At 38.9% G+C, this 288,358-nt stretch overlaps 3 protein-coding genes, 2 long non-coding RNA genes and 2 pseudogenes across 6 annotated transcripts; 5 read left to right on the top strand and 2 right to left on the bottom strand.

The window, feature by feature from the left end:
• Positions 1-4,083: 4,083 nt before the first annotated feature.
• On the top strand, positions 4,084-25,208 carry LOC121396235 (annotated as a pseudogene).
• Positions 25,209-58,282: 33,074 nt separating this feature from the next.
• hectd2.S (HECT domain containing E3 ubiquitin protein ligase 2 S homeolog) lies at positions 58,283-254,965 on the top strand. 2 transcript variants are annotated; one of them, XM_041571013.1, is made up of 21 exons: positions 58,283-59,012; positions 201,462-201,591; positions 210,121-210,259; positions 229,223-229,325; positions 230,597-230,686; positions 231,976-232,040; positions 233,299-233,344; positions 233,447-233,556; positions 235,911-236,059; positions 236,494-236,617; positions 239,829-239,925; positions 242,758-242,865; positions 244,716-244,848; positions 245,159-245,247; positions 246,301-246,459; positions 247,697-247,771; positions 248,087-248,174; positions 249,454-249,560; positions 249,707-249,822; positions 252,222-252,365; positions 254,751-254,965. In XM_041571013.1, the coding sequence occupies exons 1-21, from the start codon at positions 58,920-58,922 to the stop codon at positions 254,869-254,871; spliced, it is 2,286 nt and encodes a 761-aa protein (XP_041426947.1). In that variant the 5' UTR covers positions 58,283-58,919; the 3' UTR covers positions 254,872-254,965. The 2 variants fall into 2 exon arrangements, with proteins under 2 accessions (XP_041426947.1, XP_018082990.1); XM_018227501.2 differs by lacking the exon at positions 58,283-59,012 and adding an exon at positions 185,695-186,496.
• LOC121396238 lies at positions 70,938-80,968 on the top strand. The gene is made up of 4 exons (XR_005962898.1): positions 70,938-71,010; positions 73,843-74,052; positions 78,847-78,972; positions 80,036-80,968. It is a non-coding gene; the product is annotated as an uncharacterized LOC121396238 (long non-coding RNA).
• LOC121396231 (cAMP-dependent protein kinase type 3-like) lies at positions 81,395-82,910 on the bottom strand. The gene is made up of 2 exons (XM_041571015.1): positions 82,777-82,910; positions 81,395-81,688 (listed from the first exon to the last, which is right to left on the bottom strand). The coding sequence occupies exons 1-2, from the start codon at positions 82,786-82,788 to the stop codon at positions 81,470-81,472; spliced, it is 231 nt and encodes a 76-aa protein (XP_041426949.1). The 5' UTR covers positions 82,789-82,910; the 3' UTR covers positions 81,395-81,469.
• Positions 107,781-153,706, top strand: LOC121396234 (annotated as a pseudogene).
• On the top strand, positions 117,931-121,658 carry LOC121396236. The gene is made up of 3 exons (XR_005962896.1): positions 117,931-118,528; positions 119,558-119,683; positions 120,733-121,658. It is a non-coding gene; the product is annotated as an uncharacterized LOC121396236 (long non-coding RNA).
• LOC121396233 (cAMP-dependent protein kinase type 3-like) lies at positions 122,101-123,688 on the bottom strand. Its single transcript, XM_041571017.1, has 2 exons — positions 123,456-123,688; positions 122,101-122,373 (listed from the first exon to the last, which is right to left on the bottom strand). Exons 1-2 carry the CDS (start codon positions 123,465-123,467, stop codon positions 122,155-122,157), a joined length of 231 nt encoding a protein of 76 aa, XP_041426951.1. The 5' UTR covers positions 123,468-123,688; the 3' UTR covers positions 122,101-122,154.
• Positions 254,966-288,358: the final 33,393 nt, after the last annotated feature.

The raw sequence follows: 288,358 nt of genomic DNA, 5'->3' as shown, positions 1-288,358 counted from the left end.
TCTGAGCTCCAGTTGGGTATTAAACCGTGCCCTAATTCACACTATTGCCAGCTAACTTCCCAAGCAATTCTTGCCAACATACACCATTATTAGGCTTTATTAAGGCATTCATGATTGATTATTATAGGCAGGAAGCCAAAAAACACTTTAATGCACTTCCTTGCATAGCTCATGCTATTATATCCTTATATAGCTATTTATAGCTTGGAAATTCACAATTCTGGGCATCATTTTTTACTTCCCTCAGTACAATACACTATTAATACAGCAGGCATAGCAAGATGTTGCATTTATATCAGACATTCGATTTCATTTGTTCCAACAGATATGTCCAGCCTACTGCATAAAAAATAAAGAAAACAAACATTTGAATGTTTGCCATGAGTTACTCGAAAAATGTGCCCACAGGTAATAAATGAGCCCCACTGTGTTCTAGATAGCGCAGTCGTTGGATGTTCAGAAGCCTTAGCAAGGCAAAATAAACAACTTCAAATCATATTTAAAGTATTTAATTTATGAAAACTGGCTATATTTAAAAGCAGAAACAGCTCAGACTGATTAGAAGTGCTGAAAACAGAAGAACAGAAACATTACAAACAGGGGAGTTTAGGGATGATTTATTAATTTGTGTTGTCCTATTATAGTATTATATAATACATTGTAATAGGGATTGTGTCATGGGAAAACATATTTTCTTCAACAATCAGTTAATAGTGCAGCTCCAGCCAGTGTCGGACTGGGACACCAGAGTCCTACCCAAAAACTTTTGACCAGGGGCCAACAATTAATCTTAGACCAGGGGCCCACTCTTAGTATTATTTTTCTCCCTCTCCTCACTCAACCACTATTCTCCGAGTCTCTTTTCTTTACATACTATACTCTATTTTTACATCTATTTAGCCTATTTGTTCTAATAGAAATGGCCATGAAATAGGCCAAATGTTTAGCAGCATGAGGGCCCACTGACACCTAGGCCCACCGTGACACTGGCTCCAGCAGAAATCTGCACTGAAATCTGTTATTTTTCAGATATAATTTTGAAATCTGACATGGGGCTAGACATATTGTCAGTTTCCCAGGTGCACCTGTCATGTGACTTGTGCTCTGATAAACTTTATTGCTGCACTGCAAGTTGGAGTGATATCACCCTGTCCCTCCCCCCCCCCCAGCAGTCTATACACAAGATAACAGTTTCTTGGTACATATGAAAATATCACTCAGTAGTAAAAATACATGTCCCACTGTGACTCCTTAAGTTACATTGAGAAGGAGAAACAATAGCCTGCCTGAAAGCAGTTCCATCCTGAAGTGATGGCTCTTTCTAAAAGCACAGGATCAGGCAAAATGACCTGAGTTGGCTGCCTACACACCAATTTTACAAAAACAATTTAAACGGAATAACATTTTATATGGTAGAGTGAATTATTTGCAGTGTTAACATTGTAATTTGGAAATAAAAACTACACGTTAAAAATCATGACAGTGTCCCTCTAAACTTGAGGACATTGTTAAATGGGGTGGGGGTTAAAAAAAGAACATTGTGTTCAGTGGAACTTACATTTAGTGGAACTTACATTTAAAGATGGGCGGTCGGCAGTGGCGGCTGTTTCATCCTTCCTGGCAGTGATGTCCTCTTCCGATGACGACTCATGCCTTTCTGCATGTGGCAAGCCCCAGGCAGTCTTATAAGATTGTGTCTGGTGAATACTGACATCATATATAGGCACGGAACGCAACCAACCAGATTAGCGCTGGCCAGCATTGGATTTAAAAAAGATGGGGAATTGATCAATGCACATTCCCTGGTCCCCTGTCACATAAGTAATCTATACAGATGCATGTATTTACAAAAACAGGGATTTTTAGTTACTAAGTTATGATCATAAAATTGGTAAGCCACCATACCACGTCAAGGTAAACCCCATATGGCGGTCCCTAACTATTTACCTCCGGTCATAGTTTTCAAAGGCTGGCACCCCCTGCATGGTAGTATTTCTTGGGTTAAGTGTCTCCTGACCTGGGCATTGGTTTCACTCGGTGACGGTTTTGTCCTCCTCCGCCATTAGCTTTTAAAAGAGAGTGATTGCCTAGAGCGCAGCATTGAATCTCTTTTAAGAGAGAGAGACTGCCCAAACCAACATCTATTTTTAAAGTCATGGGACCACCATTTTCCACTCTGCTTCTGCAAAATTCAAAAAAGGAGGGTTTTGGGAGCACTCCAAGGGTAAGTAAAAATATATTTAAATACAATGGAAGTGCTACTGATCTTGCCAAATTAACTACAAACAGCGAAAAAGAAGGGGGATTGTTCAATGCACATTCCCTGGTCCCCTGTTTTATTAGTAATCCCATATCTAAGCTAATGCATGTATCAACAAAAACAGGGTTTTAGTTACAAGGTTACAGGCAAGAGGGTAAAATAGACAGGCCCTTATTAGGTAAAGGTGGCCCAGATAATCTCAGAAAGTGCAGCACAGCCAGGTCCTATTTAAAATTAGAAACAACACAACAATTAACCGAATGCCAAAGATAAATAATCAATACGTCTAAGTCCGAAGAAAGATCACAACATTTTCAGGATTTTTGAATTCAGAGTTTAGTAAATGACCCCCTTAACATAGACTTTATGGGATCTGTCTGCACAGGCCATGAAAAAACCCTAAAAGTTTTTGTCCATGTTTGGCTGACCTCATCCCACATTACATCATGTCATGCCCCCTTAATAATCAGGCTACATCTTTCTTGGCTTCTTGTAGAGGCAAACGTAAAGTCTGAAAGCAGTGCACTGATCTAAAAAAAATTATATCAGCATAAAGGACATGGAGCACTCATGGGACACTTTTATTAGTAATAACATAAACCCCCAAGAAAATTCACCTTGATGTGGTTTTGATTTACATTTCTGACTTCCTGGCTGCAGGGAATTGTGGCAACCAAAAGACTACAAGAAATAATAAAAGCTGTGATATTTTTTCCTGGGACTCAAAACAGGTGTATTTTACTGTGTTTGAAATCTATCACAAGTCAATCAGTGAAGGTTAGAACTTGCTTGTTCTTACAATAGGGACAGTTTTAGAAATTAAATGTCAGTTGAATTCCAAGATATGTGACAAGGAAGGACAGCAAAAAAAAAAGACTGAGGACTGGACATAAACAGGAATAAGAATATAGATGCTCGAGTGCAGTTCTAGAATTACAGTGCCAAATTTACTGTAGCAGAGTCTAATTTAAAAGCGAGAATTCCTTTATTGGTGCCATTCCCTGTTTCTCTGCTGCCAACGGTCTGGTAACAGGCACATTCTGACCATTCATTATACACCTGGAAAACCCACCCTTGTACCCTCCAATATTCCAGTATTACAGGTATATGTATTATACCATAGCGCAGTATCAGAAACCCCAATTCAGTATGTACTACATTTACTATTATAGGTATCAGCCCTAGAGCATAGATTGTTTCACTGCAGAGGAAATTTTTTCTGGCACAAGCTGGGATGATCTGCTGTTGAAGTTTTATAAGAAATGATCTTTACTTCTGCTCTTATGATAACATTCATTGGAAAACTGTACATACAGGTATATGAGCAGGGAAAATGGAATCCTTCAGTTTAGCGTTAATCCCAGCGACACACGGCATGACAATATCTTTCTTTTTCAAATGTCTACCACTATGCATAGAATTTTATGGCTGACATACTTTTCTTGTTACATTCTGATTATTGTGTTTGTATTGGTTTGGTATTTTAATTTAAAGTTGAGCGACCCTTTAATGCATCAAAATAGTCAGATAAATCTGCTTTTTGAATGGGAAGAGAAAAAAAAACTAATATGCTTCTCTGAGTAAACATTAATATGGAAATAAAGGCAAAGAAAATCCTACTTATAGTTAGGGTCTATTTGGCCTTTAATCTATGCTAAGTATGTGGTTGGTAGAACAGGAGCTGGGGCTAATGAAGATTCTTGAATACACGGTTCCCTGTGTCTTTAATGCAGTTCACGCCCACAGAGAAGTCAAACAGATCCAGCCCAGCAGCTTGAATTCAGAGTATTGCAAGGACTAATGTAGCAGCACCGTGATTCACTTTACATTTTGGGGACTTTACTAAGGATTCTGGTGAGTTACAAGATGACTTTCAGCCATGCATGTTTTTCTTTAGCAATCAGTGGGCAATCATCCAGCCCACCACATAAAAATCATTGTTAATGCCTAAGCCAAATATGAACAAGAGCATCTCTTGCGCCGATCATGTTTCAAAACAACTGGACAGGCACTTGCACTGAGGTGTTTCCTATACTTGCAGATGCTTAGTTACTGCTGAACTACAACTCTAAGCATCCTTAAGTAAAAAGATATTGGGGGAGGTTGTAGTCAAATAACAACCAAAGGGCCTCCCGGTAGACATCCTTCAGCTAAAACAGCAAAATGTACTTTAACTTCACTATATAGTTTAATCTTGCTATTCCAGAGGCACAGCTCCCAGTCATAGAACTTTCTTGATTTGTATTTCCTTTCTTTTATTAGTAAACAGAGTGCTAAGTGTGTGTTTACTGACGCACTTCACAGTGTCTGTGGCTTCCGAGTTATCAGGCTGCGTATTCAGTCTCCTTGCACTGCCTGCTACTGCTGGATTATCCCTGCACGGTTGTCTATGCAGGACATTCATTAGAATCATAATAAAAAAGTATTTTCCTGGCTGCTTTCTCATCTGATGCAGTGGAATTCATTAGCCTGCCTATTGTTATGTAAGATGTCAGTGCTGCAAAATGGATCTGGATCTGTCCAAATTTATACCTGTGCGCTTGGAGGCGTAAGAGTGACGTCACAATGCACATGTAACATGGGAGGGCTCTCACTGACTTGGGGCTAACTAGTTAGTAGCCACTTCACTATTCACATTATTTCTGCCTGAAAGCTAGATTGAGAAGCTAGAGGGGAAAGCATGTGATTTCAGTCACTCCTAACTAATATGCTGACATTTTAGTGGTCAATGAAATAGCAGATATTAACAATAAGCAGGAACTGACCTCTGTTTCTTGTGTCTTTGTATTTAATGGAAAGAGTAGCCTAACAATAATTTATATACTCTGCTTTCAGCTGATATGCTTCTCGAAATGGAGTACCCCGAGCAGCCTAAGTTAGTGGTGCACCTAATCCAAAAATACATTTTTCTATTTGACAAATATTAAAGGAGAACTAAACCCCCCCAACCAAAAGTCTCCAAAACTTCCTGGTATTGCCACCCCCCCTATCCGTGATGTACATTAGTTAAAAAAAAACTTTAAGGGGCACATTTACTAAGGGTCGAATATCGAGGGTTAATTAACCCTCAAATTCGACCCTCGAGGTAAAATCCTTCGACTTCGAATATCGAAGTCGAAGGATTTACAGCAAATCCTACGATCGAACGATCAAAGGATTTTAATCCATCGATCGAAGGATTTTCCTTCGATCAAAAAAACCTTAACAAAGTAATGGGGAAGGTCCCCATAGGCTAACATTGTACCTCGGTAGGTTTAAACTACCGAAGTATGTAGTCGAAGTTTTTTTTAAAGAGACAGTAGTTCGACTATCAAGTAGTCGAATGATTTTTAGTTCTAATCATTAAGTCATAGTCGAAGGTCGTAGTAGCCTATTCGATGGTTGAAGTACCCAAAAAAAAACATCGAAATTCGAAGTTTTTTTACTTCCAATCCTTCACTCGAGTTTAGTAAATTTGCCCCCTAATGTCAAAAAAGTTTCGGGATTTTTTTAGAGGAAAACTTAATTAGAATTTGATTCGAGTTTTTGGGTCAGCGCTATTCAATAGAATTTTAAACATTTGAATTTTTTCATAAATGACATACTATTCGAATTTTGAATAAAATCGAATTTATTAAACTTCTAAAGGAATTCACATTACTTTAACATTTGACCTTTGATAAATAACCCCCTTAGAGTGGCAATTATGTCACTTTCAAAATGTGGCACTACGACAACATTAACATGTGATTGTTTCCTGCTAATTTTGTTTACACTCAAGAATTAAGTCAGTGGAAATATCATTAAAATGAAAGAATTGCTATTTATGGGAGGCTCGGTTAAGACACTATGGAACCGAGACTATCTCTTCTGATTGCCTTTCCTATAAGTTGTGGTAAAGAATTTTAATGATTTTCTCTGGGGTCCATTTTGGTTATTATTATATTTCAAGTTTCCAAAAAAATTTGTCTATTTTGATTTTTGCTGCCACAAAATTGAACTGCTTCTTGGATACATAAATGGTATACACTGTACATAATCAACTCTTAAATTAGACCTTTTCTAAATTCAAGGCTTCATGTCTTGACCCAAGTTAACTGTTACACCCAAATTGATAGACCCAAAAATGAGTCAGTAACGGACACTAGACTGGTTCTGCTTCTAATAAGGATTAATTATATCTTAATTTGGATCAAGTACAAGGTACTTTTTTATTGTTACAGAGAAAAAGGAAATCAATTTTAAAAATCTGGATTATTTGATTATAATAGAGTCTATGGGAGCAGGCCTTTCCATAATTTGGAGCTTTCTGGATAATGGGTTTCCGGATAATGGATCCCATACCTGTACAGTATTATGCCTGCCAAAATGCTCTTATATTAAGAGGATTAAGGGACACTATCATAATTTTATCAACAAACTCTTGAAGGTTTGTATTAAAAATATTGTATCCTTGTCATCTACTGAATACTGACATCTTGGCTGCAAATGCAGGGAAATCAGTAAATGTTGGTGAGGGAAACATTTAGGGGTTATTTAGAAAGAAATACTTTTTTCAATTGCTTTCCATCTTTAATTTTTTACTGTTCTCTCAAAATTGATGTTTAAATTTGAGTTTGATTTCAGTCCAGCAGCTCAGCCAAATGATTCTGATAATTTTAAGGAATTTTAATTTCAAATTTTTATCTTATATTTAGTTTATGTTTCTTCTTTCCATGGGATAAAATGTATAATTAATGTTCATGTTATGATAATCCCCTTATAATGACCAAAATGGGATCATGTCTAAAAGTACAATGTTGATTCTATGTACATGGCCAAACGTTTGTGCACACCCTAATTATTCTTAATCTAATTATTGAAAGTGTCTCTTTATGCCACAGCCATGATTGCCAGCGAGGGGTAACTACATCATATGACAATCCCAACAATTATACGTCAACATTGTTTTGGGCATCCCTTTTTAACACCATAATAGGGGGAAATTTACTAAAGGGCGAAGTGGCTAATGCTGGCATAAATTTGCATAAACTCGCCAGCGTGACGTCATTTCAGCACAATTGCCAATGGTAGCTGGCATAATTTCGCCAAGGAGATAGACTCTGGCGCAACTTCGCACTCTAACGCCAGGTGAATTTACGGTCTGGCGAAAGAGCGTTACTATGCAAATTCACTACGTTTTTGATTTTACTGACCGTTACCTCTATCGCCAGACTTGCCTTCGCCACCTCAGACCAGGCAAAGAGCAATAGAGTAGATAGGAGTTCCTCAAAAAAAATTGAAAATGTTTCTAAGTCCCACGCTGGCGTTTTCTCCTATTTAAAGGGTGATAGACTGAAAAAGATCGTACATTTTTTTTTGGGGTACTCTCCTTCCCCCTACATTTGCTAACATATGGCATCTAAACTATACTGTGGGCACATGTGTAGGGCAATATAACAACTTTATATACTGTAATTTTATTAAGGTTCCCTGGCCTTGTGTAGTGTAATGCATTTGCTGCAGCATATACTGTCATTGTACTTTAACTGCACGCCGTATGCAAATTAGCCAACGCTAGCGTAACTTCGAACTGCTGAGAGTAATTTCGCTGGCGTAATTTCACCAGCGTTCGGTACCCTGTGCGCAACTTCGGATCTTCGTGAATTGGCGTTGTCGAGGCAAATTTTTGCCTGGCGAAGTGTTGCATTGTGCACGAAGCCAGCGCTGGCGAATTTTCGCCGGTTAGTGTATTTGCCCCTATGTGAGGTCCATACGGAAATGGTTTGCTGATATGTGAATGGAAGAACTTGACTGTCCTGACCTTGTTTGAATATTTGCTTCCTAAATTCACTCCTGGTGGTATATGTATCAGAGGGTGCTCTTCTGAGAACTTATGCATAAATTTGTTTTTTGTATCTTTTATTTTCAGTTTTTAAAATACAAGAATGTGCAAAAGGAGTGCACTGTGCTGTTGCACATTCTATTAAATAAGTCGTAAATTGAAAGGTGCTTAGTAGAGGAATTTTACATTGTTATATGGGAGGGTATTTGTCCCCCTTTAAAGGAGAAGGAAACCCAGTCGGCGCAAAAACCCTCCCCCCTCCCGTGTGTTGCCCACCCTTCCTCCTCCCCCTTGGCCTACCCGTCCCGCTGGGCAAATGCCCCTAACGTGTTACTTACCCTTCTGCGCAGGTCCAGTCCACGGAGTTCACAGGCACCATCTTCTTCCACGCGATCTTCTTCCTGCTTTGAACGGCATTTTGGCGCATGCGCAGTAGGAGCATTTCGCCGGTACGGATCTACTGCGCATGTGCCAAAAGTCACGAAGTTTTCCGTGACTTTTGGTGCATGCGCAGTAGATCGTACCGGCGAAATTCTCCTACTGCGCATGCGCCAAAACGCTTGGAAGAAGATGCCGTCGGTGAACTCCGTAGACTGGACCTGTGCAGAAGGGTAAGTAACAAGTTTGGGGCATTTGCCCAGCGGGATGGGTAGGCCAGGGGGGAGGAGGGAGGGTGGGCAACACACGGGGGAGGGTTTTTGCGCCGACTAGGTTTCCTTCTCCTTTAATAGTGAATCCTTTGTTTCAATTAAATTAAATAGAATCTGTGCCCCCTAAGAAATTCTACATACAGTAACAAATATACGTATTTTTGTTAAAAGCACAATTTAAAAAAAAGCTTAATCGAAAAGAGAGAACAATTCAGTCTTTTATATAAGAGTCCATTTAACACTAACAAAACAAATAAGTGCAATGTAGACATTTGAAAGTACTGCTGTGTTGCTATGTCACATTTCCTTTAGACAGATCTAGTGAAGGGGGGATTTCAGTGCCAATACTCAATTCACATGCTGCAGAAAAATATCCTGATAAAGTAAATATGTGGACACCGTGATACCACTTTCTTTTACTTGATACAGAGGAAACGTGAAATTGTCTCTCTCCACTATACCTGACAGGTCTGCAGTGAGATTCAAAATAGGCCCTGCCATTTCAGGTACACCGAAGCCCAAACAGCCCCACAAATAGTCACTGTATATGACAACTTTCAGCAGCCCTTCTGGCATATTACCAGTATGGCCTGCTAACTGCTATCCCACAGCCACAGTCCTTTCCCACTGCAACTATAGACACTATCTCTCCCTATTATCCCACCCAGCCAAAGTCCCTTCCCAGAGACTATTATCCCACTGTTACTATAGGCACCATCTCTCCCTACTATACCTGCTATCCCACAGTCACACTCCCTTCCCAGAGACTATTATCCCACTGTTACTATAGGCACCATCTCTCCCTACTATACCTGCTATCCCACAGTCACACTCCCTTCCCAGAGACTATTATCCCACTGTTACTATAGGCACCATCTCTCCCTACTATACCTGCTATCCCACAGTCACACCCCCTTCCCAGAGACTATTATCCACTGTTACTACAGGCACCATCTCTCCCTACTATACCTGCTATCCCACAGTCACACTCCCTTCCCAGAGACTATAATCCCACCATCTCTCCCTACTATCACACAGCCACAGGTATCCATCTTGATAGTAAAGATGATGTTGGCTGGCAGTGCTGTTATAAAGACTCATAGGCAGCAGAGTAGTGCAGTGATTGCTTATCTGTCAACTACTTATAACAATATCGCTCTAGTAAATGAAGTGGTTGATGTGTGATGCATCTCTGATCACTGAGAAACGCTTCCTCTTACCAGGAAGTAGTTACATGTGATGTTGTGGGGGCGGGGCATTGTGTAATGGTGTAAGTGAGCGGCAGCGGGGGCATGCAGAGAGAAGGAGGATTGGGATCCCAGCAATACCCACTGAGCCTCTTCCGTGTGTGACAGGAGAGTGCGGCAATATAGCGACACTCGTGCGTGTGACTGCCTGGAAGCGTCAGTGTCCGTCCACCATCCTCCTCCTCTCTGTGAAGCTGTAAGGAACCAAAACCTCCCGTGCCGTGTAGCCGACAGGTGCAGTGGGTTTGACACGTGACGTGAGCCAATCAGCGCGTCCCCATTGCTGCCACAGTCACTGAGGAGAGAGGGGGGGCGTGGTGCCGGTCAGCAGGAGATAAGTTCTGTGCTTGTGGGAGTGAAGGGCAGAGCTGAGGGGGTCGCTTGGGATAAGTTGGTGGGAGATTCATTTTCTTATCCCAGGAATCCCCAGCTGGCAGCATCAGGTTCGCCCAAAGCCGCCCGAATTAAAACTTCCAACATGTCGCTGCTGATTTTAGGGGATGCTGGGAGTTGCCGAAGAGCAGCCGGAGTCTGTTATTATGTGGGACAGAGCAGAGCAAGCGGAAAGCTGCAGCTCTGACCCCCAGTCACATTTGCTTGTGTAGTTAGGAGGGGGCGGGGCTACCAGTGACAGGCAGGAAGTGATGCGCAGTAAATGTACTTTCATAACCTGCTCCCTGTGACACTTACAATTGCCTCCTCTCACACAGGGGCTGCCAATACCAATCCCCATTACATTTACTTTTAGTATGTATTGCTAGACTCTCTAAGCTGCCTTCTTTCAGTTGCTCTTCATTATTTAGCTCTATGCTTTTTCTATTAAGACTCTGACTAATAAATGCTTTCTTGTTGTTGGGGTCTCTGGCCTCAGTAACCAAAGAATCGGGTGAACTGTGAGGGTTCTGTTTATAGTTATATTTCATGACTTATTTTAACCTGAGGGACACTTTTATTGATCTTCCATAATGAGTTGTAGGTAACTGGTTGCTATGGCAAATAAGCCTTAGCAACCAGATAGCAGTCACAATAACCAGCCTGAGAGTTGCAGGACAAAATGTAAATATTTTCAAAAACCATAAAAACATTGTGATTTGTCTTAGTCTATCGAGTTCTACCTAATGCTAAAATCTCATTTTAAATGGGTATTTCACCTTTAGGTTCACTTTAACCATGTTGTAGACAAGCAAATTCTACACTACTTTTCATTTGCCCCTTTTGAATGATTTGCCTTCTTTTTCTGCCACTTTCCAGCTGTAAAGTGGGGCAAGCAGCTAAAAAAAAAAGTTTGTGCAATATGTGGCTAAAATGTTTTTGTTACATTTTATTACTTATCTTTCTATCCAGTCCCTCTCCTATTCAAATTCTAGTCTCTGTTTCAAACTACTGCCTGATAATAGCTCTTGAAATACTAAAAAATTTTAAAAAAAACATAAAAAATTTAAAAATGAGGCCAGTTGCAAATTGTCTCAGAATATATTTGTTTATATCATACTAAATGGTAATACTTAATGGTAATGTATAGATAAAACTAGATCTTCCTGTACTGACAGTAGCAAAATGGTTGTTGCTTTCCACCAAAGACAAACTTCCCCCTGTGCCTAAGGTGTGTGTGTGGGGGGGGGGGGCAGATCCAGCATTAGAAAGGCCTTGGGGGGGGGCAAAACGTCAGTCCTGTGTAACTAATAAATTATTTATTTTTCTCTATAAGACCTGTTGTTGGTTTTATAGATAGATAGATAGATAGATAGATAGATAGATAGATAGATACTAATTAATACTATTTTTGTTCATTAAAAGGTTAGATAACCCCTTAGAAGAAATTATATTCAAGTTGGTTCCAGGGCTGAGAGATGGTATGTGTTTATTTTTGTTTATTGTGATGCACTTTTGTCATTAATATAAAGTATATCTTTTATTAAAACAGGGGAACAGTATCGAGAACTAGAATTTTGGAAGAGGAAACAACCTAAAGGAAACGGAGATGGTGATTATATTTTTAACTATTAATATTTCATGAAGGTAGCAAAGTAAATCACTCGAGCAGGGTCAGCCTGATGCTTATTAATACTTTTTAGTGTTACTGTTCCTTTAAGAGAACTGTTAGTACAGACCAACAAGAAGTTTGAAACGAATAGAAAAGAGCAATGGGGAGATTAACAGAAGAGGAGGGATAATAAAAGTTTGAAAGATAAAATTGAAGATAACTGTTACATACATGGCTAATAAGCATACAGTATGTAAGTCCCACCAGCATTTATTCTGTCCCTACACATATGTTTTTTATGTGTGAATGTATATATAAAGGTATGGGACCAATTATCCAGAATGCATAGGGACCTAGGGCTTTCCACATAAAGGATCTTTCCATGACCTTAAAGCTGGCCACAGACGCAAAGATCCGATCGTACAAATCAATGTACGATTGGACTTTCCTATCTCCCAACCTGCCACTAACCATTCAGATCAAAGTCTTACCATTCCGACCAAATAAAGTAAAGAGTTAAAGAACAGATCAGCCGATGTTCTGCCCCTGACAGCAATCATACGACAGACAAAGCTAGTGACTCCCTCTGAAAATCGTTCGATCGGCAATACACGCAGAGATATTACCCGCAGCTGACAGAAATTTTGCAACCTGACCGATCGACCAAACGATCGATCTCCGCCGGACGAAAAATGACGGGACTTTCCACACACGTTCCGAAAATCATACGAATCCTCGGTTCGTACGATGAGAGCTTTGCGTCTATGGCCAGCTTAAGTCTACTAAAAAAAAGATTCAATAAACCCACTAGGATTATGTGGCTTCCAATAAGGATTAATGGAATCTTAGTTTGAAACAAGTATAAAGTACTGTTATATTATTACATAGAAAAAGGAAATCATTTTGGTTAAAAAAAAAAAATTATTTGTTTAAATGTTTTCTATAGGAGACACTCTCCCTGTAATTCAGAGCTTTCTGGATAACAGGTTTACAAATAAGAGATCCCACACTTGCACATATTTTTCACCAGAGTGCATCTGGAACATTCTGCAAACAAATGTTAACTAACTGATTCATAGGAAAAAACAATGGGGCATTCTCACTATGAAACAATGTAGTAGAAGCTACTTATTAGTGAAAAAAAGCAATTGTGAAAGGTGTAGTCATGTGGTTTTAAAAGGCAAAACAAGCAATTCAGAAAGGTACAGACAAATACTACTTTCTGTTGCAGTTACATTTAAAGGGGAAATATAGTCAAAAATTGTCATTGTTTCCCCATCTTAATTTAAAGAAGAACAAAGTTTTTTTTTTTACATTTCGCACTGATCTATTGCCTGCTGCTCATAGATCTGAACCTGATTTACAGACGGCTACACAACTTCATGACAATAATAGTTCCAAGTTCCAGAATGCTAGAAAGTAGCACGCAAGGCAGAATATTTGCATATAAGATGCTTTTATACTGTCTGGAACATAGAAAGCCTATGATTGTCTCCAGGGCAGCCCGTGGCCAATGATTGATCAGGATCAGATCAGTTGAATGGTAAAAACATCTTGTATTCTTATTAAAATGGCACAGGACTAGTAATAGAAGTATATTAAAAAGTGTTTACAGTCTTTGGCTGTATTCTAAAATGTTTTTCTTTTGTTTAAAATCCATTTGAGTTTTTCAAGGAAAAAAATTGTGCCCCAATAGATAAAATTTCCCTTTAAAAGATAAATAAATAGCTTTTGGTCATCTTCCTAGGATTAGAGTGTTTAGTTTTTGACATTTTGGCAGTTCTCTGTAGTTCACATTGCTTTTGTTACTTGTCTTATGGCAAATATGTCAGGAGTCTTATGGCAAATATCAATATAAGATATGGATTTATTTAAATGGTGGCATTGAAAAACATTGGGTAACTTTTTTATGATATTAAAATGAATTGTAGTTATTTATACTTTTGTTGTTGGCATTTTGTTTGTTTGCAAACTGTAATTTCTGACTAAAGCACAATGTGAAAATGCTGTGCTTTAAGGCTGCAAGAAAATATTTAAGTATTGAAAAAAGCAATAACATTATTTTGCAATCAGTAAGGATTTATGCTCACTAAATTATAACCAAGTACAAGGAAGGCAAAATGCTTCAGACCTACCTTTGTGCTAGTTCCCTCCAAAACTTGTTAACCAGAAAGCTTAAAATTATGGCAAAGCCATCTCCCTTACACCTATTTAAGCAAATAATTGTTTGTTTTGTACTAATGAGACAGAACCTTGTATTAGATTTTAACTAAACAGCATGAATCCATATTGATGGCAAAGCAATACTATTGGGGCTATTAAAATGAGTTTTAGCTAAGTTAAGTTATGGTGATCCAATTACAGAAAGATACCTAATCCAGAAACCCCCTGGTCCCATAGGGTTCCAGATAATAGATCCAGTTCCTGTATAACTTATAGACGTTTTTCAGTTTTATTATTCTTACAGATGGAGTTGTGAATGTGAAACAGCCTAGAGAAGATGAAGAGGAAAATAATGAAGAGAGACTATCACAGAAGTGATCCACAAATTGCCATTTGTCTTGACTGCTTACGTAATAATGGCCAATCTGGAGACAACGTTGTGACGGTAAAAGTGGATTCTTATTGAAAGTTATGTAAAGCACAAGGGAAATACTATAGTACTATAAATTCACTCATATTAAAGGAATTGTTCAGTGTAAAAATAAAAACTTGGTAAATAGATAGGCTGTGCAAAATAAAACATGCTTTCACTATAGTTAATCATCCAAAAATGTAACGTTTAAAGGCTAGGTTTGCCACCTTTTCTGGAAAAAAATACTGACCTTCCTATATTCTTGACATTTTTTCCTATTAAAAACATTGGCATCATTTTTACCTGCCAGGACGGTAAAATAATGGCCATGTGACAACCCTAATAAAGGTGAAGTGACTGGATATCTAACATAATATTCACAAAACCACTTCCTGCTTTGCAGCTCTCTTGGTTTTTACTGATTGGTTACAGTCAGTAAACTGGTATGAGCTTTTCTATGCACTTCAATACGTACATCTGATTTGTTTTGTATATATTTTATAGTAGTTTATCGAGAGCGCTTGAGTTCATCATCAGTTGAATAAAAATACCAGTAGATAGTTTTATATTGTTGCATTTTAATAGTGATAGATTTTTTACCTTCTAATTTAGAATTTGACCATATGGCTTCTCTTGTTACTGTATCCATTCTGTAAACAGGTTGCTTGAGACAGCCATGAAAGGAAAAAAAATACCTCTACACCGCTACAGTTTACAAGATACCTTTTAGAAATGAAAGGGCTAAAATCTTTGTTCCTTTTTGACATACTATAAATTCCAGAGGCCTGGTGTGTAAATGAGTGGTTCACCGTTAAAATTAACTTTTAATATTGTGGAGACAGGAAAATTCTAAGACAAAATGTAATTAGTCTTCATTTTATAGATTTTGAATTATTTACATTCAAAGCTCTAAGGGGCAGATTTATCAAGGGTCGAATTGAAAATTCGAAATTCGTATTTTCGAGTTTTTTTTATGGTTAAAACTGTCAAATTCGACCAGGGAGTTATTCAAATTTGATTTTTCAGAGAATTTGATTCAAATTCAATTCGAGGTTTTGGGTCGATTCTTTTCATCCGAGTTTTAAAAATCATATTTCTTTAATATATTTCGAATTTTGAGTTTATGGGAGTTTCAAAAAATTCAACTCTTGATAAATGTGCCTCCCCGCCTGGAATTCAATCTTGTTTGTTTATTTCATTAGCAACTATGGGGTAGTAAAGCTGTGGCCAGCTTTAAGACTTAAAGAGTAGGCAGTATGGAAGCTCTTGTGTGCCAATACTGGATGTAGGAATGCTCTTTAATTCATATTTTTGGACTTAAACACAATCAATCCTATCACTGGTACTTTTTATATTTATAATTATATTTTATCAACATTATTTTTAGGTTCTGATGAAGAAATTCATCCGTTGTTCAACTCATGTAACTGTTGGAACAATTAAGAAGTTTTTGAGTCTAAAACTTCCAAGCACATATGAGGTAAGATCTCTTAGTGAAGCTAAATTAGTTTCCTTAATCATAAATTGTTATGAGTGAATGTGCCACTGAAAAGTGATGTAGGTTTTATATAATTTAAATGACCCGATTCAATTCATTTGGTTCAATTCTCTTGGTTCAATTCCATATTTTTTACATAAGGTTTTGCCCAAAAGAGACTTTTAATGTGCAAGTTGTCAGCTTATATCTTACTTTATTTTTGCAGGCTGCATGAGCTAAAGTGATCTTTTGTGCCACACCTTTACAAATAGAAGCCACCATGTTAGGCATTTTAAAGGAGAAGGAAAAACTTACTGAAGCCGTTTATTGCCAACAGATGAGCCACAATAGTGTAAGCTTAAATGAGAAGGATCTTGGGGTTTTTGTCTTATTCTGGCAGTGTCATTATGTGGCCATTTGAAGCAAATAAAGTTCTGTCTTGCATAAAAAGGGCATTAACTCAAGGGATAAAAACATAATTATGCCTCTTTATAGGTCCCTGGTGAGGCCTCATCTGGAGTATCCAGTGCAGTTTTGGACTCCAGTCCTTAAGAGGGATATAAATGAGTTGGAGAGAGTGCAGAGACTAAGTGCAACTAAACTGGTTAGAGGGATGGAAGACTTAAATTACGAGGATTGACTGTCAAGGTTGGGGTCGTTTTCTCTGGTAAAAAGGCAGAGGGGCCATGATTACACTTTACAAGTACATTAGAGGACATTATAGAGAAATAGCAGGGGACCTTTTACCCATAAAGAGGAACACTGTACCAGAGGCCACCCCTTTAGACTAGAAGAAAAGAACTTTCATTTGAAGCAACGTAGGGGGTTCTTCACAGTGAGGACAGGGAGGTTGTGGAATGCACTGCCGGGTGATGTTGTGATACAGAAGCCCATGTGTACACAATAGAAGGAAAGAAATGCAGTGGTTTCTTTTGATAGAGGACTCAGAAGCAGCATTTGTTTGAGGGTTTACTGGTGTATTTAAATAGATCTTTCTGATAAAGCTTACTTAATTTTAGCCTTTCCTTGTCCTTTAATACAACATGCTTGGTGTGCTTTACAAAAGGCTGGTATGCATTGGTGTCATAACTTGTATTCATAGACAAACCTTGAGGGAACACTGCCTCCAATAGTCGCTTTCCCTAACTTTAAGTACAAATTATATACCACAAGGCTTATGCAGAAATCCATGAAACACTATTGCTTATTGTTCCTTTTAAAGGGGTTTAAATTTGCAATTGTTTTCATTTTTGTTATTCATGGGTTTTGAGTTATTTAGCTTTTAATTCAGCAGCTCTCCAGTTTGCAATTTCAAAAATCTGGTTTCTTGGGTTCAAATTACCCTAGTAACCATGCATTGATTTGAATATGAAACTAGAATATGAATAGGAGAGGACCTGAATAGAAATATGAGTAATAAAAAGCAGCAATTACAATAAATAGCCTTACAGGGCATTTATTATGAAGATGGGACCAGTGACCCCCATTTGAAAGCTGGAAAGAGTCGGAAGTAAAAGGCACATAATTCAAAAACTATTTAAAATAAAACATGAAGGTCAATTGAAAGGTTGTTTAGAATAATACTTAACTTAAATGGTGAACCACCCCTTTAAGGTTTCCACTGTAATTAAAGGGATGAGTTGCACTTTAATTCTGTTCCTTTGAAATAAACATAATATAAACTCAGCAGGGCAGCAAATATCAACAGTTTCTCTTACAAACCATACTACATGTCCCAGAATCTCTTCTGATGAATCCCTGCCCACTCTGACATTACAGAAGACATGGATAGAAATCGACATTCACAAATAAAAAGAGTTAAGTACAAAATCTTAACAGGTGTCAGGTCACCAAACATTTTCTTTTCTCTGTGTCCTGTCATTGACCTGTTTGTACTTGCTTGGTGTGAAACACTTAGACGCCCATTTGTGTGGTTTAGAGGTTTTTGAAACCACCAAAATACAAACTTTCACTAAACAATGAATGGCAAGTCATTTATTGAAAGATCCTAATATAAAAAGCACAAAAGAACCCCTCCCAAAAGAATCAGAATCTGAATACCTCGAAATCCTTGTTTTCTTAAGAATTTTTTGTGCAATTACAAGCTGAAAAAGCTCCGATAAACTCGTACACCACTATCTCAGCAGCTCTTAGATGGCAACGCTTTGTATTAGCATTTTTCGTGGTATTCTTGTTTAATAGATTATAAATATTTTGTGGTTTAAAGCAAAATCTGACATTTTTAGAGCTAAAAAACACAATTTGGGAAAACAAAAAAGATACAAACGTGTATAATTTTCTTTGTAAAACTTTATGGCCCACTGCTTACTCATTATTTTAAAATGATTATAAAATTTTACAAGATGTTGATCAACTGTTATATTTATAAATGTCAACAATATTCAGGTTTGTTTATATACAAAAATAATATGGTGTATACCTGTGTTTTTTTTGCCAGCTGGATGTGCTATGCAATGGAGAAATTATGGGGAAGGACCATACGATGGAGTTCATATACATGACAAGATGGGGACTGAGGGTCAAAATGTATGCAGCCTCTTTCTGTTTGTAAAAGGTTTAATTTATTACTATTTGTACCTGACAACACTTTCTTTATAGCTACAGTAAGGGGGTTATTTATTAAGTTCCGAAATTCCGAAAGATTTGGATTTTTTCGGACCTTAAAAAAAAAAAATCTGAATTTTTTAAAGTCCGATGGTATGAAAACTCAGAATCCAAAAACCCAGCATCTCAAAGCTCCTCAGGTCCTGTATTAGTCAATGGGGAAGGTCCTAGTGTCTGCATTGCTATCCGCTGCTATTTCAGGGATTTTGGGCCAAAACATTATGTAAGCCCAATAAAATTTATTTACCTCCAGAAAAGTTTTAATGATACCTTAGTTAGGCTCAAGTACAAAGTACTGTTTCGTTATGCAGAGAAAAATGAAATCATATTTACAACTTTAATTACATTGAGTCTATAGAAGATCACCTTCCTGTAATTCAGAGTCTTCTGGATAAGGGGTTGCAAATAACGGATACCATACCAGCCAGATCAATGTGTGACTGAGAATGAAAATCAGGGCAGGTTTTAAAACCCTGTTGGGAGAAGATAGCATTGGACTGTTGATGGGCTCCTTATTGGGCCATTGTGAAACAATCAGTTCAGTTCAAGGCTATGTTTGTGGTCCAGGATTTAGGTCATTTTTTTTATTAGCCTTTCAGCCATGATTCCTAAAATATTGGCAAATAATTGTTCTTCCTAAATCTCTTCCAAGATGCTTTTCAAGGAGCCAAAGGAGCTGCTGTTGGATGCCATAGATGTTCACCATTTATTGGAGGGGGGTTTGACCGGATTGTTATTTAAATGTCCGAGAACATTTTGAATCTCAGTCTAAACCTGGCTTCCTGTAGTACAGCGGCGGTTCTTCGGGTTTGCGGGACAGGTCGCGGGTCTTCTCAATATCGAGTTTTACTCATTTTTTTCTGAGCACTTTCTGTTTTACTCATTTTTCTCTGATCACGGCTACTTCTAATGATGTCACTTCTGGTTTACAATGACATCACTTCCTGTTTCTTGATGATCAGCGGATTGGGTTGCGGATAAGGTACTTGCGGGTCGGGTAGTGGGTCAAAGCGGGTTGAGGGTCCAGTTACAGTTCTGGTTTAACAAATTGCTTGCAGGACTCCAGTACAAGGTACTGTCTTACTATCATTTTTACATTTGGATTATTTGGATAAAATCGAGTCTATGGGAGATGAGCTTTCTGGATAACAGCTCCCATACCTGTATCTAGGAGGGCAAATATCTCCAGCAGGCACCAACATTTGTTGAGTTAAAATATAACATTTCTATCTAGAAATTAATTTAAGTAAGTGCCATATTATACTATGAAGTAGTTATCTTAACAAAGAGATACCGTACTTGTTTATAGGGTTGTTGGAAACAGATGTTCTTACTTTAAAAACTACCGTAATTAATACTTTAGTTTCTACATGCAATTGTTGGATGTTTCTGATCAGGACATCATCTCCTTCACAGTTTCAGTATCAGAAAAGCTCGACCTCACTGCAAATGTCTCTCGTCGAAACCGCACGCGGAGTTTCAGAGGCATCCACAGTCGTATGTATAAATTAAACCACACTTTTATTTTTTGTAAAGTCATTTTGTTTTTATTGTTTATAACTACTTAAAATTAACTTTAAGGTGAACTACCGCTTAAAGATGAGATCAGGTAAGGCAAGGATATTTCCATTTGTCAGTTCAAAATAGCTGTACAGTATTTAAAGGGGTGATTCACCCAGGGTCGGGCCAAGGAGTAGGCAACCACCTAGGGCGCAATCACTGGGGGGCGCACTTCTCAGGGAAATTTATTTTTTTCAGTTTTACCCATCAGTTTGTTTGTTATTATTTATATTATTTATTTATTAATGACATGCTGCTGTTTCAAAATTAAAATCGCATGCCCCAACCCCCTCTGGGGTTTGTTTCAGCCAATTTAAATTGTGAAGGCGCTCCCCTGCCCTGGAGCCTAACTTGGAGGCCTTCCATGATGACGCGCCGATGCACATGCGCAGTAGGGCTGCGGTGCATGACGCGTCCATACATTGGGCGTCAGTCACATCATTGCAATGGATCGAGCAGCAGTAGCAGAGAGGACCTGTGTGCGCTAGATGGAGAATCTCGCACTAAAAACCTGTCCTGCTGTTGCTGGCCTGGGCTCTTTTATTACTCCTCTGACCCTGACTGACGCTTGCTGGCAAAAGGGTACAGATCATGGGGGGCTTGGGCCTGGGAAATTGGAAATATTTATGGCTGCTTGGCTGGTACAGGTACAGGTGGGCGTGGGCATGGGCAGCAGCAGTATGGCTGGGCTCATTGTTTGCTTCTGCATTGGCAGGGGAGGGGGTGCTGATCAGAACCCTTGCCTAGGGTGCCAAAACTACCTTGGCCCGTTTCTGGATTCACCATAAGGTAACTTTTAGCAACTTTACAATTGATCTTCCTTATTTATATTTTATAGTTTTGGAATTATTTGCTTGTTCTTTGGACTCTTTCCAGCTTTCAAATAGGGATCACTGAACCCCATCTAAAAACCAAAATGCTCTGTAAGGCTACACATGTATTGTTATTGCTACTTTATATTACTCATCTTTCTATTCAGGCCTCCCTTATTCCAGTCCCTTATTCAAATCAGTGCATGGTTGCTAGGCAATTAGGGCCCTAGCAACCAGATTGCTGAATTACAAAACTGGAGAACTGCTGAATAAAAAGCTAAAAAAAACTCAAAAAACAAAAATAATAAAAAATGAAACCCAATAGCAAATTGTCTCAGAATATCACTCTCTACATAATACTAAAAGTTAATTAAAAGTGAACATCCTCTTTAAGATTAAATAGAGTAGGTCCCATATAAGGGAAAATGGCATTTTAGTGAGTCCACTATATAAAATTAGGAAATTTTTTATCTAGTGACTAAATGACCAGACTGAATGGGCTCATTAAGATCAGTTAGTGGACTTATATAAACCCATTGAACCCACTGACCCCATCCCTTACTCACTGCAGTTCATAGCTGATAAGATTCTCCAGTCTGAATAAGCCTGATCATATATTAACCAGACTGGCATCATTTGGCAAAGACAAAATAAAGGTTTAGAATATGCCCCTTAAGTCTAGGAGGCCTAACTCAAGTTAAGGTGAAACCTAGGGACAGATGTTGGAATTTAAGAGATGACTTGTTAGCGTTTCTTTCCTATTTAATTTTAAGTATGCTTGTTTGGTTAAGTGATGGCCGCAACAAGAACACAGCACACGGTTAAATGATTTAATATATCAGGAATGTTATATTATACTTGCATACATTTTAGCATTAATTACCCAATAAACATATACTTATAAAGCTGAACATTTACATTACATTCTGGTGCAGAAAAAGCAACACCATTTTGAACATAAGAATATAATCCAAACTACTTTTGTAGTTCACTTTTGAACTTTGCTGAAATATCCCACGTATGAGCAATTTGTTTATAACATTCCTTTCTTTCCACAGGTGGCAGATGCCCCCTTTTCTTCGTTTTTACCTGCACCACACTAAATATTTTCTGTTAAACATAAAGGAAATTAAAAAATGCAAACCTCCTGTCATGTAGAAAAGATAAATAGTATGTTATAGTATATTTCGTTTTTAGATATAGCACAAAACACCAGTTTCAACTCTCTAGTTTACTCTTGTTCCTTTAGGTATTTATGTTCTGCTATTGCATTTCTCCCCATTTGAACCAATGGCCTAACAAGATCCAGGTTGGGAGCTGCTGTGCACAATCTTGAAGGGCTGAATCATTGCTGTTTAAGACTGCTGATACAGCGGGTACAGTAAAGTCACTATATAGAATACAGGGTTTGAAGCCTAAAGAGAATATGGCTATAAATATCGTTTTTATAGCTAATAGGAACATCTAAATATTTATGGCTGAATTTACTTCTAAAATGGTCTAAAATCTCAAATAATTCCCTGAAAAGTTCGTTCCTAGTTGGCTCACTGTAATCTCAAGTTAAACCTAGAGGTCCTTGGGGCAGACATCTTGTACTATTTGTACTCCAAATCCTGGCATTTAATGTGTGTGTGTGTGTGTATGTATATATATATATAATATATATATATCAGTCCACAAAAGCACTCACAGTCACGATCATCAAAGCATATATCAAAAAGTTTTTATTCATGCATGGTGTATCAACCCGTTTCGGCTCACAAAAAGCCGTCGTCAGGATCATGGGGATGAAAAATAAAATGTATCTTTTAATATACGTGTGAACTGGTAAGGAAGAAAAGTAACAAAGTGTAGATAGTGTATGTGGCTGACTGTCAGCATGAGCCCTAACAGCCCAACTGGTGTTGCATCTGGCTAATCACTAATTCATTGGGCAGTTGGCATTCAGAATACGGTCAGAAAACAGAATTGCAGAGGGTTTAAATACAAGATTGATGTGCTTATGTAAGAGCAAACCGTTCTACCCATATTACAATGTATTGTTTTCTCTTTTATAATGTACTTACTAGAGGAAAAATTATTTTTTTACTTTATTTTGCAGGTACATGGCCCAGGGCAGCTACAAGGGCACTAGGAGAGAAGTCAAGATGGTGACACAGAGATTTCTAGGATTGTAGAGCAGGCCAGTGTGTTTTCTCATTGAAGAGGAGATTATAATCACTGCCAGGTATGTAACAAATTGGTCTGTTATTAAGTCCCAGACATTCCCATACACTGACATGAAAAGGTTGTGTCAATGAATGAGTGTTTGCACAGGAGTGAAGATGTGTGGCCATGAGTATGAGTAAGTGAGAATGACTGTGAATGTAAAAGGGGTGTGTGTCAATGTACTAAGAGCTTGAGTGCAGAGAGGAACTGTAAGAATCAGTGTGAGAGTGAGAGTGCATGGGAGTGTGCTGATGTGCCATAGAGACAGTTTAGCTGAATGCAAGAGTGATATTTTGTGAGTGCAACAGTGACTATAAAAGAGGGAGTCTGTACATGAATGAAACAACACATCACAGTCACACACCACTGGTTGAATTAGCACATGTTTCTACATGTGAGCAGTAACGCCACGTCAAGGCTTCAACCTTGTTACCGGCACGCCGGGTGTAACGCCTCACACAACAGGACAAACGTGACAAACAAAGACAACAAACGAGGTTTTAACTGCACGTGTCTATGACGTCCCACCCTTTGCTCGTTTAACAACAACAACTTAAAAGGACAAGGTAAAAAAAAAACCCATCTTACTTCAGATTGGGAAAAAACCCTTGCCCTTGATTTCTACACAACTATGGGAACTATAGAACTATATACAAAACTAACAGGGTATTGGGGTCTATAGACATGATGTGCAGGAAGACAAACAGGCTGTGATCTTAGACTCTGTTTGCCTTCTGTTACACCCTTATCCTTTCATATCTCACGTTCACTCACACATTCACACACATATAGATACCCACCTAATACTTACCAGATGAGCCACTGCCACTCAGGATTCCAAAACCTGATTTTACCAAGGAATCCCATGCTCTGAAGGATCTTATCTCAGGGTGAAGGTGGAGTTGTTGTTGCCCAGGAAATGCAGAATATAATGATGGTACAGCCTTTGTGCAGCAGGTGGAGCTGATATTGAAGCCTACAGATATACCCACTGTCCTCTGATCTTATGTACTTATGCTTGATGAAACAGCATGTTATTTTAACTGGCCGGATTACTCACTTTCATACATACTTACTCCAGCCAGGAGGAATTTAGGTATGAAAGGCCAGAAACGATATTATTTTCCCTTGATGTGGCTTCATTCTCCTGGGACCCGAGGAATGACAGATTCCCATCATATGGCCTGAAGAGCTTTGCTGATGGCTGTGTGAAAGGTAAAAATAATTTTTGTTAAAATGATACAAAATATCTATTAGGAGCAAGAGAATAGTCACAGTATTTGTGTTGTGTTTAGTGTGGTTAGATGGTTTTAGTTGTAAAAAGAGCAGGTTGTGTTTCAGTTTGCCATGTATTTCATATCATTATACAATAAAGATTACAATAAAACTATCCAGCCTTTAGACATGGAAGTGCAATAATGATGCTTTCTGAGAGACATCTCCATATGTGTATAGATATTCATGTGTGTGTAAATATGGTGACTAATGTGTTTAATATTTAAATAAATAACTTCCACAAATGAACCCACTGCTTTCACATTCATCTGTCACAAATCTTGTACTTACTTTGCGTGGCTGGAAAGGGGGATCTGCTCCTTCTTCTTCCAGCACCACCCAGTCGATGGGCTCAAAGAACGGGTGGCACCTGATGTCTCCTCTGGCCCCGAGCCGTCGCCTCGGCTTCTTTTTGAGGAGCTAAAGGTTCAAAGAGCAATTATTTTAATACCACTGATTTTATACTCTCTAAAATACCCATCAATGAAATTACTGCAAATGATTCATAGGTTTGCAAGTTAATTATTCAAATAGGTTTTTATGATACATTATAGAACGTGTGGTTTCAGAATGTAACATGAAACTCTTGTAGCTCATTCATGTTATTGTATAACCCTATAAGAATGCAAAGGCGATAAAAGGTTTTAACTAAGGCAATGCAGTAAAATAAAAAAATATTTGTGTTACAATACTATTGTTGGAATAAATAAAAGTTGAATGGACATATATGCTGCAGCCAATACATTACACTACACAAGCCCGGGAAACCTTAATAAAATAAAATAGAATTGTTATATTGGCCTATACATGATCCCATTGTATAGTTTATGTGCCATATGTTAGGAAATATAAGGGGGAAGTTGGGTACCCCAGAAAAAATGTACGATCTATCGCAGCCTATCACCCTGAAAAAATTTTGGGAACATTTTCAACTATTTTTTGAGGAAGTCCTATATACTCCATTGTACTTCACCTGGTCTGAGGTGGCAAAGGCAGGCACAAGAGGTAACGTTCAGTAAAATCCGCATATTAATGAATTTGCTTAGTTACGTCCCTTCGCCAGGGCGCAACTTTGCCAGGCATAAGGGAGTGAATTACTGATAGTCTATCTCCTTCGCTAGTGAAGTTACACCTGCGTCCGTTAGTAAATCGGCCAAGTAACGAAATGACATCACGCTGGCCGAATTTTCGCTAACGTTAGTCACTTCACCCTTTAGTAAAACTGCCCCTATATCTCTGTCCCTCTGTTGCTACCCACCTTTTTCAGCAGATGTATTAAATCATCATCCAGCCACTTTGGTATTTCAGGCTCATCGTTGATGATCGAATCAATGAGCTCCTGTTTGGTAAACCTGTAAAAAGGGTTCTCTCCGGAGGCTATTTTGCAGATGGTGATGCCACAGGACCACCAGTCGACTGCTGCATTGTAAGGTTTTTCTTGCAGAATCTTGAAAAGAAAGTTATAGTTTAGGAGCAGCATGGCATCCTCTGTGTATCTTTACTGGGATTATGTTAACAACAGAATTCAATAGATTTAGCTGACCATTGTGTGTAATGAGAAATGCATGTGACCCAATCAGCGGGGTATGAGTAGAAACAACTGTATTGTCACATGCAGTATGGGAGATGCCTGGCACAACATGGGTGGTGTAAAACTCAATTAGTAATATCATTTATCATGTAAAGTTATATGATATAAAAAAAAGTCTAGTTACCATTAGCAACCAATCAGCAGAAAGCACTAAAAGCAAATATTTCTTCGGTTGCTATGGGTTACAGACCCGGTCGAGTGCCTTGTACTACATATGCGGGTTGATATTTTTCTATTGATAAAGGCAAATATGCCTATTTGTATAACATGTTGGTATATATAAAACATTAGGCAGGGGCACAAAATGTCTCAATGTCTTAAATATATTGATAATGGGTTGAGTGCAGAGGACTCTTGTATTTGTCTATATGTATTTTGTGGTCACAGTCTCATTGCACCCCCGCCTAATGGTTTTAAAAATTAGTGATGAGCACAACTTTCCCTTGTTTGTTATAGTTTATACAGGAGCAGTGACCAGCTCCATGTTGTAGCTCCCACCCTTCCCAGCTATAGTCAGGTGATCCCACTGGTGTCTAATAAAAGGGCAACAGAGTTTGGGAGTTTACTTTGAAAGCAGCTAGTAAGTTGCAGGTAAAACTTAGTAAGATGTATAATAATGCAATATAATTCTTAATGAATCAGATGCAAGTTGAGTGTAGGACTGGCCAGATAAGGGATGACTTGGACGTAGTTGGCCAGCTTAAATATCTTGCAATATATGGACAAACAATCCCTGTTTTGTTTTAAGGGTAAGGCATTTTTTAGTAGCTGTATGCACATGTCTCAAATATATTGATAATGGGTTGAGTGCAGAGGACTCTTGTATTTGTCTATATGTTGGTATATATGTCATCATCAGCTAAATACAGCTCTGTTGTCTTGCCATATTCTCCTTTACTTGGTTTCTTCTGTAAATGTATTGTAATTCCATGTCTTACCTCTGGGGCCATGTATGATGTAGTTCCGGCTCGGCCTGTGATGGTATCACCTTTGTAGACGTTTTGTACAGCCAAGCCGAAGTCTGAGATTCTGATGTGGCCTTGGTGATCCAATAAGATGTTACGGGGTTTGATGTCTCTGTAATATAGAGAATAAAGGAGTTACACAGAAGAAGACAAGGGCTGATGATCTGTAGAGAAACATGTGTGCGGCCTCTGCTGTAGAAAGTTACAGAGATGAAGAAATCGATACTGACCGATGGATGATCCCCTTGCTGTGCAGGAATTGCAGGCCACAGACCATCTCTGCAGAATGGAACCTTTTAAACAAAGAAATAATGGTTAACTCCATAAAGATGAGTCTATAATATGTGCCTATTCATTTCAGATAATGTAAAATAATTGACTATTAAATTTGAATATGATGCTTCCTAAATGTACATATGTTATTATTCCATCCTTCTTACAATGTGAGTTTTCTGATCGCTCTATAAGGAGAGCGTTAGTAATGATATGGATAAAAAACACAGCTATATGTGCCTTGGGTTCTTAACAAGATAGCGCGCTCAAACACAGGGCGTATTGATCTACAAACCCAAAGTAACCCATGGAAACCAATTAAATGTTTGCTTTTATTGTTCAACCCTCACTGTTCAGTTGCTCTGGGTAACTACCAGGTGCACATTTGCCCAGTGTTACTAAATGTGCTTTATGGAGTGAAAAAGGAGCAAATATATGGGATAATGTAATAAAAAGTGCTGTCTCATTAATGGTTATTAGCCAAGTTAAAAGTATTAAAAAGTATTTCTTGGTGATATTATACTAGTACCATTTTCAAAATGTGCTACTTACAGGACTCTGTCCATGTCTAGGCTGTCGTGTCTTTTCAGCTCGTCTGCCAGGCTTCCCCCGCTCAGGAACTCCATTACGAAAAAGGCATGCCGCTGGTGACACAGACAAATAACACATACATTTAAGTTAGTACACAGATATATAAAAACAAATAGGATTGGGTAAGGAGTCTGCTGGATTTTATCAATAAAAAAAAATATATATATAAAAAATATAAATATATAAAAAAAAATATATATATATATATATATATATATATATATATATATATATATATATATATATATATATATATATATATATATATATATATTATAAGAAACAAGGAAAAGTTGTGCTCACCACTAATTTTTAAAACCATTAGGCGGGGGTGCAATAAGGCTGTGATCACAAAATGCATATGGACAAATACAAGAGTCCTCTGCACTCAACCAGCAGGTAAAATTTAGTCCCTTTGTAAAATGTATAATGAAGCAATAGAATTGAATTCTTAATGAATCAGATGCAATTTGAGTGTAGGACTGGCCAGATGTGGGATGACTTTGACGTAGTTGGCCAGCTTAAATATATTGCAATATATGGACAAACAATCCCTGTTTTGTTTAAAGGGTAAGGCATTTTTCAGTACCAGTATGCACAAAATGTCTCTGTCTTAAATATATTGATAGTGGGTTGAGTGCAGAGGACGCTCAGATAGTGTAGAGGACTGGCTCAGATAGAAATTGCACGTGGTACCGGCACTCACAGGGTTTGCATGAAAAATCAATCGTTCAAACAACAAGTTTTGCCCTTGAGAAAGGTTCCTGTGGGGAACCGAAACGTCGGATTCAATAAACCTTATTTTATTATTTAACCATATTGAACGATTGATTTTTCATGCAAACCCTGTGAGTGCCGGTACCACGTGCAATTTCTATCTCAGCCAGTCTCAGAATTTGTTCGGGTGCAGGGTCAAATATTTAATACAAGGTTCCAAAGGACCCGCACTCCAGTTTCCGTGAAAATATTTAGATTTTATTCATACTTGTGCATCCAATGGTTTTCACATATTTTTTTAAAAATCTGTACAAACAACGGTGGTGAAAATTATGTATTACTATTACCTTCACATTTGTACAAATGTTTAAATTGCCTGTAATGGTTTTTTCTAAGTCATGACGTCATACTTGGCGCCAATTTTGAGAGGGATTTAAGTATTCACTTGCACACATGTCATTTATCCTTGAAAAAGGTCCCAGAGAGGACCGAAACGTTGGAAATGAATTACAGAATGGAATGCACAACCATTAGCACGCAGAAACCTGGGTGCTAGTCTGAGAAGTATGTAGACAAAATGCAGGGATTGACAGCACTCCAAGGAAATACATCAAGTCAACAATTCAAATGAAAGTGGAGATTTATTGGTGATCCAACGTTTCGGCTCCGCACAGAAGCCTTCGTTAGGGAAAGAAATCTTCAGAATGGACCCGCACTCCAAATAGTTCAATCAAAGTGTATTTTATTGAATCATCGCTCACGTGTCCAACGTTTTGGCCCACATTGGGGCCTTTATCAAAGATAAGTGCAAGGGGTTGTGTGAATACTTAAATACAAAAAAAGTGGGCGTACAGATGACTACAATCAACATCTATCATTGGTATGATTTATTTTTATTTTTAGATGTTGATTTTAGTTCTGCTGTACTGGGACAAAGTAAACAGATTATCAAGAGTTTTTAATCTACAATCTTTGTAAGACACTTTACTTTTTTACTTTTTTATGTGTAATAATATACTCACAACTACATAAATTGGGAAGGATATTCCGAACACAAGGTTGCACAGTATAGATTACACAGCACATAAAAAGAAATGTGAAAATAGAGATATCTTGTGGCACAATTTTAAAAAGACATGTAATCACTAATTGAATATGTAACCACGATTGTTTATTTGCATTGATTGGTAATGATGTAATCTGTACGCCCACTTTTTTTGTATAAGTATTCACACAACCACTTGCACTTATCCTTGATAAAGGCCCCAATGTGGGCCGAAAAAATGGCTATACTGAGTCAATGTTGTACCTGGGTTTGAAAAGCGGCATAGCCTCGGCAAAGAAATTCACAGTCCCTTGAGATGTTTAGGACTTGGGCCTCGGTGACAATGCTCTCGTAGTCTGTCTCTGATTTTCTGATGGACTTGAGAGCCACATATGGCCGCCTGTCTTTCAACTTGGCCAGCATTACCTGAGAAAACAAGAAAGGAGTCAATACATACTGAATTTAGAGCACTAACATGGGAAAAACATTGACATGTAGTTGGATATATTATTTAGTTTAGCATTTTGTTTTGTACTTTGGGCCAGATTGAATTTAGCGAATTTCAATTCAATTCAGATAAACTTGTCTCATTATTTATAACAAGAAAACTCTATTGAATGCTAAGGTACAAAACTGAAGTTGAACTAGGAGAATCCTTTTCTCTTGTCTAACTGAATCTCGTATATATGTTTTCAAGTGATATACCAAAAAATAACTTTTTCTTCATTGAAGTGAATCTGTCCCATTATTGGAAATAGTCTGCAGAACACTAATTCCTATAACTTCCTACCACATTTAGGATTTAGAACCTACAAAAAAAAGCTGTGCCTAATGGAAACCAGTCACTCACTTTGCCAAATCCTCCTGTTCCCAGCACAGAGAAGAAGTCGTAGCTGGAGGCACTGAGCGGGTCAAGCCTTGAAGACTGAGCTGGTCTCACGGTGTTGGCTCCTCCTGGTGAAGAAAAGAGATATTATTTACAGCACATGTAATAATACAGGTATTGGATCTATTATCCAGATTGTTCAGGACCTGGGGTTTTCCGGATAATGGATAATAAACCCAATAGGCTGGTTTTGTCGGCAATAATGATCAATTTTATCTTATTTGGGATCAAGTACAAGGTACTGTTTTATTATTACAGAGAAAAAGGAAATCATTTAAAAAAAAATAGATTATTTGGATAAAATGGAGTCTATGGGAGGTGGCCTTTCTGTAATTTGGAGCATTCTGGATAATGGGTTTCTGGATAACAGATCCCATACCTGTATATAGTTAATATAATCCTACTATGATTCTTTAGAAGCAGTTCATTGCGTTATTAGATGATTTTCAAAGCACCAGAAGGTCAAAATACATGGTAAACTATGACCCGTGGCTCATATATTGTAACAGCACCCCACTGATATAAAACTATACATAAACAATAATGTAACTGAGGAAAGAGAGTAGAAAAAATACTATAATGGTAAAATGATAATGATGTAGGGGTGCTATTCATTAGTGGCCATTATACTATTAGATGTCATGGGCCAAAATTGCATTACCTTAATCTGAGGGTCTCAAATTAGGGTGTATTTTTACAAGCTGATACAGTTACTATAACATTATATGGTGGGGTTTTGCAATAAAAGGGGCAGATCTAGGTACCAATAACAACCATTAACTTGTTACCTTGTCAGCAAAAATCTGATTAGTTGTTTTGAGTTACTAACCATAGATGCAATTTTGCATCTATATAAGTAACCAAGCCCTACACAGCAATTGTACTGGTAAATTGACCGTTGGAAATCGTTGGAAATTATGTGGGCTGCACCTTTTTGCAATTTAGTGAATTATGTATTCAATTTAAATAATGCACAGGCAGATTCTCTAAATATAACAAGAAGGAGACCCCCTTATGGGGGTTGATATATAAACATATGGGATTATAAATTTAAATGGGCACAGGTCTAATAACCTATAGCAAGTAATCAGCAGGTAGCATTTACTGGTCAACTGCTTGGCTCATATGGGTTAGTGCCCTTGGGCAAACTTGGTGTCTTTAATTACATGTGGGGATACGTGTTAATAGTACCAGTGCAATTACCCCTAAAAGCCAATCAGGTTACTCTAGTCATTTCAAGCTGAAATACACTGTTTCAAGCTGCTTGATGATTAGTTGCCATTGCCATCTGCACTTGAGCAATTTAGGGCCTATGTTAGTAGCTAAACTCTAAACAGTGATTGCCCCAATAAATTATGTGCAGCTCACAATCACATGGGCCATTCCTTCATCCAAAAGCAATTTTTTCCTTTACCTTCATTAATCTCCTCCCTTCTCCGTTTCTCCTCCCTGCAGCTCTCATCTGGTAACCTCTGCTCCTCCAAACTCCTCGCTCTCTTCTTCTTTCCATCTTCATTCTCCTCGCTTCCTGTTCTTCTTTTCTTCTGTGAAGGTCCGGGGTCCGAAATGCCAAAATTTGGATAAATCCGCCTCATTTTCTCTCTCAAATCGCACAAATCTCTCTCCTCTCCTCTCTCTCTCTCAAAGTCACCTCAGCAACAGTCACTTTCCAACGGTTGAGGTCTCATGCCCTGTGCCACTGCATGACATCATCACCTGGGCACAGGCTGGAAGAAACCATTGCAGCACAGGGCCAGGTACATAGTTCTATATTCACTTACAGATTCTATGGTCTGTATTCTATACATTCTCTATGCTGTTAGTGTATTAGCTTTGTTATACTTAATGTATTTATGTTTCTTTCCTTTAGAATTCCATATAGAATGAATAATGGATGCCCACCCTTTGAACTCTAGCTACATATATATATATATATATATATATATATATATATATATATATCACACCCTTAGGGGCAGCATAATAGCATTAATAGCATTCATTACAGGACTAATTTTAGAATTAAAGCTCTATTGGGTTCCACTTTCTGGGGTACACTGTAGAGCGCACTGTTTTGGGGTCCTTGAAAAAATTATACAGATGGGTTGGACTCACCATTTGGCACTGTCCTTTCACCCCTTGTCCCTTTTCATCATTATTTCATCTGTTTGTATTTAAAGCAATACTGTGCCAAGTTACTTATGTCTATTTATGTTTCTCTCTATACATATATATGACCCATGGTTGGGCCATCCAGCCTATGTCAATCACCCTTCTCTGCATGAATGAACGCTGCCAAGGGGACTGAGTTAAATGAAGGAGGAACAAGGTCCCAGGCTATGGGCTAGGCGATATATAGAAGAGGTATGTGTTTTTGCTCCATCCACCATTGAACTGGCCTCTTCTGCCAACCCTTCCCAGCTCCTGTGTCTAGAAATTTCCCCATGCCCTGCTGCCCACAGTAAAACTTATCACGGCTCCAGCCACCCCAGTAGTTATGCAACTGAGTGATCATGGGGTTAACGTAAATGGAATTTAAACCTTAATACCCTCTCTTTAATTTAAAGGAGAAGGAAAGCTTGAAAAAACAAACATGGCATACACGCCATCACCCCACCTCCAGAAATGCCACAATGTAAACTGTAATGTAGTTTATTGATTCTTGAGAAACGTAGAAAAGGGATGGCCAATTGCAGCCTTTTGTTTGCACTTTGCTGATATCAGCTTTGCAAATGAGGCCTAATGAGTCAGGGTGAGATGAAACTGCTCTACAAGTACTGACTTTTTTAGTACAAGATTCATGGAAGTACATTGTTCCTAGTCCCTTGTCAACCTTCTCAACCTTAGAAATGTGCAATGGATTCAAGCATTTTACATATAATGCATAATACACAATCCAACCAAACTCCACCAAAGGATGGTAATGACACATGTCACGCAGCCGGGAGAATCAAACAAACTTGAGTATCCGACAGTTTTAGTACAGTTCTAAAGCTTTTTTATAGACCTTTTGGATTTCCCAGATCTTTATATATCATTTATGTGCTATCATACAGGTATTTATGAACCAGGGCTTATTTCTTTTGGTCTAGACATAAGCGTCACTTCTTTTCCTGTTCCCTTATTGCATTATTGCATTTATTCTACTCATGCAATTGCTTATAATTGCAACACACCATTGGCATTAAGCCTCTGTGCCATGCCAGATCATACTCCTTACATTCTTCTGAGCTCCAGTTGGGTATTAAACCGTGCCCTAATTCACACTATTGCCAGCTAACTTCCCAAGCAAGTCTTGCCAACATACACCATTATTAGGCTTTATTAAGGCATTCATGATTGATTATTATAGGCAGGAAGCCAAAAACACTTTAATGCACTTCCTTGCATAGCTCATGCTATTATATCCTTATATAGCTATTTATAGCTTGGAAATTCACAATTCTGGGCATCATTTTTACTTCCCTCAGTACAATACACTATTAATACAGCAGGCATAGCAAGATGTTGCATTATATCAGACATTCGATTTCATTTGTTCCAACAGATATGTCCATCCTACTGCATCAAAAATAAAGAAAACAAACATTTGAATGTTTGCCATGAGTTACTCGGAAAATGTGCCCACAGGTAATAAATGAGCCCCACTGTGTTCTAGATAGAGCAGTTGTTGGATGTTCAGAAGCCTTAGCAAGGCAAAATAAACAACTTCAAATCATATTTAAAGTATTTAATTTATGAAAACTGGCTATATATAAAAGCAGAAACAGCTCAGACTGATTAGAAGTGCTGAAAAACAGAAGAACAGAAACATTACAAACAGGGGAGTTTAGGGACGATTTATTAATTTGTGTTGTCCTATTATAGTATTATAATACATTTTAATAGGGATTGTGTCATGGGAAAACATATTTTCTTCAAAACACAACAGTTTATAGTGCAGCTCGGACTGGGACACCAGGGGCCTACCCAAAAACTTTTGACCAGGGGCCCACTCTTAGTACTATTTTTCACCCTCTCCTCACTCAACCACTATTCTCCTAGTCTCTTTTCTTTACATACTATACTCTATTTTTCCTTCTATTTAGCCTCTTTGTTCTCATTGAAATAGGGAATGCCCATGAAATAGGCCAAATGTTTAGCAGCATGAGGGCCCACTGACACCTAGGCCCACCAGGACTTTTACTAGTATCCCGCTGGGCCATTCTGACAGAAATCTGCACTGAAATCTGTTATTTTTCAGATATAATTTTGAAATCTGGCATGGGGCTAGACATTTTGTCAGTTTCCCAGGTGCATCTGTCATGTGACGTGTGCTCTGATAAACTTTTGTCTTTATTGCTGCACTGCAAGTTGGAGTGATATCACCCCCCCCCCACCAGCAGTCGATACACAAGATAACAGCTTCTTGGTACATATGAAAATAGCACTCAGTAGTAAAAATACATGTCCCACTGTGACTCCTTAAGTTACATTGAGTAGGAGAAACTATAGCCTGCCTGAAAGCAGTTCCATCCTGAGGTGATGGCTCTTTCTAAAAGCACAGGATCAGGCAAAATGACCTGAGTTGGCTGCCTACACACCAATTTTACAAAAACAATTTAAACAGAATAACATTTTATATGGTAGAGTGAATTATTTGCAGTGTTAACAGTGTAATTTGGAAATAAAAACTACACTATAAAAATCATAACTGTGTCCCTCTAAACTTGAAGACATTGTTAAATGGGGTGGGGGTTAATAAAAGAAGATTGTGTTCAGTGGAACTTGCATTTAGTGGAACTTACATTTAAAGTTGGGCGGTCGGCAGTGGCGGCTGTTTCATCCTTCCTGGCAGTGATGTCCTCTTCCGATGACGACTCATGCCTTTCTGCATGTGGCAAGCCACAGGCAGTCTTATAAGATTGTGTCTGGTGAATACTGACATCATATATAGGCACGGAACGCAACCAACCAGATTAGCGCTGGCCAGCATTGAATTTAAAAAAGAAAGGGGATTGATCAATGCACATTCCCTGGTCCCCTGTCACATAAGTAATCTATACAGATGCATGTATTTACAAAAACAGGGATTTTTAGTTACTAAGTTATGATCATAAAATTGGTAAGCCACCATACCACGTCAAGGTAAACCCCATATGGCGGTCCTTAATTATTTACCTCTGGTCATAGTATTCAAAGGCTGGCACCTCCCTGCATGGTAGTATTTCTTGGGTTAAATGTCTCCTGACCTGGGCATTGGTTTCACTCAGAGGGTTTTGTCCTCCCCCGCCATTAGGTTTTAAAAGAGAGTGATTGCCTAGAGCGCAGCATTGGTTTTACAGGATTAATCCTCCCTTGCTTGCGGCTTTTAAGAGTGAGAGAGAGATAGAGACTGCCCAAACCAACACCTATTTTTAAAGGCATGGGGCCACAATTTAAAGGGATAGGTGTGGGGGTGCAACAACCACATGGAAACTTGGCCTGCAGCATAACTGATAGACTTCCGGCAGAATAACTCTGCTACAATACAAAATTCAAAAAAGGAGGGTTGTGGGAGCACTCCAAGGGTAAGTAAAAATATATTTAAATATAATGGAAGTGCAACTGATCTTGCCAAATGAACTACAAACCTATCGAGAAAGAAGGGGGATTGATCAATGCACATTCCCTGGCCCCCTATTTTATAAGTAATCCAATATCTAAGCAAATGAATTTATCTACAAAAACAGGGGTTTTTAGTTACAAAGTTATGATCATAACTTGAATTTAAACATGGCAACAGGTTTGTCCGGGCAGAGGGATTCGGCTGAATCAGAATTAGCATTTGCAAATTAGGGGAGGGAGGGAAATCGCTTGACTTTTTGTCACAAAACAAGGAAGTAAAAAATTTTTCCCCTTTCCACCCCTAATTTGAATATGCAAACTAGGATTCAGTTCGGTATTCGGCAGAATCTTTTGCGAAGGATTCGGGGGTTTGACCAAATCCAAAATAGTGGATTCAGAATTTCAAAAACTTCTGAGCTCAAGCGTAGAATGCCATTTGCTTTTTTAACCTACTGATTTAAAATCGGCATTGCTGAAATCATCAAAGCACATCCAATCAAATATGAGAGGGGTACCCTATGTACACATCTTAGTGTTTAGTTCCTGCTCCTGCCCATGTCATCTCAAAGTTTCTTTGGCTTCAATGCGAAAAAAGATGCACTCTTCACTCTTCAGGATGGGTTAGTGGTAGACGCCAGAAATTCTTTCTTATCTTCATGGACAACCAATTGTTCTGACTCTCTGCACATAGTGAGCCCACTAAAGACCCAAATCCATTGATGGAAAAACAACAAACCAAACCAATAATACTGTCCTTAGGTAGGACAGAAAAAAAAGGGAGGAAGGAGTAGGTTAATCTAATGCTTTACTATTGGTTCGTACTGTCAGTGGCGGAACTAACGGTAGGCAGAAGAGGCAAGTGACTAGGCAGCAAAGCTTGGAGGCGACACACATACCTTCCCAGTTGCCTACTCCCAATCCTGCTTAAATTAATTTTAAGTAGACATAGCTATGGAGATCCAAATTATGAAAAGACCTCTTATCTGGGAAAACCACAGGTCCCAAGCATTCTAGATAATAAGTCCCATACCTGTATATAGCTTTCCTAGGTAACCCCTCACACTGTCGAAAAAAACTGCTTTACAATCGGTATCCATTTCTGGAAAATGAGTGGGCGCTGAAATGATTAAAAGTGAGCCAGGTTTAACAGTCCTAGGGATCACATTTGTAACCTTTTAAGGGTTTCAAGCAGGTTGAAATATGTTAATATGTAAAAGGGAAATTTTTGTAACCAAACTGCCTTAAAAACTTGCATTATACTTTGTATGTACTGTATATCTCATACCCACTATAACCATGAGCTTTTACGGAGTCTATCCAGGATCCAGCACTACTTTGTTCACTCACATTTTCTACATGAAGTCATATTGCTCACGAATAGACCATCATCTTCATTTATTTATATAGAGCCAGCAAGTTACACAGCACTATCAGCCTCCGTGAAACGTAGCAGCTTAGAGGAGCGAGTATCCAGTGTTTCTGAGCTGCATGAGAACATTTTTCCTTCCTTTGTTGGTTTATGGGATTAATGCCAACACTTTTAGGAATTATAAATGCAGCAAATGATTTCCAAATGAAGTTGCTGGATTTCGGCCATTGTGAGGAGGTGCTCAAATTACAGACTTCTAGCAGATTTCAGTTTGTTAAATGGAAACTGGACCAATAAATCTCTCTTCATAGGAAGAAAATCTCAGGAAACTTTCTGCTGCCTGTGCAAAAACTCATTCCATAACAGAATATTAAAAAAAAAGTCCTAGGGGTGTGACCAGCAATAACAACCGCTAATTGAATTTTTTTCTGCTATATAATTAAAGGACCAGTAACGTCAGTTTTTTTTTTAAACTTTTAAATTTCTAAGTCTTTATTAAGAAATAACCTACCGAAACTCCGCTTCAGAAAAGGCGATCCATCGCGCGGCGCTCAATTTCTCCTCCCTGCCTTCCTTATAGGAGATAGCCAGGGAGGAGAAATCGAGTGCTGCACAATGGATCGTCGCCATGTTACAAATTGGTAAAGAAACTAGATTGAAGGGTAATGCTTTTTACAATCTTTTAATTACACTTGTCTATAATTTTAAAGGGTTTAATACAATGATCGCTAGCTAGGCATCAAGAATCTAACGCTATGAATTTACACTCACAGATTCTAATTTCTGAAATTTATGGAGAAATGTATCAAAGCAAAGGGTTTGATTTGCACCAGGAAACTTTTTATGGGGAGTGAAATAACTTGCATGCCAAAAGCCAGCTCTCTGATTTATGCTGCACGCTTGTATACAACTCACCAGAATCGACAGCCAGGGTTGGTCTCAGATCATCAGCTCAGACTGATCCCCACCTGCTTTGCTTTTGCCGTTGCCCTTCCTGTGATGTTGCTCCCCTGCAGCCCCAAGGTATGGAAGGGGGGAAGGAGCTGGCAGTTAGTGATGTCCAATACCCTTGGGACCTACAGATTTACCAGCAAGTCAGACGGGTTTGGGCTGAGTCGTGCAAAACCTTCTGAAGGTCGTGGGCGGCCCCTGGGGTAGCAGCCCCAGTGGGCCTTGCACATCTTAGTCCAACCCTGTATGGTAGAGTCCTGCATGGAACCAATTTGCTAAACCTGACCCATGACCCCCAACCCGGACCTGCATACTTACCCGCTCGGACCCGCTACCCGACCCAAAAGTATCTTATCCGCAAACCGATCTGCGACCCGCTGACCATCAAGAAACAGGAAGTGCTGTCATGGTAAACCAGAAGTGACATCATTGGAAGTAGTCATGAACAGAAAAAAAGGAAGTGCTGCCATTGTAAACCAGAAGTGACATCATTGGAAGGCGTGATCAGAAAAAAAGTAAAAGTAAAACTGGCTATTGAGATGGATATATTAGGAGTTTCTGTGTTATGTGGGCCTCGTTATCAAATTTTGGTTTGGAAGACGGAGTTCCCGTTTAAACATATTCAGTAGAAATAATTTGTAAGCTGTCATTGTATAGATGTAATTAAGGGGTGCATTTTATAATCATGCAGATAAAAATCCTGTCCATGCAGATGCAGTTACAAGCCTGATGTCTCTCCAATGGGCACTAGATGGAGATATTCACTCATTCAGAAGAGGGAAGGAGCTTCGTTCTTTTCATAACATTTGCATTGTACCTAAAAGCAAACATGACTTATTATTAACATTATTATTAACATGTATTTAGATAGCGCCAACATATTTTGCAGCAACATATTTGTTTGTAAAAAATGCAAAGCCACATCTAATGCCTGTCTGGGTCTTATTATCAAAGATGGCATTGGGCTTGCATTATATAGTGAATAAAGTACTTCTTTCCTTCTATTGTGTACACATGGGCTTCTGTATCAGACTTTCTGCCTTCAGCTTAAACCACCTTGCCCCGGGTGTGAGCATGCTCAGTTTGCTCCTCTTCCCCCCCTCCCTTCTCTGCTGTAATCTGAGCCCAGAGCTATAAGTGAGCAGGGAGAGACTCAGGCAAGAAGAGATGTTACACCAAGCTAATATGGCAGCTGCTATTCTAAACTTCTTCAACTTTTTACTCAGGTATGGTAAAACACTAGCAAGCATTCTATCTTGCACAATTGTGGCTAATCTATTGACAATAAAATGCCTCCGTAGCTTTACTTATCCTTTAAGCAGAAAGTAATGACTTCCTTGCACCTTTGGTGCGCCCTAGCCTGGGGCATCCAAAAGTAAGACCATGTGCTATCCCCATCACCAAGAAAGCACTGTCAAATTCCAGGTGATATCCCATGCGATATCCTGAGCACATACAGAAATACTGTATTTTTAAAGGGGGTGTTCATCTTTAAATCACCTTTTAGCGTGATGTGATTCCAAGACAATTTGCAATTGGTTTTCATTTTTTTATTGTTCATGCTTTTTAAGTTATATAGCTTTTTATTCAGCAGCAATCCAATTGGCAATTTCAGCAATCAGGTTGCTAGGATCCAAATTAACCTAGTAACCATGCATTGATTTGAATAAAAGTCTGGAAATTAAATTGAAAAGCTACTTAGAATTAGCCATTCTATAACAGACTAATGGGGTAATGTAATATGTTTTAGAGCAAAAAAACGCTCACAAACACCTTTGCGGATGTTAACGCCCATGTTTGCATCATTTGTGATTGATTAAAGACCTCAAACACTTCTACTCAAAGTTTGTGACTAAAATGCTTTTCGGGAACGTTCACAGTGTATGTGATAAAATTTAAGCAATCGTAAACCATTTTTTGCAAACAAAATATTTAACATAACAACAGACCTAGGGGCATATTTATCAAGGGTCAAATTTCGAATTGAAAAAACTTCGAAATTCAAAAAGACCAACCGAAATGAAGTCAAAGTTTTTTTTTGGTCGAATAGGTCTGTTTTCGATTGAATAGGTCTGTATTAGTCCGAATTCGAAACGTACGAATCGAAGGAATAGCGCATTCGATAGAATTAGATTCAAAGTTTTCCTAAAAAAAAACTTTGTTTTTTCAAAATTCACCAACTGACTCCAGTTCTAGGAGGTCCCCCATAGGCTAAAACAGCAAGTTGACAGGTTTTAGATGGCGAATGGTCGAAGTTGAATTTTTAAAGAGACGGCAAATGATAAATTTCAATGTCGAATTTGTACTATAACCTAGTACACAAAAAATAGCTTGAAATTCGATTTTTTTTTTCAATAGAAAATTCACCTTTACCTTTGATAAATCTGCCCTTAAGGGGCATATTTATCAAGGATCGAATTTCGAAGTAAAAAAACTTTGAAATTCGACCATCGAATTTGAGTACTTTGATAGTCAAAGTATTTTTTCAAGCGGAAACAGCCGTATTCGATCGAAGTACGATTGAAGTAAAGTTGTACAATCGAACGATTTAACCCTTGGATTTTTCCAAAAAAAAACTTTGACTTTTCAAAACTTGCCCAAAAGCCTCAGATAGGTTCTAGGAGGTCCCTCATAGCTAAACGGCAATTCGGAAAGGTTTAAGGTGGCGAAGTGTCGAAGTCAAAGTTTTTTAAAGAGACAGTACTTTGATTTTCGAGTGGTCGAATTTTCGAAGGTTTTTCAATTCGAATCAAAGTCAAATTTGGCCTATTCGATGGTTGAAGTACCCAAAAATTACTTAGAAATTCAACGTTTTTTAATTCGAAAATTCACTTTGACCTTTGGTAAATCTGCCCCTAATTGTTAATAATGCACAATTAAAATTCACAATGTAATAAATGCCTAACGAAGAATATTACGACAGGCGATTTTTTATTCGTTTATTTTGCTCTTTGCTAATTTTATTAAATTTTCCTCTAAATGTTAATGTAAAGAAAAAACACCAATTAAAGGATGACTGAATTTTATTTGGCATGTTCTTTTCAGTGTATTTATATAGATTCACATAGCAGGACCTCCTAGGTTAGCGTTTTGAATTTTCTCTCCATAGTTAATCACCTAAGATGAACAATGACTCACCATTCATTTTAAGTACTTGTGGGGCATCAGAATGGAGATTATTTTTATGTGCATTCTATAGAAAACTGTGGGAATAGAGCAGTTGATAAGTACAAGCAAGAGCTGAATTCTCTGCATAAATACATCTGACCACTCTAAAATTTCCTGTGCTCACAGGTACATAACTTGGTGGAACATAAGTAAAACACTGTTGACTTGTACATAAGATCATTTGGGCATCTCAGAAATAATGGGACTGTTACATCCAGTATCCCAAACCCAGAATAAACACCAAGGTTCCGGTCACGTCTCACGCTTCTGCCTATAACAGCCGCCTTTCATGTCAGGAGGAGCCTTTCGCTACTTGGATACCTCCATGTCTTAAAGGAGAACTAAACCCTAAAAATTAATATGGCTAAAAATGCCATGTTTTATATAATGAACTTATTGCACCAGCCTGAAATTGCAGCTTCTCGATTGCAGCAATGATCCAGGACTTCAAATTTATCACAGGGGGTCACCATCTTGGAAAGTGTCTGTGACACTCACATGCTCAATTGGCTCTGAGCAGCTGTTGAGAAACTAAGCTTAGGGGGCATCGTAAAGCAGTAAATAAGGATTGTCTGTAAACTGACAAGGCTGACAATACAAGGCTGATTAATAAATTCTGATGCTAGTTGCACTGGTTTCTGTGCTGCCATGTAGTAATTATGTGTATTAATTACTAATCAGCCTTATATTTGTGACATTTCTATTCTATGTGTACTGTATATTGTGAGTGGGTCCCTAAGCTCAGTAAGTGACAGCAGCACAGAGCATGTGCAGTGAATCAGCAGAAAAGAAGATGGGGAGCTACTGGGGCATCTTTGGAGACACAGATCTTTACTGCTAAAGGGCTGTGGTTGCCTTGGGCTGGTACAGAAGCTCAAAACATAATGTACAGCTTTTCTAGCTACTTCTTTTGTTTTGAAGCTTTAGTTCTACTTCTTTAAAGTGAGAGAACCAAGGCGGGGAAGGCAAGGGAACCAGAACGTGTGCCAGGGTCAATACCGATCAGTCAGAATCAGGAACCAGAAGTGTAGTCAAGGACACAGTAAAGGACACCAATCAGTAAATGTAGCACAAGGATATGATCCAGAAGAATAGTCAGTAACAGGCAATGGTTAGCACAGGCAGCGAATCATCAGAGGTCAGGGACATGCAAGGGTCAAGAATAAGAGACCAAACTATGAGCAAGCCTAGGAACTGTCTCATAATAGACCTTAGTTAGGCAGTGAGAAACAGGAGTAGGTGCCTTTAAATAGAGTCCATCTTGCTATGTAACTATTTTTGAAAAATAAAAAAAGAGAGAAGTTAAATAGAGTCCAGCGCTGAACCAATTTCTAAGACCCAGACCCGACCCCGCGACCCGAACCGCAACCCGCATATTTACCCACCTTGATCCACTACCCGACACGGATCAGCAACTGCCTTATCCACAACCCACCAACCACCATCAAACAGGAAGTGATGCTGCTGCAAACCGGACGTGACATCATCAAAAGTGGGCGGGACCGAAACACGTTTTGTAAAACTTTAAAAGGAGTCAAATATAGACAATATTACATAAGATAAGAAATTTAAATGAGACCCGCAACCCGCTTTTTTTGCGGGTACTCAACCCGATGCAGGACTTTAAATATTTTAATTTTCCACTAAGTGCAATGACATCAGATGCGGCATGCGTCAAACCAGGAAGAACATGCAAACCTAAAAAAAAGGCTATGGGTGTCCCCGTTATCCCACTAGACCAAGAGGTACCCATACATGGACCAAGGAAATAAAATCAAGCTTAAAAACAGGTCCAATTTGCATTTCAGATAGTGTATTTACTTTGTAGAGCCAGTGCACAAAATGAGTGCAAATAAAAGAGAACAAGTGATTTCATTGCAATCTAATCACATATATGAATCCTCATGTTTATTGTGCCTCAGACCACCCTGCTTTTTATTTTAGAGTTGTTTTACTGCATTCAGCCCCACTGTCGTCAATCTACACACAGCTGTTCTCTACAGATAAAGGCTACAGATGAGACCATTGTGCTATTTGTTACCAAAACAAAGAAAAGAGCAATGCGCTGCCTCGGCCCTGGTAAATGTTCTGATAGACCTCTACCTCAGGGAAGTAAATCCCACACTTTCCAATACTAATAGTGAAATGTTTCCCAAACTGTCAGACACAGAGCCTAGGCTGGATGGGGTGCAGCCTGAAAGTCAGTTAGGGTTATATTTGGATAGAATGGCATTTTATGATATTTAAATCCTGAAAACCAATCTTGAAGGTCAATTAAGAGCAAGATTTTGGGTAAACATATATTTATCAAAGGTTGAGTGATAGAGTTTTTGTTTTTTTTTACCTCAAATGAACTCGAATGACCTTGAAACTCGAATGGTATCTTATTTAAGAAAAAAATGGAACATTTGAAATTCAAATTTTATGGACCCGAAAAATCAAATGAATGCAATTCGAATCAAGGTTTTCAAAAAAAACTCTGTCAGGAAGGCTATTAACTTCATCAAATAGATCAGCGGACCTCTGCCATTGACTTCTACATAAACTCGGCAGGATATAGGAGGTGACATATCGAATTCGAGTTACTTCTAGGGTAGGGGAATGATAAATGTCAGATTCGAATTTCAAGTTACTGGTTTTAAACTCGAAAATTGTTTTGACCAAAAAACCAACTCGGAAATTTGAATTTACTATTAGAACCTTAATAAATCTGCCCCTTGATGTCATAGAGATTCTCTTGGAACTAAGGCTGAATGAATAAAGCAGTGTTTTCATTTGTCTAACCTTGTTGTGAACTTAGGCAGGGCCATAGCAAAGAGCTGGGCCTCAAATGAGGGTTTGAGGAAAAGACTGTCCTAGTGGTAACAGTGTTCTCTTCCCTCTCTGATTGTATGGAATTTGTCTGCTGCTGGTGCAATGTTCCCTCTAATTCCTTCTCGGCTATGTGTGCAAAAACATGCTTTTGTGCGCACATTTTAAACTTGTGTGCATAGTTTTTGAAAACTGTGCTCAGATGAGAAATGATACTTAGGGGGTTATTTATCAAGGTCCGAATTTATCTCAGTATTTCTAATATCCAACTCTGAGCAACTCCGAATTCCCAAATGGACCTTATTTATGGAAAAAAAAAGCCTGAAAAAATAGGGTCGGGCAAAAGTCCAGAAAACTTAGGAGCTTTCCCCGAAATTTTCTGCAAAAATGATTTTTTTCGGAGTTTTTTGTGCGGAATCCCCAAAACCATCGGATATCGATACTGACATCAGCGTAGACACTGGAACCTTCCCATTGACTTATACAGTACCCAGGGGCGCGCCGCGAATGAGGCGAGCTGAGCCGCTCACCTCAGACGGCAGCGCCTGAAAGGTTTCCAGGGGCGGCAAAAAGCCGCTCCTGCACCTTTAAGAGCAGAATTTCCGGTTTTTGAACCAGAAATTCGACTGTACTATTGCGAGAGAGCGCAATTGCGCTCTCCGCAATAGTGTTTCTGCCTCCCCTCCCGACACGTAAATTGGTGAGGGGGGGCGGCATTGCAGGAGCCGTCTCAGGCAGAATCGGCGCTGACAGTACCTCAAGAGCTTTTCAATTTTTTTTCCCTCCGAAAACTATGAATTATTCGAGTTTCGGATATTCGGAGCTTGATAAATAACCCCCATAATGTTGTGTTTTCACACAAAACTTCACACAATTTGTTACGTGCACTGGCCTCAAAACCTGTGTTCACACGCACAAGCACACACCTTAGAAGTTCTTTCTGGGCAGCCATGCAGCAGCTCATTTTAAAGGGGTTGTTTACCATTGCATTAACTTTTACCATGAAAGTGATATTCTCAGACAATTCACAAATGGTCTTCATTTTCTATCATTTGTGGTTTTTGAGTTATTCCACTTTTTGTTCAGCAGCTGTCCAGTTTGCAATTTCAGAAACTATCCGATTGCTGGGGTCAAAATTATCCTAGCAAACCAGCCAGTGGTTTGAAAGAAAGACTGAAATATGAATAAGCTAGGAACTGAATAAAAAGATAAGTAATGAAAAGAAACAATAACAATAAAATTGTAGCCTCATGGAGAAATCGTTTTTCTGCTGCTGGTGAAAGCTGGAAAGGTTCAGACGAAGAAGGCAAATCATTTAAAAAATTTAAGAAAAAAGAAACGAAGACCAACTGAAAAGTTGCTTAGAATTGGTCATTCAAGGTGAGCTACTCCTTTATTTTTCAAACCTACAGCAATTGGCCTTCTCAGTTCTCAAACCTTTCCAGATTGTTGGTAAAATAAGAGCAGATGTTCCCATCCTTTTGTTCTCCCTTTACCACAGGGGTCAAAAAGTGCAGAATGCAAATATAATCCCTCATAATCGTGGCCTATGGCCCAAGATGCAATTGCGCCGTACGCATCAAAAATGTAATTCTCTTTCATCCAAAAAGGTTTGAAAAGCTCTGTGTACCATTTCATAAAATAACAAATCATATTTTCGTACTGCTTTTTTTCATAAATTTCAGATTGTTTTGAAAAAGTTTGCTTTGAAAATCCTATAGTATCATGGAACATGGATCACTGACCTGAAGTGGAACATCTGCGGAGTTAAGTGGGTCAGTAAATATATATATAGTATATGAAGAAAAATGAGCTTTCTATGACTATTGTATTTTCTGTTCTGTAGAGCAGTTCAAAGCAGTGTGGCTGTCTGAGGGCACCAGACGACTATTTGAAGCAGATGAGGGAAATAACTGTAGGGGCTCATACTTTCCTTCCATGTGTCCCTCTCACTTTCTGCTTCCAAACATCTTGAAGACATTGCATTGTAACGAGATTTTTGGCAGTGAAGCTTCCAAAAATGGTTTCCACCGTTTGAACAGTAGTTTTATACAATTTAACACCTACTGTGCACTGTTTTACTCTTTGGGCAATGGCACCTCAGGCAATTTGGGGGGTTGTACTCCATGTAACAGGACCAAATCAAAGCTAGTAGGTCTGGCGCATTAGTCCCAACCTACCGCAGAGACCAATATGTTTTGCACAACACACCAAGATGTCGTCAGCACTTTTTTAGACCTTCCCTTTTTTAATGCTTTTTTACAAACATGGCACCTTCACACATGTTGAGTTATGTTTTTGATAAAGTGCCTGTGCACATAATGTGTTGGGCAGCCATGTTCGTAACATACAAGATATAAAATGTGCATCTTGGCTTGGGGTACATGACCCTTTGCATACTTTTGTAGACTTGGATATCCTACAACCTGGAGAGTGTTGTTCACTTGTTTGGCTGTTGTGAAGGGGTTTCTCTTCACCATGGAAATGATTCTGAGATCATCCACCACTGTTGTCTTCCGTGGACGTCCAGGTCTTTTTGCGTTGCTGAGTCGACCAGTGCTTTCTTTCTCCGGATGTACCAAACTGTAGATTTCGCCACTCCTAATATTGTAGCAATTTCTCGGATGGGTTTTTTTCTGTTTTTGCAGCTTAAAGGACAAGGAAAGCCTAAAACAGAATAATGCTAGAAATGCTATATTTTGTATACTAAACATAAACATGAACTTACTGCACCACAAACATAATCAAACAAATGATTTATGCTTTCAAAGTTGGTCACAGGGGGCTGTCATCTTGTAACTTTGTTAAACATCTTTACAAGACCAAGACTGTACACAGTCTCAGTGTGCTCTGGGCTCCTTAGGGATCGTCATAAATTAAAACAGCACAAGTCAAATAAAATCTGCCAGAAGCTGATACAGCAAGACTGATTAATAATCAGAATATACAGACTGCACTGGGTCCTGTGTTGTCATGTAATCTAATGTGGATTTTATAGTTTTTGTATTGTTTAATTCAAACTTTCTCCAACTCTGCAGAACCAGTGGCTGCAGCAAAATAATCCTCCAAATAGAATCCCAGTTTATCTGTTTAAATCTGGATCCATGATCTTTGTCGCTGCTGCTGGAGTTGGAAACAGTAAAGGGGTTGTAAAGGTAAAAATAAAATCCAATGCAAATCTCTACACAGTCACCGACTGCTCTACAGGGAAACAAACAAAGCTGCTTGAGTTCTGCATGGCTGGGAAGTAAGGCAAGGGCTCCCCCTGCTGTTGATAAGTATGATTGTTTCCCTGCTCAGCAGTTAGGGAACGTCTGACAATTCCTATCCACAGCAGTAAATGAAGGGAGTATTTCACTGCATATAGTCAGATTTCTTATAAAAACGGTTCACATTTTTTAATTAAAGTATTGTGGGGATAGATTTATTTTTCATTAAAGAAAGTAAAAATGGGATTTTATTTTTTTGCCTTTACATCCCCTTTAAGGATGGCTTGTTTCACCTGCATGGAGAGCTCCTTTGACCGCGTTTTGCCTGCAAAATCTTCCACATACAAGCACCCCCCCCCCTCCCCTCAAATCAACTCCAGGGCTTTTATCTGTTTCATTGATAATCACATAACAAAGGAATTGCCCATACTGCCCATGAAATAGCGAGTCAGTGTCCAATTACTTTTGAGCCCCTGAAATGAAGTGATTGTTTTAAAAAAAGGCTTTAGTTCCTCACATTTGGATGCAATCTTTTTGTTCAACCCACTGAATTAAAGCTGAAAGTCTGCAGTTCAACTGCAACTGAGTTGTTTCATTTAAAATTCATTGTGGTAATTTACAGAACCAAAATTAAAAAACAGTTCTCTCTGTCCAAAGATTTATGGACTTAACTGTATAATGCTACAGTATGTCCTATAGAAGTGCTTATAAAGTCCAAAACATCCTCTGTAGTCATGCTGTATTAAAAGTATATACATTTACCGTATATATACAAGGAGCCTTCGACTAAATATGCTGATATACTGACATGGTGTGCAAGTCCTGTTGCATTGTCCTCAAATTATCAGACTGGATTACCATAAATGTTCTTAAATACAAACCCCCAACTCTCCCTGAAACCACTTGGGTACTGAGAAGTCTATTTCAACAACAGATAAAGGGGCACAGGTTAGACTGTTCCACCATTTATAAGTAAAAGAAACTTGCAAGGGTTGTGTTGTCACAGTAGATGACCCAGGATTCGACCCATCTGATGATCACAGCAAGGTAAAATAAATATAACATAGACTTTTGGGGTTTTCGGATCAGTTACTCAGTAAACATTATTTTTTTGAACATTCCCTTGCTTTTCCTTTTTTTCTTTCTCTTCACAGTCTATTCAGAGATCTACTGAAGAACGCAGAACACGTTCCAAATTATGGTCTTGTGCTTAACATTCTGCTTGTGCCAGTAAAAACCTACATCTCATACTGAGCTGCTTCTGTAAATTGGACTAAGAAAGAGAACTGAGTGGAAATGTTGTATGTGGCTTCCGACTGCACAGTAGGCTTCTGAGTAACACTTTCCATAGGGAAATTTCAGACCTTTATTTTTTTTCCTTAACAGCCATCACTAGTAGTTGTAAGTAGGGTTGCCTTTAGCAGAGGTGGGGGCCATCCCATATTGTCCCCTTGGTGCTAAGGTTATTCCTTCTAATGCTACAGTACATTCAACGAATAGTTATTCAGGTGCCATACCCACTGCCCACTAGCTGCTGCTGTACAACAAGAACAATGCACAGACTTGCATTGTATAAACATGTATGTATGGTTTAGCCTTGTAGCTGAAGTTAAAGAGCTACTATTAACACTAGCAACATCAGCATGAGATGACTATTAACCTTATTAGGGATACACAGTTTAAGTATATTTTTTAGTGAGTGTAATGTGCTACAAGCCTGCTTTGCCAAGTCAAATGGGCAGAAGAAGATCAAATTAAGTTCAACAATTGTTCTACATCATAAACATGCTGGGCATCCCTTTTGGGCTTGAATCTAGGATTCGTTTTCTGAAGGTTCCCCGTCGTAGTTGGTGCAGGAACAGCATCATGACTGTGGAAACCACCACCTATAATAGCATCTACAAGGTCACTGGAGCCTGGAGTGAGTAGAACAGTGATGGATGAGCAGATGCGAGGCTGCTGGGCTTTGATGTTGAGCTGGCACTAGGTCTGTAAGAGTTGTCATATTCTGAATCTGGTGGCTCACTTCTCCTCCTCTTGCAACAGCTAGAGGCATGACTAGCCAGTGATGCACAGTACAATGAATGTCTACTAGAAGATAGGTGGCGGGGCTCCTTTGTAGCTGGGGTTGAATACTCTCTGACTCTCTGTCGAGGAGCAGCCGCACTCCGCTTATCTGGTCAAAATTAGTATTATGTCTGTCCAAGAAATCATCCAAGCTATTCTTAAAGGCATTAACAGAATCAGCATCACAACATCACCCGGCAGTGCATTCCACAACCTCAATGTCCTGACTGTGAACAACCCCCTACGTTGCTTCAAATGAAAGTTCTTTTCTTCTAGTCTAAAGGGGTGGCCGCTGGTACAGTGATTTCAAAAAGTGATAGCACTGCACAAAACAAGACAGAAGTTGAAAAATTAAGGTAGTCTGTGCTTTTGGTGTCATTTTGGCCCATTTTGCCTCATGAGGAAACTTCAGACGACTTCGGAAAACATAAAACGCCCAGAGTGCCATCCCACTGGCGATTTTTTATTATAGCCAGCGGGAAGGTAGGGGAAAGCAGTTCAGGGAGATTGTTGACCCTAGGAAGAGGCTATTTTACGCCGGGGCGCCAAATCTCCCCGAATCTGCCCATGTGTCCTTAAACTGAACTAGTAGCCATTATACAGTATGTTTGTATGTATAACTTTATTTAAATAGCCCTGCAAGGATATACAATGCTGTACAATTTTACACAGGGAGGACAAATAATAAAATAAATACAACAGGTATAATTACAGAGAGAATAAGTGCCATGTGGTAAGAGAGACAGTAGGATGGAGGCCCCTGCCCCGTAGAGCTTATATAGTGAGAACATTTGTGATATGTTCTGCTGAAAGGTTAGATTATAGATTAGAGTTATATTACAAATTATAATGAATGTATGTATAGCTGTTATCTTTTTGTTCTATGTGGATATTCCTAGCAGAATATCAAACTCAGAATCAGAGTTTAATTGTGTAATTTTCCCAGCAGTTTGTCACACCAGGAAAAGTAGATGAGGCGAAGGAGATAACCAGCCATTCTGCAGGCTTTTTACCCTCCAAAAAGAAAGTCTCTTAAAGGAGAACTAAACCCTTTAAAATGAATATATCTAAAAATACTGAACTTATTGCACCAGACTAAATTTCAGCTTGTCAATAGCAGCAATGATCCAGGACTTCAAACTTGTCACAGGGGGTCACCATCTTGGAAAGTGTCTGCAACATTCACATGCTCAGTGGGCTCTGAGCAGCTGTTGAGAAGCGCAGAAAGTCTCTTAAAGGAGAACTAAACCCTAAAAATGAATATGTCTAGAAATACTGAACTTATTGCACCAGACTAAATTTCAGCTTGTCAATAGCAGCAATGATCCAGGACTTCAAACTTGTCACAGGGGGTCACCATCTTAGAAAGTGTCTGCAACATTCACATGCTCAGTGGGCTCTGAGCAGCTGTTGAGAAGCGCAGAAAGTCTCTTAAAGGAGAACTAAACCCTAAAAATGAATATGTCTAGAAATACTGAACTTATTGCACCAGACTAAATTTCAGCTTGTCAATAGCAGCAATGATCCAGGACTTCAAACTTGGCACAGGGGGGTCACCATCTTGGAAAGTGTCTGTGACACTCACATGCTCAGTGGGCTCTGAGCAGCTGTTGAGAAGCTAAGCTTAGGGGTTGTCACAAATTATCCATCAGAAAATTATGCTACAGGGCTGATTAGTAAATTCTGATGCTAGTTGCACTGGTTTCTGTGCTGCCATGTAGTAATTATCTGTATTAATTGCTCATTAGCCTTATATTGTGACATTTATAGTCTATGTGTTTTAAATATTGTGAGTGGGTCCCTAAGCTCAGTAAGTGACAGCAGCACAGAGCATGTGCAGTGAATCAGCAGAAAAGAAGATGGGGAGCTACTGGGGCATCTTTGGAGGCACAGATCTTTACTGCTAAAGGGCTGTGGTTGCCTTGTAACACCATCTTGTTGGGCTTGGAGATAACTACATATAATATATATCTTGAAGCAGCCAGTGAGCCTCGCTGCTTTGGAGATGGCAAAGACAGAATAGGTGAATGGAAAGAGTATGCTGAGTGCAGCGGTAATTAATAAAAAAGTCCTTCATTCTGGCTGCCAATAAGTGATGGCTTTAGTGACTCAAACTGGGCTAGTGTCAAGAAAGTCATCACCCCCTCTTGCACTTCTTTGCTCACCAGCCCGGTCCCCATCTCCTCTGGAAGACAGTTATATGCTATTTAATCCATCATGGCTTTGTCCTTCATATTCAGAATGGGGGTGGTTAGATTGGCACAAACAAGCTTATGACATAGTTTCAGCCTGTGCTCATATATCCTGATCAGCCAAAGGCTACATAAGCACTTCATCCCCACAGCAGTGGGAGGCACAAGTCATACTGTGACTAAACATGCTATTTATAGTTTGCCTTTTGTTTTGCAAATACTTAGGAAGACGTTGAGGATCAATATATCCCTGTAAACACATTATTTTTCTTTTTAGATGTGAAGTGTTTCCCAGCAGTATGCAGTAGCACCACAGTATTTATCCTGGCAGATCAGCCGCAGAGCAGGTATTCCAGAAGTACTGTACCGAGCTGGGATAGCTCCATTACCACAAATATCCTCATGACTAGTTCCATCATGCACTGCAACTCTTTACTTCTTGAACACAGAAATGTCTGCAAAAAACTCCAATGTTTCTAAAAGGGAGAAAGAATACAAAACATGCTGTCTGTTTACAACCCTGTCCAATTTTTCGAATAACATTTATATATATAGTATTTTATCAAGGACCTGCACTCCAATTCTTAGTGAAATAATCAGTATTTATTCATACTTGTGCATCCTTTTTAGTGAAATAATCAGGATCCTTGATAAAGGCCCAAACACGGGCCCGAAACGTTGGATGCACAAGTATGAATAAATGCTGATTATTTCACTAAGCATTGGAGTGAGGGTCCTTGATAAATTACTAGATGTCCAATATTTGGCCCAGCACCTGAACTTGATAAAGACTGGATCAGAGTGCAAGCGCTTACCAGCTTATTTATATATATAAGAAAATTTTATTTATATAAACATCTCACGCCTTATGCGATTCATGTCACTAGGACATTTAGTCATAGATACTTAGCCAATGACTAAGGGGCCGATTCACTAAGGGTAGAATATCGAGGGTTAATTAACCCTCAATATTCGACTAGGAATTAAAATCCTTCGACTTTGAATATCAAAGTCAAAGGATTTAGCGCAGATAGTTAGATCGAACGATCGAAGGAGAATTCCTTCGATCGAACGATAAAATCCTTCGAATCAAACGATTCGAAGGATTTTAATCCAACGATCGAAGGAATATCCTTCGATCGTTCGATCTAACGATCTGCGCTCAAAAAAAGTTAGCCAAGCCTATGGGGACCTTCACCATAGGCTAACATTGACTTCGGTAGCTTTTAGATGGCGAACTAGGGGGTCGAAGTTTTTTTTTTAAAGAGACAGTACTTCGACTATGGAATGGTCGAATAGTCGTAAGATTTTTACTTCGCATCCTTCGATTCGAAGTCGTAGTCGAAGGTCGAAGTAGCCCATTCGATGGTCGAAGCAGCCCAAAAAAAACTTCGAAATTCGAATCCTTCACTCGAAGTTAGTGAATCGGCCCCTCTGTGTCCTAGTGAAACAAAACGCTTTAGGCGTGAGATCTCTTACTGTTATCAGTAATGTATCCTCCAGCCAGTGAACATGCTGTGTAATAACAGTTTTACAGGAAGAACAAATAAAAACAATACAGTAATAAAAATGAAATAAAGCCATTGCTATCACTAATTATAAATTAATAAAGGCATCACTATGATAAGTTGTTACAGTTATCACACAGCTTTGCTTATAACAGTTCTACAAGTAGAAACAAATACACAACGGTGTTGTAGTATAAATGTCGTTTAAATTATAGATGTGTATACAGATCTGTGATGTGTACTCTTAGGGTCGGCCACACGGGCAGATTCAGGGTGTTTAGTCGCCAGGCGATCTGCCTTGTGCCGGCTAAGTTGCCCGAAGTTTCCTTGTGAGAGCTGAATCGTCAGATACAGGTAGAATTCTATTGTTTCTAAATGTATATCTGTCGATTCAGCTCTACATGCTTCATTGTTGTTTTCTGACACGTTTCTTTGTTCTTCTCCGGACCAACATCTTCAGCAGCAATGCCAGGACCCCCCTGAGAGCCAGAGATCCACTGGGCCTGGGACGATAGTCACCCTTGTGCCACCCTGATGGCGGTCCTGCTTTAGTTTATATACTGTGAGAAATGAATAACAGGTTTACATGTAACTGATCTCATACCTGTAGAAAGCCATATTTACCTATTTTAAATTCTTTCGAATTTCAAAAAGAGATTGTTTGGTCATTAACCTTACTGTTTTGGCTTTTGTAACACGCAACACGTAAAACGTATACTTCATGTTCAGGGGCTAAAGCGTCAGCTGTAAATATTTGTATGCACTGTTTACATCTTTAAGATCTCAATATGCCATCATATGCATGTTAATATTTGTAGAATTCGGAGTGCTCAACCCTTCTGGTATACATACACACTTATGGGTGTCAGGTGTGTAATCTGGATGACCTCTTCTTGCCAAACAGATCCAGTATTCAATGTAGAAATAAAACCGTCGCACACTGATTGAAGTGAAATAAGTGGATTTGTTATTTATTTAGCCCATGTACATAAAAAAACTTCACTTATTTCACTTCAATCAGTGTGCTACTGGTTTATTTCTACATCATATGCATGTTAGGCACTCTGCTACTCACACATGTCCTGACTCTCCTCCAACATATGTGTGCTGTTGTGGCACGACATTGGAATGTTATGACATGGTGTCCATTGATACAGCATGCTATGATGCAAGGTCCTTTGTTATGGCATGCATGTGTTTTAATGCAACGTTGTGCTATTGGCTGCATGTTGACATCACTCCCGGCTCATGCTTGATTTATTGGTGTCTATTTGCCTTTATATCTTATTCTGTTGGCTTCTGTATAGCAAGAATATTTTACATCTCTGTACATTTCTGGTTCTTGTTTGGCCTTGACTACAAGGCTTGCTGCCTGCCCTAACCCTTGGCCTGACTTTGACAACATTTTAGCCTATCCTTGTCTTAAAGAGATACTGACACCAGAAATTATACAATGTTTACATCAACCATAGTATTGGCTTTGTTTGGTACTTATAGGGGCCAATTCATTAACTTCGAGTGAAGGATTCGAAGTAAAAAAAACTTCGAATTTCGAAGTGTTTTTTTGGCTACTTCGACAATGGAATGGGCTACTTCGACCTTCGACTTCGAATCGAATGATTCAAACTAAAAATCGTTCGACTATTTGACCATTCGATAGTCGAAGTACTGTCTCTTTAAGAAAAAACTTCGGCCCCCTAGTTCGCCACCTAAAAGCTACCGAACCCAATGTTAGCCTATGGGGAAGGTCCCCATAGGCTTGGCTAAGTTTTTTTGGTCGAAGGATGATCCTTCGATCGTTGGATTGAAATCCTTCGAATCGTCCGATTCGAAGGATTTAATCATTCGATCGAACGATTATCCCTTCGATCGTACGATCGCAGTATTTGCGCAAAATACTTCGACTTCGATATTCGAAGTCGAAGAATTTTCATTCCCAGTCGAATATCGAGGGTTAATTAACCCTCGATATTCGACCCTTGATGAATTTGCCCCATAATGTTCCATAAAGTATTTCCTCAAAGCTTTTACATTACACATCTGACTCCCCGTGCTTTTCTATGAGGGGGGCTGCCATATTTGTGCAGCAGGAGTCCATTAGCATTAGAGACTGACAGGCTGAGATGTGAAAGTCAATAGTCAGGTTTAAGAACATCAACTAAAAATTATTTACAAAAACAGACTTCTCTGCAAAAAAACGATCAACATGGCCTATAGGTAACTTTTAGGGGCACATTTACTATGGGTCGAATATCGAGGGTTAATTAACCATCGAAGTTAAATCCTTTGACTTCGAATATCCAAGTCGAAGGATTTACCGCAATTTGCTCGATCGAAGGAAAAATCGTTCAATCGAATGATTAAATCCTTTGAATCGAACGATTTTCCTTCGATCACAAATTGCCTAGAAAGCCAATGGGGACCTTCCCCATAGGCTAACATTGGTGCTCGGTAGCTTTTAGGTGGCGAAGTAGGTGGTCGAAGTTTTTTTAAAGAGACAGTACTTTGAATATCGAATGGTCGAATAGTCGAACGATTTTTAGTTCAAATCGTTCGATTCGAAGGTCGAAGTAGCCAAAAAAATACTTCGAAATTCTAAGTATTTTTCCTTCTAATCCTTCACTCGAGCTAAGTAAATGTGCCCCTTAATGTACATTCATATTCTAAAAAGTTTTTTAGTGTCAGTATCAGTTAAACTAGTTTTTATGCTTGTCTAATTTCTGAAGTCAAGGGGGTTCTTTGCTATTGCAGAAAGTACCAGGGCCTCTATATGTGCTGGTGTCCTGCTTCATGCAAGGGTAACAGTGCAGCTTGCTACCCACCTGGCTACTGAATCAATAAAATGCATTTATAATGTAAAGTATTCAGAAAACTCCTGGGCCCTGGCATCCACATTAATGATGCACTGGTTGTAAAGTGCACCTTTTTATTGATTTTCAGAAACTCTGTAAACAAATTCCAAAACTGCAGAGGTTTTTGATTTTTTTTTGAATAAAAACACAGTTACTTTTTCTCAATTCTTCAAACCTTTTATTATTAGCCTTACATTACTTCTCATGTGTTTGTGATGTATAAACCACAGACATTTAGGGGCCGATTCATCAAGGGTCGAATATCGAGGGTTAATTAACCCTCGATATTCGACTAGGAACTAAAATCCTTCGACTTCGAATATCGAAGTCGAAGGATTTAGCGCAGAAAATTCGATCGAACGATTATTCCTTCGATCGAACGATTAAATCCTTCGAATCGAACGATTCGAAGGATTTTAATCCAACGATCGAAAGAATATCCTTCGATCAAAAAAACTTAGGCAAGCCTATGGGGACCTTCCCCATAGGCTAACATTGACTTCGGTAGCTTTTAGCTGCCGAAGAAGGGGGTCGAAGTTTTTTTTAAAGAGGCAGTACTTCGACTATCGAATGGTCGAATAGTCGAACGATTTTTAGTTCGAATCCTTCGATTCGAAGTCGTAGTCGAAGTAGCCCATTCGATGGTCGAAGTAGCCCAAAAAACACTTCGAAATTCGAAGTTTTTTTACTTCGAATCCTTCACTCGAGCTTGATGAATCTGCCCCTTAGTTTACAGGGGCTGAAGTGCAAGAAAATGCATAGGCACTATTAATATTTTGGGGTCTCCAGAAGCAGCATCGTACCCTATAATTATGTGGTATCTGTTTATTTAGGAGTTTATTTGTTTAACATAATTTTCCAAAATGTTGTCTTTGTGCCCAAGAGCATGTGAGATATATCATGTGACTTGTGTCGTATTATGATGTTTGTAAAAACTTGTTTTTGTTAAGGACATGCTTCTAGTATGAGAGGGGGTATGTGAGGTTTTCAAAACACACACACACAAAAAAATTTGGGAATCCCTCTCAGTTTGCATAAAAATTTACTCCACTTAATACAAAAAAAAAAGATAACCGTGGTATTAGCTTACATTTCACAGGAACATCTGAGTACTGGGGTGTTTTCTGAAGAAAGATTTTTAGTTAGGCAGTATTCAGTTGTATGAAATTAAATCAAATGTGAAAAACTGGCTGTGCAAAAATCTGGGTACCCTTGTCATTTTGCTCATTTGAATGCACGTAACTGCTCAATACTAATTACTGGCAACACCAAATTGGTTGGATCAGCTTGTTTAAGGGTAAGCGCAGACTGGGTGATTCAGGTGTGTCCAATCCTGAGAAAAGGTATTTAAGGTGGCCAATGGCAAGTTGTGCTTCTGTTTGACTCTCCGCTGAAGAGTGACAGCATCGGATCCTCAAAGCAACTCTCAAAAGATCTGAAAACAAAGATTGTTCAGTATCATGGTTTAGGGGAAGGGCACACCTGGGGAGATTTAGTCGCCTGGCAGCCATCGAATTTAACTGAACTGGAGAGATTTTGTATGGACGAATGGTCACAAATACCGCCATTCAGAATCCAGACACTCATCAAAGGCAATAAACGAATTCTATGTATATATTTTGAAGAAAATTCTGCTAAAAAGTTGTCCACATGAAATGTCTCCCAACATTTTGGAAGTAAAAAGAGGGACCAAAAATGTTTTTCGCACGTAGCGCAGAAATGTTTTTGACCACGCCCCTTTCTGTGGCCACACCCCCTAATTACCATGTTCATATTTACAAAATTTGGCAGGTTATGAAAGTTTGAAAATATTTCTCCTTATCTAGACTGTGTCTGAAAATTTTTACAAAATACCTTATTTGCACTCGTTAGCTGTTCTGGGCTCTCTGCTAAAAGCCAATTAAGTGAGAAACTTTGTTTCTTTTTCTGGCTGTTCAGTGCAGAGAAAATCGGGACCTTCCAGTACAAATGAAAAAAAAAACACACTTTTGGTTGCTACAAGGGATGAAGTATATCTGGCAGTGGAAGGGTTAATCCCCTCTTTCCCTCCTATTCCGCCGTCTAAAACCAAGTCTAGTCAGGATTCGCAGCCATCCTTCCTTTATAGCGTCACATGCTTACTGGGCTGAACCAACGTTTCAGGGGGGGGGAGTATGGATTTCCTGACTGGTTGCTTCCAGGCAGAAGTGCAGCTGCTCCAGACAAGAGAAGGGTTAAAGTTGTGAAGGATGCGCGGAGCCAAATACCTAGAGCACAAGCAGAAGGCAAGCACTGAAAGTGCGCTGCTCTATCAGAGAGGAAGTCAGGCACGGAACTCAGAGACTGCTTAGAGTAAAGCTGCAGAGAACGGATCTTCTTGACACAATGGCTACATTTATTATCGGGGGGCGGCCTGCTGGGAAGACCCGACCAACTGCAACACAATGGGATGATGAATAAGAGGAAGCGTATCCTTTACTCTACTCCAGAGATCCTGCTATGTAGCCCAGCCCGGTCCAGCAGGGGTAAACAACACGTAAAGCAAAGCAGCCGGCTGGACTGGGTAACACAACAAGCGCCGCTGCGGACACAGAGGAGAATTGAACTTGAATGACAAGTCGGTAGCACTGTGTTGGTATCTCCCGGTGCAGGTGCAAAGACCCGGCGCGTTGTGCGGCTTGATATGTACGATTCTACCCCAGTCTGCCAGATGGACGAGGAGAGACCGAGAGATAAGCTTCCGCCAATCCTGTGCGCAGGCAGCGCAACCTCTGGGGTAATTATCTGTCTGTGTGATCCCTCCGCATCTTCTCCTTCAGGGACCTGCACATCTGTGGCTCCAAACTTGCCCTCCATCCACTCGCATTTACTTTCTACTCCCTTTACTGAGAATTCTTAACTTATTTCATTGGAAAAAAAAATCTGTAGAGAACTTTGTAGAGAATTCTCTTTTTCTCCCTTTGATGAATAACATCTTTGTAGTGGAACAGGGTTGCCGGGTCTAATTTTCAAAACCAGCCAAAGTCGGCTATAAAACTAAACAAGAGGCGCTTCAAAAGTAGCCCAAAAATAGCACAATATGTGAAAAAAAGTCTAAAAAAAAGAATATATTTGAAAATACGGCTTTTTCAAATTTTTCCCTGATTTGCTAATTTTTCCATGAAGCAAAATGGGACATTCTTCCGTCACCAGGGGCGTAAATACATAGGAGGCCCAGGAGGCAAATAAAGCCCTAATATATATATACAATTTCAATAAATATTGGTATAACAGGTCAACCTCTAGACATTTTGGTGGCCAGTAGATTTTTGCCCCAAAATTGTCTGAAATTGAGGAAAGTCGCCGGAAAATGTGAGAATGCTTAAGAGGGACGGGAGACTGGGGTTACGAGCCAAAAATCTGGTAACTACACAAGTCAGTCCCATTGCATGCTGGGTATTGTAGTCTTAAATTAAACTTGACAGTCTGCAAATTAAGCAAAAACTACATTACCCAACATGCATCGAGTGACTGGAGACTGGGGTACAGAGCCTAAAATCTGGTAACTACACAAGTCAGTCTCATTGCATGTTGGGTATTGTAGTTTTACATTAAACTTGACAATTGGCAAATTGTTAAACTACATTACCCAACATGCATCGGGAGACAAAGGCTTGCCTCATTAGGGCAAGAAAAATCTTTGGCTGGTTTCCAAAGTACAAACCAAGCAAAGGCCCAAAAAGTAGCCCAAAACCATACCTTGCCTAGTTTGTACTTTCAAAACTCACCTGGGCTTTAAATAAGTAGCCTAATTTGGCTGGAAATCCGCCAACCTGGCAACCCTGGTGTAGAGAAAGTGAACTATTTATCCAAGGAGGAAAGGAATTCTTCACTAATTTCATTGGAAAAAATCTTTAGAGAACTTTGTAGAGAATTCTCTTTTTCTCCCTTTGATGAATATACATCTTTGTAGTGGAAAAGGCTTCCTCTGGGTTATTGAGTCTAATTTTCAAAAACCAAAGTCAGCTACAAAACCAGCCCAAAACTAACCAAGAGGCACTTCAAAAGTAGCCCAAAAATAGCATATGTGCAGTGAAAAAAAAAGTCTAAAAAAAACGAATATATGTGAAAATACGACTTATTTTAAATTTTCACTGATTTGCAAATTTTTCCATGAAGTAAAATGGGACAAATTCACCCGTCACCAGGGGCGTAACTACAAAGGGGGTTCAGGAGGTATAAAGACCCAATAAAGCCCTAATATATATACAATTTCAATAAATATTGGTAAAGCAGGTCAACCTCTAGACATTTTGGTGGCCAGTAGATTTTTGCCCCAAAATTGTCTGAAATTGAGGAAAGTCACTGGAAAATGTGAGAATGCTTAAGAGGGACGGGAGACTGGGGTACAGAGCCTAAAATCGGGTAACTACACAAGTCAGTCCCATTGCATGCTGGGTATTGTAGTCTTACATTAAACTTGACAGTCTGCAAATTAAGCAAAAACTACATTACCCAACATGCACTGGGAGACACAGGCTTGGCACATTAGGGCAAGAAAAACTTTGGCTGGTTTCCAAAGTACAAACCAGCCAAAATCCCGAAATGTAGCCCAAATCCGTACCTTGGCTAGTTTGTAGTTTCAAATCCCGCCTGGGCTTTAAATTAGTAGCCCAATCTGGCTGGAAACCCGCCAACCTGCCAACCCTGGACTTCCTCCAGGTGGTGGTGATCTACATCCCTAAGCATCAACCTTCAGCCACAGACTGTTGGAGGGATGTGGGGAGTTGTAGTTCAGCAACAACTTGAGTAACAAGTTGTATTTTGACATAAACACCAATAAGATCTTGTTTTGCTGCATGCAGAGACGAAGGCTGGAGAAACACATGTATTGCTTTTTACTACAGCTCTTGAACTTTAGATCCCATTTTATTTTTAGCTCCACAAGGCAAACAGTAAAGACTTTGTCTAGACTTTTCTTGTAACTACAGCCCATTGTGGTTCATTGGCAGATTTTCTGTCAAGTTGTTCTTGTTTTTTGGTGCTCAATTTCTAATACCATATCTACTAGTACTTACAATAATACTATGCAAGAAGTAGAGTAGACTGATGGTATGGTGATAAAAATTACAGAAGGATCACCCTGGTTTTGTACATTCCACGTAATAGATCCCGTACCTTTGTTAGAAAATGAAATATCTGCTACAGAACCTCTTGAAAAGTCACCGAACCAGCTGTCCTTACGGATAACCTTGTTAAAAGGAGTCGTTCACCTTTGCATAACCTTTATATCCAGTTTTTTAATTATTTCTTTAGCCTCTTTGCACATTTCAAACGGAGGAGGGGGGTCACTGACCCAGGCAGCCAGTTTAATTTTATTTTAACTTTCTATTAATTCTTTTTATATTCAGGCCATTTCTTATTTGTTTTCCTGTTTCATTTAAACTACCGTCTTGTTACTTGGGTAAATTTGACCCTAGCAACCAGATAGCTGGTGAAATTCCAAACTGCAGAGCTGCCGGACAAGCTAAAGCATTAAAAAAACAAACAAAAAGGGATGCAATTTACAAATTGTGTTAGAATGGCATTGTCTACATGATACGAAAGGTATCCAACTACCCCTGATTGTTAAGGGCTGCTCTCCCAAGAGGTTCTGCTGCAGCTGAAGCATTTTCTCCACCTTACTTGCTTGCCCAAAAAACTAAACAGTCCAATTAGACATCTTTTTGGTAATTATTAACATACATAAATGAAAGTGAAGTAGAGAGGCAGGAAGTGATTTCATGATCAGCCATTCAGCTTATTCTCGATCAAAAGTCTTATTATTCTTCTAACACTTCATTATTACAGTACGTTCCCCTGAACAGAACTTTCTAGTGTAAAGGTTGCGGTAGATCTCTGCAGACCAGGCAACAGGTATTGAAGGAATGTTAATACTTTCCAGCGATTTTTTTTTTTTTTCTCACTGATCTCCCCCAACCCCTATGTAATATGGTAGTCACGAGTGCAAAATCTGCTTGTGTCAGCAGAGGAAATGGCTTAGTAAAAGACTAAATAGGTATTCACTGATGCAATTATTTTCTGCTTTTTTGAGAGAAGACCAAACTGAGCATGCTCATGCCCGGGGCAAGGAGGTTTAAGCTGAAGGCAGGAAGTCTGATACAGAAGCCCATGAGTACACAATAGAAGGAAAGTAATGCAGTGTTTCTTTTGACAGAGGACTCAGAGCAGCATTACTTTGAGGGTTTACTGGTATATTTAGGTGGATCTTTCTGATAAGGCTTACTTAGTTTTAACATTTCCTTCTCCTTTAATTTGCCCCACCTGTAATAAACTGTGGATCCTGCAGATTTGGGAGACCAGACTTTCCTTGTTAAGCTGGCCACTCGTACAGAAACCTGCTAGACCACTTTGCCCATTTTAAAATTGAATAAGTAGACCAGCTTTTCATGTGTGCAGCCCCCAAATTAATTTTTTTGATGATCACTAGAAAAAGAGGTTGGCCAGCAGCCTCCACCGACACATGGACAGGCAGGGCCAGGATAAAAAAGATTAGTGTGATTTACGGCTCTTACGCACGGGCAATTTTTTTTCTGTGTTCAAGTGCTGGCAAATAAACACATTTGCTAATTATTCCATTATATTCTACCTGGTTGTTATTCCTGAGGTTCTGAGTTGCGTTTTACTCTAGTGCGTTTGTTTAGACATCGTATGTTGCATCTCCTTGCACTTGATGTGCGTTCAGCTATCAATTATTTGAGAGGAACAGGGTGTGCCTGTGGCTAATAGTCATTTTTTTTTTTTTTTACTTAAAACAAACCACTTTAAGAAAAAGTTACATTTCAATCCCTAATCTATTCATTAAGTACTGTATTGCGTTTAAATTGGCTTTATGACATCCATCCAGTTGTTTTTGTTATAATTAAATGTGCATTAAGTCTCTGTCTGCTTTGCTACATGATTGGAAACATACACTTCCCCTTAAATTCAGTATGAACATTATGGGGCCCATTTACTTAGTTCGAGTGAAGGAATAGAGGAAAAATAGTTCCGATTTCGAATGTTTATTTTGGCTACTTCGACCTTCGACTATCGAACGATTCAAATTAAAAATCGTTCGACTATTCGATAGTCGAAGTACTGTCTCTTTAAAAAATTCTTCGACTCCCTAGTTCGCCACCTAAAACCTACCGAGGCCAATGTTAGCCTGTGGGGAAGGTCCCCATAGGCTTCCTAACAATTTTCTGATCGAAGGAATATCCGTCGATCGATGGATTAAAATCCTTTGAATCGTTCGAATCGAAGGATTTAATCGTTCGATCGAACGATTATTACTTCGATCGTTCAATCGTTTGAATAGCGATAAATCCTTCAACTGCGATATTCGAAGTTGAAGGATTTTACTTAGTCGGTCGAATATCGAGGGTTAATTAACCCTCGATATTCGACCCTAGGTAAATGTGCCCCTATGTATTGTATGTGCTTACTAAGTTTTCTGTATTGGGTATAGTACCTTGCGAGTACTCCACTTACTGGCAGCATTCATTCAACTTTGAGGAAATGGCTAAAAATTATAAGTAAAATATTTAACTGTTAAGGAGCAGATTTATTAAGTGTCGAATTGAAAATTAATAAAAAAATTTTTATGGTTATAACGGTCATATTAGACTAGGAAATTATCCAAACTCGATCTGAGTTTTTAAAAATATTCGAATTAGATATTCGAGATTTATCATACTCTGGCCCTTTAAGAATTCTAATCCGACTATTTGCCGCTGAAAACCTGCCGAATTCATGTATAAATCAATGGGAGAGGTTAGTAGCCTCCCTGACATTCGAGTCTTTTTCCGAGAAAACACTGGAATAGAGTTTGGCCGAATTCGATTCGAGTTTTTGAGTGGGTAAAATTCCTCCAAGTTTAAGATATTCCATGTTTTTTCTTAAATAACCCCCAGTTGAATTTCGAGTATATTCGAATTTTAGGGAGTTTAAAAAAACTTGCATGAATTTGAAATTCGACCCTTGATAAATGTGCCTCTAAGTGCGCAAATCCTGGCGCAAACCTTCTTTCCTCCCTGTTGTTGATTAAAAGTAAAGTTTAAGACTGATGCTTTTTTCTTCTGTGTTCCACGGAAAAAAGGAAAGTTATGGCATGTTGCTATGGGAATCAGGGCTGGAATGTGGCCCTCGTCGGTCCTTGATTGATGGCGTTGGCTCATCCCTTAGCATAAAAATGTGTAAAAGCCCTGCTACAAAAATAAACCATTCTACGTAAATGTTTAAGGCTAAGGCCACACTAGGCGATAGCGCCGCGATTTGACTCGCGGCGACTTTTCGCCGCGACTTTTCGTCGCGACTTTTAAGCAATCGCTGGGGAAACTTTTGCGCTGGCGTCTATTGGGAATCACGTAAAATCGCCAGCGTAAAAACACACGCGGCGATCTTTTCTCTACTGTCGCTCGAAATTGCCTCGCTAGGCGATTTCGAGCGACAATAGAAAAAAGATCGCCGCGTGTGTTTTTACGCTGGCGATTTTACGCGATTCCCCATAGACGCCAGCGCAAAAGTTTCCCCAGCGATTGCGGCTTAAAAGTCGTGGCGAAAAGTCGCCGCGAGTCAAATCGCGGCGCTATCGCCTAGTGTGGCCTTAGCCTAAAGCTAACAGAGTTGTGAAAATCCAGTTACCACCAAACAAGCAGACTTTGTAGATTTTTTTATAGGCAACATATTTAAACGAAAGAAGCTATTTGGAAAGCTTCCATCACATTTGCACTTTAGGAATCATAGTTATAGCTGTTAAGGTAACATTGTACAGCTGCTGCTATCAGCACGTGATCTCTTCTGTCTACTGGTGGGACATAGTGAGAAACCCGGATTTATCATTAAGCCATTGCCCATAAAGTGGAGAATATCTTTTCTGAGAATGTTAACTATCCAATAATACCCAGACAACTGGCAGTTAATTGATGTTGTGACATTCCCATTGGCTGGTTGGTTATTGAGAAGAATGGAGACACAAATACATGTTCTTATAAGGAAAATTTGTCTGTAATGGAAAAATTACTCTTCAAACAGGCTTCTACAATAGAGTGAAACAAACATGCCAGCTGGGTTCTTCTATACCCCAAACTTTCCCAGCATACTAGAGGTCTATAAATAAGGTATACACGGAGATGCAGGATAACTTTCTGATTTTAGAAATGGATTGAGTTCTCCCCCAAGTATATAATCCTTAAACTACTTGGGTCATAACAAGTGAAAATACACCCCAAATATATAATTAAGTAAATGGCAGCAGATTGAAGGCAATGCGAATGCGGAACACATATAAATAAGCCATATTTTTAAAGAACTGTATAACACTCTATATAAATCATAATTACAGCCTTAACGGTTTATACCATTTAAAGAAAATTACACCCTCTCTCTAAAGACGGCTTGTTTTTATTCGATATATCTTTGACTGCCTTTACCTGCATGCACGTTATTCCTAAAGGCTAATAAATATATGTACACGGAACGTATCAAACGGCAGAGACAAAACCTGAATGCAGGTGCATCTTGGCCACACTTATTCTGCCTCTGCCGTTCTCCCGGCCACACCCCAAATATAATTCAGTGAAGACTTTTTTTGCATTTGTGTGACTTTTAAAAAATGCATTTCAGAGGCAGGGGTAAATTGAGATTAGGGTGCAAATTACTGACAGTGGATGAAAAATGTGGATGAGTTGATTTGTCTTGATACTGCTTGAGAGAGTTAAATAATGTATTTATTGGTTTGTATAACCAAATGTAACATTTTGGATATGGTTCATGGTTTAGCATTCAGCTGACTCTTTTCTCAAGGTTCTGGCCAACACGAAGATTTGCAAATGGAACATTTGGGTTGGCAAGGGGACATGAAAATGCCATGGGCCTCCATCCCTACTCCAGATTTTAATTTTTTTTACAATAGGGCTGAAATAAAAGTTTTTGTTGAGTAATATGCATTCCTTGTACAGGTATGAGACCTGTTATCCAGAATGCTTGGGACCTTGGGTTTTTTCAGATAACAGATTGTTCCATAATGTGGATCTTCATACCTTAAGTCTACTAGAAAATCATGTAAACATTAAATAAACCCAATAGGCTGGTTTTGCCTTAAATAAGGATTAATTATATCTTAATTTGGATCAAGTACAAGGTTCTGTTTTATTATTACAGAGAAAAAGGAAATCATTTTAAAAAAATAATGTATTATTTGGATAAAATGGAGCCAATGGGAGAGGGGCTGTCTGTAATTTGGAGGTTTCCGGATAACGGATCTCATACCTGTCGTTCATACCCAGGGAGGGGCCTTCCATCCAAATCACACCAGAGTACTCCTCAGTGCTGACCTGTTTAGGAAAAGCAGAATAGTGCAGTGTGGAGTTGAAGGGCACAGCCTTGTACCACTTGATCTCCTTTTCCAAGCAGTCACTGACCAGGAGCATGCCCAGTTGAAGCTAGGTATGGATAGTCTTCAAGTTCCCATGCTTTTGGTGCATGATTACTGGGAAGATAAAATCGAGTACTACAAATTGGGTCCCGTCAGCCCCACGGCTCCACTTTTTCTGAACATGTAAGGTCAACGGGTCAATAATGGGTGGGGATACAATTGTGCCATTTGGGAGGGGAGGAGGGAGGCCTCTTCATGGGTACTAACTTACAGTATGTTTGGTGCTTTTACACTGAAGGATGTATACATCAGGAATGCACATTACATGCAATTTTTCAACTTCTTTAGAGATGCCACTTTGTGAAATGGATTTTGGAGCTAAACTAGTGACACATCTATTGAGTGAATGGAGTTGTAGCTCCAGGCCCTTTTACTCAAATTTGCCTATTTACTTGGCTGACAACACTTTTTCAGAATTCTTTACTTTTGTTCTCCTCTTTCTGACGTGTCTCCATAAATCACTATTTTCCACCCATCTTTACCTGCACATTTGGCCATTCAAACATACAATAGTGAGGAGGCTATAGGAGCAGGAGGAGGCATCATCATTTGTTAGCAGAAGCTGAGCAAAACTATATAACCCCCCTTAGCAGCCTATATGGTGCAGCCAGTAGTGAGAAGGCAGTGGCTGACCTCAGGCACTTAACTCATTATATGCAGCAGCCATTGCTTCTAGTGAATTCTGTTGTCTGCTGTGTGCTAGAAAGCCAGGCCACCCACATCTTCTCAGAAGTGGGAGGCTGAGTTCCATCGCAAATCTTGCCAGAGCCTCAGCTGCCTCCTCACCTCTGACTTCATCACATAGACTGTTGCTTCCTCCCAGCTAAAGTCTGATCACTCTATGCAGAGCCACATGTTTCAGAGTGTGTTTGTTATAATGGCAGTAAATATAGGTTTGGGACCTGTTATCCAGAATACTCGGGACCAGGGGTCTTCCGGGTAACGGATCTTTCTGTAAATTAGATCTTCATACCGTAAGTCTACAAGAAAATCATTTAAACATGAAATAAACCCAATAGGCTGGTTTGCTTCCAATAAGGATTCATTATATCTTAGTTGGGATCAAGTAAAAGATACTGTTTTATTATTACAGAGAAAAAAGAAATCATTTTTAAAAATTTGTATTATTTGATTATAATGGAGTCTATGGGAGATGTTCATTCTATAATTCAGAACTTTCTGGATAACGGATTTCCGGATAATGAAATGTAAAAAGTAATGCAAATTTGCAAAACTGTTCAGAAGAACATTTTTACATTGTTATAATGTGGCTATATTAATCCCCTTTAATAAAATAATTTATCCGAATATCTAGGGCTGACCATTCAGATCCTTATTACATTTTTACTTTCAAAATTGCAAATGAAAACCCATTTTCATACGAAAATGTAGCGCAAATGATACCTATTATTGGATAAATTAATTGATTAAAAAATGTGAGTCTCTTGGACTACTTAAGCCCCTGAGGTATAGACCTAAATAGTGGCAAAAAGAAAAAGTAAAGCTACATATTTCTGTTATGATCAATGACTAAGTTGGTACAACATTCTGCTACCATGGAGACTGGGCGTTCTGGTATTTATATAAATTCTTCAGGTTATTATAATGCGTTGATTCATTTTTTCTTTAAGGATTATGGGAGTGGCAGGAGAACTTACAGTAAAAAATACAAATAAATGCAGAAATCATCAACGTTTTGTATAATCATTTAAACAAAGCCTTTGCTGCTCAGCTTTGCGGAAATGCCCTACTCTTTATTTACCCGGGGCACAAAGCAAGTTCCAGAAGCTGTAGTGACTTCGGTGTTTTCTAGATTAAGAGAGACAATGACCTGTAAATGATTTATTTCAGTACAGCTAAATGTATTCATCCCTGTTCTCAGCCTTCTTGTCTATCAAACATATTTTGACAATTTTCTAACCTGATAATTATGTGACTAATGTGCACCTGTGTTTCAGGCTGATATTCTGGGTTCATCTTGTGCACCTGTGTTTCAGGCTGATATTCTGGGTTCATCTGTCAGAGCTAGATGTTGGTGCAGAAAACTGAAAAGGCAATGAATATCAACTAAAATTTCATAGGGTACAGGTATAGGATCCCTTATGCGGAAACCCGATATCCAGAAAGCTCTGAATTACGGAATGGCTGTCTCCCATAGACTCCATTTTATCCAAATAATCCAAATTTTTAAAAATGATTTCCTTTTTCTCTGTAATAATAAAACAGTACCTTGTACTTGATCCCAACTAAGATATAATTAATCCTTATTGGAAGCAAAACCAGCCTATTGGGTTTATTTAATATTTAAATGAATTTCTAGTAGACTTAAGGCATGAAGACCCAAATTACAGAAAGATCCATTATCCGGAAAACCCCAGGTCCCGATCATTCTGGATAACAGGTCCCATACCTGTATTAAAGAGGGGGCATACAATATTGATAGAAATCCATGCTTATTTATTATTGTAATGGATTGCGATACAGTGCGATCAACATGTATTTTAGTAAGTGTTTTGGCAGCAAAAGTCATTCCAAGCTTAGGCAGTAGGACAATGAAAAAAAGGCAGAAGTGTATGAGACCTTGAGCCACTTGTCATGGCATGAGAAAACTAAGGGGTGACGGGAATGACCAGATAGAAAAGGGGCAACATGTTAAGGCTGGCAAAAGAAATGTGGGGTTAAACTGTGAAGAGGTTCTCAACTTGGGCTGCAATTGAAAGAGGAGATCCACAGCAAACTGGAGGTGAAAATTTGGAGTTTCCTATGGCAACCACCTATAGCTCACCCTGGTGTTATGAACCAGCTATTTTTTATGTATTGGAGGCTATAGGGGTCATTTAAATGCAGTTACACATGAAAAAAAATCCTATTCATTAAAGGTCAACAAGTTCTCCTTGCACTTTTGTATGGTTGCAACTGGCACTGCCTTCCTCCAGCCTCCTCATCTGAACTCTGTCTATTGATGCAGGAAAAACATTGAAACTACCACCTCCCCTGAACTAAGTGATAGATCCAGGGTTTCCACAGTGGCCAATACTACTATATAGGGCACACTGACAATGACACCAACCACAGTTTAGCACAAAGGTATCCGATTTGTACCATAGGCAAATATCAATTGCTTCAGATGCGTCTCTGCCTGGCATCAGCAATTACACTGGAATCCCGAGAAACAATAGTGAATAAAAAAGCATGATGATTGCACTCAAAACTACACTCAGTGCACTGCATTTGCAGTCTAAAAGTATCAGACCATCAGTTGCACCTAATTATGTGCAGTACATAAAGGGGCTCATATCTGAAGTTTATTTAGTTAAATGTAATAAAAGTCAGAAAAAAGGAAACATATGCATAAATAAGAGAAAAACCTTTGGTTTTTCAATATAGTTATTACATTGTCAATTTTAAGACCTACTATTTAGCTGCAAACAACTTTTTATTACAATTGGACATCTATTTTCCTGTGATGCACGGGTTACATTTTCCTGGGTTTGCAAAAGTTACAAAAAAACATGCAGAGGAATAATTGTTTCCTCTATAATTTAATTGGGATACTTTCCTCTCTAAACCTTCCATCTGAATGCATATTATGTACTTTAGTCAGGGCTGTATTGAGACCGGGCAGGGGAGTAGGTTATGGGGACGAGGCAGGCTATGTCGAGGGTAGTAGTCCCTGTGACTTCAGGGGGCCAGGAGGCTCTAATTCAGTGATCTCCAACCAGTAGCTCGTGAGCAACACGTTGCTCTCCAACCCCTTTGGATGTTGCTCCCAGTGGCCTTGTCATGTCTCCAATGTGTAAATGAAACGGATCCGCACACACAACGATTAATGCAGTCGGGGATTATCCCCTTTTATTCAGCCACCAAACATCAGATGTTTGGTGGCTGAATAAAAGGGGATAATCCCCGACTGCATTAATCGGTGTGTGTGCGGATCCGTTTCATTTACACATTGGTTGCTAAGGGACCCGGCCGGGTCAACGGAAGGAACGCACCACCAGCTTGCAGGATTGGTGAACTACAGGTGTGCGGTAGGAGAATTACATTGTAATTCTTGTCATGTCTCCAGCATATGCCTGTACCTTGCTTTGGATTTCCTTATTCCTTTGCTGTGGGCTCCCTCCTATGGACACTTTCGGCAAGTGCACAAAGTCACTAATTCTTTACTCCATAATGCTTATGGCAGTATTCTGGACTGATTAGGCTACTGTACTGCCACCATGTGACCTAATGCAATGTGGGAGCCAGGACTCCATTTTACACCATCCATGCTGCTGAAAAGACACAGTTTGCATCTCTCCTTATGATAGAATCGCTGGTAAGGAAATATTTGCACCAAAACACCTCCACAGCTGCCAGCACCCCCCAGAGACATTGCTGCATAGACATTTCATGCCAGCTAACATTTTTATGTTGCATGTATATGCATATAATACACAAAAGCCATGAATATCCTGTAAATGATATCCTTATAAACGGTGAGTAGTGATGTCATCAGTTATAAACGGTGAGTAGTGATGTAATTTCTGTCACATGACTCACTAAAATTTGTGTATTATAATAAATAAAGTACCCCCAGTTGTAAAATATGAGGATATTAGAAGTTACCTCGGAGTTCCATGACCTGTATAAAAACACTCGGCCTTCGGCCTCGTGTTTTTATATGGTCATGAAACTCCTCGGTAACTAATAATATCCTTATATTTTACAAGAGGGGGTACTTTATTCACTATATACGTTCATTTGCATGTTTATAAAAAAACAGGTACACTGCCAAACAGAGCCACAATGTAGGTTAACAGTCCACATAGGGGCTACCAAATGGCCAATCACAGCATCAGCACAGTTTGGCATCCCAAGAACATTTCTCATGCTTGTGTTGCTCCCCCAACTCCTTTTACTTCTGAATGTTGCTCACGGGTTCAAAAGGGTGGGGATCCCTGCTCTAATTCATATACAAATTCAATAAATATTGTTAAAACAGGTCAACCTCTAGACATTTTGGGGGCCTGAAAAATAATTTGCTGTGGGGCCCAGTGATATCTATTTACGCCACTGTTGAGGGTGTGGTCTGTGATGTCATGGGCAGACCTAGTGACATTGGGGGTGGGGCTATGACATGGCAGTCAGTGATTCTCTGATTGCCACAGCAATCTAATCGAGTGCTAGTTTGGAAAACCAGGCCGGCTGGAATAACTGGGCTGTCGGTCCAAACCGGACATGTATCAACCCTAATTCCAGTGCATCTTACTAAGCGTTCAGGTGCAGTCTATTTACTGCACAACTAGACAACAATGCAAACTGATTCACAATATTACGTATATCTTATTATTGTCTCCCCAAGATGGGGCTACCATATTTCAAGACAAGTCAAGTGGACCTGGTTTCCAAGGTTTTTATTTTACTCTTCTCTTATTTCACCCTTCTTCTGAGAAACGGAATTATATGATATATTATATTACATGGAAAAATCACTGGGGTGCCTGTCAGTGATTACAATTGCTGGACCCCCTCTTTGTTAATAAATACACTGGTCAAGGGTGTACTCCCAACAGCACCACCATTTCCAGCTACTTCCCAGTGACTCTCTCGACCGTCCAGGATGGTTACAATGGTGTGTAATATAGTAGAATTTCAGAATCTTACTGTATTGTGCATGCACACTATCCCAGGCAGTTATGATTCACAATCTTGGATAGCCAAAAAGGGCCATTGGTACATTTTGGACGGGGACATTTTCCAGTACCAGGAAACAAGGCAATTTTTGACAGTATGTGTTTTTGCACAGCAATTTGGCAGAAACACAGATCCGAACCATCAGGTAAATAAACTGAAAAACATTAGTTGACTTATACATTTCACATAGCCACATAACTAATTTTGTGATTTTAACACTGGTTTTTTGGGTTTATGTTTCAGGGCACTTGTAGACCTTTTGTCCTGTAATATTGAATATTCCATAGGGAGAGCATTTCTGTGCTTGGCAATGCTCTACAGCTGACACACTAAAGAATTAGAAGCAGCTACTGGGTTTGTTATTATGTCAAGTGTAAATATTTGTTGCAGCTGTTGAGCAGATTTTGAAGTACATGCAAAAGACTGCCCCTACGGCCTCTCCTGTTATGGATATCTGTGCAAATGTCAGATGCCTAATTATGTTTGCCTTGCTCATTGAGCCAGAAAGAGAGTGAGGACCCGTGCTGCCATTATGCTGTTTGTTTTTGTAATTTAGGAAGAACTTATATGTATATTTACTACACTGAACTCGCTTGTAGTGCCTTTATTGGTAATGAGGTGAAGCCTCGGCCAATGTAGTGACAGGGAAAACCGCTTCTGTTCTTATTCTACTTTACAAGTAATTTTACTTTAAATTAGTAAAACGACTATTCTTCAGAAACGTATAGAATCCGCATGTGTTTCATAATAATATTTCATACTAAATAGTTAATTGAATGTTGTTTAGCCATAACCAGAAAGGGCTACAGGAGACTGAGGTTACCCAAGAAGTTGTCTAATGGTGGATAGCCAATATCACATCATAGTCAAACATTTAGGGGGGGGTATTTATCAAGGGTCGAATTTCGAGGGGTTAAAACCCTCGAAATTCAACCATCGAATTGAAATCCCTCGACTTCGAATATAGAAGTCGAGGGATTTTTAGCGTATTCAATCGATCGAATAAAAATCGTTCGATGGAAGGATGAATTAGTTCGAAGCGATTGAACCGATTTTTAGCGATCGATCGAAGGATTTCTATTCGACCAAAAAATATTTAGAAAAGTACTCTGGAAGGTCCTCATAGGCTAACATTGCACTTCGGTAGCTTTAATTTGGCGAAGTATGAAGTCGAAGTTTTTTTTAAAGAGACAGTACTTAGATTATCGAATGGTCGAACGATTTTTACTTCGAAACGTTCGAATCGAAGTCAAATATAGCCTATTCGATGGCCAAAGAACCCAAAAATTTACTTCGAAATTCGAACTTTTTGAAATTCCAACCATTGACTGGAGCTTAGTAAATCTGCCCCTTAGAGGAAAGCCACAATGCTGCTTCCCTTGCTACAGTATAAGCCAATAAATAACCTTAGAACTGAACTATCACTCAGCAAGAAAGCCTAAAATCTGACACTCCTTTACCATCTCATTTTCAGATACCCTCCACTAGAATCTTACGCAGGTCCAATCGGGCAGACCCTTGCCCGACCTGGACCCACAGACCTGCAAGCAGCCCTGACCCGCCACCCACTACCGGAGCAAACCGGCAAACAGCTTGCTTACCCACCAACTCGGTGCCCGCGAAAACTGTAAAGTGACTTCACTTTTAACCGGATGTGGCACCACACGGGACCCTATTCTGCTAGGTAAGGAAAGAAATCTTACAACAAACTCCGGAGAGGGTAGGAGGGACCAGTCCTGCAACATAGCCAGGTACCCAGACGGGTTACCCGCGGACTACCCGCACAATCAGGCTGTGCAAAACCTGACCAGCTTGTGGCTATTCTACAGGAGGTACCTGCGGGTACTCAACCTGATGCAAGACTCTACCCTCCACAATCTCTTAGCTTCTTTTGATTGTCTGTTCTCCTTTTTTCCACTCCCCCATTTATTTATTTCACTTTGCTCCAGTCTGCTGGTGAGACCCACCAAAACCAGTTAGACTCTTTAGTTCAAAAATAATATATTTAGATCTTTTTATTTGGCTTCTTCCACCCTCATTCAACCAAAATTTTCTAAGTAAAGCTTGAGAATATTTACTAAAGCGCTTGAACATTTCTTCACCGGAATGTCTTTAATATGCTTTGGATACAACTGCATCATCACCTCCTAGAGCTAAACCTTGGAAGAATAACATGTATTTGCCAATGTGTTTCCAGTTGGAAAAAAAAACAAAGCATATTTTTATTCATGATGTTCTTATTTGATTTTTATTAAGACACTTGAGCCACATGTTTCATTGAACTTTTCCCCAGCATTTATGTACCTCCAGTCTGACACAATAGGTCTCATACTCATATGTGCTCAAAATATATATGTTATAAATATGCACCATGGCTAATTTGTAGAATTTTTCTGTATAAAACACAGACTTTTAGACACAGAATTGTTTGGGAATTAGTAGATATACAGGTATAGGATCCCTTATCCGGAAACCTGATATCCAGAAAGCTCCGAATTACGGAATGTCTGTCTCCCATAGACTCCATTATATCCAAATAATCCAAATTTTTAAAAATGATTTCCTTTTTCTCTGTAATAATAAAACAGTAGCTTGTACTTGATCCCAACTAAGATATAATTAATCCTTATTGGAAGCAAAACCAGCCTATTGGGTTTATTTAATGTTTAAATGAATTTCTAGTAGACTTAAGGCATGAAGACCCAAATTACGGAAAGGTCCGTTATCCGGAAAACCCCAGGTCCCGAGCATTCTGGATAACAGGTCCCATACCTGTATTCCACTACTGTAGCTTTTTTATTTCCCATATGTTCCTAAATTGGCTTTGTAAATTGTCGTAATGGCTTTTCTTGTTCTTCAGACTTATTTAACCAAAAACGTTTCATTAAGTGCTTAAAACCATGTGCAAAGTTTGGTAAAGTTGAGTAGTCTGGGGGTGGAAACTCACTTTTGGCCTTTAGGGAAATCTACTTAAATGTGCACTTACTTTTCTAAAAAAGCAGCAGTTCTGTCATGCCTTGTGTTGAGATACTAGCTACAGTATATTTAGACATGAGCATTAAAGGAGAACTAACTCTTAACTAAATAAATAACACATAAATAAATTGTGTACATCATTTTTTGGGCTTCTATACCAACCCAAGGGAATCACAACCCTTTAGCAGGAAATATCTGTGCCTACACAAATGCCCCAGTAGCTGATTCACTGCACATGCTCTATGCTGCTGTCAGTTACTGAGCTTAGGGACCAACACACAATATAATCACAGTACGGCATTTCTAGTCAAATTCAATTTAGGGTTTAGTTCTCCTTTAAGACTACAGTGGTGCTATCTAATGTCCATTGTTTACATTTCTTGTGAATCCTTAAAACTAACCAGCAGAGTGATTAGAATTGGGTAAGCCACATTCTGGGAGAGAGATGATATTTTATGGTTTTCCTTTTTACTAAAGGGAATGTAGGAGCTATAACTAAAGCCCCAGTGTAGGTTGGTATAAGGATGAATATGCTAGTAGCTCTTTGCAAAGTGAAATTCAGACACTTGTCTTTGAAATAGACATGATGCCTATGGCTTACAGGTAGGGGCACATTTACTTATTTTTTTTTGGCTACTTCGACCATTGAATTGGCTACTTCGACTTTGAATCGAACGATTCGAACTAAAAATCGTTCTACTATTCGACCATTCGATAGTCGAAGTACTGTCTCTTTAAAAAGAACTTCTACCACCTACTTCGCCACCTAAAACCTATCGTTCGATCGATGGATTAAAATCCTTCGAACGATTTTTCCTTCGATCGAAGGAAATGCGGATTTTACTTCGACGGTCGAATATCGAGGGTTAATTAACCCTCGATATTCGACCAATAGTAAATGTGCCCCGTAGTGTTCCAGTAGGGATGTCCCATTTGCTTAAGCCTCAGAGTATATCATAGCCAGTGTATTCTTAAGTGAGACAGTGGAGACATTTTGATTATAATAGTCTTTCCTGTGAAAAGTATACCATTGAAATGCCAACATGCCCTTTGAATGAAATATAAGTGATGTAGATGGTGATATTATGAGAAAATTTCCAATTGGTCTTAGCTTTTAAACATTATGAAATTTCTACAGGCAGTGGTATAAATGAGAGACTAGAAGTGAATAGAAAGATAAGTAATAACAAGTAGTAATAATACTACTACTAATAATAATATTAATACAATTGCTTTCCCAAAGAGCAATTGTTTATTAATATCTGGGGGATCATTGACCCCCCCCTTAGGACCAAATAGCATATTAAAGACCAATCAATCCCAAGGCAAATATGTGTGTTTCCCAATAAAAGGGGTTGTGCAGTTCATGCAGTGTTGCCTGCTCTTGGCATGTCAGTGGAGCAGTGTGATCCAGGAATACTGGTTGTTCATTTTTATTATAAGTGGGGTTTATATATATGCAGGGTTCACTGGCAAGAGTCAGCACTACTGCATGAAAGGCAAACCCCCTTTTATTTACTTATAAAGGCAGTGTGCTTGGGTGTGTATGTATAGTGCTAACACACCATTAGCATGTGATTCTTTTGGCATAAATCTGGTGCACCTATAGTTGCAGCCTGGTGTGGGAATCATGGAACTATCACCAGATTCAGGGGGGCGGTAGCTTGAGGGCTCCCCAGTGTGAGTAGTTGCACATGATCTGACTCTGGTTAACTGGAGGTAGTGGGCAATGTACAATAAATTGGCTCAGTCTGTAAATTTGTTTTTGCACAAAGCCTTTTAGTGTTGCTGAATTGCCGTAAGTGTCTGGCTACTCCCACAAATAGAACTAAAATGAGGGGGTGACATGACAAGTGAAGGACAAGCCACAAAAATGACCCTTTTTATCTGAGTATGTAGCCAGGTTGTAATAAAGCAGCCTTTATTATATTTTTTATATTATTATTTATATTTATTATATTATTTTTCTGCCAGGTACGATTGACCCCAACATTCCCAGTAGCACTAGGATGTTTGCAAACAAAGACTGTACAAACTGAGCAGCACAGCAGAACCTTTGTTTATCTGATCCAAATGGACATGAATGTATTTAACTGTTTAGATGCTGGTCAGCCATCCAAAGAAACCATGACCCAGTTACCCTTTAACACAAGTAAATCCATTCAGATCTTTGGTATGTTACATGATTTGCATACCAGAAAAAGTCTGTGGGGATTAAATTGTTATTATACCCTGTTGCCTTTACTGCTGTATTGTATGCTGACAGTATGTTTTGATTTTTCAGTAGCTGAGTGACCTCCAGGAAAGCTTTGTGACTCAATAGATTGGAGTACAAAGACATGGTTACCAATTGCGTTTGCCTGAATCCGTACTTTGCAAAAATATTTGGTTTTGGGAGGTCAACATATGTTTTTGTTTTAACCCTCCCAAAAATGCAGTAAATTTGGTAGTTTTTCAATAGCCGAAATGACCTCCGGGGCTATTTGTATGCGATAAATTCATTTTGGGGTCTGTAAGCGCCAGATACTTTAGTAAGCCTATACAATGGGCAACAAACTGTTCAGTGGACCACTGTTTTTCATATTTAGGATGTTTGCTTTGTGGGCGATATGAACTTGCAAAGTGAACATTTTGAGGTGATTTTTTAGAATTTTCATACATTTTTATAAAAACGTCTATGTTCAGAATAGCTTTGATGTTTGGTAATTAGTAGTAGAAACACATCGTTTTGCATTCGGCAGAATGTGTACTTTTCAAAAATATATGGTTTCCTGGGTTAAACCTACTGTTCTAGGATATTGGCTTTAGAATCTAAATTATGTCATATTCTGCTGTAGTGCTTTGAAATTCTGTAATTTATTGCTGGGAGTTTTTGATTTCATGCATAATGCAAAACAACATTTTAATGTATGTCCTCTAAAAAGGGGTTGTTCATCTTTGAGTTAACTTTTAGTATGATGTAGAGTGATATTCTGAGATAAATTGCAATTGGTTTTCATCTTTTATTATTTGTGGTTTTTGAGTTATTTAACTTTTTATTCAGCAGCTCTCCAGTTTGCAGTTTCAGCAATCGGGTTGCTAGGGTCCGAATTACCCTAGCAACTATGCATTGATTTGAATAAGAGACTGGGATATGAATAGGAGAGGCCTGAATAGAAAGACGAGTAATAAAAAGTTGCAATAATAATAAATATGTAGCCTTACAGAACATTTGTTTTTAGATGGGGTCAGTGACCCCCATTTGAAAGCTGGTTGGCTGACTGTCAGCATGAGCCCTAACAGCTACTGGTGTTGAATCTGGCTAATCACTAATTCATTGGGCAGTTGGCAGTCAGAATACAGAATTGCAAATGAAGAAACACAGGGTTTAATAGATTTGCATATACAAGATTGATGTGCTCATGTAAGAGCAAACCGTTCTACCCATTTTACAATGTATTCTTTTCTCTTTTATAATGTACTCACTAGAGTAAAATTATTAGAGTTTTACTTTATTTTGCAGGTACATGGCCCAGGGCAGCTACAAGGGCACTAGGAGAGAAGTCAAGATGGTGACACAGAGTTTTCTAGGATTGTAGAGCAGGCCAGTGTGTTTTATCAGTGAAGAGGAGATTATAATCACTGCCAGGTATGTAACAAATTGGCCTGTTATTAAGTCCCAGACATTCCCATACACTGGCATGAAAAGGTTGTGTCAATGAATGAGTGTTTGCACAGGAGTGAAGATGTGTGGCCATGAGTATAAATAAGTGAGAATGACTGTGAATGTAAAAGGGGTATGTGTCAATGTACTAAGAGCTTGAATGCAGAGAGGAACTGTAAGAATCAGTGTGAGAGTGAGAGTGCATGGGAGTGTGCTGATGTGCCATAGAGACAGTTTGGCTGAATGCAAGAGTGATATTATATGAGTGCAACAGTGACTATAAAAGAGGGAGTCTGTACATGAATGAAACAACACATGACAGTCACACACCACTGGTTGAATTAGCACATGTTTATACATGTGAGCAGTAACGCCACGTCAAGGCTTCAACCTTGTTACCGGCACGCCGGGTGTAACGCCTCACACAACAGGACAAACGTGACAAACAAAGACAACAAACGAGGTTTTAACTGCACGTGTCTATGACGTCCCACCCTTTGCTCGTTTAACAACAACAACAACTTAATAGGACAAGGTAAAAAAAACCCATCTTACTTCAGATTGGGAAAAAACCCTTGCCCTTGATTTCTACACAACTATGAGAACTATAGAACTATATACAAAACTAACAGGGTATTGGGGTCTATAGACATGATGTGCAGGAAGACAAACAGGCTGTGATCTTAGACTCTGTTTGCCTTCTGTTACACCCTTATCCTTTCATATCTCACGTTCACTCACACATTCACACACATATAGATACCCACCTAATACTTACCAGATGAGCCACTGCCACTCAGGATTCCAAAACCTGATTTTACCAAGGAATCTCATGCTCTGAAGGATCTTATCTCAGGGTGAAGGTGGAGTTGTTGTTGCCCAGGAAATGCAGAATATAATGATGGTACAGCCTTTGTGCAGCAGGTGGAGCTGATATTGAAGCCTACAGATATACCCACTGTCCTCTGATTGTATGTACTTATGCTAGATGGAACAGCATGTTATTTTAACTGGCCAGATTACTCACTTTCATACATACTTACTCCAGCCAGGAGGAATTTAGGAATGAAAGGCCAGAGACAATATTATTTTCCCTTGATGTGGCTTCATTCTCCTGGGATCCGAGGAATGACAGATTCCCATCATATGGCCTGAAGAGCTTTGCTGATGGCTGTGTGAAAGGTAAAAAATATTTTTGTTAAAATGATACAAAATATCTATTAGGAGCAAGAGAATAGTCACAGTATTTGTGTTGTGTTTAGTGTGGTTAGATGGTTTTAGTTGTAAAAAGAGCAGGTTTTGTTTCAGTTTGCCATGTATTTCATATCATTATACAATAAAGATTACAATAAAACTATCCAGCCTTTAGACATGGAAGTGCAATAATAATGCTTTCTGAGAGACATCTCCATATGTGTATAGATATTCATGTGTGTGTAAATATGGTGACTAATGTGTTTAATATTTAAATAAATAACTTCCACAAATGAACCCACTGCTTTCACATTCATCTGTCACAAATCTTGTACTTACTTTGCGTGGCTGGAAAGGGGGATCTGCTCCTTCCTCTTCCAGCACCACCCAGTCGATGGGCTCAAAGAACGGGTGGCACCTGATGTCTCCTCTGGCCCCGAGCCGTCGCCTCGGCTTCTTTTTGAGGAGCTAAAGGTTCAAAGAGCAATTATTTTAATACCACTGATTTTATACTCTCTAAAATACCCATCAATGAAATTACTGCAAATGATTCATAGGTTTGCAAGTTAATTATTCAAATCGCTAATAGGTTTTTATGATACATTATAGAACGTGTGGTTTCAGAATGTAACATGAAACTCTTGTAGCTCATTCATGTTATTGTATAACCCTATAAGAATGCAAAGGTGATAAAAGGTTTTAACTAAGGCAATGCAGTAAAATAAAAAAATATTTGTGTTACAATACTATTGTTGGAATAAATAAAAGTTGAATGGACATATATGCTGCAGCCGATACATTACACTACACTACACAAGCCCGGGAAACCTTAATAAAATAAAATAGAATTGTTATATTGGCCTATACATGATCCCATTGTATAGTTTATGTGGCATATGTTAGGAAATATAAGGGGGAAGGCGGGTACCCCAGAAAAAATGTACGATCTATTGCAGCCTATCACCCTGAAAAAATTTTGGGAACATTTTCAACTATTTTTTGAGGAAGTCCTATCTACTCCATTGCACTTCACCTGGTCTGAGGTGGCAAAGGCAGGCACAAGAGGTAACGTTCAGTAAAATCCGCATATTAATGAATTTGCTTAGTTACGTCCCTTCGCCAGGGCGCAACTTTGCCAGGCATAAGGGAGTGAATTACTGATAGTCTATCTCCTTCGCTAGTGAAGTTACACCTGCGTCCGTTAGTAAATCGGCCAAGTAACGAAATGACATCACGCTGGCCGAATTTTCGCTAACGTTAGGCACTTCACCCTTTAGTAAAACTGCCCCTATATCTCTGTCCCTCTGTTGCTACCCACCTTTTTCAGCAGATGTATTAAATCATCATCCAGCCAGTTTGGTATTTCAGGCTCATCGTTGATGATCGAATCAATGAGCTCCTGTTTGGTAAACCTGTAAAAAGGGTTCTCTCCGGAGGCTATTTTGCAGATGGTGATGCCACAGGACCACCAGTCGACTGCTGCATTGTAAGGTTTTTCTTGCAGAATCTTGAAAAGAAAGGAAAGTTATAGTTTAGGAGCAGCATGGCATCCTCTGTGTATGTTTACTGGGATTATGTTAACAACAGAATTCAATAGATTTAGCTGGCCATTGTGTGCAATGAGAAATGCATGTGACCCAATCAGCGGGGTATGAGTAGAAACAACTGTATTGTCACATGCAGTATGGGAGATGCCTGGCACAACATGGGTGGTGTAAAACTCAATTAGTAATATCATTTATCATGTAAAGTTATATGATATAAAAAAAAAGTCTAGTTACCAGTAGCAACCAATCAGCAGAAAGCACTAAAAGCAAATATTTCTTCGGTTGCTATGGGTTACAGACCCGGTCGAGTGCCTTGTACTACATATGCGGGTTGATATTTTTCTATTGATAAAGGCAAATATGCCTATTTGTATAACATGTTGGTATATATAAAACATTAGGCAGGGGCACAAAATGTCTCAATGTCTTAAATATATTGATAATGGGTTGAGTGCAGAGGACTCTTGTATTTGTCTATATGTATTTTGTGGTCACAGTCTCATTGCACCCCCGCCTAATGGTTTTAAAAATTAGTGATGAGCACAACTTTCCCTTGTTTGTTATAGTTTATACAGGAGCAGTGACCAGCTCCATGTTGTAGCTCCCACCCTTCCCAGCTATAGTCAGGTGATTCCACTGGTGTCTAATAAAAGGGCAACAGAGTTTGGGAGTTTACTTTGAAAGCAGCAAGTAAGTTGCAGGTAAAACTTAGTAAGATGTATAATAATGCAATATAATTCTTAATGAATCAGATGCAAGTTGAGTGTAGGACTGGCCAGAAAAGGGATGACTTGGACGTAGTTGGCCAGCTTAAATATCTTGCAATATATGGACAAACAATCCCTGTTTTGTTTTAAGGGTAAGGCATTTTTTAGTAGCTGTATGCACATGTCTCAAATATATTGATAATGGGTTGAGTGCAGAGGACTCTTGTATTTGTCTATATGTTGGTATATATGTCATCATCAGCTAAATACAGCTCTGTTGTCTTGCCATATTCTCCTTTACTTGGTTTCTTCTGTAAATGTATTGTAATTCCATGTCTTACCTCTGGGGCCATGTATGATGTAGTTCCGGCTCGGCCTGTGATGGTATCACCTTTGTAGACGTTTTGTACAGCCAGGCCGAAGTCTGAGATTCTGATGTGGCCTTGGTGATCCAATAAGATGTTACGGGGTTTGATGTCTCTGCAATATAGAGAATAAAGGAGTTACACAGAAGAAGACAAGGGCTGATGATCTGTAGAGAAACCTGTGTGCGGCCTCTGCTGTAGAAAGTTACAGAGATGAAGAAATCGATACTGACCGATGGATGATCCCCTTGCTGTGCAGGAATTGCAGGCCACATACCATCTCTGCAGAATGGAACCTTTTAAACAAAGAAATAATGGTTAACTCCATAAAGATGAGTCTATAATATGTGCCTATTCATTTCAGATAATGTAAAATAATTGACTATTAAATTTGAATATGATGCTTCCTAAATGTACATATGTTATTATTCCATCCTTCTTACAATGTGAGTTTTCTGATCGCTCTATAAGGAGAGCGTTAGTAATGATATGGATAAAAAACACAGCTATATCTGCCTTGGGTTCTTAACAAGATAGCGCACTCAAACACAGGGCGTATTTATCTACAAACCCAAAGTAACCCATGGAAACCAATTAACTGTTTGCTTTTATTGTTCAACCCTCACTATTCAGTTACTCTGGGTAACTACCAGGTGCACATTTGCCCAGTGTTACTAAATGTGCTTTATGGAGTGAAAAAGGAGCAAATATATGGGATAATGTAATAAAAAGTGCTGTCTCATTAATGGTTATTAGCCAAGTTAAAAGTATTAAAAAGTATTTCTTGGTAATATTATACTATTACCATTTACAGCATGTGCTACTTACAGGACTCTGTCCATGTCTAGGCTGTCGTGTTTTTTCAGCTCGTCTGCCAGGCTTCCCCCGCTCAGGAACTCCATTACGAAAAAGGCATGCCGCTGGTGACACAGACAAATAACACATACATTTAAGTTAGTACACAGATATATAAAAACAAATAGGATTGGGCAAGGAGTCTGCTGGATTTTATCAATAAAAAAAAATATATATATAAAAATATAAATATATAAATAAAAAAAAAAAAAAAAATATATATATATATATATATATATATATATATATATATATATATATAAACCGGCACTCACAGGGTTTGCATGAAAAATCAATCGTTCAAACAACAAGTTTTGCCCTTGAGAAAGGTTCCTGTGGGGAACCGAAACGTCGGATTCAATAAACCTTATTTTATTATTTAACCATATTGAACGATTGATTTTTCATGCAAACCCTGTGAGTGCCGGTACCACGTGCAATTTCTATCTCAGCCAGTCTCAGAATTTGTTCGGGTGCAGGGTCAAATATTTGATACAAGGTTCCAAAGGACCCGCACTCCAGTTTCCGCGAAAATATTTCGATTTTATTCATACTTGTGCATCCAATGGTTTTCACATATTTTTTTAAAAATCTGTACAAACAACGGTGGTGAAAATTATGTATTACTATTACCTTCACATTTGTACAAATGTTTAAATTGCCTGTAATGGTTTTTTCTAAGTCATGACGTCATACTTGGCGCCAATTTTGAGAGGGATTTAAGTATTCACTTGCACACATGTCATTTATCCTTGAAAAAGGTCCCAGAGAGGACCGAAACGTTGGAAATGAATTACAGAATGGAATGCACAGCCATTAGTATGCAGAAACCTGGGTGCTAGTCTGAGAAGTATGAAGACAAAATGCAGGGATTGACAGCACTCCAAGGAAATACATCAAGTCAATAATTCAAATGAAAGTGGAGATTTATTGGTGATCCAACGTTTCGGCTCCGCACAGAAGCCTTCGTTAGGGAAAGAAATCTTCAGAAAGGACCCGCACTCCAAATAGTTCAATCAAAGTGTATTTTATTGAATCATCACTCACGTGTCCAACGTTTTGGCCCACATTGGGGCCTTTATCAAAGATAAGTGCAAGTGGTTGTGTGAATACTTAAATACAAAAAAAGTGGGCGTACAGATGACTACAATCAACATCTATCATTGGTATGATTTATTTTTCTTTTTAGATGTTGATTGTAGTTCTGCTGTACTGGGACAAAGTAAACAGATTATCAAGAGTTTTTAATCTACAATCTTTGTAAGACACTTTACTTTTTTACTTTTTTATGTGTAATAATATACTCACAACTACATAAATTGGGAAGGATATTCCGAACACAAGGTTGCACAGCATAGATTACACAGCACATAAAAAGAAATGTGAAAATAGAGATATCTTGTGGCACAATTTTAAAAAGACATGTAATCACTAATTGAATATGTAACCACGATTGTTTATTTGCATTGATTGGTAATGATGTAATCTGTATGCCCACTTTTTTTGTATAAGTATTCACACAACCACTTGCACTTATCCTTGATAAAGGCCCCAATGTGGGCCGAAAAAATGGCTATACTGAGTCAATGTTGTACCTGGGTTTGAAAAGCGGCATAGCCTCGGCAAAGAAATTCACAGTCCCTTGAGATGTTTAGGACTTGTGCCTCGGTGACAATGCTCTCGTAGTCTGTCTCTGATTTTCTGATGGACTTGAGAGCCACATATGGCCGCCTGTCTTTCAACTTGGCCAGCATTACCTGAGAAAACAAGAAAGGAGTCAATACATACTGAATTTAGAGCACTAACATGGGAAAAACATTGACATGTAGTTGGATATATTATTTAGTTTAGCATTTTGTTTTGTACTTTGGGCCAGATTGAATTTAGCGAATTTCAATTCAATTCAGATAAACTTGTCTCATTATTTATAACAAGAAAACTCTATTGAATGCTAAGGTACAAAACTGAAGTTGAACTAGGAGAATCCTTTTCTCTTGTCTAACTGAATCTCGTATATATGTTTTCAAGTGATATACCAAAAAATAACTTTTTCTTCATTGAAGTGAATCTGTCCCATTATTGGAAATAGTCTGCAGAACACTAATTCCTATAACTTCCTACCACATTTAGGATTTAGAACCTACAAAAAAAAGCTGTGCCTAATGGAAACCAGTCACTCACTTTGCCAAATCCTCCTGTTCCCAGCACAGAGAAGAAGTCGTAGCTGGAGGCACTGAGCGGGTCAAGCCTTGAAGACTGAGCTGGTCTCACGGTGTTGGCTCCTCCTGGTGAAGAAAAGAGATATTATTTACAGCACATGTAATAATACAGGTATTGGATCTATTATCCAGATTGTTCAGGACCTGGGGTTTTCCGGATAATGGATCTTCATTCCTTAAGTCTACTAGAAAATAATTTAAACATTAAATAAACCCAATAGGCTGGTTTTGTCGGCAATAATGATCAATTTTATCTTATTTGGGATCAAGTACAAGGTACTGTTTTATTATTACAGAGAAAAAGGAAATCATTTTAAAAAAAATTGATTATTTGGATAAAATGGAGTCTATGGGAGGTGGCCTTTCTGTAATTTGGAGCATTCTGGATAATGGGTTTCTGAATAACAGATCCCATACCTGTATATAGTTAATATAATCCTACTATGATTCTTAAGAAGCAGTTCATTGCGTTATTAGATGATTTTCAAAGCACCAGAAGGTCAAAATACATGGTAAACTATGACCCGTGGCTCATATATTGTAACAGCACCCCACTGATATAAAACTATACATAAACAATAACGTAACTGAGGAAAGAGAGTAGAAAAAATACTATAATGGTAAAATGATAATGATGTAGGGGTGCTATTCATTAGTGGCCATTATACTATTAGATGTCATGGGCCAAAATTGCATTACCTTAATCTGAGGGTCTCAAATTAGGGTGTATTTTTACAAGCTGATACAGTTACTATAACATTATATGGTGGGGTTTTGCAATAAAAGGGGCAGATCTAGGTACCAATAACAACCATTAACTTGTCACCTTGTCAGCAAAAATCTGATTAGTTGTTTTGAGTTACTAACCATAGATGCAATTTTGCATCTATATAAGTAACCAAGCCCTACACAGCAATTGTACTGGTAAATTGACCGTTGGAAATCGTTGGAAATTATGTGGGCTGCACCTTTTTGCAATTTAGTGAATTATGTATTCAATTTAAATAATGCACAGGCAGATTCTCTAAATATAACAAGAAGGAGACGCCTTATGGGGGTTGATATATAAACATATGGGATTATAAATTTAAATGGGCACAGGTCTAATAACCTATAGCAAGTAATCAGCAGGTAGCATTTACTGGTCAACTGCTTGGCTCATATGGGTTAGTGCCCTTGGGCAAACTTGGTGTCTTTAATTACATGTGGGGATACGTGTTAATAGTACCAGTGCAATTACCCCTAAAAGCCAATCAGGTTACTCTAGTCATTTCAAGCTGAAATACACTGTTTCAAGATGCTTGATGATTAGTTGCCATTGCCATCTGCACTTGAGCAATTTAGGGCCTATGTTAGTAGCTAAGCTCTAAACAGTGATTGCCCAAATAAATTATGTGCAGCTCACAATCACATGGGCCATTCCTTCATCCAAAAGCAATTTTATCCTTTACCTTCATTAATCTCCTCCCTTCTCCGTTTCTCCTCCCTGCAGCTCTCATCTGGTAACCTCTGCTCCTCCAAACTCCTCGCTCTCTTCTTCTTTCCATCTTCATTCTCCTCGCTTCCTGTTCTTCTTTTCTTCTGTGAAGGTCCGGGGTCCGAAATGCCAAAATTTGGATAAATCCGCCTCATTTTCTCTCTCAAATCGCACAAATCTCTCTCCTCTCCTCTCTCTCTCTCAAAGTCACCTCAGCAACAGTCACTTTCCAACGGTTGAGGTCTCATGCCCTGTGCCACTGCATGACATCATCACCTGGGCACAGGCTGGAAGAAACCATTGCAGCACAGGGCCAGGTACATAGTTCTATATTCACTTACAGATTCTATGGTCTGTATTCTATACATTCTCTATGCTGTTAGTGTATTAGCTTTGTTATACTTAATGTATTTATGTTTCTTTCCTTTAGAATTCCATATAGAATGAATAATGGATGCCCACCCTTTGAATTCTAGCTACATAGATATATATATATATCACACCCTTAGGGGCAGCATAATAGCATTAATAGCATTCATTACAGGACTTATTTTAGAATTAAAGCTCTATGGGTTCCACTTTCTGGGGTACACTGTAGAGCGCACTGTTTTGGGGTCCTTGAAAAAATTATACAGATGGGTTGGACTCGCCATTTGGCACTGTCCTTTCACCCCTTGTCCCTTTTCATCATTATTTCATCTGTTTGTATTTAAAGCAATGCTGTGCCAAGTTACTTATGTCTATTTATGTTTCTCTCTATACATATATATGACCCATGGTTGGGCCATCCAGCCTATGTCAATCACCCTTCTCTGCATGAATGAACGCTGCCAAGGGGACTGAGTTAAATGAAGGAGGAACAAGGTCCAGGCTATGGGCTAGGCGATATATAGAAGAGGTATGTGTTTTTGCTCCATCCACCATTGAACTGGCCTCTTCTGCCAACCCTTCCCAGCTCCTGTGTCTAGAAATTTCCCCATGCCCTGCTGCCCACAGTAAAACTTATCACGGCTCCAGCCACCCCAGTAGTTATGCAACTGAGTGATCATGGGGTTAACGTAAATGGAATTTAAACCTTAATACCCTCTCTTTAATTTAAAGGAGAAGGAAAGCTTGAAAAAACAAACATGGCATACACGTTCGCCATCACCCCACCTCCAGAAATGCCACAATGTAAACTGTAATGTAGTTTATTGATTTTTGAGAAACATAGAAAAGGGATGGCCAATTGCAGCCTTTTGTTTGCACTTTGCTGATATCAGATTTGCAAATGAGGCCTAATTAGTCAGGGTGAGATGAAACTGCTCTACAAGTACTGACTTTTTTAGTACAAGATTCAAGGAAGTACATTGTTCCTAGTCCCTTGTCAACCTTCTCAACCTTAGAAATGTGCAATGGATTCAAGCATTTTACATATAATGCATAATACACAATCCAACCAAACTCCACCAAAGGATGGTAATGACACATGTCACGCAGACGGGAGAATCAAACAAACTTGAGTATCCGACAGTTTTAGTACAGTTCTAAAGCTTTTTTATAGACCTTTTGGATTTCCCAGATCTTTATATATCATTTATGTGCTATCATACAGGTATATATGAACCAAGGCTTATGTCTTTTGGTCTAGACATAAGCGTCACTTCTTTTCCTGTTCCCTTATTGCATTATTCATAAATGTGCACATGGGAAAATCCTCCTATTCAATTGTATAGACAAAGTCACAAAACCAATGATCTTGCATTGTGCTGAATCGGACTTATGAAACTGGCATGAAGGCTGGTTTAGTGAATGATTCAGATTTGTTGGGTGCACTCATTGTAGCATTTGTCCATAGACATAGACATTTGAGATAGACATACTGGATCTCTACTCATGCAATTGCTTATAATTGCAACACACCATTGGCATTAAGCCTCTGTGCCATGCCAGATCATACTCCTTACATTCTTCTGAGCTCCAGTTGGGTATTAAACCGTGCCCTAATTCACACTATTGCCAGCTAACTTCCCAAGCAAGTCTTGCCAACATACACCATTATTAGGCTTTATTAAGGCATTCATGATTGATTATTATAGGCAGGAAGCCAAAAACACTTTAATGCACTTCCTTGCATAGCTTATGCTATTATATCCTTATATAGCTATTTATAGCTTGGAAATTCACAATTCTGGGCATCATTTTTACTTCCCTCAGTACAATACACTATTAATACAGCAGGCATAGCAAGATGTTGCATTATATCAGACATTCGATTTCATTTGTTCCAACAGATATGTCCAGCCTACTGCATAAAAAATAAAGAAAACAAACATTTGAATGTTTGCCATGAGTTACTCGAAAAATGTGCCCACAGGTAATAAATGAGCCCCACTGTGTTCTAGATAGCGCAGTCGTTGGATGTTCAGAAGCCTTAGCAAGGCAAAATAAACAACTTCAAATCATATTTAAAGTATTTAATTTATGAAAACTGGCTATATTTAAAAGCAGAAACAGCTCAGACTGATTAGAAGTGCTGAAAAACAGAAGAACAGAAACATTACAAACAGGGGAGTTTAGGGATGATTTATTAATTTGTGTTGTCCTATTATAGTATTATAATACATTGTAATAGGGATTGTGTCATGGGAAAACATATTTTCTTCAACAATCAGTTAATAGTGCAGCTCCAGCCAGTGTCGGACTGGGACACCAGAGTCCTACCCAAAAACTTTTGACCAGGGGCCAACAATTAATCTTAGACCAGGGGCCCACTCTTAGTATTATTTTTCTCCCTCTCCTCACTCAACCACTATTCTCCGAGTCTCTTTTCTTTACATACTATACTCTATTTTTACATCTATTTAGCCTATTTGTTCTAATAGAAATGGCCATGAAATAGGCCAAATGTTTAGCAGCATGAGGGCCCACTGACACCTAGGCCCACCGTGACACTGGCTCCAGCAGAAATCTGCACTGAAATCTGTTATTTTTCAGATATAATTTTGAAATCTGACATGGGGCTAGACATATTGTCAGTTTCCCAGGTGCACCTGTCATGTGACTTGTGCTCTGATAAACTTTATTGCTGCACTGCAAGTTGGAGTGATATCACCCTGTCCCTCCCCCCCCCCAGCAGTCTATACACAAGATAACAGTTTCTTGGTACATATGAAAATATCACTCAGTAGTAAAAATACATGTCCCACTGTGACTCCTTAAGTTACATTGAGAAGGAGAAACAATAGCCTGCCTGAAAGCAGTTCCATCCTGAAGTGATGGCTCTTTCTAAAAGCACAGGATCAGGCAAAATGACCTGAGTTGGCTGCCTACACACCAATTTTACAAAAACAATTTAAACGGAATAACATTTTATATGGTAGAGTGAATTATTTGCAGTGTTAACAGTGTAATTTGGAAATAAAAACTACACGTTAAAAATCATGACAGTGTCCCTCTAAACTTGAGGACATTGTTAAATGGGGTGGGGGTTAAAAAAAGAACATTGTGTTCAGTGGAACTTACATTTAGTGGAACTTACATTTAAAGATGGGCGGTCGGCAGTGGCGGCTGTTTCATCCTTCCTGGCAGTGATGTCCTCTTCCGATGATGACTCATGCCTTTCTGCATGTGGCAAGCCCCAGGCAGTCTTATAAGATTGTGTCTGGTGAATACTGACATCATATATAGGCACGGAACGCAACCAACCAGATTAGCGCTGGCCAGCATTGGATTTAAAAAAGATGGGGAATTGATCAATGCACATTCCCTGGTCCCCTGTCACATAAGTAATCTATACAGATGCATGTATTTACAAAAACAGGGATTTTTAGTTACTAAGTTATGATCATAAAATTGGTAAGCCACCATACCACGTCAAGGTAAACCCCATATGGCGGTCCCTAACTATTTACCTCCGGTCATAGTTTTCAAAGGCTGGTACCCCCTGCATGGTAGTATTTCTTGGGTTAAGTGTCTCCTGACCTGGGCATTGGTTTCACTCGGTGACGGTTTTGTCCTCCTCCGCCATTAGCTTTTAAAAGAGAGTGATTGCCTAGAGCGCAGCATTGAATCTCTTTTAAGAGAGAGAGACTGCCCAAACCAACATCTATTTTTAAAGTCATGGGACCACCATTTTCCACTCTGCTTCTGCAAAATTCAAAAAAGGAGGGTTTTGGGAGCACTCCAAGGGTAAGTAAAAATATATTTAAATACAATGGAAGTGCTACTGATCTTGCCAAATTAACTACAAACAGCGAAAAAGAAGGGGGATTGTTCAATGCACATTCCCTGGTCCCCTGTTTTATTAGTAATCCCATATCTAAGCTAATGCATGTATCAACAAAAACAGGGTTTTAGTTACAAGGTTATGATCATAACTTGAATTTAAACATGGCAACAGGCAAGAGGGTAAAATAGACAGGCCCTTATTAGGTAAAGGTGGCCCAGATAATCTCAGAAAGTGCAGCACAGCCAGGTCCTATTTAAAATTAGAAACAACACAACAATTAACCGAATGCCAAAGATAAATAATCAATACGTCTAAGTCCGAAGAAAGATCACAACATTTTCAGGATTTTTGAATTCAGAGTTTAGTAAATGACCCCCTTAACATAGACTTTATGGGATCTGTCTGCACAGGCCATGAAAAAACCCTAAAAGTTTTTGTCCATGTTTGGCTGACCTCATCCCACATTACATCATGTCATGCCCCCTTAATAATCAGGCTACATCTTTCTTGGCTTCTTGTAGAGGCAAACGTAAAGTCTGAAAGGCAGTGCACTGATCTAAAAAAATTATATCAGCATAAAGGACATGGAGCACTCATGGGACACTTTTATTAGTAATAACATAAACCCCCAAGAAAATTCACCTTGATGTGGTTTGATTTACATTTCTGACTTCCTGGCTGCAGGGAATTGTGGCAACCAAAAGACTACAAGAAATAATAAAAGCTGTGATATTTTTTCCTGGGACTCAAAACAGGTGTATTTTACTGTGTTTGAAATCTATCACAAGTCAATCAGTGAAGGTTAGAACTTGCTTGTTCTTACAATAGGGACAGTTTTAGAAATTAAATGTCAGTTGAATTCCAAGATATGTGACAAGGAAGGACAGCAAAAAAAAAGACTGAGGACTGGACATAAACAGGAATAAGAATATAGATGCTCGAGTGCAGTTCTAGAATTACAGTGCCAAATTTACTGTAGCAGAGTCTAATTTAAAAGCGAGAATTCCTTTATGGTGCCATTCCCTGTTTCTCTGCTGCCAACGGTCTGGTAACAGGCACATTCTGACCATTCATTATACACCTGGAAAACCCACCCTTGTACCCTCCAATATTCCAGTATAACAGGTATATGTATTATACCATAGCGCAGTATCAGAAACCCCAATTCAGTATGTACTACATTTACTATCATAGGTATCAGCCTAGAGCATAGATTGTTTCACTGCAGAGGAAATTTTTTCTGGCACAAGCTGGGATGATCTGCTGTTGAAGTTTTATAAGAAATGATCTTTACTTCTGCTCTTATGATAACATTCATTGGAAAACTGTACATACAGGTATATGAGCAGGGAAAATGGAATCCTTCAGTTAAGCGTTAATCCCAGCGACACACGGCATGACAATATCTTTCTTTTTCAAATGTCTACCACTATGCATAGAATTTTATGGCTGACATACTTTTCTTGTTACATTCTGATTATTGTGTTTGTATTGGTTTGGTATTTTAATTTAAAGTTGAGCGACCCCTTTAATGCATCAAAATAGGCAGATAAATCTGCTTTTGGAATGGGAAGAGAAAAAAAACTAATATGCTTCTCTGAGTAAACATTAATATGGAAATAAAGGCAAAGAAAATCCTACTTATAGTTAGGGTCTATTTGGCCTTTAATCTATGCTAAGTATGTGGTTGGTAGAACAGGAGCTGGGGCTAATGAAGATTCTTGAATACACGGTTCCCTGTGTCTTTAATGCAGTTCACGCCCACAGAGAAGTCAAACAGATCCAGCCCAGCAGCTTGAATTCAGAGTATTGCAAGGACTAATGTAGCAGCACCGTGATTCACTTTACATTTTGGGGACTTTACTAAGGATTCTGGTGAGTTACAAGATGACTTTCAGCCATGCATGTTTTTCTTTAGCAATCAGTGGGCAATCATCCAGCCCACCACATAAAAATCATTGTTAATGCCTAAGCCAAATATGAACAAGAGCATCTCTTGCGTTGCGCCGATCATGTTTCAAAACAACTGGACAGGCACTTGCTCTGAGGTGTTTCCTATACTTGCAGATGCTTAGTTACTGCTGAACTACAACTCTAAGCATCCTTAAGTAAAAAGATATTGGGGGAGGTTGTAGTCAAATAACAACCAAAGGGCCTCCCGGTAGACATCCTTCAGCTAAAACAGCAAAATGTACTTTAACTTCACTATATAGTTTAATCTTGCTATTCCAGAGGCACAGCTCCCAGTCATAGAACTTTCTTGATTTGTATTTCCTTTCTTTTATTAGTAAACAGAGTGCTAAGTGTGTGTTTACTGACGCACTTCACAGTGTCTGTGGCTTCCGAGTTATCAGGCTGCGTATTCAGTCTCCTTGCACTGCCTGCTACTGCTGGATTATCCCTGCACGGTTGTCTATGCAGGACATTCATTAGAATCATAATAAAAAAGTATTTTCCTGGCTGCTTTCTCATCTGATGCAGTGGAATTCATTAGCCTGCCTATTGTTATGTAAGATGTCAGTGCTGCAAAATGGATCTGGATCTGTCCAAATTTATACCTGTGCGCTTGGAGGCGTAAGAGTGACGTCACAATGCACATGTAACATGGGAGGGCTCTCACTGACTTGGGGCTAACTAGTTAGTAGCCACTTCACTATTCACATTATTTCTGCTTGAAAGCTAGATTGAGAAGCTAGAGGGGAAAGCATGTGATTTCAGTCACTCCTAACTAATATGCTGACATTTTAGTGGTCAATGAAATAGCAGATATTAACAATAAGCAGGAACTGACCTCTGTTTCTTGTGTCTTTGTATTTAATGGAAAGAGTAGCCTAACAATAATTTATATACTCTGCTTTCAGCTGATATGCTTCTCGAAATGGAGTACCCCGAGCAGCCTAAGTTAGTGGTGCACCTAATCCAAAAATACATTTTTCTATTTGACAAATATTAAAGGAGAACTAAACCCCCCCAACCAAAAGTCTCCAAAACTTCCTGGTATTGCCACCCCCCCTATCCGTGATGTACATTAGTTAAAAAAAAACTTTAAGGGGCACATTTACTAAGGGTCGAATATCGAGGGTTAATTAACCCTCAAATTCGACCCTCGAGGTAAAATCCTTCGACTTCGAATATCGAAGTCGAAGGATTTACAGCAAATCCTACGATCGAACGATCAAAGGATTTTAATCCATCGATCGAAGGATTTTCCTTCGATCAAAAAAACCTTAACAAAGTAATGGGGAAGGTCCCCATAGGCTAACATTGTACCTCGGTAGGTTTAAACTACCGAAGTATGTAGTCGAAGTTTTTTTTAAAGAGACAGTAGTTCGACTATCAAGTAGTCGAATGATTTTTAGTTCTAATCATTAAGTCATAGTCGAAGGTCGTAGTAGCCTATTCGATGGTTGAAGTACCCAAAAAAAAACATCGAAATTCGAAGTTTTTTTACTTCCAATCCTTCACTCGAGTTTAGTAAATTTGCCCCCTAATGTCAAAAAAGTTTCGGGATTTTTTTAGAGGAAAACTTAATTAGAATTTGATTCGAGTTTTTGGGTCAGCGCTATTCAATAGAATTTTAAACATTTGAATTTTTTCATAAATGACATACTATTCGAATTTTGAATAAAATCGAATTTATTAAACTTCTAAAGGAATTCACATTACTTTAACATTTGACCTTTGATAAATAACCCCCTTAGAGTGGCAATTATGTCACTTTCAAAATGTGGCACTACGACAACATTAACATGTGATTGTTTCCTGCTAATTTTGTTTACACTCAAGAATTAAGTCAGTGGAAATATCATTAAAATGAAAGAATTGCTATTTATGGGAGGCTCGGTTAAGACACTATGGAACCGAGACTATCTCTTCTGATTGCCTTTCCTATAAGTTGTGGTAAAGAATTTTAATGATTTTCTCTGGGGTCCATTTTGGTTATTATTATATTTCAAGTTTCCAAAAAAATTTGTCTATTTTGATTTTTGCTGCCACAAAATTGAACTGCTTCTTGGATACATAAATGGTATACACTGTACATAATCAACTCTTAAATTAGACCTTTTCTAAATTCAAGGCTTCATGTCTTGACCCAAGTTAACTGTTACACCCAAATTGATAGACCCAAAAATGAGTCAGTAACGGACACTAGACTGGTTCTGCTTCTAATAAGGATTAATTATATCTTAATTTGGATCAAGTACAAGGTACTTTTTTATTGTTACAGAGAAAAAGGAAATCAATTTTAAAAATCTGGATTATTTGATTATAATAGAGTCTATGGGAGCAGGCCTTTCCATAATTTGGAGCTTTCTGGATAATGGGTTTCCGGATAATGGATCCCATACCTGTACAGTATTATGCCTGCCAAAATGCTCTTATATTAAGAGGATTAAGGGACACTATCATAATTTTATCAACAAACTCTTGAAGGTTTGTATTAAAAATATTGTTTCTCTGTCGTCTCAGGGGGACACAGGGAACAGCTGGGGTTAAGCTCCACCCTCTGGAGGCAGGACACTTGAATAATTGATTAAAGGGGCGTGACCTAGGGTCTGGCTTAACCCGGTGCTACGCCAACCTAATCAGTTTTTAAGTGTCCTGCTAGGAGGTAGGACGTGCAAGAAACTCTCTACAGAAGAATTCATTAGACAAGGGGTCTCCCAAGAGCAGGGCTACCTGTATCAACAGGGGACCTCCTTCGTTGGATTCATACCGGGGTCTCTTCCTAGCCCTTGGGCTATAACGACCACCAGATAATTCTAATATAGAAGACATCACTTTAGAGGGGGGCGCAAGCACTTCCGCAGATCCAGCGGCTCCTCCTTGGGCTATTCAGCTATCACAGTCATTGGCCTCCCTTCAAAGTTTACCCGCCATTGCAGACAACTTGGGTAAGGCTCTAGCCAAGTTAGGCCAGAAATCCAGCGGCAAACGCAAAAGGGCAGACTCGTCCAAAGGGGAATCTTCCCTTTTCCCTCCTTCAGACGGCTCCTCAGCAGAAGCAGATTCATCTCAGTCGGAAGGTGAACTTCCCCTTTCTGACGTGTCTTCTGGGGAAGAGGAGGAAGACGAAGCGTCTAGACCCCGTGAACCTCAGCATGACGTTGACAACATCATCAAGGGTGTTCTAGAGGTACTAAAAATTTCTCCTTCACCTGATCGCCAATCTCAAGAGGCAAGTTTATTCAAAAGACAACAAAAATCCTCTACGGTTTTTCCGGCTCACGATCAACTCATTGCCATAGTAAATGACGAATGGAATGCTCCCGAACGAAAGTTTCAGGCTTCCCGAAAATTCTCTAAATCCTATCCCTTTCCCAAGGAATGGGTGGACAAGTGGTCAATGCCACCTATGGTCGACGCACCAGTATCAAGGCTCTCAAGGACCACAGCTCTTCCAGTCACAGATGCGGCGGCATTCAAGGACCCTACCGATAGACGGCTAGAGGGTTTCTTGAGATCAGTATACTCATCTGCCGGATCTACCCTACGCCCTGTCCTGGCTTCCACCTGGGTTTCTAGGGCCATACAGACATGGGCTGAGTCTCTCGTCAAGGACATTCAAGAGGGAGTTCCCAGAACTGAACTTCTTTCTACGGCACAAGCGATAGCTGAAGCCTCTGCATATATGTGCGATGCTACCCTGGACGCTGCCCAAATTACGGCTCGCACATCAGCTCTATCAGTAGCAGCCCGCAGAACTCTTTGGCTTAAAAGTTGGACGGCAGATATTAGTTCCAAAAAGTCCCTTACTTCTCTACCTTTCAAGGGTCAGAAACTTTTTGGAGAGGAATTAGAAAAGATAATCTCTCAAGCCACTGGAGGAAAGAGCTCTTTTCTCCCTCAATCTAAATCCAAAACACCTTCATCCTATAGGCGGGGCAAATTTTTTCGTGGCCAAAGTGGTCGTTACACCAGACGTAGCAATTCACCACACCGTTCCAATTTTCGAGCAAAGACCGGCGATAAGGGACGTCCAGCATGGAAACCGAACAAGTTCCATAACAAGCCCCCAGCAGACAAGTCCACTTCAGCTTGACGGCTCACTCCCTCCGGGGTCACGGCAACCGATTGGGGGCAGGTTGCTTCAATTCCGGGAGGTGTGGACAAGACATTCTTCAGACAATTGGGTCAACGAGATTGTTTCGGAGGGATATCATCTGGACTTCTCTTCTTCCCCCCCCAACAAATTCCTGATGTCCAGGCTTCCAACCGCTCCGACCAAGGCTCAAGCTTTTCTAGACTGTATTTCCAAAATGGAACACAACGGAGTAATTGTTCCGGTACCCCCGCAGGAGAAATTCCCTGGGTTTTACTCCAATCTATTCCTGGTTCCCAAAAGAGACGGTTCCTTCAGACCAGTACTCGACCTGAAGTACCTCAACAAACACATACGGTCTGTACGCTTCAAAATGGAAACGTTACGGTCTGTAATCTGAGGAATGGAACCGGAGCAACTGATGATGTCCCTAGATATCAAGGACGCCTACCTCCACGTCCCTATCTGGCCATCTCATCATCGCTTCCTGAGGTTTGCCTTCAAGAATCGCCATTATCAGTTTGTGGCTCTCCCATTTGGCCTCTCCTCCGCCCCCAGGGTCTTCACCAAATTAATGGCGGTGACTGCAGCCTCTTTACACCTTCAGGGGATATCAGTGACTCCCTATCTGGACGACCTGCTCTTGAAGTCCAGGACAAGGGAGCAGGGCAAATCAGATCTCAAGAGGGCGATTCTACTTCTCCAGGGCTTCGGCTGGACCATAAACTGGGACAAATCCAATCTCATTCCCAGCTACCAGATGACATTTCTGGGGTTGGAGTTCAACACCCTTTCCCAGCGGGTTACTCTACCACTGGACAAACAGAAGAAGTTGAGAGATCAAATCAACCATCTAGCTTCCCTCCAGTTTCCCACAGTTCATCTAGCCATGAAAGTATTGGGATCGATGGTTTCATCCATGGAGGCGGTTCCATTCGCCCAGATACATCTACGACCTCTCCAAGCCAACATACTGTCCCGCTGGAAGGGAGGTCAGCTCTCTCAAAAGATCACTCTACTGCAGTCGACAAGGGATTCCCTTCTATGGTGGCTACAACAAGACAATCTGTCAAGGGGCCAATCCTGGGCAACTCCGGAATGGACAGTGATAACTACAGACGCCAGTCTTCTAGGCTGGGGGGCGACATGGGACAACCTATCCGTACAGGGACTATGGTCCGCTCCCGAAAGACTTCTTCCAATAAATATCCTAGAACTTCGGGCAGTCCGACTGTCACTCCAGCACTGGACGCATCAATTGCAGACAGGATCAGTGAGAGTTCAGAGCGACAACTCCACCACAGTCGCCTACATAAACAGACAAGGAGGAACCCGCAGCAAGGCAGCTCTAGCGGAGGCCCAACAGATACTAAGCTGGGCAGAACTAAACTCAGTAAGGCTGTCGGCCATCCACATTCCAGGGGTGAACAACACGAAAGCGGATTTCCTCAGCCGGAACCAGCTAGATCCAGGAGAATGGGAGCTTCATCCAGAGGTGTTCTCCCAACTGGTCAGTCAGTGGGGCCTTCCCCAGATAGACCTGATGGCCTCCAGAACCAACCGCAAAGTACAGTCATTCTTCGCCCGCGCCCGGGATCCGTTAGCAGCAGGAGTGGATGCCATGACCCAAAGTTGGCACTTCGACCTAGCCTACGTCTTCCCTCCTCTACCCATGTTGCCCAGGGTCCTCAAAAAGATCCGACGATCGCACATCAAGGTCATTGTAATAGCTCCCTATTGGCCCAGAAGAACATGGTTCTCCGATCTTCAAGAGATGTCGGTGTCTCAACCAGTTCGCCTACCATCCAGGGACGATCTCCTTTACCAGGGACCCATAGTACATCACAATCCGGGCCTCTTCGCTTTGACGGCCTGGCTATTGAAGCAGACAATTGGCGAAGAAGAGGCATATCTGAAGAGGTCATTGCCACAATGTTAAGATCTCGCAAACCTTCCTCATCCAAAGCCTACCATAGGGTATGGCGCAGCTACTGGACTTGGTGCCAAGAGGCAGGGTTCTCCTTTCTTGAGTACAACATACCAAGAATCTTGTCCTTTCTACAACAAGGTTTTCAGCTGGGCCTCAAGCTCAGCTCACTGAAGGTACAAGTATCGGCACTATCAGCTCTCTTCCATTCTCGACTAGCTCTAGAAGATACTGTCCATACCTTCCTGCAGGGTGTTGCCCATGTAGCACCACCGTTTCGCCCTCCGATCCCAGGTTGGGATCTCAATCTTGTTCTTGCAGCCTTACTGGATCCTCCCTTCGAACCCATGGGTACTATCTCTGACAAGCTGCTTACCTGGAAGGTAGTATTCCTAGTGGCGATTTCGTCAGCAAGAAGAGTATCCGAACTCAGTGCTCTCTCCTGTGATCCTGCTTACCTAGTTTTCCACAAAGATAAGGCAGTTCTACGCACTGTTCCATCATTCCTACCCAAGGTAGTGTCTTCATTCCACATCAATCAGGAAATTGTTGTACCTTCCCTTTGCCCGGATCCGACTAACACTAAAGAAAGACGACTTCATAGTCTAGATGTAGTCAGAGCACTCTGCTGGTATATAGAGAAATCGAAGACGTTTCGACGTTCCCAAAGGTTGTTTGTGATCCCAACGGGATCTCGAAGAGGCATGGCAGCCTCTAAGACTTCTATTGCACGCTGGCTCAAGGAACTCATCCATCTAGCTTATATCTCTAAAGGAAGATCTCCACCTGAAGGAGTACGTGCTCATTCCACAAGAGCTATGGGAGCTTCCTGTGCATGGCGCAACTCGGCATCCCTGGATCAGATCTGCAGAGCAGCCACCTGGTCCTCTGTACACACATTTACAAAGTTCTACAGACTTGACACCTTTTCTTCCTCTGAGGCCTCATTTGGCCGTAAGGTGTTACATTCTGTGGTACAATAATGTGTAACAATCTCTTCCGCTCCCACCCTGCTGTTCTCGGGGCTGCTTTGTTAAGTCCCCAGCTGTTCCCTGTGTCCCCCTGAGACGACAGAGAAAATAGGATTTTTTGATACTCACCGTTAAATCCTTTTCTCTGTAGTCGATAGGGGGACACAGGGCTTCCCGCCCCGCGGCGAGATGTTGACCATGTTGGTCCATGAGGGAATACTCCCTGAGTTACCGTTCTGCTAGTTAAGTTTTTTTTTTATGTTTAGCAGTCTCTTTGGTACAAACTGATTAGGTTGGCGTAGCACCGGGTTAAGCCAGACCCTAGGTCACGCCCCTTTAATCAATTATTCAAGTGTCCTGCCTCCAGAGGGTGGAGCTTAACCCCAGCTGTTCCCTGTGTCCCCCTATCGACTACAGAGAAAAGGATTTAACGGTGAGTATCAAAAAATCCTATTATCCTTGTCATCTACTGAATACTGACATCTTGGCTGCAAATGCAGGGAAATCAGTAAATGTTGGTGAGGGAAACATTTAGGGGTTATTTAGAAAGAAATACTTTTTTCAATTGCTTTCCATCTTTAATTTTTTACTGTTCTCTCAAAATTGATGTTTAAATTTGAGTTTGATTTCAGTCCAGCAGCTCAGCCAAATGATTCTGATAATTTTAAGGAATTTTAATTTCAAATTTTTAGCTTATATTTAGTTTATGTTTCTTCTTTCCATGGGATAAAATGTATAATTAATGTTCATGTTATGATAATCCCCTTATAATGACCAAAATGGGATCATGTCTAAAAGTACAATGTTGATTCTATGTACATGGCCAAACGTTTGTGCACACCCTAATTATTCTTAATCTAATTATTGAAAGTGTCTCTTTATGCCACAGCCATGATTGCCAGCGAGGGGTAACTACATCATATGACAATCCCAACAATTATACGTCAACATTGTTTTGGGCATCCCTTTTTAACACCATAATAGGGGGAAATTTACTAAAGGGCGAAGTGGCTAATGCTGGCATAAATTTGCATAAACTCGCCAGCGTGACGTCATTTCAGCACAATTGCCAATGGTAGCTGGCATAATTTCGCCAAGGAGATAGACTCTGGCGCAACTTCGCACTCTAACGCCAGGTGAATTTACGGTCTGGCGAAAGAGCGTTACTATGCAAATTCACTACGTTTTTGATTTTACTGACCGTTACCTCTATCGCCAGACTTGCCTTCGCCACCTCAGACCAGGCAAAGAGCAATAGAGTAGATAGGAGTTCCTCAAAAAAAATTGAAAATGTTTCTAAGTCCCAAAAAACGCTGGCGTTTTCTCCTATTTAAAGGGTGATAGACTGAAAAAGATCGTACATTTTTTTTTGGGGTACCCTCCTTCTCCCCTACATTTGCTAACATATGGCATCTAAACTATACTGTGGGCACATGTGTAGGGCAATATAACAACTTTATATACTGTAATTTTATTAAGGTTCCCTGGCCTTGTGTAGTGTAATGCATTTGCTGCAGCATATACTGTCATTGTACTTTAACTGCACGCCGTATGCAAATTAGCCAACGCTAGCGTAACTTCGAACTGCTGAGAGTAATTTCGCTGGCGTAATTTCACCAGCGTTCGGTACCCTGTGCGCAACTTCGGATCTTTGTGAATTGGCGTTGTCGAGGCAAATTTTTGCCTGGCGAAGTGTTGCATTGTGCACGAAGCCAGCGCTGGCGAATTTTCGCCGGTTAGTGTATTTGCCCCTATGTGAGGTCCATACGGAAATGGTTTGCTGATATGTGAATGGAAGAACTTGACTGTCCTGACCTTGTTTGAATATTTGCTTCCTAAATTCACTCCTGGTGGTATATGTATCAGAGGGTGCTCTTCTGAGAACTTATGCATAAATTTGTTTTTTCTATCTTTTATTTTCAGTTTTTAAAATACAAGAATGTGCAAAAGGAGTGCACTGTGCTGTTGCACATTCTATTAAATAAGTCGTAAATTGAAAGGTGCTTAGTAGAGGAATTTTACATTGTTATATGGGAGGGTATTTGTCCCCCTTTAAAGGAGAAGGAAACCCAGTCGGCGCAAAAACCCTCCCCCCTCCCGTGTGTTGCCCACCCTTCCTCCTCCCCCTTGGCCTACCCGTCCCGCTGGGCAAATGCCCCTAACGTGTTACTTACCCTTCTGCGCAGGTCCAGTCCACGGAGTTCACAGGCACCATCTTCTTCCACGCGATCTTCTTCCTGCTTTGAACGGCATTTTGGCGCAATGCGCAGTAGGAGCATTTCGCCGGTACGGATCTACTGGGCATGTGCCAAAAGTCACGAAGTTTTCCGTGACTTTTGGTGCATGCGCAGTAGATCGTACCGGCGAAATGCTCCTACTGCGCATGCGCCAAAACGCTTGGAAGAAAATGCCGTCGGTGAACTCCGTAGACTGGAACTGCGCAGAAGGGTAACAAGTTTGCGGCATTTGAACAGCGGGATGGGTAGGCCAGGGGGGAGGAGGGAGGGTGGGCAACACACGGGGGGGAGGGTTTTTGCGCCGACTAGGTTTCCTTCTCCTTTAATAGTGAATCCTTTGTTTCAATTAAATTAAATAGAATCTGTGCCCCCTAAGAAATTCTACATACAGTAACAAATATACGTATTTTTGTTAAAAGCACAATTAAAAAAAGCTTAATCGAAAAGAGAACAATTCAGTCTTTATATAAGAGTCCATTTAACACTAACAAAACAAATAAGTGCAATGTAGACATTTGAAAGTACTGCTGTGTTGCTATGTCACATTTCCTTTAGACAGATCTAGTGAAGGGGGGATTTCCGTGCCAATACTCAATTCACATGCCACTAAAAATAGAATTAGTACATCAAGTTACCACAGCCCCTGGGCAATAAAGGCTGCAGAAAAATATCCTGATAAAGTAAATATGTGGACAACCGTGATACCACTTTCTTTTACTTGATACAGAGGAAACGTGAAATTGTCTCTCTCCACTATAACTGACAGGTCTGCAGTGAGATTCAAAATAGGCCCTGCCATTTCAGGTACACCGAAGCCCAAACAGCCCCACAAATAGTCACTGTATATGACAACTTTCAGCAGCCCTTCTGGCATATTACCAGTATGGCCTGCTAACTGCTATCCCACAGCCACAGTCCTTTCCCACTGCAACTATAGACACTATCTCTCCCTATTATCCCACCCAGCCAAAGTCCCTTCCCAGAGACTATTATCCCACTGTTACTATAGGCACCATCTCTCCCTACTATACCTGCTATCCCACAGTCACACTCCCTTCCCAGAGACTATTATCCCACTGTTACTATAGGCACCATCTCTCCCTACTATACCTGCTATCCCACAGTCACACCCCCTTCCCAGAGACTATTATCCCACTGTTACTATAGACACCATCTCTCCCTACTATACCTGCTATCCCACAGTCACACTCCCTTCCCAGAGACTATTATCCCACTGTTACTATAGGCACCATCTCTCCCTACTATACCTGCTATCCCACAGTCACACTCCCTTCCCAGAGACTATTATCCCACTGTTACTATAGGCACCATCTCTCCCTACTATACCTGCTATCCCACAGTCACACCCCCTTCCCAGAGACTATTATCCCACTGTTACTATAGGCACCATCTCTCCCTACTATACCTGCTATCCCACAGTCACAGTCCCTTCCCAGAGACTATAATCCCACTGTTACTATAGACACCATCTCTCCCTATTATACCTGCTATCCCACAGTCACACTCCCTTCCCAGAGACTATTATCCCACTGTTACTATAGGCACCATCTCTCATTACTATACCTGCTATCCCACAGTTACACTCCCTTCCCAGAGACTATTATTCCACTGTTACTATAGGCACCATCTCTCCCTACTATACCTGCTATCCCACAGTCACACTCCCTTCCCAGAGACTATTATCCACTGTTACTATAGACACCATCTCTCCCTACTATACCTGCTATCCCACAGTCACACTCCCTTCCCAGAGACTATTATCCCACTGTTACTATAGGCACCATCTCTCCCTACTATACCTGCTATCCCACAGTCACAGTCCCTTCCCAGAGACTTTAATCCCACCATCTCTCCCTACTATCACACAGCCACAGGTATCCATCTTGATAGTAAAGATGATGTTGGCTGGCAGTGCTGTTATAAAGACTCATAGGCAGCAGAGTAGTGCAGTGATTGCTTATCTGTCAACTACTTATAACAATATCGCTCTAGTAAATGAAGTAGTTGATGTGTGACGCATCTCTGATCACTGACAAATGCTTCCTCTTACCAAGAAGTAGTTACATGTGATGTTGTGGGGGCGGGGCATTGTGTAATGGTGTAAGTGAGCGGCAGCGGGGGCATGCAGAGAGAAGGAGGATTGGGATCCCAGCAATACCCACTGAGCCTCTTCCGTGTGTGACAGGAGAGTGCGGCAATATAGCGACACGTGTGCGTGTGACTGCCTGGAAGCGTCAGTGTCCATCCACCATCCTCCTCCTCTCTGGGAAGCTGTGAGGAACCAAAACCTCCCGTGCCGTGTAGCCGACAGGTGCAGTGGGTTTGACACGTGACGTGAGCCAATCAGCGCGTCCCCATTGCTGCCACAGTCACTGAGGAGAGAGAGGGGGCATGGTGCCGGTCGGCAGGAGATTAGTTCCGAGCTTGTGGGAGTGAAGGGCAGAGCTGAGGGGGTCGCTTGGGATAAGTTGGTGGGAGATTCATTTTCTTATCCCAGGAATCCCCAGCCGGCAGCATCAGGTTCGCCCAAAGCCGCCCGAATTAAAACTTCCAACATGTCGCTGCTGTTTTTAGGGGATGCTGTGAGTTGCCGAAGAGCAGCCTGTCTGTTATTATGTTATTATGTCTGTTATTATGTGGGACAGAGCAGAACAAGCGGAAAGCTGCAGCCCTGACCCCCAGTCACATTTGCTTGTGTAGTTAGGAGGGGGCGGGGCTACCAGTGACAGGCAGGAAGTGATGCGCAGTAAATGTACTTTCATAACCTGCTCCCTGTGACACTTACCCTTGCCTCCTCTCACACAGGGGCTGCCAATACCAATCCCCATTACATTTACTTTTAGTATGTATTGCTAGACTCTCTAAGCTGCCTTCTTTCAGTTGCTCTTCATTATTTAGCTCTATGCTTTTTCTATTAAGACTCTGACTAATAAATGCTTTCTTGTTGTTGGGGTCTCTGGCCTCAGTAACCAAAGAATCGGGTGAACTGTGAGGGTTCTGTTTATAGTTATATTTCATGACTTATCTTAACCTGAGGGACACTTTTATTGATCTTCCATAATGAGTTGTAGGTAACTGGTTGCTACGGCAAATACGTCTTAGCAACCAGATAGCAGTCACAATAACCAGCCTGAGAGTTGCAGGACAAAATTTAAATATTTTCAAATACCATAAAAACATTGTGATTTGTCTTAGTCTATTGAGGTCTACCTAATGCTAAAATCTAATTTTAAATGGGTATTTCACCTTTAGGTTCACTTTAACCATGTTATAGACCAGCATATTCTTCTCTACTTTTCATTTGGCCTTTTTGAATGATTTGCCTTCTTTTTCTGCCGCTTTCCAGCTGTAAAGTGGGGCAAGCAGCTAAAAAAAAGTTTGTGCAATATGTGGCTAAAATGTTCTTGTTCTTGTTACATTTTATTACTTATCTTTCTATCCAGTCCCTCTCCTATTCAAATTCTAGTCTCTATTTCAAACTACTGCCTGATAATAGCTCTTGAAATACTAAAAATTTTAAAAAAAAAACATACAAATTAAAAAATGAGGCCAGTTGCAAATTGTCTCAAAATATATTTGATTATATCATACTAAATGGTAATACTAAATGGTAATATATAGGTAAAACTACATCTTCCTGTACTGACAGTAGCAAAATGGTTGTTGCTTTCCAACAAAGACAAACTTCCCCCTGTGCCTAAGGTGTGTGTTTGGGGGGGGGCAGGTCCAGCATTAGAAAGGCCTGGGGGGGCAACTAATGTGTAACTAATAAATTATTTATTTTTCTCTATAAGACCTGTTGTTGGTTATATATATATATATATATATATATATATATATATATATATATATATATATATATATATATATATATTATTTTGCAACTGGGGGTACTTTATTTATTATAATACACAAGTTTTTTTATTGTATTCAATTTGCGTGTCCAAATGTCCAAAGGACACGTAAATTGAATACAATAAAATGTGACTTTATTCATCAGAACAAGTTGGAACGCGGTTCTTTGTGGAATTCTACACACACACACACACACACACACATATATATATATATATATATATATATATATATATATATATATATATAGTTTAGGAATGAATCATTCCAGGACCAGCACTTCCCTTCGTGAAAATTTTCCAAATTTTATTTAGATACACATATCAGTGTTCAACATTTCGGTCCTTGTTAGGACCTTTATCAAGGATAACATCCAATGTGCAAAAAAAGCTATAAATAGTGTTAACGATACAAAAAATTCTAAAGTGACATCACAAAGGGACTTCACGAAGGGAAGTGCTGGTCCTTGGATGGGTTCAGACTAATCAGCTAAGAAAAAATCCTGCAGTGTCAAGGAAATTAACATAGTATTCATGTCCCTATCGATCTCCTCTACACAAAACAGCATACTTGGGTTGTTTATAGTGTTTCTCAGAGGTTTTTTATGTATATATTGCTTACCAGCCATACTCCCCTAGTACCCTTATACTGCATACATTTGTGCAATAGTTTGTTATCCGGGATAAAAGTAATTTGTAATCCAAACTTGTTGTCTGCCATTGCCGTAATGCAAAAATGTTGTCTGCCATTACCGTAATGCAAAAATGTTGACATGTTTGCCAAAAATAAACTCTGTATATATCTGTAATCCACTAAAAAGAGCCAGTCATAAAGATCAGTTCTGAACCCCCTGAACATGTAAAAAGCTGGGAAAATTTATTTGCCACTTTTTTTTTTTCAAACTAACATCTATTTACAGCAGAATTGTACTCTCCCCTAAACATTTGCATCAAATAATTAAACAGCTTTATAAATATATGTGATTTTTACACAGTGAAACGTGTCATTACAGTGCTGGTCTTTGTTGCATTTCATATTTTTACACATGTTTATGAATATCCCATAAACTGACTACATCAGGACAGGAGGTGGTATTGTTAAGATATAGATGTTTTAGAAAATATGCACACACTAATTAATACTTATATTTTTGTTTATTAAAAGGTTAAATAACCCCTTAGAAGAAATGATATTCAAGTTGGTTCCAGGACTGAGAGATGGTATGTGTTTATTTTTCGGGGTATTTATGAGATTTACATTTTGTTTATTGTGATGCACTTTTGTCAATAATAGAAAGTATATATTTTATTAAAACAGGGGAACAGTATCGAGAACTAGAATTTTGGAAGAGGAAACAACCTCAAGGAAACGGAGATGGTGATTATATTTTTAACTATTAATATTTCATGAAGGTAGCAAAGTAAATCACTCGAGCAGGGTCAGCCTGATGCTAATTAATACTTCTTAGTGTTACTGTTCCTTTAAGAGAACTGTTAGTACAGACAGAACAACAGAGGTGGAGTAGGGAAATCAAGATAGTGATGACGATCAAGGGAGAAAATGGGATTTCATAACTGAAATTGAAGAGGTTGGAAAATGGGTCCGGGGATGAAAAAACAAAAAGAGGAGAGAAAGAGAGAGGAAAAGCTGAAGGGGCAAAGAAGTTTGAAACGAATAGAAAAGAGCAATGGGGAGATTCACAGAAGAGGAGGGATAATAAAAGTTTGAAAGATAAAATTGAAGATAACTGTTACATACATGGCTAATAAGCATACAGTATGTAAGTCCCTCCAGCATTTATTCTGTCCCTACACATATGTTTTTTATGTGTGAATGTATATATAAAGGTATGGGACCAATTATCCAGAATGCACAGGGACCTGGGGCTTTCCAGATAAAGGATCTTTCCATGATTTGTATCTCCGCTGGCCACAGACGCAAAGATCCGAGCGTACGAATAAATGTACGATCGGACTTTCCCATCTCCCGACCTGCCACTAACCATTCAGATCAAAGTCTTACCATTCCGATCAAATAAAGTAAAGAGTTAAAGAACAGATCAGCCGATGTTCTGCCCCTGACAGCAATCATACAATAGACAAAGTTAGTGACAGTCTCCCTCTGAAAATCGTACGGTCGGCAATACACGCAGAGATATTACCCGTAGCCGACAGAAATTTTGTAACCTAACCGATCGACCAAACGATTGATCTCCAACGGACGAAAAATGACGGGACTTTCCACACACGTTCCGAAAATTGTACGAATCCTCGATTCGTACAATGAGATCTTTGTGTCTATGGCCAGCTTAAGTCTACTAAAAAAATATTTACTAAACCCACTAGGATTATGTGGCTTCCAATAGGGATTAATGAAATCTTAGTTTGAAACAAGTATAAAGTACTGTTATATTATTACGTAGAAAAAGGAAATCGTTTTGGTTAAAAAATAATAATTATTTGTTTAAATGGATTCTATAGGAGATACTATCCCTGTAATTCAGAGCTTTCTGGATAACAGGTTTACAAATAAGAGATCCCACACTTGCACATATTTTTCACCAGAGTGCATCTGGAACGTTCCACAAACAAATATTAACAAATTGATACATAGAAAAAAAACAATGGGGCATTCTCACTATGAAACAATGTAGTAGAAGCTACTTATTAGTGAAAAAAGCAATGGTGAAAGGTGTAATCTTGGTAGAAGGAGAATTGATTTGTGTCATGTGGTTTTAAAAGGCAAATTCAGAAAGGTACAGACAAATACTACTTTCTGTTGCAGTTACATTTAAAGGGGACATATAGTCAAAAATTGTCATTGTTTCCCCATCTAAACCTGCTTTACAGACGGCTGCACAACTTCATGGCAATAATAGCTCCAAGTTCCAGAAAGCTAGAAAGCAGCACGCAAGGCAGAATATTTGCATATAAGATGTACTGTCTGGAACATAGGAAGCCTCTGATTGTCTCCAGGGCAGCCCGTGGCCAATGGTAGATCAGGATCAGTTCTGTGAGATCAGATCAGTTGAATGGTAAAAACGTCTTGTATTCTCATTAAAATGGCACAGGATTAGTAATAGAAGTATATTAAAAAGTGTTTACAGTCTTTGGCTGTATTCTAAAATGTTTTTCTTTTGTTTAAAATCCCTTTGAGTTTTTCAAGGAAAAAAATTGTGTCCCAATAGATAAAATTTCCCTTTAAAAGATAAATAAATAGCTTTTGGTCATCTTCCTAGGATTAGAGTGTTTAGTTTTTGACATTTTGGCAGTTCTCTATAGTTCACATTGCTTTTGTTTCCTTGTCTTATGGCAAATATGTCAGGAGTCTTATGGCAAATATCAATATAAGATATGGATTTATTTAAAAGGTGGCATTGAAAAACGGGTAACTTTTTTATGATATTAAAATGAATTGTAGTTATTTATACTTTTGTTGTTGGCATTTTGTTTGTTTGCAAACTGTAATTTCTGACTAAAGCACAATGTGAAAATGCTGTGCTTTAAGGCTGCAAAAAAATATTTAAGTATTGAAAAAAGCAATAACATTATTTTGCAATCAGTAAGGATTTATGCTCACTAAATTATAACCAAGTACAAGGAAGGCAAAATGCTTCAGACCTACCTTTGTGCTAGTTCCCTCCAAAACGTGTTAACCAGAAAGCTTAAAATTATGGCAAAGCCATCTCCCTTACACCTATTTAAGCAAATAATTTTGTTTTGTACTAATGAGACAGAACCTTGTATTAGATTTTAACTAAACAGCATGAATCCATATTGATGGCAAAGCAATACTATTGGAGCTATTAAAAAAAGTTTTAGCTAAGTTAAGTTATGGTGATCCAATTACAGAAAGATACCTAATCCAGAAACCCCCTGGTCCCATAGGGTTCCAGATAATAGATCCAGTTCCTGTATAACTTATAGACGTTTTTCAGTTTTATTATTCTTACAGATGGAGTTGTGAATGTGAAACAACCTAGAGAAGATGAAGAGGAAAATAATGAAGAGAGACTATCACAGAAGTGATCCACAAATTGCCATTTGTCTTGACTGCTTACGTAATAATGGCCAATCTGGAGACAACGTTGTGACGGTAAAAGTGGATTCTTATTGAAAGTTATGTAAAGCACAAGGGAAATACTATAGTACTATAAATTCACTCATATTAAAGGAATTGTTCAGTGTAAAAATAAAAACTTGGTAAATAGATAGGCTGTGCAAAATAAAACATGCTTTCACTATAGTTAATCATCCAAAAATGTAACGTTTAAAGGCTAGGTTTGCCACCTTTTCTGGAAAAAAATACTGACCTTCCTATATTCTTGACATTTTTTCCTATTAAAAACATTGGCATCATTTTTACCTGCCAGGACGGTAAAATAATGGCCATGTGACAACCCTAATAAAGGCTGAAGTGACTGGATATCTAACATAATATTCACAAAACCACTTCCTGCTTTGCAGCTCTCTTGGTTTTTACTGATTGGTTACAGTCAGTAAACTGGTATGAGCTTTTCTATGCACTTCAATACGTACATCTGATTTGTTTTGTTATATATTTATAGTAGTTTATCGAGAGCGCTTGAGTTCATCATCAGTTGAATAAAAATACCAGTAGATAGTTTTATATTGTTGCATTTTAATAGTGATAGATTTTTTACCTTCTAATTTAGAATTTGACCATACGGCTTCTCTTGTTACTGTATCCATTCTGTAAACAGGTTGCTTGAGACAGCCATGAAAGGAAAAATAATACCTCTAGACCTCTACAGTTTACAAGATACATTTTAGGAATGAAAGGGCTAAAATCTTTGTTCCTTTTTGACATACTATAAATTCCAGAGGCCTGGTGTGTAAATGAGTGGTTCACCGTTAAAATTAACTTTTAATATTGTGGAGACAGGAAAATTCTAAGACAAAATGTAATTAGTCTTCATTTTATAGATTTTGAATTATTTACATTCAAAGCTCTAAGGGGCAGATTTATCAAGGGTCGAATTGAAAATTCGAAATTCTTATTTTCGAGTTTTTTTTATGGTCAAAACTGTCAAATTCGACCAGGGAGTTATTCAAATTTGATTTTTCAGAGAATTTGATTCAAATTCAATTCGAGGTTTTGGGTCGATTCTTTTCATCCGAGTTTTAAAAATCATATTTCTTTAATATATTTCGAATTTTGAGTTTATGGGAGTTTCAAAAAATTCAACTCTTGATAAATGTGCCTCCCCGACTGGAATTCAATCTTGTTTGTTTATTTCATTAGCAACTATGGGGTAGTAAAGCTGTGGCCAGCTTTAAGACTTAAAGAGTAGGCAGTATGGAAGCTCTTGTGTGCCAATACTGGATGTAGGAATGCTCTTTAATTCATATTTTTGGACTTAAACACAATCAATCCTATCACTGGTACTTTTTATATTTATAATTATATTTTATCAACATTATTTTTAGGTTCTGATGAAGAAATTCATCCGTTGTTCAACTCATGTAACTGTTGGAACAATTAAGAAGTTTTTGAGTCTAAAACTTCCAAGCACATATGAGGTAAGATCTCTTAGTGAAGCTAAATTAGTTTCCTTAATCATAAATTGTTATGAGTGAATGTGCCACTGAAAAGTGATGTAGGTTTTATGTATAATTTAAATGTCAATTCATTTGGTTCAATTCTCTTGGTTCAATTCCATATTTTTTAAGATTTCAATGGAGTTGTCACATGTTAAACCACAACGTACATAAGGTTTTGCCCAAAAGAGACTTTTAATGTGCAAGTTGTCAGCTTTATATCTTACTTATTTTTGCAGGCTGCATGAGCTAAAGTGATCTTTTTGTGCCACACCTTTACAAATAGAAGTACCATGTTAGGCATTTTAAAGGAGAAGGAAAGCTACTGAAGCCGTTTATTGCCAACAGATGAGCCACAATAGTGTAAGCTTAAATGAGAAGGATCTTGGGGTTTTTGTCTTATTCTGGGCAGTGTCATTATGTGGCCATTGAAGCAAATAAAGTTCTGTCTTGCATAAAAAGGGCATTAACTCAAGGGATAAAAACATAATTATGCCTCTTTATAGGTCCCTGGTGAGGCCTCATCTGGAGTATGCAGTTCAGTTTTGGACTCCAGTCCTTAAGGGCTAGTCCACACGGGGAGATAGCGACGCGTTTGCGGTCGCGGCGACAGTCGCCGCGACCGGCGCAGGCGACAGTTTTGTATGGGCGCCTATGTAAAAACGCCTGTGCTAACCACACGAGGCGATGCGCTTTTCAACAGTCGCCTGAAAAAGCCTGGCGAGGCATTTTCAGGCGACTGTTGAAAAGCGCATCGCCTCGTGTGGTTAGCACAGGCGTTTTTACATAGGCGCCCATACAAAACTGTCGCCTGCGCCGGACGCGGCGACTGTCGCGGCGCTTTGTCGCCGCGACCGCAAATGCGTCGCTATCTCCCCGTGTGGAATAGCCCTAAGAGGGATATAAATGAGCTGGAGAGAGTGCAGAGACTAAGTGCAACTAAACTGGTTAGAGGGATGGAAGACTTAAATTACGAGGATTGACTGTCAAGGTTGGGGTAGTTTTCTCTGGTAAAAAGGCAGAGGGGCCATGATTACACTTTACAAGTACATTAGAGGACATTATAGAGAAATAGCAGGGGACCTTTTTACCCATAAAGAGGACCACTGTACCAAAGGCCACCCCTTTAGACTAGAAGAAAAGAACTTTCATTTGAAGCAACGTAGGGGGTTCTTCACAGTGAGGACAGGGAGGTTGTGGAATGCACTGCCGGGTGATGTTGTGATGGCTGATTCTGTTAATGCCTTTTCAGACATGAAGTCTGATACAGAAGCCCATGTGTACACAATAGAAGGAAAGAAATGCAGTGTTTCTTTTGATAGAGGACTCAGAGCAGCATTCGTTTGAGGGTTTACTGGTGTATTTAAATAGATCTTTCTGATAAAGCTTACTTAATTTTAGCCTTTCCTTGTCCTTTAATACAACATGCTTGGTGTGCTTTACAAAAGGCTGTATGCATTGGTGTCATAACTTGTATTCATGGACAGCCTGCCTCCAATAGTCGCTTTCCCTAACTTTAAGTACAAATAATACACCACATGAAACACTATTGCTTATTGTTCCTTTTAAAGGGGTTTAAATTTGCAATTGGTTTTCATTTTTTGTTATTGATGGGTTTTGAGTTATTTAGCTTTTAATTCAGCAGCTCTCCAGTTTGCAATTTCAAAAATCTGGTTTCTAGGGTCCAAATTACCCTAGTAACCATGCATTGATTTGAATATGAAACTAGAATATGAATAGGAGAGGACCTGAATAGAAAGATGAGTAATAAAAAGCAGCAATTACAATAAATAGCCTTACAGGGCATTTATTTTGAAGATGGGACCAGTGACCCCCATTTGAAAGCTGGAAAGAGTCAGAAGTAAGAGGCACATCATTCAAAAACTATTTAAAATAAAACATGAAGGCCAATTGAAAGGTTGTTAAGAAAAATACTTAACTTAAAGGTGAACCACCCCTTTAAGGTTTCCACTGTAATTAAAGGGATGAGTTGCACTTGAATTCTGTTCCTTTGAAATAAACATAATATAAACTCAGTAGGCAGGAAATATCAACAGTTTCTCTTACAAACCATAAACATGTCCCAGAATCTCTTCTGATGAATCCCTGCCCACTCTGGCATTACAGAAGACATGGATAGAAATTGACATTCACAAATAAAAAGAGTTAAGTACAAAATCTTAACAGGTGTCAGGTCACCAAACATTTTCTTTTCTCTGTGTCCTGTCATTGACCTGTTGTACTTGCTTTGGTGTGAAACACTTAGAGGCCCATTTGTGTGGTTTAGAGGTTTTTAAAACCAGCAAAATACAAATTTTCACTAAAACAATGAATGTCAAGTCATTTATTGAAAGATCCTAATATAAAAAGCACAAAAGAACCCCTCCCAAAAGAATCAGAATCTGTATCCTCGAAATCCTTGTTTTCTTAAGAATTTTTGTGCAATTACAAGCTGAAAAAGGACAGCTCCCATAAACTCGTACACTATCTCAGCAGCTCTTAGATGGCAACGCTTTGTATTAGCATTTTTCGTGGAATTCTTGTTTAATAGATTATAAATATTTTGTGGTTTAAAGCAAATCTGACATTTTTAGAGCTAAAAAACACAATTTGGGAAAACAAAAAAGATACAAACGTGTATAAATTTTTTTGTAAACTTTATGCCACTGCTACTCATTATTTTAAAATCATTATAAAATTTTACAAGATGTTGATCAACTGTTATATTTATAAATGTCAACAATATTCAGTTTGTTTATGTACAAGATAATATGGTGTATACCTGTGTTTTTTTGCCAGCTGGATGTGCTATGCAATGGTGAATGAAATTATGGGGAAGGACCATACGATGGAGTTCATATACATGACAAGATGGGGACTGAGGGGTGAAAATGTATGCAGCCCTTTCTGTTTTGTAAAAGGTTTAATTTATTACTATTTGTACCTGACAACACTTTCTTTATAGCTACAGTAAGGGGGTTATTTATTAAGTTCCGAAATCCGAAACATTTGGATTTTTTCGGACCTTAAAAAAAAAGAAAAATCTGAATTTTTTAAAGTCCGATGGTATGAAAACTCAGAATCCAAAAACCCAGCATCTCAAAGCTCTCAGGGTCCTGTATTAGTCAATGGGGAAGGTCCTAGTGTCTGTGCTGCTATCCGCTGCTATTTCAGGGATTTTGGGCCAAAACATTATGTAAGCCCAATAAAATGTATTTACCTCCAGAAAAGTTTTAATGATACCTTAGTTAGGCTCAAGTACAAAGTACTGTCTCATTATGCAGAGAAAAATGAAATCATATTTACAACTTTAATTACATTGAGTCTATAGAAGATCACCTTCCTGTAATTCAGAGTCTTCTGGATAAGGGGTTGCAAATAACAGATCCCATACCAGCCAGACCAATGTGTGACTGAGAATGAAAATCAGGGCAGGTTTTAAAACCCTGTTGGGAGAAGATAGCATTGGACTGTTGATGGGCTCCTCATTGGGCCATGTGTGAAACAATCAGTTCAGTTCAAGGCTATGTTTGTGGTCCAGGATTTGGTCATTTGTTTTATTAGCCTTTCAGCCATGATTCCTGAAATATTGGCAAATAATTGTTCTTCCTAAATCTCTTCCAAGATGCTTTTCAAGGAGCCAAATGAGCTGCTGTTGGATGCCATAGATGTTCATCATTTATGGGGGGGGGGGGGGTTTGACCGCCTTGTTATTTAAATGTCAGAGAACATTTTGAATCTCAGTCTAAACCTGGATTCCTGTAGTACAGGTATGGGACCTGTAATCCAGATTGCTAGGGGCCTGGGGTTTTCCAGATAACGGACCTTTCCATAACTTGGATCTTCATACCTTAAGTCTACTAGAAAATCATTTAAACATTTAATAAATCCAATAGGCTGGTTTTAGCTCCAATAAGGATGAATTAGATATTAGTTGGGATCAAGTACAAGGTAGAGTCCTGCAGCGGGTCAGGTACTCGCGGGTTACCCGCAAAAACCTGTAGTACCCTGCGGGTTGCAGGTAGACGTTTCGGGTGCGGGTATAGACACTGGTCAGCGGTTCTTCGGGTTTGCGGGACAGGTCACGGGTCTTCTCAATATCGAGTTTTACTTATTTTTTTCTGAGCACTTCCTGTTTTACTCATTTTTTTCTGATCAGGGCTACTTCTAATGATGTCACTTCCAGTTTACAATGAAATCACTTTCTGTTTCTTAATGATCAGCGGATCTGGTTGCGGATAAGGTATTTGCGGGTAGGGTAGCGGGTTGCGGGTCCGGTTACGGTTCTGGTTTAACAAATTGCTCGCAGGACTCTAGTACAAGGTACTGTCTTATTATCATTTTTACATTTGGATAAAATCGCGTCTATGGGAGATGAGCTTTCTGGATAACAGCTCCCATACCTGTATCTAGGAGGGCAAATATCTCCAGCAGGCACCAACATTTATTGAGTTAAAATATAAAATTTCTATCTAGAAATTAATTTACGCAAGTGCCATATTATTCATATATTATACTATGAAGTAGTTATCTTAACAACTTGTTACTTGTTTATAGGGTTGTTGGAAACAGATGTTCTTACTTTAAAAACTACCGTAATGAATACTTTAGTTTCTACATGCAATTGTGGATGTTTCTGATCAGGACATCATCTCCTTCATAGTTTCAGTATCAGAAAAGCTCGACCTCACTGCAAATGTCTCTCATCGAAACTGCACGCGGAGTTTCAGAGGCATTCACAGTCGTATGTATAAATTAAACCACACTTTTATATGTTGTAAAGTCACTTTGTATTTATTGTTTATAACTACTTAAAGTTAAGTTTAAGGTGAACTACCGCTTTAAGATGAGATCAGGTAAGGCAAGGATATTTCCATTTGTGGGTTCAAAATAGCTGTACAGTATTTAAAGGGGTGATTCACCTTTGCGGTAACTTTTAGTATGTCATAGAATAACCACTTCCTAGCAACTTTACAACTGGTCTTCATTATTTATATTTTATAGTTTTGGAATTATTTGCTTGTTCTTCGGATTGTTTCCAACTTTCAAATAGGGATCACTGACCCCATCTATAAACCAAATGCTCTGTAAGGCTTCACATGTATTGTTATTGCTACTTTATATTACTCATCTTTCTATTCAGGCCTCTCCTATTCCAGTCCCTTATTCAAATCAGTGCATGGTTGCTAGGGCAATTAGGGCCCTAGCAACCAGATTGCTGAACTGGAGAACTGCTGAATAAAAAGCTTAAAAACTCAAAAACCACAAATAATAAAAAATGAAACCCAATAGCAAATTGTCTCAGAATATCGCTCTCTACATCATACTAAAAGTTAATTTAAAAGTGAACATCCTCTTTAAGATTAAATAGAGTAGGTCCCATATAAGGGGAAATGGCATTTTAGTGAGTTACTATATAAAATTAGAAATTTTTATCTAGTGACTAAATGACCAGACTGAATGGGCTCATTAAGATCAGTTAGTGGACTTATATAAACCCATTGAACCACTGACCCCATCCCTTACTCACTGCAGTTCATAGCTGATAAGATTCTCCAGTCTGAATAAACCTGATCATATATTAACCAGGACTGGCATCATTTGGGCAAAGACAAAATAAAGGTTTAGAATATGCCCCTTAAGTCTAGGAAGGCCTAACTCAAGTTAAGGTGAAACCTAGGGACAGATGTTGGAATATAAGAATGACTTGTTAGCGTTTCTTTCCTATTTAATTTTAAGTATGCTTGTTTTGGTTCAGTGATGGCCGCAACAAGAACACAGCACACGGTTAAATGATTTACTATATCAGGAATGTTATATTATACTTGCATACATTTTAGCATTAATTACCCTATAAACATATACTTAAAAAAGCTGAACATTTACATTACATTCTGGTGCAAGAAAAGCAACACCATTTTGAACATAAGAATGTAATCCAAACTACTTTTGTAGTTCGCTTTTGAGCTTTGCTGAAATATCCCACGTATGAGCAATTTGTCTATAACATTCCTTTCTTTCCACAGGTGGCAGATGCCCCTTTTCTTCGTTTTTACCTGCATCGCACTAAATATTTTTCTGTTAAACATAAAGGAAATTAAAAAAAATGCAAACCTCTGTTATGTAGAAAAGATAAATAGTATGTTTATAGTATATTTAGTTTTTAGATTTAGCACAGAACACCAGTTTCAACTCTCTAGTTCACTCTTGTTCCTTTAGGTATTTATGTTCTGCTATTGCATTTCTCCCCATTTGGAACAATGGCCTAACAAGATCCAGGTTGGGGAGCTGCTTTGCACAATCTTGAAGGGCTGGATCATTGCTGTTTTAAGACTGCTGATACTCTGTGCAGGTACAGTAAAGTCACTATATAGAATACAGGGTTTGAAGCCTAAAAGAGAATATGGCTATAAATATTGTTTTTATAGCGAATAGGAACATCTAAATATTTATGGCTGAATTTACTTCTAATATGGTCTAAAATCTCAAAGAATTCCCTGAAAAGTTCGTTCTTAGTTGGCTCACTGTATTCTCAAGTTAAACCTAGAGGTCCTTGGGGCAGACATCTTGTACTATTTGTACTCCAAACCCTGGCATTTAATGTTTGTGTGTGTGTATGTATATATATATAGTGAATAAAGTACCCCCTCTTGTAAAATATAAGGATATTATTAGTTACCGAGGAGTTTCATGACCATATAAAAACACAAGGCCGAGTGTTTTTATACAGGTCATGGAACTCCGAGGTAACTTCTAATATCCTCATATTTTACAACTGGGGGTACTTTATTTATTATAATACACAAATTTTAGTGAGTCATGTGACAGAAATGACATCACTACTCACCGTTTATAACTGATGACATCACTACTCACCGTTTATAAGGATATAATTTACAGGATATTCATGGCTTTTGTGTATTATATATATATATAATATATATATATATCAGTCCACAAAAGCACTCACGGTCACGATCATCAAGCATATATCAAAAAGTTTTTATTCATGCATGGTGTATCAACGCGTTTCGGGTCACAAAAAGCCGTCGTCAGGATCATGGGGATGAAAAATAAAATGTATCTTTTAATATACGTGTGAACTGGTAAGGAAGAAAAGTAACAAAGTGTAGATAGTGCATGTGGCTGACTGTCAGCATGAGCCCTAAGAGCCCAACTGGTGTTGCATCTGGCTAATCACTAATTCATTGGGCAGTTGGCAGTCAGAATACGGTCAGAATACAGAATTGCAGAGGGTTTAAATACAAGATTGATGTGCTTATGTAAGAGCAAACCGTTCTACCCATATTACAATGTATTGTTTTCTCTTTTATAATGTACTTACTAGAGGAAAATTATTTGAGTTTTACTTTATTTGCAGGTACATGGCCCAGGGCAGCTACAAGGGCACTAGGAGAGAAGTCAAGATGGTGACACAGAGTTTTCTAGGATTGTAGAGCAGGCCAGTGTGTTTTCTCATTGAAGAGGAGATTATAATCACTGCCAGGTATGTAACAAATTGGCCTGTTATTAAGTCCCAGACATTCCCATACACTGACATGAAAAGGTTGTGTCAATGAATGAGTGTTTGCACAGGAGTGAAGATGTGTGGCCATGAGTATGAGTAAGTGACAATGACTGTGAATGTAAAAGGGGTGTGTGTCAATGTACTAAGAGCTTGAGTGCAGAGAGGAACTGTAAGAATCAGTGTGAGAGTGAGAGTGCATGGGAGTGTGCTGATGTGCCATAGAGACAGTTTGGCTGAATGCAAGAGTGATATTTTGTGAGTGCAACAGTGACTATAAAAGAGGGAGTCTGTACATGAATGAAACAACACATGACAGTCACACACCACTGGTTGAATTAGCACATGTTTATACATGTGAGCAGTAACGCCACGTCAAGGCTTCAACCTTGTTACCGGCACGCCGGGTGTAACGCCTCACACAACAGGACAAACGTGACAAACAAAGACAACAAACGAGGTTTTAACTGCACGTGTCTATGACGTCCCACCCTTTGCTCGTTTAACAACAACAACTTAAAAGGACAAGGTAAAAAAAAACCCCATCTTACTTCAGATTGGGAAAAAACCCTTGCCCTTGATTTCTACACAACTATGAGAACTATAGAACTATATACAAAACTAACAGGGTATTGGGGTCTATAGACATGATGTGCAGGAAGACAAACAGGCTGTGATCTTAGACTCTGTTTGCCTTCTGTTACACCCTTATCCTTTCATATCTCACGTTCACTCACACATTCACACACATATAGATACCCACCTAATACTTACCAGATGAGCCACTGCCACTCAGGATTCCAAAACCTGATTTTACCAAGGAATCTCATGCTCTGAAGGATCTTATCTCAGGGTGAAGGTGGAGTTGTTGTTGCCCAGGAAATGCAGAATATAATGATGGTACAGCCTTTGTGCAGCAGGTGGAGCTGATATTGAAGCCTATAGATATGCCCACTGTCCTCTGATTGTATGTACTTATGCTTGATGAAACAGCATGTTATATTACTCACTTTCATACATACTTACTCCAGCCAGGAGGAATTTAGGAATGAAAGGCCAGAAACGATATTATTTTCCCTTGATGTGGCTTCATTCTCCTGGGACCCGAGGAACGACAGATTCCCATCATATGGCCTGAAGAGCTTTGCTGATGGCTGTGTGAAAGGTAAAAATAATTTTTGTTAAAATGATACAAAATATCTATTAGGAGCAAGAGAATAGTCACAGTATTTGTGTTGTGTTTAGTGTGGTTAGATGGTTTTAGTTGTAAAAAGAGCAGGTTGTGTTTCAGTTTGCCATGTATTTCATATCATTATACAATAAAGATTACAATAAAACTATCCAGCCTTTAGACATGGAAGTGCAATAATGATGCTTTCTGAGAGACATCTCCATATGTGTATAGATATTCATGTGTGTGTAAATATGGTGACTAATGTGTTTAATATTTAAATAAATAACTTCCACAAATGAACCCACTGCTTTCACATTCATCTGTCACAAATCATGTACTTACTTTGCGTGGCTGGAAAGGGGGCTCTGCTCCTTCTTCTTCCAGCACCACCCAGTCGATGGGCTCAAAGAACGGGTGGCACCTGATGTCTCCTCTGGCCCCGAGCCGTCGCCTCGGCTTCTTTTTGAGGAGCTAAAGGTTCAAAGAGCAATTATTTTAATACCACTGATTTTATACTCTCTAAAATACCCATCAATGAAATTACTGCAAATGATTCATAGGTTTGCAAGTTAATTATTCAAATAGGTTTTTATGATACATTATAGAACGTGTGGTTTCAGAATGTAACATGAAACTCTTGTAGCTCATTCATGTTATTGTATAACCCTATAAGAATGCAAAGGCGATAAAAGGTTTTAACTAAGGCAATGCAGTAAAATAAAAAAATATTTGTGTTACAATACTATTGTTGGAATAAATAAAAGTTGAATGGACATATATGCTGCAGCCGATACATTACACTACACAAGCCCGGGAAACCTTAATAAAATAAAATAGAATTGTTATATTGGCCTATACATGATCCCATTGTATAGTTTATGTGGCATATGTTAGGAAATATAAGGGGGGAGGCGGGTACCCCAGAAAAAATGTACGATCTATCGCAGCCTATCACCCTGAAAAAATTTTGGGAACATTTTCAACTATTTTTTGAGGAAGTCCTATATACTCCATTGTACTTCACCTGGTCTGAGGTGGCAAAAGCAGGCACAAGAGGTAACGTTCAGTAAAATCCGCATATTAATGAATTTGCTTAGTTACGTCCCTTCGCCAGGGCGCAACTTTGCCAGGCATAAGGGAGTGAATTACTGATAGTCTATCTCCTTCGCTAGTGAAGTTACACCTGCGTCCGTTAGTAAATCGGCCAAGTAACGAAATGACATCACGCTGGCCGAATTTTCGCTAACGTTAGTCACTTCACCCTTTAGTAAAACTGCCCCTATATCTCTGTCCCTCTGTTGCTACCCACCTTTTTCAGCAGATGTATTAAATCATCATCCAGCCACTTTGGTATTTCAGGCTCATCGTTGATGATCGAATCAATGAACTCCTGTTTGGTAAACCTGTAAAAAGGGTTCTCTCCGGAGGCTATTTTGCAGATGGTGATGCCACAGGACCACCAGTCGACTGCTGCATTGTAAGGTTTTTCTTGCAGAATCTTGAAAAGAAAGTTATAGTTTAGGAGCAGCATGGCATCCTCTGTGTATCTTTACTGGGATTATGTTAACAACAGAATTCAATAGATTTAGCTGACCATTGTGTGTAATGAGAAATGCATGTGACCCAATCAGCGGGGTATGAGTAGAAACAACTGTATTGTCACATGCAGTATGGGAGATGCCTGGCACAACATGGGTGGTGTAAAACTAAATTAGTAATATCATTTATCATGTAAAGTTATATGATATAAAAAAAAGTCTAGTTACCATTAGCAACCAATCAGCAGAAAGCACTAAAAGCAAATATTTCTTCGGTTGCTATGGGTTACAGACCCGGTCGAGTGCCTTGTACTACATATGCGGGTTGATATTTTTCTATTGATAAAGGCAAATATGCCTATTTGTATAACATGTTGGTATATATAAAACATTAGGCAGGGGCACAAAATGTCTCAATGTCTTAAATATATTGATAATGGGTTGAGTACAGAGGACTCTTGTATTTGTCTATATGTATTTTGTGGTCACAGTCTCATTGCACCCCCGCCTAATGGTTTTAAAAATTAGTGATGAGCACAACTTTCCCTTGTTTGTTATAGTTTATACAGGAGCAGTGACCAGCTCCATGTTGTAGCTCCCACCCTTCCCAGCTATAGTCAGGTGATCCCACTGGTGTCTAATAAAAGGGCAACAGAGTTTGGGAGTTTACTTTGAAAGCAGCTAGTAAGTTGCAGGTAAAACTTAGTAAGATGTATAATAATGCAATATCATTCTTAATGAATCAGATGCAAGTTGAGTGTAGGACTGGCCAGATAAGGGATGACTTGGACGTAGTTGGCCAGCTTAAATATCTTGCAATATATGGACAAACAATCCCTGTTTTGTTTTAAGGGTAAGGCATTTTTTAGTAGCTGTATGCACATGTCTCAAATATATTGATAATGGGTTGAGTGCAGAGGACTCTTGTATTTGTCTATATGTTGGTATATATGTCATCATCAGCTAAATACAGCTCTGTTGTCTTGCCATATTCTCCTTTACTTGGTTTCTTCTGTAAATGTATTGTAATTCCATGTCTTACCTCTGGGGCCATGTATGATGTAGTTCCGGCTCGGCCTGTGATGGTATCACCTTTGTAGACGTTTTGTACAGCCAAGCCGAAGTCTGAGATTCTGATGTGGCCTTGGTGATCCAATAAGATGTTACGGGGTTTGATGTCTCTGTAATATAGAGAATAAAGGAGTTACACAGAAGAAGACAAGGGCTGATGATCTGTAGAGAAACATGTGTGCGGCCTCTGCTGTAGAAAGTTACAGAGATGAAGAAATCGATACTGACCGATGGATGATCCCCTTGCTGTGCAGGAATTGCAGGCCACATACCATCTCTGCAGAATGGAACCTTTTAAACAAAGAAATAATGGTTAACTCCATAAAGATGAGTCTATAATATGTGCCTATTCATTTCAGATAATGTAAAATAATTGACTATTAAATTTGAATATGATGCTTCCTAAATGTACATATGTTATTATTCCATCCTTCTTACAATGTGAGTTTTCTGATCGCTCTATAAGGAGAGCGTTAGTAATGATATGGATAAAAAACACAGCTATATGTGCCTTGGGTTCTTAACAAGATAGCGCACTCAAACACAGGGCGTATTTATCTACAAACCCAAAGTAACCCATGGAAACCAATTAAATGTTTGCTTTTATTGTTCAACCCTCACTATTCAGTTGCTCTGGGTAACTACCAGGTGCACATTTGCCCAGTGTTACTAAATGTGCTTTATGGAGTGAAAAAGGAGCAAATATATGGGATAATGTAATAAAAGTGCTGTCTCATTAATGGTTATTAGCCAAGTTAAAAGTATTAAAAAGTATTTCTTGGTGATATTATACTAGTACCATTTTCAAAATGTGCTACTTACAGGACTCTGTCCATGTCTAGTCTGTCGTGTCTTTTCAGCTCGTCTGCCAGGCTTCCCCCGCTCAGGAACTCCATTACGAAAAAGGCATGCCGCTGGTGACACAGACAAATAACACATACATATAAGTTAGTACACAGATATATAAAACAAATAGGATTGGGCAAGGAGTCTGCTGGATTTTATCAATAAAAAAATATATATATAAAAAATATAAATATATATAAAAAAAAAATAAAATAAAAAAAAATATATATATATATATATATTATAAGAAACAAGGAAAAGTTGTGCTCACCACTAATTTTTAAAACCATTAGGCGGGGCTGCAATAAGGCTGTGACCACAAAATGCATATGGACAAATACAAGAGTCCTCTGCACTCAACCAGCAGGTAAAATTTAGTCCCTTTGTAAAATGTATAATGAAGCAATAGAATAGAATTCTTAATGAATCAGATGCAATTTGAGTGTAGGACTGGCAGATGTGGGATGGACTTTCACGTAGTTGGCCAGCTTAAATATATTGCAATATATGGACAAACAATCCCTGTTTTGTTTAAAAGGGTAAGGCATTTTTCAGTAGCAGTATGCACAAAATGTCTCTGTCTTAAATATATTGATAGTGGGTTGAGTGCAGAGGACGCTTGTATTTATATATATATATATATATATATATATATATATATATATATAGATAGATATATATATATATATATATATATATATATATAGATATATATATATATATAATATAAACCGGCACTCACAGGGTTTGCATGAAAAATCAATCGTTCAAACAACAAGCTTTGCCCTTGAGAAAGGTTCCTGTGGGGAACCGAAACGTCGGATTCAATAAACCTTATTTTATTATTTAACCATATTGAACGATTGATTTTTCATGCAAACCCTGTGAGTGCCGGTACCACGTGCAATTTCTATCTGAGCCAGTCTCAGAATTTGTTCGGATGCAGGGTCAAATATTTGATACAAGGTTCCAAAGGACCCGCACTCCAGTTTCCGCGAAAATATTTCGATTTTATTCATACTTGTGCATCCAATGGTTTTCACATATTTTTTTAAAAATCTGTACAAACAACGGTGGTGAAAATTATGTATTACTATTACCTTTACATTTGTACAAATGTTTAAATTGCCTGTAATGGTTTTTTCTAAGTCATGACGTCATACTTGGCGCCAATTTTGAGAGGGATTTAAGTATTCACTTGCACACATGTCATTTATCCTTGAAAAAGGTCCCAGAGAGGACCGAAACTTTGGAAATGAATTACAGAATGGAATGCACAACCATTAGTATGCAGAAACCTGGGTGCTAGTCTGAGAAGTATGTAGACAAAATGCAGGGATTGACAGCACTCCAAGGAAATACATCAAGTCAATAATTCAAATGAAAGTGGAGATTTATTGGTGATCCAACGTTTCGGCTCCGCACAGAAGCCTTCGTTAGGGAAAGAAATCTTCAGAATGGACCCGCACTCCAAATAGTTCAATCAAAGTGTATTTTATTGAATCATCACTCACGTGTCCAACGTTTTGGCCCACATTGGGGCCTTTATCAAAGATAAGTGCAAGTGGTTGTGTGAATACTTAAATACAAAAAAAGTGGGCGTACAGATGACTACAATCAACATCTATCATTGGTATGATTTATTTTTCTTTTTAGATGTTGATTGTAGTTCTGCTGTACTGGGACAAAGTAAACAGATTATCAAGAGTTTTTTAATCTACAATCTTTGTAAGACACTTTACTTTTTTACTTTTTTATGTGTAATAATATACTCACAACTACATAAATTGGGAAGGATATTCCGAACACAAGGTTGCACAGCATAGATTACACAGCACATAAAAAGAAATGTGAAAATAGAGATATCTTGTGGCACAATTTTAAAAAGACATGTAATCACTAATTGAATATGTAACCACGATTGTTAATTTGCATTGATTGGTAATGATGTAATCTGTACGCCCACTTTTTTTGTATAAGTATTCACACAACCACTTGCACTTATCCTTGATAAAGGCCCCAATGTGGGCCGAAAAAATGGCTATACTGAGTCAATGTTGTACCTGGGTTTGAAAAGCGGCATAGCCTCGGCAAAGAAATTCACAGTCCCTTGAGATGTTTAGGACTTGTGCCTCGGTGACAATGCTCTCGTAGTCTGTCTCTGATTTTCTGATGGACTTGAGAGCCACATATGGCCGCCTGTCTTTCAACTTGGCCAGCATTACCTGAGAAAACAAGAAAGGAGTCAATACATACTGAATTTAGAGCACTAACATGGGAAAAACATTGACATGTAGTTGGATATATTATTTAGTTTAGCATTTTGTTTTGTACTTTGGGCCAGATTGAATTTAGCGAATTTCAATTCAATTCAGATAAACTTGTCTCATTATTTATAACAAGAAAACTCTTTTGAATGCTAAGGTACAAAACTGAAGTTGAACTAGGAGAATCCTTTTCTCTTGTCTAACTGAATCTCGTATATATGTTTTCAAGTGATATGCCAAAAGATAACTTTTTCTTCATTGAAGTGAATCTGTCCCATTATTGTATATAGTCTGCTGAACACTAATTCCTATAACTTCCTACCACATTTAGGATTTAGAACCTACAAAAAAAAGCTGTGCCTAATGGAAACCAGTCACTCACTTTGCCAAATCCTCCTGTTCCCAGCACAGAGAAGAAGTCGTAGCTGGAGGCACTGAGCGGGTCAAGCCTTGAAGACTGAGCTGGTCTCACGGTGTTGGCTCCTCCTGGTGAAGAAAAGAGATATTATTTACAGCACATGTAATAATACAGGTATTGGATCTATTATCCAGATTGTTCAGGACCTGGGGTTTTCTGGATAATGGATCTTCATTCCTTAAGTCTACTAGAAAATAATTTAAACATAAAATAAACCCAATAGGCTGGTTTTGTCTGCAATAATGATCAATTTTATCTTATTTGGGATCAAGTACAAGGTACTGTTTTATTATTACAGAGAAAAAGGAAATCATTTTAAAAAAAATTGATTATTTGGATAAAATGGAGTCTATGGGAGGTGGCCTTTCTGTAATTTGGAGCATTCTGGATAATGGGGTTTCTGGATAACAGATCCCATACCTGTATATAGTTAATATAATCCTACTATGATTCTTTAGAAGCAGTTCATTGCGTTATTAGATGATTTTCAAAGCACCAGAAGGTCAAAATACATGGTAAACTATGACCCGTGGCTCATATATTGTAACAGCACCCCACTGATATATAACTATACATAAACAATAACGTAACTGAGGAAAGAGAGTAGAAAAAATACTATAATGGTAAAATGATAATGATGTAGGGGTGCTATTCATTAGTGGCCATTATACTATTAGATGTCATGGGCCAAAATTGCATTACCTTAATCTGAGGGTCTCAAATTAGGGTGTATTTTTACAAGCTGATACAGTTACTATAACATTATATGGTGGGGTTTTGCAATAAAAGGGGCAGATCTAGGTACCAATAACAACCATTAACTTGTCACCTTGTCAGCAAAAATCTGATTAGTTGTTTTGAGTTACTAACCATAGATACAATTTTGCATCTATATAAGTAACCAAGCCCTACACAGCAATTGTACTGGTAAATTGACCGTTGGAAATCGTTGGAAATTATGTGGGCTGCACCTTTTTGCAATTTAGTGAATTATGTATTCAATTTAAATAATGCACAGGCAGATTCTCTAAATATAACAAGAAGGAGACCCCCTTATGGGGGTTGATATATAAACATATGGCATTATAAATTTAAATGGGCACAGGTCTAATAACCTATAGCAAGTAATCAGCAGGTAGCATTTACTGGTCAACTGCTTGGCTCATATGGGTTAGTGCCCTTGGGCAAACTTGGTGTCTTTAATTACATGTGGGGATACGTGTTAATAGTACCAGTGCAATTACCCCTAAAAGCCAATCAGGTTACTCTAGTCATTTCAAGCTGAAATACACTGTTTCAAGCTGCTTGATGATTAGTTGCCATTGCCATCTGCACTTGAGCAATTTAGGGCCTATGTTAGTAGCTAAGCTCTAAACAGTGATTGCCCCAATAAATTATGTGCAGCTCACAATCACATGGGCCATTCCTTCATCCAAAAGCAATTTTTTCCTTTACCTTCATTAATCTCCTCCCTTCTCCGTTTCTCCTCCCTGCAGCTCTCATCTGGTAACCTCTGGTCCTCCAAACTCCTCGCTCTCTTCTTCTTTCCATCTTCATTCTCCTCGCTTCCTGTTCTTCTTTTCTTCTGTGAAGGTCCGGGGTCCGAAATGCCAAAATTTGGATAAATCCGCCTCATTTTCTCTCTCAAATCGCACAAATCTCTCTCCTCTCCTCTCTCTCTCTCAAAGTCACCTCAGCAACAGTCACTTTCCAACGGTTGAGGTCTCATGCCCAGTGCCACTGCATGACATCATCACCTGGGCACAGGCTGGAAGAAACCATTGCAGCACAGGGCCAGGTACATAGTTCTATATTCACTTACAGATTCTATGTTCTGTATTCTATACATTCTCTATGCTGTTAGTGTATTAGCTTTGTTATACTTAATGTATTTATGTTTCTTTCCTTTAGAATTCCATATAGAATGAATAATGGATGCCCACCCTTTGAACTCTAGCTACATAGATATATATATATATATATATATATATATATATATATATATATATATATATATATATATATATATATATATATCACACCCTTAGGGGCAGCATAATAGCATTAATAGCATTCATTACAGGACTTATTTTAGAATTAAAGCTCTATGGGTTCCACTTTCTGGGGTACACTGTAGAGCGCACTGTTTTGGGGTCCTTGAAAAAATTATACAGATGGGTTGGACTCGCCATTTGGCACTGTCCTTTCACCCCTTGTCCCTTTTCATCATTATTTCATCTGTTTGTATTTAAAGCAATGCTGTGCCAAGTTACTTATGTCTATTTATGTTTCTCTCTATACATATATATGACCCATGGTTGGGCCATCCAGCCTATGTCAATCACCCTTCTCTGCATGAATGAACGCTGCCAAGGGGACTGAGTTAAATGAAGGAGGAACAAGGTCCCAGGCTATGGGCTAGGCGATATATAGAAGAGGTATGTGTTTTTGCTCCATCGACCATTGAACTGGCCTCTTCTGCCAACCCTTCCCAGCTCCTGTGTCTAGAAATTTCCCCATGCCCTGCTGCCCACAGTAAAACTTATCACGGCTCCAGCCACCCCAGTAGTTATGCAACTGAGTGATCATGGGGTTAACGTAAATGGAATTTAAACCTTAATACCCTCTCTTTAATTTAAAGGAGAAGGAAAGCTTGAAAAAACAAACATGGCATACACGTTCGCCATCACCCCACCTCCAGAAATGCCACAATGTAAACTGTAATGTAGTTTATTGATTTTTGAGAAACATAGAAAAGGGATGGCCAATTGCAGCCTTTTGTTTGCACTTTGCTGATATCAGATTTGCAAATGAGGCCTAATTAGTCAGGGTGAGATGAAACTGCTCTACAAGTACTGACTTTTTTATTACAAGATTCAAGGAAGTACATTGTTCCTAGTCCCTTGTCAACCTTCTCAACCTTAGAAATGTGCAATGGATTCAAGCATTTTACATATAATGCATAATACACAATCCAACCAAACTCCACCAAAGGATGGTAATGACACATGTCACGCAGACGGGAGAATCAAACAAACTTGAGTATCCGACAGTTTTAGTACAGTTCTAAAGCTTTTTTATAGACCTTTTGGATTTCCCAGATCTTTATATATCATTTATGTGCTATCATACAGGTATTTATGAACCAAGGCTTATTTCTTTTGGTCTAGACATAAGCGTCACTTCTTTTCCTGTTCCCTTATTGCATTATTCATAAATGTGCACATGGGAAAATCCTCCTATTCAATTGTATTGACAAAGTCACAAAACCAATGATCTTGCATTGTGCTGAATCGGATTTATGAAACTGGCATGAAGGCTGGTTTAGTGAATGATTCAGATTTGTTGGGTGCACTCATTGTAGCATTTGTCCATAGACATAGACATTTGAGATAGACATACTGGATCTCTACTCATGCAATTGCTTATAATTGCAACACACCATTGGCATTAAGCCTCTGTGCCATGCCAGATCATACTCCTTACATTCTTCTGAGCTCCAGTTGGGTATTAAACCGTGCCCTAATTCACACTATTGCCAGCTAACTTCCCAAGCAATTCTTGCCAACATACACCATTATTAGGCTTTATTAAGGCATTCATGATTGATTATTATAGGCAGGAAGCCAAAAACACTTTAATGCACTTCCTTGCATAGCTCATGCTATTATATCCTTATATAGCTATTTATAGCTTGGAAATTCACAATTCTGGGCATCATTTTTACTTCCCTCAGTACAATACACTATTAATACAGCAGGCATAGCAAGATGTTGCATTATATCAGACATTCGATTTCATTTGTTCCAACAGATATGTCCAGCCTACTGCATAAAAAATAAAGAAAACAAACATTTGAATGTTTGCCATGAGTTACTCGAAAAATGTGCCCACAGGTAATAAATGAGCCCCACTGTGTTCTAGATAGCGCAGTCGTTGGATGTTCAGAAGCCTTAGCAAGGCAAAATAAACAACTTCAAATCATATTTAAAGTATTTAATTTATGAAAACTGGCTATATTTAAAAGCAGAAACAGCTCAGACTGATTAGAAGTGCTGAAAAACAGAAGAACAGAAACATTACAAACAGGGGAGTTTAGGGATGATTTATTAATTTGTGTTGTCCTATTATAGTATTATAATACATTGTAATAGGGATTGTGTCATGGGAAAACATATTTTCTTCAACAATCAGTTAATAGTGCAGCTCCAGCCAGTGTCGGACTGGGACACCAGAGTCCTACCCAAAAACTTTTGACCAGGGGCCAACAATTAATCTTAGACCAGGGGCCCACTCTTAGTATTATTTTTCTCCCTCTCCTCACTCAACCACTATTCTCCGAGTCTCTTTTCTTTACATACTATACTCTATTTTTACATCTATTTAGCCTATTTGTTCTAATAGAAATGGCCATGAAATAGGCCAAATGTTTAGCAGCATGAGGGCCCACTGACACCTAGGCCCACCGTGACACTGGCTCCAGCAGAAATCTGCACTGAAATCTGTTATTTTTCAGATATAATTTTGAAATCTGACATGGGGCTAGACATATTGTCAGTTTCCCAGGTGCACCTGTCATGTGACTTGTGCTCTGATAAACTTTATTGCTGCACTGCAAGTTGGAGTGATATCACCCTGTCCCTCCCCCCCCCCCAGCAGTCTATACACAAGATAACAGTTTCTTGGTACATATGAAAATATCACTCAGTAGTAAAAATACATGTCCCACTGTGACTCCTTAAGTTACATTGAGAAGGAGAAACAATAGCCTGCCTGAAAGCAGTTCCATCCTGAAGTGATGGCTCTTTCTAAAAGCACAGGATCAGGCAAAATGACCTGAGTTGGCTGCCTACACACCAATTTTACAAAAACAATTTAAACGGAATAACATTTTATATGGTAGAGTGAATTATTTGCAGTGTTAACATTGTAATTTGGAAATAAAAACTACACGTTAAAAATCATGACAGTGTCCCTCTAAACTTGAGGACATTGTTAAATGGGGTGGGGGTTAAAAAAAGAACATTGTGTTCAGTGGAACTTACATTTAGTGGAACTTACATTTAAAGATGGGCGGTCGGCAGTGGCGGCTGTTTCATCCTTCCTGGCAGTGATGTCCTCTTCCGATGACGACTCATGCCTTTCTGCATGTGGCAAGCCCCAGGCAGTCTTATAAGATTGTGTCTGGTGAATACTGACATCATATATAGGCACGGAACGCAACCAACCAGATTAGCGCTGGCCAGCATTGGATTTAAAAAAGATGGGGAATTGATCAATGCACATTCCCTGGTCCCCTGTCACATAAGTAATCTATACAGATGCATGTATTTACAAAAACAGGGATTTTTAGTTACTAAGTTATGATCATAAAATTGGTAAGCCACCATACCACGTCAAGGTAAACCCCATATGGCGGTCCCTAACTATTTACCTCCGGTCATAGTTTTCAAAGGCTGGCACCCCCTGCATGGTAGTATTTCTTGGGTTAAGTGTCTCCTGACCTGGGCATTGGTTTCACTCGGTGACGGTTTTGTCCTCCTCCGCCATTAGCTTTTAAAAGAGAGTGATTGCCTAGAGCGCAGCATTGAATCTCTTTAAGAGAGAGAGACTGCCCAAACCAACATCTATTTTTAAAGTCATGGGACCACCATTTTCCACTCTGCTTCTGCAAAATTCAAAAAAGGAGGGTTTTGGGAGCACTCCAAGGGTAAGTAAAAATATATTTAAATACAATGGAAGTGCTACTGATCTTGCCAAATTAACTACAAACAGCGAAAAAGAAGGGGGATTGTTCAATGCACATTCCCTGGTCCCCTGTTTTATTAGTAATCCCATATCTAAGCTAATGCATGTATCAACAAAAACAGGGTTTTAGTTACAAGGTTACAGGCAAGAGGGTAAAATAGACAGGCCCTTATTAGGTAAAGGTGGCCCAGATAATCTCAGAAAGTGCAGCACAGCCAGGTCCTATTTAAAATTAGAAACAACACAACAATTAACCGAATGCCAAAGATAAATAATCAATACGTCTAAGTCCGAAGAAAGATCACAACATTTTCAGGATTTTTGAATTCAGAGTTTAGTAAATGACCCCCTTAACATAGACTTTATGGGATCTGTCTGCACAGGCCATGAAAAAACCCTAAAAGTTTTTGTCCATGTTTGGCTGACCTCATCCCACATTACATCATGTCATGCCCCCTTAATAATCAGGCTACATCTTTCTTGGCTTCTTGTAGAGGCAAACGTAAAGTCTGAAAGGCAGTGCACTGATCTAAAAAAATTATATCAGCATAAAGGACATGGAGCACTCATGGGACACTTTTATTAGTAATAACATAAACCCCCAAGAAAATTCACCTTGATGTGGTTTGATTTACATTTCTGACTTCCTGGCTGCAGGGAATTGTGGCAACCAAAAGACTACAAGAAATAATAAAAGCTGTGATATTTTTTCCTGGGACTCAAAACAGGTGTATTTTACTGTGTTTGAAATCTATCACAAGTCAATCAGTGAAGGTTAGAACTTGCTTGTTCTTACAATAGGGACAGTTTTAGAAATTAAATGTCAGTTGAATTCCAAGATATGTGACAAGGAAGGACAGCAAAAAAAAAGACTGAGGACTGGACATAAACAGGAATAAGAATATAGATGCTCGAGTGCAGTTCTAGAATTACAGTGCCAAATTTACTGTAGCAGAGTCTAATTTAAAAGCGAGAATTCCTTTATGGTGCCATTCCCTGTTTCTCTGCTGCCAACGGTCTGGTAACAGGCACATTCTGACCATTCATTATACACCTGGAAAACCCACCCTTGTACCCTCCAATATTCCAGTATTACAGGTATATGTATTATACCATAGCGCAGTATCAGAAACCCCAATTCAGTATGTACTACATTTACTATTATAGGTATCAGCCTAGAGCATAGATTGTTTCACTGCAGAGGAAATTTTTTCTGGCACAAGCTGGGATGATCTGCTGTTGAAGTTTTATAAGAAATGATCTTTACTTCTGCTCTTATGATAACATTCATTGGAAAACTGTACATACAGGTATATGAGCAGGGAAAATGGAATCCTTCAGTTTAGCGTTAATCCCAGCGACACACGGCATGACAATATCTTTCTTTTCAAATGTCTACCACTATGCATAGAATTTTATGGCTGACATACTTTTCTTGTTACATTCTGATTATTGTGTTTGTATTGGTTTGGTATTTTAATTTAAAGTTGAGCGACCCCTTTAATGCATCAAAATAGTCAGATAAATCTGCTTTTGGAATGGGAAGAGAAAAAAAACTAATATGCTTCTCTGAGTAAACATTAATATGGAAATAAAGGCAAAGAAAATCCTACTTATAGTTAGGGTCTATTTGGCCTTTAATCTATGCTAAGTATGTGGTTGGTAGAACAGGAGCTGGGGCTAATGAAGATTCTTGAATACACGGTTCCCTGTGTCTTTAATGCAGTTCACGCCCACAGAGAAGTCAAACAGATCCAGCCCAGCAGCTTGAATTCAGAGTATTGCAAGGACTAATGTAGCAGCACCGTGATTCACTTTACATTTTGGGGACTTTACTAAGGATTCTGGTGAGTTACAAGATGACTTTCAGCCATGCATGTTTTTCTTTAGCAATCAGTGGGCAATCATCCAGCCCACCACATAAAAATCATTGTTAATGCCTAAGCCAAATATGAACAAGAGCATCTCTTGCGCCGATCATGTTTCAAAACAACTGGACAGGCACTTGCACTGAGGTGTTTCCTATACTTGCAGATGCTTAGTTACTGCTGAACTACAACTCTAAGCATCCTTAAGTAAAAAGATATTGGGGGAGGTTGTAGTCAAATAACAACCAAAGGGCCTCCCGGTAGACATCCTTCAGCTAAAACAGCAAAATGTACTTTAACTTCACTATATAGTTTAATCTTGCTATTCCAGAGGCACAGCTCCCAGTCATAGAACTTTCTTGATTTGTATTTCCTTTCTTTTATTAGTAAACAGAGTGCTAAGTGTGTGTTTACTGACGCACTTCACAGTGTCTGTGGCTTCCGAGTTATCAGGCTGCGTATTCAGTCCTCCTTGCACTGCCTGCTACTGCTGGATTATCCCTGCACGGTTGTCTATGCAGGACATTCATTAGAATCATAATAAAAAAGTATTTCCTGGCTGCTTTCTCATCTGATGCAGTGGAATTCATTAGCCTGCCTATTGTTATGTAAGATGTCAGTGCTGCAAAATGGATCTGGATCTGTCCAAATTTATACCTGTGCGCTTGGAGGCGTAAGAGTGACGTCACAATGCACATGTAACATGGGAGGGCTCTCACTGACTTGGGGCTAACTAGTTAGTAGCCACTTCACTATTCACATTATTTCTGCCTGAAAGCTAGATTGAGAAGCTAGAGGGGAAAGCATGTGATTTCAGTCACTCCTAACTAATATGCTGACATTTTAGTGGTCAATGAAATAGCAGATATTAACAATAAGCAGGAACTGACCTCTGTTTCTTGTGTCTTTGTATTTAATGGAAAGAGTAGCCTAACAATAATTTATATACTCTGCTTTCAGCTGATATGCTTCTCGAAATGGAGTACCCCGAGCAGCCTAAGTTAGTGGTGCACCTAATCCAAAAATACATTTTTCTATTTGACAAATATTAAAGGAGAACTAAACCCCCCCAACCAAAAGTCTCCAAAACTTCCTGGTATTGCCACCCCCCCTATCCGTGATGTACATTAGTTAAAAAAAAACTTTAAGGGGCACATTTACTAAGGGTCGAATATCGAGGGTTAATTAACCCTCAAATTCGACCCTCGAGGTAAAATCCTTCGACTTCGAATATCGAAGTCGAAGGATTTACAGCAAATCCTACGATCGAACGATCAAAGGATTTTAATCCATCGATCGAAGGATTTTCCTTCGATCAAAAAAACCTTAACAAAGTAATGGGGAAGGTCCCCATAGGCTAACATTGTACCTCGGTAGGTTTAAACTACCGAAGTATGTAGTCGAAGTTTTTTTTAAAGAGACAGTAGTTCGACTATCAAGTAGTCGAATGATTTTTAGTTCTAATCATTAAGTCATAGTCGAAGGTCGTAGTAGCCTATTCGATGGTTGAAGTACCCAAAAAAAACATCGAAATTCGAAGTTTTTTTACTTCCAATCCTTCACTCGAGTTTAGTAAATTTGCCCCCTAATGTCAAAAAAGTTTCGGGATTTTTTTAGAGGAAAACTTAATTAGAATTTGATTCGAGTTTTTGGGTCAGCGCTATTCAATAGAATTTTAAACATTTGAATTTTTTCATAAATGACATACTATTCGAATTTTGAATAAAATCGAATTTATTAAACTTCTAAAGGAATTCACATTACTTTAACATTTGACCTTTGATAAATAACCCCCTTAGAGTGGCAATTATGTCACTTTCAAAATGTGGCACTACGACAACATTAACATGTGATTGTTTCCTGCTAATTTTGTTTACACTCAAGAATTAAGTCAGTGGAAATATCATTAAAATGAAAGAATTGCTATTTATGGGAGGCTCGGTTAAGACACTATGGAACCGAGACTATCTCTTCTGATTGCCTTTCCTATAAGTTGTGGTAAAGAATTTTAATGATTTTCTCTGGGGTCCATTTTGGTTATTATTATATTTCAAGTTTCCAAAAAAATTTGTCTATTTTGATTTTTGCTGCCACAAAATTGAACTGCTTCTTGGATACATAAATGGTATACACTGTACATAATCAACTCTTAAATTAGACCTTTTCTAAATTCAAGGCTTCATGTCTTGACCCAAGTTAACTGTTACACCCAAATTGATAGACCCAAAAATGAGTCAGTAACGGACACTAGACTGGTTCTGCTTCTAATAAGGATTAATTATATCTTAATTTGGATCAAGTACAAGGTACTTTTTTATTGTTACAGAGAAAAAGGAAATCAATTTTAAAAATCTGGATTATTTGATTATAATAGAGTCTATGGGAGCAGGCCTTTCCATAATTTGGAGCTTTCTGGATAATGGGTTTCCGGATAATGGATCCCATACCTGTACAGTATTATGCCTGCCAAAATGCTCTTATATTAAGAGGATTAAGGGACACTATCATAATTTTATCAACAAACTCTTGAAGGTTTGTATTAAAAATATTGTATCCTTGTCATCTACTGAATACTGACATCTTGGCTGCAAATGCAGGGAAATCAGTAAATGTTGGTGAGGGAAACATTTAGGGGTTATTTAGAAAGAAATACTTTTTTCAATTGCTTTCCATCTTTAATTTTTTACTGTTCTCTCAAAATTGATGTTTAAATTTGAGTTTGATTTCAGTCCAGCAGCTCAGCCAAATGATTCTGATAATTTTAAGGAATTTTAATTTCAAATTTTTATCTTATATTTAGTTTATGTTTCTTCTTTCCATGGGATAAAATGTATAATTAATGTTCATGTTATGATAATCCCCTTATAATGACCAAAATGGGATCATGTCTAAAAGTACAATGTTGATTCTATGTACATGGCCAAACGTTTGTGCACACCCTAATTATTCTTAATCTAATTATTGAAAGTGTCTCTTTATGCCACAGCCATGATTGCCAGCGAGGGGTAACTACATCATATGACAATCCCAACAATTATACGTCAACATTGTTTTGGGCATCCCTTTTTAACACCATAATAGGGGGAAATTTACTAAAGGGCGAAGTGGCTAATGCTGGCATAAATTTGCATAAACTCGCCAGCGTGACGTCATTTCAGCACAATTGCCAATGGTAGCTGGCATAATTTCGCCAAGGAGATAGACTCTGGCGCAACTTCGCACTCTAACGCCAGGTGAATTTACGGTCTGGCGAAAGAGCGTTACTATGCAAATTCACTACGTTTTTGATTTTACTGACCGTTACCTCTATCGCCAGACTTGCCTTCGCCACCTCAGACCAGGCAAAGAGCAATAGAGTAGATAGGAGTTCCTCAAAAAAAATTGAAAATGTTTCTAAGTCCCACGCTGGCGTTTTCTCCTATTTAAAGGGTGATAGACTGAAAAAGATCGTACATTTTTTTTTGGGGTACTCTCCTTCCCCCTACATTTGCTAACATATGGCATCTAAACTATACTGTGGGCACATGTGTAGGGCAATATAACAACTTTATATACTGTAATTTTATTAAGGTTCCCTGGCCTTGTGTAGTGTAATGCATTTGCTGCAGCATATACTGTCATTGTACTTTAACTGCACGCCGTATGCAAATTAGCCAACGCTAGCGTAACTTCGAACTGCTGAGAGTAATTTCGCTGGCGTAATTTCACCAGCGTTCGGTACCCTGTGCGCAACTTCGGATCTTCGTGAATTGGCGTTGTCGAGGCAAATTTTTGCCTGGCGAAGTGTTGCATTGTGCACGAAGCCAGCGCTGGCGAATTTTCGCCGGTTAGTGTATTTGCCCCTATGTGAGGTCCATACGGAAATGGTTTGCTGATATGTGAATGGGAAGAACTTGACTGTCCTGACCTTGTTTGAATATTTGCTTCCTAAATTCACTCCTGGTGGTATATGTATCAGAGGGTGCTCTTCTGAGAACTTATGCATAAATTTGTTTTTTGTATCTTTTATTTTCAGTTTTTAAAATACAAGAATGTGCAAAAGGAGTGCACTGTGCTGTTGCACATTCTATTAAATAAGTCGTAAATTGAAAGGTGCTTAGTAGAGGAATTTTACATTGTTATATGGGAGGGTATTTGTCCCCCTTTAAAGGAGAAGGAAACCCAGTCGGCGCAAAAACCCTCCCCCCTCCCGTGTGTTGCCCACCCTTCCTCCTCCCCCTTGGCCTACCCGTCCCGCTGGGCAAATGCCCCTAACGTGTTACTTACCCTTCTGCGCAGGTCCAGTCCACGGAGTTCACAGGCACCATCTTCTTCCACGCGATCTTCTTCCTGCTTTGAACGGCATTTTGGCGCATGCGCAGTAGGAGCATTTCGCCGGTACGGATCTACTGCGCATGTGCCAAAAGTCACGAAGTTTTCCGTGACTTTTGGTGCATGCGCAGTAGATCGTACCGGCGAATTCTCCTACTGCGCATGCGCCAAAACGCTTGGAAGAAGATGCCGTCGGTGAACTCCGTAGACTGGACCTGTGCAGAAGGGTAAGTAACAAGTTTGGGGCATTTGCCCAGCGGGATGGGTAGGCCAGGGGGGAGGAGGGAGGGTGGGCAACACACGGGGGGGAGGGTTTTTGCGCCGACTAGGTTTCCTTCTCCTTTAATAGTGAATCCTTTGTTTCAATTAAATTAAATAGAATCTGTGCCCCCTAAGAAATTCTACATACAGTAACAAATATACGTATTTTTGTTAAAAGCACAATTAAAAAAAAGCTTAATCGAAAAGAGAGAACAATTCAGTCTTTATATAAGAGTCCATTTAACACTAACAAAACAAATAAGTGCAATGTAGACATTTGAAAGTACTGCTGTGTTGCTATGTCACATTTCCTTTAGACAGATCTAGTGAAGGGGGGATTTCAGTGCCAATACTCAATTCACATGCTGCAGAAAAATATCCTGATAAAGTAAATATGTGGACACCGTGATACCACTTTCTTTTACTTGATACAGAGGAAACGTGAAATTGTCTCTCTCCACTATACCTGACAGGTCTGCAGTGAGATTCAAAATAGGCCCTGCCATTTCAGGTACACCGAAGCCCAACAGCCCCACAAATAGTCACTGTATATGACAACTTTCAGCAGCCCTTCTGGCATATTACCAGTATGGCCTGCTAACTGCTATCCCACAGCCACAGTCCTTTCCCACTGCAACTATAGACACTATCTCTCCCCTATTATCCCACCCAGCCAAAGTCCCTTCCCAGAGACTATTATCCCACTGTTACTATAGGCACCATCTCTCCCTACTATACCTGCTATCCCACAGTCACACTCCCTTCCCAGAGACTATTATCCCACTGTTACTATAGGCACCATCTCTCCCTACTATACCTGCTATCCCACAGTCACACTCCCTTCCCAGAGACTATTATCCCACTGTTACTATAGGCACCATCTCTCCCTACTATACCTGCTATCCCACAGTCACACCCCCTTCCCAGAGACTATTATCCACTGTTACTACAGGCACCATCTCTCCCTACTATACCTGCTATCCCACAGTCACACTCCCTTCCCAGAGACTATAATCCCACCATCTCTCCCTACTATCACACAGCCACAGGTATCCATCTTGATAGTAAAGATGATGTTGGCTGGCAGTGCTGTTATAAAGACTCATAGGCAGCAGAGTAGTGCAGTGATTGCTTATCTGTCAACTACTTATAACAATATCGCTCTAGTAAATGAAGTGGTTGATGTGTGATGCATCTCTGATCACTGAGAAACGCTTCCTCTTACCAGGAAGTAGTTACATGTGATGTTGTGGGGGCGGGGCATTGTGTAATGGTGTAAGTGAGCGGCAGCGGGGGCATGCAGAGAGAAGGAGGATTGGGATCCCAGCAATACCCACTGAGCCTCTTCCGTGTGTGACAGGAGAGTGCGGCAATATAGCGACACTCGTGCGTGTGACTGCCTGGAAGCGTCAGTGTCCGTCCACCATCCTCCTCCTCTCTGTGAAGCTGTAAGGAACCAAAACCTCCCGTGCCGTGTAGCCGACAGGTGCAGTGGGTTTGACACGTGACGTGAGCCAATCAGCGCGTCCCCATTGCTGCCACAGTCACTGAGGAGAGAGGGGGGGCGTGGTGCCGGTCAGCAGGAGATAAGTTCTGTGCTTGTGGGAGTGAAGGGCAGAGCTGAGGGGGTCGCTTGGGATAAGTTGGTGGGAGATTCATTTTCTTATCCCAGGAATCCCCAGCTGGCAGCATCAGGTTCGCCCAAAGCCGCCCGAATTAAAACTTCCAACATGTCGCTGCTGATTTTAGGGGATGCTGGGAGTTGCCGAAGAGCAGCCGGAGTCTGTTATTATGTGGGACAGAGCAGAGCAAGCGGAAAGCTGCAGCTCTGACCCCCAGTCACATTTGCTTGTGTAGTTAGGAGGGGGCGGGGCTACCAGTGACAGGCAGGAAGTGATGCGCAGTAAATGTACTTTCATAACCTGCTCCCTGTGACACTTACAATTGCCTCCTCTCACACAGGGGCTGCCAATACCAATCCCCATTACATTTACTTTTAGTATGTATTGCTAGACTCTCTAAGCTGCCTTCTTTCAGTTGCTCTTCATTATTTAGCTCTATGCTTTTTCTATTAAGACTCTGACTAATAAATGCTTTCTTGTTGTTGGGGTCTCTGGCCTCAGTAACCAAAGAATCGGGTGAACTGTGAGGGTTCTGTTTATAGTTATATTTCATGACTTATTTTAACCTGAGGGACACTTTTATTGATCTTCCATAATGAGTTGTAGGTAACTGGTTGCTATGGCAAATAAGCCTTAGCAACCAGATAGCAGTCACAATAACCAGCCTGAGAGTTGCAGGACAAAATGTAAATATTTTCAAAAACCATAAAAACATTGTGATTTGTCTTAGTCTATCGAGTTCTACCTAATGCTAAAATCTCATTTTAAATGGGTATTTCACCTTTAGGTTCACTTTAACCATGTTGTAGACAAGCAAATTCTACACTACTTTTCATTTGCCCCTTTTGAATGATTTGCCTTCTTTTTCTGCCACTTTCCAGCTGTAAAGTGGGGCAAGCAGCTAAAAAAAAAAGTTTGTGCAATATGTGGCTAAAATGTTTTTGTTACATTTTATTACTTATCTTTCTATCCAGTCCCTCTCCTATTCAAATTCTAGTCTCTGTTTCAAACTACTGCCTGATAATAGCTCTTGAAATACTAAAAAATTTTAAAAAAAACATAAAAAATTTAAAAATGAGGCCAGTTGCAAATTGTCTCAGAATATATTTGTTTATATCATACTAAATGGTAATACTTAATGGTAATGTATAGATAAAACTAGATCTTCCTGTACTGACAGTAGCAAAATGGTTGTTGCTTTCCACCAAAGACAAACTTCCCCCTGTGCCTAAGGTGTGTGTGTGGGGGGGGGGGGGCAGATCCAGCATTAGAAAGGCCTTGGGGGGGGGGCAAAACGTCAGTCCTGTGTAACTAATAAATTATTTATTTTTCTCTATAAGACCTGTTGTTGGTTTTATAGATAGATAGATAGATAGATAGATAGATAGATAGATAGATACTAATTAATACTATTTTTGTTCATTAAAAGGTTAGATAACCCCTTAGAAGAAATTATATTCAAGTTGGTTCCAGGGCTGAGAGATGGTATGTGTTTATTTTTGTTTATTGTGATGCACTTTTGTCATTAATATAAAGTATATCTTTTATTAAAACAGGGGAACAGTATCGAGAACTAGAATTTTGGAAGAGGAAACAACCTAAAGGAAACGGAGATGGTGATTATATTTTTAACTATTAATATTTCATGAAGGTAGCAAAGTAAATCACTCGAGCAGGGTCAGCCTGATGCTTATTAATACTTTTTAGTGTTACTGTTCCTTTAAGAGAACTGTTAGTACAGACCAACAAGAAGTTTGAAACGAATAGAAAAGAGCAATGGGGAGATTAACAGAAGAGGAGGGATAATAAAAGTTTGAAAGATAAAATTGAAGATAACTGTTACATACATGGCTAATAAGCATACAGTATGTAAGTCCCACCAGCATTTATTCTGTCCCTACACATATGTTTTTTATGTGTGAATGTATATATAAAGGTATGGGACCAATTATCCAGAATGCATAGGGACCTAGGGCTTTCCACATAAAGGATCTTTCCATGACCTTAAAGCTGGCCACAGACGCAAAGATCCGATCGTACAAATCAATGTACGATTGGACTTTCCTATCTCCCAACCTGCCACTAACCATTCAGATCAAAGTCTTACCATTCCGACCAAATAAAGTAAAGAGTTAAAGAACAGATCAGCCGATGTTCTGCCCCTGACAGCAATCATACGACAGACAAAGCTAGTGACTCCCTCTGAAAATCGTTCGATCGGCAATACACGCAGAGATATTACCCGCAGCTGACAGAAATTTTGCAACCTGACCGATCGACCAAACGATCGATCTCCGCCGGACGAAAAATGACGGGACTTTCCACACACGTTCCGAAAATCATACGAATCCTCGGTTCGTACGATGAGAGCTTTGCGTCTATGGCCAGCTTAAGTCTACTAAAAAAAAGATTCAATAAACCCACTAGGATTATGTGGCTTCCAATAAGGATTAATGGAATCTTAGTTTGAAACAAGTATAAAGTACTGTTATATTATTACATAGAAAAAGGAAATCATTTTGGTTAAAAAAAAAAATTATTTGTTTAAATGTTTTCTATAGGAGACACTCTCCCTGTAATTCAGAGCTTTCTGGATAACAGGTTTACAAATAAGAGATCCCACACTTGCACATATTTTTCACCAGAGTGCATCTGGAACATTCTGCAAACAAATGTTAACTAACTGATTCATAGGAAAAAACAATGGGGCATTCTCACTATGAAACAATGTAGTAGAAGCTACTTATTAGTGAAAAAAAGCAATTGTGAAAGGTGTAGTCATGTGGTTTTAAAAGGCAAAACAAGCAATTCAGAAAGGTACAGACAAATACTACTTTCTGTTGCAGTTACATTTAAAGGGGAAATATAGTCAAAAATTGTCATTGTTTCCCCATCTTAATTTAAAGAAGAACAAAGTTTTTTTTTTTACATTTCGCACTGATCTATTGCCTGCTGCTCATAGATCTGAACCTGATTTACAGACGGCTACACAACTTCATGACAATAATAGTTCCAAGTTCCAGAATGCTAGAAAGTAGCACGCAAGGCAGAATATTTGCATATAAGATGCTTTTATACTGTCTGGAACATAGAAAGCCTATGATTGTCTCCAGGGCAGCCCGTGGCCAATGATTGATCAGGATCAGATCAGTTGAATGGTAAAAACATCTTGTATTCTTATTAAAATGGCACAGGACTAGTAATAGAAGTATATTAAAAAGTGTTTACAGTCTTTGGCTGTATTCTAAAATGTTTTTCTTTTGTTTAAAATCCATTTGAGTTTTTCAAGGAAAAAAATTGTGCCCCAATAGATAAAATTTCCCTTTAAAAGATAAATAAATAGCTTTTGGTCATCTTCCTAGGATTAGAGTGTTTAGTTTTTGACATTTTGGCAGTTCTCTGTAGTTCACATTGCTTTTGTTACTTGTCTTATGGCAAATATGTCAGGAGTCTTATGGCAAATATCAATATAAGATATGGATTTATTTAAATGGTGGCATTGAAAAACATTGGGTAACTTTTTTATGATATTAAAATGAATTGTAGTTATTTATACTTTTGTTGTTGGCATTTTGTTTGTTTGCAAACTGTAATTTCTGACTAAAGCACAATGTGAAAATGCTGTGCTTTAAGGCTGCAAGAAAATATTTAAGTATTGAAAAAAGCAATAACATTATTTTGCAATCAGTAAGGATTTATGCTCACTAAATTATAACCAAGTACAAGGAAGGCAAAATGCTTCAGACCTACCTTTGTGCTAGTTCCCTCCAAAACTTGTTAACCAGAAAGCTTAAAATTATGGCAAAGCCATCTCCCTTACACCTATTTAAGCAAATAATTGTTTGTTTTGTACTAATGAGACAGAACCTTGTATTAGATTTTAACTAAACAGCATGAATCCATATTGATGGCAAAGCAATACTATTGGGGCTATTAAAATGAGTTTTAGCTAAGTTAAGTTATGGTGATCCAATTACAGAAAGATACCTAATCCAGAAACCCCCTGGTCCCATAGGGTTCCAGATAATAGATCCAGTTCCTGTATAACTTATAGACGTTTTTCAGTTTTATTATTCTTACAGATGGAGTTGTGAATGTGAAACAGCCTAGAGAAGATGAAGAGGAAAATAATGAAGAGAGACTATCACAGAAGTGATCCACAAATTGCCATTTGTCTTGACTGCTTACGTAATAATGGCCAATCTGGAGACAACGTTGTGACGGTAAAAGTGGATTCTTATTGAAAGTTATGTAAAGCACAAGGGAAATACTATAGTACTATAAATTCACTCATATTAAAGGAATTGTTCAGTGTAAAAATAAAAACTTGGTAAATAGATAGGCTGTGCAAAATAAAACATGCTTTCACTATAGTTAATCATCCAAAAATGTAACGTTTAAAGGCTAGGTTTGCCACCTTTTCTGGAAAAAAATACTGACCTTCCTATATTCTTGACATTTTTTCCTATTAAAAACATTGGCATCATTTTTACCTGCCAGGACGGTAAAATAATGGCCATGTGACAACCCTAATAAAGGTGAAGTGACTGGATATCTAACATAATATTCACAAAACCACTTCCTGCTTTGCAGCTCTCTTGGTTTTTACTGATTGGTTACAGTCAGTAAACTGGTATGAGCTTTTCTATGCACTTCAATACGTACATCTGATTTGTTTTGTTATATATTTATAGTAGTTTATCGAGAGCGCTTGAGTTCATCATCAGTTGAATAAAAATACCAGTAGATAGTTTTATATTGTTGCATTTTAATAGTGATAGATTTTTTACCTTCTAATTTAGAATTTGACCATATGGCTTCTCTTGTTACTGTATCCATTCTGTAAACAGGTTGCTTGAGACAGCCATGAAAGGAAAAAAAATACCTCTACACCGCTACAGTTTACAAGATACCTTTTAGAAATGAAAGGGCTAAAATCTTTGTTCCTTTTTGACATACTATAAATTCCAGAGGCCTGGTGTGTAAATGAGTGGTTCACCGTTAAAATTAACTTTTAATATTGTGGAGACAGGAAAATTCTAAGACAAAATGTAATTAGTCTTCATTTTATAGATTTTGAATTATTTACATTCAAAGCTCTAAGGGGCAGATTTATCAAGGGTCGAATTGAAAATTCGAAATTCGTATTTTCGAGTTTTTTTTATGGTTAAAACTGTCAAATTCGACCAGGGAGTTATTCAAATTTGATTTTTCAGAGAATTTGATTCAAATTCAATTCGAGGTTTTGGGTCGATTCTTTTCATCCGAGTTTTAAAAATCATATTTCTTTAATATATTTCGAATTTTGAGTTTATGGGAGTTTCAAAAAATTCAACTCTTGATAAATGTGCCTCCCCGCCTGGAATTCAATCTTGTTTGTTTATTTCATTAGCAACTATGGGGTAGTAAAGCTGTGGCCAGCTTTAAGACTTAAAGAGTAGGCAGTATGGAAGCTCTTGTGTGCCAATACTGGATGTAGGAATGCTCTTTAATTCATATTTTTGGACTTAAACACAATCAATCCTATCACTGGTACTTTTTATATTTATAATTATATTTTATCAACATTATTTTTAGGTTCTGATGAAGAAATTCATCCGTTGTTCAACTCATGTAACTGTTGGAACAATTAAGAAGTTTTTGAGTCTAAAACTTCCAAGCACATATGAGGTAAGATCTCTTAGTGAAGCTAAATTAGTTTCCTTAATCATAAATTGTTATGAGTGAATGTGCCACTGAAAAGTGATGTAGGTTTTATATAATTTAAATGACCCGATTCAATTCATTTGGTTCAATTCTCTTGGTTCAATTCCATATTTTTTACATAAGGTTTTGCCCAAAAAGAGACTTTTAATGTGCAAGTTGTCAGCTTTATATCTTACTTATTTTTGCAGGCTGCATGAGCTAAAGTGATCTTTTTGTGCCACACCTTTACAAATAGAAGCACCATGTTAGGCATTTTAAAGGAGAAGGAAAACTACTGAAGCCGTTTATTGCCAACAGATGAGCCACAATAGTGTAAGCTTAAATGAGAAGGATCTTGGGGTTTTTGTCTTATTCTGGGCAGTGTCATTATGTGGCCATTGAAGCAAATAAAGTTCTGTCTTGCATAAAAAGGGCATTAACTCAAGGGATAAAAACATAATTATGCCTCTTTATAGGTCCCTGGTGAGGCCTCATCTGGAGTATCCAGTGCAGTTTTGGACTCCAGTCCTTAAGAGGGATATAAATGAGTTGGAGAGAGTGCAGAGACTAAGTGCAACTAAACTGGTTAGAGGGATGGAAGACTTAAATTACGAGGATTGACTGTCAAGGTTGGGGTCGTTTTCTCTGGTAAAAAGGCAGAGGGGCCATGATTACACTTTACAAGTACATTAGAGGACATTATAGAGAAATAGCAGGGGACCTTTTTACCCATAAAGAGGAACACTGTACCAGAGGCCACCCCTTTAGACTAGAAGAAAAGAACTTTCATTTGAAGCAACGTAGGGGGTTCTTCACAGTGAGGACAGGGAGGTTGTGGAATGCACTGCCGGGTGATGTTGTGATACAGAAGCCCATGTGTACACAATAGAAGGAAAGAAATGCAGTGTTTCTTTTGATAGAGGACTCAGAGCAGCATTTGTTTGAGGGTTTACTGGTGTATTTAAATAGATCTTTCTGATAAAGCTTACTTAATTTTAGCCTTTCCTTGTCCTTTAATACAACATGCTTGGTGTGCTTTACAAAAGGCTGTATGCATTGGTGTCATAACTTGTATTCATAGACAACCTTGAGGGAACACTGCCTCCAATAGTCGCTTTCCCTAACTTTAAGTACAAATTATATACCACAAGGCTTATGCAGAAATCCATGAAACACTATTGCTTATTGTTCCTTTTAAAGGGGTTTAAATTTGCAATTGGTTTTCATTTTTTGTTATTCATGGGTTTTGAGTTATTTAGCTTTTAATTCAGCAGCTCTCCAGTTTGCAATTTCAAAAATCTGGTTTCTTGGGTTCAAATTACCCTAGTAACCATGCATTGATTTGAATATGAAACTAGAATATGAATAGGAGAGGACCTGAATAGAAATATGAGTAATAAAAAGCAGCAATTACAATAAATAGCCTTACAGGGCATTTATTATGAAGATGGGACCAGTGACCCCCATTTGAAAGCTGGAAAGAGTCGGAAGTAAAAGGCACATAATTCAAAAACTATTTAAAATAAAACATGAAGGTCAATTGAAAGGTTGTTTAGAATAATACTTAACTTAAAGGTGAACCACCCCTTTAAGGTTTCCACTGTAATTAAAGGGATGAGTTGCACTTTAATTCTGTTCCTTTGAAATAAACATAATATAAACTCAGCAGGCAGCAAATATCAACAGTTTCTCTTACAAACCATACTACATGTCCCAGAATCTCTTCTGATGAATCCCTGCCCACTCTGACATTACAGAAGACATGGATAGAAATCGACATTCACAAATAAAAAGAGTTAAGTACAAAATCTTAACAGGTGTCAGGTCACCAAACATTTTCTTTTCTCTGTGTCCTGTCATTGACCTGTTGTACTTGCTTTGGTGTGAAACACTTAGACGCCCATTTGTGTGGTTTAGAGGTTTTTGAAACCACCAAAATACAAACTTTCACTAAAACAATGAATGGCAAGTCATTTATTGAAAGATCCTAATATAAAAAGCACAAAAGAACCCCTCCCAAAAGAATCAGAATCTGAATACCTCGAAATCCTTGTTTTCTTAAGAATTTTTGTGCAATTACAAGCTGAAAAAGCTCCGATAAACTCGTACACTATCTCAGCAGCTCTTAGATGGCAACGCTTTGTATTAGCATTTTTCGTGGTATTCTTGTTTAATAGATTATAAATATTTTGTGGTTTAAAGCAAATCTGACATTTTTAGAGCTAAAAAACACAATTTGGGAAAACAAAAAAGATACAAACGTGTATAATTTTCTTTGTAAACTTTATGCCACTGCTACTCATTATTTTAAAATGATTATAAAATTTTACAAGATGTTGATCAACTGTTATATTTATAAATGTCAACAATATTCAGTTTGTTTATATACAAAATAATATGGTGTATACCTGTGTTTTTTTGCCAGCTGGATGTGCTATGCAATGGAGAAATTATGGGGAAGGACCATACGATGGAGTTCATATACATGACAAGATGGGGACTGAGGGTCAAAATGTATGCAGCTCTTTCTGTTTTGTAAAAGGTTTAATTTATTACTATTTGTACCTGACAACACTTTCTTTATAGCTACAGTAAGGGGGTTATTTATTAAGTTCCGAAATCCGAAAGATTTGGATTTTTTCGGACCTTAAAAAAAAAAAATCTGAATTTTTTAAAGTCCGATGGTATGAAAACTCAGAATCCAAAAACCCAGCATCTCAAAGCTCTCAGGGTCCTGTATTAGTCAATGGGGAAGGTCCTAGTGTCTGCATTGCTATCCGCTGCTATTTCAGGGATTTTGGGCCAAAACATTATGTAAGCCCAATAAAATTTATTTACCTCCAGAAAAGTTTTAATGATACCTTAGTTAGGCTCAAGTACAAAGTACTGTTTCGTTATGCAGAGAAAAATGAAATCATATTTACAACTTTAATTACATTGAGTCTATAGAAGATCACCTTCCTGTAATTCAGAGTCTTCTGGATAAGGGGTTGCAAATAACGGATACCATACCAGCCAGATCAATGTGTGACTGAGAATGAAAATCAGGGCAGGTTTTAAAACCCTGTTGGGAGAAGATAGCATTGGACTGTTGATGGGCTCCTTATTGGGCCATTGTGAAACAATCAGTTCAGTTCAAGGCTATGTTTGTGGTCCAGGATTTAGGTCATTTTTTTTATTAGCCTTTCAGCCATGATTCCTAAAATATTGGCAAATAATTGTTCTTCCTAAATCTCTTCCAAGATGCTTTTCAAGGAGCCAAAGGAGCTGCTGTTGGATGCCATAGATGTTCACCATTTATTGGAGGGGGGTTTGACCGGATTGTTATTTAAATGTCCGAGAACATTTTGAATCTCAGTCTAAACCTGGCTTCCTGTAGTACAGCGGCGGTTCTTCGGGTTTGCGGGACAGGTCGCGGGTCTTCTCAATATCGAGTTTTACTCATTTTTTTCTGAGCACTTTCTGTTTTACTCATTTTTCTCTGATCACGGCTACTTCTAATGATGTCACTTCTGGTTTACAATGACATCACTTCCTGTTTCTTGATGATCAGCGGATTGGGTTGCGGATAAGGTACTTGCGGGTCGGGTAGTGGGTCAAAGCGGGTTGAGGGTCCAGTTACAGTTCTGGTTTAACAAATTGCTTGCAGGACTCCAGTACAAGGTACTGTCTTACTATCATTTTTACATTTGGATTATTTGGATAAAATCGAGTCTATGGGAGATGAGCTTTCTGGATAACAGCTCCCATACCTGTATCTAGGAGGGCAAATATCTCCAGCAGGCACCAACATTTGTTGAGTTAAAATATAACATTTCTATCTAGAAATTAATTTAAGTAAGTGCCATATTATACTATGAAGTAGTTATCTTAACAAAGAGATACCGTACTTGTTTATAGGGTTGTTGGAAACAGATGTTCTTACTTTAAAAACTACCGTAATTAATACTTTAGTTTCTACATGCAATTGTGGATGTTTCTGATCAGGACATCATCTCCTTCACAGTTTCAGTATCAGAAAAGCTCGACCTCACTGCAAATGTCTCTCGTCGAAACCGCACGCGGAGTTTCAGAGGCATCCACAGTCGTATGTATAAATTAAACCACACTTTTATTTTTTGTAAAGTCATTTTGTTTTTATTGTTTATAACTACTTAAAATTAACTTTAAGGTGAACTACCGCTTAAAGATGAGATCAGGTAAGGCAAGGATATTTCCATTTGTCAGTTCAAAATAGCTGTACAGTATTTAAAGGGTGATTCACCCAGGGTCGGGCCAAGGAGTAGGCAACCACCTAGGGCGCAATCACTGGGGGGCGCACTTCTCAGGGAAATTTATTTTTTTCAGTTTTACCCATCAGTTTGTTTGTTATTATTTATATTATTTATTTATTAATGACATGCTGCTGTTTCAAAATTAAAATCGCATGCCCCAACCCCCTCTGGGGTTTGTTTCAGCCAATTTAAATTGTGAAGGCGCTCCCCTGCCCTGGAGCCTAACTTGGAGCCTTCCATGATGACGCGCCGATGCACATGCGCAGTAGGCTGCGGTGCATGACGCGTCCATACATTGGGCGTCAGTCACATCATTGCAATGGATCGAGCAGCAGTAGCAGAGAGGACCTGTGTGCGCTAGATGGAGAATCTCGCACTAAAAACCTGTCCTGCTGTTGCTGGGCCTGGGCTCTTTTATTACTCCTCTGACCCTGACTGACGCTTGCTGGCAAAGGTACAGATCATGGGGGGCTTGGGCCTGGGAAATTGGAAATATTTATGGCTGCTTGGCTGGTACAGGTACAGGTGGGCGTGGGCATGGGCAGCAGCAGTATGGCTGGGCTCATTGTTTGCTTCTGCATTGGCAGGGGAGGGGGTGCTGATCAGAACCCTTGCCTAGGGTGCCAAACTACCTTGGCCCGTTTCTGGATTCACCATAAGGTAACTTTTAGCAACTTTACAATTGATCTTCCTTATTTATATTTTATAGTTTTGGAATTATTTGCTTGTTCTTTGGACTCTTTCCAGCTTTCAAATAGGGATCACTGACCCCATCTAAAAACCAAATGCTCTGTAAGGCTACACATGTATTGTTATTGCTACTTTATATTACTCATCTTTCTATTCAGGCCTCCCTTATTCCAGTCCCTTATTCAAATCAGTGCATGGTTGCTAGGGCAATTAGGGCCCTAGCAACCAGATTGCTGAAATTACAAACTGGAGAACTGCTGAATAAAAAGCTAAAAAAACTCAAAAAACAAAAATAATAAAAAATGAAACCCAATAGCAAATTGTCTCAGAATATCACTCTCTACATAATACTAAAAGTTAATTTAAAAGTGAACATCCTCTTTAAGATTAAATAGAGTAGGTCCCATATAAGGGAAAATGGCATTTTAGTGAGTCACTATATAAAATTAGAAATTTTTATCTAGTGACTAAATGACCAGACTGAATGGGCTCATTAAGATCAGTTAGTGGACTTATATAAACCCATTGAACCACTGACCCCATCCCTTACTCACTGCAGTTCATAGCTGATAAGATTCTCCAGTCTGAATAAGCCTGATCATATATTAACCAGGACTGGCATCATTTGGGCAAAGACAAAATAAAGGTTTAGAATATGCCCCTTAAGTCTAGGAAGGCCTAACTCAAGTTAAGGTGAAACCTAGGGACAGATGTTGGAATTTAAGAATGACTTGTTAGCGTTTCTTTCCTATTTAATTTTAAGTATGCTTGTTTGGTTAAGTGATGGCCGCAACAAGAACACAGCACACGGTTAAATGATTTAATATATCAGGAATGTTATATTATACTTGCATACATTTTAGCATTAATTACCCAATAAACATATACTTATAAAGCTGAACATTTACATTACATTCTGGTGCAAGAAAAGCAACACCATTTTGAACATAAGAATATAATCCAAACTACTTTTGTAGTTCACTTTTGAACTTTGCTGAAATATCCCACGTATGAGCAATTTGTTTATAACATTCCTTTCTTTCCACAGGTGGCAGATGCCCCTTTTCTTCGTTTTTACCTGCACCACACTAAATATTTTTCTGTTAAACATAAAGGAAATTAAAAAAATGCAAACCTCTGTCATGTAGAAAAGATAAATAGTATGTTTATAGTATATTTCGTTTTTAGATTTAGCACAAAACACCAGTTTCAACTCTCTAGTTTACTCTTGTTCCTTTAGGTATTTATGTTCTGCTATTGCATTTCTCCCCATTTGGAACAATGGCCTAACAAGATCCAGGTTGGGGAGCTGCTGTGCACAATCTTGAAGGGCTGAATCATTGCTGTTTTAAGACTGCTGATACAGCGGGTACAGTAAAGTCACTATATAGAATACAGGGTTTGAAGCCTAAAAGAGAATATGGCTATAAATATCGTTTTTATAGCTAATAGGAACATCTAAATATTTATGGCTGAATTTACTTCTAAAATGGTCTAAATCTCAAATAATTCCCTGAAAAGTTCGTTCCTAGTTGGCTCACTGGTAATCTCAAGTTAAACCTAGAGGTCCTTGGGGCAGACATCTTGTACTATTTGTACTCCAAATCCTGGGCATTTAATGTGTGTGTGTGTGTGTATGTATATATATATATATATATATATATATCAGTCCACAAAAGCACTCACAGTCACGATCATCAAGCATATATCAAAAAGTTTTTATTCATGCATGGTGTATCAACCCGTTTCGGCTCACAAAAAGCCGTCGTCAGGATCATGGGGATGAAAAATAAAATGTATCTTTTAATATACGTGTGAACTGGTAAGGAAGAAAAGTAACAAAGTGTAGATAGTGTATGTGGCTGACTGTCAGCATGAGCCCTAACAGCCCAACTGGTGTTGCATCTGGCTAATCACTAATTCATTGGGCAGTTGGCATTCAGAATACGGTCAGAAAACAGAATTGCAGAGGGTTTAAAATACAAGATTGATGTGCTTATGTAGAGCAAACCGTCTCTACCCATTATTACAATGTATTGTTTCCTTTTATAATGTACTTACTAGAGGAAAAATTATTTTTTTACTTTATTTTGCAGGTACATGGCCCAGGGCAGCTACAAGGGCACTAGGAGAGAAGTCAAGATGGTGACACAGAGATTTCTAGGATTGTAGAGCAGGCCAGTGTGTTTTCTCATTGAAGAGGAGATTATAATCACTGCCAGGTATGTAACAAATTGGTCTGTATTAAGTCCCAGACATTCCCATACACTGACATGAAAAGGTTGTGTCAATGAATGAGTGTTTGCACAGGAGTGAAGATGTGTGGCCATGAGTATGAGTAAGTGAGAATGACTGTGAATGTAAAAGGGGTGTGTGTCAATGTACTAAGAGCTTGAGTGCAGAGAGGAACTGTAAGAATCAGTGTGAGAGTGAGAGTGCATGGGAGTGTGCTGATGTGCCATAGAGACAGTTTAGCTGAATGCAAGAGTGATATTTTGTGAGTGCAACAGTGACTATAAAGAGGGAGTCTGTACATGAATGAAACAACACATCACAGTCACACACCACTGGTTGAATTAGCACATGTTTCTACATGTGAGCAGTAACGCCACGTCAAGCTTCAACCTTGTTACCGGCACGCCGGGTGTTAACGCCTCACACAACAGGACAAACGTGACAAACAAAGACCAACAAACGAGGTTTTAACTGCACGTGTCTATGCACGTCCCACCCTTGCTCGTTTAACAACAACAACTTAAAAAGGACAAGCGTAAAAAAAAACCCCATCCTTACTTCAGATTGGGAAAAACCCTTGCCCTTGATTTACTACACAAACTATGGGAACTATTAGAACTATATACCAAAACTAACAGGGTATTGGGGTCTATAGACATGCATGTGCCAGGAAGACAAACAGGCTGTGATCTTAGACTCTGTTTGCCTTCTGTTACACCCTTATCCTTTTCATATCTCACGTTCACTCACACAATTCACACACATATAGATACCCACCTAATACTTACCAGATGAGCCACTGCCCACTCAGGATTCCAAAACCTGATTTTACCAAGGAATCCCATGCTCTGAAGGATCTTATCTCAGGGTGAAGGTGGAGTTGTTGTTGCCCAGGAAATGCAGAATAAATGATGGGTACAGCCTTTGTGCAGCAGGTGGAGCTGATATTGAAGCCTACAGATATACCCACTGTCCTCTGATTTTTATGTACTTTATGCTTGATGAAACGAGCATGTTATTTAACTGGCCGGATTACTCACTTTCATACATACTTACTCCAGCCAGGAGGGAATTTAGGATGAAAGGCCAGAAACGATGGATTATTTTCCCTTGATGTGGCTTCATTCTCCTGGGACCCCGAGGAATGACAGATTCCCATCATATGGCCTGGAAGAGCTTTGCTGATGGCTGTTGTGAAAGGTTTAAAAATAATTTTGTTAAAATGATACAAAATATCTATTAGGAGCAAGAGAATAGTCACAGTATTTGTGTTGTGTTTAGTGTGGTTAGATGGTTTAGTGTGTAAAAAGAGCAGGTTTGTGTTTCAGTTGCCATGTATTTCATATCATATACAATAAAGATACAATAAAACTATTCCAGCCTTTAGACATGGAAGTGCAAAATGATGCTTTCTGAGAGACATCTCCATATGTGTATAGATATCATGTGTGTGTAAATATGGTGACTAATGTGTTTAATATTTAAATAAATAACTTCCACAAATGAACCCACTGCTTTCACATTCATCTGTCACAAATCTTGTACTTACTTTGCGTGCTGGAAGGCGGGCTCGCTCCTTCTTCTTCCAGCACCACCCAGCTCGATGGGCTCAAAGAACGGGGTGGCACCTGATGTCTCCCTCTGGGCCCCGAGCCGTCGCCTCGGCTTCTTTTTGAGGAGCTAAAGGTTCAAAGAGCAATTATTTTAATACCACTGATTTTATACTCTCTAAAATACCCATCAATGAAATTACTGGCAAATGATTCATAGGTTTGCAAGTTAATTATTCAAATAGGTTTTTATGATACATTATAGAACGTGTGGTTTCAGAATGTAACATGAAACTCTTTGTAGCTCATTCATGTTATTGTATAACCCCTATAAGAATGCAAAGGCGATAAAAGGTTTTAACTAAGGCAATGCAGTAAAATAAAAAAAATATTTGTGTTACAATACTATTGTTGGAATAAATAAAAGTTGAATGACATATATGCTGCAGCCGATACATTACACTACACAAGCCCGGGAAACCTTAATAAAATAAAATAGAATTGTTATATTGGCCTATACATGATTCCATTGTATAGTTTATGTGGCATATGTTAGGAAATATAAGGGGGGAGGGCGGTACCCCAGAAAAAATGTACGATCTATCGCAGCCTATCACCCTGAAAAAATTTTGGGAACATTTTCAACTATTTTTTGAGGAAGTCCTATATACTCCATTGTACTTCACCTGGTCTGAGGTGGCAAAAGGCAGGCACAAGAGGTAACGTTCAGTAAAATCCGCATATTAATGAATTTGCTTAGTTACGTCCCTTCGCCAGGCGCGCAACTTTGCCCAGGCATAAGGGAGTGAATTACTGATAGTCTATCTCCTTCGCTAGTGAAGTTACACCTGCCGTCCGTTAGTAAATCGGCCAAGTAACGAAATGACATCACGCTGGCCGAATTTTTCGCTAACGTTAGTCACTTCACCCTTTAGTAAAACTGCCCCTATATCTCTGTCCCTCTGTTGCTACCCACCTTTTTCAGCAGATGTATTAAATCATCATCCAGCCACTTTGGTATTTCAGGCTCATCGTTGATGATCGAATCAATGAACTCCTGTTTGGTAAACCTGTAAAAAGGGTTTCTCTCCGGAGGCTATTTTGCAGATGGTGATGCCACAGGACCACCAGTCGACTGCTGCATTGTAAGGTTTTTCTTGCAGAATCTTGAAAAGAAAGTTATAGTTTAGGAGCAGCATGGCATCCTCTGTGTATCTTTACTGGGATTATGTTAACAACAGAATTCAATAGATTTAGCTGACCATTGTGTGTAATGAGAAATGCATGTGACCCAATCAGCGGGGTATGAGTAGAAACAACTGTATTGTCACATGCAGTATGGGAGATGCCTGGCACAACATGGGTGGTGTAAAACTAAATTAGTAATATCATTTATCATTGTAAAGTTATATGATATTAAAAAAAAGTCTAGTTACCATTAGCAACCAATCAGCAGAAAGCACTAAAAGCCAAATATTTCTTCGGTTGCTATGGGTTACAGACCCGGTCGAGTGCCTTGTACTACATATGCGGGTTGATATTTTTCTATTGATAAAGGCAAATATGCCTATTTGTATAACATGTTGGTATATATAAACATTAGGCAGGGGCACAAAATGTCTCAATGTCTTAAATATATTGATAATTGGTGTGAGTACAGAGGACTCTTGTATTGTCTATATGTATTTTGTGGTCACAGTCTCATTGCACCCCCGCCTAATGGTTTTAAAATTAGTGATGAGCACAACTTTCCCTTGTTTGTTATAGTTTATACAGGAGCAGTGACCAGCTCCATGTTGTAGCTCCCACCCTTCCCAGCTATAGTCAGGTGATCCCACTGGTGTCTAATAAAAGGGCAACAGAGTTTGGGAGTTTACTTTGAAAGCAGCTAGTAAGTTGCAGGTAAAACTTAGTAAGATGTATAATAATGCAATATCATTCTTAATGAATCAGATGCAAGTTGAGTGTAGGACTGGCCAGATAAGGGATGACTTGGACGTAGTTGGCCAGCTTAAATATCTTGCAATATATGGACAAACAATCCCTGTTTTGTTTTTAAGGGTAAGGCATTTTTTAGTAGCTGTATGCACATGTCTCAAATATATTGATAATGGGTTGAGTGCAGAGGACTCTTGTATTTGTCTATATGTTGGTATATATGTCATCATCAGCTAAATACAGCTCTGTTGTCTTGCCATATTCTCCTTTACTTGGTTTCTTCTGTAAATGTATTGTAATTCCATGTCTTACCTCTGGGGCCATGTATGATGTAGTTCCGGCTCGGCCTGTGATGGTATCACCTTTGTAGACGTTTTGTACAGCCAAGCCGAAGTCTGAGATTCTGATGTGGGCCTTGGTGATCCAATAAGATGTTACGGGGTTTGATGTCTCTGTAATATAGAGGAATAAAGGAGTTACACAGAAGAAGACAAGGGCTGATGATCTGTAGAGAAACATGTGTGCGGCCTCTGCTGTAGAAAGTTACAGAGATGAAGAAATCGATACTGACCGATGGATGATCCCCTTGCTGTGCAGGAATTGCAGGCCACATACCATCTCTGCAGAATGGAACCTTTTAAACAAAGAAATAATGGTTAACTCCATAAAGATGAGTCTATAATATGTGCCTATTCATTTCAGATAATGGTAAAATAATTGACTATTAAATTTGAATATGATGCTTCCTAAATGTACATATGTTATTATTCCATCCTTCTTACAATGTGAGTTTTCTGATCGCTCTATAAGGAGAGCGTTAGTAATGATATGGATAAAAAACACAGCTATATGTGCCTTGGGTTCTTAACAAGATAGCGCACTCAAACACAGGGCGTATTTATCTACAAACCCAAAGTAACCCATGGAAACCAATTAAATGTTTGCTTTTATTGTTCAACCCTCACTATTCAGTTGCTCTGGGTAACTACCAGGTGCACATTTGCCCAGTGTTACTAAATGTGCTTTATGGAGTGAAAAAGGAGCAAATATATGGGATAATGTAATAAAAAGTGCTGTCTCATTAATGGTTATTAGCCAAGTTAAAAGTATTAAAAAGTATTTCTTGGTGATATTATACTAGTACCATTTTCAAAATGTGCTACTTACAGGACTCTGTCCATGTCTAGTCTGTCGTGTCTTTTCAGCTCGTCTGCCAGGCTTCCCCCGCTCAGGAACTCCATTACGAAAAGGCATGCCGCTGGTGACACAGACAAATAACACATACATTTAAGTTAGTACACAGATATATAAAAACAAATAGGATTGGGTAAGGAGTCTGCTGGATTTTATCAATAAAAAAAATATATATATATAAAAAATATAAATATATATAAAAAAAAAAAAATATATATATATATATATATATATATATATATATATATATATATATATATTATAAGAAACAAGGAAAAGTTGTGCTCACCACTAATTTTTAAAACCATTAGGCGGGGTGCAATAAGGCTGTGATCACAAAATGCATATGGACAAATACAAGAGTCCTCTGCACTCAACCAGCAGGTAAAATTTAGTCCCTTTGTAAAATGTATAATGAAGCAATAGAATTGAATTCTTAATGAATCAGATGCAATTTGAGTGTAGGACTGGCCAGATGTGGGATGACTTTCACGTAGTTGGCCAGCTTAAATATATTGCAATATATGGACAAACAATCCCTGTTTTGTTTAAAGGGTAAGGCATTTTTCAGTAGCAGTATGCACAAAATGTCTCTGTCTTAAATATATTGATAGTGGGTTGAGTGCAGAGGACGCTCAGATAGTGTAGAGGACTGGCTCAGATAGAAATTGCACGTGGTACCGGCACTCACAGGGTTTGCATGAAAAATCAATCGTTCAAACAACAAGTTTTGCCCTTGAGAAAGGTTCCTGTGGGGAACAGAAACGTCGGATTCAATAAACCTTATTTTATTATTTAACCATATTGAACGATTGATTTTTCATGCAAACCCTGTGAGTGCCGGTACCACGTGCAATTTCTATCTCAGCCAGTCTCAGAATTTGTTCGGGTGCAGGGTCAAATATTTAATACAAGGTTCCAAAGGACCCGCACTCCAGTTTCCGTGAAAATATTTAGATTTTATTCATACTTGTGCTTCCAATGGTTTTCACATATTTTTTTAAAAATCTGTACAAACAACGGTGGTGAAAATTATGTATTACTATTACCTTCACATTTGTACAAATGTTTAAATTGCCTGTAATGGTTTTTTCTAAGTCATGACGTCATACTTGGCGCCAATTTGAGAGGGATTTAAGTATTCACTTGCACACATGTCATTTATCCTTGAAAAAGGTCCCAGAGAGGACCGAAACGTTGGAAATGAATTACAGAATGGAATGCACAACCATTAGTATGCAGAAACCTGGGTGCTAGTCTGAGAAGTATGTAGACAAAATGCAGGGATTGACAGCACTCCAAGGAAATACATCAAGTCAAAAATTCAAATGAAAGTGGAGATTTATTGGTGATCCAACATTTCGGCTCCGCACAGAAGCCTTCGTTAGGGAAAGAAATCTTCAGAATGGACCCGCACTCCAAATAGTTCAATCAAAGTGTATTTTATTGAATCATCGCTCACGTGTCCAACGTTTGGCCCACATTGGGGCCTTTATCAAAGATAAGTGCAAGGGGTTGTGTGAATACTTAAATACAAAAAAAGTGGGCGTACAGATGACTACAATCAACATCTATCATTGGTATGATTTATTTTTCTTTTTAGATGTTGATTGTAGTTCTGCTGTACTGGGACAAAGTAAACAGATTATCAAGAGTTTTTAATCTACAATCTTTGTAAGACACTTTACTTTTTTACTTTTTTATGTGTAATAATATACTCACAACTACATAAATTGGGAAGGATATTCCGAACACAAGGTTGCACAGCATAGATTACACAGCACATAAAAAGAAATGTGAAAATAGAGATATCTTGTGGCACAATTTTAAAAAGACATGCAATCACTAATTGAATATGTAACCACGATTGTTTATTTGCATTGATTGGTAATGATGTAATCTGTATGCCCACTTTTTTTGTATAAGTATTCACACAACCACTTGCACTTATCCTTGATAAAGGCCCCAATGTGGGCCGAAAAAATGGCTATACTGAGTCAATGTTGTACCTGGGTTTGAAAAGCGGCATAGCCTCGGCAAAGAAATTCACAGTCCCTTGAGATGTTTAGGACTTGTGCCTCGGTGACAATGCTCTCGTAGTCTGTCTCTGATTTTCTGATGGACTTGAGAGCCACATATGGCCGCCTGTCTTTCAACTTGGCCAGCATTACCTGAGAAAGGCAAGAAAAGAGTCAATATATACTGAATTTAGAGCACTAACATGGGAAAAACATTGACATGTAGTTGGATATATTATTTAGTTTAGCATTTTGTTTTGTACTTTGGGCCAGATTGAATTTAGCGAATTTCAATTCAATTCAGATAAACTTGTCTCATTATTTATAACAAGAAAACTCTATTGAATGCTAAGGTACAAAACTGAAGTTGAACTAGGAGAATCCTTTTCTCTTGTCTAACTGAATCTCGTATATATGTTTTCAAGTGATATACCAAAAAATAACTTTTTCTTCATTGAAGTGAATCTGTCTCATTATTGGAAATAGTCTGCAGAACACTAATTCCTATAACGTCCTACCACATTTAGGATTTAGAACCTACAAAAAAAAGCTGTGCCTAATGGAAACCAGTCACTCACTTTGCCAAATCCTCCTGTTCCCAGCACAGAGAAGAAGTCGTAGCTGGAGGCACTGAGCGGGTCAAGCCTTGAAGACTGAGCTGGTCTCACGGTGTTGGCTCCTCCTGGTGAAGAAAAGAGATATTATTTACAGGACATGTAATAATACAGGTATTGGATCTATTATCCAGATTGTTCAGGACCTGGGGTTTTCCGGATAATGGATAATAAACCCAATAGGCTGGTTTTGTCGGCAATAATGATCAATTTTATCTTATTTGGGATCAAGTACAAGGTACTGTTTTATTATTACAGAGAAAAAGGAAATCATTTTAAAAAAAATTGATTATTTGGATAAAATGGAGTCTATGGGAGGTGGCCTTTCTGTAATTTGGAGCATTCTGGATAATGGGTTTCTGGATAACAGATCCCATACCTGTATATAGTTAATATAATCCTACTATGATTCTTTAGAAGCAGTTCATTGCGTTATTAGATGATTTTCAAAAGCACCAGAAGGTCAAAATACATGGTAAACTATGACCCGTGGCTCATATATTGTAACAGCACCCCACTGATATAAAACTATACATAAACAATAATGTAACTGAGGAAAGAGAGTAGAAAAATACTATAATGGTAAAATGATAATGATGTAGGGGTGCTATTCATTAGTGGCCATTATACTATTAGATGTCATGGGCCAAAATTGCATTACCTTAATCTGAGGGTCTCAAATTAGGGTGTATTTTTACAAGCTGATACAGTTACTATAACATTATATGGTGGGGTTTTGCAATAAAAGGGGCAGATCTAGGTACCAATAACAACCATTAACTTGTTACCTTGTCAGCAAAAATCTGATTAGTTGTTTTGAGTTACTAACCATAGATGCAATTTTGCATCTATATAAGTAACCAAGCCCTACACAGCAATTGTACTGGTAAATTATTGACTGTTGGAAATCGTTGGAAATTATGTGGGCTGCACCTTTTTGCAATTTAGTGAATTATGTATTCAATTTAAATAATGCACAGGCAGATTCTCTAAATATAACAAGAAGGAGACCCCCTTATGGGGGTTGATATATAAACATATGGGATTATAAATTTAAATGGGCACAGGTCTAATAACCTATAGCAAGTAATCAGCAGGTAGCATTTACTGGTCAACTGCTTGGCTCATATGGGTTAGTGCCCTTGGGCAAACTTGGTGTCTTTAATTACATGTGGGGATACGTGTTAATAGTACCAGTGCAATTACCCCTAATCAGGTTACTCTAGTCATTTCAAGCTGAAATACACTGTTTCAAGCTGCTTGATGATTAGTTGCCATTGCCATCTGCACTTGAGCAATTTAGGGCCTATGTTAGTAGCTAAGCTCTAAACAGTGATTGCCCCAATAAATTATGTGCAGCTCACAATCACATGGGCCATTCCTTCATCCAAAAGCAATTTTTTCCTTTACCTTCATTAATCTCCTCCCTTCTCCGTTTCTCCTCCCTGCAGCTCTCATCTGGTAACCTCTGCTCCTCCAAACTCCTCGCTCTCTTCTTCTTTCCATCTTCATTCTCCTCGCTTCCTGTTCTTCTTTTCTTCTGTGAAGGTCCGGGGTCCGAAATGCCAAAATTTGGATAAATCCGCCTCATTTTCTCTCTCAAATCGCACAAATCTCTCTCCTCTCCTCTCTCTCTCTCAAAGTCACCTCAGCAACAGTCACTTTCCAACGGTTGAGGTCTCATGCCCTGTGCCACTGCATGACATCATCACCTGGGCACAGGCTGGAAGAAACCATTGCAGCACAGGGCCAGGTACATAGTTCTATATTCACTTACAGATTCTATGGTCTGTATTCTATACATTCTCTATGCTGTTAGTGTATTAGCTTTGTTATACTTAATGTATTTATGTTTCTTTCCTTTAGAATTCCATATAGAATGAATAATGGATGCCCACCCTTTGAACTCTAGCTACATATATATATATATATATTATATATATATATATATATATATATATATATATATCACACCCTTAGGGGCAGCATAATAGCATTAATAGCATTCATTACAGGACTAATTTTAGAATTAAAGCTCTATTGGGTTCCACTTTCTGGGGTACACTGTAGAGCGCACTGTTTTGGGGTCCTTGAAAAAATTATACAGATGGGTTGGACTCACCATTTGGCACTGTCCTTTCACCCCTTGTCCTTTTCATCATTATTTCATCTGTTTGTATTTAAAGCAATACTGTGCCAAGTTACTTATGTCTATTTATGTTTCTCTCTTATACATATATATGACCCATGGTTGGGCCATCCAGCCTATGTCAATCACCCTTCTCTGCATGAATGAACGCTGCCAAGGGGACTGAGTTAAATGAAGGAGGAACAAGGTCCCAGGCTATGGGCTAGGCGATATATAGAAGAGGTATGTGTTTTTGCTCCATCCACCATTGAACTGGCCTCTTCTGCCAACCCTTCCCAGCTCCTGTGTCTAGAAATTTCCCCATGCCCTGGAAAGGAGAAGGAAAGCTTGAAAAAACAAACATGGCATACACGCCATCACCCCACCTCCAGAAATGCCACAATGTAAACTGTAATGTAGTTTATTGATTCTTGAGAAACGTAGAAAAGGGATGGCCAATTGCAGCCTTTTGTTTGCACTTTGCTGATATCAGCTTTGCAAATGAGGCCTAATTAGTCAGGGTGAGATGAAACTGCTCTACAAGTACTGACTTTTTTAGTACAAGATTCATGGAAGTACATTGTTCCTAGTCCCTTGTCAACCTTCTCAACCTTAGAAATGTGCAATGGATTCAAGCATTTTACATATAATGCATAATACACAATCCAACCAAACTCCACCAAAGGATGGTAATGACACATGTCACGCAGACGGGAGAATCAAACAAACTTGAGTATCCGACAGTTTTAGTACAGTTCTAAAGCTTTTTTATAGACCTTTTGGATTTCCCAGATCTTTATATATCATTTATGTGCTATCATACAGGTATTTATGAACCAAGGCTTATTTCTTTTGGTCTAGACATAAGCGTCACTTCTTTTCCTGTTCCCTTATTGCATTATTGCATTTATTCTACTCATGCAATTGCTTATAATTGCAACACACCATTGGCATTAAGCCTCTGTGCCATGCCAGATCATACTCCTTACATTCTTCTGAGCTCCAGTTGGGTATTAAACCGTGCCCTAATTCACACTATTGCCAGCTAACTTCCCAAGCAATTCTTGCCAACATACACCATTATTAGGCTTTATTAAGGCATTCATGATTGATTATTATAGGCAGGAAGCCAAAAACACTTTAATGCACTTCCTTGCATAGCTCATGCTATTATATCCTTATATAGCTATTTATAGCTTGGAAATTCACAATTCTGGGCATCATTTTTACTTCCCTCAGTACAATACACTATTAATACAGCAGGCATAGCAAGATGTTGCATTATATCAGACATTCGATTTCATTTGTTCCAACAGATATGTCCAGCCTACTGCATCAAAAATAAAGAAAACAAACATTTGAATGTTTGCCATGAGTTACTCGAAAAATGTGCCCACAGGTAATAAATGAGCCCCACTGTGTTCTAGATAGCGCAGTTGTTGGATGTTCAGAAGCCTTAGCAAGGCAAAATAAACAACTTCAAATCATATTTAAAGTATTTAATTTATGAAAACTGGCTATATATAAAAGCAGAAACAGCCCAGACCGATTAGAAGTGCTGAAAAACAGAAGAACAGAAACATTACAAACAGGGGAGTTTAGGGATGATTTATTAATTTGTGTTGTCCTATTATAGTATTATAATACATTGTAATAGGGATTGTGTCATGGGAAAACATATTTTCTTCAAAACACAACAGTTTATAGTGCAGCTCGGACTGGGACACCAGGGGCCTACCCAAAAACTTTTGACCAGGGGCCCACTCTTAGTACTATTTTTCACCCTCTCCTCACTCAACCACTATTCTCCTAGTCTCTTTTCTTTACATACTATACTCTATTTTTCCTTCTATTTAGCCTCTTTGTTCTCATTGAAATAGGGAATGCCCATGAAATAGGCCAAATGTTTAGCAGCATGAGGGCCCACTGACACCTAGGCCCACCAGGACTTTTACTAGTATCCCGCTGGGCCATTTTGACAGAAATCTGCACTGAAATCTGTTATTTTTCAGATATAATTTTGAAATCTGACATGGGGCTAGACATATTGTCAGTTTCCCAGGTGCATCTGTCATGTGACGTGTGCTCTGATAAACTTTTGTCTTTATTGCTGCACTGCAAGTTGGAGTGATATCACCCCCCCCCACCAGCAGTCGATACACAAGATAACAGCTTCTTGGTACATATGAAAATAGCACTCAGTAGTAAAAATACATGTCCCACTGTGACTCCTTAAGTTACATTGAGAAGGAGAAACAATAGCCTGCCTGAAAGCAGTTCCATCCTGAGGTGATGGCTCTTTCTAAAAGCACAGGATCAGGCAAAATGACCTGAGTTGGCTGCCTACACACCAATTTTACAAAAACAATTTAAACAGAATAACATTTTATATGGTAGAGTGAATTATTTGCAGTGTTAACAGTGTAATTTGGAAATAAAAACTACACTATAAAAATCATAACTGTGTCCCTCTAAACTTGAAGACATTGTTAAATGGGGTGGGGGTTAATAAAAGAAGATTGTGTTCAGTGGAACTTGCATTTAGTGGAACTTACATTTAAAGTTGGGCGGTCGGCAGTGGCGGCTGTTTCTTCCTTCCTGGCAGTGATGTCCTCTTCCGATGACGACTCATGCCTTTCTGCATGTGGCAAGCCCCAGGCAGTCTTATAAGATTGTGTCCGGTGAATACTGACATCATATATAGGCACGGAACGCAACCAACCAGATTAGCGCTGGCCAGCATTGAATTTAAAAAAGAAAGGGGATTGATCAATGCACATTCCCTGGTCCCCTGTCACATAAGTAATCTATACAGATGCATGTATTTACAAAAACAGGGATTTTTAGTTACTAAGTTATGATCATAAAATTGGTAAGCCACCATACCACGTCAAGGTAAACCCCATATGGCGGTCCTTAATTATTTACCTCCGGTCATAGTATTCAAAGGCTGGCACCTCCCTGCATGGTAGTATTTCTTGGGTTAAATGTCTCCTGACCTGGGCATTGGTTTCACTCAGAGGGTTTTGTCCTCCCCCGCCGTTAGGTTTTAAAAGAGAGTGATTGCCTAGAGCGCAGCATTGGTTTTACAGGATTAATCCTCCCTTGCTTGCGGCTTTTAAGAGTAAGAGAGAGATAGAGACTGCCCAAACCAACACCTATTTTTAAAGGCATGGGGCCACAATTTAAAGGGATAGGTGTGGGGGTGCAACAACCACATGGAAACTTGGCCTGCAGCATAACTGATAGACTTCCGGCAGAATAACTCTGCTACAATACAAAATTCAAAAAAGGAGGGTTGTGGGAGCACTCCAAGGGTAAGTAAAAATATATTTAAATATAATGGAAGTGCAACTGATCTTGCCAAATGAACTACAAACCTATCGAGAAAGAAGGGGGATTGATCAATGCACATTCCCTGGCCCCCTATTTTATAAGTAATCCAATATCTAAGCAAATGAATTTATCTACAAAACAGGGGTTTTTAGTTACAAAGTTATGATCATAACTTGAATTTAAACATGGCAACAGGTTTGTCCGGGCAGAGGGATTCGGCTGAATCAGAATTAGCATTTGCAAATTAGGGGAGGGAGGGAAATCGCTTGACTTTTTGTCACAAAACAAGGAAGTAAAACATTTTTCCCCTTTCCACCCCTAATTTGAATATGCAAACTAGGATTCAGTTCGGTATTCGGCAGAATCTTTTGCGAAGGATTCGGGGGTTTGACCAAATCCAAAATAGTGGATTCAGAATTTCAAAAACTTCTGAGCTCAAGCGTAGAATGCCATTTGCTTTTTTAACCTACTGATTTAAAATCGGCATTGCTGAAATCATCAAAGCACATCCAATCAAATATGAGAGGGGTACCCTATGTACACATCTTAGTGTTTAGTTCCTGCTCCTGCCCATGTCATCTCAAAGTTTCTTTGGCTTCAATGCGAAAAAAGATGCACTCTTCACTCTTCAGGATGGGTTAGTGGTAGACGCCAGAAATTCTTTCTTATCTTCATGGACAACCAATTGTTCTGACTCTCTGCACATAGTGAGCCACTAAAGACCCAAATCCATTGATGGAAAAAACAACAAACCAAACCAATAATACTGTCCTTAGGTAGGACAGAAAAAAAAGGGAGGAAGGAGTAGGTTAATCTAATGCTTTACTATTGGTTCGTACTGTCAGTGGCGGAACTAACGGTAGGCAGAAGAGGCAAGTGACTAGGCAGCAAAGCTTGGAGGCGACACACATACCTTCCCTGTTGCCTACTCCCAATCCTGCTTAAATTAATTTTAAGTAGACATAGCTATGGAGATCCAAATTATGAAAAGACCTCTTATCTGGGAAAACCACAGGTCCCAAGCATTCTAGATAATAAGTCCCATACCTGTATATAGCTTTCCTAGGTAACCCCTCACACTGTCGAAAAAAACTGCTTTACAATCGGTAAATCCATACCTCCCAACATTTTGGAAGTAAAAAGAGGGACAAAAAAATTTTTTCCGCATGTAGCGCAGCAATTTTTTTGACCACACCTCTTTCTGTGGCCACACCCCCTAATTACCATGTTTGTTTTACAAAATTTGGCAGGTTATGAAAGTTTGAAAATATTTCTCCTTATCTAAACTGTGTTTTTGTGTCTTAAAATTGTTACAAAGTATCCTATTTGCACCTGTTAGCTGTTCTGGGCTCTCTGCTAAAAGCCAATTAAGTGAGAAACTTTGTTTCTTTTTCTGGTTGTTCAGTGCAGAGAAAAGAGGGACTTTCCAGTACAAATGAGGGACTGCGGGTTGAGCTGTCAAAAGAGGGACTGTCCCTCCGAAAAAGGGACAGTTGGGAGGTATGAATCCATTTCTGGAAAATGAGTGGGCGCTGAAATGATTAAAAGTGAGCCAGGTTTAACAGTCCTAGGGATCACATTTGTAACCTTTTAAGGGTTTCAAGCAGGTTGAAATATGTTAATATGTAAAAGGGAAATTTTTGTAACCAAACTGCCTTAAAAACTTGCATTATACTTTGTATGTACTGTATATCTCATACCCACTATAACCATGAGCTTTTACGGAGTCTATCCAGGATCCAGCACTACTTTGTTCACTCACATTTTCTACATGAAGTCATATTGCTCACGAATAGACAATCATCTTCATTTATTTATATAGAGCCAGCAAGTTACACAGCACTATCAGCCTCCGTGAAACGTAGCAGCTTAGAGGAGCAAGTATCTAGTGTTTCTGAGCTGCATGAGAACATTTTTCCTTCCTTTGTTGGTTTATGGGATTAATGCCAACACTTTTAGGAATTATAAATGCAGCAAATGATTTCCAAATGAAGTTGCTGGATTTCGGCCATTGTGAGGAGGTGCTCAAATTACAGACTTCTAGCAGATTTTAGTTTGTTAAATGGAAACTGGACCAATAAATCTCTCTTCATAGGAAGAAAATCTCAGGAAACTTTCTGCTGCCTGTGGAAAAACTCATTCCATAACAGAATATTAAAAAAAAAGTCCTAGGGGTGTGACCAGCAATAACAACCGCTAATTGAATTTTTTTCTGCTATATAATTAAAGGACCAGTAACATCAGGTTTTTTTTTTAAACTTTTAAATTTCTAAGTCTTTATTAAGAAATAACCTACCGAAACTCCGCTTCAGAAAGGCGATCCATTCGCGCGGCGCTCAATTTCTCCTCCCTGCCTTCCTTATAGGAGATAGCCAGGGAGGAGAAATCGAGTGCTGCACAATGGATCGTCGCCATGTTACAAATTGGTAAAGAAACTAGATTGAAGGGTAATGCTTTTTACAATCTTTTAATTACACTTGTCTATAATTTTAAAGGGTTTAATACAATGATCGCTAGCTAGGCATCAAGAATCTAACGCTATGAATTTACACTCACAGATTCTAATTTCTGAAATTTATGGAGAAATGTATCAAAGCAAAGGGTTTGATTTGCACCAGGAAACTTTTTATGGGGAGTGAAATAACTTGCATGCCAAAAGCCAGCTCTCTGATTTATGCTGCACGCTTGTATACAACTGACCAGAATCGACAGCCAGGGTTGGTCTCAGATCATCAGCTCAGACTGATCCCCACCTGCTTTGCTTTTGCCGTTGCCCTTCCTGTGATGTTGCTCCCCTGCAGCCCCAAGGTATGGAAGGGGGGAAGGAGCTGGCAGTTAGTGATGTCCAATACCCTTGGGACCTACAGATTTACCAGCAAGTCAGACGGGTTTGGGCTGAGTCGTGCAAAACCTTCTGAAGGTTGTGGGCGGCCCCTGGGGTAGCAGCCCCAGTGGGCCTTGCACATCTTAGTCCAACCCTGTATGGTAGAGTCCTGCATGGAACCAATTTGCTAAACCTGACCCATGACCCCCAACCCGGACCTGCATACTTACCCGCTCGGACCCGCTACCCGACCCAAAAGTATCTTATCCGCAAACCGATCTGCGACCCGCTGACCATCAAGAAACAGGAAGTGCTGTCATGGTAAACCAGAAGTGACATCATTGGAAGTAGTCATGAACAGAAAAAAGGAAGTGCTGCCATTGTAAACCAGAAGTGACATCATTGGAAGGCGTGATCAGAAAAAAAGTAAAAGTAAAACTGGCTATTGAGATGGATATATTAGGAGTTTCTGTGTTATGTGGGCCTCGTTATCAAATTTTGGTTTGGAAGACGGAGTTCCGTTTAAACATATTCAGTAGAAATAATTTGTAAGCTGTCATTGTATAGATGTAATTAAGGGGTGCATTTTATAATCATGCAGATAAAATCCTGTCCATGCAGATGCAGTTACAAGCCTGATGTCTCTCCAATGGGCACTAGATGGAGATATTCACTCATTCAGAAGAGGGAAGGAGCTTCGTTCTTTTCATAACATTTGCATTGTACCTAAAAGCAAACATGACTTATTATTAACATTATTATTAACATGTATTTAGATAGCGCCAACATATTTTGCAGCAACATATTTGTTTGTAAAAAATTGCAAAGCCACATCTAATGCCTGTCTGGGTCTTATTATCAAAGATGGCATTGGGCTTGCATTATATAGTGAATAAAGTACTTCTTTCCTTCTATTGTGTACACATGGGCTTCTGTATCAGACTTTCTGCCTTCAGCTTAAACCACCTTGCCCCGGGTGTGAGCATGCTCAGTTTGCTCCTCTTCCCCCCCTCCCTTCTCTGCTGTAATCTGAGCCCAGAGCTATAAGTGAGCAGGGAGAGACTCAGGCAAGAAGAGATGTTACACCAAGCTAATATGGCAGCTGCTATTCTAAACAAACAGAGAACTTCTTCAACTTTTTACTCAGGTATGGTAAAACACTAGCAAGCATTCTATCTTGCACAATTGTGGCTAATCTATTGACAATAAAATGCCTCCGTAGCTTTACTTATCCTTTAAGCAGAAAGTAATGACTTCCTTGCACCTTTGGTGCGCCCTAGCCTGGGGCATCCAAAAGTAAGACCATGTGCTATCCCCATCACCAAGAAAGCACTGTCAAATTCCAGGTGATATCCCATGCGATATCCTGAGCACATACAGAAATACTGTATTTTTAAAGGGGGTGTTCATCTTTAAATCACCTTTTAGCGTGATGTGATTCCAAGACAATTTGCAATTGGTTTTCATTTTTTTATTGTTCATGCTTTTTAAGTTATATAGCTTTTTATTCAGCAGCAATCCAATTGGCAATTTCAGCAATCAGGTTGCTAGGATCCAAATTAACCTAGTAACCATGCATTGATTTGAATAAAAGTCTGGAAATTAAATTGAAAAGCTACTTAGAATTAGCCATTCTATAACAGACTAATGGGGTAATGTAATATGTTTTAGAGCAAAAAAACGCTCACAAACACCTTTGCGGATGTTAATGCCCATGTTTGCATCATTTGTGATTGATTAAAGACCTCAAACACTTCTACTCAAAGTTTGTGACTAAAATGCTTTTCGGGAACGTTCACAGTGTATGTGATAAAATTTAAGCAATCGTAAACCATTTTTTGCAAACAAAATATTTAACATAACAACAGACCTAGGGGCATATTTATCAAGGGTCAAATTTCGAATTGAAAAAACTCGAAATTCAAAAAGACCAACCGAAAATGAAGTCAAAGTTTTTTTTTGGTCGAATAGGTCTGTTTTCGATTGAATAGGTCTGTATTAGTCCGAATTCGAAACGTACGAATCGAAGGAATAGCGCATTCGATAGAATTAGATTCAAAGTTTTCCTAAAAAAAAAACGTTGTTTTTTCAAAGTTCACCAACTGACTCCAGTTCTAGGAGGTCCCCCATAGGCTAAAACAGCAAGTTGACAGGTTTTAGATGGCGAATGGTCGAAGTTGAATTTTTAAAGAGACGGCAAATGATAAATTTCAATGTTTGAATTTGTACTATAACCTAGTACACAAAAAATAGCTTGAAATTCGATTTTTTTTTTCAATAGAAAATTCACCTTTACCTTTGATAAATCTGCCCTTAAGGGGCATATTTATCAAGGATCGAATTTCGAAGTAAAAAAACTTTGAAATTCGACCATCGAATTTGAGTACTTTGATAGTCAAAGTATTTTTTCAAGCGGAAACAGCCGTATTCGATCGAAGTACGATTGAAGTAAAGTTGTACGATCGAACGATTTAACCCTTGGATTTTTCCAAAAAAAACTTTGACTTTTCAAAACTTGCCCAAAAGCCTCAGATAGGTTCTAGGAGGTCCCTCATAGCTAAACAGCAATTCGGGAAGGTTTAAGGCGGCGAAGTGTCGAAGTCAAAGTTTTTTAAAGAGACAGTACTTTGATTTTCGAGTGGTCGAATTTTTCGAAGGTTTTTCAATTCGAATCAAAGTCGAATTTGGCCTATTCGATGGTTGAAGTACCCAAAAATTACTTAGAAATTCAACGTTTTTTAATTCGAAAATTCACTTTGACCTTTGGTAAATCTGCTCCTAATTGTTAATAATGCTCAATTAAGATTCACAATGTAATAAATGCCTAACGAAGAATATTACGACAGGGGATTTTTTATTCGTTAATTTTGCTCTTTGCTAATTTTATTAAATTTTCCTCTAAATGTTAATGTAAAGAAAAACCACCAATTAAAGGATGACTTTTATTTGGCATGTGCTTTTCAGTGTATTTATATAGATTCACATAGCAGGACCTCCTAGGTTAGCGTTTTGAATTTTCTCTCCATAGTTAATCACCTAAGATGAACAATGACTCACCATTCATTTTAAGTACTTGTGGGGCATCAGAATGGAGATTATTTTTATGTGCATTCTATAGAAAACTGTGGGAATAGAGCAGTTGATAAGTACAAGCAAGAGCTGAATTTTCTGCATAAATACATCTGACCACTCTAAAATTTCCTGTGCTCACAGGTACATAACTTGGTGGAACATAAGTAAAACACTGTTGACTTGTACATAAGATCATTTGGGCATCTCAGAAATAATGGGACTGTTACATCCAGTATCCCAAACCCAGAATAAACACCAAGGTTCCGGTCACGTCTCACGCTTCTGCCTATAACAGCCGCCTTTCATGTCAGGAGGAGCCTTTCGCTACTTGGATGCCTCCAGGTCTTAAAGGAGAACTAAACCCTAAAAATTAATATGGCTAAAAATGCCATGTTTTATATAATGAACTTATTGCACCAGCCTGAAATTGCAGCTTCTCGATTGCAGCAATGATCCAGGACTTCAAATTTATCACAGGGGGTCACCATCTTGGAAAGTGTCTGTGACACTCACATGCTCAGTGGGCTCTGAGCAGCTGTTGAGAAACTAAGCTTAGGGGGCATCGTAAGTTATTGTAAAGCAGAAAATGAGGATTGTCAGTAATATAAGATGATGCTACAGGGCTGATTATTAAATTATGATGCTAGTTGCACTGGTTTCTGTGCTGCCATGTAGTAATTATCTGTATTAATTACTAATCAGCCTTATATTGTGACATTTCTATTCTATGTGTACTGTATATTGTGAGTGGGTCCCTAAACTCAGTAAGTGACAGCAGCACAGAGCATGTGCAGTGAATCAGAAGAAAAGAAGACGGGGAGCTACTGGGGCATCTTTGGAGACACAGATCTTTCCTGCTGAAGGGCTGTGGTTGCCTTGAGCTGGTACAGAAGCTCAAAACATGTACAGCTTTTCTAGCTACTTCTTTTGTTTTGAAGCTTTAGTTCTACTTCTTTAAAGTGAGAGAACCAAGGCGGGGAAGGCAAGGGAACAAGAACGTGTGTCAGGGTCAATACCAATCAGACGGAATCAGGAACCAAAAGTGTAGTCAAGGACACAGTAAAGGAAAACAATCAGTAAATGTAGCACAAAGATAGGATCCGGAAGAATAGTCAGTAACAGGCAAAGGTTAGTACAGGCAGCGAATCATCAGAGGTCAGGGACATGCAAGGGTCAAGAACAAAAGACCAGACTATGAGCACGCCTAAGAACTATCTCACAATAGACCTTAGTAAATCAGTGAGAAACAGGAGTAGGTGCCTTTAAATAGAGTCCTGCGCTGGACCAATTTCTAAGACAAAGACCCGACCCCGCAACCCGCATATTTACCCACCTTGATCCACTACCCGACACGGACCAGCAACTACCTTATCCACAACCCAACCCACAACCCGCCAACCACCATCAAACAGGAAGTGATGTTGCTTCAAACCGGAAGTGACGTCATCAAAAGTGGCCGGGACAGAAACATGTTTTGTAAAACTTTAAAAGGAGTAAAATATAGACAGTATTACATAAGATAAGAAATTTAAATGAGACCCGCAACCTGCTTTTTTTTGCGGGTAACGCGCGGGTACCCAACCCGATGCAGGGCTGTAAATATTTTAATTTTCCACTAAGTGCAATGACATCAGATGCGGCATGCGTCAAACCAGGAAGAACATGCAAACCTAAAAAAAAGGCTATGGGTGTCCCCGTTACCCCACTAGACCAAGAGGTACCCTTACAGGGACCAAAGAAATAGTGTATTTACTTTGTAGAGCCAGTGCACAAAATGAGTGCAAATAAAAGAGAACAAGTGATTTCATTGCAATCTAATCACATATATGAATCCTCATGTTTATTGTGCCTCAGACCACCCTGCTTTTTATTTTAGAGTTGTTTTACTGCATTCAGCCCCACTGTCGTCAATCTACACGCAGCTGTTCTCTACAGATAAAGGCTACAGATGAGACCATTGTGCTATTTGTTACCAAAACAAAGAAAAGAGCAATGCGCTGCCTCGGCCCTGGTAAATATTCTGATAGACCTCTACCTCAGGGAAGTAAATCCCACACTTTCCAATACTAATAGTGAAATGTTTCCCAAACTGTCAGACACAGAGGCTGGATGGGGTGCAGCCTGAAAGCCATTTTATGATATTTAAATCCTGAATACCAATTTTGAAGGTCAATTAAGAGCAAGATTTTGGGTAAACATATATTTATCAAAGGTTGAGTGAATAGAGTTTTTTTTTTTTACCTCAAATGAACTCGAATGACCTTGAGGATTTAGGCGGTGACATATCGAATTCGAGTTACTTCTAGGGTAGGGGAACGATAAATCTCAGATTCGATTTTCAAGTTACTGGTTTTTAAACTCAAAATTGTTTTGACCAAAAAAACAACTCGGAAATTTGAATTAGAATTTACTATTAGAACCTTAATAAATCTGCCCCTTGATGTAATAGAGATTCTCTAAGGCTGAATGAATAAAGCAGTGTTTTCATTTGTCTAACCTTGTTGTGAACTTAGGCAGGGCCATAGCAAAGAGCTGGGCCTCAAATGAGGGTTTGAGGAAAACACTGTCCTAATGGTAACAGTGTTCTCTTCCCTCTCTGATTGTATGGAATTTGTCTGCTGCTGGTGCAATGTTCCCTCTAATTCCTTCTCGGCTATTTATCAAGGTCCGAATTTATCTCAGTATTTCTAATATCCAACTCTGAGCAACTCCGAATTCCCAAATGGACCTTATTTATGGAAAAAAAAGCCTGAAATAATAGGGTCGGGCAAAACTCTCGAAAACTTAGGAGCTTTCCCCGAAATTCTCTGCAAAAACGATTTTTTATGAGTTTTTTGTGCCGAATCCCCAAAACCATCGGATATCGATACTGACATCAGCGTAGACACTGGAACCTTCCCATTGACTTATACAGTACCCAGGGGCGCGCCGCCAATGAGGCGAGCTGAGCCGCTCACCTCAGGCGGCAGCGCCTGAAAGGATTCCAGGGGCGGCAAAAAGCCGCTCCTGCACCTTTAAGAGCCGAATTTCCGGTTTTTGAACCGGAAATTCAGCTGTACTATTGCGAGAGAGCGCAATTGCGCTCTCCGCAATAGTGTTTCTGCCTCCCTTCCCGACACGTAAGTTGGTGAGGGGGGGGCGGCATTGCAGGAGCTCCTTAGTCAGAATTGGCGCTGACAGTACCTCAAGAGCTTTTCGATTTTTTTTTCCCTCCGAAAACTATGAATTATTCGAGTTTCGGATATTCGGAGCTTGATAAATAACCCCCATAATGTTGTGTTTTCACACAAAACTTCACACAATTTGTTACGTGCACGGCCTCAAAACCTGTGTTCACACGCACAAGCACACACCTTAGAAGTTCTTTCTGGGCAGCCATGCAGCAGCTCATTTTAAAGGGGTTGTTTACCATTGCATTAACTTTTACCATGAAAGTGATATTCTCAGACAATTCACAAATGGTCTTCATTTTCTATCATTTGTGGTGTTTAAGTTATTCCACTTTTTGTTCAGCAGCTGTCCAGTTTGCAATTTCAGAAACTATCCGATTGCTGGGGTCAAAATTATCCTAGCAAACCAGCCAGTGGTTTGAAAGAAAGACTGAAATATGAATAAGCTAGGAACTGAATAAAAAGATAAGTAATGAAAAGAAACAATAACAATAAAATTGTAGCCTCATGGAGAAATCGTTTTTCTGCTGCTGGTGAAAGCTGGAAAGGTTCAGACGAAGAAGGCAAATCATTTAAAAAATTTAAGAAAAAAGAAACGAAGACCAACTGAAAAGTTGCTTAGAATTGGTCATTCAAGGTGAGCTACTCCTTTATTTTTCAAACCTACAGCAATTGGCCTTCTCAGTTCTCAAACCTTTCCAGATTGTTGGTAAAATAAGAGCAGATGTTCCCATCCTTTTGTTCTCCCTTTACCACAGGGGTCAAAAAGTGCAGAATGCAAATATAATCCCTCATAATCGTGGCCTATGGCCCAAGATGCAATTGCGCCGTACGCATCAAAAATGTAATTCTCTTTCATCCAAAAAGGTTTGAAAAGCTCTGTGTACCATTTCATAAAATAACAAATCATATTTTCCTACTGCTTTTTTTCATAAATTTCAGATTGTTTTGAAAAAGTTTGCTTTGAAAATCCTATAGTATCATGGAACATGGATCACTGACCTGAAGTGGAACATCTGCGGAGTTAAGTGGGTCAGTAAATATATATATAGTATATGAAGAAAAATAAGCTTTCTATGACTATTGTATTTTCTGTTCTGTAGAGCAGTTCAAAGCAGTGTGGCTGTCTGAGGGCACCAGACGACTATTTGAAGCAGATGAGGGAAATAACTGTAGGGGCTCATACTTTCCTTCCATGTGTCCCTCTCACTTTCTGCTTCCAAACATCTTGAAGACATTGCATTGTAACGAGATTTTTGGCAGTGAAGCTTCCAAAAATGGTTTCCACCGTTTGAACAGTAGTTTTATACAACTTAACACCTACTGTGCACTGTTTTACTCTTTGGGCAATGGCACCTCAGGCAATTTGGGGGGTTGTACTCCATGTAACAGGACCAAATCAAAGCTAGTAGGTCTGGCGCATTAGTCCCAACCTACCGCAGAGACCAATATGTTTTGCACAACACACCAAGATGTCGTCAGCACTTTTTTAGACCTTCCCTTTTTTAATGCTTTTTTACAAACATGGCACCTTCACACATGTTGAGTTATGTTTTTGATAAAGTGCCTGTGCACATAATGTGTTGGGCAGCCATGTTCGTAACATACAAGATATAAAATGTGCATCTTGGCTTGGGGTACATGACCCTTTACATACTTTTGTAGACTTGGATATCCTACAACCTGGAGAGTGTTGTTCACTTGTTTGGCTGTTGTGAGGGGGTTTCTCTTCACTATGGAAATGATTCTGAGATCATCCACCACTGTTGTCTTCCGTGGACGTCCAGGTCTTTTTGCGTTGCTGAGTCGACCAGTGCTTTCTTTCTCCGGATGTACCAAACTGTAGATTTCGCCACTCCTAATATTGTAGCAATTTCTCGGATGGGTTTTTTTCTGTTTTTGCAGCTTAAAGGACAAGGAAAGCCTAAAACAGAATAATGCTAGAAATGCTATATTTTGTATACTAAACATAAACATGAACTTACTGCACCACAAACATAATCAAACAAATGATTTATGCTTTCAAAGTTGGTCACAGGGGGCTGTCATCTTGTAACTTTGTTAAACATCTTTACAAGACCAAGACTGTACACAGTCTCAGTGTGCTCTGGGCTCCTTAGGGATCGTCATAAATTAAAACAGCACAAGTCAAATAAAATCTGCCAGAAGCTGATACAGCAAGACTGATTAATAATCAGAATATTCAGACTGCACTGGGTTCTGTGTTGTCATGTAATCTAATGTGGATTTTATAGTTTTTGTATTGTTTAATACAAACTTTCTCCAACTCTGCAGAACCAGCGGCTGCAGCAAAATAATCCTCCAAATAGAATCCCAGTTTATCTGTTTAAATCTGGATCCATGATCTTTGTCGCTGCTGCTGGAGTTGGAAACAGTAAAGGGGTTGTAAAGGTAAAAATAAAATCCAATGCAAATCTCTACACAGTCACCGACTGCTCTACAGGGAAACAAACAAAGCTGCTTGAGTTCTGCATGGCTGGGAAGTAAGGCAAGGGCTCCCCCTGCTGTTGATAAGTATGATTGTTTCCCTGCTCAGCAGTTAGGGAACGTCTGACAATTCCTATCCACAGCAGTAAATGAAGGGAGTATTTCACTGCATATAGTCAGATTTCTTATAAAAACGGTTCACATTTTTTAATTAAAGTATTGTGGGGATAGATTTCTTTTTCATTAAAGAAAGTAAAAATGGGATTTTATTTTTTTGCCTTTACATCCCCTTTAAGGATGGCTTGTTTCACCTGCATGGAGAGCTCCTTTGACCGCATTTTTCCTGCAAAATCTTCCACATACAAGCACCCCCCCTCTCAAATCAACTCCAGGGCTTTTATCTGCTTCATTGATAATCACATAACAAAGGAATTGCCCATACTGCCCATGAAATAGCCTTCGAGTCAGTGTCCAATTACTTTTGAGCCCCTGAAATGAAGTGATTGTTTTAAAAAAAAAGGCTTTAGTTCCTCACACTTGTATGCAATCTTTTTGTTCAACCCACTGAATTAAAGCTGAAAGTCTGTAGTTCAACTGCATCCGAGTTGTTTCATTTAAAATTCATTGTGGTAATTTACAGAACCAAAATTAAAAAAGAGTTGTCTCTGTCCAAAGATTAATGGACCTAATTGTATAATGCTACAGTATGTCCTAAAGAAGTGCTTATAAAGTCCAAAAAATCCTCTGTAGTCATGCTGTATTAAAAGTATATACATTTATATATACTGTAAAAGGAGCCTTCGACTAAAGAAGTGCTGATATACTGACATGGTGTGCAAGTCCTGTTGCATTGTCCTCTAATTATCAGACTGGATTACCATAAATGTTGTTAAATACAAACCCCCAACTCTCGCTGAAATCACTTGGGTACTGAGAAGTCTATTTCAACAACAGATAAAGGGGCACAGGTTAGACTGTTCCACCATTTATAAGTAATAGAAACTTGCAAGGGTTGTGTTGTCACAGTAGATGACCCAGGATTCGACCCATCTGATGATCACAGCAAGGTAAAATAAATATAACATAGACTTTTGGGGTTTTCGGATCAGTTACTCAGTAAACATTATTTTTTTTGAACATTCCCTTGCTTTTCCTTTTTTTCTTTCTCTTCACAGTCTATTCAGAGATCTACTGAAGAACGCAGAACACGTTCCAAATTATGGTCTTGTGCTTACCATTCTGCTTGTGCCAGTACAAACCTACATCTCATACTGAGCTGCTTCTGTAAATTGGACTAAGAAAGAGAACTGAGTGGAAATGTTGTATGTGGCTTCCGACTGCACAGTAGGCTTCTGAGTAACACTTTCCATAGGGAAATTTTAGACCTTTATTTTTTATTCCTTAACAGCCATCACTAGTAGTTGTAAGTAGGGTTGCCTTTAGCAGAGGTGGGGGCCATCCCATATTGTCCCCTTGGTGCTAAGGTTATTCCTTCTAATGCTACAGTACATTCAACGAATAGTTATTCAGGTGCTCTACCCACTGCCGACTAGCTGCTGCTGTACAACAACTTCAAAGATTAAGGAAGAACAATGCACAGACTTGCATTGTATAAACATGTACTGTATGTATGGTTTAGCCTTGTAGCTGAAGTTAAAGAGCTACTATTAACACTAGCAATATCAGCATGAGATGACTATTAACCTTATTAGGGATACACAGTTTTAAGTATATTTTTTAGTGAGTGTAATGTGCTACAAGCCTGGAACTCAGACTCTGTGACCCAACAGCTACTTTGCCAAGTCAGAGGGATAGAAGAAGATCAGATTAAGTTCAACAATTGTTCTACATCATAAACATGCTGGGCACCCCTTTTGGGTTTGAATCTAGGATTAGTTTCCTGAAGGTTCCCCCCATAGTTTGTGCAGGAACAAAATCATGACTGTGGAACCCATCACCTATAATAGCATCTACAGGATCACTGGAGCCTGGAGTGAGTAGAACAGTGATAGATGAGCAGATGTGAGGCTGCTGGGCTTTGATGTTGAGCTGGCACTAGGTCTGTAAGAGTTGTCATATTCTGAATCTGGTGGCTCCCTTCTCCTCCTCTTGCAACAGCTAGAGACACAACTAGCCTGTGATGCACAGTACAATGAATCTCTACTAGAAGATAGGTGGCGGGGGCTCCTTTGAGCTCAGCTGCTGCCCATCACACTCAGAGTCGAGGAGCAGCCATACTTCGCTTATCTGGGTCAAAATTGGTTGTGGAAAGGAGGCAAGTCAGGGGCCCCAAAAAGCCAAGAAGGGCATCTTGGGCCCATGGAGGTACTCCCAGTACTGATGCTGGCTAGTGACGAGTGAAAATTGTTGCCAAGTTTTGCAGTGACAAAGACTCCTATAGACTCCATTGGGTGAAAAAAATTGTCACGTGTCCAAAAATATTTGTTGCCCGTTCAAAAAAAAATTGTCGCCCATAGACTTCAGTGCATTTGACAAACTTTTTTGCCGTTACGTGAATTTACGACAAAGCAAAACGGGTCAGATTCGCCCATCACTGTGGCTGTGCCTTATGGTTCTGAAGGGCAACAAACAAAAGGCAGTGCTGATCTGCCTCACTTACTAGGAACTGTGGCATGTGTTCTTCTCTGGTAGCAAGGTTATCTGCATTGGCACATTACTTTAACCTCCACAGTCCCAGCACACAGTTTAGTGATTTCAAAAAGTGACAAAACAAGACAGAAATTGAGAAATTAAGGTAGTCTGTGCTTTTGGTGTAATTTTGGCCCATTTTGCCTCATGAGGAAACTTCAGACGACTTCGGAAAACGAAAAGCCGAGAGTGCCATCCGATTTTTCATTATAGCCGGCGGGAAGGTAGGGGAAAGCAGTTCGGGGAGATTGTCGCCCCTAGGAAGAGGCTATTTGACGCCGGGAACGACTAATCTCCCCGAATCTGCCCGTGTGTCCTTAAACTGAACTAGTAGCCATTATACAGTATGTTTGTATGCATAACTTTATTTAAATAGCCCTGCAAGGATATACAATGCTGTACACTTTTACGCAGGGAGGACAAATAATACAATAAATACAATAGGTATAATTATAATGAATGTATGTATAGCTGTTATCTTTTTGTTCTATGTGGATATTCCCAGCAGAATATCAGACTCAGAATTCGTGTTTAATTGTGTAATTGTCCCAGCAGTTTGGCTGTCCCATAAGCAGTGGGTAAATTTGTCTTAAATTTTTAAGCCCAATATACGAGTCTCATATGCCACTGGCATTATGCCCAATGCTTCAGTGCATATTTGCCTCCAGTACTATGTCACACCAGGAAAAGAAGTTGAGACGAGGGAGATAACCAGCCATTCTGCAGGCTTTTTACCCTCCAAAAAGAAAGTCTCTTAAAGGAGAACTAAACCCTAAAAATGAATATGTCTAAAAATACTGAACTTATTGCACCAGACTAAAGTTTCAGCTTGTCAATAGCAGCAATGATCCAGGACTTCAAACTTGTCACAGGGGGTCACCATCTTGGAAAGTGTCTGTGACACTCACATGCTCAGTGGGCTCTGAGCAGCTGTTGAGAAGCTAAGCTTAGGGGTCGTCACTAATTATCCAGCAGAAAATGAGGTTGGCCTGTAATATAAGATGATGCTACAGGGCTGATTATTAAATTCTGATGCCAATTGCACTGGTTTCTGTGCTGCCATGTAGTAATTATCTGTATTAATTGCTCATCAGCCTTATATTGTGACATTTATAGTCTATGGGGCCCATTTACTTAGTTCGAGTGAAGGAATAGAGGAAAAATAGTTCAAATTTCGAATGATTTTTTTAGGCTGCTTCGACCACAGAATGGGCTACTTCGAACTTCGAATCGAACTAAAAATCATTCGACCATTCGATAGTCGAAGTACTGTCTCTTTAAAAAAAACATCGACCCCCTAGTTAGCCACCTAACACCTACTGAGGCCAATGTTAGCCTAGGGGGAAGGTCCCCATAGGCTTCCTAACAATTTTCTGATCGAAGGATAATCCTTGGATCGATTATTCGTTCGATCGAGCGAATTGCGCTAAATCCTTCCGACTTCGATATTCGAAGTCGAAGGATTTCAATTTGGCAGTCGAATATCGAGGGTTAATTAACCCTCGATATTCGACCCTAGGTAAATTTGCCCCTATGTGTTTTGTATATTGTGAGTGGGTCCCTAAGCTCAGTAAGTGACAGCAGCACAGAGCATGTGCAGTGAATCAGCAGAAAAGAAGATGGGGAGCTACTGGGACATCTTTGGAGGCACAGATCTTTACTGCTAAAGGGCTGCGGTTGCCTTGTGACACCATCTTGTTGGGCTTGGAGATAACTACATATAATACACAAAAGCCATGAATATCCTGTAAATTATAGCCTTATAAACGGTGAGTTCTGATGTCATGAGTTATAAACGGTGAGTTCTGATGTCATTTCTGTCACATGACTCATTGAAATTTGTGTATTATAATAAATAAAGTACCCCCAGTTGTAAAATATGAGGATATTAGAAGTTACCTCGGAGTTCCATGACCTGTATAAAAACACTCGGCCTTCGGCCTCGTGTTTTTATATGGTCATGAAACTCCTCGGTAACTTATAATATCCCTATATTTTACAAAAGGGGGTACTTTATTCACTATATAATATATACTGTATCTTGAAGCAGCCAGTGAGCCTCGCTGCTTTGGAGATGGCATAGACAGAATAGGTGAATGGAAAGAGTATGCTGAGTGCAGCGGTAATTAATAAAAAAGTCCTTCATTTTGGCTGCCAATAAGTGATGGCTTTAGTGACTCAAACTGGGCTAGTGTCAAGAAAGTCATCACCCCCTCCTGCACTTCTTTGCTCACCAGCCCGGTCCCCATCTCCTCTGGAAGACAGTTATATGCTTTTTAATCCATCATGACTTTGTCCTTCATATTCAGAATGGGGGTGGTTAGATTGGCACAAACAAGCTTATGACATAGTTTCAGCCTGTGCTCATATATCCTGATCAGCCAAAGGCTACATAAGCACTTCATCCCCACAACAGTGGGAGGCACAAGTCATACTGTGACTAAACATGCTATTTATAGTTTGCCTTTTGTTTTGCAAATACTTATGAAGATGTTGAGGATCAATATATCCCTGTAAACACATTATTTTTCTTTTTAGATGTGAAGTGTTTCCCAGCAGTATGCAGTAGCACCACAGTATTTATCCTGGCAGATCAGCCGCAGAGCAGGTATTCCAGAAGTACTGTACCGAGCTGGGATAGCTCCATTACCACTAATATCCTCATGACTAGAGCTGTTTTTGGAGGGGGGACGTGCACAGGCAGTCACCCGGGGTCCCACAATTTAGCACTAATATGTAGGAAGGTTCCATCATGCACTGCAACTCTTTACTTCTCGAACACAGAAATGTCTGCAAAAAACTCCAATGTTTCTAAAAGGGAGAAAGGGTACAAAACATGCTGTCTGTGGTATGCTCCATGTATAACTGTCGACACAACCACTTTTACAACCCTGTCCAATTTTTCAAATAACATCTTTTATATATATATATATATATTTATATATATAATATATATTGATTTATTGGTGTCTATTTGCCTTTATATCTTCTTCTGTTGGCTTCTGTATTGCAAGAATATTTTAAAGCTCTGTAAGTTTCTGGTTCTTGTTTGGCCTTGACTACAAACCCTGCTGCCTGCCCTAACCCTTGGCCTGACTGACAACATTTTAGCCTATCCTTGTCTTAAAGAGAAACTGACACCAGAAATGAAACCATTTTTACATCAATCATAGTATTGGCTTTGTTTGGTACTTATAAAGTTCCATAAAGTATTTCCTCAAAGCTTTTACATTACACATGTGACTCCCCATGCTTTTCTATGAGGGGGGCTGCCATATTTGTGCAGCAGGAGTCCATTAGCATTAGAGACTGACAGGCTGAGATGGGACAGTCAATAGTCAGGTTAAATGATTTACAAAAACAGACTTCTCTGCAAAAAAACGATCAACGTGGCCTATAGGTAACTTTTAGGGGCACATTTACTATGGGTCGAATATCAAGGGTTAATTAACCCTCCATATTCGACCATCGAAGTTAAATCCTTTGACTTCGAATATCCAAGTTGAAGGATTTACCGCAATTCGCTCGATCGAAGGAAAAATCGTTCCATCGAATGATTAAATCCTTTGAATTGAATGATTTGAAGGATTTTAATCCATTGATCGAACAATTTTCCTTCGATCACAAATTGCCTAGAAAGCCAGTGGGGACCTTCCCCATAGGCTAACATTGGTGCTCGGTAGGTTTTAGGTGGCGAAGTAGGTGGTCAAAGTTTTTTTTAAAGAGACAGTACTTCGAATATCGAATGGTCGAACGATTTTTAGTTCAAATTGTTCGATTCGAAGTCGAAGTAGCCAAAAAAATACTTCGAAATTCGAACTATTTTTCCTTCTAATCCTTCACTCGAGCTAAGTAAATGTGCCCCTTAATGTACATTCATATTTTAAAAAGTTTTTTAGCGTCCGTATCAGTTAAACTAGTTTTTATGCTTGTCTAATTTCTGAAGTCAAGAGGGTTCTTTGCTATTGCAGAAAGTACTAGGGCCTCTATATGTGCTGGTGTCCTGCTTCATGCAAGGGTAACAGTGCAGCTTGCTACCCATCTGGCTACTGAATCAATAAAATGCATTTATAGTGTAAAGTATTCAGAAAACTCCTGGGCCCTGGCATCCACATTAATGATGCACTGGTTGTAAAGTGCACCTTTTTATTGATTTTCAGAAACTCTGTAAAACAAATTCCAAAACTGCAGAGGTTTTTGATTTTTTTTGAATAAAAACACACTTTTTCTCAATTCTTCAAACCTTTTATTATTAGCCTTACATTACTTCTCATGTGTTTATGATGTATAAACCACAGACATTTACAGTGGCTGAAGTGCAAGAAAATGCATAGGCACTTTTAATATTTTGGGGTCTCCAGAAGCAGTATTGTACCCTATAATTATGTGGTATCTGTTTATTTAGGAGTTTATTTGTTTAAAATAATTTTCCAAAATGTTGTCTTTGTGCCCAAGAGCATGTGAGATATATCATGTGACTTGTGTCGTATTATGATGTTTGTATGATGTTTGTAAAAACTTGTTTTTGTTAAGGACATGCTTGTAGTATGAGAGGGGGTATGGTCAACAATACCGCCATCCAGAATCCAGACACTCATCAAAGGCAATAAACGAATTCTATGTATATATTTTGAAGAAAATTCTGATAAAAAGTTGTCCACATGAAATGCCTCCCAACATTTTGGAAGTAAAAAGAGGGACCAAAAATGTTTTTCGCACGTAGCGCAGAAATGTTTTTGACCACGCCCCTTTCTGTGGCCACACACCCTAATTACCATGTTCATATTTACAAAATTTGGCAGGTTATGAAAGTTTGAAAATATTTCTCCTTATCTAAACTGTGTCTGAAAATTGTTACAAAATATCTTATTTGCACCCGTTAGCTGTTCTGGGCTCTCTGCTAAAAGCCAATTAAGTGAGAAACTTTGTTTCTTTTTCTGGCTGTTCAGTACAGAGAAAATCGGGACTTTCCAGTACAAATGAGGGACTGCGGGTTGAGCTGTCAAAAGAGGGACTGTCCCTGCGAAATAGGGAAAGTTGGGAGGTATGAAAAAAAAAATCACACTTTTGGTTGCTACAAAGGATGAAGTATATCTGGCAGTGGAAGGGTTAATCCCCTCATTCCCTTTCCCTCCTATTCCGCCGTCTAAAACCAAGTCTAGTCAGGATTCGCAGCTATCCTTCCTTTATAGCGTCACATGCTTACTGGGCTGAACCAACGTGGACGTTTCAGGGGGGAGTATGGATTTCCTGACTGGTTGCTTCCAGGCAGAAGTGCAGCTGCTCCAGACAAGAGAAGGGTTAAAGTTGTGAAGGATGCGCGGAGCCAAATACCTATAGCACAGGCAGAAGGCAAGCACTGAAAGTGCGCGGCTCCATCAGAGAGGAAGTCAGGCACGGAACTCAGACACTGCTTAGAGTAAAGCTGCAGAGAACGGATCTTCTTGACACAATGGCTACATTTATTATCGGGGGGCGGCCTGCTGGGAAGACACGACCAACTGCAACCCAATGGGATGATGAATAAGAGGAAGCGTATCCTTTACTCTACTCCAGAGATCCTGCTATGTAGCCCAGCCCGGTCCAGCAGGGGTAAACAACACGTAAAGCAAAGCAGCCGGCTGGACTGGGTAACACAACAAGCGCCGCTGCGGACACAGAGGAGAATTGAACTTGAATGACAAGTCGGTAGCACTGTGTTGGTATCTCCCGGTGCAGGTGCAAAGACCCGGCGCGTTGTGCGGCTTGATATGTACGATTCTACCCCAGTCTGCCAGATGGACGAGGAGGAGAGACCGAGAGATAAGCTTCCGCCAATCCTGTGCGCAGGCAGCGCAACCTCTAGGGTAATTATCTGTCTGTGTGATCCCTCCGCATCTTCTCCTTCAGGGACCTGCACATCTGTGGCTCCAAACTTGCCCTCCATCCACTCGCATTTACTTTCTACTCCCCTTTACTGCTCTGTGTGTAGGGAAAGGGAACTATTTTATCCAAGGAGGAAAGAGAATTCTTCACTCATTTCATTGGGAACAAAATCTTTAGAGAACTTTGTAGAGAATTCTCTTTTTCTCCCTTTGATGAATATACATCTTTGTAGTGGAACAGGCTTACTCTGGGTTATCGAGTCTAGTTTTCAAAAACCAAAGTCAGCTACAAAACCAGCCCAAAATTAACCAAGATGCACTTCAAAAGTAGCCCAAAAATAGCATATGTGCAGTGAAAAAAAAAGTTAAAAAAAAACAAATATATGTGAAAATACGACTTTTTTTTAAAATTTTTACTGATTTGAAATTTTTTCCATGAAGCAAAATGGGGCAAATTCACCCGTCACAAGGGGCGTAACTACAAAGGGGGTTCAGGGGGTATAGGGACCCAATAAAGCCCTAATATATATACAATTTCAATAAATATTGGTAAAGCAGGTCAACCTCTAGACATTTTGGTGACCAGTAGATTTTTGCCCCAAAATTGTCTGAAATTGAGGAAAGTCACCAGAAAATGTGAGAATGCTTAAGCGGGACGGGAGATTGGGGTACAGAGCCTGAAATCTGGTAACTACACAAGTCAGTCCCATTGCATGCTGGGTATTGTAGTCTTAAATTAAACTTGACAGTCTGCAAATTAAGCAAAAACGACATTACCGAACATGCACTGGGAGACACAGGCTTGGCACATTAGGGCAAGAAAAACTTTGACTGGTTTCCAAAGTACAAACCAGCTAAAATCCCAAAATGTAGCCCAAATCCGTACCTTGGCTAGTTTGTAGTTTCAAAACCAGCCTGGGCTTTAAATTAGTAGCCCAATCTGGCTGGAAACCCGCCAACCCTGGGCTTCCTCCAGGTGGTGGTGATCTACATCCCTAAACATCAACCTTCAGCCACAGACTGTTGGAGGGATATGGGGAGTTGTAGTTCAGCAACAACTTGAGAGTAACAAGTTGTATTTTGACATAAACACCAATGAGATCTTGTTTTGCTGCATGCAGAGACAAGGCTGGAAAAACACATGTATTGCTTTTTACTCCAGCTCTTGAACTTTAGATCCCATTTTATTTTTAGCTCCACAAGGCAAACAGTAAAGACTTTGTCTAGACTTCTTGTAACTACAGCCCATTGTGGTTCATTGGCAGATTTTCCGTCAAGTTGTTCTTGTTTTTTGGTGCTCAATTTCTAATACCATATCTACTAGTACTTACAATAATGCTATGCAAGAAGAAGAGTAGACTGATGGTATGGTGATAAAAATTACAGAAGGATCACCCTGGTTTTGAACATTCCACGTAATAGATCCCGTACCTTTGTTAGAAAATGAAATATCTGCTACAGAACCTCTTGAAAAGTCACCGAACCAGCTGTCCTTACGGATAACCTTGTTAAAAGGAGTCGTTCACCTTTGCATAAACTTTTTATCCAGTTTTTTAATTATTTCTTTAGCCTCTTTGCACATTTCAAACGGAGGAGGGGGGTCACTGACCCAGGCAGCCAGTTTAATTTTATTGTAACTTTCTATTAATTCTTTTTATATTCAGGCCATTTCTTATTTGTTTTCCTGTTTCATTTAAACTACCGTCTTGTTACTAGGGTAAATTTGACCCTAGCAACCAGATAGCTGGTGAAATTCCAAACTGCAGAGCTGCCGGACAAGCTAAAGCATTAAAAACAAAAAAACAAAAAGGGATGCAATTTACAAATTATGTTTTAATGGCATTGTCTACATGATACGAAGAGGTCAACTACCCCTGATTGTTAAGGGCTGCTCTCCCAAGAGGTTCTGCTGCAGCTGAAGCATTTTCTCCACCTTACTTGCTTGCCCAAAAAGCTAAACAGTCCAATTAGACATCTTTTTGGTAATTATTAACATACATAAATGAAAGTGAAGTAGAGAGGCAGGAAGTGATTTCATGATCAGCCATTCAGCTTATTCTCGATCAAAAGTCTTATTATTCATCTAACACTTCATTATTACAGTACGTTCCCCTGAACAGAACTTTCTAGTGTAAAGGTTGCGGTAGATCTCTGCAGACCAGGCAACAGGTATTGAAGGAATGTTAATACTTTCCAGTGATTATTTATTTTTTTCACTGATCTCCCCCAACCCCTATGTAATATGGTAGTCACGAGTGCAAAATCTGCTTGTGTCAGCAGAGGAAAGGGCTGAGTAAAAGACTAAACAGGTATTCACTGATGCAATTATTTTCTGCTTTTTGGAGAGAAGACCAAACTGAGCATGCTCACGCCCGGGGAAAGGAGGTTTAAGCTGAAGGCAGGAAGTCTGATACATAAGCCCATGTGTACACAATAGAAGGAGAGAAATGCTTTGTTTCGTTTGACATAGGACTCAGCAGCATTACTTTGAGGGTTTACTGGTATATTTAGGTGGACCTTTCTGATAAGGCTTACTTAGTTTTAACCTTTCCTTCTCCTTTAATTTGCCCCACCTGTAATAAACTGTGGATCCTGCAGATTTGGGAGACCAGACTTTCCTTGTTACTCGTACAGAAACCTGCTAGACCACTTTGCCCATTTTAAAATTGAATAAGTAGACCAGCTGTTCATGTGTGCAGCCCCCAAATTAATTTTTTTGATGATCACTAGAAAAAGAGGTTGGCCAGCAGCCTCCACCGACACATGGACAGGCAGGGCCAGGAAAAAAGCAGGGATTCAAAACTGAATGATTTGTCTGTAAAAAAAGATTAGTGTGATTTACGGCTCTTACGCACGGGCATTTTTTTTTCTGTGTTCAAGTGCTGGAAAATAAACACATTTGCTAATTATTCCATTATAATACACAAAAGCCATGAATATCTTGTAAATTATATCCTTATAAACGGTGAGTTCTGATGTCATCAGTTATAAATGGTGAGTTCTGATGTCATTTCTGTCACATGACTCACTGAAACTTGTGTATTATAATAAATAAAGTACCCCCAGTTGCAAAATATGAGGATATTAGAAGTTACCTTGGAGTTCCATGACCTGTATAAAAACACTCGGCCTTTGTTTTTATATGGTCATGAAACTCCTCGGTAACTTATAATATCCTTATATTTTACAAGAGGGGGTACTTTATTCACTATATATTCTACCTGGTTGTATTCCTGAGGTTCTGAGTTGCGTTTTACTCTAGTGCCTTTGTTTAGACACCGTATGTTGCATCTCCTTGCACTTGATGTGCGTTCAGCTATCAATTATTTGAGAGGAACAGGGTGTGCCTGTGGCTAATAGTCATTTTTTTTTTTTTACTTAAAACAAACCACTTTAAGAAAAAGTTACATTTCAATCCCTAATCTATTCATTAAGTACTGTATTGCGTTTAAATTGGCTTTATGACATCCATCCAGTTGTTTTTGTTATAATTAAATTCTGTCTGCCTTGCTACATGATTGGAAACATACACTTCCCCTTAAATTCAGTTTGAACATTATGGGGCCCATTTACTTAGTTCGAGTGAAGGAATAGAGGAAAAATAGTTCGAATTTCGAATGGTTTTTTTGGCTACTTCGACTATGACCTTCGATTTGGAATCGAATGATTCAAATTAAAAATCGTTCGACTATTCGATAGTCGAAGTACTGTCTCTTTAAAAAATTCTTCGACCCCCTAGTTCGCCACCTAAAACCTACCGAGGCCAATGTTAGCCTATGGGGAAGGTCCCCATAGGCTTCCTAACGATTTTCTGATCGAAGGAATATCCTTCAATCGATGGATTAAAATCCTTCGAATCGAAGGATTTAATCATTCGATCAAACGATTATTCCTTTGATCGTTCAATCGTAGGAATAGCGGTAAATCCTTCAACTTCGATATTTGAAGTCGAAGGATTTTACTTAGATGGGTCGAATATCGAGGGTTAATTATCCCTCGATATTCGACCCTAGGTAAATGTGCCCCTATGTATTGTATGTGCTTACTAAGTTTTCTGTGTTGGGTATAGTACCTTGCGAGTACTCAACTTACTGGCAGCATTCATTCAACTTTGAGAAAATGGCTAAAAATTATAAGTGTAAAATATTTAACTGTTAAGGAGCAGATTTATTAAGTGTCGAATTGAAAATTAATTTTTTTATGGTTATAACTGTCATATTAGACTAGGGAATTATCCAAACTCGATCCGAGTTTATAAAAATATTTAAATTAGATATTCAAGATTTATCATACTCTGGCCCTTTAAGAATTCTAATCTGACTATTTGCCGCTGAAAACCTGCCGAATTCATGTATAAATCAATGGGAGAGGTTAGTAGCCTCCCTGACATTCGAGTCTTTTTCCGAGAAAACACTGGAATAGAGTTTGGCCGAATTCGATTCGAGTTTTTGAGTGGGTAAAATTCGTCCAAGTTTAAGATATTCCATTTTTTTCTTAAATAACCCCCAGTTGAATTTCGAGTATATTCGAATTTTAGGGAGTTTAAAAAAACTTGCATGAATTTGAAATTCGACCCTTGATAAATGTGCCTCTAAGTGTGCAAATCCTGGCGCAAACTTTCTTTCCTCCCTGTTGTTGATTAAAAGTAAAGTTTAAGACTGATGCTTTTTTCTTCTGTGTTCCACGGAAAAAAGGAAAGTTATGGCATGTTGCTATGGGAATCAGGGCTGGAATGTGGCCCTCGTCAGTCTTTGATTGATGGCGTTCGCTCATCCCTTAGCATAAAAATGTGTAAAAGCCCTGCTACAAAAATAAACCATTCTACGTAAATGTTTAAAGCTAACAGAGTTGTGAAAATCCAGTTACCACCAAACAAGCAGACTTTGTAGATTTTTTTATAGGCAACATATTTAAACGAAAGAAGCTATTTGGAAAGCTTCCATCATATTTGCACTTTAGGAATCATAGTTATAGCTGTTAAGGTAACATTGTACAGCTGCTGCTATCAGCACGTGATCTCTTCTGTCTACTGGTGGGACATAGTGAGAAACCCGGATTTATCATTAAGCCATTGCCCATAAAGTGGAGAATATCTTTTCTGAGAATGTTAACTATCCAATAATACCCAGACAACTGGCAGTTAATTGATGTTGTGACATTCCCATTGGCTGGTTGGTTATTGAGAAGAATGGAGACACAAATACATGTTCTTATAAGGAAAATTTGTCTGTAATGGAAAAATTACTCTTCAAACAGGCTTCTACAATAGAGTGAAACAAACATGCCAGCTGGGTTCTTCTATAGCCCAAACTTTCCCAGCATACCAGAGGTCTATAAATAAGGTATACATGGAGATGCAGGATAACTTTCTGATTTTAGAAATGGATTGAGTTCTCCCCAAGTATATAATCCTTAAACTACTTGGGTCGTAACAAGTGAAAATACACCCCAAATATATAATTAAGTAAATGGCAACTGAGTGAAGGCTATGCGAATGCGTAACACACATAAATAAGCCATATTTTGAAAGAACTGTATAACACTATATAAAAATCATAATTACAGCCTTAACGGTTTATACCATTTAAAGAAAATTACACCCTCTCTCTAAAGACGGCTTGTTTTTATTCGATATATCTTTGACTGCCTTTACCTGCATGCACTTTATTCCTAAAGGCTAATAAATATATGTACACGGAACGTATCAAACGGCAGAGACAAAACCTGAATGCAGGTGCATCTTGGCCACACTTATTCTGTCTCTGCCATGCTCCCGGCCACACCCCAAATATAATTCAGTGAAGACTTCTTTTGCATTTGTGTGACTTTTAAAAAATGCATTTCAGAGGCAGGGATTGAGATAAGGGTGCAAATTAGTGGATGAAAAATGAGGATGAGTTGATTGGTCTGATACTGCTTGAGAGCGTTAAATAATGTATTTATTGGTTTGTATAACCAAATGTAACATTTTGGATATGGTTCATGGTTTAGCATTCAGCTGACTCTTTTCTCAAGGTTCTGGCCAACACGAAGATTTGCAAATGGAACATTTGGGTTGGCAAGGGGACATGAAAATGCCATGGGCCTCCATCCCTACTCCAGATTTAAAAAAATAAAAAAAAAGTACAAGAGGGCTGAAATAAAAGTTTTTGTTGATTTAATATGCATTCCTTTTACAGGTATGAGACCTGTTATCCAGAATGCTAGGGACCTTGGGTTTTTTCAGATAACAGATTGTTGCATAATGTGGATCTCCATACCGTAAGTCTACTAGAAAATCATGTAAACATTAAATAAACCCAATAAGCTGGTTTTGTCTCCAATAAGGATTAATTATGTCTTAATTTGGATCAAGTTCAAGGTTCTGTTTTATTATTACAGAGAAAAAGGAAATAATTAAAAAAAAAAAAAAAGAATGTATTATTTGGATAAAATGGAGTCTATGGGAGATGGGCTGTCTGTAATTTGGAGGTATAGCGGGTTTCCGGATAACAGATCACATACCTGTCGTTCGTACCCGGGGAGGGGCCTTCCATCCAAATCACACCACAGTACTCCTCAGTGCTGACCTGTTTAGGAAAAGCAAACCACTTGTTCTCCCTTTCCAAGCAGTCACTGACCAGGAGCATGCCCAGTTGAAGCTAGGTATGGATAGTCTTCAAGTTCCCATGCTGTTGGTGCATGATTGCTGGGAAGAGAAAATAGAGTACTGGAAATTGGGTGCTGTCAGCCCCACGGCTCCACTTTTTCTGAACATGTAAGGTCAACGGGTCAGTAATGGGTGGGGATACAATTGTGCCATTTGGGAGGGGAGGAGGGAGGCCTCTTCATGGGTACTAACTTACAGTATGTTTGGTGCTTTTACACTGAAGGATGTATACATCAGGAATGCACATTACATGCAATTTATCAACTTCTTTAGAGATACCACTTTGTGAAATGGATTTTGGAGCTAAACTAGTGACACATCTATTGAGTGAATGGAGTTGCAGCTCCAGGCCCTTTTACTCAAATTTGCCTATTTACTTGGCTGATATTTTTCAGAATACTTTATTTTTGTTCTCCTCTTTCTGACGTGTCTCCATAAATCACTATTTTCCACCCATCTTTACCTGCACATTTGGCCATTCAAACATACAATAGTGAGGAGGCTATAGGAGCACGATGAGGCATCATCATTTGTTAACAAAAGCTGGGCAAAACTATATAACCCCCCTTAGCAGCCTATATGGTGCAGCCAGTAGTGAGAAGACAGTGGCTGACCTCAGGCCCTTAACTCATTATATGCAGCAGCCATTGCTTCTAGTGAATTCTGTTGTCTGCTGTGTGCTAGAAAGCCAGGCCACCCACATCTTCTCATAAGTGGGAGGCTGAGTTCCATTGCAAATCTTGCCAGAGCCTCAGCTGCCTCCTCACCTCTGACTTCATCACATAGACTGTTGCTTCCTCCCAGCTAAAGTCTGATCACTCTATGCAGAGCCACATGTTTCAGAGTGTGTTTGTTATAATGGCAGTAAATATAGGTTTGGGACCTGTTATCCAGAATGTTCAGGACCTGGAGTCTTCCGGGTAACGGATCTTTCTGTAATTTAGATCTTCATATCGTAAGTCTACTAGAAAATCATTTAAACATGAAATAAACCCAATAGGCTGGTTTGCTTCCAATAAGGATTAATTATATCTTAGTTTGGATCAAGTAGAAGCTACTGTTTTATTACTACAGAGAATAAGGAAATCACTTGTAAAAACTTTGGTTATTTGGATAAAATGGAGTCTATGTAATTCAGAGCTTTCTGGATATTGTGTTTCCAGATAACAGATCCCATAACTGTTTTTACTAACTAAACTTGAAACAATTGATCAAGGGTAAAATAGGTCTTTAGGTTTTTCTCTTAGTTAACTTTTAGTATGTTTATAGAATGGCCAGTTCTAAGCCACTTTTCAATTGGTCTTTATTTTTTTTTATATTTTTCAAATTAATTGTCTTCTTCTTCTGACTCTTTTCAGCTTTCAAATATGAGTCATTGACCCCATCTAAAAAACAAATGTTGTGTAAGGCTACACAATTATTATTATTGCTAATTTCTATTACTCATCTTTCTATTCAGGCCTCTCCTATTCATATTCCAGTCACTTATTCAAATCAGTGCATGGTTGCTAGGGTAATTTGGACCCTAGCAACCAGATTACTGTAATTGCAAACTGGAGAGCTGCTGAATAAAACAATAAATAACTCAAAAACCACAAGTGATAAAAAATGAAAACCAAAAGCAAATATTCTAAGAATATCACTCTCTCTACGTCAAGTTAACTCAAAGGTGAACAACCCCCTTAAAAACTTTTTCACACCCACTTCTGGTTTTTACTTTCTAAATGAAGAGCTCACACCTAGCCTCACTTCTAGCCTCACAGGCCACTTCAGGTACTGAGTTTTTCAGTACCTGAACTGGCCTTTCAGCTTGAGTAAATTCTGGTGAATCCCTGTTATTCTCCAAATCTGAATTATTTCCTAGAACTTTCTGGAAAAGATAATCCTTCCCTCTAGAGTCTTCGCAGTTACTGTGCCAAACCTTGTAGATGCCCAATGTGCAGCTATTATGTAACCAAAAAAACAACTGATTTGTCACAGAAGGCCGAGCTGGACATGTGTGTAAAACATTTTAAGGGGAAATAGTGAATTCTACTGTTTGTCAAGATGGTCCCTGGACCTCTATCTACCTTAACCTGCACAGATCTGATTTAGCTGCATTCCAGTCCCCCCCCCCCATCTGATGGTTTTCCCTTTTTGTGGCGTCACTCATCTTGAAAAAGATGTAAGAGCAAGACAGCTTGACACCACTTTGAACCTGAATTTCAGACAAATAGAACAAAATGTACTATTTTATTTCCTGTTTAATTTCCGAAACTGACTGGATCACGTCAGCCCTGGAAAACCTTGTTTCAACAAAGCATTTCACTTGGCCAAACTGTAGAGTTATGCCTTATCTCACACACACTAAAATAAAAACACTGATAAATGACATGTTAATTAAGAGAAAGCAGAAAATCCCTAAGAGAATGCCCAGATCTTCTTGTTAAAAATGTGCAAGGATATTATAGTGATATACATTGTAAAACCTGGTGTAGATTCCAGAGTTTCAGTGATGACATTAAAGGGCATGTAAAGGCAAAAAAATAAAATCCAATTTTTACTTTCTTTAATGAAAAAGAAACCTATCTCCAATATACTTTAATTAAAAAATGTGTACCGTTTTTATAAGAAACCTGACTGTATGCAGTAAAATTCTTCCTTCATTTACTACTGTCAGACTGTCCCTAACTGCTCTGCAGGGAAACAATCATACATATGAACAGCAGGGGGAGCCTCTGCCTTACTTCCCAGCCACTCAGAACTCAATCAGCTTTGTTTGTTTCCCTGCTATGATGATCCATAAGCAGCCCACACCACACTGAGCATGTGCATAGTCTTGGTCTTGCAAAGATGTTTAACAAAGTTACAAGATGGTGACCCCCTGTGGCCAACTTTGAAAGCATAAATCATTTGTTTGATTAGGCTTGTGGTGCAGTAAATGTTTACGTTTTGTATACAAAATACAGCATTTCTAGCCTTATTCTATTTTAGACTTTACTTTCCCTTTAAGGTTCCTGTGACATTGGATACATTTTGGAAGCGACAAAGCACCATTCTGATATCAGTATTTGTTCGTTTCTGCTCTTGGTCTTTTCCACGTAAAAAAAAATTGTGCTGTACTTCTACTTCTACTTTACATTGCTCCAGTGGTAGGTTTGCCCTTTAATACACTGTACATTTAAAAAAGCAAATGGAAAATAAAAGGGCTTTTCAGGAGCTGTAGCATCCTGTATCCCTCTGTCTTGGAAAACTACATCAGGCAACAGGCATTGCACTTCTTTTTGGAGGACTTTAAAACTCTTAAAGCACTACTAGTCTGTCCATACAGTTTTTTTCCACCAAAAGGGATATCACTCAGAAACACTAGTGCTTCATCAGTAACTAAATGGTTGCCATGATACCCCAGATTTTGCTGTGCTCAAAAATGGCCACCAAAGGCAGTTTTTTGCACAATGTACTGTTACCAGTAGAAGCTTTAGAACCTATTTGTTTTTTTGTGTGCTTACAACAAATGTCATAACATTTTTAATTAAAAATGGTCAAAGTTGTTGACCATATCTCTTAAGAATTGTCAGTCATGTCGCCAGTATACAGTAATATAATTACTACTGACCTAATTTAGGAAGCTGTAAATAAATGGGTAAGTGTTTTTTTTTTTTAAGTGGACATTTTACCTTACAGTTTATATTGGTATAAAGTAAAAAAAAAGACCATACACAGGCAAATCGTGTATACTCTTACTTCAGGCTGAATCACAAGCAAAAGAGGTTGTTCCTGAACAATCGGAACAACTGCTGCATGTGCCAGTACAACATGCACTGGCCGATGATGGTATTGGATGAAATTTTCTAACCTGCCCAATCCCCAAAGCGACCAATATCCATAGTACATTGATATCTGTTGGGAACAGTGAGCCTCCATGTCCACACAGAAAATATTTGTATGAGTTTTAGTTGTGCATGGCCAGCTGAAGGCGATTTATAGTCACTCTTTAATCGTTTTTATGGCTTATGATTTCTGTTCTGTTGCACAGCTATCCAGTTGGATAAATTTGCACCTAAGAATAACCCGTGGCAAATTTTGGTATTCGTTATTCTGCCTGCAGCTGATGACAAATCATAATTACTGTTTGGTTGCTAAGTGTTAATAACCAGGGATACATTTGCTCATTGTTGGTAAACTCCCTTACTTCATTGTATGCAGATATCCATTTCCTGAAAAGTAGTAAACAAAATCCATTATTTGTGGTTCATGGAAAAGATTTAGCTTGATGTTGTCTGGATGACAGTGGAGATGATGATTGTAATGCATATTTGAAGAAAGTGACAATGAAATGGAAATGATAGTTGATAAAATGATGTTGCACCAAAACCAAAGAAGGAGACGGCACTCCATTCAAGGAAAAGGCAGGTTTATTACAGATCCCACAGGGATCTTCACAACCTATGCGTTTCAGGACTCAATCCCTTAATCCCTGCCTATGATTAAGGGATTGAGTCCCGAAACGCCTAGGGCGTGAGATCCCCGTGGGATCTGTGATAAACCTGCCTTTTCCTTGAATGGAGTGCCGTCTCCTTCTTTGGTTTTGGTGTGAGATAAGCGGTGGGGACGCTGCGGACAGAGCACCCAACAAGGAGCACATGGAGTATCTTATGGGGGGTAAGATGGGAGCGGTCTAATTGGTGTGTACGAAGTATATAATGATACAGTGGCGGAACTACCGGGGGAGCAGGGGGTGCGAGCGGGCCAGGGCCCGCACCCCCTTAGGGTCCCCCGGCAGCCCGCACGCCACTGGAATTCGGGCCGAAAATCGTGTACGGCGGGGGGCCCGGCTGCGTGTCACGCACCACGGCCCGCCCCCCTCTAGTTACGTTACTGTAATGATAAAATGATGTTGGTCAATATATTCAAAGCATGTCCACCTACAAAAGATAGTGATACTAAAGTGATCTTAAAACAATCCTGGTCAGGCTTGCTTATTACTTGAAATTGGGTTGCTGTAAGCTTTCACATAGAAAATTGTGCAGCAGATCTATTTTTTTTTGTCAGGCCTACAACTTTGAAAAGCTGTCCTGCCAAAATATGGGTGAGATTGGGAGGCAAAATGGCAAAGAATCACCTTGTGTGCCGTAGGCCTGTGAGTGAAACAAAAGCTAAGCTTATGCAGAATAAACTAAGGAACTGACCTTCTGTATTGGAGAAAATACTTCAGCCTATTAAGGTGTTTTTAAAGGTGATCTTTACTCTTGAGGTAGTTTAAATTAAATAAAATATTGTTTTCTCAGCATATTAAAATATTTTGCATCATTTTCTTTTTTTTTGGGGGGGGGGCTTGGTAAATGTTGTTGTCTTTATATAGAAGGGCATTTCTCTCCTAAAAAAAATCTAATACAAAGCCAAAGAAAAAAAAGCCGAACACTTATTTCTGATTAAATATCCTTTGGTGCCCAGCTTTCAGCTAGGACGGCTTCCTTTGTTAGAAAATTACTTTATCTCACACTATAAAGTCGTTTGATGTGTCTTCTTCTTTAATCCTTTGCTTATTGATATGTATATCCAGCTGTTCATTACGATTTCTATCTCTTCAGATCATGTCAGACATGCCTTGGAATAATTATCATGGTATGTTTAAATTAGGTTAGTAATTTTCTACAATGATGTTTTCTTCATAATGCAATACTGCCTATGTACAGAAAACATAATTACAGTGTTTTATGCAGTTACCCGGCTGCATATTTTCCTACACATTTTTATTTTAATTGATGTGAGTTTGACATGTACTATATGCAGAAGACATAACCATTATTGTAAGGATGGTGCATACATAAATGTTTTAGACACCTTTAGGATGGCTGAGTTTCTTGCCCATAGTCCTCCAGTTGGGGCACAACTAACTGGCTTATGTTTTAGGGTTCGTCATGTTTTGTAGTCAAAACTGGTATTCGAACACCCAAATTTGAGCACCTGTTTTGTCATAGACTTTGTTTTAATCCTTGCAATTTACATGAAATTATAATGGGTCTGTTACAGTAATATGGTGGCTTTTATTGCTACACTTTCTTTGCCTTTTTTTGGCACTGCTTACATAAGTTGCTTTGCTCTAGAAGTCTGTGGTGCCAGTGATTTTAATTTGCAGATGGTGTTACAGATGTGACACTGTAAATATTATGCCATCTTTAGATCTTGCCTGGCATCAGAAACTGGTGTAAACAAACACCAACAGTCCATGACTCGGTTGCAGAAGAACATAAATGTTACAATTACTTTGGAGACATACAGTATAGTTAACATGATTATTTACCTGTGTACGGTATGTATTTAATGTACGTGCTTGTTTTTTTCAGCTATTGCTCAGTATAATGTGCTTTTGTGTGTCTCTGTTAAAGAAGCATCGTTCTGATCAAACATCCTTATTGCATATTTTATTTAAATAGTGTATTTCAGTTATCCGGAAACCAGTTATCCAGAAAGCTCCAAATTACAGAAAGCCCATCTCCCGTAGACTCCATTTTATCCAAATAACACAATTTTTTAGAAATGATTTCCTTTTTCTGTGTAATAAAACAGTACCTTGTACTTGATTCAAACTAAGATATAATTAATCCTTATTGGAAACAAAACCAACCTATTTTTTATAGGTTTATTTAATGTTTACATGATTTTCTAGTAGACTTAAGGTATGAAGATCCAAATTATGGAACAATCCATTATCCGGAAAACCCAGGTCCTAAGCATTCTTGATAACAGGTCTCATACTTGTACTATAATACAGTTTATTGTAAGTTATTTTTTGGATGGTAGTGTAGTTGCCCAAAGTAATATATTTTACCTACAGTATCATGGCATAGTATTCATGGCTTCTTGTTCTTGTGATACCTTGATGAACTGAGTTCCATTGGTATCTCCCAACATTTATTCCAAATTGGAAAATCCTTTGAGCGTCTATTTACTATTATGACCACACACTTGCCCCAAACCCCACCTGCTTTCATTTAAAATCTGTCCATTGGGGATGTATAAATCAGCTGATACCCCAAATAAATGGATCATTGCGAAAGTGAGAAGACGCTTCGGCTCCTTTAGGTGCAGAATTTCACTTTGGACATATTGATTGAGATTCAAGATGATTACAGGATCCTAAAATGCCATATAAGCACAGATATCAGCCAGTATGGTTGGAAAGTTTTTTTTTTTCTGGGGTAGTATGTAAATATGGTGGGCTCATTTTTTTTTTTCTCGCTAACAGGATGTTCTCACTCCTGCAAGTAGTTTAAGCGGAATTACCGATAACTTCTGGAGAAGAATCGGCAAGCACTCCGGACGCCACTCGTGAGGTAAAAGACAACTTTATTTCAGCAGATTAAATACATCGAATCCTGACGCGTTTCGTATCCTAAGATATGTAGTCATAGCCTATGACTACGTATTTTAGTATACGAAACGCGTCGGGATTCAATGTTTTTAATCTGCTGAAATAAAGTTGTCTTTTACCTCACGAGTGGCGTCCGGAGTGCTTGCCGATTCTTCTCCACAACTTGCACAGACACCACTTGTTATGGGTTTGGGGCGACGCACTCGGGCCACTCGATATGTTGGGTGAGTGCTTTTCCCTTCAAAGTTTCAGCTTGTTAAGGAGTTGTTCTATACTAAAGTGTCTGATTACAGGGTGAGCTCTTTCAAGTTTGAGGCTTAATAACTACAATTATTTGATTGATTAAGTAGCACCCTGTTTTGAGTAAGGGGCATTCAGGAAGGAGCAGCTTTTATTCACAATTTACCAATAACTTTTGCTTTATTATATGGGAGAGTTTGCATAAAATAAATACATGTAAAACGGTGCCAAGTACTAGTCTAATTCTTTTGAAGATTCCAAGTTAAATGTGCACTGCTAGTATAATTAATTTTGTAACAACAGTACCACCTGCTGTCAGTTGTTATGACTATTAGAAGTTCTGTAAAATCTCATTTTCTTAGGTCTAAATCCCATTAAAACCAGGTAGAGATTTAAGATAACCAGATCCTTAGCTGCAGTCAAATTATCCTGTGCAAATGTCATAAGAATTATATAAACACCTATAATAATGGCATGAAACTGATTAAATTAGCAGTTTGCTTTTCCCACTGGTGTAGTGCTATGTTTTTGTTTATATACATTTTTCGGTTAGTCATGAACAATTTTATTAAAGTGACATAATTCTTTCTTCTTGTATAAAGGGGCACATTATGTTCCCAGAAGTTTCTGTCATAGTAAAAATTTGCATGAGGGAAAATGAGGGTAAAGCACATTTTTGCAGTAATTGCATCCTTTAATTACAGGGAATGGATAGAGGAGCCAAGGGGCAGTTTTCCACATTCAGCAATTTCATTTCGACTATCAACCAGAAGAAAGAAGCTGCTGGGAACAGAAACTCACCTACTCAGATGGTTTTACCGAATAACAAAAATGGTAATTAAAACTTTTACTGGCACGACTTTGCCATGTACAGAACCATGAAATGAGCAGTTAATTGCTTAGACTTTGAATATGGTCTGGCTAATGAGCTGTAAGGTTAGTTGTGCTGACTGCTGTGTTTGTCTTTGGGGCCAATTTATTAACTGGCAGTATTTTTATTGCTGAGTGGTAATGATGGTTACTGCTTGGTTAAAAATATTGAGCATTTTAGGTTAACCGTGCAGAACAAAAAATGTTATTGTTAATCCTCGTAATTTGCATAACTGTTCGGGTGGGGTGTTAGAGCTGAGTGTGATACTGAGCACTTGCACCCTATAGATCAGTATTGTGTTTGACTGTTCAGAGCAGTCGAATACATTCTGCTAAATTGACACATGTACTGTATCTGCTTTGATAAAAATCTCAATTTGTTAAAGGGATTTTATCATGGGAAAACACATTACATTTTTTTTTGTTTTCAAAATGCATCAGTTAATAGTGCTGCTGCAGCAGTATTCTGCATTGAAATCAATTTTCCATAAGAACAAACACACTTTTTTTTTTTATATTTAATTCTGAAATTCGATAATCTGACACAGGGCTAGGCATGTTGTTAGTTCCCCAGGTGCCCTAAGTCATGTGACTTGTGGCTCTGATAAACTTAAGTCACTCTTTACTGCTGCACTGCAAGTTGAAATGGTATCACCCCTCAGCAGCCGATTAATAGAACAATGGGAAGGTAACAAGGTTACCGGACACCTGCATTTCTAGGTGTAGCTATAAGAATAGCGCTTGATAGTAAAAATCCATCTCCCATTGCCGCTCCTCCTTGTATAGGAGAAACAGTAGCTTATCTGAAAGCATTCTATTGTGAAATGCTGACTGTTTCTAAAAGCACAGGATCAGGCACAGTGGTCTGCATTCAGGAATAACGGTTAATATGGTAGAGTGAATTATTTGTAATGTAAACCATGTAATTTAGAAATAAAAACTACACCATACAAATCATGACTGAGAAATGTTTTATGTGCTAAAATTATATAGGGTACCCCAGTTTAAAACAAGAGTAAATAGGTATTCATATTTTTTTTCAATTCTGTAACTTTGTACAAGCACAGTTGATACATAAATACACATTTTATGAAAAGTAATCTTTTTAATATTTCTAGATATATCGGGGAATGATGATGTGCACTTGATTCCATGATAGATATAATTTTAAATGTCCTGCATAGCAGCCAAGGATCCAACTTGTTCTGTACAACTCCATATGCTTCCGTACATGAGCTATAAATTATCATTTATATAAAGACATCATATCCGCCAGCTCTTTACAGAGTAAAGGGATACAATCGCAAGATAAAATATTTACAATGACATCTTACTGAAACAGATACAAATTGTTGGATCTGCAAAGCATTGAGACCCTGCCTGGAAGAGCTTACAGTCTAAAAGGCAAGGGGAGTGAGACAAACAGTGGGTGTGACCTGTGTGGTAGGGTCCCCCATAAAAGTTTTTTTTTTAAAAAAACATTGGGGCCAGGGCCCCCATAAAAGTTTTTAAAAAAACATTGGTGGCCATGGCCCCCCTTACAAGTTAAAAAGAAACACTGGGGCCCCAGAGAATATTTTTTAAAAAAACATTGGTGGCAGGGGCCTATAGAGTATTAAAATAATACATTGGTGGTCAGGGCTTTAATAAAATATAAAAAAAAAACACATTGGTGTTCAGTAGAACTGAACTCGTGGCTTCAGGCTTTTTAGCTTTGGCTCATTTAATGACTTTGGGTCTTTCCGTGGCTTCGGGACATCAACTTCAGCTCCTTTCGCGGCTTCAGGACTTAAACTTTGTTTTTTTTCATGGCTTTGGGTCTTTTTGTGGCTTCCGGACTTCGGCTATTCCGGAATTCGGCTATTCCGGACTTTGCCAATTTGGCACGACTTTGGCGCTGTCAAGGGGGGCCTGGCTTTTTCGAAAAGTGCAGCACAGCTGGGCCCCCCTTTAGGCCCGGTACAACAGTACCCCCCTGATGGTGGCCCTGGTTGTGGGTACACTGTGAGATATGAGAGCATATATGAATATCTTGGTTATCTAATGCTCAAGGAAGAGTTGGCAGACAGGGAATTATCCTAAATCAAAAGTGGCAACACTTTTGAGAATCTGGGCGTAGGGAGTTAACGAGAGAATCAAATGTAATTCATAACAATTATAGTTATTTCAGGAGAATGGATGCAGAAGATGCAAAAATTACCAGTTCAGTTGTTGAGTTTTTTGGCAATGAGAGGACATAAAGAGGCTGCAATTGTACAATTGTGATATTAGCTAGAGTGTAGGCCAGGTCTGGAGAGGAGTGTTAGACTTGAGTACCATCTGCATATAGATGACCCTAAAATACAAAGAATAAAAAAAGTCATATTTAAATCAAGACGCTGCATGCATTAAGCATAGTGATCAATGGTATTTCTCCATGTGCCGTGGTTTAGTCAACTACTTTTCTCATTCCACCTATTCTTTGCATGTTCCTTACGCTCCAACTAAGCTACAAAAGGTGTAATTAAATAAGAGTCTCCACCCAAAATTGTTTTTGGGGGAAAAAAAAAAGTCTACGGAACTTATACAGTATACATTGATTATATATTTGGAATTGCTATTGAAAGCAGTATCTGCCTGTCTGTTTCCATTCTCTGCACTTCTGTCTCTGGGAAGAAACTACTGTTACATTGTTGTAACTAGAAGTGCCTTGTATTTATTGAACTTACTGCACCAGCCTTAATATTAAGTATCTCTATAATTACAGTAATATTCAGGCCTTCAAAGTTTTGTGAAGATTTGATGAATGGCACCATACAGGTCAGAAATCTGTAAAAAACAAAAAACACTATTCCATCATGGCTAGCAACATTTCAGGCTGCAACAGGCCTTTTTCAAAGTTGTGCACAGGAGCTCCCCATCTTGGATTTTGTTAGGAGTGTCAGTGAGACTGGTCATGCTCAGGGGAGCTGTTAAGAAGCTTCATGCAAATCTCACTGATTTCTGAGCAGTCGTGTAATGAGAATCTAATTTATTTACTAATCATCTAATTTATTTACCATTCTTGTGTCATGACTATATAGTATATTGTGAGCCAGTCCCTAAGGTCAGGTAAGTAACAGTAGTCTGTAGTACGTGCTGTGAATCGGCAGAGAAGAATATGGGGGCTATAGGGGGCATCTTCAGAGTCACTTATCTTCACTAATAAATGGCTGTGGCAGTCTTGGGGTGATACCGAAGCCTAAAACGTAATGTACAGCATATCTACACTACTGTGTTTTTTAAGCATTAGTCAGACTCAAAGCACAGAAAGAGATAAACACAACTTTGCATAGCAATTACATTTGCAAATAGCTGTACTTTAAGATGCACAGAATTACATTCTCTTTCATTATGCAAAAAAACATTCTAGCCCGGAGGACTGCTCTAAAGTTTTTTTTATTCCTCCCATCCTAAACACATTGTCCACTGCTGTTGTAAAGTATGGTTAGTATATGCACAACGATGTTTTAAGTGCCAACTGCTTGGTTGAGTGGAGAAAGGTTTTCAGGATTACACAACAAGTCCAGTTTCTACTTAGCACTACAGATATTGTCCGTTTCTGATAATATATTTCTCAAATCTGATACTGAAAATCCATGCAAAAAAATCATAAATGGTATGGAGTATTAAGGGAGTCACAGGTGTATGCCCCCAAGAACATTTTCCTGTGGCAGTCACATTTCTATCTCCTGATAACAAACTCGGATATAAAAAATGAAAATATTCTGGAAGGCAGGGTCTGCCAGTTACGGTCAATTTGAACTTTGTCTAGCGGCACTGAGAATTCATTATCCAGATACATCAGAGAGCTACATGTTCATTTTCTCTGGACAGATAACAGTGATTAGCCCTGGCTTCAAGAATACAGGGCACCATTTCCCTGCGGCCATATACTGCCCATTATGTTGTGAACTTTTACATTGTCTTGGAGTTGCAAAAGACCGTTGTCACGCTGCTAATAGCCTCGTAGTTGCTGTATATTATTCTGAGTAGTCTGTAGTTTTGCCAGATGGGCACAGCGCCTGCATAATGTAATTCAGTACTCTTAATATTGATTTTTCTTTGAATTTTTCTTTAACAGAAGTACTAGACTAGGAGGGAACAGCTTGTCCAAAATGCACACAATATACTTCTTTTCTTAATTATAGAAGTGGAACTCCGTTTTAATAAGAAACCTAGGGCAATTGTAATACTTTTTGCCTTTTTTATTGTATTTTGTCAAGAGTATATTTAATTAACATAACATATGTAAAACACTGCTTTATCTAAATAAATAATTTTCATTCAAATAAATCAGGAAACTGCCATTTTAAAGGGGTTTTTCACCTTTGAAATAACTTTTAGTATGACATAGAGAGTGATGTTCTGAGACCATTTGCAATTGATTTTCATTTTCTATTGTTTGAGTTATTTTGCTTTTTAATCAGCAGCTCTTCAATTTGCATTTTAAGTCCAAATTACCCTAGCAACCATGCATTGATTTAAATAAGAGATAGGAATGTGAATTGGACAGGACCTGAATAGAAAGAGCAGTAATAAATTAGCAATAAGAATAAATTTGTAGCCTTACAGAGCATTCGCTTTTTAGATGCGGGTCAGCGACGCCCATTTGAAAGCTGCAAAGAGTCAGAAGAAAGCAGCACTCTAAAACTATAAAAAATAAATAATGAAAACCAACTGAAACGTTGCTTAAAATTGGCCATTCTATAACGTACTGAAAGTTACCTTAAAGCTGAACCACCCCTTTAAGTAGCAAGGGCAACCCTTGGCTTATACACTTCACTCTGCTCACACAAAATCCAAGGGCACACAAACATGCTAGGTGACCTAAGCCAATAAATGGACAGAGCTGAGTCTTTTACTTGTACGTTTCTTTCTGTTACAGTAAGAGCTGCATTATTTCCTGCCAGGTAATCACACATACCGTCACAAAATGGTGGCCCAAAGCAAAATGTGTAAAAAAAAAAAAAATCATTATTTACTTCTATAATGAGTGAGAATTTAAAGAACCTTACCAAATTGGCTTATATGAAACAAATGAGCTGTAGGTTGAGTATTCATCCTGAATGTCCTTTATGCTGAATTATAAAGAGACTTGGCATCTTAAAACATCACTGTATAGCATAAGCCTGGTTTAGTCCACTTTATCTATGAAGTCACTTTTCTAAATGCTTAGTTAGCTGTAGTTATGCCAAAAAGAAATAGAACACTCTGTTTGCTACTGTAGAAAATGCATTTCCCCACTTACATATTTCGAATTTTTTTTAAACCAGGTTTGTTTCCCCATAGACCAGGGATCCCCAACCTTTTTTTTACCCATGAGCCACATTCAAATGCAAAAATAGTTGGGGAGCAACACAAGCATGAAAAAAATATCCTGGAGGTGCTAAGGAGTTATTGGCTATTTGGTAGCCCCTATGTAGACTAGCAGCCTACAGGAGGCCCTGTCTGACCGTACACATGGATTTTATGCAATGAAAACTTGCCTCCAAGCCTGGAATTCAAAAATAAGCAGCTGCTTTGAGACCACTGGAAGCAACATCCAAGGGGTTGGCGAGCAACATGTTGCTCATGAGCCACTGGTTGGGGATCACTGCTATAAACCATTACAGAAGTCAACAGACTTTTGTCCTGAAGCACCAATGTTACCGCTCCAGTTGGTTCAGGTGAATCTCTTGCACTGTGCCCTACTGACACAGGGGAACTGTGTCAGTGATTAGGCTTGTATTGAAGATACTTGTACCTTTCTTTGTAATTATAAAAAAAAATCGATGTTTTTTGTTATTTCTTGAACTAAACGGGAAACCTGAAGCTACTCCATATTTGGTCCTTGGGAAGTAAATAGTTGGATTATCCATGCTTCGTTAATCCCCCCCTGCACAATGCACTCCTGCTTATAATAAGTGGTAGCATAGGTCTGTGCTAGGAGTGTTCCCTTGTACTAAGCACAATTCTGCTCAAAAAGCTGACGGTATAGTGGTCCTTTAAAACCTTGGACTTTTCTGCAACCAAGGTCAATTGACACTGTCCTGCAGGATGTTACGTGAATTTTGCTTACTTCCAGAAAGTCAGTGAAACCACTAATGCAGGATCCAGTTTTAGTGTTGTATTGATTTTAACGGTTCTAATCCATAAAATCGCTTTTCAACTTTCATTGTAACAACCTACCAGCATAATAGGCTTTTACTACTTTCTGAATGTTCCTTTGCAGCTAGAACAGTGTTACATTTTTAATCACAATTTGCCCTGGTGTTTGTTATTCCCTACAACTTTTCTTGTTACATTTGAATCCCCGTGATGCCTTTCCAATGTCTAGCTGTGAAAACCAAAAATAAACCTTTCTGTAAAATCAAAGGTACTGGCAGTGTGTGGGCAGATGTGACTCACTTTATATACTCAAGTGGCTGATGCCGTTCCATCTGCGTAGCTATTCCTAATTTACAAAATAGTAAAAGTAGATTGAGCTACTCCATTGTCATCTCCCACTCGCACCAGTAGTGTGTAATGCTATAAACACAAAACAACAAGGACCATCTGTCTTAAAGCCATACAGCTGAAGTTAAAGAAAAACTATACCCCCAAAATGAACACTTAAGCAACAGATAGTTTATATCATATTAAGTGACATATTGAAAAATCTTAGCAAACTGGAATATATATATCTAAGTAAATATTGGCTTTTTACATCTCTTGCCTCATGCTCATGTGACCTAAGAAGTAAAGTTTGTTTGTGTGCACAGTGAATAGTACGATCCCAGGGGGTGGCCCTTATTTTTTAAAATGGCAATTTTCTATTTATGATTACCCAATGGCACATACTACTAGAAAAGTATATTATTATGAAAATGGTTTATTTACATGAAGCAGGGTTTTACATATGATCTGTTTTATGCAATATCTTTTTATAGAGACCTACATTGTTTGGGGGGGTATGGTTTTCCTTTAATGCATTAGTGAAATGTGTTAGGAAAGGGTCATAGACTAAAAAGATATATGTTTGCTAAATCAAATTTCATAGCAAATAATATAAAGTGATATCCCTATGTAATTGTGACATAATTGGAATTTTACTTGCAGTTATTCTTAAGTCATGCGTAGAATTTTTTCAATTGATTGCTCACATTCCAAAGTCCACCACCCAGTGAGATCTGTTACTGGTGGGGGAGAATGCTGGAAGATGCTAGGAATACAATTGAGAAAATTAGACAATAAGAGTAAACGGGGGACAGCATAATAAGTTGCAAAGTTTGGCAGTTAGCCCATAGGAACTGGAAGTAGTAAACTTATGGAACCAGTTATCCAGAATCCTCAGGACCTGGGGTTTTCAAGATAACTGATCTTTCCGTAACATGCCTTAAGTTTACTAAAAAATCTTTTAAACCATAAATAAACCCAATAGGCTTGTTTTCCATCCAATAAGGATTAATTATATCTTAGTTTGATCAAGTTCAGGCTACTGTTTTATTATTACAGAGAAAAAAGGAATCATTTTTAAATATCTGAATTATTCGGATAAAATGGAGTCCATAGGAGATGGCCTTCCCGTAATTGGGAGCTTTCTGGATAACTGGTTTCCCCAATAAGGATGCCATGTGTGTAAATCATTTCTCGGTCTCCTAAAGAAAACATCTTCGTTGCTGCATTTCTGGGTGGGATTTATTTCCACCATCCCTGTCTCGTTCTCTAAAAGTGATAAAATATAAGATTTCACAGGGTAGCTGCGGTGCATCTATTTGCAGGTCCGGATTTGCCGAAATGCATTAAAGTCTATGGGCAACAATTTTTTTTCGACGTGCGTCATTTCTGAGACGAAACTCTGCGTAAAGATGTGCTCATCCCTAGCGCCCTTCATCATACACCACACAAAGCAGTGTTGAGCGGCAACATATTCTGCAGCAGTGTACAGTAAATGGGCACATACACTGAACATACAGATTATACACAAAAAAAAACAACAACTGATAAGAGTAAAGGTGGCCATAGACGTAACCATTAAGATCTTTCTTGGAAAGGATCCTTACTAGAAAAATAGTTTGTTTCAATATACACGTGTAGAGCTGAATTGTCGGATATACAGGTAGAAACAATAGAATTCTACCTGTATCTGATGATTCAGCACTAACAATAGCCTTCAAAGGCACCCAATCAACATCTTCCGTCCTGCCAGATCGACGAGCCGTCCGATATCCAATTCTTCTGCCAATATTGGTCGGCTCTTTTCCCACCATACACGCACTGAATATCGTACGAAAATTTGATTCCTACAGCATCTGTCCATCTATGGCCACCTTAAAGAGGGCCATGGCCGAAAGAGCCATTTCCAGAAAGAACAGGTTTACAGTTGATGTACAACATATACCGTTATGCCAGCTCTTTGTTTTGTGTTAAAAGTGGAAAAGAATTGCATCTTATTATATTATGCACTCTTTACCTTTGTGACCCTTGTAATTTATCCACACATTTTAATTTCAGTCAGAGACCTTCCCCCAATTTGCCTTGATGTCAGACAGAAGCAGTGCATTTCTATTGACACACTGCCGCCAGAGATGAAGGCCTCCATCCTCCCTGAACCTCAAATTCCCATACGCAACAAAACTCTGAAGGACTTTCAGTGAGTTTTCTGAATTGTTCACGTTTACCTTTTTTTAATTTTTTATGCACAACAAGTACTTTATTTTAATATTGATGTGTAACGAGCATTTTCTTGTTGTTATGCAGCATGAGCTTTGTAGTATTATGCATTTTTTTAAAGAAGAAGGAAAGTTTAACATTTGCCACCATCCAGTAAGTATTGTGACAGCTAGACATCTGAGTCTCAAAAACATATCTATGGATTTTACACCCCCTGTAGTTGAGCTGATGATGATTGGCTAGTAGGAAAATTGCTCTATATTATTATTATTTCTTGCAGTTGTTAATATAGTTAGGGGGATTGCAGGATGAGTCTGTCCACTAAGTTGGTCATTGATTCCCAGACTCTTGGACAGAAAGGATCGATAATTTTGCAATTTTAAGAAAATGGACAGGCCAGTCAGAGTACAAGAAAACCCATTTGTTACTTCCAGGCAAGGACAATGAACTGAAGGGGGTCCCACAAATGTATTTTGCAGGGCAGCAGTTGGGGGACCGGGAAAGTTCGATTTTTCCCCTGATTTCTGAAAGAGTCCTACCTGGTACTGAAGAGTCCACAGAAGAGCTAAGAAAATCTGCATTTTCAGTTTCTATTCAGCAGCTTAAATAAGATATCTCCTAAAGCTTTTATGAAAATATATTCATTAAAGGCATTTGAGGAGCATTTACCTGCTCTGGCAACTATAATATAAGATACAGAAGCATTGTCTTTATTTTCTTGTTGCTCCTGTGAGCGACTGTAGGGTAAAGACACACAGAACTAGTAGTAGCAACTACTTCTTATGACTGCAAAATGCCAAAAAATACCTTTCCATAGACAATACTGAGAATTGCCTCTGCTAAAACACACGGGAAATGTAATTAAAGTCACAAAGAGCAAAACAATTCGCATCAATAAGACTAAAATTCCACATCTCACAATGCAATATTGTTCCTTAAGCTGTTATTGCTTAAGGAACTCTGAAGAAGTGCTTGAAGGTGTCGAAATTTTTTGGAGTAAAAATAATGACTTTTTCATTAAGAAGTTCTATTGACTGTGCATTGGCGCAAACTATAAAATTCACAAACAGTTTTTCGGTAAACAGTTTCCGGGTTTGCAAAAGCTATATTTAATTTGCGCAAAGCAAAATTTTTTCGCGCAAAGGGCACAACTTTTCGCATTGCGAATTGTTTTTCCATTACCGACTTTTATTGCATTCTCTCCTGTAGTGTCTTAGCAAAGCCAATTATGACTTTTGTCTATTTTGTAGGTACAACCAGTTACTGCTACTAGTAGCTCTGTTCGTCTTCACCCTAAGTGCATACATAACAAGGCATATATTCCATCAATCATTCTATGCGCAGCACTTTGCTATAAATACTAAATGGTAAATGTAAGCAGACAGGAAAATTGCTGTTTCGTGCTGTGTTTTTAGAGCACATTACCACGACTTTACATGCTATTTTATCAACAAAGAATACTTGTCCTAATATTGTATTCTTAAGATATTGATAAAATAGAAATAGACCTGCCATATATTCTTAGCGCCAATTCTAATTTTGTAAATAAATATAAACAAGATACATTAGTCTTTCACAACATGTGATCACTTCTTGCCGAAAAGCACTGTATTGGTTTAAATGATCTGTTCCCTTTTAGAGCCCATGAAAGGTAGTTAAGGCAATGAGATGACTAAGCCATAAATACCAACTTCCATTTCTGCCATTCTCTAAGTAAGAAATTTCTCAATCATCTGAGATAACCATGTTTATTCTTAACGATACCTGTTCCCAATGTGCCACAAACACATCCTTCAAAGTTAGAAAATCACGACAAGACTATTATGACCCTAGGGGTTATTTTTTCAGCAAACGTTCAGGAACAGCCGTTATGTCAATAAGATATTTGGCAGAAAAATGACAGGTATTTATGGTAAGATTGTAGAGAACATGAACAGTACAAATGTGAAAAATACTGACCGCTGTATGTTTTTCCCTGCAGGGTTCATGTACAGGTAATGTAACCCCTACTGTCATTTCTAAGAATCTCGGATGTCCCCAAAGCCTTACATGATTATGTATACTTATGAAACTTGAGGCCAATACACCAATGCCAGATTTGTATTTTTAAACTTTTTATTTCCACTAGGCAGTACAATTTTTTGCAGTGTGAATTTTTTGGATAAATTAAATATAAATTAGGGATACAATTGATATAAATTAGTAATACTACCATGATATCCCTAGATATCAATAGTGTTGCATATCCTAGTATCTATTTATAAATTACATTTATACATACAATGTCATACTGCATGTTTAAAAGCGCTGCACAATATGTTGGTGCTCTAAAAATACATGTTCATAATAATTAACAATAGGAAATATTATCTTGACCTTGTTTCCACTATACATAGCAAAGAGTAACATTGCAAATAATGAATAATATACAGTAGCAATGCATACATGTCTGGTGCTTATGAGAATGCCCTGACTTTCCCATGCATCTGCAACTCACACTGTTGTGTTACGCGCTGCATTTTTGTGATCTCTGAGAGAGTTACTCGCGCAGTCCTCTCTGGCAGCAGCAGAGGGCTCCACTTGCTTTTGCATAATGCCCCTGTGTATTTCTTCTGTAACATCTACCTGATTGGAATCCACATTTCATTGAACGAAACATGCCTTCACTACTGGCACTGCATTCAGGAAATCTGCAGATTGTGGCATCCCATATACCAATGACATGACAATTCCTAGCATCCTATATAATCCCTAGTGTCCTACATTTTGTCATTTATAGTAATCTACTATATGTCTAGCTCTTTGTTCATGCAATCATAAGTGGAAGCATTTGAAGTGTTTCTACCTCCAAATTCTATATCTGTTTGATTATGGTGTCCTATTGCAAGCCACTGCTGGCATTAATCCTTGGTACTGTAGCAAAATTTTATGTCCGGAGCTGCCTGAGGTTCCTGCAATGCTGCCACCCCCCTTGCCCCCCAACACTTACTTTCCTGCTATGGAGAGGGGCAGGCCTGGACTGGGAGTCAAAATAGGCCCTGCCATTCCTAGTACACAGAGACCCAAACAGCCCCCTACCAGACCAAACAGCCCCCTACCATCCCACTATATGGTAACTTTCTATGGAACCGTACAGCATCCCCTCTGGCATTTGCCAGAACCCACAGATTGCCAGTCCGGGCCTGGAGAGGGGGTGGGGCGCATTGCTAGTGCAGAAAGTGCAGTTGTTCTCTCTTGCACTAGAAAAACCAAATTTCTTGGAAATCCGGCTCTTAATGATATCAGGAGTGGCTCTTTGCCTCATTGCACCCCCGCCTAATGTTTTTAAAAATTAGTGGTGAGCACAACTTTCCCTTGTTTGTTATACAGGAGCAGTGACCAGCTCCATGTTGTAGCTCCCACCCCTCCCAGCTATAGTCAGGTGATCCCACTGGTGTCTAATAAAAGGGCAGCCAAGTTTGGGAGTTTTACTTTGAAAGCAGCAAGTAAGTTGTAGGTAAAACTTAGTCCCTTTGTAAAATGTATAATGAAGCAATTGAATTCTTAATGAATCAGATGAAAATTGAGCATAGGACTGGCCAGATATGGGATGACTTTGACGTAGTTGGCCAGCTTAAATATATTGCAATATATGGACAAACAATACCTGTTTTGTTTAAAGGGTAAGGCATTTTTCAGTAGCAGTATGCACAAAATGTCTCTGTCTTAAATATATTGATAATGGGTTGAGTGCAGAGGACCTCTTGTATTTGTCATCACTAGTGGAGACAAATGCATTTCTGCTATTAAATAAGTAATTCTAGATGCATAGTTGGCCACAGGTACATGCAAGTAATGGATATAGTTTAGTGCTGTGTCTGTCATATTAATAAGGAAAGTGATTTGCTCTGAGGTATATATTAAATATTTTTTTTATGCTAATCCGAGTCATAAATGAATATGTGGCATGATAAAAGTGAATTTTGTATGTTTTTAAGATGGCTTTTGCGGCCTTCTCTCCAAAATATATATTTTTGCAATCCGTACATTAGGGACATCCAGTGGCTGGACACTGGAAATGCAACTTTGTGCAACTTTTTTCATAAAGTTACGCTTATATTAGAACATGATCCTTATTGCTAAGCATTATCTTGCAGAATATTTAAAGAAAACCCTGATGATAAATAAAGAGGTGTTTCCTGTTAAGCAGAAGGGGGTGGAATGATGTGCAGAATATGTATTGAATGCAAATGAGGTCTCCTGTTAAATCGACAGACAAAAGGATAGAGACAGGCTGAAGTGACATTATGCTCCGAAAGCAAGGCCTGTTCTTCAGTGACATGACGGGTACAAGAGATATTTTATAGGGTTTGTAATACGTGGGCCAAAGGGATGCCCAACTGCATTATAAACAAAGATGCTTAGTTTATCTCCAAGTGAGTAGTATGTCAGGCATAGATAACATTGTTTGGTGCTGGTACCCTAAGCCAGTAACTGATATTAACACTTGGTTCCATACTGCCCTATTTATTACTTTCAGCATAAAGCTATCAACATATATCAAATTCTTCTTTACATTCTTAAATTAACTATCATTATGGAAATGTTATGCCCATGTATCCCATAGCGTCATTAGAACAAAACTGCAACACCAAAATTTAGTAGTTTGTTGTAGTAAAGATATAGTAACAACAATTTTTTTCAAAAGGGACATCTATCTTATGATATCTGAATTTTTACGTTTTTTTTTACTCATTAGTTCAGTGATGTTAGCAGACAAGCACTGCTAATGTTGTGAACGTGTAGCACCCTCTGCTGTTCTGGCATTTACTGGTGCTGGAAGTGTCTTCTGAAGCTTCTCTGCTCAGTTTTTCGTCTCTCATCACATCACATTAGATTCAAGCAGAGAAGTACAAGGACCAGGCACCAAATAGGCATCCATGATACACATTCTTAATATTATCATGGAATAAGAATAAAAGAGTTTTTCAAGAGCCATTGATCAGTTGTGGACCTTGAATTAGCAGGTACAGTTGTTTTAAAGAAAACAATAAGTAATGCAGTTAACCAATATGACCTCTATGCACTCTCACTGCACAAGACTTTACTGCTGAAGAAAAAAACATGTTGAATCTTGTTTAAAGTTAGCTGCACAACATTTAGACAAACCAATGAAATTCTGAGAGAATATAGTCTGGTCAGATGAGACCAAAATTAAACTCCTTGGATGTCATTTCACACACATTTCACATGTTTGGAAGAGAAATGGCACTGCACATCACCCCACATACACCATACCAACAGTGAAGCTTGGAGGTGGGAACATCATGGTGTGGGGCTGTTTTTCAGCATATGGTACTGGCAGACTTCATATAATTGAAGGAAAGTTGAATGGTGAAATGGAAAGATGAATGGATAAATGTACAGGGCATTCTTGATATAAATCTGCTGCCATCTACCGGGATGCTGAAGATGAAATGGCGTTTCAGCAAGACAATGATCCCAAACACACAGCCAAGGAAACGCTCATTGGTTTCAGGGAAAGAAATTAAAGGAAAAATTATACCCCCAAAATGAATACGTAAGCAACAGTTTATATCATATTAAGTGGCATATTAAGGAATCTCCCCAAACTGGAGTATATATTATAAGTATATATATATAGATAGGTATGCACACTCAAAGGAAGACAAGTATGGTATATTTAAAATAAAGTTTTACTTATTTATGCAAATAATACATACAAAGCCACAATGGTAGGCCTGTATAATACAATACATAAGCTTACATGGTATATACCTAACGTTTAAACATAGCCACAATTACATAACAGAAAACAGTAAGTATTACAATTATTCTGGAATCCCCTTTGTCAAGGGGATTCCAGAATCCCCTTGACAAAGGCTTACGCCGAAACGTTGGGGCCATTCTCATACTGGTGGTAGGTGTATCTGCTCCTTGCTGTATAATTGTAATACTTACTGTTTTCTGTTATGTAATTGTGGCTATGTTTAAACGTTAGGTATATACCATGTAAGCTTATGTATTGTATTATACAGGCCTACCATTGTGGCTTTGTGTGTATTATTTGCATAAATAAGTAAAACTTTATTTTAAATATACCATACTTGTCTTCCTTTGAGTGTGCATACCTATCTATATATTGTTACGTTGTGGGGTACCCATTGTAGGGGTACCCTTTTGATGTTTGCACCTCTTGCACTGTTTACCTACAGCATTTGCTGAATTGGTGTGCCCTCCACCCATTACTAAATTCTGTATATATTATAAGTAATATATATAAGTAAATATTGCCCTTTTACATCTCTTGCCTTGAACCACCATTTCGTGATGGTCTGTGTGCTGTCTCAGAGATCACCTGATGATGATTACCCAATGGCACATACTACTAGAAAAGTATATCATTATGAAAATGGTTTATTTACATGAAGCAGGATTTTACATATGAGCTGTTTTATGCATAGTTGCATAGTTAAATTGGGTTGAAAAAAGACAAAGTCCATCAAGTTCAACCCCTCCAAATGAAAACCCAGCATCCTTACACACACCCCTCTCTACTTTTAATTAAATTCTATATACCCATACCTATACTAACTATAGAGCAATATCTTTTTATAGAGACCTACATTGTTTGGGGGTAATCGTTTTCCTTTAAGCTTCTAGAATGGCCCAGTCAATTACTCGACTTGAATCCAATTGAAAATCAACTGAAGTTCAGAGTTCATTGAGAGGCCCTGGAACCTTAAATGTTTGAAGACCGTTTGTTACATAGTTACATAGTTAAATTGGGTTGAAAAAAGACAAAGTCCATCAAGTTCAACCCCTCCAAATGAAAACCCAGCATCCATACATACACCCCTCTCTACTTTTAATTAAATTCTATATACCCATACCTATACTAACTATAGAGTTTAGTATCACAATAGCCTTTGATATTATGTCTGTCCAAAAAATCATCCAAGCCATTCTTAAAGGCATTAACTGAATCAGCCATCACAACATCACCCGGCAGTGCATTCCACAACCTCACTGTCCTGACTGTGAAGAACCCCCTACGTTGCTTCAAATGAAAGTTCTTTTCTTCTAGTCTAAAGGGGTGGCCTCTGGTACGGTGATCCACTTTATGGGTAAAAAGGTCCCCTGCCATTTGTCTATAATGTCCTCTAATGTACTTGTAAAGTGTAATCATGTCCCCACGCAAGCGCCTTTTTTCCAGAGAAAACAACCCCAACCTTGACAGTCTACCCTCATAATTTAAGTCTTCCGTCCCTCTAACCAATTTAGTTGCACGTCTCTGCACTCTCTCCAGCTCATTTATATCCCTCTTAAGGACTGGAGTCCAAAACTGCACTGCATACTCCAGATGAGGCCTTACCAGGGACCTATAAAGAGGCATAATTATGTTTTCATCCCTTGAGTTAATGCCCTTTTTTATGCAAGACAGAACTTTATTTGCTTTAGTAGCCACAGAATGGCACTGCCCAGAATTAGACAACGTGTTATCTACAAAGACCCCTAGATCCTTCTCATTTAAGGAAACTCCCAACACACTGCCATTTAGTGTATAACTTGCATTTATATTATTTTTGCCAAAGTGCATAACCTTGCATTTATCAACATTGAACCTCATTTTCCAGTTTTTTGCCCAGTTTTCCAGTTTAGACAAATCACTCTGCAAAGTGGCAGCATCCTGCATGGAACCTATAGTTCTGCACAATTTAGTATCATCTGCAAAAATAGAAACAGTACTTTCAATGCCCACCTCCAGGTCATTAATAAACAAGTTGAAAAGCAAGGGACCTAGTACAGAGCCCTGCGGTACTCCACTAACAACACTGGTCCAATTAGAAAATGTTCCATTTACCACCACTCTTTGTAGTCTATCTTTTAGCCAGTTCTCTATCCAGGTACAAATACTATGTTCCAGGCCAACATTCCTTCATTTAACCAGTAACCTTTTGTGTGGCACTGTATCAAATGCTTTAGCAAAATCTAAGTAAATCACATCCACTGCCATCCCAGAATCGAGGTCTCTACTTACATTCTCATAAAAAGAGTTTTAGTCTGGCAAGATCTATTACGCATAAAACCATGCTGGCACAAACTCATAGTATTATGATTTGCTATGAAGTCCAGTATCTTATCCTTTATTAAACCTTCGAAAAGCTTTCCTACCACTGACGTCAGACTAACTGGCCTATAGTTTTGAGGCTGAGAACGGGATCCTTTTTTGAATAGAGGCACCACATTAGCAATTCGCCAGTCTCTCGGCACTATGCCAGATCTCAATGAATCCTGAAAAATTAAGTAAAGAGGTTTGGCAATCACAGAGCTAAGCTCGCTAATTACCCTGGGATGAATACCATCTGGCCCTGGACCTTTGTTAATCTTAACATTAGTCTCTTTTGAATTTCTTCATGTGTGAACCATGCATCATTAGTTGTTTTACTAGAATTGGGACTGTTAAGAAGGAAACCTTCACTTACTGATTCCTCATTTGTGTAGACCGATGAAAAATATGAGTTCAGAATCTGCGCTTTTATTTTGTTTTCATCAACCAGCTGACCCCCCTCTGATAGTAAGGGTCCCACCCCTTCCTGCTTCATTTTTTTACTATTAACATATTTAAAAAATAATTTTGGATTTTTTTTACTGCTTGCTGCAATACCCTTTTCTATAGCAATTTTAGCTTCCCTTATAGCTTTGCATGATTTATTGGCCTCCTTGTACCTTATAAATGTTTCGGCTGTACCAGCTAACTTGAAAGCCTTAAAAGCACGTCTTTTCTTACCCACCTCAACACCAACGCTTCTATTGAACCAAAAAGGTTTTGCTTTGCAACGACGTTCCTTGCTTACAAGTGGAATATACTGACAAGTATATTTATCAAAGCAGCATTTTAAAGACTTCCCATTTTTGTTCTGTGTTTAACCCTGAGAAAAGCATTTCCCACTTAATATGTTGCAGAGATGCCCTTATACTGTCAGTTTGCACGTCTGAAATTTAGTGTTTTAGTTACTCCCTTATAGAATTGCTTCTGCAACAGAATCTCAAAGGAGACCATGTTATGATCACTATTCCCTAAATGCTCCCCCACACAAATGTTAGAGATGAGTTCCGTATTGTTAGTTATTACAAGGTCCAAAAGAGAGTTATTCCTAGTAGGTTCTTGAACGAGCTGGAATAAAAAGTTGTCATTCAGCATATTTACAAACCTACTAGCTTTTTCTGTCTTAGCAACCCCATTACCCCAGTCAATGTCTGGATAATTGAAGTCACCCATAGCAACAACTTGACCCAGCTGTGAAGCCGCTTGTATCTGCAAGAGTAGCTGGGCTTCATACTCGACACTTATACGAGGTGGTTTATAGCATACACCAATGATAATTCTTTTTGTTACCTTTTGCCCAGTCAAAATCTCTACCCAGAGTGATTCTACACCCTCACCAGTGCCAGCTATTGTTATTTCTTTAGCGCATGGCTTTAATTCAGGCTTTACAAACAAACACACTCCTCTTCCCTTTTTAAACCCTCTGTCCCTCCTAAAAAGGGTGTAACCATTTAAATTCACAATCCAGTCACATGTTTCATCCCACCAGGTCTCAGTGATACCAATTATATCATAATTTTTAGGGCATGCAATTAATTCCAGGTCTCCCATTTTACCTGACAAACTCCGTGCATTTGCCAGCATACAGCGGAGGTTACTACTTTTACTTTTGAAATTTGCATTACTTAGTGAAGAATTATACGTTAAGTTAGTATTATTCTGTTTTCCTTGTAACAGAGGGACCTCCTTAGCTGGTAAACTGTATGCCCCCCTTACTCCTCCCCCATGACCCCTTACTAACCCCACTGCCCCGTCTACCCTAGCTTCCCCATAATTCTTTATCTCACCCACCCCCCACTTGCCTAGTTTAAACACTCCTCCAACCTCTTAGCCATTCTTTCCCCTAGCACCGCGGACCCCCTTCCATTGAGGTGCAAACCGTCACGACTGTATAGGTTGTACCCCAACGAAAAATCAGCCCAGTGCTCTAGGAACCCAAACCCTTCCTTCCTGCACCAAGACTTGAGCCACGCATTTAGCTCCCTAAACTCCCGCTGTTTTCCTAAACTTGCACGTGGCACAGGCAAAATTTCAGAAAAGATGACATTGGAAGACCTTTCCTTGATCTTAGAGCCTAGATCCCTGAAATCATTCTTTAAGGTCTTCCATCTACCATTTATTTTGTCATTAGTACCGATATGCACTAAGACAGCTGGGTCATGCCCAGCCCCACCCAATAATTTGTCCGATATAATATCCGATTAACCACATGCCGAACCCTGGCACCAGGTAGACAGCAAACTGTTCGGTTATAGCGATCCGGACGACAAATTACCCTATCCACTTTCCTAATAATTGAGTCCCCTACAACCACAATCTGCTTAGGCCTGACTCTACTCTCCTCCCCACCACTACTAGAGAAACTGGTCTCCCGGCTGTTAGAGAGATCAGCCCCATCTAGAATTGCCAATCCAGAGTTCATACTCCCATCATCTTCACACAATCTGGCAAATTTGTTGCGATGTATAATCTCTGGATCAGCCTCCATTTTCCTTTTGCCCACCTTAGATTTTCTAACTGTCACCCAGCTAGCTGCCTCAATATCCTGCTGCTGTTCTGTTCCCCCCAAACTATCTGACCCCGCTAGGTCCTGCTCAGTGAGCAAAAGACTCCTTTCAAGATTGTCAATCGACCGCAATGTTGCAATTTGTTGCTCTAGTGCTCTAACGTGAGCCTCCAAAGTGGCAATTTGCTCACAACCACCACAGAGGTAAGCATTTTGGATCTCTTGTTCCAAATCTGCATACATATGGCAGACTGTGCACTGAGTCAGACCTTCAATCTTGCTAGCACTCATTATCCCAGTTACAGATCAAAACAGGAAAAAATGAAAATAAATATATAAAAAATGAGGGTTTAGAACAAACTTTTGACCTAGTTTGAACCTCCTTTAGTTTTCAACTCCGGTGTTTGTAACTCCACTTACAGATCCCCCACTTGTAACTCCACTTACAGATCCCCCACTTGTAACTCCACTTACAGATCCCCCACTTGTAACTCCACTTACAGATCCCCCACTTAAGGAGCAAACACTTAAGAGAAGCTAACACTAGAGCAAGCTCCACTGGAGTGCCAGGGGTTCTATGTATACAGTCTGTTCAGGTGCAACTAATCAAACCCCACCCCCTCAAACGGAGGGAAAACTGCAAAGTAAAGCAGGTTGTGACAAACTTGCTGTAAGCACTCTAGCACACCAAACTTTGCTGTTTAGCACCCAAGACAGAAAAAAAAAACTTTACAAAATAAAACCACAGTAGTTAAATATAAACCTTAATATAAAATAGCAGTTAATAAATACTTATCCGTTTCAGGTGATTTGTTTGCTTTAAGTTGCTTTATCCAGTCAGCAGACTGATTTCAAACAGACTCACTGGAGTGCCAGGGGTTCTATTTATACAGTCTGTTCAGGTGCAACTAATCCATTCTGTGTGGAAGAATGGGCCAAAATCCCACCTGAGCAATGCATGTGACTAGTTTATCCATACAGGAGGTGTCTTTAAGCTGTCATTACCAACAAAGGCCTTTCTCCTAAGTATTTAATACATTTCAGTTAGTGTGTTCAATACTTATTCCCTGTGTCATTCCACTTTACTACACAAAACTTAATTTATTGATTTATTTCTTTTGAGTTCTTTTTACGTGTGGCTTACTTCGGTTGTTACCGATATCTTGTGTAAATTTCATGTCAATAGCCCAATTAGAAATATACTTACTGAGAAAAACGTTGATGTGTTCAATACTTTTCCAGCTGTATCAACAGCGCTGATCCAGCTCTTACATGCGCAGTTATTTGTGTTATGTAATTCCACTGAATAATGTTACACAAAATAATACCAATTGCTTATTCAGGGACAATTTGCTCTCCAACAACACTTCCCCGGGAGTGTGTGCCATATGATGTAACTGACTTTAAAAGGTAGATGTACTTTGTTTTCGTATAATTTGGTTCCGAAGGGTGCCATTTACAAAATGCCAAGAGACCTCACTAGCGAAGGAATTGCTATTTAGTCATGAGTCTCTCTGCAGTCATAACAGCTCATTACTTGCTGTAGTTTTTGTTGAGATTTTAGCCATCTGTAAACTTTAGAGATGTTATCCAGCTCAGCTTCTTTATGTGCTGGAACACATTTCTTCTCAGCAGGGAGCAAAATATCATGTTAAAAGGAAAATATAAACCTGTATTTCACAGGTGGAGTAGTCCCTAAGTAGAAACTAACACTACTATTCAGAAGAGCCAGGAGCAAATGCTACTGGAAGGAAGCCAATGCTCCAATTTTCCAAACATGTATGATTTCATCTCAAATGGACATATCCATGTATGTTAACAAGCAAAATCATAAAGTTCTTTAGCAGGGGCGCGCCGCCAACGAGGCGAGTTGAAAGTCTTGCCTCAGGCGGCACGCCGGAGAGGTTTCCAGGGGCGGCAAAAAGCCGCTCCTGGTACCTTTTTAAGAGCCGAATTTCCGGTTTTTAAACCGGAAATTCGGCTTTACTAATGTGAGAGAGCGCAATAGCACTCTCCGCATTAGAGTTCCTGCCTCCCCACTGGTAAACCGGGGAGGGGGGCGGCATTGCAGGAGCCGCCTCAGGCGGCGTTTTCCCCTGAATTGTCGCTGTTCTTTAGGGTAAATGTGAAGAGATATGAAGTTTTCAAAATGTTGCTAAAACGTGAGGTAAAGCTGAGCTCAGTTATTATTTTTTATATAGCACTGACATATACACCACCACATCAATTCTTGCCTCAGTGGAGTTTACAATCTAAGGTCCCTATCACATTTACACACAGCCCTTTTAGGGAGCCAATTTATCTACCTATATCTACCTATATGTTTTTGGAGTATGGAAAGAACCCCACACCCATGCAAGCAGCAAGCGGGAGAGCATAAACTCCTTGCCAATTCCCTGACTGTGTTCAAACCTTGAACCCTAGGTACAGTTTTGCCACCATGTAATAAATGTGATTTTTTTACAGTGGCAGTTTTATTAAATCTGCAAATTCCCTGTAGTTTGATTTCCTTTCCCATTAAGCATCATTAACAAATCAACACATTAATCTTAGCAAATTGATTTGTACATTTATCCGAAGCACAGTCATTTTGAATGGTTTGTTTGTGCTCAGCGTTGCTGGCTCTGCAGAGCTCAAACACCTATCTGCATCATTATTTCCCAATGTAAATTACAAACATTTGGACAACTATTTTAAATTTCAAAATAACTAAATAATATAATCGCTAAACTGGGCAATTAGAGGATCTGAAGATTCTCTGTTTCATTCTTGCAAGATAAATATATTCCCAGTGTATAATCCCCTCCATTCCCCTTTTGTTGTGACTATATGGATAATCAGGCGTCCATATTGCAGGGGCATTATCTGTGTAGTGGAAATCTAATTATCTACTTCTCAAGAACCAAACGTGAAATAGTCAATATTTATGTCCTGTTTTGCTAAAAAATTAAATAGATTTTGTGATTAAAACAGACAAATAGTATGTTCAGCACGTTCCCCTCTCGCCTTAATTAAACTCTAGGCTGGGCTAATCCATCCACAGTTTTGTGTCCCCCTTGAGTAGTCAACCCCTCAGTTTGGGATCCTCTGATTTAAATTATTGTTATAACATAACCATGCTTAGATTTAGTGTATATACTTGAATGTTGCATCAAGTTTACAAGCCCACACCAAGGTGAAAGTGCTGCTATTTCTGTATTGTTGGAAATTACCACCAATCATAGGGACATACGAGTAACTAGCAATCCAGAAAATTAATTTGGCCTTTGCATTACACTATTAGTAGTTATTCTGCTGATTGCATATATAGCTTCTGTATAAATCATACAATGTATTCTGCTCCTGGATTAAACATCTTGATCAAAAATTTTATATTTGTTGACCCTTAGCTTGAAGAAGTTTTAATGGCATCCGTGATTGGACTGTTCCTTCTGATTTCTTTATTCCTTGTCCAATGCCTTCATCTTTCATTCATTTCATACAGGGAGCAGTAAAAATAATGGAAACATTTTGGAGATACTAAAGTGGGCACTTAGCTGTATATAATGAACTCAATCTTCTGGACTGAAGAATTTTAGTGGACTGTGAATAATATCTTAGCTGGGTACAAAGGTACAGTTTTATTATTGGAAATAAATGAAATTATTTTTAAAAATTAGAAATATTTAATTATACTCCTCTGCAGCGACTCAAAGACTGGTACTCCCCTAATCTCTATGCTCTATAACAGTCTCTCAGCAGACCATACTAGTCTGGTCCAACTGTATAAAATGAAGTGGCAGGCAGGTTTAGACTGAGATATTCACAGTGATAAAAGGATATCAAAGGCTTTGGTAGTCCGCTCCCTCTGCCGGTTCTCAAAGGGGTCTGTTCTCCCTCAGTGACTTGTATAGAAATCCAATTCAAAGTTGCGAAAGGAAACCAGCGCTAATCCAGCACGAGGTGTAGACAACAAGAGAATGATTCTCATATAGTGTAGTAATTTTGCATAGATGTAATTTCACAAAGTGGTGTGTTTTCCTTTCGCAACTTTGAATTGGATTTTTAGACTGAGATATTACCTTCTCGCTGTCAGCAGATAATATAGGATAAAGCCAGAAAGACCTTGTGTCACGTGATGGGAAGGGCTTATAAACGGATTTATAGATAGTGCAGCACTCCTTCATGGCTCTCTAGCCTCTCGGGAGCACCTTTTCCCATTACCCTGTTGTATTTCTTCTTGTGGGGAAAGGAGCACTTTGTTCCACATGTGTTTGACGTGAAAGGTTGTCAAGAAGTTCTGGGGAATGGTGACACCCTGTCAAATGTCTTCAAACACAGAATTGACCCATACCCTTTGACTTTTTGGGTAAGACCATCAATTCATTTAGATTCCCCAGACACCAGCAGGCTAATGACTCAGATACTTACAGCTGCAAAAACTTTATAAGCTACTTATTGGAAAATGGCCTTTCTCTCCCCCATCTCAACTGAAGCTAGTCATAAAGATGAAGTGGATCAGATCAGTGCTGTGGCATAACTAGATGTTATTGGGCCACACAGCAATTATATTTTAGGGCCCCCAAAATATCCAGAAGTTGTCCTGTTTTACCAATATATATTGAAATTGCTCATTAAGTAGGGCCTTATTGGGCCTCTGTACCTCCTGGGCCCTCCTGCAAGCGCAGGGACTGCTTCCTCTGTAGTTACGCCCCTGGATCAATGGAAGCATTATTAGAGCAAAATTGCAGGGTAAAGGCTATCACCATGTGTTACCACTCCACTCAGGGGAGCAACATTAACTATTGCAAAAAAAAAACAAAAACGATAAGTCAATCTGTTAATCATATAATGCCCTATCCTGTAGAGTGCTACTATTCATAACAGAGTCCCTCTTGCTGGTTAATCAAAGAGAAACAGACTGATTCTGTTCTGAGAAAGTTGATGCACAGAATCTGTTCTGATTAATGTGGTTTAAGTGTGTCCACATTTTATATGTTTTTAAATTATTTGTCTCTGGACTGAAACAAATTGGCATTGAAACGGAAAGACACAATGAAACTTCAGACATCTATTATTGCCTCTATGGCATTGTGGCTGAAACCACTTCCTGTAACCATGTTCCTAAATTAGAAATGGGATTCTTCAAAATTAAACTGTCAGTTTGTGCCTCCAAAGACTTTTACCAAGAAAACTGTATAAGTCCCAGCTTTATTATGTGTCTTTACATCTTCTTAAAGATATACTCTGTAGAATTTGCTTGTATGAGAAGCAAACCTAATTTGCTGCTTGATGATTTGTGAAGACCCCTAAGCTCGGCTTCTCACCAGTTGCTTAACGCACACACATGGAGCATGTCACTGACAAACCTAACAATCCAAATTGTGCTGTGACAACTTTGACTGAATCGTTACCACTATAGAGATACTGAACCTTTAGGCTGGTGCAATAAGTGTAGTATATACAATATGACATTTCTAGCCATATTTAGGGTTTAGTTCTCCTTTAAGAAGTCTGTGAGAACCAGTTTCTTCTCTATATGGTAGTTTATTAATCAGAAACTGCTCAGTGGACTGATTTCAGGGATGCCTGAAGCAACCTGACAATTATCACTATAGTGTAAGATACTGTAGAACGTAAATGTAGTACACTGTGCAGTTTTCTTTAATTCATTTTGTATCCAGAATATTGATTTGCATTGATGCTTGTCATAATTTATTCCTTATCTTTTTTTGATTAGGTTTTGCATAGATGTGTACGTAAATATAACCCACATAAGAAATATAACCCAAGGATCATGGACAGGGCTGGGTCATGGTATTTTGGCACCCTAGGCAAGTGCTTCATTAGCCCAACCCCCCCATCCTGTAGTCCCACATTACCATTTCATGCCGTGCTATTTTAACATTTCAGTTTTTAATAAAGAAATCTTGCAACACATTAATGAATGTAGCTTGTACTTTATTTAAATACAGTGGAACCTCCATTTTAAATCCCCTGATTTTAAGTTTCCCCTCATTTTACATTGTTGTTTGGTGGTCCCTCATATATATTAAGCATAATTCGGGAACTCATTTTAAATTTTTACATGGATTTCACACCATTTTTTCTGGTCCCCTGAAAAACGTAAAATGGGGGTTCTACTGTATACAGTAAATAAAAAAAACTTTCCTATTGCCTTATAACTGTGCCAGCAGTTAGTCACATAAAATGAGCCCCTTCCTCCTGATTGCCCCCTGAACCTGTGCCAGCATTCAGTGCAGCCATATAAAATATTTTTCCACCCCACTAAAACTGTACCAGTGTCCAGCATCCGTAAAGCCACCAAAAATATTTAGCCAGCCCCCCCCACATGATTTCCCTGTGCCAGCATCCAGTGCTGCCAAATAAAATATTTAGGCAACCCCCTTCATGTTTGCCCCCCCCCAACCTGTGCCAGCATCAGTGCAGCCACAAACTATTTAACCTTTACCAGCCATATGTACCTGTGCCAGTCCCCCCTAGAATATGTGCCAGCTCCAGTCACAAAAATGTTATTTAGGCCCCACTTGCTGCCCCCATGTACCTGTGCCAGCAAAATTGGTCCAGCCACACCGGCGCACCAGGTTCTGCTTCTGATCCCACCGCGATCCGTTGTAATGAGGGCAGAACCCCATACACTGCGCCGACTGCACATGCGCCTTTCTGAAAAGTCTGATTTTAACTTTACTGAGGTACAGGCCGATGAGAAGTGTAGAGGAAGATCAAAAAGGAAACGCATGAAGATGGTTGGGGTGGGTTGCTCTGCCTTAACCTACCATTACTAATGGCCAATTCTTTACTCTTCAACATAGAGTTGAAGAATAGCCCCGCCAGCTGTTTTTGAAGTTACCAACCTGCCTCAAACATTCTTATTGACTGTAAGAATATATATATATATATATATATATATATATATATATATATATATATATATATATATATATATATATATAATGAGAACAGAAGGCAAATGGTAACTAAACAGATACGTGAGAATAACATTTTATTTGATTAGCCACTGACATGCCATAGGATAGGAAAGCATAGCGGAACGCATACGCTTTGTAGGAAAGAAAAAGATCCCATGGATTAGTCAGTTTTGCTCTGTTATGTAATGAACACTGAGGAATTCCCAGCAATCATTAGCCAAATAAAATGCTATTAATGTCTCACAATGAATAAAGAGGAATTTCAGTACCAGAGAGCTGATATCATTCCAGATTTAATAAAAACCATTCTATCAAATGCTTTGGCATGTATTAAAAGCGGCTGGAAAAGGCTGAGGTTTCACCTTTGCCCCTGTAGTTGATTTATTAACCAATGAAAAGGACAATAAACAATGAGCTATAAAAAGAATCAGATAAGTCAGCACATGGGTTTGCTAAATTATTTGGGAAATTGCAGTTCAAAGGCAAATAACAGAGGCCTTGTACCATGGGTCACATTTTTACTTCCAGAAATAGAGAGAACCTACACACCTTTAAAGTCTTAAGCATTTGTGTGTTGTTGAATAGTCATTTATTACTGCTATAATGTCCCAAGTCATTCATCTCTCCTTTCTACAGATGACTTTTTCTTGTCTCATTGGAACGCTTTCTATTTAAAGGACCAGTAACACTAAAATATGATTTTGGCATGCATTTACAAATAATGTACAGGCACCCTAGACTGTATTGGAGTGTAATATAGTATGTACGAATAAGCTTCCATTGGGGCTACCATCTGAGTTCTAATAGAGTTGGGGTGCACATTGATAATCTCGGGTTTAGTACCTAAATATAGAGAACCTGGGGCATATGTAATTTTTACATGATTTTCTACAAGATTTAAACATTGTAATTACAAATGCCGAGCTGTCCGGGTGAAATACAGAAATGACGTTGAAAATAATGACATGGTGGATAGCCACATCATCAGTCCCACTCCTGATGTCACAACCTCGCCTCCTATGTCACCTTCCTGCCCCCAAATGTATGCACCCTGCCCCCCTATCCGTTTTCCAGCAGCAGAAAAGGTGGCAACCCAAGGGGTGGTTCACCTTAAGTTAACACTTAGTATGTTATGGAATGGCCAGTTCTAAAGAACTTTTCGCAGGCAGTTGTGATTGCGTGTGTGTATATATGGTCGTGTGTGTACAAATGGTCGTTGCTGACCCATCTATAAACAAATGCTCTGCAAAAGCTGCAAACGTATTGTAATCAGACCAACTGAAACTTTTTATTAAAAGATGAATGCCTCCTGTAACTACCCCAATATGTGGTTTCTTTGAAAGTTCTTTTATTTGCAAATTATTTATTTTGTATTTGCTGTTTTTTTTTTTTTTTCAGAGTGGATTTGGAAAAAGCAAAATTGACAGGAGAATGGAGGACAGTACATGAATTTTATTTAACAACATTTGATTCATTTTTGGAATTAAATGCTACATTTAAGGTAATGTTATGATGTTAAATATATTTATCTATTTCTAGGCTGTGATTTCAGCATCTGCGGATATATTGTTTTTGGAAAGAGTTCTGTTTTGTACAGGATGAGTTTTTTCGTTCATCTGTAGATCCTATAGAAAAATGAATGGTATCAGACCCTTGTTTATAACAGGCATGGGATTGTTTATCTGCAAACCCTGTACATACAAAAAGCTGCAAATTATGGAAAAGCCATCTCATAGTCCTATCTTGTACTAAGTATGGTAACTAAGCTACATAAATCCATGTTGATGGCAAAACAAATCTATTGAATTTATATAATGTTTAAATGCTATTTTAGTAGATGCAAAGTATAGAAATCCAAATGATAGAAAGCTTCCTTATCCCCAGGTCCCAAGCATTTGGGATAATGGGTCCCATAACTGTACCACTGAATTACCAAACTCATATATTCTAAAAGCCTCTGCTTTTATTGTCCAGTCAAATCTACAGGATTTCAGTATATGTAATGGATTTTAATTTAATGTGCAGCCCCTCACACAGTTATAAGCCATACCCTTTGTTATAATAAGCCTCACCCACCAACACTTTCTGGTTTCACCCATTTTAATACATAGCCATTTTCTATTTCTGTTTTGGTATTTCCATCTAATGAACAGTTTGTAGGTACCCAAAATATGACTTTTTTTTTTTTTTTGCCTGACCGTATAATGCAGAAATGATATGCCTTCCTCTCCATCTCCAGCTGTTACATAAGGGTCACTGACACCAACAGCTAAAAAACTTGCTTTGTGAGAGTACATTTTCTAATGTTATCTTTCTATTCAGTCCCTCTCCTATTCATATTCTAGTCTCTCATTCAAACCACTGCCTGGTTGCTAAGGTAAACAAGATCATAGCAACCAGATAGCTTCTGCAATTTCAGACTGCAGAGCAGCACTATTAAAAAAGCTAATTAACATAAAAAAAACATACAAAATGAAAAACAATTGCAGATTGTCTCAGAATATCAATGCCTGTGTCATACTTAAAGTGAATATAATGGCGAACAACCTCTTATTTCCCTGTTTATGTTTTTTTTTTTTTTCACCATGCCATGCAGCCAAAATCATATGGTGAGCCTAAATAATCACCACACAAAGCATATATACATAACATTGAGGAACTAAGTAAATTGTATAAATATTTCACTGAGCTGTCAAGCTGTGATACAATTACTATTTGTGTAGGATCACATGTAGACATTGCTTACTACACCCTTCTATCTAATATTTACAGAGAGATGTCAATTCTTTTGTTAACACCATTGAGGACTCCAGAATCAATACAAAATTTCTGAATGCTGTGTATGACACCTTATTATCAACTGTAAGTATTACTGTGTTGAAAGAAGAAAGCTAAATTGGGGACTCTAGTATTCATTTTGCTGAAACAGTGATTAAATGATGTTAATGTCAATGAATTCAGATCTAGTTAGAATCATGCCTATTAGTGATGTGCAGGCCGGCCTGATACCCGCGAGTCAGGCGGTTTTGGGTCGACCTCGCACTCCTCTTCGCGGTTGCTTGTTGGGCTTTTCTCCTCCCCCCCCCCCGCCACGTTGCAGTGCCGGCTTCCGAATTCCGGGTCTATAAAACGAAGTCGGACGAGGGCTGAGGGAGGTCGGGTGTGGGACCTGTACATCACTAATGCCTACTTGCAGTTTTCTAGTCATTTTCTAAATATAACTATAGCACCTTATAAACAAGATTTTTCAGTTGTTGTTGGGTTTAGGTACATTTTTGGGTGGGCGGCAGGTCTAAACTACACTGAGAGGGTTATTTATCAAAATCCGAAATGATCTCATTATTTTCTGAAATAAACTCCGACCAAATCTGCATGTTTTTCCCCCTTATTCATCACATTTTTCCACAAATTTCGTGTGCTGGAAAAAACTCGGAAAAAAACGGATCGTACAAGTTTTTCGGATTTTCTGGCCGAAAACCACAAAATCTTTGGATTATTGCACAAAACCCAGAGCAGACCAGGAAATCTTCGGGACATCTTCTTTTGATTTTATAGTTCAAGTTTTTTGGCATTCGAACTTTAATAAATAACCCCCTGAGACTGGATACCGTGAAACAGATTATTTTGCAAGTATTTAATGTATTTTTGAGCCTACCTAGGTCTATGAGATTATTGGCGGGTGTAAGTAATGGCTGCAAAGCATCAGTTGGGTTGTGGATTCTAAACAGGCAGTTTGGGATTGGGCATTGTTTTTGAACCTGCTCGTCAGTAATAGGTAACACACAATCAGTAGATATCCCCAAAGCCTAAGAGGCTGTGTATCATATTTTACTTAAATACTTTGTAAGACTGGAAATGCTGTCCCATACATACGCCAGATTTTATGCCGTTTTTTACACCGTGAAATGTGGCATATTATCCTTACACAGCATAATAAATATGCCCCTAAGAGTAATGACATGTAAGTACTACAACTAGGTCTTAGTCATAATTTACTGTCCCTGCATATCAAGCTTAGTATTAAAAACCTGTGGAGTAATTTTTATTTTCTGGCATTCTTTCTTTGTAAATATATCATTAGCGCAAAAACCAATGAACCAACAGTGAGTTTTGACAAATATATTGATGTTTCTTTAATTTTTTGTTTGCAGTCTCAAGATATCCAGAAAATCGTTCTTAAAAGAATTATTAACAGCCTGTTAAGAGAATGGAAAGGGTATGTGTGTATATGTATGAAATAAAAATTATTGATTATGTTTTTTTCTATACGAGTACCTCCTACTGTCAATGTTTTGCTGCAATTTATAATTTCTGGTCTGAAACCGCTATTACAGATGTTATAGCTATTAGGACAAGGTTAAATGAGGGATTTCTGTTGCCATTTGTGAAGCAAATGCATTCAGTAAATAAGCCCTTTAGCAGTTACTGGTGGCAATTTGAATTACATGGCTGATGTATTTAAACAAAGTGAAAAGTTGCACCCAATTCACCTATTTTTTATTTTATGTATTCTCTATTCATTTATAATTAAGGCGAGTTCTCAGAGACAGGGTCCTTGTGTCAATTCTTTATTTATGCTTTTTCTATTGGTTTACTTGTTGTGCTGTTTGTTTTGTTCTTTATATATGGTGCACGTTACGGGAGTATGATGAAAGCTTGTAAATCAATAACAATGAAGCAGTGGCAAGAGAAGCAGGTTGGGTATTTAATCATCCAAACCATCATTGCTGAATACAAAACATTGTTGTATTTGCATGAGATTAAGGGGCAAATTCACCAAGGGTCGAATATTGAGTGTTAATTAACCCTCGATATTCGACATGGGAATTAAAATCCTTCGACTTCGAATATCGAAGTCGAAGGATTTTAGCGCAAATAGATTAAATCGATTAAATCCTTCGAATTGAACGATTCGAAGGATTTTAATCCATCAATCGAAGGATTATCCTTCGATCAGAAAAAACTTGGAAAGCCTATGGGGACCTTCCCCATAGGCTAACATGGACCTTGGTAGCTTTTAGGTGGCGAACTAGGGGGTCGAAGTTTTTTCTTAAAGAGACAGTACTTCGACTATCGAATAGTCGAACGATTTTTAGTTCGAATCCTTCGAAGTAACCCATTTGATGGTCGAAGTAGCCCAAAAAACACTTTGAAATTCGAAGTTTTTTTACTTCGAATCCTTCACTCGAAGTTAATGTATTGGGCCCCTAAGTGAATATCAGATAATATCTTCATTCATCGACAGTTCTAGTTCCTTCTAACTGGTAGATATATGAAGCTATAGTGCTAGACAGCAACTTGAGCATGGTAGAAGCAGTACTGTAGAGAGATTGCAAACATCCGCACACAGATCAAGCTCTTGACTGCAAGCGCTGTAAATATTTCCTTTTAAATATAGAAGTATAACAAAAAAAGCACATCTGGAAACCTGTATAGTATGGTGCCATTCTTACATATTTTTTTGTTTGTCTTAGGCCAAGAACCAAAGATGACGTAAGAGCTTACTTTATTCTAACACAGGTATGAGTTCCCTTCAAAATCACATAAATGGCAATACTGGAAATCCAAGACAGAAGCGAATGAAATGGACTAAAATTGTTTTGCTGCTTGTTTTTGTTCCAGAATCCACAGTTCAGTAGTACATCTACTTACGTCATCTACGCCCATTTGCTAAGGCAGATCGCCACACTTTCCGACGCTGACCACCATTTTCTAATTCACTGGTTTAAAAAGTAAGGAGCAAATTTGTACATTACCATAAGCTGAAAACTGTATCTTGCACAAACAACAATTCTGTTGTATTTAGAGGGCAAGCCAACCCCAAAATAAAAACTTTGCTCAGTTAAAGAAAATATAATTCTGTTCAACTTTACAATATACATTTATTAAACATTTTCAGTACTCTTGAATTTATTTGTAAAAACAATTGCTGTTGAAAGCAGCATTTGCCTGACTCCTGGTTGTTAGTTACTATTATTATTACCATATATTTTTAGAGCGCCGACATATTGCCAACATATTGTGCAGCGCTTTTAGTTTTTAAACAATGTTGCAAAAGTCTTGGGGACAAATTCACTAACCTCCAAAAATTCGCCAGTGACGGCTTCGCTCACAGCGCAACACTTCAGCAGGCGTAGATTTGCCAGGACAACGTTTATTCACTAAAATCCGAAGTTGCGTCCATGGCACCAAGCGAACCGAAGTTGCGCTAGCGTTACTGCGCCAAGCGAACCGAAGTTGCGCTACCATTGCCTAATTTGCATACGGCAGGAAGTTAAAGTTGAATGGACGTATATGTTGCAGCAAATACATTACACTACACAAGCCCGGGAAACCGTGATAAAATAAAATAGAGTTGTTATATTGCCCTACACATGAGCCCAGTGTATAGTTTATGTGCCATATGTTAGGAAATGTAGGGGGGAAGCCGGTTACCCCAAAAAAATGTATGCTCTTTTTCAGCCTATCACCCTGAAAAAAGGAAAAGACGCTAGCATTTTTTGGGACTTAGAAACATTTCAACTATTTTTTTAGTAACTCCTATCTACTCTATTGCACTTCGCTTGGTCTGAGGTGGGGAAGGCAAGTCTGGCGCAAGAGGTAACGTTAAGTAAAATCTGCATCTTAGTGAAGTTGCGTAGTTACATCCATTCGACAGTTTGCAAATTTGCCTGGCGTTAGGGAGCGAAGTACCGCTAGAGTCTATCTCCTTTGCTAGCGAAGTTATGCCAGCAACTGTTAGTAAATCGGCAAAGTTTCAAAATGACGTCACGCTAAATCACTTCGCCCTTTCGTAAATTTGCCCCTTAGTTCCCCAGCAAAGACAGGTCTGTTAATCAGCCTTGTCTTACATTGTTTCAACAGACTGAGCCATCAGGGCAGAGAATAGAAAAGGACAAACACTGCTTTCAATAGCAATACATATACTGTACAAATAACATAAAAACCTTAGAAAAATTGTAATGAAAATTGTATTTTGCAAAGTTGCTTAGAATTATGTTTGTTTTTATTAGGCAAAAAAATAATATTTTGGATTGACATTCGCTTTGGCGACATCTGCGCTTTGTTCCTGTTTTAAGCTTATTATGTCCATTTTTGCTGTAGTCGGATATTGGAGGTAATATTGGAAGCTATATCAGCCACGGGACCCACCGTCCCCCTTGCCTAATTTCACCATATGGCATTCTGTCCTAATTGATAAAACTTTATATAGAATAGAACCCAGATGTTGCATTCCTAGATTTTACAGTTTCCCAGAACTGATGCAGATTTTTGCCAGTCCCACACAAACGTTTTTTTTTTTTTTTCATTTCCAATTTCTAAATTTTCCCAAACTTCTTTACACGGTTTGGTTCTGCTGTATCAACAGAAAAGTGTGGTGCTGTTTTAAAGATGTCTCTCTTGCGAAAAACGCTACTTTGCAATGGAGTAAGTGCCTGGGTGTCCAAATCATCCAAAATGTGTTTATATATTTTCAGTAAATGTTATAAGTTAAACAGAGGCATATGCTGTTCACCCAGATTTAGTTAACTACATCCCATGATTAAAACAAATGAGTCAAGCCAAATTATTAAGGCAGTGCACATTCTTTGAGGACCAACACTCTAATTCAGGTGCAAAAAAGAAGAAAGATTGCCAGCGCACGTTAAAAGAATTATTACAAAAATGAGGTGTTGGTACCACACTTTGACCAAAATATGTAAACTCACGTGCCACATCAAGGCCCCTTCATTGTACGTGAGTCCCACGCTATCTGTGAGCATTTTAAGTATGTAATGCATTTAAAATCAAATCCCCCAGCAAACAATGTGAGTAGCAAGACCATTGTGCACTTACCCTCACTCAGGAGCTCTAGTGAGAAAGCATGGAACTTTTATTTATACATATTGATATTATTAGAAGGAACTGGAGTTTTTAAACTACGGATCAAGAAAATGACTTGGATTAAAGCTTAGTTTTGTGCTGTACAATGTTCGTGCTTTTTGTTTGTGGTTGCCAGACAATCCTTTTAGGGATATACCAGGTACCCTGGTCACCTTCCCTAGATCCTTGAATATTTATTTAAATCCAATTTCCTTTCCTATAGGATGTCGCAGAAGCGATTCAAGCAGTTGGTGGACAGACTTCTGCAGTTCATTTCATTACGGCTCTTTCCGGCAAAGCCAGAAGAATTCCCACCCTTGGCAAAATGTACATGGTGGATTTCCTCTGCAACCAAAGTTCTCGCTTTACTAGGTATGTGAAGTTTATAAGTACATTGTTGTAAACATAAATGTCATAATCTGGCTTTTAGAAATGTATATAAATGTAAAATGTATCAAGAGTTATACATATATCCTAATTCCTATATGAAAGAAAAGCCTCCGAACCAAGCCTGAATAGTATTTTGATGTCAGAAACTTTATGTAATGCTTACAAGGCATGGAAAGCTAAATTATTTCTTCTCTATGTTTAGATTTATGCACATAGAAGTGTCTTACTTTTGTCAGCAGTAGCAATCTTCATACATTTGGGATTTAGAAATCACTGCACTATTCCTTTAAGAACAGCTGGTCTCCATGATGATGTCCCATGTAATGAACTTTTATTTATGTAAATATTATAAACAAAGAAAACGGTGCAATTATATTAATGTCCAAGTTAAAAGGTTTGTGCATTTTTTTTCCCAGATGCTGCTAATACCCTTTGTAACCCACCTCTGATCCCTTACACTGATTTTTATAACTCCACTTTGGATCATATTGATCTCATGGAGGAATATCAGACGTGGCAGTTTTATGGAAACTCTCACAGGTTAGTTCTTGCATTTCATGTCCATTTGCCCAGACCAGGTGTCTGACAGTTCCTAGTGGGATTATGTAAATGAAGGATGTGCTTTCTGTCCACAAGTGAGTATGACTGGCCTACATAAGCCTTATATGCTGTTCGGCACTTGCTTTCATCTTTCCCTGTTTGGTGAAAGTTGAAGAATTTGTTGCCGTTAATAAAGAAAGAACTCTAAAGGGGCCTTTATATAAAGCTGTTTATTAAAATTGCATATAAAAAATGACATATCGGCACATAATGCTGTATAACACTGCCTGATAAAAGCAGCGTAAAATAAATGTTGTTTTTAACTTCATGGTTTCTGCTGTCAAACACAGCCCCAAAGTAATATAAGGCACCTTAATCTCCCTAAATGTGGAAGAGCCTCTCAGAAATGGGCAACTGATGAGACTCCGGGGCATTTTTTGCATCTGTAAGGCAGATCCGCTCCCTTCCCAGCTTTGTTTATCTGAACTGAAAAGCGCAGCTTACGCTCGTGTGCAGACACAATTCCAATGTATAACAAATCCTTTATGTGCCCATTATTGGAACAGTAAAACAAAAAAAATAAAAGTGTTTTAAAGTAATGAAAATATCATGTACTGTTGCCCTGCACTGGTAAAACTGCTGTGTTTCGCTTCAGAAAGTCTACTATAGTTCATAAAAAACAAGCTGCTAAGTAGTAATGGTGGAAATTGAAAAAAGACTATATGGCACAGGTTAAATAGTGGATAACCAATAACACCATTGTGTTATACAGAGGTTATCTGCTGTGTAACCGGAGCCTTTTCTCCTTTGAATGGCTGCCCCACATTGCTACACAGCAGCTTATTTATATAAACAATAGCAGTGTTTCTGAAGCAAACACAACAGTTTTACCAGTGCAGGGCAACACTTTATTGTATATTTATTACTTAAAAAACTACATTTTACTGTTCCTTTAATATACAGTTTCTTAGGCAATAAACTAGGGATGCACCAAATCCACTATTTTGGATTTGGCCGAACCCCAGAATCCTTCTCAAAAGATTCTGCCGAATACCGAATCTGAATCCGAATTTGCATATGCAAATTAGGAGTGGGAAAGAAAAAAAAAATTAACTTTTTTGTTTTGTGACAAAAAGTCGCACAATTAACCTCCTTGCCCTTAATTTGCATTAGCCTGTTTTGCCTTTACTTGGTTATACTTACCTAAGTTTATGCCTCCCAGCCCTGACTGCAGGTGAAGTGCATGTACATAATGACTCTGCAGTGTGCTTGGCAGACAGTCTAATGACGTGCACAAAGCAAACAGAACTGTCATCCGGACCAGATGTCTGCTGGGCTTCGTGTGGTGCACACAGATGCTTCACCGCTGGAAAGTGCAGGATGGGGGAGGTTGAAAAATTTGGCAGTGTTGCAGCCCCACGGGATGCAAGTGAACAGAGAGCGTTTTCTTCTTTAATACTGTGTCAGAATCCTTTCATATATATGTTCTGGTGAACACTTACTAATTACAGAAGGCTGTGTCAGTTTACGAAAGGAAGGAAAAAAAATGACATTTTAAATTGTAATCGCAGGAAGAGTGTAATTATACATCATTAAACTGAATAGTAATATTTGAAGTTAGAATGGGCATTACATTGGAACAATATGTATGTATATTATAATAGCCACTGGCCACATGGTGGCACCGTTTAACATCTTGGAGCATCACTCAGTTTCTGACCATCTCTTAAGATACAGGAGACACCAGCCCAGCTGGTTTGTTACTTTATCTTTGCTCTTTATTTTTGGCATTTGCAGTAAAAGAATTAAATAAGTAGTACCTATAATTGTAGTAGCGATGCACCGAATCCACTATTTTGTATTCGGCCAAACCCCGAAATCCTTCGCAAAATATTTGGGTGAATCCTAATTTGCATATGCAAGTGGGAAGGGGGAAAATTTTTTTACCACCCCTAATTCGTATATGCAATTTGGGGTTCGGATTTGGCTGAATCCTACTGAAAAAAGCCGAATCCCGAACTGAATCCTGGATTTGGTGCATCCCTAAATTGTAGCTAATGTGTGGCAATGCAGCAGCTAATAGAGGGTCTAACTTATGCTGTATCTATAATAATCAAAGTGGTCGATGCCTTTTATTAATATTATTTTTGACATCTCTCTTTTTCACATGATAGAAATTCTGTGTTCTGAACCTGCTCATAATGTGGCCAGAGCTTGTACCCACTGTACTTTGGAAATAACAGGGAGGAGTCTGGAAATGAAATTACCATACCAAATATGATAGGTTGTACATATTAAGTAAGAGAGTTACACAGTCCCCAGCCTAAGTATAAAACTAGAAAAGTAGTTATAAAGTTGTTGCTGTTAAAGATTTGCTAAGACTGATGACTTTAGGTATGTAATAGTTATAGGGAAGAGTATTGCCTGTGCTGGCCATAAGCACATAGCATTTGTAGTGTAAAACATTGATCCATCATAGGATGCAGCTCCCCATGTGTAACACAGGGAGCTACAGAAAACAAGGAGTAGGTTTGACCAACATAATTTGTGGGTAGCTTTTCAATGTGACCTTTACCCAAAGTCAGGCTTAGGGAAAGGACATTCTACTTGTCACTGTGTGTACAGTGTTTGTGGTAGGGATGCACCATGCATCCAGGATTCAGTTCGGGATTCAGCTTTTTAGCAGGATTCGGCAGAATCCTTGTGCCTGGTTGAACCAACCCCTAATTTGCATATGTAAATTAGGGCCAGGTAGGGAAATCACATGACTTTTCGTTCATCATTTTTTCCACTTTTTCCTTTCCTGTCCCTAATTTGCATATGCAAATAAGGATTTGGTTTGGTATTTGGCCGAACAAAGGATTTGGGGATTCTGGCAAATCTCAAATAGTGGGTTCAGTGCATCCCTAACTAATTTGTGGAGTAGATTGCCCATTCAGACCCACAATGCCTTCTAAGTCTATACAGGAATACTCATCTTTATGTCATTGTACAGGTGTCTCATATTTGGAATCCTTCTGTTTATAACTGTTATCACCGGGAATTGTTAACAGTATTATTATTTATTACTATCGAGTATTTGAATGAATAGTTTGATGTACTATAAAGTTTTGGCTTGTTTTATGAACCAAATGGTAGTTATAAAGCAGTGAAATACACAGAATATTCATGTGTGTATTAATGGATTTTTTTTTTTTTTTTGATATTACAGATTCTCTTTCTGTCAGTTCCCATTCATCATATCTATTGCTGCCAAAAAAGTCATAATACAGCGAGATTCTGAGCAACAAATGATCAGTATAGCGCGGGTAAGTAGAACTAAAAACATTTTATTTCAGTTTGTGCTACTATTAAGTTGGCAATATATGTTTTCCTGACTTGAATAGAGAAATCTGTACAAGAGGAAACATAAGTGGGTCATATATAAAAGCAATGGTATAAATAGTCATAGATAGTGTCTCTCTCTATCTCTCCATGTCTGTCTCTCATCAAATCTGTTTGTAACTGGTCACCTTAAAGGAGTAGGAAAGCTACGGAGGCATTTTATTGCCAATAGATTAGCTGCAATAGGTCAAGCTAGAATGCTATATGTATTCTGTAGAATGTTTTACCATGCCGGAGTAAAAAGCTCTAGAAACGCTCTGTTTGTTTAGGATAGGAGCTGCAGTATTAATGTGGTGTGACATCACTTCCTGCCTGAGTCTCTCCCTGCTCACTTATAGCTCTGGGCTCAGATTACAGCAGAGAAGGGAGGGGGAGAGGAGCAAACTGAGCATGCTCTTGCCCAATGAGGTTTAAGCTGAAGGCAGGAAGTCTGATACAGAAGCCCATGAGTACACAATAGAAGGAAAGAAATGCAGTATTTCTTTTGACAGGGGACTCAGAGCTGCACTACTTTGGGGGTTTACTGGTATATTTAGATGGACCTTTCTGTTAAGGCTTACTTAGTTTTAACCTTTCCTTCTCCTTTAAAGGGCACCAATGGTACTGGCTAATAGAGCCCACACTCCAGTTGGGGATAACAGTAGTTTTTTTTTGTTTTTTTTTTCTTTAATAAAAATTGTCCCCCACCAGCAATAGGTCACCTGAATGGGGAGGGAGAGCATGTGCATAATGCACTTCTAACATCATGCTCATAATAAGCATGTCATTTGCTCATTATGCATGTGCCCCAACATGGCTGCTCAAACTGGGAGCTCCTTCCCATTGCGCGTGGCCTAGCAAGGGCAATTTTAAGAAATACTGTTTTTTTGCCAACAGGTTCCTTTTAGGAATGATTTAGGCTGATTTTTTTTTTTTTTTTTTTTTTTTAAATCAAGTCTCTAGAACCCAACTGTTTGATAATGCAGTCAGTAGTGGTTTTGTAGGCAGCCTCACTAAGGCAGAAACATCACACTCATTTAACAGCTAAAACAGATACAAGCAAGGTCCAGCTTGTGTAAGAGCAGCAATCAATTGGCAATATACACATTACAAATTCCATTATGCAATGCTATGCAAATACTCGCTGTGCCAATATATCATTAGGGCAACAACACTGCTGGCAATTTCAGGCATGTTGCCTTGCTGAGTATTTTGAAGTAACGCCAATAGTATATTGAATAAGCACCGTCAGGCTATTGTCACAGAGGGCAGTGGACGGTGATCTTGGGCACTTTACTCTGTTTGAGCTACTAAAAATAGTAACCATGTGCCATTGCCCTTATTGTTAGCATTACTGTTGGTGTTTTACCAGTTTAGAGTTTTATTAATGTTTTAACACATAGTAAACAGACTGTTGCTAGTGTTTTATTTTACAAAATGTGTTTTCATTTTTCACAGGATAGTTCAGCATTAAGGTAAAAACACTGTCCGACAGTATTCTTAGAACGGTGTATTATTATATTTGGTTTAATTATTTATGAAAAATTCAATATATCTAAATATTGCATTGAACTTGAGCTGCCTTTAGTAGTCCGTACCTATGTGGTTCCTTGGATTGGCAACCCCTTAAAGGAGAAGAAAGGCTTATGTTAGGCACCACCAAGTGATTGTATTGACTTACCTGAAACCCCGGGCCGGTGCTCCTATCAGCAGAAAACGACACCGGCCTGGGGTTATTCCAGTGAGCACCACTGAGCGATTCTCTTCCGGCTTCTTCTTTCTTCAAATTTCCCGATGCAAATGCATGCGCAGTTAACGAAATAGCCGACTTTTTAGTTAAAGTTCGGCTTTTCATTCTACTGCGCATGCAGGAAGACGGTCGTTCCACGGTGCTCACTGGTATAACCACGGGCTGGTAGTTTTCTGCTGATCGGAGCACCGGCCCGGGGTTTCAGGTAAGTCAATAAAATCACAAAGTGCACAAGGCCTTTCCTTCTTCTTTAACAGGAGTTTGCAAAGATCACTGCTATATCATGAAGTATAGTACATTGATTTGTAGTAAAAATGTTTAATTGTTTGCACTGCCCAGTCGGCCTGACAATAGCCAAACTCACCATCTTTGCTACTGGTAAACCTACACTACCAACAAGCCTAAAGGTGGCCATACACGGGCCGATAAAAGCTGCCGACAGACTGTGTCGGCAGCTTATTGGCCCGTGTATGGGGCCCCCCCGACGAGCTTCACCGATCGAAATCTGGCCGAAAGTCGGCCAGATCTCGATCGGATGGGACGGAAAATCCCGTCGGATCGCGGCCGCATCTGTTCGTTGATGCGGTCCCGCGATCTGACCCCCGTTTCCCATGCGTTAGGATCCGATCGTTGGGCCCTAGGGCCCACGATCGGATCAGCCCGATATTGCCCACCTCAAGGTGGGCATATCGGGGAGAGATCCGCTCGTTTGGCGACATCGCCAAACGAGCGGATCTCTCAGTGTATGGCCACCGTTATCCTAGTCCTTTTTCATTTTGGCACCTTTTCCCCATGCAGCCAATGTATTGCTCTTGGTGCCAGCTCATATTAATATGTGTCTCTATGACTAAACATAATATTACACTTAAATTTAGAGCAAGCTGTGCTTCCTGTGGAGGTGGTTCCTGGGAATTAAGGGGACGCTATATAATGAACCTGCTTGGTTTATCAGCTACCAGTCCCGTAGATGCCACTTCCATGTTGTTGTTGCTTGAATGATTGTCACTATCTGTTTACATTCCTGTAGCAAAGCCTTGTGGACAAAGTTTCTCGACGGCAAAAACCTGACATGAACATGCTGTTCTTGAATATCAAAGTGAGAAGACTTCAGTTAGTCAGCGATTCACTTGATGAGGTACAGTACCTACTTCCCACCACCTCGTTAAAGCTGTGATTTGTTTATGTGTGCAAATATGGAGTATAAACAACCATTTTGATGAGCCCCGTTTTACTATTTATGCCATTAAGGTTGCAAGACAAGACTTTACCTCAGTGCTAAATATGAGTAAATATTGAAAAATTGATAAATAGTAAATAAAACATATTTGATTCCATAGTAATAGTTTTCCCCCAGGTGCAAAAATATATTAAGAAATTACTAGGGATGCATCGAATCCAGGATTTGGTTTGGGATTTGGCCTTTTTCAGCAGGATTCAGATTCTGCAGAATCCTTCTGAATGGAATCCTAATTTGCATATGCAAATTAGGGGCGGGAGGGAAATTGCATGACTTTTTATCACAAAACAAGGAAGTAAAAAATGTTTTCCCCTTCCCACTCCTAATTTGCATATGCAAATTAGGGTTTGGTATTTGGCTGAATCTTTCACAAAGGATTCGTGGGTTCAGCCGAATCCAAAGTAGTGGATTCAGTGCATCCCTTGAAATTACAAGCAGGCTTTTAGGACTCTGTGATTTGTTTTTCAGCCTGAAGGCTAAAATGTAAGCGTTAAAAACCCCATAGAAGTCTACCTGTGTGTTTTTAGTCTTTTAAATACAAAGGTAACTAGAATATATATTTGTTCTTATTCATTTACATTGCAACGTAATGTGACATTTTTCTTTCTAAAAGGATGGTACTTTTTAAAGGAACAGTAATTTCGAAAAGTGAACTTTTTCTCATGTAGTATCTGTTGATCGAGCACCTAAAAATAAATTATTTCTTGGCAACATAGATATATATATAGATATAGATATAGATATATATATATATATATATATATATATATATATATATATATATATATGTGTGTGTGTTTAATATGAGAAATGTTTTTGTTTAAATAGGATATAGGAATAGGATTTGGCCCCTCCAAGATAACTCTACACTATATTTAAATACAGATAAAACCCTTTGATTTGCGGTTTGCCTTTTTTCCTTGGTGTTCCTTTTATTAAAATGTGACAAGTCATTATGAGATAATGTAGAGGTTATTTACAATGACTATGGATGAAAGTGCTATAGCACAGAAAGACACAAAATCTCACCCCTTAGTGCTTATTCAAACAACTCACCTCTTGCTGGATTAGAAACCTCACTCAAGTTGGGGGATCAGTTAGAGTGGGGGTCCCCATCCTTTTTTACCCATGAGCAACATTCAGATGTAAAAAGACTTGGGGAGCAACACAAGGATGAAAAATATTCCTGTGTGTTGCAAAGTAAGTTCTGTGATTGCCTATTTGGTAGCCATATGTGGACTGGCAGCCTATAGGAGGCCCTGGATGCCCATACCCCTGGTTTTATGCAACCAAATCAACCAATCTAAATTCCTTGTACTTCAGATCTGCATTTATAGGTGCTCACCCACAGGTAGGGTGCAATGTGCTGAAAACATGGCAGCTTGGCATGCATGTGTTAAATTGCCCCTTATGTAGTCACTTATGCAATTCAGTCTGTTTCCTCTTAGCCAGTTACTTAGGGCAAGGGCTTCATAATTTTAAATATAACGCTGAATTTGACAAAATCCTTTTTTCCTTCTGTGTAGCATATAGTGTGTGCGTGTGTTTAAAATAGTATATTGTAATTTCAGTTGTGTATTTTATTCAATGTTATTCTAAGCACAGTACAAAGCTTATTAAAGGCCACTGAGGATTAGAAACTGTTTTTTCCCAAAGCAAGTTTTAGCATGAAAATTTCAAGATGAAATTATGACAGTCCTTTCAGCACTTTGTGGTTTGCCTGACTGCTGTCTTGTTTGTTTTCTTAGCTTACCAGAAAAAGGGCCGATCTGAAGAAAAAGCTGAAGGTCACATTTGTGGGGGAGGCTGGCCTTGACATGGGTGGCCTTACCAAAGAGTGGTTTCTCTTGCTCATCAGACAGATTTTCCACCCAGACTATGGTAATTTTCAGCATTGAAAAAAAAAAAAATGAAAAAATAACTTTAAAAAATGCCATACAGTATGTCTGCTATGGAGCAAAACATTAGAGCTGATTGCATTAATCTGAAATTACATAATTATTTATTCCACCCTGGTGGCTTTAAGGCATATATATATGGAGGAGTGTATGAAAAGAAAACAATAATTATAGTTACCGTGCAGAACTAAATTAATTGCTAGATAGATTTTTGTATACCTTTTACATGTCATTCAGTTTCAATATAATGTAGAATAAAAGCTGAAATACTTTTGTTGTGCTTTTATTAACAGGCATGTTTACATATCACAAAGATTCCAATTGCCACTGGTTTAGCAGCTTTAAGTGCGACAACTATTCAGAATTTCGACTAGTTGGTACCGTATCCTTTTGTTAAAAGGAATGATTCAAGTCAGCAGTTCTCCCAGTACCATTGTAACACAACAGAAGAGTTATGGCACGGGATATTTCAACCAGACATTGACAGTTTAGACAAACTGAGTTGATAAGACACCTTTATTGAAGCCTGGGTGGAATGTTTATACATCAGCTCAATTATCCACTTTAGAGATGTGCGGGCCGGCCCCATACCCCCGGTTCAGGCAGGTTCGGGCCGACCTCACTCCCCCGTTTGCGGGTGGTGGGCGGGTTTGGTTCGAGCTCTTCCTCCTGCTCTCCCCACCCGCTACCTTACACTGCCAGCTTCTGCTTTTGTAGATGTCTTTAGCGGGCGGGTCTATAAAAGGAAGTCGGACGGGCGCGAGTAGAGGGAGGGCGAATTTGCGCCGGATGCGGGTTTTAACCGACCTGCATATTACTAATCCACATGCAGATTCTGAACTGCTTCAATTTGCTACATTAGTTGATACATTGGTGGAATATTAGCAACTATTGTATCAATTCTAACAGTTGCCTTTAATGAGACTCGGGGGGGGGGGATTCTGCTCAGCAGAGACAAAGATAAGAAATGTATCAACTAAATGTATCAATTTAAAACAGTTGTAGAGTCGGCAACATCCCACCCCTGAGATACTTTAGAAAGACAGAAGGTGAACAATTAAACTTTATGCTTCAATTTTAGAAAAACCGCCACAAATATAAAATAGAAAGTAATTGGAAAAAGTATTTTTCTGGTGAACTATCTGAAACTAACTGAACTGGAAAAAGTATTGGAAGGTGAACAACCCCTTTAACTTTTGTAATAGAACTAATTGCAAGAAGAACTATATTTGTGGTGTTATGGCACAGCCCCTATTCCACAGAACTCTTGTCTGATATTCAGTGAGTTTCATATATTCAACCAATGCCCCAAATGGTGTCCAGAGAGATTACAGAGCCACAAAATGTCATTTTACAGAAATTGGGGATTTGATCGGTATCAGTCCTATTGGAAATACGGCTTTAGAGTGTCCTAAATTGTACTTAACATTCCAAGTTGATGGGTCTTGCTGTGTATAACAGCATCACCTTAGATATCCGCTTTCCGAAATGCTGTTACAAGAAGCTGCTGAGTCCTCCTGTTGTTCCTTGTGACCAGAACATGCCTGTCGGCATTGCACCTGTCACTCTTGATGACTTGTACCAGATCATGCCAGTAAGTAAGATGCTTATAATGTGTACATGTGTGTGTATAATATATATAGTACCATTTATCTTATTAAATCGTTCTAACACAACAGAAGGTTTATGGGACATACTTGGAATAACATTTTTTGGAGGATCTTTTCTCTGTGCTTTTTATTTTATTTTAATTGCAAGCTAAATGGTAAATGACATACATGCCATGCACAGACATACAGTTAACAAGCCATGTTTTGGTGGCTCCTGCACCATATGAGTCCATCCAGCCTCCGCTAGTAAATGGTGTGTTTAATGATGCTGGAGCGACCACCACCTTGGACTTGACAGTAGCTCTGGGCTTTCACAGCATCAATAGATCACTAAAAAAAGCATGCATGCTGTTTTGGAAAAATGCTTCAGATGTGATGCAGAGGCACAGCTGACACCCGATTTGTATCAGAATTCAAGTTCAGTTGCTTCACTTTTGACTCATCTGACATAATGCTGTAGCTGTGCCTTGCAATTACACTGGAATTGTGGGGAGTCCGCTTTATAATGGTTAAAAAAAATGGTGCTTTGCATTCAAAATCCCATGATGCTTATGGCAGTTACATTAAAGTGGTGGTTCACCTTTAAATTACTTTTAGTATGTTATAGAATTGCTAATTCAAAGCAACTTTTCAATTGGTCTTCATTATTAATTTTTTATAGCTTTTTAATTATTTGCCTTTTTCTTCTCTCTTTTCTCTTTCACTGACCCCATCTAAAAAACAAATGCTCTGTAAGGCTACAAATGTATTGTTATTGCGACTTTTTATTATTCATATTTCTATTCAGGCCTCTCCTATTCATATTCCAGTCTCTTGTTCAAATCAATGCATGGTTGCTAGGGTAATTTGGACCGTAGCAACCAGGCTGCTGAAATTGCAAACTGGAGAGCTGCTGAATAAAAAGCTAAATAACTCAAAAACCACAAATAATAAAAAATTAAAATCAATTGCAAACCGTCTCAGAATATCATTTTTAACATCTTCCTAAAAGTTAATTTCAAGGTGAACAACCCCTTTAACCATTTTGTGTCTTCTGTGATATGAAGGAGCATTCAGTATAGGTCTGTCCTATTTAGAATACAGTTAAACAAGTTTTATAATTTGCAGATTGCTTTCTAATTGCAGTTTGGGAATATTAGTATGTTTAAAATAAAACCGATGAGAGAAAATAAATGTTTACAACAGAAATAAACTATAAATGACTACATTCACTGTTTTTAGGAGCTGGCTCATGGCTTAAATGAGCTTCTCTCTTACGATGGTAATGTGGAAGAAGATTTTTTTTCAACATTTCAGGTTAGTTGCAGTAATTTACAGAATGTATCTGGAAGCCACTGACGCAAATTAAATATATACACACACAATAATATTGAACTTTTAAGGTGGAAGGAGACTTTCACTGGAGATATTCAGAGTACTTTTTAGTACAAGAGCTAGGGTTCAAGTGGCTTTTTGATAGCTGCTACCCGCTACAGATCATTTTCCATTCAAGTGAATTCCTATGGCCTCCTATAATTATAAAGGAACAAATGCAAAATGACACGTGCTAGGGGATGTTTCAGGGGAAGCCCACATTTTGGATACTGTTGTCATTACTTTTTTTCCTCCAAGGTTTTTCAGGAAGAATTTGGAACCATTAAATCATACAATCTCAAGCTCGGCGGAGATAAAATACCAGTAACCAATCAGAACAGAAAAGGTAAATCACCCATTGAAAAATGTTACCGAAATATGTGAACACTCCCTCTAATTATTAGAATGAGCGATTTAAGGCAAACTCTGCACAGGTGGCACTTTATCATAAGATTAAATTCTTGGCCATTCTGTGGTTCAGTTTGGGAATGGCCCTTTCCTGTCTCTGTACCCCTATGTTACATAGTAAGTTACATAGTTAAATTGGGTTGAAAAAAGTTCATCAAGTTCAACCCCTCCAAATGAAAACCCAGCATCCATACACACACCCCTCCCTACTTTTAATTAAATTCTATATACCCATACCTATACTAACTATAGAGCTTAGTATCACAATAGCCTTTGATATTATGTCTGCCCAAAAAATCATCCAAGCCATTCTTAAAGGCATTAACTGAATCAGCCATCACAACATCACCCGGCAGTGCATTCCAGAACCTCACTGTCCTGACTGTGAAGAACCCCCTACGTTGCTTCAAATGAAAGTTCTTTTCTCCTAGCCTGAAGGGGTGGCCTCTGGTACGGTGATCCGCTTTATGGGTAAAAAGTTCCCCTGCTATTTGTCTATAATGTCCATATAGAATTCTGGTAACATGGATTGGAAAGAATTTGATGGCATTCACAGAGACCCAACTGAACACCTGTGGGATAGTCTAGAAGTCCATTTGAAACAGGACCGACTGTCCAACATCAGTATCCAAATCCATCAATAATATTCCAACATCTAGTGGAAAGCCTTCCAAGAATTGTAGAGGGCAAAGACCGTTTTAGCAGCAAAGGGAGGACCAATTTCATATTAAAATCCTAGGGTTTGGCATGAGATATTAGACAGGCAGGTGTATGTATGTGTATGTATATATATATATATATATATATATATATATATATATATATATATATATATATATATATATATATATAATATCAAAACAGGGGTGTTGTGGGAGCACTCTAAAGGCTTTAAAGTGTATATATATATGTATAATAAATGCTATTGCATATGTACCCAAAACAGGGGTTATTTTGTTACAAAGTTATGATCATAAAATTGATAAGCCACCATACCACGTCAAGGTAAACCCCGAATGGCGGTCCCTAACTTGTTTTATTTATTTTTTATGTGCATTCTAGCATTACATGTAATCAATGTCCATATATATATATATATATATATATATATATATATATTTTGGTTATATAGTATAAAGAACGTTGAGAATGATGATGGCAGTTTGTCTAAGGGTGTAAAAATGCACTCAAAAGATTTTTCTTTTCTTTACTTTTAGAGTACGTCCAACTTTATATAGACTTTCTCCTCAACAAGTCTATCTACAAACAGTTTTCAGCATTCTATTATGGATTTCACAGTGTTTGCGCTTCCAACGCATTAATGGTATGTGAGAATATTAAAAAAACTTCCCTTTGGGGAAAGTGTCTCCTTCTTGCAGCTATAATGGAGATACACCCACCTACACAAGTTATTTGTATTTCTTAATTAAAGCAAATGTAACCAAGGCTAAAATGACTTTTTTTTAAAAGTTGCTTTGTCCAGAAGAGGTGGAAATTCTTGTTTGTGGAAGTCCTGAATTAGACGTGCACGCGCTCCAGAGAAGCACCCAGTACGGTGGCTATTTAAAAACAGATGTCACTGTGAGGTGAGATGCACTGACTTTCTTCAGAAACTTTAAGACCTGTTGTTACTACTGATTTACAGAACATAATGGGATGGATTTACCTGGAATATCAATCTAATGGGTTAAACATAGTTACACACACTAATGCACAAAGATAATTCACAACGATAAACTTGTATCTGGCTTAAAGTTGGGTTTTGTTCTTTTTTTGGGTTAAATATGTCCCCATAAGAGCAGTGTAACCTGTAATAGCTGCTACTCTTTCAATATGGCAATAGTCTAAAAAAGTACAGGCCTTTTCATAGACACGGGTCCTATATTTGACACCACAGGGCTCTGCTATACAAGTGTTTTTTTAGTGAGGCCTTAAACCTCTGTAGTAGTAAACGTGATCTTTTGGCCTTTGTATGTGTTATCATTCCTTTACTGTATTTTGCTGATATACACTGCCTTGCAAAAGTATTCACCCCCTTGGCTTTTTACCTATTTTTTTACATTCCAACAATAATAATAATAATAATTTATGTGATGGATCTGCACAAAATAGTCTAAGTTGGTGAAGTGAAATGAGAAAATTGTATATAAAAAAGAATTTTAATTTTTTTTTTTTTTAAAAACGGAAAATTGGCATGTGCATCTTTATTGAAGCCCCTAACAAATCCTGGCACAACCAATTACATTCAAAAGTCACATAATTAGTGAAATGAAGTCCACCTTTGTGCAATCGAAGTGTCACATGATCTGTCAGTATAAACACACCTTTTTTGGCATAGTTCCCAACAATGGTACTACAACAAACCTGCCAAGAGACGGCCACCCACCAAAACTCATAGACCGGGCAAGGAAGGCATTAATCAGTGAGGCAGCACAGAGACAAAAGGTAACCCTGAAGGAGTTGCAGAGACTGGAGTATCTGTCCATAGGACCACAATAAGCCGTACACTCCATAGAGCTGGGCTTTATGGAAGAGTGGCCAGAAAAAAAGCCATTACTTAGGGGCCGATTCACTAAGGGTCGAATATCGAGGGTTAATTAACCCTCGATATTCGACTAAGGATTTAGCGCAGATAGTTAGATCGAACGATCGAAGGATAATTACTTCGATCGAACGATTCGAAAGATTTTAATCCAACGATCGAAGGAATATCCTTCTATCAAAAAGTTAGCCAAGCCTATGGGGACCTTCCCCATAGGCTAACATTGACTTCGGTAGCTTTTAGATGGCGAACTAGTGGGTCGAAGTTTTTTTTAAAGAGACAATACTTAGACTATCGAATGGTCGATTAGTTGAACGATTTTTACTTCGAATCCTTCGATTCTAAGGTCGAAGTTTTTTACCTTCGAAATTCGAAGTTTTTTACCTTCGAAATTCGAAGTTTTTTACCTTTGAAATTCGAAGTTTTTTACCTTCGAATCCTTCAATCCAAGTTAGTGAATCGGCCCCTTAAAGTAAAAAACAAAAAGGCACGTTTTGAGTTTGCCAAAAGGCATGTGGGCGACTCCCCAAATGGAGGAAGGTGCTCTGGTCAGATGAGACTAAAATTAAACTTTTCGGCCACAAATGAAAATGTCTATTCTTGTGCAAACCCAAAACATCCCATCACCCCAAGAACACCATCGCCACAGTGAAACATGGTGGTGGCAGCATCATACTGTGGGGATGTTTTTCAGCAGCAGGGACTGGGAAACTGGTCCGAGTCGAGGGAAAGATGGTGCTAAATACAGGGATATACTTGAGCAAAACCTGTGTCAGTCTGCCTGTGAGTTGAGATTGGGACTGAGGTTCACCTTCCAGCAGGACAATGAACCAAAGCATACTGCTAAAGCAACACTCGAGTGGTTTAAGAGGAAACATTTAAATGTGTTGGAATGGCCTAGTCAACGCCAGGCCTCAATCCAATTGAGAATCTGTGGTCAGACTTGAAGATTGCTGTTCACAAGCAAAAACCATCTGACCTGAAGTTGGAGCAGTTTTGCCTCGAGGAATGGGCAGAAATCCCAGTGGCAAGCTCATAGAGACTTATCCAAAGTGACTTGCAGCTGTAATTGCCGCAAAAGGTGGCTCTACAAAGTACCGACGTTTGGGGTCAGTGAACAGTTATGCACGCCGAAGATTTCTGTTATTTTGTCCTATTTGTTGTTTCTTTATAATAAAAAAAGTCTTCAAAGTTGTAGGCCTGTTCTGTAAATGAAATGGTGCAAGCTCTCGAAAAATCCATTTTAATTCCAGGTTGTGAGTCAACTAAACGTAAAAAATGCTTTTGCAAGGCACTGTAAAGTATCATTGATGCTAGAACTGGCTAAAGGTCCATCATATATTCTGATTTTGTGAGTTCAGTGTTTATCTGAATAGTCAATATTGTTGCACAAAACATTCGAAAGAAAATAATAAACTCATTATGGCATTTGCTCCTTTGCAGATACTTCTGGGATGTTGTTCTTGGATTCCCCCTTGAGCTCCAAAAGAAGTTGCTACACTTTGCTACAGGAAGTGATAGAGTACCAGTGGGAGGGATGGCAGATTTAAATTTCAAGATTTCAAAGAGTGAGACTCCCACTAACTGGTAATGGTTCTTCATTTGTACAGACCCCTTCTTTCAGATGTTAACATAGGAATTGTTTTGAGTATGAATTGTATTAAAGAAAGGGAATCATCCTTGCTTCCAGCTGGTCAGTGACTGGATGTGAAGGGCAAATTAGAGTGCGCAAGGATTTCAGAGATGTGCATATTCACAGCAGAACACATGGAATGCACAATTCTGCTGCATCATGTGTGAATCTGCCACCAATATGCAAGTCATAATCATTCATGTAAGGTGAAATTCCCGTTGATCGATTGCGTATGGGTGAAAAATGTTTAGATTTTTACATGGGGTTTGAAGACTTGTTATGCAGCTTTTTATACATGTGAGCAGCAGAATATTAAATGAGTTGTTCACCTTCCAACACTTTTTTTTCAGTTCAGTTGGTTTCATAAAGTTCACCAGACTTTTTCCAGTTTCCATTTTCTATGTGTGGCCGTATTTCTAATATTGAAGTTAGTAAGTCTAGTTTTACCTTTCTAAAGCTGCTCTGGGAGGGAGGATCGCCGACCCTCTAAACTGTTCTAAATTAATTCAGTTAGTTGATACATTTCTTATCGTTGTCCCTGCTGAGCAGAACCTCTGAGCTTCATTAAAAGCAGTGGTTAGAATTAGGGATGGGTGAATTTTTCCCCGAAAAAAATGACGCCTATAGACTTGTATGGCGTTGTGTGTCAAAATAAAAAGACGTGCGTCAAAAAAATTTCGCAGCGCAACAACATTTTTTGGACGCCCATAGACTTTAATGGGCGTCAGCGTCATTTCGCCGCCGACTAATTTTTGGTGAAACAAAACGGGACAAATTCGCCCATCCCTAGTTACAATTGATACAATAGTTGCTGATATTCCACAGATACTGCTGAGAAATGTATTGGCTAATTGTATCAGCTAAATGTTGCAAAATTCTAACAGTTCAGAATCTGCTCCCGAATGACTGAGCTGCCAGATTGAAACACCAAAGACCGGAACATTCAACTTAAAACTTAGATTTTGGAAAAATGGTAAAAAATGGAAAGTAATTGTAAAAAGTCTTTATTTCTGGGGGAACAATCTGAAAACAACTCAACTGAAAAAGTGTTTGGAAGTTGAACAAACCCTTTAACATTGAGACATAGCGCTTAGTGCAGGGTCTTGGATCGTGTATAACAGACATGTCCAAAGTCCTGCCCTGGGCCAATTGCGGCCTGGTTACAAATTTACACCAGCTCACAGCCTCCGTCATTAAATTAATAATAATAATTGGCCCACCAGCACAGTGCGTTCAGGATCATTCACTCCCGGAGATGGAATCACGTAGCAATAGACACTTACGGGCACGGCCAAATATCTACCAAATACAACAAGAAGTAACTAATAACTTAGAATATGAAAAAGCTGTGCCAAGAGGTCTGAGAGAGAAAAGAATAATACAGGAAGCATATAAACTTTGGCTATCTAAGACCAAAACATAAAGCCTATATTGTCTTGGACTGTCTTTAGTACTAACTACCCTGGGAGGTATAAAATCTTTACTTTAATTTTTGTTTTGTTTTTTTGTTAGATTTATAGTTTATTTTAGATCTTTCTCCTTAGAGAAGTATATGACGATACAATGTATGTATATGTTGGAAAAACACAATAAATAAAGAAAAAAAAAGAAATTATAATTTATTGGGGGTCATTTATCAACATTGGGCAAATTTGCCCATGGGCAGTAACCCATGACAACCATTCAAATGTTGCATTCATTGTTCTACTTGCAGCTGTCTTTAAAAAGCTATTCACTGATTGGTTGCTTATGGTAACTGCCCATGGGCAAATTTGCCCAGTGTTGATAAATGAGCCCCATTGACTTTTTATGGGCCCTTGTAGTTATTTAGTGGCAACTACCATGATGGGAGATGTAACAGTTAAAAACACGTCATGTAACTGAATTACATCTCTGTCTACGGTAACTATTTTTATCTTAAAGAAAAAAAAAATCAAAATATATATTTGTCGGAGCCCTTCCCCAGGAGAAACTACTTACACTGTATTATTTCCCACATAAATCTGATTCTTTTATTATATATTTCCAAATTAAAAATTGTAGAAAGTACCAATATCAGCATCAACATGGTCAGCACCCACAAAATGAATTTATTTCAAGGCCATTTTGGAATAGTTTTGCGGAAACCATAATCAATGTTTTCTCAGACTGATCTAAAGGTACAGGCAGAACGGAACCAAGTAGTATTGGTACCCATAGCAATACAATTTGACCTGGCTACGTCTGTAAGCTTGCTCTCTCACCTGACCGCTACCTTACTGTCTCTCTGCCATGTTCAGCCATTGGAAAAGTCTATAAAGGATTTTAAATTATATAAGTTTGTTTTGTGTTTCCTGTAGGTTGCCTATAGCACACACTTGTTTTAACCAGCTTTGCCTGCCTCCATACAAGACAAAGAAGGAACTAAAGCAGAAGCTGACAATTGCGATTTCAAATGCTGAAGGATTTGGCCTACAGTAGGATTGTGCAGGCTCTGCTAAAGAATTGAAGGTTTCTTGATTCCTCCGTCATTTAATTTATTTTTGTACTACTTTGCACTGAGAGCAGCAGAGCAGACTACTCATCAGCCTTTTTCTTTTGTGCCTCAGGTTTCAGACAGAATAGACAGAGAAACCCTAAACAACATTACCTAGCGGTGTCTAATTTAGTATCCTTGTAACCTGCTATGTGTCTTCACATTATTCATCATACGTCAGAAGTGCTGACAAAGTGTCTTTGCAACCAGGTTTTACAAGCAGGTTTAGGTAATGGAGTTTTGTGATTATTTATACACAGTTTGTATTGTTTTCTTACAAAACTTTATGCAGGTCACTGAAGTTGCCAAAATAATCATGATTCTGTTGCTGGTTTACTATGCTTTACTAAAACCCAGTAAAGCTAAATCTATTTATTTAAAAAAGGAATGTATCCCTTTTATCTGTGCAGATTTTGTAATTTACTGTTATTAATGAAGACTAATTCAGTTTGTGTTGTGGGTAAAAACACGCACTGTACTGTATCTATGGTCTGCATATAGGCTTATACTGACCTTGGGTATGCAGGTGTAGCAACCTCCCTGCCTAGTTGGCATTTGTACTTCTCAACAGCTAAATTGCTTAAGATTGACTGATCTTTATTATTTTTCTCAGTTATGGGTTCATATCGCCTATTGTCTGTTTTTCTGCCGGATAGAGGGCATGATTTCACTTGCCATTTGTCTGTTTCTGTAAAGATCTGGGAAACCTAGGGCTGGGAATCACGGTGGTCACACACTACGCATACTTATTCCAGAAGTGCTGGCAGAAATCACTTCAGTCCATGGGGGCAAATTCACTAAGTTGCGCCGGCGACAGCTTCGCCAAACTCTGCCGCACTTTGCCAGGCGTAGTTTCGCCAGCGCTACGCAAATTCACTAAAATGCGAAGTTGCGCTCAGGGGGGCTGAACGGTAGCGAAGTTGCGCCAGCGTTAATTTGTCAAGCAAAGCGAAGTTACGCTAGTGATGACCAATTTGCATATGGTGACAAGTTAAAGTACAATGGACTTATATGTAGCAACAAATACATTACACTACACAAGCCTGGGAAAGCTTCATAACATAAGAGTTGTTCTTTTGCCCTATACATGTGCCCACTGTATAGTTTAGGTGCCATATGTTAGGAAATGTAGGGGGGAAGGAGGGTACCCCCAAAAAAAATTACGATCTTTTTCAGCCTATCACCCTTAAAAAAGGAAAAGACACCAGCGTTTTTTTGGGACTTAGAAAAAATGTCAACTTTTTTTTTAAAGCAAGCCCTATCTACTCCATTGCACTTCGTCTGGTCTCAGTTGGCGAAGGCAAGAGTTAACGTTCATGAAAATCCGCAAGTTAGTGAATTAGCGTAGTTACGTCCCTTCGCCATAAGGCAACTTCGGCTGGCTTAAGGGTGAGAAGTAGCGCTAGAGTAGGTCCACTTCGCTAGCTAATTTACGCCAGCGCTCGTTAGTAAATCGGCGACGTAGCGAAATGACGTCACACTGGCGAATTTGCGCTAGCGTTAACCACATTTCGCGCTTTAGTAAGTTTGCCCCCATGTCTCTTCCTTTACATGTGTTTTGTATGTTGGCCAATGACATTTGTGTGTCATTCACCGATATGGTTCAGCCACTTTGATCAATGACTTGCAGATAAACTGCAAATTGCATACTCAGTGGTGAACATAAGCTGCAGACGCTGCCAGAGGGCAAATGACCCACTGGCCAAAGGAATGCTGGACAGAAATTTAGAAAGGTAAAGAAAATCAAACCTAATTATAAGAAGCATTTACAATCCATTCATTCAAGCCGTTCATTTACGGACAGTTGTCCAAAAGTGAACATACCCTTTAAGGCCTCAGCTGAAGAATTCCAAAATTATAGTGTTCTGGAGCATTTCAGACACTTCCAGAGAGTACCAAACCTCTTTAGAGTTCCAGAGACTTCTCAAGTTGCATCAGCATAGAAGTCAAAGGGAACCTCGTGCAACTCCAGAGAAATATTCTTCATGCTGAAAAAGATTTGATAAGAGATATCTTAATTTTTAGACACTAATGCCCTATCTGATCACAAGAGAACATTTTGAACATTTCTCAATACAAAAATCTAAACATTTCCCAGTTCCTTATAAAAGGTGCAAAGTATAGACATGGGCAAGGCTGCACCTTCTTCTGTTGGTCGTGACGTTCAATTTTGTTGAATTTTACTTATTTATAATGTCATGGAAGAGAGAATTTTCATGACAAATTCCAGTTTAGAAAACAGTGTTACCTTTTATAACCTTTTTGTATATCATATGGTTCCGCGCCATCTTTGGTTTTATATCTTCACCAGTTCTTATTGGTCAGGTGATCATTTGTGGGATTTGATAACCTTGGCTAATGTATTTGAAAAGCATAGAGTCTGGGCCAAATTTATGTCAACAACCATGTGTTTTCCCATACTTAACTAATATACACACAACTGCCAACCCAGCAACCAACTATTTTTAAATCTGACATGGGGCTGCCACCTGTCAGATTTTGACCCAGACAGCTTGTTTTTCAGAAGAACTGCCCGGGTCAAAACTGCCTGCCCAGTTATCCAAATTATCATCACCCATCCAACAATGTCATCACCATGGGAAGGAGGACAGGGAAAGGTGGCAACCCTAATTTGACAATATTTCATGTCCATCTAATCAATACAAACATCTGCACTACATTTTACCAAAGAAAATAATTTATTAATTGTGGTGCAGTGACTTGGTGTTCTCAGACTGGTTTAAATTTATATTAGAGACGTTTAGAAAAAACTGAAACTGCAGCTTCATCATCCTCATCATCATATTTGGACAGGGTGCAAATTTTCCATATCGTCGTGTTCTTTATATCATAGCCACTCGAGTAGTTGAGTTGTGAGCAGATTTGAGAGCCGTTAACCAGTAGGATGGTTATATTAGGGGAACTGAAATATAAAATTAAATACTTTCACACTTGTACCGTTAATGAGAGTACTGCTGTGCCTTTAAAGTAAATGCAATTTTCTTTTGGTTTTATACACAAAAAGAAAAGTTGGGATTATCTTTTTATAAGGTCCAGAGCATTATGTAGATCACCGAAATATAGAATGTGCTACATTTCTGACACATCACAAGGGGACAATGTGCATTAACTTTGCATTAATTGCAGTCTCTATTATTAAAAAAAAACACCCGTCCCGTCCCTGTGTAGAGCAGAATGTAATTAGGATAAACCAGGGATAGACCATGAGGATAATTCCACTCATTGTAGTTCCTCAGTGTGAGGGATATGCGGGGAGATTTTGTTATTCAAGAGTTAGAATATTAAAGATCCCTGTAGAGAAAACCCAGACAATAGATTAGTTCCACATATTTTGTTAACCCTAAAAGAAGAAAGTGCTGGTGCTGTTAAATAAACATTTAATTTACAGACTTTTTACCATAATAAGTAGAGTGGGTGGACATATTGGGGAACTGTTTTACCCAGGAACCAAATTCCTGAAACAGAGACGAATGGGACCTTTAGGCAGAGTGGCAGCCAGATGTGTGTGAAGAGATACTGGATGTGCTGATACAATTGTTATGCATGCGTGGGAAAATGTACCCAACAGTTTTCCTACATATCTAGTACCTTAATTGCCTTTTGAATCGTAGATGATGCCAAAATATTTAATTGCCAATGCCAAACATATATTTTTGCATCTGAGGAGGCATTGACTCTAGGCTTACTCAAAGGAAATGTTGTTGAAAATTTGTTCAGACCTTCTAATCTGTTTAAAATAAAAGTAGACCGTAGGGTTGGAAAGAAGAGTTGTTTTTTTAAGCCTTCTCATATAGGACTATTTCATGTTTTTGGTTTTAGATAATAGAAACAACAGACACTAATAATACCTAAAAATGTTGTACTCAACTTCAGTGCACATTGACCCATTTAGTTTGAGTCAACGTTTTTACTCTGTTGGAAGCACCTTCAACTGTATTTTCCTTTTTCCTGGATTCGGTATGTTTTCTATGGTTCTACAGGATTTATGACATTTGTTCAACACACACACACATATTAATAATGCCGCCCTATTTGTTGGCATATTAAAGCAAGACTGGTATCTTGCTGTGGGCGCATTATTGTTGCTCGCTTACAAAGCATAAATTATTGACTTGCAAGCAATACCAAGACTGCAATGCAATGTGTACATTTTGTACTTGGGTGGTATTTTCTGAAAATTCCATGTAGAGAGAGTTAGGACACGTTGTTTGCAGTTGATTGTATATAATTTATAAAATGAAGAAGAGTTTTAATGACTTTTAGAGATTTATTTTTACAAGATAAATCTGTTGTTTTAAGGACTGGTATTTATCTTTCAAAGGAAAAACTTTTATATGAACGGCTGATATTTTAGGATATCTGAAGTGAAGGTCAAACTTCAGTAATGTAGTTAACATGTCAGTTGATGTGGTTAAAATGTAATGGCCGCAGGTTAACGATCTGCTTGATTAAGAAGTTTTGCAATAATGTAACAGACAACATTTGAGGGAATGGAAAGCGACAGGCTTTTTCTGTTCCTGAAATGGCTTTTTACAGAGTGCGGTTTTTATTTTATATTTTCCTATTATTTATTAAAATAGCTGAATGTTGAGCATTGTATTCTATATAAGTTAAAGGACAAAAGCAAAAACACACAGTCGTGTAAGTCGCTTGCATCCATCATCATAGTATTTAAAGGTAAAGAGCAATTTTTGTGATAAGCAAAGGATCATTTGGAAAACCAAAAACTTCAAGAAGAAGTGCATGTGTTTCCACTGGGAGTAATTTAGGTGCCAAAGTTGCATGTCTGCAAAATGTGCTGCTGGCGGTGCATTTTTTTTTTGCCTATCACCAGGACTTCTGCTCAGCTACAGCTCCACCATCCATACCGCTATTCTGAGAGTGCATGCCAAAACATTTGGAAGCACAGTTGTTACTGAACCACTGGGCATTAGAAAATGGCCAGTAACCAGGCGTGGACTGGCAATCTGTGGGTTCTGGCAAATTCCAGAGGGGCTGCTGTAAGGTGCCATAGACACTCACTAACTAATGGGCTGGGGGGATGCTTGGGCCTCTCTGTACTTGGAATGCCAGAGCCTATTGTGAATGCCAGTCCGGACCTGCCAGTAACCAAATCAACATTTGTTGTGTTTTCAGCATGTTCTTACAGTGTTATTGCTCCCTCTTTTTACTTTGATTCCAGATTTTGTCCAAAGCATTGTTTCATTGCTTCTAAAAGACAATTTTGTACTCTGGAGTTCTCCATATCAAAAAATGTATCAAGTGCACTCTCCGCATGCATTGATAACCACAAATCTTACTTAAGCTGGCCATAGATGCAAAGATCCGATCGTACGAATCATCATACGATCGGACTTTCCCATCTACCGACCAACCACTAACCATTCAGATCAAAGTCTTACCAGTCAGATTAGTTAAAGAACAGATTAGCAATGTTCTGCCCCTGACAGCAATCGTACGATATCTATGTCCAACCAAAGCTAGTGACAGTCTCCCACTGAAAATCGTACAATCGGCAATACACGCAGAGATATTATCGGCAGCCGACAGAAATTTTCTAACCTGTTCGATCGACCAAACTACCGATCTCCACAGGACGAAAAATGTCGGGACTCTCCACACACGGTCCGAAAATTGTACGAATCCTCGATTCGTACGATCAGATCTTTGCGTCTATGGCCAGCTTTAGGAGCTTCTGGTCCTGAGCAATTGTCTATCCTGGTGGTACCATTTGCTTTCACTGCTGTCTGTGCCTTTTAATAAATTACCCCTAGTATTTCCATTTTCCAGCAAATATGTTATTTCAGTTGCATCTATAATTTCTGTCTGTATTTGGAGGAATCTGATGCAGACTTCTGGGACATATCAGACTACAGCCTCTTTTGAAATGAAAACAATGGGGGAACAGGTTATGGGACAAAGAAATGGCCTATAAACCCCTAAGTCTTTGGGGGAGTAAGTCGGATGTTAGGGGTGTCTTTATCATGTACTGATTTCTCCCGGTATTGCCAATGTTCTTACAAACATTGCTAAGAACCATATTCCTGCTCTTTTAAGGGATTAGGACACATTTTTATATATATCATGACAATTTTTATTGACAAAATAATCCGTTGCACAATGCAGCCATGCTACGATTCTGCTCGGACTTACTAATAAGTGCTTAGGGAACCCAGGTGCTGTAGGGAAAGCCAACTGCAGGCCTACTTCCAGCACCAGATAGTGGGGGGGGGGGATCTAGAAGATTTAGCAGCTATATCGCCTAAAATCAAAGGTTTTAAAAAAAGTACTCCAAGGACAGAGGGTACTGAGATTGACATCCTCATGAACTTTAAAATAAGTTGATGTCCTCCCTTGTATCTAGCGTATATATATAACCTCCATAAACACAGTTCCAATATAAAACTGCTGCTGCCTGTGATCCTTAACAAAGCTTTATTCTTTGCCTTTTTTAGTTCAATGAAGATCTACTTGAGCTCTTTTGTTTAATTTATTTATGATATTTTGTTTACTGTAAAAAATAATACCTCAAATACAAACTACTGTTTGCATAAATTATATGTTTCGTAGGAAAAAACATGTAAACGCATTTTGTACAAAAATAAAAAAATCAGCATTTTGTATTTTTGTTGAAAAAGTATTGCACATCCTGAGTCATTCTGACATGTCTCTGAATTAGCTTGTAAGGTCTGTCTGTGTATCCAGTACATCAGCGTTTCTCAGCCATTTGTGCACCCAGGTAGAGTCCCACAATGTTATATAGCGCCCAAAAAGGAGCATTTTCTAATAGGAGGAAAATACTGTACTAGGGTGTTTGTATTATTTCCTCATTAACCTGCTGCTAGTTTACTGCCAGCCTCATTGTCTTTGGCATAACTCTAATTTGCTCTTCTGACATCACTTTGTGAGTTTCACCCTTTTAATTAAGCTTCTCTGAGCAAAAATGTATTCCCTTAAATTGTCCGTGTACCAAAGTGAACTCTTGCAGATAGATATATAGGTATGGAACCTATTATCCAGAATGTTTGGGGTATAGGATTTCCAGATAAGGGGTATTTCCGTAATTTTCATGTCTTAAATGTACTAAACAAAATCATTAAAACATTAAATAAACCCAATAGCATTATTTTGCCTCCTTATATCTTAGTTGGGATCAAGAACCAAGGTACTTTTTTGTTATTACAGAGAAAAGGGAAATCTGTTTTAAAACTTCTAAATGACCGTGTTTTATTAAAATGGAGTCTATGGGACACATTTACTAAAGGGCTAATTTTTTTGTGCCAAATTGACAATTCGCCGTGAATTTGGCAACTTTCTAAAAGGCGAAGAAGATAATTCTCTAGCTAAAAAGTTCAGCGCTAGAGAATGTTCATCTGTTTCGAAGGCGAATTTTCAGTCAGGCTAACGATCGTTAACCCCCAAATTTATCAAAGTGTAAACTTTCAAATAAGTTACCTTTTACGTCAAAGTCTGTTGTGCCTGGTTCTAACTGGTGAATTGTTAAGATGAAGCTCCATCCTCTAAATTACCGTCAGTGACATCATATCCTGTATTAGAAAAAGTCATAAGAAAGAAAGAAATGCTGATATTTTTTCATATTTTAAACTTGTATTATGTTTAAAAGTTACAAGAGAAAAGAGAGTGAACTGACCCATGTATCTGCACCCTCCCATCCACAGCACCCGGAACTCATGTGTATAGATTAAATAAGATGTAACTTTTAATAAACCATTAAAATTGATGTCCAGTATTTTCAATTAAAAATTGGCCTTTGACAAAGCCCGCAATTGGCGGGTGAAACGTGCGTCAGGCGCACTTTTAGCGACCGGTTAGGCAGGACTGCGGATAGGGACCTAGAAGGATAAACTGTACGGATTGGCTGGGAACTTGCTGTGGGTGAAGGGGTCGGTGGCTCTTCAAGATCCGAGGACCAATATCAGCGGCACTATTGCGGTTTTGATGTGCCGAAGGCAAACTACATTCTTGTCTAAGAGTTGCGATATAGGCAGGGATTGAATTATCGGCATCAACTGATCGAGTGCTTCTAGATCACCACTCCATGGAAGGGATCTCAAAGTGGGTGAAGGGGTTGGCACGGGGAGTGATATCCTTCAGTTGAAGTGACCGCCGTTTATCACTGGGGCATTTTGAATTTGCTATACGCTAAGCTTGGCTGGTAGCGTCAACCTACTATATAGCAGCTACTATATAACAGCTCACAACCTAAAAAATCCACTTATCCTGCCCAGGTCAATCAGTCCTCCTGCTGTTAACCAATTTTTAATTGTAAATACTGGACATCAATTTTAATGGTTTATTAAAAGTTGCGTTTTATTTAATCTATAACATGAGTTTCGGGGGCTGTGGATGGGAAGGTGCAGATACATGAGTCAGTTCTCTCTCTCTTGTGATTTATTATTAATTATCTGACTCTGCACACCATTCTTCTGTGACTGATGGTTGGTGCTCCCCAGTACCTAGCTTTCACGTATGTTTAAAAGTTGTTAATTATTTACACTTTTTTTAACCACTTGAAGCTCATTCCACGTTTATTTTAGGGTGGGCTCATGTCTAGAACAATAGAGGATCCCTTTGGTCATTATTTTGCTTCCTTGGACATTTTTAATAAGAAGTGGCCACTTCCAGGAATTTCACCAACATCTCTAATAAATACATACATATGAACATACACGTACATATGAATATGTAGCCACCATATTTAAGACGTAAGTATATTAATAAGGCTTCGCTAGGAAAAAAGTAATGCTAGAGAAAATTTTGCGCTGACAAATTATCGCTAGTGAAAGTATGCCAGTGTTCATTTGCCGAGATAAATTTTCCCATTTGGTTGAATACATGTAGCTGTAGCGAATTAACATCTGATTTAGTTGCACAAAGTATGGCAAAGCTTTCAGAAGCAAAAAATTCAGACCTAAGTAAATTTACCCCTTCTGGATAACCGATTTCCTACCTGTATCCGTAAAAGTTGCACTGTATGTAGTTTTATTCTATTACCTTAACTTTGTATGTAGGCTAGCAAGACTGAGACTTTTAAGATATTTTGCTTTATTTTATTTTCTGTACAGCTCAGTTTTTTTTTTTATTGGGTGAGGTTTTAAAAATACATATTGTGCTTCTTCACCAAAGGGCAACAGCAGCAATAATAATGTATGGCAGAAAATAGCATACAGGCACCCTATTGCAGTTTAAATATATCCTCTTGTTCACTATTCTGCAGTGAAGCTTCAGTAGTCTTCAAATGAGCTGGTCAATGGTGGTGCACTCTACTGACCACAGCAGGAGCCACAAAAAGAATACCTAGAGTGCATAAGGCCAGTGTCAGATGCCAGGGGCCCACCAGAAAACCTTAGATCGTGGGCCCACTATCCAAACTATCATTCCTCCTATGCTCACTTAACCTCTTTATTCTCCTAGTCTTTTATCTCTACATACTATACTCTATTATTCCATTATTAAGCCCCTTAAAGAAATAGAGAATGGCCATAGAAGCAAGATGGTCCACCTGGAGTTTTCCTGGTATCCCAATGGGCCAGTCCGACACTGTATAAGGCTGAAAATTGGATCCTGCTCTGGCCATGTGAGAACAAACTAATAACCACACTAGTTTGAAGATGTTTGGAGGCTGAGACTCGGCTCAACAGAACAGATTATTTTGTTGGTTGCATGCAATCTGTAATGGCTTATAATGTTAAATTTCCTTCTACAAATCCATATCCACAAGCAATGCCATTACAGACAATATTGTACTAGCTGGGATACCTACAAGAAATGACTGAGAAACAATAATAAACTGCAATCTGTTGTTCCTGTCCTGTTTTTATCCACAAGAAAGTTTTTTTTTTTCTCCTTAAGCACCTCTATATTATGTCATGCTTTTAGATCTTTCTTCCTGAATGTTTACTTTTCATTTAATAAAACTGCGTTTTTCAACACCGACTGGTTAATTCCTCAGGGATGTGTTTAAGTCTCTAGTAAATCCTGAAATCTGGGCATGTTTATACTTGAATTCAAAATCCTGTTAATGTACATTCAACAGAACTTATACTAGAAGGATAATGGTCAGTATTTCCTTTTCAATTACTGAAATAGGTAGAGATACAGGCGCTTACTGTTTTGGAAATGAAAAGGGAGACGATACGGTACAATTGTGTTCACAATCCTAGCAGTAAGACATCACTAACCTGGTCAATCACTGTTTTTGGTAGAAATGATAATTCTACATGGCAAATAATTGACTAGCAGGTGTAGTAGAGTAATAGAAACCCAACAGATCCAACAGTAATGGCATGCTGCTGATTCTGTGTCATTGAATCATTAATTGAGGCTTGTTCCAAATTATAGCAGTGTTCAAAATAATAGCTTGTTCCAAATAATATCAGTGTGAAGTTCAATTAGTCAGTCATTCATTCTGTGTAAAAACAGGTGTCAATTCCAGCCCCTATTTAAGGAAGGAAGGAGCAAATGTTGTGCTTGCTGGTTATAGTGCATTTCTGAAAAATGGGTCGTTCCAGACGTTGTTCAGAAAAACAGCGAACTTTGATTAAAAAGTTGATTGGAGAGGGGAAATCATATAAAGAAGTGCAGAAAATGATAGGCTGCTCTGCTAAAATGATCTCAAATGCTTTAAAATGGCAACCAAAACCTGAAAGACATGAATGGATAGAAGAATAGCCAAAATGGCAAAGACTCAGTTACCTGTGATACTGTTACAATTAAAAGACGCCTATGTGAAGCCAAGCTATCTGCAAGAAGCCCCCACAAGGTCCGATTGTTGAAAAAAAGACATGCTGAAGAGGTTATATTTGCCAAAGAACACATTGATTGGCCTAAAGAGAAATGGCGCAACATTTTGTGGACTTATGAAAGTAAGTGTTCTTTTTGGGTCTAGGGGCCAATGACAGTTTTTCAGACGACCCCCAAACACTGAATTCAAGTCACAGTACAGTGTGAAGACAGTGAAACATGGTGGCACAAGCATCATGATATGGGGATGTTTCTCATACTCTGGTGTTGGCCCATTTATCACATGCCAGGAATCATGGATCAGTTTCAGTACATCAAAAAACTTGAAGAGATCATGTTGCCTTATGCCGAAGAGGAAATGCCTTTTAAATGGGGGTTTCAACAAGACAACAACCCCAAACACACCAGCAAACGAGCAGCGTCTTGGTTCCAGACCAACAAGATTGACGTTATGGAGTGGCCGGCCCAATCCCCGGACCCTAACCTAAGAAAACCATGTAAAGTCAGGGTTCCCTTTTTTACCTGAACTCTAAAATACTGTAGACTAACAACACCAGGGTAGTCTCCAGTATGTGCCCGAGTGTGAGAAATAAACCATATGTTACCCTTAGTTGTTGTTGGGCAAACAGTGGTGGATCTGTCATGGTATGGTAACCATGGGAGTATTACAGGGCTTGCTCGTCATGGTGGTGTAAGAGTCTAGGAACATGTGGCAAAACTATTCATTCACGATCTTCCCACATGCATTTATTTATATACAGAGGACAATGCCCCATATACACCGCTAAACAAAATCAAGAGTAGTTCCATTAACACCAGTATGAAGGCAAATTCCTTACTTGTGATCATACAATCAAAACATCAGGGACACTTTGATGAAGTAGAGTTTGTACCTGGTCCTACCTATTACTCCAATACTCCCACCACAAAAAATCTGCCGGGCAAGGGCAACAAGCTACTTGTATGTTTACATTAAAGGAGAAGGAAAGCTCCAAGATGGTTTATTGCCAATAGATTAGCCACAATAGTACAAGCTATAACACTATTCTGCAGAATGCTTTACCATACCTGAGTAAACAGCTCTAGACACTGTTTCTGTTTGTTTAGGATAAAAGCTGCCATATAAGCTTGGTGTGACATCACTTCCTGCCTGAGTCTCTCCCTGCTCACTTACAGCTCTGAGCTCAGATTACAGCAGGGATGGGAGGAGGGAGGGGAAGAGGAGCAAACTGAGCATGCTCAAGCCCTGCCCTGGAGGTTTATGCTGAAAACAGGAAGTCTGATACAGAAGCCCATGTGTACACAATAAACTACACCTTGCATAAGTGACTCACAGCAGCAACCCCCTGCCCCGACTATGTCCATGTGCTTGTGGCAAAATTGACCCCTTGAAGGACTTGATTGTGGGTACAGATCATCTCTCCTTGTGGCCACCAGCAGAGGTGGGAACTGTTTCCCAGATAGATACTCAAGTGAAGCACCATTTCTTATACATTCTACTCCCATTCTTTACAACTAGAACCTAATACTTAGTACAGTTGTTATTTAGAACATGTCATAGTGTCCTATATCATTGTTTAAAAGTAAAGGAGAACTATCCCCCCACTATAATATATTTCCGGGCATAAACAGGGTAAGTCGTGTTCTTCTGGATTTTTGTTTCTGCCAGGATAGGCTTCTATCATCTCTGCTAATATTTAACACGATTCGATTGGTTTGAGTCACACTGTTTACTCCTGTTTTGTATTATGTATTGTTATTGTATTATATTCAACTGAAGAATAAAGGAGTAGACACTGGCATGTGAGATATTAAAGGCGTGCCTTGGGAAACTGTCATTTTCTGTCACCTGTCGTTTTCTTTAGTGTCACTAAATCTCTACAGAAAGTGACTATGTAATGATGAGATGATCAACATGAAAGCCTCCATAGGCTTAAGAACAACTCAGCAGCCGTTTTGGCTACCCTCCACTTGCTCATTATTCTTTAGCGCCAGTGATGCAAAGTTACATCATCTGCAACATTAAAGGATGGATGTAGCTGTCCCCTTGTACAATGTGTTACCATTAGTAGTTGGAGGGGGAAAATATTTACAAGCAGAAATGGGCACAACCTGCTATTTGTTCATACTCTGCACATTACCTTCCTGCTTGGCACCAAATGGCACCAAGTCTCTTTGATCCTTTTTGGAGCACAAAGACCCAGGCCGCCCAGATGAAAACAGCATTGCCTGCAGCACTATATATATGATAGGTGGGGGGGGGGGACTTGTCGGCATTCCCACTCCTGCCCCCTAACTTGCACCGGATTTTTGTTTTATCTGGTGTAAGGCGCAGTGTCCAGGTAGACCTAGGAAAGAGGTGCTCTGTGAATGAACATTAAAAGACAAGGAAAATTTAACTAAAGAAGTAGCTAGAAATGTTATACATTATGTTTTGTGCTTCTGTACCAGCCCAAGGCAACCACAGCCCTTTAGCAGTAAAGATCTGTGTCTCCAAAGATGCCCCAGTAGCTCCCCATCTTCTTTTCTGCTGATTCACTGCACATGCTCTGTGCTGCTGTCACTTACTGAGTTTAGGGACCCACTCACAATATACAGTACACATAGAATAGAAATGTCACAATATAAGGCTGATTAGTAATTAATACAGATAATTACTACATGGCAGCACAGAAACCAGTGCAATTAGCATCAGAATTTAATAATCAGCCCTGTAGCATCAGCTTATATTACAGACAAACCTCATTTTCTGATGGATAATTAGTGACAACCCCTAAGCTTAGCTTCTCAACAGCTGCTCAGACCCCACTGAGCATGTGAGTGTCACAGACACTTTCCAAGATGGTGACCCTCTGTGACAAGTTTGAAGTCCTGGATCATTGCTGCTATTGACAAGCTGAAACTTTAGGCTGGTGCAATAAGTTCAGTATATAAAACATGGCATTTTTAGCCCTATTCATTTTTAGGGTTTAGTTTTCCTTTAAGGGGTGCACTCTTTATAAAGCACCTATCACCTGCTTTACAGCTATCGAAGTGCCACAGTTGTGTTTATAATTTTTGCCTCTGAGCAGTTTGTGGGCTTATATTGTGGAGGCACCAGACAGACACCAGCAGGTGAATTTTGCGCTAGTGGAATCCCTCCAACCTAAATCTAGTACTTCTTCCCTGGGTCTTTGTAAGTGACCCTCATAGTCACCTTTGTGCCCGACCTTAGAAGAGCTGTCAAACAGATAAGCCTCCACTCTTTGCAGCAGTTCTTTTATGCTTTGTGGCTGAGTTTTGAGCTATCGTTTACCGGCCTAGCTGTTAAAATTCCAACCACATCCAGGGCCAGTATTGCAAATTTGTACCGTACTTTGCAGTAAATTTGTAATTCCCTGCAACTCTGCCCCAGTCTCTGCTTCATCTTACCCTTAATCCCCACCAACACTTTATCTGTCTTCCTCTACCTTCCAAATACCCTCTCCCAATCTGCCCCTTTACATCACTGAACTGCCCCTTTTTGACCCGCATTAACCCTTAACCCATCCCCTTTTTTTGTCAGGCTGGAATTTTCATTTAGAAAAGGTGGCAACATTACTCTGATCACTCCTGAAACTACAATTGTATTTACATGTACAAATTATAGGTTTGGTGAAAAAGGAGTCCACTTGGACTAGATCTACAAGTAAGCCACATAGCAACACTGGTTTACATGACTGCGGCAGTTTGTACCTTTTGAGTAAAGGCTCATGGGGCAATTTTGAGCATTTTGTCAAAGGCTTGACATTTGAATTCCATTTATCCATTTTTGAGAGGCAACTATCGCTTGGAGATACTTGTTGATGGATTTTCATAAAGAAATCGCCTGTCTGGAAAGTGCACCAACACTCTCATTTTATCGGAGGAAAAAAATGGGCATTTTTGCTGTCCGGAAGTAGCAATTTTCAGAGGGTTATTTTCTGATCTGAGTTTTAAAGGGGAAAACACCACCAAATTTAGCTGCTAAAAGTCCAAATAAAAAAAGTACTCCACAAACCTGCCACAGTCATGTAGAAGTCAATGGCAGAAGTTCCTTTTATAATTAAGTTATCGTGTTTGTGCACCAGAATGGGGGACCTGATGTCCATCCCCATTCCCTGGCTACACAATTAAATGGTAAAGAGAACGGGGGAATGTGGGGAGAGCAGTGACATGTAGGAAGTGCTGAATGGAAAGTGAAATAACTGCCTGCCTGTAATATTTGATTGAGTTTACAACAGCTATGAATGCTATAACAGAAAACAAAATTTGCATTTCATGTTAAATTTGAAAAAGACTTTTATTATACTTTTTTTATGTCTGGGTGACAGGTCCACTTTAAGGACTTGGTTCTAGGAGAAGGAAATGCTTAATCACTGGATGGGTGCCAGTTGTTAGGCCCCCAGTAATTATAATCGCTAACCTTAGATCCCGGGCCAGAGCACACACACAATAGACAAAAAACTTTGCCTTTCACAATTATAATCACTGCGGGGTGGCACCCCAACTGATGAAGCCTTTTCTTCTCCTTTAATATTAGGGTTCAACCCAACAAGCAGTGGGTATGTGACAGCAGCACAATGAAGGCTTTTGCAGTCTGGCCTAAAGCCGTATATTTCAATATGGAGCATTGCATCACTGCAAAGAAATATATGAGGGGCATGATCCATAGTATAGAGCTGTGCTAACATTGGCACAGATACTACTGGCTGTTCTGTTCCAAGGCTTTACTGTACTACATTTGCATTAGTTCTGCCTTAGTTTTGATGTGTCACTGTTCCCTGTTGTTAAGCCTCAGTACATTCATAACTGTCCTGCCTTGGCAGCGCTGTCTGATGGGAACATTCCATGTGGATTTTAAGTGCTGAAAATAAGCACAGAATCTCGTATTTCACAGCTTGGCTGAATCATAGGAAAAAGTTGGCCGTGTGATTAAGAAGCCATAACTTAGTTCTTAAGTGACACATGCCATTGGATTAGTGGCTTGAGAAGTTTTATATTAACAAGGTCGCACTGCCCATATACTGTGTTCCTTCAGCCTCGCTAAAAAAAACCTAAAGGTCATTGCTCCTTGCTTCTGACATGAGTATATTTCCAGATGGTGGTTTGCGGCTTTGCAAATTTGTGTCTAATGTAGCTTTTCTGCTTGTATTTGTTCTGTTTGTGGGTAAAACAGTGTCTAAAATTAGAAATGATCCCTGAGTGCAGTGCTAAGGAATGACACTTGGTGGCAGTATTTCTAGTTCTTAGACGCTATACGCACTTTATCCAGCTTTCTTTCACAATGATTTTAACCTTTTATATAGTCATATCTACAGATGATTACTTTTAATAGAAAGGCTTTAAAATCGATTTAGAAGAATAGAAAAAAATCACATACATATGAATGGCTTTTTCACCAGGACCCCTGACCTCTGATCCTCACTTAGATTGTTCCCAAAGATCCATATCCTCTTGGAGTGTTCCTGCTCATGATATCAATATGCCAATAAACACGTGAATCCAGAACAACCTAAGCCTCTGCAGTACAGGTGTAGGATCCAGTATCCAGAAACTCCCACAGAATCTAAGCAGCACCTTGTACTAGATCCTATCTAAGATATCATTAATCCTTTATTAGAGGCAAACAATCCCATGGGGCTTATTTAATGTTTAAATGATTTTTAACAGGTCCCATGTCTGTATCCCAAACTCCAGGGAAAGGGTTAACCAAATACAAAATAAAGAGCTGCAGGGACAAGCTCTGAGCTAAGGTAATTAACTGTAATTGGGCAGCCCACGACTTGGTCCATGATCCCGTTTATTTAGGCCGAGTGCCATATTGGTTGGTTTTGCTGTTTGCAGCGTTCCCATAGTCATACAACTGAATCAAGCCTGAAACAATATACTAACAGGGATATCAATCATATCCCATAGAATGAGAAACAAAAAGGTACATTGATGATGCTGTCCTAGTCCAACAGGTCTGTAGGCCCCACTGTATGGACTAGGGGAGCATGATTTGGGAATCCAGCCCTGGGCCATTTAATCACCTTCCAACTTCAATTTCAACTCTTGTATATTCAAATCCTACTCTTTAATGTAGCTGTGACACACAGGGAAATAGAGATTATTGTATAAAAAAACTCGTATCACTCCAGGAGGAGTTTAATAAGCATATATGAATGACTCCTCTATGAGTGCTTTATATAATGCAACATAAAATAATTATTTTTGCAAATTAAAAAAATACAGAACATTTTGCCAATGCAAGCCCTAATTATTTTGCTGATGCTGACCAGAAATTTGCAGGGAGATGTTTAGCCAGACTGTGACCTTGGGCCATAGAGCTTACAATCTATTTTATAGTATAGTATTTTATAGTATGTTGGATCCACTATAAAGTTAAGTAGTCTCCATAAAAGCATGAGAGCTATGGTAAGTGGATACTGAACTTCACGCCAAAAGCTAAACCTCAAGAACCATACTTCATCTTTCACCCAGTGTTTCTGTTTGTGCCGAGATCTGTACTCAGACAGAGTAAATAGGATGGGGATAAAAATGAGTGCAATGAAGGCAGCCGGTGGGAGGATGGATGTGTACTTTGTGCCACATGGCAGCTTTAGCAGAGCCTGATGTTCCATCTTGGCTGCTGTTACAGTAAAAGGACTGGAAACAGTCCAGGATGAAGCAAAATGATTCTTTGTGTCCAGGACTTTTAATGCAAGAAAACCAGGATGAAGCAAAATGATTCTTTGTGTCCAGGACTTTTAATGCAAGAAAACCAGGATGAAGCAAAATTATTCTTTGTGTCCAGGACTTTTAATGCAAGAAAACCAGGATGAAGCAAAATGATTCTTTGTGTCCAGGACTTTTAATGCAAGAAAACTACACTTTGTGGTGTTCATCAGTAGAGGTCCTGCTGCAGTAAAGTTCTAGATTTGCAGAGGACTGGGTTTGATTCACATGTGAAATACCAGGGACCTCGGACAATTCTGTGCTCTTCAGGGCATATGGTGGGTAGGAGGCACCCAGAATTGGAGGGACTTTTGGGAGGAAATGTTTTTAAATTACAATTGTTTCTCAGTGTTTTTAATATATTCCACAGGGGTGTCCAACCAGTGGACATTCAAGTGAACATGTTTCCCTAGCATCCCACTAAGAGCCCAGTATACACGGCTGTTTGCTCCTGTCAGATTTCTCTATTTCCTGAGACCTTTTCTCATTTTAGCCCTGACATCTCCCACTCATACTGGAAAAATGCCAAGAACGTAGGAAAACTGGTGGTTTGGCCAATCTCCCACAACATACTCGCAAATAATTCTTCTCCCTGAGTTGTTAGTGTTTATAGAAAGGGAATGACATTGGGTTGATAGATTCAGATACATAATCTGTTGATACGCGGTTACAGAGAGGACCCTGGATTACTATTGAGCCATCACACCGTACAGCAATAATAATAACAACATTCACAAGAATTATATTCTGATGTGATGGCAGAAATTCTTCCTATAATGGTCCCTATTAGGCAAAAAACAATGTAAGAGTCATGTGTTGTCATGTAATCTAATGTGGATTTTATAGTTTTTGTATTGTTTAATACAAACCTTCTCCAACTCTGCAGAACCAGTGGCTGAAATAATCCTCCAAATAGAATTCCAGGTTATCTGTTTAAATCTGGCTCCATGATCCTTGTCCCTGCAGCTGGAGTTGGAAACAGTAAAGGGGATGTAAAGGCAAAAATAAAATACAATACAAATCTCTACACAGTCGCCGACTGCTCTACAGGGAAACAAACAAAGCTGCTTGAGTTCTGCACGGCTGGAAACTAAGGCGGGGACTCCCCCTGCTGTTCAAAAGTATGATTGTTTCCCTGCCCAGCAGTTAGGGACCGTCTGATAATTCCCATCCACAGCAGTAAATAAATGGGAGAATTTCAGGTTTCTTATAAAAACGGTACACATTTTTTAATTGAAGTATATTGGGGGATTTTTTCATTAAAGAAAGTAAATATTGGATTTTTTTTTTTTTTGCCTTTACGTGTCCTTTTAATGGCATGTACAACCAAATTCAAGACGGCTCTGATCAGCTCAATCTTCTCAGATAAATCCATGGTGAACTTTCAATGTGCTATTACCTTACATATTATATCATCAATGAGTTTTTTCCTTGGAAGGATGGGATTGATCATGTGTCATTCATGCAGTAGGTAACTAGAATTATGACCAATAACCAACTGGAAGTGCATCATCCCTCTGCCATATAGCCATTTCATAAACTTTGCACCCTCATCAGTCAATCCTAATCACTCATCTATAATTCTCATTTTACAACCATCAATTTTCTGTTGGGAGTTAGTGACATACTGTAGCTGAAGGGTAATCTAGCTGGTGATAAGTGATGCTAGAGGAGAGACACATGATTACCAGTGACAGATGCCTGATCTGGATATGGTAGAATTTAAGGTAATGAAAGTGGACAGAACTGTAAGGGATGGTCCAAGGTGCAAGTGCGCTTCAGACCAGAATCAAGGCAGTAACAGATGGATATGAAAGGTATGAAGAAAATCCAAAAATATCCAGATAAGAACGTGTCTATTTATTCTTTTTTATACTTGAGAATTCAGTGTGAGTTCATAGCCAGGACCATAGTTGCTGAATTACTATCTGAAAAGCCATATAAACAGATCATAGCATATTTCTGAATACAGAGAATTAACATCCTCATGTCAATGAATATCAGTTACTGATGACTTAGGAGACAGATGACAGAATTGAGATCAAAGCGATTTGCCACAGAATAACTGTCACAATTGCTTTACTTATCTCATACAGGGGCATTATATTATAAAACGTCTCTGAGCTAATGAAGTGAGACAGCTGCAGTCTCGTGCATTCTATATACAGTTAGAGGTTATTTATCAATTACATATATCACTTTAACAGGCTTAACCTAGGGTTAATCAGTTAAGCTTTTCAATTTCAATAGGATGTTGGATCTGGTCGAAAAGGGCGAAAAAAAGAAAATCAAAGAAATCCCCAGACAGGTCGACAAGGAAAATATTTTTGAAAAATAAATTATTTTATCCTTATGTCACATTGAGTCAAATACAGTATATTATACTCAAGGGATTAGATATTGACCTGTCTGCTTACGTGGATAGAATTCTAATTGATTGTAACACTGAGGTCAGTGTTGGACTGGCCCACCGGGATACCAGGAAAACTCCCGGCGTCAAAACTCAGGTGCCAATGGGCCCTCATGCTGCTAAATGTTTGGCCTATTTCATGGCCATTCCCTATTTCTATGAGAACAAAGTGGCTAAATAGGTGGAATAATAGATTATAGTATGTAAGGAAAAGAGTCTAGAAGAATAGAGGTTGAGTGAGGAGAGGAAGAAAATAATACTGAGGATGGGCCCCTGGTCTAAAAACTTTTGGTGGGCCCCTGGTCCACGGTTTTTTTGGTGGGCCCCTGGTGTCCCAGTCCGACACTGACTAAAGTTGTTTTTGTCTACAATTATTTTGCACTATTGTTATAGGCAATCCATCATCTTGGAAGTAAAGAGCTTCCCCATGGATAGAGACTCAAGCATAATCCACTGCAAGGTTCATTAGACAAACCACATGACTTGGGCAGCATTTGACCCACTGGGCAGACACCATCATTTCACCCCTTTGTGTACATTCTGCCAGCAGTGAATATTGCCTTGTTGCTTTGAGTACAGGTAGATATCTATGGGACCATTTTGATGCAGCTCTTTCTTCCATAGCATCTACTAATTTTCTAATATGAAGTTTCATGCAGCAGACTGTCTGGCTATACTATATACAGTAGTTCAAATAATTCTTGACATGTGGGACAAGAAGGCCTTCAGTCAAAGGAATGAAAGTCACATTGGCCTCCTGATGGTCCACCAACCCAACTGTGCAACTTTGAAGATAGAGAACCAGTATGTGGGAGGGGGGAGGCCTGAACTTTTATGCCACAGCAATGCATTTAGGGAGTTCACAATCGAATATATATATACCCCCAGAGGGGATATGTATAGGAAGCGGTCAGCGCCTGTGGCAACAGAAATAAAAAACAGGCATAGCGCAATATGTTTAAAATATAAAATATCACCCTGTGCGTGCACTAGGATGTTGAATAGGTGTATTTTCCCCTTCTCCTTCGTGAAGCTACTAGTGAGGGTATGAAATGACAATACAGGTGAGAGGAAAAGAGGTAAGTGCTTTCCCTGTATGGATGAGAAAATCTTTCCCAAGGATAAAGTGCCTCCACCTTCTGTACAAAATGCCTACTTACAAACCACTGCCGTGGTATGGTGCATGTAACATGAAAACCCTTCTGGTCACTCCCTCTGAATTCGCTGCTCCTTCCGAGTTCCCAAACAGGAGTAAAAGCGATAATAGTGTAAAACCATTTATTTAAAACTACTAAAAACAATTAAAAAATCACACTCACATTTACCCTCACGGGTTTTTTGCGTATTGAGTCCCAATATACAGTTTTTCTGGGGTTCCCAGAGGCAGTCCTATCAGCTCGCTCCAAAATACTGTCAGCTCACTCCAGGCCCAGCATTAGCAGAATTGAGTCCTTTGGGACTCAACCCCAGAGTGAGCTGACAGTATTTTGGAGCCTGACATTTTTTTCATTTTGCTGCATTTTTGTAAGCTATATATTGTTGCATTTAGGGAGTTATTGGTTGAAAACAGAGAGTGGTGAGTTTAGCTGGATTTTTTAGCTGGTGGAGAATTGTCTGAAGCCATCAGTACTGTCTATATCAACTTTCATGCAAACTGATTGACATTACGGGGTTTATTTACTAAACTCAGAATGCCAAAAACCAGAAAAATTCGTGTTTTTTTTTAATAAAATCGGACTTTAATCACGATTATTTTCGGAATTTATTAAACCCGAGGATGGAAAAGTCAGAATCTGAAAATCCGGCATCTCAGACCTGTTGAGGTTGCATTTGATGTGTGCTGGGATTCCTGCAATACCCCGACGTTTTCAGGCAAAAAGAATAAGAAATGTAAGTTTCACAGATACTATTCCATAGGATGTACAGTATGTAATAAAATTGCAAAATATACCTATACTTAAATATATAAATATTACAGAATGTGTAAATGTTGTTCTTCGTTGTCACTGTATACCTGAACCACAGCTGGTAATAATCACAGAAAGACAAGAAATTGCGTATCAGTATCTTCATGCAATATGAGATCTTATAAATTACTCAAGGATACTCAAGGCTCTCTATCTGGTGCTTTAGAATTCTTTAAAATAAATAAACATTGTTCAGAAAGATTTATTATTTATTGTGGAACCCAAAATACATTCAGAAATAGAAGTAGGTCAGACAGCCTGCCTCACCATCGAAAGCGCGTTTAATCTCCATGAGAGACAAAGGACAAAGGGACATCTGCAGGACAGATCAAGCTTAGCTAAATCTAGTTGACAGATCATACAGGCACGATGCACCCTTATCTGATGAGGATTTCATATTGTCCATTATGGTTTATGGAAAGACTGGTTACTTGTAAATGAAGCATTTATAATACACAAAAGCCATGAATATCCTGTAAATTATATCCTTATAAACGGTGAGTTCTGATGTCATCAGTTATAAACGGTGAGTAGTGATGTCATTTCTGTCACATGACTCACTAAAACTTGTGTATTATAATAAATAAAGTACCCCCTGTTGCAAAATATGAGGATATTAGAAGTAACCTCGGAGTTTCATGCCCTGTATAAAAACACTCGGCCTTCGGCCTCGTGTTTTTATATGTTCATGAAACTCCTCGGTAACTTCTAATATCCTTATATTTTACAAAAGGGGGTACTTTATTCCCTATATTAAACATGAAATGTGTCTCTTGTTTCCTTGCTTTAAAGGGGTTGTTCACCTTCAAACAACTAGTTGTTATCAGATAGATCACCAGAAATAACAACTTTTTCCAATAACTTTCTATTTTCTATGTGTCACGGTTTTTCTAATATTGAAGTATAAAGTGTCATTTCTCTCCTTCTGAAGCAGCTCTGGGAGGGGGGTCGCCGATCCTGTAAACTGTTCTAAATTGATACATTTAGTTGATACATTTCTTATCTTTGTCCCTGCTGAGCAGAATCTCTGGGTTTCATTACAGGCAGCTGTTAGAATTGATACAATAGTTGCTAATACTCCAGAGATGCTGCTGAGAAATGTATCAACTAAATGTTGCAAAATTGTAACAGTTCAGAATCTGCACCTGGATTACTGAGCTGTCAGACTCAAACACCAGAGACAGGAACATTCAACTTTAAACTTAGATTTTGGAAAAAACTTAAAAAATAAATAATGGAAAGTAATTGGAAAAAGTCATTATTTCTAGGGAACAATCTAAAAACAACTAAATTGAAAAAAGTGTTTGGAAGGTGAACAACCCCTTTAAGGCCTACGTCTATATTTTATATATTTCAATGAATAGAATACAATAGCAGCTATATTAATGGTGTGCCGCAAGCATATATCTGATTATTCCATTTAATGCTATTTAATATTTTTTTATGCTTTTGCTGCTGTATCTGGGAGGATTTTTTTTTTTTTGGGAGATAATCCTCACTATATGTATTGTTGCTTAAATGTGTGAATCGAGGCAGGAAGGTGGTCTGTTCTACACTGCGGTCAGGTGTTCTTCCACACGTGGTGATAGAGGTTTCAGTGGTGCAGGGCAACCGTTCGTGGAGTACATTAGTGTTAACAGGCCCGGATTTGAGGAGAGGCCACCAAGGCCCGGGCCTAGGGAAGCAGGATTTTAGGGGGCTGAATGCTGCCCAATCACACCCACATTGGTTCAGAAACACTGGGGATGCGCAGGAGATACAATCGTTTTTTTACATTTCCTGTGTCCCATTTCTCCAGTCCCGATGATAAAAATTCGAGAGAATAAAAGGGAGATGGGGCGAGGAACGACAGCGGCCCACGGGGGCCCACTTTGTAAATCCAGCCCTGGGTGTTAAAAGAAAACCCCACTCTCTATGGTTTAATATGCAGAGTTCTGGGGAAAAGGGAAACGTTTTCTTCCGAAAACCGTAGGTAACTGATGTCTAAGCCAACTGAGAATGGTTGGAGGAACAAAGAACAAGAAATGCCTTCAGGCTGACATGATTAAGGAACAGGTGCCATCTTTAGTTAGGGCATGAGCGACAGTGAACAGTTATGTGCAACCGAACCCTGGAACAAATACATATTTTCAGATCAATGCTGTACTGCATAATACATTTTTGTATTATCTATCTTTTCTTGGCCACGGGTTTCCTTTTTTTTTTTTTTTTTTTGCAATACCTGATTTTAATATATCCCAAATAAATTTTTCCAGTGAATCTGACACAGGCTGAATTGGAAATTAAGGTTAGGTATGGGTTTGACAAATGTTGGCAGCTGTTGGATGAGGAACAATCTCATCAGTTAGGTTAGAACTACATGGGCGACTCTGCGCCAAAAACGCATGTGTCAAATTGGATGCGACAGAAAATAAGGTAAGAAATATAAATGTTGGATCTTGTTGCAGCATTCATCCGACACAACACGACTGTCGCAGCATGCAGCGTCTGTATACGACAATTGCGTTGTGTCGGATGAACGCTGCAACACCATCCGACATTTGTATTGCTTACCTTATTTTCTGTCGCTTCCGATTTGACGCCTGCGTTTTGGTTTTCGGATCCACCGGAAACACGTGGAAATCGCTTATAAGGAGAATGCCATAGGTTAGGAAATGCCTTGCTTCCAGTAGGTACAAAAGTATATAACTACACACCCAAGGACACTGTCAACCAGGGCATTGCTTTGGAATAAACATTGATCACATATTTACAGGGTAATGACCCACTTTTTGCTATGGCGCTTGACACTTGGCCCTAACGATATGATTGTTTTATATTTTTTATGTCATGATTTGCATTGTTCTCCCTGTCTATAGTACAATATCCAGATTGCTTGGGATCTATGGTTTTCTGGCTAAGGGATCTTTCAGTAGTTTGGATCTCCTTAAGTCTGCTATAAAAATCATTTAAACAATAAATTAACACAATAGAATTATTTTGCCTCCAATAAGGATTAATTATAATTTAGTTGGGATCAAATACAAAGTGCCATTTTATTTATAGAGGAAAAAGGAAATATTGAAACATTTGAATTGTTTGTTCTTCCTGTAATTCTGAGCTTTCTGGATAACACATTTCTGGATAAAGGATCCTATACCTGTATTGAGTTCTGTAAAAAAATGTATAATCTTTTGCATACAAGTATACGTAAATATACAATATGTACATATATTTGCATTCATCATTAGTACAATCAAAGCACCCCCTACCCATGCTTTGCGGCCCAGTCCAACGCTGCTGCTGGTTAGCAATGGTGGAAATTGAAAAAAGTCTATATGGCACAGGTTAAATAGTGGATAACAGATAACACCATTATGTTCTACAGATCTTATCTGCTGTGTAACCTGAGCCTTTTCTCCTTTGAATGGCTGCCCCCATTGCTACACAGCAGCTTATTTATATAAACAATAGTAGTGTTTCTGAAGCAAACACAGCAGTTTTACCAGTGCAGGGCAACACTGCATTATATTTGTATTACTTTAAAAACTTTTATGTTTTGATGTTTCTGTTCCTTTAATGAACCCTCAATACTTGCCAGTAAACAGGAAGTACAAAATAAATTCCCTATCCCTAACCATTAGGAGAGCACATTTTCTATACATCACAATAAAAAAAACAAAAGTAGATTAAAAATTTCCTGAAAAAAATGGAAAACACATTAAAGCACATTAACTGCACCATGCCCTGCTCCCAAATCTTTAGGTTCTATGTGTAATCTGGGATATTACCTTTTATGGCTAATATTTTGGTTTTCATCCTATCTATTGTTGCTGATTCTAAGGGGCAAATTTACTTTCCTCTGAAGTTGCACCAGTGTTGACTTTGCCGCACTTCGCCAGGCGTAGATTCGCCAGGGCTGCGCAAAATCACGAAGATCCGAAGTTTCGTACAAGTTACCGATCATTTGCGAAGTTGCGCTAGCGATGTTACGATCAGTGGTTCGAAGTTACACTAGCGATGCCTAATTTGCAATGGACGTAGATGTTACAGCAAATACATTACACTACACAAGCCTGGGAAACCTTCATGAAATAAATTTTATTTTGCCCTATACTTGAGCCAAGTGTATAGTTTAGGTGCCATATGTTAGGAAATGTAGGGGGGAAGGAGGGTACCCCCCCAAAAAATTTACAATCTTTTTCAGCCTATCACCCTTAAAAAAGTAGAAGACGCCAGCGTTTTTGGGACTTAGAAAAAATGTAAACTTTTTTAAGCAAGTCCTAGCTACTCTATTACACTTCACCTGGTCTGAGATTGCGAAGTAAAGTCTGGCGCAAGAGGTAACGTTCACGAAAATCCGCAACTTAGTGAATTAGCGTAGTTACGTACCTTCGCCAGAGTGCAACTTTGACTGGCGTAAGGGTGCGAAGTAACGCTAGAGTAGTCAAAATGACGTCACGCTGGCGAATTTTTGCTAGCGTTAGCCACTTCGCTCTTTAGTAAATTTGCCCCTTAGAGTGGATTCCTAAGGTGGCCATAGACGTAGAGATGTCGCCAAATGAGCGGATCTCTCCCCGATATGCCCACCTTGAAGTGGGCGATATCAGGCCGATCTGATCATGGGCTCTAGGCATAATGGATCCAATACGGGTGGTTGGATCGCTGGACCGCATACAAGCATAGATGCGGCCGCAATCCAACAGGATTTTTTAACCTGCCTGATCGAGATCTGACCATATTGATCGGGGTAGCCCGTTGGATGGCCCTACACATGGACCAATAAGCTGCCGACTCGATCTGTCGGCAGCTTTTATCGCCCATGTATGGGGACCTTTAGGAGTGAAAGTTACTACCCAGCCATTAACTAAATAAACTTCCTCTATAATATGGGTAATGTTCTTTGGTCGCTTACATTTTAGTGCTTTAACTTTATCACGAGGTGGGCAGAAACATCATGGAGGCATTACTAAATATGTGTTTCTCTTTCATCTTATATCAAAACAGCATTAGAGAAAGATTTCTAAAATGTACCATTACTCAAAGCATTATTAAATTGGCTCAGGATACAAAGAAGTTTATTGTTCCCCCATTAACATCTGCCTTCTCTGTTTTTCTCTATAATCAACGTACTGAACTGTGAGTTGAAAAGCTCTGGAAGTTTTTCCACTAATGGCTATTTGTTTTTACCAATCACAAGCTCAATTTAAAACAGTCATTTTATTTTGCCTGTTATATAATCAAACATTTTGTAGACTTTTAGAAACTTAAAAATATCACTGGCAAACTATTATTTGCTTTCTAATTAGCTCTGATGCACCAATTCAGCCTGACACAGAAAATACATCTACAGGTTATCCCATATGGCAGACTATATGGCACAGGTTAAATAGTGGATAACAGACAACACCATTGTGTTCTACAGAGCTTATCTGCTGTGTAACCTGAGCCTTTTCTCCTTTGAATGGCTGCCCCCATTGCACAGCAGCTTATTTATATAAACAATAATAGTGTTTCTGAAGCAAACACAACAGTTTTACCAGTGCAGAGCAACACTGCATTATATTTTTATTACTTAAAAAAACTTTCATTTTTTGATGTTATTGTTCCTTTAAGAAAATGGATCAGGCTAAGGGAGCTGATGAGGGAGTTTATATATATAGGTCTAGATACAAAAACAAAAAGTACATGTGATTCTGGTCTTGTTACTAGAGCATGCCTTCCCAGGTACTACACTGTTAATGCTGATCCTGGTTGTAGGCCATATCTGTCAGATATAATACACAGCTATGTGGCCTGCCCAGCTGGCTCAGTAGGGGCACTAAACTTGTGTCTCAAAAACTTATACTCTTGCAGCAGATTTTTTTATTGTATTTGATTCAAATTAAATCTTTCTCAGTTATATTCAGATATAATCACCCAAAACTAGTTTATACACTCCTTTCTTTTTCTTCATAAAACGTCTCCATTATTTAAGGTTCCATTAATAGTTCTTTCTAACTTGCAGGCTTACTTTTTTACACTCACTGCATATCGATCAAGCATCAACAAGGCATACATGATTGTACATCAGGAGCTGGGGGGGGGGTGATATCGCTCCAACAGCACACCAGTAAAGAGTGACTGAAGTTTATCAGAGCACAGGTCATGTGGCTGAGGGCACCTGGGAAACAAAGAACATGTCTAAATGAAATATAAATATGTTTTTGCGCTTCTAAAAAATGGATTCAGTGCAGGATTCTCTTGGAGCAGCACTATTAATGGCTTTTAAGTTTCCCTTGACAGAACTTCGGTCTGTGGACTGAAATACTTCACCAAACATGAAGATAAAGAAATCTGTAGTTATCTCTACTTCCCACTGATAGAGGACCTTTGCTGTACAGTAGTTAAAAGCTGAACCACTTTTCAGTCTTTAAGGTAAGGGCAGAGACACGCTCAGATTCGGGGAGACAAATCTCCTCTTCTTTGGGGTGACTAATCTCCCCAAACTGCCTTCCTGCCCACCGGTGGGATGGCACTCCGAATGCTTAATTTTCTGAAGTCGCCTGAAGTTGCCTCACGAGGAAACTTCGGGCAACTTCGGAAAACGAAGCGCTCCGAGTGCCATCCCACCGACGATTTACATTCTAGCCAGCGGGAATGCAGTGAAAGGCAGTTCGGGGAGATGAGTCAACACGAAGAAGAGGAGATTAGTCTCCTGGCGACTAATCTCCCCGAACCTGACCGCGTGTCTCTGCCCTAATAGGCATTATGTTGAAATCAGAGGTTCGAATTTCAGAATGGTTGATGAGGGTCACATACATGAAATCATTGTCATCCAAAATGTTAATAGAATTTATGTCTTACATTAATATGAACTCAGACAAAGAAAAAATGTAAAAATCCCTTTTTGTAGGTGGTGGTTCATCGGAATTGACTGCAGAATTTATATGTATCTGTAACTTATGTAATATGTTATATGTAATTTAACTCATTTGAATCCCGGCAGACACATACATTATTATTGAGCTGCAGTGCCTGTTATGTATTTCCTGGGGCACATGCAATAAAGTAGCTAGGGATGTAATTATGCCCAAATTCACTATGTAGCCTGAAAGAGTTAATGCTGCATTGAAGCTTTGCTTAGGACTTCATTATAAAAGGCATACAGCAGCACTTCCTATTTTTGGGTTATCCCTAACCTTGACTTTCTTCCATCTCAGATTCCATTCGCCTACTTTCAGTGTCTGTGACTCTGTTGCGCACTTTGCAATTTCACTTCTATGACTGGTCTCATTGTGTGAAACATAAATCAGTCTGTTCGGAGAAGCAACCATGAAGGTGAAAACCTTTTGTTAATAATCGAGTGACCTCCCTGTGATGCAGTGAGTTCTCGCTCATACTGGCCTGATTGTATGATTTAATATTGATAGTGGTATAGCCTATCAGAACCATTCTTTTTAATTCCTTAATAGCTGTTCATGGCTGCCAATGGAATGGCATGGTTGTGATGGAAGTACTTATACATATCAAGGCAGTCCTCTTTTTGTGGGTCTATCGATAAATCTGTGTTTCAAGCAACTGTGTCCCATTTGTTTGCCATGGGCAGTCTTGGCTTGGAAGCAATGAGAAGAAAACTAGACATTATTTAAAGGAGAAGGAAACCCTCTGGGCGCAAAAATCCCTGCCTCCTCCCCTGTGTTGCCCCCCTCCCTCCTCCACCCTGGCCTACCTGTCCCCCCGGGCAAATGCCCCTAACTTGTTACACACCCCTCTGCGCAGGTCCTGTCCACCGAGCTCAAAGGCGCCATCTTCTCCCAAGCGGTCTGCGCAGAGGGGTGAGTAACAAGTTAGGGGCATTTGCCCAGCGAGACAGGTAGGCCAGGGGGGAGGAGGGAGGGGGGCAACACAGGGAGGGGGGAGGGTTTTTGCTCCCAGGGAATTTCCTTCTCCTTTAAAGGTTGTCTATTTGTATTAAATACAAGGTTATAGGTCCTGTGAAGAACCAAATTTTTTGAGACCCGCTTTTTTTTAGCCGATTGGATCCACTACAGGGCCCGGCCTGCAACTACCTTTTCCACAACTTGCTGACCATCATTAAACCGGAAGTGACATCATCAGACGTGGGTGGAGACAGAATAAGGTTTTGTAACATTTTAATAAAATATAGACAACATAACATACGATAAGAAATGCAGATGCGACCCACAATCTGACCCACGTCCCGCATCTATACCCACACCTGAAAATCCTACCCTCATCCTGCAAGGTACCCGCTTTTTTTGCAGGTAACCCGTGAGTACCTGACCCGCTGCAGGACTCATATATCTATATATCTATATAGTGTACTCTATATATCTATAGTGAAATATAAACTCCTATACTATCAACCTCTGCTAAGGCATTAATAATAGAAAATAATAGAAATGACACCCCTATTTTGCAGCTTTAATTATGTGTGTGTACAAATATAAAGAGCCAGTTCCTTCCACTGCTACATGTGACCCCAATTATGTACTCCCCGTATTAAATATAAGGTAGTGTTACTGTAACAGCCAAGTCACTCTTTAATATTCCCTTATCTGCAGTCTGTATTTCTCTACATGCTGGCATTCTGTCATAGGAAGTTTTTTTTAAAGGCAGCAGCAAGATTGTCCCCAGCAGTCATACTAAAAGTTCATTTTAAGGTGAACTACCCCTTTAAACCCTTGAAATCAATTCACCTGCAGAATAGGTCCTTAATCCTTTCCCAAATGAAAAGTTAATTGGAATATAATAAGAAGTTAAATGAAAAACAACTCTCCTATACCGTGTAATATTAACACTGATTTGCAGCACAAAGTGAAAAGAGAGAATATATTTTTCAGATTATCTGTTAGTACCAGGCACTAACTAACCCAATCAAACAGTAAGATAGTTTCTTTTAAACAGGCGACCGGAAAATGCTACCTGCTGATTGGTTGCTATGGGTTACTACTCTTGGGCAAACTTAGTGCCATCTATTACCCCTAGGGGGTGCAAAAGAATGCCCTTTAGTGCTCATTCAAAGAACACTTATATCCCGGGGTCTGGCTGCACTATGCACCTTGAGCTGGTGCTCCTTAGCTTGCATCTCATGATAACACTAGTGATGGGCGAATAAATTCGCCAGGCATGGATTTGCGTCGAATTTCCATGTTTCGCCACTGGCGAATGCTTTCGATCAACTGTGGTGCACGCATAAAAAATTGTCGCATGTCAAAATTATTCGGACGCCCATTGACTTTAATGCATTTGGATAGAATAGCCGCAAGTATAGAATTTTTGATTGCGGCATAATTGATGCCAATGGGCCCCCGCCGGGCCAGTCCCCTCTCCCGATCTAAAAAAAAAAAAAGTTTTTTTGAAGCTGCTGCGCAGCGACATCTGCGCATGGGCGAGGCATGTTTCATTAAGGAGCATCATGAAGCAGGTGCGATGAGCGGCGCCTTTATGCATGCGCCCTCTGCGTCGCTGTAGGGGGGGGCGTGTCACGGTCGGTCAGAGGGGGGCCCTGGACAGTAGGTCCTGGTGGGCCCCGGGCTCCCCAGTCCGACCCTGGTTTGCCACCTCTCTGGTTTTAAACCAGATAGCCTATTTTTTGAAGCATCAGTCCAGTACAAAACATCCTGCCCACTTTGTATCAGTTATAAAACCAGTAAATATCACTCCTTTGTGGCCTGTGATGTCATAGCCACACACTAGCATCACTGGCCCACCCTCTAATGCATTGGCCTGCCCCCAGCCTCACTAAACCAGTCTACTTCCCCCACCTGCCCCTCATGAATACAACACTGCTGAGTGGAGGCCGCCCTGTATTCATCAGAGGAACATAGGTCTCTGTCATCTGTTTTGCATTCAGTTCATCTAGCATGCAGGGCAGGGCCCCACAGGATGGGGCTTTGTGTCCAGGAGTGGCAACATTGTGAAATGTGGGCACAGCAAGTGCAGAGAGTACAGGTGTTTGTATATCTGAATATATTCCTTATTTTAATGGAGAATACAAGCAAAATAGTAGGGGTTTATGACTTTCTAGAATATGCAACCAGGAGATTGCTATGGTTTTATCCTGTTTAGACCAAGAGGTAACTTACAGGGGCCTAGTTTTTGTTTCCACTCACAACTGTATTCTCATTGGCATTGAGTGAAACTGCTGCTTTACCACAGTGTCTCAAAGAGAGATGATTGTGCTGGCTAAAATGAAGTTAAATGTATGGGATTATGAAGAACTATTAATTACCTGAATATCTTATTATCCAAAGTAGCATGTTTACTTCGGGTTAATATACCATGTACAGAAGCTGGAGGTCTATGGACTAAATGTGTCCCTTCAAAATGTGTCAAGCCTAATCAACCTCTTGGGTATGTTGGCTAATTATTGTATTCCAAGAAAATGTTTTCACAGCACTCATGTACAGTTGCTCATATATAGTATTTTTTCAGAATTTAAGGTTATGGGAACTTAGTTTGGGCCCTAAAACGTTATTGTTGACTGTGCATATTGCCACTAGTAGAAACTGTTGCATAAACGCACTGAGCTCCACTGTCAGGTGTTGTTACCAAAAATAAAAGCTACTCACTTATATAATATACTGTAGTCACTGTGTGAGGTCACAGCACTTGCAACATATTTCCCATAGCCTATTCTTTGCCTGCCTTACTGAGAAGAAATAGTTTTAGTTTTTTAGTGTAACAAGGAAAACAGCAGAATAAGCAGTAGCAACGGCTATACCTGTTCCAAGGGGATAGTAGGAGGCCGGGGGCAATATGAACATTAACAAGATTACTCATGGTATTGATTGTTATTATCCATGTGAATTAATCCTTTGGGGAAAGGGATTAACTGCAAATAAAAATTTCTTTAGCAGAAATATAAAATAAACTAACTTGCAGGATACTCTCATAAAATAAAAATGTGTTGTGAAGTCTTCAAAATACAATTTTCTGTGGCTCTGTGGACTGCACAGTTGAGCCATAGGTTTCCCAGTTGCAAAGTAAGTAGACATTGCTAGAAGGAGAACCTGAAGGGAGCCAGAATTATTAAATGACATCCAGTTGTAGGAAGAAGAACCCAGGACTGGAACTAGGGGTAGGTGGAATAGGCACCTACCTAGGGAGCAACGATATAGGGCGCTAGGCAGGTACCTGTTAAAGTATTTTGCCTATCCCTAGTCCGTGTTTCCTCCCCTTCTCCCTCTCTTCTCAATCCCTCCCTCCCCTCTATCTCTCTCTCTCCAGTCCAATTCTCCCCTCCATGGCTCTCCCTCCTCCCCTGACCTAATGCGCATGAGTGAACAATGTTGCGATTGAGTGCACGCATGTGGGGGGTAGGGCCAGATTTACATAGCCGGCACCCTGACGTTTGCTACCTCCGTCCCCTTCCATTTTATTCTCAAAAATTTTCATCATAGGGACCGGAGAAATGGAGATTGGTACACAGGAAATTAAAAAAAATATTTTATCTCCTGTTGTGGGTGTGGTTGGGCAGCATGCCGCCACCCTAAAATCCTGCCACCCTAGGCCTGGGTCTTGGTGGCCTTTCCACAAATCCAGCCAGGTCACCTAGGTGGCCCGATA

This window comes from Xenopus laevis, chromosome 7S, assembly GCF_017654675.1.
Source record: "Xenopus laevis strain J_2021 chromosome 7S, Xenopus_laevis_v10.1, whole genome shotgun sequence".
In the NCBI taxonomy this organism is placed as follows: Eukaryota; Metazoa; Chordata; class Amphibia; order Anura; family Pipidae; genus Xenopus; species Xenopus laevis.
Note: the sequence above shows the minus strand (reverse complement) of the source record. Positions and strands in the feature narration are given on the sequence as shown.

Bases quoted from the DNA above. Each gene is read 5' to 3' on its own strand.
- hectd2.S (XM_018227501.2), top strand. From the start codon at position 186,401: ATGTACGATTCTACCCCAGTCTGCCAGATGGACGAGGAGGAGAGACCG. The intron at 229,326-230,596 runs GTAATGTTATGA...TAATATTTACAG, and splicing joins AATTAAATGCTACATTTAAG to AGAGATGTCAATTCTTTTGT. The intron at 239,926-242,757 runs GTAAGTAGAACT...ACATTCCTGTAG, and splicing joins AAATGATCAGTATAGCGCGG to CAAAGCCTTGTGGACAAAGT.